Source organism: Phoxinus phoxinus (assembly GCF_949152265.1).
Source record: "Phoxinus phoxinus genome assembly, chromosome: 13".
NCBI classification, from domain to species: domain Eukaryota; kingdom Metazoa; phylum Chordata; class Actinopteri; order Cypriniformes; family Leuciscidae; genus Phoxinus; species Phoxinus phoxinus.
Window position 1 is genome coordinate 9,587,523 of NC_136888.1, and position 288,358 is coordinate 9,875,880.

The following is a 288,358-nucleotide window of genomic DNA, read 5'->3' on the forward strand; positions in this document are numbered from 1 at the left end:
TGACACACACCATAATATAATAACATTGCAGTAGCCTATACTATTCCATTCCATCTATTATATTCTGTAATCACAAATGCTATTCTTTTCTCACATATGATGTGAAATATTCAAGTATTTTAAATGTCTTTGTTATTATAGCTCTAGTTAAGACTATATGAAGTCAAAATATTGCCTCTTCTGTTCCGCTCGCACAGTTCGGTGTTGTATTCTATGAGAGATTCTCCAGATCGTGATGTTTGCCGTAGTCTATCGATGTGCAAGTTTGAATGGCGTCATAAATCGCGTCTAACCGATCTGGTGTATGGCGCTCCAAATGTTCCATTCGCCGACGTATGAGGTGTGATTTGTGCATTTACTTTGCAAACTAAGCAATCACCGTGTCGAACGTCGCCGTACCTTGACGTGACCAATGACGCGTGATATCGTGCGTTAGAGTTTTGCTGCATCTAATGGGGAAAATGCGTCCAAACTAAATCTTACTGAAAGCTTGTTTTTGGAGATATCAACCTCAAATTTGGAACTTATTTAGTTTTATGGTTTTGATTTTCAGTTTTTTTTTTACTTCAACATATTTCATAAAACAGATTTATATACAATATTAATAATTGTCATAAACTTAAACCTATATAGCTTTTTTTTATTTCACTTGCCAATCGTCTTCTTTAAAATAAGACCAAAATTAAGTCTCCACTCCCATGCTTCAAATTTTTTGAGTGTCTGCACATGGACATTTATTATAATGTTACAATTATAATTATTATAATATTATAATAACAATTTATTATATATTATATATATATATATATATATACAGTACACACACATACATATAAGGGGTCCATAGTGAACAAAAATGTCCATGTGCAGACACTCAAAAAATTTGAAGCATGGGAGTGGAGACTTAATTTTGGTCTTATTTTAAAGAAGACGATTATATATATATGTGTGTGTGTGTGTGTGTGTGTGTGTGTGTGTGTGTGTGTGTGTGTGTGTGTGTGTGTGTGTGTGTGTGTGTGTGTGTGTGTGTGTGTGTGTGTGTGTGTGTGTGTGTGTGTGTGTGTGTGTGTGTGTGTGTGTGTGTGTGTGTGTGTGTGTGTGCAATTTAGGATGGGTAATTAGTTTGCTTCTGTTCATCTTAACTCAGAACTTCAAAATGAAGTTTTGTTGTTTCAGATTTCGTGAAACTCAACTTGTATATTTGGCCTTATACCTAAAGCATAATTGCACTGATTACTGGCAACATTGTCCATTTGTATTGTATCAATTCTACAGCAAACCAGAAATTATAAAATAATAAAACAATTAGACAAAGTGGATAACATGTTATAATCTTACAGTGGATACAAATTATCAATACTTTTCACACAATTCAAAGAATAAATATCTGAATTTATGATTTATAAAAATGTCTTTAACCTCTATTTTTAAGACTGCCCCTCCCCGACACCCGTGGGACACTTGCCATTCTACATTATAACATGACTATAACACGCGCTTTTACTCTTTCCGTACATTTTTGGGTTTTAGAGGTTTAATTGAAAGCAAATATTAACATTACTGCCCTAACTATTAGGATATCTACTTCATAAATATTTGGAATATTATGGAAACATAAGGTTCTGGGGCCTCATTTATAAAACTGTGCGTAGGATCCTTACTAAAAGTGTACGTGCGCCCAAAAGCCAAAAATGGCGTGCGCAAAAAAATATTCAGACTTATAAAACCGTGCGTACGCCAGAACCTGCGCAGAATTCACTTTATAAATCCCAGTCTGAGGAAGATTGTGTGCACATGTGTCTCCTCCCCGAAATAGCCATATATGGAGCTTACAACGCCTAGTTTTACTATGCATATCCTCATTTGCATATCATTTGCATATGATTATTCATCCACGTGATAACATGTTTAACGGTACAAGACATTAGGAAATACGGATGTGCCGTCACATTACATTAATAAAAATAATTTAGTAGCCTATCCTTGCCTTGTTTTTGAATAAATAAATCAAATAGTGTAAAATACATTTCAGAGAAAGTTTTTCTCAATCTTTTCCACTGACCAAATAGTATTTTTAATTGATTTATATTTTTTATGGAAACAGATAGACCTTGTTGTGCATTAAATTTGCACAATCTTCTATTATCATGATAAGCAATAATCTCTGAGGTTAAAACATTAAAACACAGCATGCCAAAGGAAAAGTGTTCAAAAGCATTGCATCCACAACAAATATTTATAGGCTATTTATTGAATATATATATTTTTTTAAACTTTTCAGTAAATGTCATGTAGTTTAAGTGTTTAACTTAAGAATGGCATATTTAATCTAAATGTTTATATCAGAAATAAAACATAGTTTAATCATTGTTTTATGTAGCCTATTTATGATTAGGACTCATAATGAAGATTTACGGTTTTACTTCATCTGCCGTTCTGCGTCAGTTTCACTAAACGGCCCAACGCGCTCGCTGGCGCGGACATTTAAGGTGTGGATATTTGCTTCAAGTGATAGGCTTGGTGAGTAAAATTATATTTGTATTATCTTTCTGTATATGTATAATTTTATTTCGATTTTCGGTCTAAAAGTGACCAAAAAGACATTTAACTCCAGCTCACCATCGGTGTCGCCAAACTGCTCCATCTCCAAAACGTTCGTACGCATGGGTCAGAGTTTGCGTGCAGGTGCGCACATTTTCCCGTCAAGTTTGTTTTTATAAATCACAACTTATGCGTCGGAAGTGGCGTACGCCTCTTTCTGGGCCTGTTTTGTGCGTACGCAACGGTTATAAATGAGGCCCCAGGCGTTTGTGAACACTTTGGCTTGCCATATGTGAACACTTTGGCTTGCCATACGTATACACGTTAGTTCACCTCTCAGTTTGCTTAGCGATCGCTAAAAAGTGCACAAATCACACCTCATATGGTTAGGAAATAAATGACACAAAGCGAGCGCCATACTGGTGAGGGTGTTTTTACTGCATTCATCCCGGTGCAGGTTCGTGCGTCATGCGGCTGTAGAAGGTGAATGAGTGACTGCTGAGAATCAATCAGTAACTGGCCACCTGTGGGTCATGTGCCCGCGCTGCAGCGCAGATTTATTGGTATTCTTAAAGCGTCGAGCGAGCGCATAAAGTGAGGAAGGCGAACGCGAGCTTTGTGATGGACGCCATGCGCGCTTACGCGTTACATTAGACGCGCAGCGAACATGTAACTGGTGGCGAGGCTGACGATTCTCGAGTTTTGTTGTAAACATAAAAAAGTGTGATTTCATTAGCTCTTAAATCACTGAAAATAATCGCAAAAGGACGCGTCTTTCTCGCTCTTTCTCCAGCTGATGCGGATTCGGATGGCAACAGATTGAGGTGTTGGACATCACTGCGTGAATGCTAAAGAAGAGAGAAGATTCTGCTGGTTTATTAGATTGTTTATCATCGTCACAGTGTAGCAAAGAAAATGCGTTGTTGATAATCATGTGATGATTGGAGGGATGCTAACTTCAGGTTACTTTTCCTTGGAAATTGGCGTCACTCATCTGGAATAACTCTTGAGGAAGATATGATTCACCTATTCACTTTTATGAGCCTTGTTCTATCTCTGTTTGGATGCCACATCTGCTTTGCAGGGGCGAGTAAGTAAACTTATGTTCCTTCTGTCGAATAAATGTCCTACAGACTGATAATAAAGATCAAATGCAACGTGCATCTATACTTGTGCGCTCATGTGTTGATCATCACGAATACAGTCTATAAGCATTCTGTGTTATATAATCCTTTTAGTGTTTTTAATACAAGCCTTCCCCGAGCCAGCAGAGGAAGACATTAAGGAAATTGTCTTTTACTCTGTTAGTCGTTGTCTTTGATTTGATTTAATGGGCCAATAGTGCTGAGAGAATGACCGGTGCTAGAGCATGTCAATTCGTGGCATTTAAGTGCCTGTGCGATATGGCATGTTTTTAAGGGAAATAGCGTTCTTTATTCTGCTTTGTTGTATTAAAGATGATTTGATCCATCTATTATTTTTGTTTCTTAATAGATTACAGTCACTGAAGATCTCATTTTGCACACCCTTCGATATGCACTAAAAGTCTTTTAAAGTGCTTGCCATCCATGTACTGCCAACCCTTACATCAAAGTTCACAGTTAATTGAAAGACTGACAGCTCTCTCAATGCACTTATTCTTAATTAGACAATCTTACAAGAAAGCGCTTTCTAAGCTGATTTATGTTCATGAAGCATTGACCTTGGCACATTACAATTCGCTTCATTTCTCTTTTCTTGGCAAAAACAAGATAAAAGGATGAGTGCGGATACTGACGCAATGCTTGCTCTCTTGCTGAGCTCTGTGACTGTGATTGATCCTAAAACACTGGCTGAATTGGCCAGGGCTGCAGTCTGGTCTTATTGGGGACAAAATTATTTAGTAAAGCTAAATTATTTAGCTTTGAAATGGAAACATATGCGTTTAGTGTACTGCTGATATAGTAGGTCTCTATTATAACATTTTGAGCTGTACCGTACACTAAAGGTTAATGCTTTTTCTATTTATTTCTGGTGTATATTTGCACTTATGATCAATATGCACTTTGTGCACTTTATTTTACAGTGTTTTTGTTACACGTTACATGCCATTTCTATACAGTTTGCATAATTACATGCAACCAACCCTAAACCAAATGTGCTAACCCTATTGTAAGTACATCATGTAGCCTAGTAAATGAATATTACTCAGTACTTAAATTTATAATTACACTGAAGCAAGGACAACTTAAAATAAAGTGAAAACTGCACTTTATTAGTCATTTCAAAACTGATGTGCATATTCACACACACAGAAATAAATGAATTTGTGTTAAACTTTCTGTTGATTATGCACATTTTTATGAGCCTTCTTTTTTGCTCCAGGATGTAATATTAGCAATATAGCCTGTTTTATGCATAAGGTCATCTCAGTAATTGAATTGTTCTAACTTCTACCTCTTGAAGTAATATATGCCAATATATGCATGAGCTCTGGTTCGAAAGCATACTTAAGAAAATAAAGATGTCAGTGCCTTTGGATGTGCATCTGGACGTACAGTATTAGAGCTTATGGTTCACAGGGATACAGGTTCAAGTCTGACCTGGGTCATATCCCATATATAGTAGCTTTTTTTAATTTCATATACAGTATAAGAAATAATTGGATATCGACAAAATGCCAAATGTTAAAAATGTATGTAATATACATGTTTGCAAATTATAGACCAAACAAGTCTTGCTCTGCAACCCATTTCCTGTCAGTTTTTAATCTTTTGTGCATCATAATGTTCTTTTTCTATGTTCTATACACCTATAAAATAAATGTGCAAGAGTTATTTCTACCTTATCTGACCATTGAAACATTACTTTTTAGAAACATGGTTTTTTTTTAATAGTGCATATAAAGCAGATTTACATCATGCTTATAGTGCTTACGTCATGCTTATAGTGTTTATAATGTTTTAAAGTCACTATACTGAACACATTCAGCAACAAAAAAATATTAAAAGTGTCACAATGCATTAGTCTTTATTATTTGGATCTTTATTTTAAGAATATGTTGTTGGGTGTGACACAACCTACTGCATGTCCTTTTTCAGGCAAACACATTTTTCTCCTTGACACACGAAGTCAGAGATTTGGCAAAGCACTGTGGATTGGAAGTAATTTTGACCAACTGAGTCACGCTTATCCCATTAAAGAGAAGAATTAAAATTAGAATTAATTTGCATAATATCCATCAGAGTGAATCAGCTGAATACAGAAGTGTTGCATATTTATGAACTGCATTATTGTAGTTGTTCATTGAGCCGGTGTCAAGTTGGTCCTTGGATGTCTCGGGGAAGCAGAGACGGGATGAATCTATAAATACTACAAAGCGTCTCAAAATCCCTCACAAGCATCATCCATTTACAACAGTAACATGTTAAATATAATGTTTTTAAATATGACTTTCATGGAGTGCATCAGATGGTTGTGCTAAGAAATTATTCATGCTGGTGATTTGTGTTTCACAGACCGCCCTGCCGCTCCTGTCAATGTCTCTGTTACACACCTGCGGGCAGATTCGGCCACCGTGTCCTGGAATATTCTGGACGGAGAGACCGTAATTGGCTTTGCCATCTCACAGCAGGTCAAACAAAGTTATTACAATGAGATTCAGCCCTACGGGCCTTTATTACAACCAAGGGAGTCTGACATTTAATATCTGCAATAAATATGCCCTCTAATGCATCTTTAAATGTGTGTATGTGCGTGTGTTTTAGCGTCAGGATGGGTTGATGCAGCGTTTCATTCGTGAGGTGAACACGACCAGTCATGCTTGTATACTGTGGGATCTGGATGAAGACATAGACTATATTATCCAGGTCCAATCCGTCGGACTCTATGGAGAGAGTCTGGCCAGCAAAAAGATTCACTTCAGGACGCTTAAAAAGTCTGAACATTTTCAATCCACCATGATGGATCAAGGTAAACATGTCTGTTAGATCAGCATTAATACAATGCCATTCATTTTATAAAGCACATTTCATTTTTTTTTTGTGAAAGACGCTATTGAGTGACTCAACCAGCACATGTTTCAATTTTACAAATAATACACAAACATGAAAGTTTGAAGTAGAAAGATTGAAAATCTATTTTCTTGTATAGCTTAATCCAATAAGCTTTGTTTTATGTACATCTTTGAAAAATATTGTTTGACGGTGCATTAGCAGCTCAAAGCTCATAGACATACAAAGTTCTGTCATGAAGCTCTAGTTGAACTCAAGTCATTCTCTATAGGGCACAGCTGATTGGTTCCTGCTGTTTCAGTAGCCAATGAGCTTGCTGCTTCAGTATTTGTTGTAGCATTTGCTTCGAGCTTTCAGAAATCCTCCAGCTTCCCCAGCTCCACCTGTATAGATCTGCTATACGGCTAATTCATGTACGCTATATTGTACAAGAGCAGCATGTCTTACAACAGCAGTGTGTTGAGTGTGTATTGACAGTAGCAAGTCCCGTACATTAATCCTTTCTACTTAACATCTTATCATCTACTTAGTCATCTTATCCATTATTATGGCGAACACTCCTAGAGTTGCCATGACTGAAATTAACTAAAAGCCACAAAACTGTCTAATTTCTTGAGTTTGATAATAAATAACATCACCATTAATTCTGACATGATCTCTTTCATCCTCTAACATGTGTTGTTGTCTTGTTTTCCTGATCAGATGACCCTGCGGTTGAGGGTTTAGACATTTCCAGGCACCTTCAGACTGGAGAGATACTGATCATAATGACTGTACTACTAATGTGGGCAGGTAAAGGACATTGTCTTGGATTTACATAATCATTATAAACAAGTAACAAAAAAAATATTCTGGTTGCAATTATATTCGTGATATTGTTTACCAAAGGAAATAATTTGACTTGTCCCCCATTTAACCATGTAAAGCCGGATTTGATACATCAGGCTTTTATGGCTCACATAGTATGATATACAAGAATATGGAGCTCATTTCAATATTATTCAGAGGCTCAAACTGAGCAAAAATATGCAATTTAGTGCAGTTGCTGATATTTATATGACCAAAAAGTGAAATATTAAGTTGAAAGATGAAATTCTGATAGCTTGTAATGTAAATCAACGAGACCTTTATATACATATATAAATATACAAAAAATATATATAAATGCATATAAATATCAGTTGTCACTTTATATCTCTCAATAATATGTCTTTGTAACATGATATTTAAATGCTTAGTTTATAATCAAAGTAGTATTTTTTTATTCCACAAATAACTGTTCCTCAAATGCTGGATTCATCACATTTGATACTCACATTTTAAGATAATTTTTCTAAAAAATGATGTATGGCTAATCAAGTAATCAAGTGTGTTCGGTCCTGTAAGTGTTCAAGTTGAAATAACACTTACAATATAAATGTTTTTCTTATGTTTACTTTATAAAAATCAGCAAAGTTGTGATCATGCTTATAATTTCGAGGCCTTGGAGATTTTCATATCAAATATGAAACAATAGGCTTTACAGGGTAGTATCAAACCGGTAACAATATTTTAACTTTCTCTGTTCTGCATTTCAAACATTTTCCTAAGTATTGCTTTGTTGTTGTTTTTTTACAGTGACCTTAAGAAAACTTTTGTCCTTTCAAACTCAATTGTGATATCCAGATGGAAGATAGTGTTGTGTTTTAATGAAACGTATCAGATCTGCGTCCCCGTAATCAAACTGATCTCTGTCTTGCTGCAGCTGTGATTGTGCTCTTCTGTAAGCAGTATGATATCATCAAAGACAACGATTCCAACAACCACAGTAAAGAGAAAAGCAAGCCGCTGTCTGGCCAAAGTACCCCAGAGTACCATAACGGAGGCCTGCTGGGCAGCAAGGTGAGACCTTCACCACTGACCAACACTGTGGCTTTCACTGTGGTCAGTGTTGCCAGGGTCGCGGTTTTCACGCACAATCGGGTTATTTTCACGGGAAATGTACCGCGTACTTGTGTAATGTACCGCGGCCGCCAAATGTTTATCTGTAGGCAAAGACAATTATTTTATTGAAAGTGTGTTGATCCTTGGAATGAACACCTGGCAACCTAAAGACAGCGGAAAGAGCGAGTGATTTTATTAATCTTTGTTAATGTTAGTTAATAAAAATACAGCTGTTCATTGTTTGTTCATGTTAGTTCACAGTGCATTAACTAATGTTAACAAATACAACCTTTGATTTTAATAACGTATTAGTAAATGTTGAAATTAATATTAACTAAGATTAATAAATGCTGAAGAAGTATCGTTCATTCTTAGTTCATTTTAACTAGTGCACTTTATTGTAAAGTGTTACCACGTGTTTTAAGGCAAAGACTATCTTATAGACCTAGCATTTTAATCTGCTAAATGCGACTATTAGTCAAAAGGGAATAAATAAATTATGAACATCATGATTTTCTGTAAAGCTGCTTTGAGACGATGTGTATTGTGAAAAGAGCTATATAACTAGCCCAAATTGGACTTGAACTGACTTTTATGGATGGCTATGTCATTCATATTTATAGCTTGCATTTTAAACAATTTATCATGCCATGTGCTGAAAATTACAATCAAAGACAGAGTAAAAGAAGACTTAACAGTACCAAAGTTTATAAAAGGAAGTAACTGAAGAGGGATAAAATACAGATTAAATTATTAAATAAGCACATATATTTATGAACATGATTCAAACAAAATCAAAATGTTTATTAAGGACCTTTATGGGAATCCCGCAGTTGTCAACTGTGATTGGACGGCGGTAAATTGGGCTGGTTTGTCATTCCTTTTGGGCGGGGTTTGAGTCGGCTTTGGGCTGGAAATTTTTCTGGGACCTGGCAACCCTGACTGTTGTTTCCAATGGAATACTGCATTATCTACACCAGTCATTCGTGGGCGCGTGTACCCTAGGTGGGGTACGTGTGCAGGTTCCAGGGGGTACGCGATTTAGACTTTGCTTGGTTTGTTCTGCATTGGCGGGATAGGCATGATGCCAGGAACACCGTCAATCGCACCAACATCACCTCAGCCTGGCGCATTAGTCGCTGCAAATGTGTCCATTTACAACGTGATTTTGCAGCGTTGAGTATTGTAGCCAATTACTGGCATGTCTGTTGAAAGTAATGTCCAATCAGAGGTGTTTAAGTTAGTTGTGAGAATCCGCCCAATATTCCTCAAAACGCTGAATGAGTTTCTGTTTAGTGGCAGTTTAAGTTCTACATGCTGACAAACCTAACCCATTATAACAAACAAAGCGTAAATGCATTGTGAATTAGACATTTATTGTGCACTTTAGTTCGATTCTTTGAATAAAACGGGAGTTTTCGCACTTGTGCCAAAATCAGTTGCCAAAAAGGAGCGCTCGTTGTGTGTAATTCACTGGCAATTTAAGAACAGTTATTGTTTTTCATGAGACTTTGTGAGGCTACTTCACAAAACTTGTGAAGTTGTGAGGCTACTTCACAAACTTTTTGTACAAACAAAACTTTTTTAAACGTAGTGGTTTTATAATGTCTAAATATAAATGTAAAAGCAAAACGAGGGAAAAAACGGGGAATGGAAATAAGTTCTCTACTGGTTATAGTGGTTATTTCATGTCTTTTTTATTTTTTAATAAGTGTTTTCCATCAAATGTTGTATTTAAAATATTAAAATTTAAAATGTGTATTTTGTCCAGTCTTTTTTACCCACAACATTGATTTGTTGGTTTAGTGCCAATGAAGGGGGCCTTATTGATGGGGTTGTGGGGGTACTTAAAGTCCCCCTGTGGTGAAAACCGAGTTTTTAATGTTGCTTATATGTCTATGTGGTGTTTTTAATATGATTTAAGACAAGCCATGTGCAAATTCATAAGTCAACACCATTGCTGAGTATTTTCTCTTTAAAACTGCAGTGAACCAAAGACGGGTTTGAAATCGCTAGTGTTTCTGACGTCACAAACTACCTTGTAACCAATCACGTCAACGTGGCGGCTACATTAGCTACAACATTAGCTACACATTATTAGCTGTTTGATAATGTCAAGCATAAGGCTAATCATATTAAGAGTAATACCATTGTGCAGCGTTTACCTTAGTAAGTTGGCTGAACGGATCTCTGAGCTGGTGTGAGTGAGTGGAGGCGGGGCTAATTAACATATTCATTGATCCGTGGATAGTAAATAAAGCCCGGATGTATTTTTACAGGAAAAAAAACTTTAAAAATGTAATTTAGGTGGTCAACTATTCATTTTAAGGGATAAAAGTATTGAATACTGAGTAAACTATAAACTATACAGAGTTCTTCAGTCACTGTAATTTACAAATGATTGTTTAATTAGCTTGAATGTAAAGAGTTAGATCATGTTCTTTTATGCTTTGTATCCTAACCCTAACTGATGTTTAATGTATTTGTAAAAAAAAAATTAAGGAACACTTAATATTAATGTAGCTAATTAATGTCCAAGAAAGGATGGTTAAAATCACTTAATTAATAACATTTTCCGATTTTATGTGACCTAATCTAAAGTGAGAAAGTTATATTTACTCATAACCATTAACAGCTCCCTTTACTACTGGACTGAAATACTATACATCACTTATATGGTTAATACATTGTTAACAAAGCATGTAAAAAACAACTCTTTGCATATGAGCTAATTAAACAATATTCATCCTATCCATATATATTATAAACAAAGACTATAATTACCTATAAACTAATGGTTTGCAAATGCTTTGTAAGTACTTTATTACTGTATACCTATTATGAAGTGTTACAATTTTTTATGTATTCAGCAAATATTAATCAAATAAAATGATTTTGCATTTTTAAATTCAGTTTTATGTAAATACTGTATGTCTTAACTCTATGGTCTGATCAAGTCACGCAGAGATGTTAAAAATCACACCTGAAATTACTCTCGATTGACTCATCACATTGGAATGTACTGTAAGGTTAAATATAATATATCTATAATACAATTGTGATATTCATTCTTATTGTCCATAACATAAATATTTGATTCTCTCAAAACACACGGCTACTTTCCAAAGGACGTCAATGTAAACATGCTGTTACTGTCTGAATATCGCATGTTTCATTGTGGTATAAAATACTGTACACTGCATAAGTTGACGATGTCATACAGGTATTTCAAATGCAGAAAATTTGGTAACACTTTACAATAAGGTCCCAGTGGTTAACATTAGGTCATGGGCGTATAGCTTGACATCTGGGCTTTTGATTTGGTCATTCACCATATTAATCACATTGTAGCTTTTCAATAGTAAACCTACATATTCACACTCCGTGTAAGCTCGTATATATGCAATATTGAAGTTGTTTTAACCAGATGCATCGCACGCAGATTACTTGTAAGGGCTATGTAAATGTGTGTACTGTGTATATATATTATATATACCCTATATATTAGGGTGCCACTCAATGTAATGGATTTTTTTTTCATGTTAAAGGTCTCACCCTCTTATTTACTGGTAGCTCAATCAATGAGCTCAAATGTTGCATAGTAAATTTTATCGCAAAAAAAAGCCATTTTATTTTAATTTTGATCACTGCCATGACTTTCCAAATCCTAACAAGTCCACCTTTACAGCAGTTATCTTAGGGAAGCGGTTGCTGCCGCAACATCCACATCTGCAGACATTAATTACTGACATTTTGGTCACTATTTGACATAGTTTGTGTTCAACTGATTGTCTGAACTGTTGATTATTAACTGTAGTCTACTTTTTGAGGATTTTTGGGTAACACTTTACAATAAGGTTAATTTATTAAACATTAATGTATTAACTAACATGAACTATCAATGAGCAATACATTTGTTACAGTATTTATTAATCTTTGTTAATGTTAGTTAATAGAAATAAAGCTGTTCATTGTTTGTTCATGTTAGTTCACAGTGCATTAACTAATGTTAACAAGATTTTAATAAACTATTAGTAAATGTTGAAATTAACATTAACAAAGATGAATAAATGCTTTATAAGTGCAGTTCATTATTAGTTAATGTTAACTAATGTAGTTAACTAATGTTAACTAATGAACCGTATTGTAAAGTGTTACCGATTTTTGCAATATTCTGATTTGTGATGTCAAAATTAATGATAGTATTGGAAAATGTCACATATTGTAAAACTTTGTCCGCGTTGAGCTACCACCAGTAATAATCATTAGAATACATCCAAATTTTGTTCTTTTCACTTTTATCTTTTCACAGTACTAACACATTTGGGGGGTGAGAGGATGAAAAATAGAAGAAAAAAATTGAGTGGCACCCTAATATATATATATATATATATATATATATATATATATATCATTTTTATTTTTTATTAAGCGAATAAAGGAGTGAAAAATGACCCTCTGCCTTAAAACAGACATCTGTTTGCCTGTTACCTTCCCAAATGCAGATTCGGCACAGAATAACTGTTCATTTATCTGAAAAACAACCACTTGAAAAGACTTACATTAGGCTATATGCATATTTACTTTCAAGTTGAAAATATAATTTATTTGTAAAACTATATCGTAGTATCTTCCAGTCGCAACTCGCAAGCTACGCTCATGCTCATTAGGTATGCATCAACTAACCTTATCTATACAACTTTTTTACATGTATTAATGTTACAGCAGAAGTTATATACAAATACAAAAATGCATTCATTGTTAGTTCGTGTCAGCTCAGGTCAATTATTAATAATATTAACAGATACAACTTTTAATTTGAATAATGTATTAGTAAATGTTGAACTTAACTTTGACTAAAATTGTTAAAAGCTTTAGAAATATTTTAATTGTCAGCTAATGTAAACTTATTGTAAAGTGTTATGGAAAATTCACATGAATTCTGTAAAAATAGTAGTATTATTATACGTGCAGCTCAACCATAAAGATATTCAATCTTGCCTCAGTATTTTATTGATTAATTTTTTCTAATCTCTGACCATTTTTACTCTTTTGTAGTTCCAGAGGACATCATCCTCCCTCAGCATCATCAAGGTTTAACCAAGGCATCGTCAGCTCATCTTCTGATACTCAACTCGAGCATTAAAGGCAATATTAGTGTAAACCTCTCAGCTCCCTCAGCCAAATCGGGAATTGTAAGGTATACAGGTATTCAGTAGTATACTCCAATCAAGAATAATGTCCTGGACAATACCTCTTTACCTATAAACTATGATCACAGGAGGGGCTATTGGTGCTATGAATATGATTGTGGAGTTCAAACACTGGCAGCCAGATATACAGCGGTTTAGATGTGTGTATATGGATTGGTTGCGTGAATGTGTTTCGTTGAAAGAGGATGAACAATAATAATAAATGTGGCATTTCTTATGTAAATTATTACAATAAATTCATTGACAGTAACAAAAGTGGCCTTATATTATGCATTAATAATTTCTAACCAATGTGAACTGTATATCAATGGCTTGTTTTGTGCTTTAATGAAGTATTAGCACTGTGTTATTAAATGTAGAGTTGATTGTTCAACAGAGGGGTTTACCAGTTCACATGTGTTCATATGGTTTGGTGTGTGGCATTTCTATGACAAACTAGTAACGTTTCTATTAGTAGTAGAAGCCTATGTCTACCCTGATATTGTAATGTGTTAAAAGAAAAAAACTATTTTTTTTTCTTCTTTGTTCACTAAGTGAGAACTAAGTTTGATGAAGTTATATACAGTAAATTAGCTACACATCGCTGTAGTGTTGGGCAATAGATAAAGAATGTTGTTTAAATACTGTATTTCACTGCAGAGGTTAGAAGCCAAGTTTACTAATATTCTTATTCTCAATCCTACTTTCCAATAAATGGAAAATGGAAAAACCATGAGTTTTGACTGTTGGTTCTTACAGAGGCAGACATTTCATATTATATTAAATCATACATATATATATACAATTAGGGCTGTAAACGATTAATCGCATCCAAAATAAAAGTTTGTGTTTACATAATATGTGTGTGTATTGTGTATAATTATTTTGTATATAAATACACACACAGAGAAATATTTGCATTTATATACTGCATATGTATTAACGTCTTAAATATATACATGCATGTGTGTGTATTTATATATACAAAATAATTATACACAATACACACACATATATTATGTAAACAAACTTTTATTTTGGATGCAATTAATATATATATATATGCTGTATATAGACAGACAGACAGACAATAGATAGATAGATAGATAGATCTGCTGTAGATGCTGTACTCTGGTCTTCCAGTAGATGTCGCGCTTTCTCTGTCTCACACTGAACTCTTTCAATCACTTCCTGTGCTGCACATTCCCATCACAACACCAGCAGCAGCAATGAAACTTGCACACTTTCACTTCTTCAACTCATGGAGACAGTTCACAGGGATAAAAATCGACATGGACGAATAATTCCTCATGGAGAGACGTTGATGTTGCCGCTGCTGGCTGTCCAGTGGTTATACACACTGGACTTTTATTGTGTGTTCTCTTTTTGGGCTAGCTAGTTATGCTAGTTAGCCTTCGACTGATATCAGGACAAACACAAATTACATTCAAAATATCCTAATTTTTTCATCGATGTGGATTCAAATCAGGCTACAGACGTCAGCCTTGCGATGTGAGGGTCATATAATCGTAAATGACAGTGTTTCTACAGTCCTGTCTGTGTATTATGTATGTAGTTTAATTTTAGCTCACGCTAACATAAATAATAACAAGAGTTTCAGTTGTTTGGCTGTTTGAATATGATTTTTGGGGATACATATGATAAAAAGTGTTTAATTCGGGGTTTATGAGGGAATTGAGGAACTCTTTGTTCGGGGGAGGAAGAGAAAAATGAGGAAGAGGAAGGTGATGGTGATGAAGACCAGCTCAACAGGGAACTGCTGATTGTTAACAGACACATTAACAAAAATGCCCAGAAGAAAACAGTCCAACCCACAGCCTGTCAAATGTAAGTCTGGACTTATATCTCACTTGATTTCACCTCAATTTATTTTTTGTTATTTCTTGAAGATAATGCCTGATTTTCATTTATTTTACTGTTAAATTCAGTGTGAAATGAATGTGATTATTTCTGTTGATAATAATCAACAAGAGCATAGAAATGTGTGTGTGTGTGTGTGTGTGTGTGTGTGTGTGTGTGTGTGTGTGTGTGTGTATATGGACATTTATTTGAGACTATAACTATTCACATGGCCAACCATGACTAGTCTACAATAAATTGACTATTTGACTGTAACGTTAATGCTTTGTAATCTCGTAATGTAGTTTTCATTACATTATAGTTGTAATGTTCTAATATTGACAAACATTTAGACTTAATAATGTAATGTCAGATCAAAATGTGTTTATGAAACACCTTTGTTGTAGATATGTTTATATTGAGTCACATGTCCTTGGTTTCTATAGTTTTTTTTACTCTGCATTTTTTCCACTGTATTTTTGCTCTTGCTAATTTGCTTTTTAAGTACTTTCTATTGAAATAGCCTAAGTGTTCATTTTCATTTCTTTCAAACTGAATATACACAAGTTTAACCTTGAGCATGTCTTTCCTTTTGCTGTGTCCTTTAAGCTCTTTTTAGTTCCTCTCAAGCTTTCATATAAGGTTTAAATGAGATGCCTTGACTAAGTGAGCAGAATCTATTTCCAAATGCTCTTGTTTAATATTGATTTAACGTGTCTTTAAGAATCAGCCAAGCTCGGTTCTATCTCAGTGAAAACATATCGGCTTCCCCTTCTTCTGTCGTCATTCTTTCCTTACTCCGTTTCCTCTGGACAGACCCCCTGTTCCTGGTGCGGGACTCGGGCTTGACCCATCTCTGACCCGAATCCTTTGTTTATCTAGTGTCTCTTCACTGTTCCTTCCTCCTTTATTCATTTCTATCATATTTTTTCCTCTATCCAGAGCTCATGTAGCTGTAGTGTTGTTAACCATCAGTCTCGTCACTGTTCAAATCCCGTTAATAATGGTTAAATTAACGTTTTACACAATATTTACTCTGAAAATCCACTAAACCTTTTTAGGAACCAAATGTGTGCCATCCATTGACACGTTTGCTAATAGATTTAGTGGACTATGACACAGGAGTCATCCAAGTGGACATGGTTATTTTCCCAATACTGAGAATCTCAAAATGAATACTTTCTTTTTAGTTTCATGTTTAGGAGAGATGTGATTATCAGATTGATTCCAGCATAACGGTATAACGGTATGTTGTTGGCACAGGCTGTGATGTTGTACTGTTTTTTGTGTGTTTTTTTGCAGTTGGAGCTGAAGATGGTGCAGCGGTTGGCAATCAGGAAAACCTCGTCCTGGAGAGTGACTTCCTCCTCGGTCAGGAGCTGGGCTTTGGAGAAAATGACTACAGGATTGTGGGTTTTGAGAGGGACTCAGGTCAGTGACAAACATGAATTCAGCTTAAATTACGGTATTTTGCTGTACTATTCCATAGTTCAGTCAAGCATTTGCCAGATTAAAGGGTTAGTTCACCCAAACATTTAAATTGTCATCATTTACTCACCCTCAAGTTGTTCCAAACCTGAATGAATTTCTTTCTTCTGCTGAACATATTTTGAAGAATGGCGGACACCAACAGTTGATGGACCTGGTCTTTTAAAACACGGTCTTTTAAAGTGTCTTTTAAAACACACATTATTGTTATTTGTGAGTTACAAATATTCATATGATCACAGAAGTACTGGTATAAAAGTTTATAGTTCAGATAGAAAAACACTGAAGTCTACAATAGCGATCAAAATAGTGCAAATCAACTTTTGAAAGTAACTTGGCGCTTCAAATAACGATTACATATACTGCTGAAAACACGTATTTGTCATTGAATCACTTATTCAAGAGATTCGTTCAAAAATGCTGATTCATCTAGTAATGAAACAAGTGAAGAATTTAAGAGTCATTGAATCATTCTTTCTTAACGACGTTAAAAATAATGAATTCAGATTAATTTAACTTTTTAAATAGACTGCAGAAATTAATATTTTATCAGAACCTCTAGTAATTTACATGTTATTTTGTTTAGTTGTCTGTTCAGAATCGTGGGAGAATCGTGATCTGTATTTGAAACAAAACCAAAAAACAATTCTCGATGTATCCAGAATCGTGCAGCTCTACTTTACTGTAATTTTGTTATGAATAAACACCTCATAAAGTTAAAATGTAATTATTGCAGTTTATAGTTCATCTCAGGTCATCTATATTCTAGTGTTCTGTATTTTGCTATGCTATTCCATACTTTATTCATACTAAATTGTAAAAATGTTTTTATTATTAAATAATTCATATAATATTTACATTATATTTTGTGCTAATGTAATTAATTGATTTATCGCATCCAAAATAAAAGTTTGTGTTTACATAATATACGTGTGTACTGTGCATAATTATTATATATATATATAAATACATACATATGCAAGAAATATTTGCATACTGTATATTTATACATAATTTATATTATATATAAATATTTATATTTATTATATATAAATATAAATATTTTATATATAAATAAAAATATATATATATGCATGCGTGTGTATTTTTATATATATATATATATATATATATATATATATATACACACACACAAAATAATTGTACACAGTACACACACATATATTATGTAAACACAAACTTTTATTTATCTTTTAAAGCATGAAACCTTTGATATGTTTTGCCTCAACTTCCCATGGAAACGGTTAAAACAGAAAAGCACTGCATAACACAGCATCTTGTGATCTCCCGACAGACTCCGTCACTGCTGACATGGGAATGCCGGTGTACGGCTTCAGCGACGAGGACTGCTCCAGCTACAACCGTCTCGGCATCGAGAGCGACTTCGAGGACCCGCGAGACACGGAGAGCGAGCGGGAGGAGATGGGCCCCGGCGACGCCTCGTTCACACCGTACCTGTCCTGCAGGCAGTGCGGGCAGCTGCTCGCCGACCCCCTGAGCGGGACGCTGGACCTCGCCCTGCACTGCCTCCAGTGCGGAGCCGAGGGGGGAGACGCCGACCGCCAGGACAGGCCGTTAGAGGAGGCCCACCCGGGCCACAGCGCGCACCGAGTCAGATCCACGACCGACGACAGCGCCAGTAAGGCATACGCGTGCAAACTGTGCAGTTTCAGCTCGCGTTACTCTAATCACTTGAAGCGGCACATGAAAACGCACAACGGCGAGAAGCCGTACCAGTGCCAGCACTGCTCGTACGCCTCCGCCCAGCTGGTGAACCTGCAGAGACACGTGCGCACACACACGGGCGAGAAGCCGTACAAATGCGAGTTCTGCACGTTCGCGTGCAACTCTCTGGGCAACCTGAAGAGACACCAGCGCATGCACACGCAGGAGAAAGAGCTCAACTGCGGAGAGTGCGACTTCCGTGGGAACAACAGCCACTCTTTAAAGAAACACATGATGAGCCACAAGGAGGACACATCTACAGCCTTAACGGAAGGTATTTGTTTAATCCACTACCTTGTTTTGAATAGTCCTGCTGTTAATGTGAATGATTCGTCAGTGTTAGGGCTGCATGAATAATCGAAGTAAAACCGAAATTGTGATATTGCTTAGTGTGATTATCAAATCTGGCTTAGTACTTTTTTCTTTTCTTTTTTACTGTAAAATATAACAGTAGTGATTTCTTATTAGGTCATTCCGTGTCAGCTCAATTTTTTGATAATTTGTATTATTATTTTTGGTGAAAGAAATACATAAATGAAGATGAAAGCCAAAAGGGCGGTCAAAATAAAAAATTTCACCTGAGATTTGAAGCCAAATTACAGGGGAGTAAAAATTACTTTAAAAAGATGGCAGCATCATTATTTTCTTTTTATATGAAGGTTGGTAGGTCTATTAGTAAAATCTGTATACTTTAGCAATCGTTTTCGCATTATATGCCAATGGTGACAGTTCAAAAATGGGGAAAAGCACTTCTAAGGTTTAAATAAATCTTAATACCCCCGTCCTCTACAAAATAGTGGATACATTTAACATTTTGTCTTTCATTACTATTTAACCAAATTAAACATTTGAGTTGGTGAAGTTTCTGAAATTTGACATGGAATGACCCTATTTTGTTTTTATCCAGTCATTTTTATCTTTTTATTTTGTAATAATAATAATTATTATTATTATTTAATAGCCATATTGAAATATAATCACACAATTTTGTAAAAAAAATACTTAAATGCTAGATTTTAATTTGAAATATACAATAATAATAATGTTATATGTTTGATTTTAATATTATTATTAATATTATAGTAATATTTATTGATATTCAAGAGACTTGATTTGTGCTGCCCTATAAACAAGCACAGCAAACCTGGAGCTTTTTTTAAATCATCTTTTAAAATTACAATTTTAATTTTATCAGAAAATGTGCACTTACCCAAATTTGAGTCCCAGCTTTTGGTCCTTTCCTGATCCTGTTCCTCTCTCACTTCTACTGACCTTTCATAATACATTTATAAATGGCAAACATATAACAAAATACTAGTTATAATAATGTTAAATAAGGACAGATGTGAACAAGAAGCGTTAGCACTGGCATATGTGGAGATGAAACTCTCAGTCCCGGTTCAAAACCTACACAAAAGTGAGTGTTGGTGTTCTAGGAAGCAGAAGAGATCCCCCACAATCCACTGCAAACTCATGTTCACATCTGATTGAAACACACTTTTCCTGTCAATTCCTGATGGATAAAAAGTGCGACCCTTAATATCTTTTCTTGTTTCACTCACAAATGTGTCATATTATAGAAGTAAAATGGGTTATGAATGCCGTTTCTTGTTAACTTTAACTACTCATTTATTGTCCTTTATTTCATTATCAGCACTAAACAGGAATACAGATTCCTCTGCTAGTCTGACGGCTTTCGAGTGTTTCAAAGTGTACAAAGAAGCACCTATTCCCTTCAAAACTGCAGGTTTCTCGCTGGTGTGTTTCCACTTGCTTACGATACTTTGCACTTTGAGCGCTTCATGCTGCAAGAAAAAAAAAGAGGAAGTGGAGTGTGAAGTAAAGGGAAGTAGAAAGGGTTGGGTTCCTAAAACTGGGTTCACTCAAAAGAGGAAAATAGCCCTTCAGCTTTTTTGTTGTTTTTTGTTATCTTTCAGAGTCGGTGGTGTCTGACCTCACTCTGCACATCAGCAACGACTCCGACTTCCTCCAAAGCTACGACGCCCTACGAACGGACCGCCACCCCCCCGCCCTGCTGCACACCGAGAGTTTGGCCAAAGAGTCGGACCCTCTTCCCGAGCTGCTATTCCCCTTCACGTGTCGCGTGTGCGGCGCGGTGCTAGAGGACGAGGAGGGCGCGACGGCGCAAATCTGCAGCAAATGCACATTAGACATGTTGTCCAAAAGCTCGCCCGCCAGCCCGGAGAAAGACGACAAGCTGTACTCGTGCACGTCGTGCCCCTTCGTCACACAGTACCCCAACCATCTCGCCCGCCACATGAAGACTCACAGCGGCGAGAAGCCCTACAAGTGCCCGCAGTGCAGCTACGCGTCCGCCCACTTCGACAACCTCAAGCGGCACCACCGCGTGCACACGGGCGAGAAGCCGTACAAATGCCACGCGTGCGACTACGCCTGCGGGAACTTGGCCAATCTCAAGCGGCACGAGCGCATCCACTCGGGCGCCAAGCCGTTCCAGTGCAGCGTGTGCAGTTACAGCTGCAACCAGAGCATGAACCTGAAGCGCCACATGCTGCGGCACACCGGCGAGAAGCCCTTCAAATGCCAGGAGTGCGGCTACACCACAGGACACTGGGACAATTACAAACGCCACCAGAAGAAGCACGGCCACTCTGCCGAAGGGTGGCTCAAGATGCAGCTGCCGGAGAAAGAGGACGAGGACGAGGAAGGAGAAATGTAGCCGGATCTCTCTGTTGATGTCTAACTCCAGTTGCCTTATTTTTATCAGAGGAATCCGTGCGGGAACGCCACGTCGCGACACGGCCGGTTTGCTGTTTTTTTGTGTGTTTTTTTCACATGGAATTTGATTGTATTTTGTATATGGTCCAACTGTTTACAGCAGCTGATCACAGAATCACAGGTTTGTTATTTAAGACCGTCATCTCAAACTCAAAGGGAACGTTTATGCACCACGGAGAATTTCACAAAAACTACAAAAGAACACATAAGAAATCATATGTTTGTAACACTTTACAGTAAGGTCTCATTTGTTTACATTAGTTAACGCATTAGTTTACATGAACTAACAACGAACTATGTTTTTACCACCTTTGTTGATGTTAGTTAATGAAAATACAATTGTTCATGTTAGGTCACAGTGCATTAACTAATGTTAGCAGATACCACTTTTGATTGTATTATTAACATTACCTAAGATTAATAAATGCTGTATTGTTTTTAAGTATTGTAAGTATTGTTTAATTTGAGTTTATTAACTAGTGTTATTAACTAATGTTAAAAAATGAAACCTTATTGTAAAGTGTTATCCATATTTTGCATAAAGAAAATGAGGTCTGTTTCTTAGGACCATTAAGATTTTTTTGCATTTTTGAAATTATCTTTTAGACATTTTTCTTTTAAATTTTTTTTTATATATTTTTTTTTATGTATTGTTTTTTGTAGTTACTGTATTGCAGTAAAAAAAAACAAATTTAAAATAAATTGGCATACATTTAAGCGCAGCATAACGGAAGTCTTTTTCACATTACAGAAATGTGCAAAAAATGTGCAAAGTGCAAAAAAATAAATCCTAAAACCAAACATTTTCTTTCATGCAAAATATAACTTCTTAATTTTTCCTTTTGAATTTGGGATCAAATATATTCTTGATGCGTTTTGTGAGATTCTCTACAGAGCTCCTAAAGGGACATAATGGAAAAAATAAATAAGTTTTAAAAACGTATAATTTCAAATATTTTGCGTTGTCTTCCAAATGCTTTGCTTTCCCCCGAGAAACTTTGCTTTCGCCCTGCAAAATGTTTCCGTTCCCCCAAGAAAAGCAATGTTTCTCCAGAGAATGCAAACGTTTTTCAAGAGAAGGCAAACGCATTGGATTATAAATGTTCCTCCCGTCACCATGTCCCTTTAGGGGCACCATAGATTCACACCTCTGCTGTGTTGAATTGCTGAATGAAAGAACTGAGATAAAAGCAAGAGTCAGCAGCTGTAGTTGTTTCGCGAGGGATTCGATGACACTGAAGATGTCTGGCTGCTACTGTATGTTCACTTATGCACACTGACAGTGATGTTGCCTTGTCTTGAGGAGGTGCTGCACCTCCTTCCCTCATTTACTGTACATGCATTTCCTGGTGCCACTGCAAAATGCTGCACTGATCGGGGGTTTCATCCACCTCCAGCACACTCACCGTTTTTCCAGGGCATTAGAGGGACACGTATGAGTGAGTCTCACGAAAACCGTTCAGAAACGCTAGTGTCGCTTTGAACCCCGAAATCATAATCAAGGGAATGTTTTGCATGAAGAATACGAAGGTATTCTTTTTTTGCATTGTGACATTACTGTCCCCCCTCTACGATGTTCATTACTGTAATATTAAAGAAAGTATATAAATTGTACAGTTATTGTATATATTGTGGTAGTATATGTTCTATCCCTTTATTTTTATTACTGTATTACAGTGATTTTTTTTATTGCATTACAGAATAAATGATTAACTGTCTTGAAATTGTCACAATGCAAAAAAAAAGAAGGCATAATGATCCTAAAATAGGCCTCATTTTCTTTATGCATTTTGTGTGTGTGAGTGTGTGTTGAAAATGACTTGTTTTCATGAGATTCACAATTATGTGGGTGTGCGTTAGTGCGTCTTTTGTTTGACTTTAAAATATTTCCTCCAGTTTTATTTAGATTAAAGTGTGATGCCTACTGTGAGATTTTCTCTTCGGGAAAAGTAATCATGGAAACCTGTAAAGGTTTATTTTTTTTCACACATTTAGTGGGAAAGACCCTGTTTTGCTTTTTTCTTTTGGTTGTGCAAACCAGTTCAGGAGGAAGAAGGTGGGGACCGCACGTTAATCATCTCTTTATTGAAACACAGCGAACAAATCACATTCAAAACAAACATTTTGTACACAGTCAGTCACTTTGATGCATTAATATTAATCGGTCCTCCCTTTTGTCCAATGTTGCTCTGTTACAGAACTGGCACAGTCACTGAAATACACAGCAAGAGTTCAGTGCAATCAGGGAATTGGTGATATAGAAGCACAGCACTGAAACCAATGAAATTTGGTTTGCCATATGATTATTTATGTACTGTATTTGTGTGGGTTTCATTAGCTTTCTGATTTTTGTACACAAATTGTTGGTCTGAAGAACTGTCAAGTGGCCTTTGGTTTCATAATAAAGATGTTTATTACATTTTATTAAAATAGCGGAGTTAAGACATTTGTAACAACAAATGGAACAAACTTGGAGTTCCGAAGAATAAATATTTAGTACAACACTTAATTGCTGTGCACTAATTTGATTGGACAAGCAGAGTTCTCTGTATCACTCCACTTGTTTACACAGAATTTCAGTTTGTGATTCTGCTGCTTTTCTCAACAAGAATCGCTGGTCATATTATGCTAGATACTAGGGCTGGGTATTGACACACATTTCACGATTCGATTCTATATCGATTCACAAGCTTGTGATTCAATTCAATATCAGGTAGGCTACATGGAAAATATTCTAAACAGGAAACACCCGCTGGTATCTTACATTACTATGAAATTAAAGGTTAAAATTAACTAATTGCTATAGGCTATATAACTATATATTACTTTAAATTACACAAAATATTTTTTTTATACAAATATTGATACAACGTTTTAATCACAATTGAATTAAAACATTTAAATGGTGCCTGTCATAAATGGCAGATTTATTCAAACATCCATTAAATATTGACGAATGCAAAGAATATGCATGTAGTATGTAGTTTAACAAAATGCTCCTTTTCAAAATGCAACATTTTTCCAGCTGACTAAAAAGTTTGGGGTCATTTTATGGTTTTTTTTTTCTGGGGTAATAATTTTATTGATTATATGAGACAAGATAAAGATTTTGGTAAGTTATACTGTTTCTTTTATCATACCTGTGTTTAGTCATGTTTATTTCGTGCTGTAACTAGTAACGTTAGTAAAACGGATGAGACGAACAGTGTTAGTACACAAGCTAATACAACTAATACAGAGATTAATGGTCATTATAACGTAGTTCAAACAGCATTCATTATATGATTTTGTAGGATTTCTAAACAGGCGCAAAAGAGGGTGCCTATTAAATGTAATTGCATATGCTTGGGGTCCTAATTTCGAGGAGGTTTCGGCCATTGAATAGCGCCAAAAAAACGTAATTATTGTTTTCATAATACAATTGACTATTTGAAAGCTAAGACTTTGCTACATACCAAAAGTAACAAAGCTTATTGTGAATTCATCAACCAATTGTATAATTGTAACGTTACTGTGAGGGAAGTCACACGGGAAATAATGGGATTTTAGCTGAAGTTGTTTGCGGTTGGCATCTCTGCACTGATGATACTAAGTTGCTCTTTTGGTTCACATGGCCTTCAACTTGTGCTCTTGATCAAAACAATATGTCAAAAACACTTATAATCACTCAAAAATATGTACTGTTGACTAGTAGGCAGTCGGCCACCCATAGAGAACAGCTAACCAATAAACCCTCCTCTCTTCCCGTATCTGTAACAAATCATTCAATCCTAAAATTATACTTATTTATTTGGTCCAGAAATATCACATGTATTATTTCATTTTTATATTTGTAATGCATTTTTTTGGGGGGGGAGATATATATTTTTATTATTGTGTTATAATAATATATTGTATCTTTAATTTAATAATATAATTTAAGCACATTCTTCACATTCTTTAACTTAATATACAAAATAACTCACATTGGGAGATCTCCGACCTCTTGTGGGGTAAAAACAACAACATATTGCATGACTCTTACCACTAGATGGCCTTATTGCTCTATATGGAGCAAATGAACTGTTCCCCTGGGTTTAGTTTCTCCAGTATGCATTCAGGAACATATTTTAGACATCCTATTCTTGAAGAATATTACTTGAAAATGCTGATTTTAATTAAGAATACAAAAAATCTGTTACAGCTTCAAAAAATGCTGTCATAATTATAATAGACAAGACTTTTCCCCTCGACAATGGCAGCCACGCTACAAAAATTTTGTTCATTCATCAATTTAAAGGGCTACTTCACCGCTGGAAAGATGAATTTGTATTTAAAATGGGTTATTTATGTAGTAGAAATGTGAAATTATTTTTGAATTTGGAGCCTTAGACTGAGAAAAGCCAGAAAATTTATTTTTGGCTCATGTGGTTGAAAGACAACTCCCAGAATGCACTTGCTTCGCTGCCATACGAGGCCACTCTCAAGCCACGCCTACCGGTTACAGAGGCCAGTATCGAAAGAATTGATACAAATAGTTAGTAGTTGACTCGAAACTGAAAAGACGATGTTTTAGCGTGAGTCTCCGTGGCGAGTTAGTCCGCCCCAGCTCGAGTCTGCCCGGGCTCTTCCTCCTGACCGCCGGCCGGGCCTCGCTCCTCTGGTTCCTCCATCATCCGCAACTGTTCCTCGCTGTATTGTGGCTCGTACAGGTAGCCACGAGCATCGGGCGGTCCGGTCGTGATTTCGGGATCATCTGGGGTGTCCGGGATTCGGCTTTTGCTGTCGCCATTCATTATAATATGTTGACATTATTATTTGACACTGACACGTTACGTGCCAGCTTTGCAGGTCATGCATTCTGCTTCACACGGATCCCGACCGAGACGAAAGCACAGGAATTTTTGTAGCAATGCTAAAACGCACATCAACCGATCACTTGTTTAGCGTTCATGTAAACACTACATCCAGATTTACCAATTGGAATGAATTCAGTTAGATTGAAACAAAAGGTGTGCATGCAGACATAATGAATGGCGACTGTGGAGAGCGGGGGCCGAGTCCCGGACATTTTGGGCGGTCTCGAGATCACGGCCGGACTTGTCCGGGAAAAAGAGGACGTGTGGTCACCCCTACAACTCCGCTTTCTCCACAGAACAAGGACCTGTTAGCTTAGCTTGAAAAAAAAGATAGCTGACACTGTTTGTACATTCTGTGAGTGAGATCCCAGCCTCTATGGGCGGGTTGAAAACATGTGGAACAGCGCCTTCTACTGGCTGTAGTCTCTAGCCTCTGGCCAAAAAAATCCTCCGATCTGATCAAATCGATGCTTTGGATTTAAGAATCGATAACGGTTAATCAAAATTAGATTCAATTTAAATCAAGAAATCAATATTTTTATCCCAGCCCTATCAGATGCACAATTTTATTGTATTTTATTTTATTTCATTGCATTTTATTTTATTGTTATATTTTGAAACATAATTATTTCGTAACACTAACAGGGTTGAGTAGCAGTTTAACAGATTAAAGGCACGCTATGTAAGAAGAAAGTTTAAATCCAGAGAAATAAGCAGTTTTAACCAGGACACAGAGCGTGTCCGTGCGTCGCCTATCAATGACATCATGCCCGCGTTACCCTCGATTTTTGGTTTTATTTTGTAGAAACCATGAAGAAGCTTAAATATTATGTGTTTTATTAGACAGGTGAGCAACTGTTTGGATACATTCATTGACAGAAAACTAATCATTGTTATACAGCTCAACACAGTTAGTCTTTTTGTTTAAATCTCCTTTCTTGGCAAAAAATTACATAGTGTGCCTTTAACATAAAACTACAAGATGCCTATCAGATAGAGAGAATATAATGCTGACATAGGCCTATGCTCAAAGTTGTTTCCTTTACAACACAATGTAATAGGGTGGACATTTAAAAAATTTCAACAAAACATAAAGTGATAAAGTATTTTAAAACACTAGCATGTATTTTAAATAAATGTACGTTATTAATACAATATGGCAATGGCAACTAAAATTTATGAAACAAACACTGAAAGACTAGAAAAAGAATAAAGACAAATGCTAGCTTTTATTTTTATTTTTTATTCGAAATGTGCTCATCATATTACAAGACACTAGATGGAAAACACAGGACTGGCTTGAAAAAAGAAGTTACTGGATTTGTTAATGCATTTAGAAAATATATATAATAAAGAAACATTTAACTGAACTGAAAACCAGACCACTGCATATATTTTATCATTGGTATTAAAAATAATAATACACAACACTAGTGTTTTTGAGATATAGGTTAAAATGGCAGTAATGCAATGAGCACATATTTAAGATACTCTTCATGTTGGATGCAAATCCGCTTGTTTTTTGTTTTGTTGCTGTTGCTGGCTGAATTCACGGCGCAGTAGCTGGTTGAAAGGGACCAAACCTCTCTCAAACACCTGACTTGGTTCCGTTTTACCAGCAACTAAGACGTGTTTTCGAGGACGGACGAGTTTCCAGCTTAATACATCATCATATTTATAGAGGTGAGGAGGAGAAGCATCGAGTTCCTCAGTGTCATTCGCACATCAACATCTTACACAGGCAATTATCCAGTCATCTGTCTGATTAATCTCAGATCTAACTTTTTGCTTTGCAAGTAGGATCATGTCAGCAGAAGACGTCCATCCACGTCATGATCTTCCTCCTGCAGGACGATGACACGGAGAGTGCATGGATGAGCCGGTATGTCCTCATTCTGGGGTGTCAGGTCAGAATTAGCTCTTCTCCACCTGTCCAACAGCAGCTGTTCTGTCCCTCAGAGCCCTACAGTATTCATGTCATCATGGAGGAGCTCGGGAACATGTTCAACAATGGCCTGTGCTTGACTTTGACATAACCTTTATAAAGTCATTTGTAACCACATTTGTAAGGTTGTTAAGAAGATCCTAATTCATACTTTAAAACAGAAGATGTCAAACTTTCTAAACCAGGGGCACTTTCAAATAAAATGCTCAAAATTCTTGGAAAATCTTTATATCTACCATTAAAACATTTTACTAAAATATTTAGTTTTTGTTGCGCCGTTGTATTGCCCAACTGACATACATAGAATCAGCTAAATCAACCAAACAAATTAACTATCTTATATATATATATATATATATATGTAATTCTGCAATATGTCAATTATGATGGATGATAATGTTCCCTAAGCCATAAATGTAATATAATTCAGTAGTGTCATGTTGTCTTACAGTTTCAAGAAGATGTGTAGATGTTGATGATATTGTCTCTCTGAGGCCACACACTTCCTTACATTCCATAGATTGAATCCGTATATGGGGATATAAGGAAGTATGTCGTCTCAACGAGCAGCAGCCGGATCTGTTAAACACACAGTACATCACAACTTTGTTTGTACAACTCAGATAAAACAGTCCAATACTAATGCCAATATCTAAGGCATATGGCAAGTTGACACACAACATGGACTTTTTCTATAGACAAGACTTGATGAATCTAGGGAAAGTGTTAAATCACATTTTTTCCTTCACTGGCTCATTTTAAACATCCCTGCAGTGAAACAAATTAACATTTAAAAGTACAAATATTATATTGGATATTAGGTCATAAAAACGTAATGCTTGCTGTTAAAAATCATTTGGATTGATTTTAGATGGTGTTAAATGCTAACTTTAAGCTGTTTAAAAATAATTTTAGATGGAGTTCACCACAGGACATGTCAACTTTCCATAATGTCAAGCCATATCCCATTCTGGCCTGGCAACCATTTAGTGAATAACAGGCTATTGTCTAGAAAATTGCTTGCTGCTTTTGCATTGCCTTTATAAAAAGTAAAATGATTAAAAATTGCATTTTTGTTCTGAAATACCCTTGAGTAAACAAACAAAGCTGTAAAGAGAGACTCAGCCAAGATCTGCTTCTGCATCGAAAAGCCCTGCAGTCCGACAGCAATGACAGTTTCAGCACAAGTTTCCCACATTACTTGCCCGTCCCTTGGCGCCCAGTCCGTCAGACGGGACAAACACAGGTCCGGCGCTCTGTCCTCCTCTCTTCCGTGCGTATCCTCGTCCATCGCCATCTCCTGGATTGTGTCCAGACCTGGCTTGGCTTCCCGTCCTTTTCTATGGGTCGCCCTCCCCCTTGTTGGCGGCCTTCCACCTGTTGGTGTCTTTTAGAGGCCTGGGTCTCTCCTAGACCTCCTGTTCGCAGCCCTCAGCGCTCTGACAGGGCCAGCAGCCTGTGAAATCACACCTCTCAGCTGTTCACACTGCGCCCACAGCGAGAGCTGCCATTGAATGTCAATGGCTTCTTAAAAAAAAAGCATGGGGTGGGCAAAAAGACAACTGCCACCAGCTTTTATTGGGACAGCATGACAGAAAATGTTTTCTGGTGCACAGCTGACAAAGAAGTTCGTGTTTTTGGTGTGTGCAGAAATATGTCTCAGTGATGTTAATGTTAATAATCCATTTGGTCTCTCTGTAAACTTCTCAGAGCAAGGCTTCGGGACAGATTTTACAAGCTCATGTCATTTTTGTCTTTCATTTCAATAGTTTCTATATATATAGCCCAGAAGCTTGTTTCAGCCAGGGAATAAAAAAATAAAAGGTAATTGTGACTTTTTATCTCACAATTTTGGCATTTTCTTGCAATTGCAAGTTTATATCCCACAATTCTGAGAAAAAAAGTCTGAATTGTGAGACTGGACACAGCCTTTGAGGTGAGCAACTAAAGATATGAGTAGCATTTAATTCTGCTAATGTCTTTTCTTAATATCTTATGGATTGTAAGTTGTTTTATTATTTGTTTTCTCTGCTGAGCTTGACATAAGAACAGTGACCTGTAATCTTAGAGTAATCTTAGAATATTGATTGTGCATTAGCAGTTAGCCTACTTGTATTGGTCACACATCTCTGCATAATAAATTTTTTTCGGATTTTGGTTTAAACTAGTTTAGAGAACCAAATGTGCCATTTTAGCATCCAACTGTACAACAATACATTTCTCTTGTTCAGTGGAATTATGGTTAAGGTGTGTTAAGATCTAACAGTTCAATTTAATTACACACACACACACACACACACACACACACACACACACACACACACACACACACACACACACACACACACACACACACACACACACACACACACACGTTGTGTTTTCATGTTTTATGGGGACATTCCATATATATATAATGGTTTTTATACTGTACAAACTGTGTATTCTAACCCCTACCCCGAAATCTACCCGTAAATCTACCCATCACAGACAACGTTCTGCTTTTTTAGATTTAAAAACAAAGCTTTTTTCGATTTATAACCTGATTTTTAAGCTGTTTTCCACGGGGGACCAAAAAATGGATTTGGGATATTGCCATCTTTTGGGGATATTTTGTCCTCATAACATAGGGAATACCTGAACGCCCAAACCCCCCCCCCCCCCCCCCCCATATTAATATATTCAATTTATATCCTTATTTAATCGTATTGTACGATTCGTATCGTATATATATAATGTATAAAAATATATATGTTATTTTAAATTGTAATGTTTCACAATATTACTGTTTTTACTGTATTTTTAAATAAATGAATGCAGCCTTGGTGAGCAGAAGAGACTTATTTTAAAGATGTTTAAAAATATATATAATTTTCCAAAATATATATTATGTATCCTATCCTAATGCCGAATGAGATGAAATTCCTTGTAAGTCTAGAATAAGTATAAACTAATTTATTTAAATATATAGGCTATATACACACCCAGAAAAAGTGACGTATGTAAGACAGAAATACATTTCAGAAATTGTTAAAATGCAACAGATGTTAAATGACTGAAAGGTGGAAGATTGTTGCTGTGGATTGAAATGAAAAGAGTAACATATGACCGGTCAAACACTAATCCTAAATATGAACCGCTGCTACAGTCAGAGGGAAATGTTGTTCAGCTCGGATCTATCCTACAGTCTGATTGGCTGAATATTATCAACCAACAGGGACAGGGATATTGATCCAGGAACATCTCTTTCTTGACATTGAAACGCACTGACTACATTCATTATGCCTTTGCCTATTTTTGCTTGACTCTGGGATCACATGTAAGACTGCTGCTCCACGGACAGAAACAGGAGCTGCTGGGGAATGTGAACGTGGAAGCTCATAATGGCTAAGGTCAACACCTGTGGTCTAAAATCAGCTGGAGTGGAGAGAGATAGATAGATTTAGAGACCGAGAGCGGTTGAGCTGTAAGACTCCTATTGAAATTCAACTCTCAGTCTATTTCAGTGGCACACAGAAGCTGTAAATAGCCTTGGCTGCTTGTGTGCGTGCCTTCAGATCGCTATAGAAGCTCCATGACATGATCGTGTAAGCAGGTCCGCCCATCACTCTGTGTCAGTCAAAACCATTGATTATTCTTTATATCATTGAGTTATTGATTATTCTTTTGAAAAACCCAAGGTGTAGATTAGTTCAGCACTTTTTCAGTACATGTAGATGCGGGACACAGGTTAGCGGTCACAGTTTTACTCCAGCAAAAAAAAAAAAAAAAAAGAGACACAATAGATTCTTATTTTTAATAGGTGCAAACTTTCTTCACTAAAAAAACCTGAACATTTCCACAGTTCATTTGACACTATATATGTATAATGTATTGTGTTGAAGTTTATTAAAGTATTGGGGGGAAAAACTATAAAAGATTTGCAGCTAACTTTAAACTGTAAACAAAACAATCCATGTAAATACTATAATTAAAGGTAACAAAATTACCCAAAACATTTTGGCTAAATAATGTTGAAATTAATCTATTCAATCAATTATATACTGTGTGTGTGTGTGTGTGTGTGTGTGTGTGTGTGTGTGTGTGTGTGTGTGTGTGTGTGTGTGTGTGTGTGTGTGTATGTATGTGTACATACTGTATACACACACACACACACACAAGTCAAGTCACCTTTATTTATATAGCGCTTTTTACAATACAGATTGTATCAAAGCAGCTTCACAGTGATAACATGAAAATAATAATAATAAAAAATAATAAAAATTGGATCATCGCCCACCTTGAGGCAGATCTATGATATTGTTGAATATTAAATGTCCCCAATTAAGCAAGCCAGAAGGCAAGGCAACAGCGGCAAGGAACCAAAACTCCATCAGGGCAGAATGGAGAAAAAAACCTTGGGAGAACCCAGGCTCAGACACACACACACACAATCAAACCAAAATTTATTCAGACACCTTCAACATTTCTCACATTATCACAGTTTATTGGCTATAGTTTAGAAAATGGTAATACAATATGACAAGGACTCAGAGCTATCAAATCAGTTGATATTTCACTGGTTTTGGCCATTCTTCTGTTAGACTGTTTTACACATGAGTTAGGTTGAATATCTGTCAGCTGATAAATTTAAGTACAAATATAATACCAATTCAGGTCAACAACAAATTTTGTTTAGTCTGTGGTGTAAAACGGTTGCATTAGTAATTAAAGAAAAAACGCTTAAGTAGAACATGGTCAGATCAAAGTGTCTGAATAATTTTTGGTCACATATTTTGTAAAAATGTGGTCCACTGTATGAAGAATGTGTGGGTATAATATGTCAAAGTTTACTTTATTTTGCTATCCTCACTTACATAAATGAACTATAGTGTCCTGCACCCACTAGTAACAAATTATATATGGTGTTTGAATCATTTTTGGTCTCACTCACTCACTCACTCACTCATTTTTATGTTTGTATGTGCATACACAAATGTGTAAAATTATCCTAATTTAAGATAGCAATAAAGCACAACAATTTTATAGTTTTTCATTTTTTACACTGTTACGTACATCCATTTAGATGTTGCCCCTTTATTATTGTATTTTCTTTGTTGCATTATAAGTTATTCAACATTACATTGCTTGGAAAACCATTCCTACATCATAATGTTGAATGCCTTCTGTGCATGTAAGATTCGATTATAAAAATATCTCTGTGGAATTCATCAAGGCTTTTTATAGATAATTTCTTCAGAATGTTAGATCATGAACTACCAAAATACATGTCTACATCAGCCCTGACTGATTTAAATCCAACATGAAGTTTTGAGGGGGATCAGCTAATGGCTTCCTCACATGTTCATGCTGAATCATTAGCGTTTGAGCCATTAAAGTAAGAGGCCTGTGTTTGCCGGCCAGTTGCCGTTCCTGTGGTTGATACAGCTGTTCCATAAGGGCCACACGAGCAGACTCCTGAAAGACCTGCCATTGTGTACGTTTCTATCAGCGAGGTCAAAGGTACCGTAATCAACGGTTAAGAAACAGGTGGAGATTCTGACAGGAGATGGCAAATGCTGCTCTGGCCTCAGCGAGACCGTTTTATATGACAATGAAGACACAGATTCTTTGTTTGCAGGTTGCAGGGTTGTAGGATCAGCTGAATAATGATAGTGTCATTTTGAGTAAAGTTGGGTTAGATCTCCCTCAAAACAATAGAGCTTTTGATAATACTGTATATTGTACTGTATGTGAAATAAAATGATTTCATGGAATGTGACAGAGCCATTCTCAGCTCTTAAAGGGGCATTTTACCCATGAATGAGAATCTAATGATAACTACTAAATATCAAAAGTGAAACATCTGGACACATCACAATAATTCAGATTTGAGGGGAAAATGTGTCTCATTCACTAAGCATGCATACACACAAATGTGTGTGTGAAATGTTCATACGAACAATTTTAAGAACAAATCACAATATTTCCACCCACATTTTTTTATATAAAATGTATTCTCAATTTATGAAACCACACATACACAAAAAGCACTTGCATATCTAGAACTATAGTCTATAAGCAGTTAAAATTGTCCTGAACATAATCTGTGTTCAAGGAAGAAACTAAGTTATGCAGGTTTGTTGTGAGTAAATACATTTTTCTTTATTTGGTGAACTATCCCTTTAACATCAACACTGGAAACAAAAGTCAGCAGAAACACAACTGAAATCCAAATGTTCTGCTGTAACCCTAGTGATATTTACTCTGAGAGTTTGGACCTGTTGGATGAAAGCTGAGCAAATGTAAACGAGGACAGGACATGATGAGTGCTTTAATGACTTCATGCTCAAGTAAGTGCTGAAGACATCCAGATTACAAAAGGAAGTGACAGCTGTCAGGTGTGGAAAACCACTAGCCAACTCATAGTGACCAAATACATGTAAATGATCATTTCAACCATATAACTCATACTGTATCACATTTTGTATGCCAATTTCAATGTGATCAAAACTTTGTTCACAATCTAATACATTCCTTCTGTTGTCAGATTGATAGTTCATATATTTTGGCAAGTAAAAGGCCTTTTATAAGTTGGCTGAGAGAGCTCAATGCTCTGCAACTGAAGAAAATGCATGCAAATAGAAAAAAAAACACTAGCAAATTCAATTAATTTAAAATTGCGGTCCCAGCCAGGTTTGGGGTAGCCTGGTCCTACCAGACTCTCCTACATTTCATTTGTACATAGAGTCTGGCCACTCTCCATTGACAAGCATTAACTTCCTTGTAGGCGGCGGGTACTCTGTTGAAGTTTAAAACTATTGGATCTGCCCAGAGCCACTCCGGATCTTGTGAGTATTTGCAGTGTGTTTCTGTATTTGGTTGCCTTGTTGTGAGTATTTGGTTGCGTTGACTATTTGCAGTGCATTTTTTCTGTATTAAAAAAAAAAATTACATTACAACTTATCAGAATTTCAACTGACTTTTTTGTCATAAATATCAGCAACTGCACAAAATTTTATATTTTTGGTTTGAGTTTCTAAATAGAATTTAGTGGATACAATTGTAGACCTGCACAAGGCTGGGATGGGGTAAAGGACAATAGGCAAGCAGCTTGGTGAGAAGGCAACAACTGTTGGCGCAATTATTAGAAAATGGAAGAAGTTCAAGATGACGGTCAATCTCCCTCGGTCTGGGGCACCATGCAAGATCTCACCTCGTGGGGCATCAATGATCATGAGGAAGGTGAGGGATCAGCCCAGAACTACACGGCAGGACCTGGTCAATGACCTGAAGAGAGCAGGGACCACAGTCTCAAAGAAAACCATTAGTAACACACTACGCCGTCATGGATTCAAATCCTGCAGCGCACGTAAGGTCCCCCTGCTCAAGCCAGCGCATGTCCAGGCCCGTCTGAAGTTTGCCAATGACCATCTGGATGATCCAGAGGAGGAATGGGAGAAGGTCATGTGGTCTGATGAGACAAAAAATTAGCTTTTTTTTTTTTTGGTCTAAAATCACTCGCTGTGTTTGGAGGAAGAAGAAGGATGAGTACAACCCCAAGAACACCATCCCAACCATGAAGCATGGAGGTGGAAACATCTTTATTTGGGGATGCTTTTCTGCAAAGGGGACTGGACGACTGCACCGTATTGAGGGGAGGATGGACGGGGCCATGAATCGCAAGATCTTGGCCAACAACCTCCTTCCCTCAGTAAGAGCATTGAAGATGGGTCGTAGCTGGGTCTTCCAGCATGACAATGACCCGAAACACACAGCCAGGGCAACTAAGGAGTGGCTCCGTAAGAAGCATCTCAAGGTCCTGGAGTGGCCAGGCCAGCTTCCGGCCATGAACCCAATAGAAAATCTTTGGAGGGAGCTGAAAGTCCGTATTGGCCAGCGACATCCCCGAAACCTGAAGGATCTGGAGAAGGTCTGTATGGAGGGTGCAAACCTGGACAAGAACTACAGGGAACCTATGATCTCTGTAATGGCAAACAAAGGTTTCTCTACCAAATATTAAATTCTGCTTTTCTGATGTATCAAATACTTAAAATAAAATGCAAATGAATTACTTAAATATCATACAATGTGATTTTCTGTATTTTTGTTTTAGATTCAGTCACTCACAGAAGACCTATGATTAAAAAATGACAGACTTCTACATGCTTTGTAAGGGAGAAAACCTGCAAAATCTGCAGTGTATCAAATACTTGTTCTCCTCGCTGTATATTTTTGATTTACCAATTGCGTGGAGAAAAACCAGGGAATCCCTGCTCTAGACTAAACCTGCCAGTGAAATCCCAGCCGCTCCTCAGAGGCAGTTGAAGCAGCAGCTGGTGAATTTCCCTCATACTGCATTGTGGGGGCTGCACATGGGCCACACGGCAGGTGGCACTGACCAGAGAACTTCTCCTCCGGCAGAAATGTCACCTCTTTCCAAGGCCGGGATATTCAGCTGGGATATGATTAGGCCCTGTCTCTCATCCTTTAAGTTCCCGGGAGAATGAGAGGGAAAGGCATGTGCTTCTCGCACATTATCTGAATGGCAGGCGTGCCACGCGAGTCCTGCTGTCTGACCGCTGCTCCCTCCTGCAGTCATTCTTGACAATTGTGCACTCACTTGTTCAGGAAGCTTCATTCTTCAGGACCTTTGATTGTTTAGGGATTGGAGAGATAGGAACAATAATTAACATGATAATAAACTACAACACGGTTTGGTCTAAAGCTAAACTTTAGAAAGGTATCAATCCAACTGTAAATTACTCAGAATATTATTCCTTCTAATAATACTAATCTAAGTAAAATTAATATTGTGAAAGGTACTGAAATAATTGGACTGAACTACTACAACCATTATAAAGTGTATGAAGTGGTTAAAAAAAAAATATATATCAATGACTTTGAACATAAGAGAGTGTTCAACCGTGCCCTTTATAGAAATCAGTAAATAATATAAAACAATCGTCTGATATAAGATGTTTGTAGTCAATTAAATCTAAAATGAATCTGATATTATTTACGATATAACACCCTTTCAGAAAGCCTGATTGTTTCTCATCAGTTATTGTATTTAGATTTTCCTTTAGATTCCAACAAAGAATCAAGGTAATCTTGTCTTCTTTCCATATCAATCGAAGGCCAAAGAAGACCTTACAATCATAGACAGCTACGCAGAATCTCCTTTTGAAGTCCATCTTGTTCTTCATCAGATTCACTCCTTTCCGTGTGAGATCTCGAGGAAATTCTGGAAGCGAATCTTATTACAGGCCCTGGTTTCTTTCTTTTGCCGCTGTCTGCATTTGATCTTCCAACACGATGAGCAATGTCAACATTGTTCGCCACAAAGTTATGCTCTTCCTCGAGAACCACTGCAGATCTCCATCACCCGAGGCTTGGCATTATCCTCAAAACATTCGAAACACAGTGGCGATCCTGGTCATTTAATCTGTCCTCCAAATCAGACATCCGCTTAGGAATCTCTTTGTTTTTGTTTTTCAAATCTCTGTTCTCCTTCCGAATGTCGAATATTTCAGAAAACTTCACTTCCAGTGCTTCTTTCAACATTTTGATGCTGGTCGAATTTTCTTTTTCCATATATTTTATTTCCTGTGACTGTCTGATTTTTTGAATGATGCTTTGCTGTACCTGCACTCTAAAAAATGCTGGGTTGTTTCAACCCAATTTTGGGTAAAATATGGACAAACCCAGCCGTTGGGTTAAATTTTTTACATTACATTTTTAACCCAAAGTTTGGGTTTGTCCATATTTTACCCAAAATTGGGTTGAAACAACCCAGCATTTTTTAGAGTGTGACTTAACTTTAGGTCCTCCGTTATATCACTTTTTGCAAGCTTCTTCGACTGAGGTGCTTTGGATTTGAATGTTTTGGAATCAATTGCATTCACCTCCCTTTTTGTATTGACAAGTGTAGGAGTTGATGAGTGTTTTCTTCGTTTGATACCCAAGTTTCGGAGTTGTGCGTGCCATGGCATAATATAACATAACTTTAAATATGGCGGAGCTTGGGGAGAACGATTACTGCTGTGACTGATATTCTTTATTAGCTTTTCCCCCCAAAACAGCTACATCATCTTGTCATTGAAGTGCATATTTAACAAAAATAGCCTGTATTTGACAGAAATTCTAGAATTGTCAGCAAGCTGACTATCTAGAGTAGTGGATGTTTATATGAATGTCAATGAATGGGACGTTAAATATCATTTTGGCTTTAATACGATTTTCACAATGATTTCATGATTCTTGCTCTTTACCACAACAAAGCACTTGAATGCGACGAGCTACAACGACATAAGTGGGAAGTAGGGAATCTCTGATAGCATGTGAAGTAGGGAATAGCTGCATTCCAAGGCAGGAAGGCATCAAGGCACGTCCGAATCTAATTTAGCTTTACTTCCTGTCTCCTGAGATGCCTTCATCTAGTTGATTTTTGAAAGCAGCATAGACGTATCCTTCACTGCCTTTGCTATCCTACAATCCTGTGCTTTGCATTCTGTGTTGAGCAAAATAAAGATGCCGTCTCTGAAAGTTGTGGTTGGTGGTCAGTTTGTGTGAAATGTTCAATTCTGATATAGTTTCTAGCTAGAAATTACTAGTATAGTAAAATAAATATTTGCCTAGTTATTACCAAAGCTCATTAAACCGCTATGCTGCCCCATTGGTCGCTAGATTGTACATCAATTGCACCGCCATATTGGTCCGGGCAATATCAACCACTCTCAAAAGTGGCCTGAAGGAACAATCCCTGATTATTTTGAGGATTTACAAACCGTAGTACAATCCAAACCAGATCTCGGGGAATTACCTTTCACATGCAAGTCTGAACAGTTGTTTCTGGTTTTATTTGGTCATTATAACATTACGCTGACGCTAGTTAACCAGCCAAGTCAGACTATTAATAGCTAACGTTAGATAGCTATGAAAACTGAGACTTATAATAAATATAAAGTTTGCATGATGATCACCACATTAACACCATATAAACTGCATAACACACCTTAGCAACCACATTAATGTCCAAGCACGTTAATTTCAATAAGGTAGCCTAAATGTTGAGCTGAAAGGTGATTGATTGATGATTTCATGGTCACTTGTTACAGGTTTTGGTTTCTTTGATCATTTGAAAAGCTTTTAAGATAGAGATGGGCGTGATGCGTTTAGCAGCTTATTTACATTTTGCACTTTGCTTCAACTTGATGAGCAGATGTTTCCTGATAAAAAGAGAAGTTGGGCTTTAATTTAACTCTCCCTTGAGAATCTGTTGCGTCAGTTAACCTGAGATGTCTTTCGAAACTTATTGCCTCTGACAAATGCTAAAATAAATAAAAAATCATTCGAATTGCAATTTTATTATTATCTTTCCTTTCACTTAGTACTCTTTCAGACATTCAAAATCCATATACAAAGAATCACGTTCACAGATAATGAAGGCCTTTTTTTGGATGTCTTTTCATGAGGCACTGAAGAATAGTTCCTGGGTGTGTGTTTAAAGAGGAGAGCGTAACCTGCACATTGCTTGTTCTTGTAGGTCATAATCTGATAGGCTTCCCCCATAAATCTCCCCTTTGAGGTTTGTGATATCAGATGTGATTAATGCTTCGCTGCTCTTTAATGAAGGACTCGCTGTACGTCTCTAGTGTTTTCGACAGTAAAGGCATCGATAGCGCAGCGAACACCAATGGGACTGGTAAATATTATTTTTGTTCTGCACTCTTATAAAAAATTGTTCTATATAGAACCTTAAAAGGTTCTGTCAGACGTTATGTAGAACCTTTAGGGGTTCCTGTCATTTTATGGATTTAGTTTTTATGTAGTTAGATTTATGTCGTTTTAATTCATTTTTATGTTACACTCAAAATAATGCTGGGTTGTTTCAACCCAATTTTGGGTAAAATATGGACAAACCCAGCCGTTGGGTTACATTTTTTCATTACATTTTTAACCCAACATTTGGGTTTGTCCATATTTTACCCAAAATTGGGTTGAAACAACCCAGCATTTTTTAGAGTATGTATTTTAATTTTATGCAATTAATTAAATGTTATGAATTAAACAGCTTGTAAACATACTTTATCACTGGAAAATAAAATTTAAACCTGTAAACATGAAAGTATTAAGCAATCACTTAAGACATTTCTCTTTATGTAGAACCTTTCTGGCATTGAGTCAAGAACCATATGGTTCTGTAAGTTTAGTTATTTTCCATTTTTATTTGAAAGTGGTGGCACCTAAAACTAAACAAGGCAAATTTTTTATGGGTTTTGTCCGTTCATTTACACGACAACAGCATTTTGGGGGCCTGAAAATGCTAACTTTTGAAAACAATACTGTTATTGTCTCTCTGTAAACTACAAAAACACAAATTTGTAAAAATGGTGATGCCGTGCGCATGCTTATTACATGTTTAGTCTATAGGCGCATAGTTTTTCTTTACAAAGTTTACAAGGTTTGCTCTTGTTTTCTCTCCCCCCCCCCCCCCCCCACCTGTTCTCACTTTAGTCTCATTACTTTCTCTCTTCTAGCAGTGTGTACGTGAGTCATGCCTGTGTGATATGTAATCTACATGAACGTTTACCTTGTCTTGTCAAATCTAGAGGAGTTGTGCTCGTCTTGTGTGCTCTCTCTGCTCTGTCATCCTGCTGCTTGTGACCACTTACATGGACTGTGTTTCTGCCAGCTCTGCAGTCTATCCTCAAGACAGGAGTCTTCCTTTACTGAAGAGTATATCTACTTTGTGTTTGTTCCAGTTCTGTGTCTTTGCACTACAGACTGCCTGTGTTTATTCTTCATTAAAGACTATTACAAGAACTTGCCTTCGCACCTGATCCTCTGTTTCACCTGACAGTTAAATTTACAAAGTGTACAGAATATAGCGTTTTTGAGACGTTTTCACGGATCCGTGAAAAACTGTTTCATGTTTTTAGTACAACGTTGTCGTGTAAACGTACCTTCGTTGTCATAGTTTCTTATAGTCTTCACCTGTTCCCTGTTCTGTTGATTACCTTCCTCCTGCATTTAAGACAGTCTTCCTCAGTTCTAGGTCTTGTGTTGAAGTTACATTCTAGTGTGTATTTCTATCATGTTCCTGGTGTTTATTAAATGTTATTTCATCGTCTTTCTGCATCACGCATCTTCGTTTAGTCCATCACTACATCTAAACTGGGACAACAGATGCCCATTGAACCCTTTTCTTTTTAAGAGTGTGATGTGATCGTGCTTTTAAAGTGTAGTTTCATTATACAGTATCTTTCCTTTTTTCTTCTTCTTCTCAGCATAACTCTCGTCCGAAGCTTTACCCCGGAGATATCCTTGAGTTTCCCGGAAACAGTTACTTTTCTCATTTTGGAGTTTACTATGGTGAACGGGACGGAGTTCCTTACGTGGCCCATCTGACCATCAGAGGTGAGTGTGTGTGTGTGTGTGCGATCTGTCAGTGTGAAATCTGAAATCTCACAACTCATTCTCCCATCATCTCTCTTCAAGATTCAGACACCAAACTCCTCCTTTTCGGCCGAGCTATAAACGCCGCAGTAAAGCTTGACCCGCTTGATGTAGTCGGGAAGAGGTACAGGGTAAGAAACTACTTGGATGACAAGTATCCACCTCGAGATTTCTACACTATCATCAAGCCGGAGATCGACGACATCATGGCGAAACCCATCACCTTTGACATCCTGTTCAACAACAGTGAACATCAGGCCACAATGTTTCGAAACGGGATTAAAAAGTCAGAGCAGGTAAGACCCATATTTTCTCATTCTAAACATGATTATCATCTTTTTCATTGTAGAGTCGACTTATTGCATTTGTTCTGAAAAACAGCATTGGCAGTTGAGTAACATCTTTGAAAATTGTTTCCAGATTGAAAAAGTCTATTCCAAGATAGTTCCCACCTGGAAAGATATATTTGAGAAGAAAACGATTTAAGGGACTCGTGATGCATGAAGACAAGAGTTCAAGATCATACAAAAACATTCTTTCTTAAATAATTCTTAAATGAAACAAAATATTGGAACCTACTGATGTCGAATATGCAAAATTATTTGAAGTTGCATACAGTCTGAAAAAACAAATGGAAAAACCACAATACTCTTTATTGTATTGAATGTTTTGTTGTGTATTGAATCTTCTGGTTCAAGTCTTGCATGTCTCCACAAGGAGGCGCCAGACAGTAAAAGTGCACAAACATTTGTGTCTCATCTTGTAACTAGTATAGAAATTAAATGAAATGTCTGACCTTATGGATTTATACTATAAACGTGATGAATAATCTAAAGATTTTCATGTACAAAAGCCAACAAACATTTGTCTCATCTGTAACTAGTATAGAAATTAAATGTCTCTGACCTTATGGATTTATACTATAAACGCGATGAATAATCTAAATATTTTCATGTACAAAAGCCAACTAACATTTTGTACAACAAGAAAGTTATTAAAATGGCTTCCACGAAAACCGAGTCATTTCTGTTCATTTTTTCCCCCACTTTAGTTAAAGCTTTATTAATTTCATTTTATTAAAGCTTAATTTTATTATTATTATTATTATATAAAAATTAAAAAGATATAAAAAAATAAATATCTATATTGTAGACTTTAGAAATTTGACAACAAGCAGATAAACACCATCTGTCCAGCAGGGGGCGAATCATCACGTTGACTGATTTATGGATAGAATGCATGGAAACAACAATGACTGAAGAGCCTCTCGTTGCTTTATTTTTTTGGATGATCTCTGTTCACTGTGGCATGACGGAAAAGGATGCAGGTGTACAGTATGTGAGAGAGGGACAGTTCCCTAAACAGAGGGAGATAGAAAAAGGTCATAAGACTAACTATAATATCAACGTAGAGGGAAGCCTCCCACTCTTATGGGGCACTCGCTTATGTTACGCCATGTTGGATCCTTAAACATTGTTTTTAAGTAGCAGCCAACATGTTTTAAATCGGGTTTAACACTTAAAGGCAGGGTTTGTGATTTGTTCCAGAAACATTTTTTGTTATGCTGGTTTAAAGTCTCTTCACATCCTGATTGCAATCACTAAGTTAAGTGGTCTAAGTGTGTGTGTATGTGTATGTGAACGTTATTTATATATATTTAGGTTTTTTTTTAAATATTTTATTTCATTTGCCAAGCAAGGCAGCATTTCTCATTTTCATTTCATTTAACTTAAATAACTAATATATAAAAATGATTTTAAAAAAAAATGTGAAAAAGAATAAAACTTAGCAAACACTAAAATGATTTAGCAGACCAATCTTTCCTGTCCATCTCGTTTTTAACACTAGAACTACCGGAATTCTATAACTAGGCCTACTATAAGTAATTCTGACCGCTCATACATTATTTGCATATAATTTCAATAAGCTATATCAAATCTAAGAAAACAAATAATGAATCTGTAATTATAGGATGGGTAATAATAAACACCAGAACACTACATTTTAATTCTAATGTATGTGAAAATGTATTAGTTAATCGACAACCACAGAACAGCTTTTGTAATTACAGATACAAAGTCGAAATTGATCCATTTTCTATTATTTTCTTTGTAAAATTAAAACAAATGTATTCATCCTTGGATATTAGAATACAATAACTAACAAAAACATCGTCAATATGCATTTCAGTGCATAGGTAAAACCTTTATGGGCACATATGCAAAACGTATATGCCCCAAACTGGCCAAAACAGTCATTCTGACCGCCACGGGAAAATTATATGAAAATATAATAAACTGTGAGAAAATGAACTGATTTAGTAACCAATATTTGCATAGTTATCATAGTTACAAGGGTAAAATGACTGCCTTGGTAGTTGTAGTGTTAACTGCTTTTGCACAAAGTCATTGTAATGTACATGTTACTTTGGTGAGACTTACAAGGCACTTCAAAATCATTTGCATAATTAATTTTTCTGAATCTTATTGCCATTTAAGAAAGTCAATTAACTCAAACAGTCACAATGAGTTCGGTGTAGTTTAGCTGTCTTGTGTTGATACTCTATTAAAAAGTTGTAGCCTAAGCCTAATATCTAACTGGACTTTAATCACGAGTTATGCATTCAGATCAAAGGATACATAATTGTTTATGGAGTAAGCCAGTTTATAAGTACACAAATGACTTTGATAACGGTAGGGGTTTTGCATTACTCATGCTCACTGTTTTGACAGCTTCCTTTTGAAATATTATAGAACTTGTGTGAAAATCCTTTCCGGTTATTATATGAAAGTGAAATAAAAGCAAAGAATAAACAGTCGGCAAATACTCATCTGCTGTATGCGTCGGTTCTTTGAAAGGAATCCATCTGAGAATAGTAAGGCTGATCCGAGCAAAAGGAAATCACCGAACCGGAACCCCAGTTTCATCTGTTAAGGTTCTTCTCTATTGTTTGCGATATGAATGCTAGATTGAATCCCATAATTAATTCACTGAGTAGCATTAACACGTATAACAGCAGAGCTAGAGCTCAGAGATCTCTCACGGCACTGGGAATAATTACACCAGCACACGTAAAAGAAGAAAAGTATTATTACTGCTTTTTGGATGAATATAAATAGACACTTCTTCTAGCTCCTTTAAGCACAAATAATTAAAGATGATAAATCAGCTTTATACCCAATACCAAAAAGAAATGTAGACCGAGAATGCATTGAGTGTTTGAGGACTAATAGTGTGGTAATTTACACTGACACTTATTTCAGGAGAAATGATGAGCCAAGAGTGTATCGCACAAAAGGTATTCTCCAAGGGTACTTGGTAAACGTAAGGTTGAGTCACTGTAGTCACTTGGACTATTTTAACAATGTTTTTACTAACTTTTCTGGGCCGGCAGATATCAATTAGAAGCCTATGAAGGAGTGAGACCGCTCTCATATTTCATCAGAAATATCTTAATGTGTGTTCCGAAGATGATTGAAAGTCTTACGGGGTTAGACCAACATGAGGGTGAGTAATCCTAGGGTGAACTAACCCTTTAAACTGGACAAAGACTTTCTTCTAGATCTGCTGTACAGCCAAACCAGTCTTTGTTCCTGTTATCACTGTCAAGCTGCTTTAAAACAATCTGTATTGTAAAAACCTTTATATAGATAATGGTGACTTGAAACAATGTGTATTGTGCGCTATATAAAAAATAGATTTGACTTGACTATCTTGAGCATGCGGCTCATAGAAATCCTCTATTGCAGGGTTCCTCAAATCTTGCCCTGAAGAGCCACATCCCAGCAGTCGAGCTCCAACCCCGATCTTACACACCTGAGAAAGCTGATCAAGGTCTTCAGGATCAGGAAATCACAGGTAGAGTTTGACCAGGGGTTGAGCTGAACTCTGCGGGGCAGTGGATTTGCGTGCGCAACAGAAATGTGGATACCACTAATCTGCCTTTATTATGCAACATTTCTAATCAATTTGTGCAACTCACACTTGAAACAAACAGTTTCACCAATAAAGATGAATGGTTTTTGGAAACGTGTGGCCCCCAAATCTGCCGCTAACCTGCGATCTTCATGCATCATCCGTGGGATTGAGCATTTTGACGGGCTGAATCGTCCCTTGTGCACACTAAACCTTCGAGTATCAGAAGTTTCACTGATGGAGCGCCTGTCCGCTTGTGTCCTTCATCCGATGAGTATGGAGCGATACTGTCAAACAAACCGTCATTCTGAAAGTGTACGCTGTAACCGGTACAGCTCATTTCATGATACACACCGTTTCAAAGCAGCTTTACAAACAATCATGATGTTAATGTTTATAATATCTCCATGCATTAGCAGATACTAAGAGCTGGGCGATAATAGTTTTTATACCATGGTCTGGGTAAATACTCGATTCTGATTGGCTGCAGGGTGTCCATTAAAAAGTGATGTAGGACACCTAGTAAAAGAAGTTCTAAAAGCGTAAGATTTCGTAAAACTAATTAAAATATAAACTAATGTTTTAAAAATGTGTTATTTGGCAACATGGTATATAAGCGGGTTAATGCCCTTCGTTTACATTTTTGTGACAATATAAAGAAAACAAGCAGTTGAGAACTGCATAAGCTATAACATAAGTGCACTACATATTTAGTAGGCTTTCATTTTTATGGTTTTGTTTGGCAAAATGAATGCATCTGATATTTAACCTGCATATGAAATTAATATACTAAAAAAATACATTTACAGGTTTGGGAGATGCTTTTGTCCACAGCAACTTTCCCATGTGCAATTTCTGGGAATCAAACCCATGTCATTAGTATTTACATGTATGGTTCCACTAAATATTGACATGTATTTAAAACAAACACACTAATAGGCTACACAATATCTAGATGTGTTTAGTTTAGGGTTGAACTTTCAACAGTTAAAGGGTCAAAGTGCATGTTTTTTATTTATTTTTTTATAATGTTTAAGGCTATCTGAAAACTGAACAATACATTATAGGTTTGCATCCATGCTAATTAGGAATCATTTGTTTCTGGCCAGACCTTCAATCAAATATTCCATCATTACTGAAATTGCCTAAATCCAAAGCTGAATACGAATATGGTAAATAATTAAAGTGCATAATCATTAACAAGAAAGTGCAATTATCTATTACACAAGTGTACAAAAAGCAGAAACCTAACTTGAATCTTAGCAAACAGGAAGGATGTATAAACGCATTCTCTGTCCTCTGAGAGTTAGACATTGATATTCAGAACATAATTTAAGGCTATCCCGTTTGATAACAGCGACTCGCTTGTATCTGCAAAACACTGAATCCTTTGTGTGTGAAATGATTTCCTTTTTGAAATGAATCAGTCGCAGCTTTCCTCTCTACCCTCCATTATAAGGCAATCAGTCGGCTTCAACAAAGAGTGTAATCTCAGCTCCGCCTCAGGAAATGACCAGACTCGACCTAAGACGGGACGCTTTTACAGTTTAGGTTTGCTCATGTATTAAAGATGGAAATCAGACTATTATTGACTAAGAGTTAGTGCTCAACTGATATCTAAAATGCAGAAATGCTCACAAAGGCTGCATTTATTTGATAAAAAAAACAAACAATAATGTTACTACAATTTAAAATAACTTTTCTATTTTCATTTATTCCTGTGATGCAAAGCTGAGTTTCCAGCATCATTACTCCAGTCTTCAGTGTCACATGATCCTTCAGGAATCATTCTAATATGCAGATATGCTGCTCAAGATATTATCAAAACAGTTTTGATGCTTATTTTTGTGGAAACCATTATACGGTTGGTATGTATATATGGTTTCAGGATACTTTGAATAGAAAGTTGAAAAGAATAGCCTTTATTTGAAACGGATTCTTTTGTAACATTATAAATGTCTTTACTGTCACTTTTGATCGATTTAGTGCATCCTTGCTAAATAAACGTATTCATTTCTTTAAAAAAAAAAAAACACTGGCCCCATATCAATATATGGTACTGATAGCAGATAAGATGCACAGAAGTGTCTAGAGGTGCAGGTACTGTATGACGTCAGAACCCGGAAGTCGAATTCATCGCTGGTTCCTTCCGGATCTTCCCATGGGGGTTTTTGATTGAGTAAAATAAAGCCTGTGGTAAACATAACTTGATGAGACTGTGTGCTGCTGTGTAGAACAAAACGTCACTCACAACCTAAGCTTTCTTATCTGGTTCATAAGTAATAACATACATTTTCAAATATGAGCATAACTGCTTCAAAACGAGCTTTTTTCCTATGGGTGTGTGCAATTTGCGTTGTAGAACAAAACGTCAAAATATCGTCAAGTCATGTTTACCACAGGCTTTATTTTACACATAAATTGGAAAATCTCGTTGCTAATCAAAAAATGGCCAATTACAGTAATTGGCCTGGCCGATGTCAATCAGCAATATCAATATGTTTGTAGCAAACATTGATGATTTTTGTAGAAAGGAGTATTGATTCAGTTTTTTACAAAGCAAGGGATTATTTTATTAGTTTTCTTCAGCAAAGCTGTTAATAAGAACAATTCATAATCTTTTTTTTATTTTTATATTAGGTTAAAAAAAGGCAGTGGCTATTTACTCTGAGTTAAAGGTGGCAGATTACTGTTTGCACCAAATATAAACTTGTTTAGACTCAGGGACAGATGCTGTTCGTACTAAATGTATTATATTCGAACAAAAGATGAAATATATGGGTAGTATACACACAGACACTGCCTTAAGAAAATCTGCATTATTTCAGAATATTACAAAAGCCTTCATATGTAAAGCAGTCAGAGGACTACAGAAGTTCTCAACTGACAATGGACTGTTATTATGCAATCAGCAAGCCTGGACATTAGTTCACATTAGCCGAGCCGGTTCATTCACCCGCGCACAGTTAAATCAGGACGATCGTCTCATAACTTGGGATGAACGGGGATCGAGATTTTCTGGTGGGTTTCCTTCAGCCAGGAGATGAGGATTTTATTGAGCTCTGCGGGCCTGAAGAGAGAAAAGGGAAGAGATTGGACTAATCGGATCATGTGATAGAACCAGAAATGACTATGGCATTAAAATAATTAGTGATGCTTTCTATTACTATAGCTCATGCTAAGGGTTAGAGAATTAAACAAATCATTAATCCTGTAAAGCCTACTGTATCATTTTTGTTACGTACATTTCGAAGGCCTCTAAATGAACAACATGATACAAACTTTGATGAAAAACCTGTGCCATAGTGACAGATACTGCGCACACAAAATGTGAAATATATTCATACTCAGTCTGCTACATGCTTTCAATTACATTGTCTGCTTGATACTAGTTTATACTTTTTTTGTTGTTGAAAAAAATCCATCTTCAGCTCATGTCTTTTTGCTGTGAAATCTTTTTATTAATCTATCTAATCTATTTACTATTTTTATTAAGTAAACAGAATAATAACTTTTACATTGTAATATATTTCAAGGTGAACACTTACTGGACCGAAGCAACTTCGATTTACTAGACTATCCAAACATCATTATTTAGAAAAATCATGTTAAAATGTATCATGCATCAGGCTTTTGAGGACCGTTTATGTGTTCATAAAACTAAGCCCTTAAATATCATCTACATAAGACATATTATTAGGAGATATAGAGTGACAACTGATATTAATATGCATTTATGCAAGTAGTCTGTTATAAAGATCGCATTGATTTACATTACAAGCTATCAGAATTATATTCTTGTATAATATATTATATGAGCCATAAAAGCCTGATGTATCAAATATGATACTGAACAAATGTAAAGTTTTTTTTGTCTAAAGGTTCAATTAAATGTTGCTTTTTTTATGAGATCTTTAATAGTAAAAGATGGTAACCACAAACCAACTCCACAAGAGAAAAATCCCTCTGACCCGTGTGTGTAAGTTCAGAGACTCAAAAAATCTTCACTTATCAAGAGTGTTTGTCTTACGGGGTCACGGAGGCCACATCACATGTCCTGATTTGAAAATGAAGCTCACAGGTTCAGAACGTCAGTGTTCATCTGTTGATTGCTGAAGTTCAGTGGAGGGTGGAGAGGTGGACGGGTCAAGAGATATTAAAATAATTTACGGCTGCATGGGGTCGAGTTATCGAGCCCTCGGGTCATTGTGGAGAGGACGGCTGAATCGCGGTCTGCTCTGATAGTAGGACGGGTAATCAGATGCACATTAACAACCATGACAAGGACGTAACCATAATGTTTCTGAAGACACATCCACACAGCAAAAATGTTCTTTTCTGTCAAGTTTTTCCAGTCAAGTATAGAGATGATAGCCCAAGTGACTAAATTTGTTGTTGTGAAAAACAGAAGATACCAAAATGTGATAAATCTATCCGAGACAGCCCAGTTGAACTAAATAAAGCTTTAAAACGCAGTCACACCGTGACCTGGATGGAAAGAGCAGTTGGTGGTTCGGTTTTGACGCATCTGATAACTGTCCCAGGCATTTTTCACACTTCAAAAAGTGTGTAAACTACATTTCACTCTTCGACCAACACTGCGGCTTATTTTTAGTAAAACGGTTTCACAAAAAACGACTTGGTGGAAATGCATTGGAAACATAGCATTAAAATTAATCTACTGAAGCCCCTTATTATAAAAGCCTATAATATGCAACAATGTCTTTGTTGATCATGGGGTGGAATGTGACCTGGATGGGTTTGTGACAGATTATGTGAGATTCGTCCTGCATTATTAGATTGGACTTCTAGTGTTTTTGGATTTGTATCATGGTAAATGAGCAATGTTTTTCTCATATGGTTGTTTAACCTTGGGGTGAGCTGGATGTTTCTGTCAGTGTCACGTTACTGTTATTTATGTGATTGGTTGGTTGACCGAGGTGATGGTGTTGTACAATCACTAAACCTGGCCTGACCCTGTTCAATGATGGAAACCCTGTATATTATCTATTCTTCATTTAAAACCAAATGCCTACACCAGTTCAGATAGTAAATGCTGAATGATAAAGAGAGCTGGTCTCCCTTCATTTTACTCATCTTACATGCTGGAGTAACGCCAACAAAAGAAATGACAATGAAAATAATCTGTCTGTCAGGAAAATAATACTTATATAATGTTGAGGTGACATTCTGAACATGCTTTCATTCATGCCCGTTTTCATGACAATTACCTGGTACAAGGTGATTGATATAATCTCATTGAATCATGTGATCATATACAAGTATTTACTACTGACATGAGTGTAGCATTTGATCTGAGAGACTGATGGGGAGGATGAAGTTTCAGAAAACGCTAACCCACGTGAGCCAGCTGACCTAACCTGACATTGTATTAACCTTTTTTATTCTATCAATTATTACACGAGAGTGAACTAAAGTACTAAAGGTCAGACAGTCCGTCAATTATTTTGTTCTCTCCAATTTACTGGAAACCAAGTATTCCTGATTCCTTGCTGACATTTAAACAGCAGCACCCTGTCATTTTAGAGCCGTTCAGGCATGTAACTTGTTGCTATATGAGTGTTTGATTATGTTTAATGTCAATGTATCTGTAAAAAGTCATTCTTGTTATGCCGTACATTTTTATATCCCCATCACATTTAATACCTTTACATAGTCAATTTATAAAGATGCCAATCATAGTATTTTTCACAAGCAATCATACTGTAAGTGTGAATATTCAACAATTGCACTACTTTGAATTAAAGCGAGGCTACTTTTAAAATAAACTTTTTATTAAGATATTATTTTCCCGTGTTTTTTTTTTTTGTTTCTTCAAATAAAATGTTTAGAACAAAACATTCTAGGGAATGTTTGAACCGGCGATCAAGTTTTTCCCAGTGTTCTCAATGTCATTTTCCATCTTGTTAGTCTTTTGTAAAAAAAAAACTTTAACTAATAAACGGCAGTTACTCAAAAAAAAAAGTGAGGGTATTCGGGCACAAACATCAGTTTCCAGTGACCCTTACCTCTCCATCTGAGTCCAGTGTCCACACTCCTCAATGTGGCCTCTGGTGAGGTTGGGGACCTTCAGACAGAAGACATCCGGTTTACTGAATGACATCACACATGTACTCTCACTGCGTTTAGGCAAGTGTTGGAATTACCACAATTCACGTCTTTGTCTCGTAACTCTAAACTTGCCATAGACGCTAATAATTTGTGAGTCTGCGGACATGAACATCTCAGAGTAAAAATCTCCAAGTTGTGATTATGGTAATTCCGATAACATGTCAACGCAGAATTAACATGATAGAATAACTAAAGCTGTCTCACCAGGTTCTCCATGCCCTTGGCAAAGACTGGCAGAAGAACAGGGTCCTTTCCCGCGGTCACCATTAAAGCTGGCATCATGATCTGTGATGGCAGAAGCATTTGAAATGATGTCTTAAAGAACTGAATGAAAAACAATGCACCAATTTAATTAAAATAAATGTGCAATATGTGACCCTGGACCACAAAACCAGTCTTATGTGTCAATTTTATTAAATTGAGTTGTATACATCAATGGAAAGCTTATTTATTCAGCTTTCTGATGATGTATGGTTTGTTAGGATAGGACAATATTTGGCCGAGACACAACTATTTTTTTAAAAATCAGGAATTTGAGGGTGCAAAAAAATCAAAATATTGAGAAAATGGCCTTTAAAGTTGTCCATTTATGTTCATGATTGTGCTGCATCCACTCACAAAAATAAATGTTTTATGTATTTACGGTAGGAAATTTACAAAATATCTTCATGGAACATGATCTTTACTTAATATCCTAATTATAATTATTTTAGCATAAAATAAAAATCTATAATTTTGACCCATAGAGTGTTTTGTTGGCTATTGCCACAAATATAGCCGTGCGACTTATGACTGGTTTTGTGGTCCAGGGTCACAAATATTATGTTTTATGCATGAAGAAAATTAAGCCTATGCTCCATTTAGATTTTTTTTAATTATCTTATGTTGGGCTTAATTTTCTTTATGCAAAAATAACATTTTTTTTATTTTTTTTATTTTTGGGGGGTGGAATATGACCCAGATAAATCCTTTATCATTAGAATCACCTGGTATACGCTGAATATCACAATTCCATAAGAATTTTAAAAGGCATATCAAGTTTGATTTCATATGCAGCATGAAACAACTTTTAAAAATCAAAGAAAACAAATGAGGAAGAACCATTTAATTCCCCACTCATGCATTTATGAGTTAAAACACTTGAGCTCAAGTCATAGAGGGGCAGATGTTGGGGCAAAGGGAACCGACACCATCTGTTCCCCTCCGGCCTAGATGTGGTGTGTATTTGCAGGAATAAGTGGCACTGGGGTGTTTCTGACAGTGATGGTGTCAGAGATCTGGTTTGCTGGCAGAGAGCCGGAGCACGGCGAGGACACTTGCCTTGCCCCTCGGCCTGGAACTCATCCAACGCCAGTTCCTCTCCCCGTTACGGTACCAGTTCAGGGGACCCCTGGGACAAAACAAGACCATCAGTGACAACATGTCATCCACCAGGTGCATGAGCACGCATATATTAGATCGAAATAAAAATTCTGTCTTTCCAAACCCATATGATTTTACGGGGAACGAGTCCCAGTGAAATACTGCTGTACCTGCAGTAAAATATTCCTGAGATAAATCCTTGGTTGATGGTGGAGATTAAATTATACCGACCTGCTCATAATTTCACTGATATTTCAACTATCGTTTAACTTGTGCTTTCTTCTTGGTTCCAAAAATAAACAAAATAACTTTTTTTTTGTGGAAAATCTCATGAAATCTAAACATTTACACTTGCTGTACCACATTCAGAGATGCAAAAATCTACAGACAGACGATGGATGGATGGATGGATGGATCAGTGAGTTGTTGACTCAAGAACAGATGCAATCAGATCGGTCCAACTCATTAATGAATCGTTCAGTGCGATTTGTGAAACGATTTGACTGGTTAATTGAAGAGAATCAGCTCGTTCACGAATAGCAATATCCAATTGCCTTGAGCAACATCCTTTACTGGACCATTGATATCAATCATAACCTCTAACATTACAATAAGTGCCGCTTAAAATCTGATGGAAATGATAGTTTGGTAAGGGTTGTTCCAGGACTAACATGTCCTACTTTAGTAAATCATGTTCGCATAAGAACACGCACACAAATACCCATTATGGAGCCCATTTTCTCAGTGTACCTGAAGCCGGTCTTGGTGTACTGCTGAACGTAGTACTGGAGAGCAGCCTCGCTCAGAATAGCACTGCGGGGCGGATCATCCGACGACCCCACAAACAATCCTCCTGATAAACCAGGAAAACACAACGATAAGGACAGTGCATTCATGCAGGCTTCTGAGGCTCTGTGCACAAACCGTTTGAACCGTTCTCCTCGAGTGCGACTCGAATCAAACTCGCATTCATTTCTCAATACAAAAACATGAAACCAAATCCGAAGCCGACTGAATATCAGAAGCAATTTTAATTGCTGAAGCTAATGATGCTGCCAATCACTCTCCATTGTTCATCAACTAATACGAATTCCAAATGTTAGTCATAGTTTGATGTACTTTCTTACCTCTCTGGCAGACTCCAGCAGTGTTAAACTTGGGAAATGCATCCTGCGGATTATAAAAGAGAAGATATTGCAGGTGGTTGTCTTTCTTTCAACCAGTATAATGTTTATAATGTTTATGAAAAACATTTCCTACCCTTCCCTTTTTACCTAAAACCTACCCAGATGCTAATACACAAATTTGAACATGTGCACATTCAAGCATTTCATGAAACGGACTTACTGTAAACTGTTCGACTCACGTAGGGCCGTTACCGGAAGCTAGTGATTATAGTTCATAAACTTATTAATATGGATATTTTTCTTACAAGAACGCATCGCTTCACTTCAGAAGGCATTTATTTACAACCTGGAGCCATATGGATTACTTTTATGATGGATGGATGCGCTTTTTTTGGGCTTCAAAAAACAAGGTACACCATTTATTCCCATTATAAAGCTTTGAAGAGCCAGGGTATTTTTTAATAAAACTCCTATTGTGTTTGGCTGAAAGAAGAATTGTCATATACACCTAGGATGGCTTGAGAGGGTGAGAAAACGATGGGATAATTAAAATTTTTGGGTGAACTAACCCTTTAATAACTTACTTTTCGCACCATTAGTCGCGCGCACTCAAGCAAATCTGTGAAAACGCGAATCTGTGGTACGCACATGCATATTACGTGTTCAGTCTATAGGTATGCGCGTTTGAATATGTGCGCAGGCGTGTAGTCTTTCTTTACAAATTGACCACACCAACAAACAAAAAAAAGGTCACTTTTTACAATTTAGCATAAATAACATGGCTCTTTGTCGGATAAATGGCATTGATGCGTGTGAATACAATTATTGGCTTAGTGTCTCCGCTGACGTGCACCTCTCCTCCCCCGCGGTGATTTCCTCGTTTTATGGGCGAGACGTGCAGCAGAAGGGGATTGTGTCTAGAGATCCCCGTCTGCCCCGACACCACAGTCATTAAGATGTAGCGCCTGAGTGATGGCCGGCCGGCCGTTTGTGATTCATTAGTCCAGGATCAGAGTCCCGGATGAGAGCCCTTTATGTGGCCCTCATTAAGATGCTGGGTCATTCAGCACCAACCGCACGGCTCGGCTCTTTGATCCCCATCAGCACTGGCTTTTTGATGCCGGTGATAAACAATGTACATTTCTAACAGATAACCCTATCACTTTAGATCTCGTGCAGATTCCTGCTCATGCCTGTGTCAGATTACACGATTTTAGGCCGATTCGTTTGACGTAGGGTGTCGTGGGGATTCGTAAACGACAACGGGCGTCGGGACGCAAGATTCGATCGTTTCATCTCGTATAGTGTGTCATAGTGGGCAACAACCTACTTCTGCGATGCTTCACGACATCATGACAAAAAGACAAGCATGTTTGATTTTTTTTCTGGTTTTTCTGTGTACTGTATGTGTGCGAGTGAATGTGGTGTGTGTGTGTGTGTGTGTGTGTGTGTGTGTGTGTGTGTGTGTGTGTGTGTGAGAGAGTGAGTGCATGTGTACTGTATGTGTGCGAGTGAATGTGGTGTGTTTGTGTGTGTTTGTGTGTGTGTGTGTGTGTGTGTGTGTGTGTGTGTGAGAGAGTGAGTGCATGTGTACTGTTACTGTATGTGTGCGAGTGAATGTGGTGTGTGTGTGTGTGTGAGAGACGGCACGCGATGGCTGGTCGGAAAGCAACGTGTAGTCTGACATGTTTCTTGTCCACGACACGAAAAGATTTTAGGAGTCAAAATCACATAATCTGACACAGTGATCGTAACAGACAAAAAAATTGTGTACCGGCAATCTGAACCAGGCATCATTTGATAGTGCAACATTAATTATTATGGCTTTTTTTAACCTCTCATTAAGATACTGGCAAGATTATGATCTTGGAAATCTAGTTTTAACTTTATAAATACTCACAGGTAGAACATCATTTTTGAGCTAAGAACCCCCTTTAAAGGATAATTTCACACACACACACAAAAATTACTGGGACAATGCCACTATTAAGCTTATAGGAATATAGTGCATATACCAACACTTTTAAGGTGTTTTTTCCTGTTCGGAGTTTGACAGACATGATCACTATGAATAAACTGTCATTGTTTGGATACATGAAGGTTCTTTCTCCACTTTGTATCAACTTTAATGAAAAACATTGAATTAATGTTAAATGAAACTCTGAAACTTACAATCTCAGTACTTGCAAAGAACATCAGTTTGAAGGTTCGTTCAAGTTTTTTCTCCAATTCAGCCTCTGCAACACCCTGTACAAAAGATAAGAATATTTATATGCAGAAATACATATAAATTATATCATTTTCCAGTAATGTCCCATTAGTTAATGGACTACCTAACAATGAGCAATACATTTGTTAGAGTATTTAAAAAATATATATATTTTTAATGTTAGTTAATAAAAATACAACTTCATGAGAAATATAATATAAATATTATGTGTAATGTATATAAACATTTCTTCACATAATGAACAGCACATAATTCACTCACAGGCTTCTGAAAATATATCTGGTAATCAAAGATTGGGATGGCCTTGAGCTTCTCCATTGGATTTGTTTTTGGATCCACCGGAAAAAGGGGTGTGTTGAGAGACGCCACCGCCCTGCATGTCAAAAGTAAATGATTAGCATGGGAAGCAAAAGTGTGAATGTCAGTTCAATGTGCACAACAATATGATGACATATTCTTTAAGCATTTTGTTAATGATTCTCTGCTTGAAATGTAATACCTCACTCTCTCAGGATGATACTGAGCCAAGTTCCACACCAGAGAACCGCCCCAGTCGTGGCCCACCAGGGTGACCTGAGGGATGCCCTGCGGAGCAGAAACACTCAACTATAAACTGATCTGTGCAATAATGATCAAACTGGGTGAATTTCACAAGGAAATGTCCTGACAAATCTTATTTCAGTCCAAAATTAAAAGAAACTATGAAGTTATTAAAACAATTTTTTAGGACTATTAGGATGTTTTACATTGAAACATATTTATATGTACTTTCATGATTACTTTCAATTAAGCTCTTATTTTTTTGCTCTTATTATTTTCCCCTCCAAATTCAAATAGCTGGAGGCAAAATATTTAAACAAACAGACTAAATTGCTGAAGGTATAATACTTAAATAATATAATAAAATATACTTTTATAAAATAAAAATACTTTTTTTAGGAATATTAAGAAGTTGTATTGTGTGTTTTTATGATTATTATTATTTATTTATTTTCAATTAAGCTCTTATTTTTTATTGTTTTCCCTCCAAATTCAAATTGCTCAAGGCAAAATAAATAAAATGGCTGAAGGCAAAATACTTAAAATATTTAAATAAATAAACACACAAACAAAATTGCAGAAGGCAAAATTTCGAAAGAAAGATCGAAAGAAAGTAAGATAAAAAAGATCAAAAGAAAGTTCGAAAAAAGAATGTTCGAAAGAAAGAAAAAGATTATATAAAATTTTGTCTAAACCCAAGTCAAGACATCAAAACAGTCTTGAAGAAGCACTTCTGAAGGAAATTAATTAATCATTAATCATAACTAACATTTCTTCAACTAACATTCAACTTTTTATAAACATTTACGCTTTTCAGAAAACTAAATGTCCCCAACACAAAATGTGTCTGAATATGAGCCTGAATATAACAGAGGAAACATATACAGAATTGCATGCAGAAGCAGGGCTCCAGACTAACAGCTGAGAGCAGTGGCACAGGTGCCAGTAAGTTCCCTTTCGAAGGGAACTCGACAATACGTCATCGACGCTTTGGGGGAACGCCTCAGGCGTGACAGGTGTCTGAAATCACAATCAAATCACGGCAATCACATTGACCGGCGACAGCCCGTGAATCATTACGTGAATGATTAACGTGCGACCTGGAAGTATATAAGGGCGCCTTGCAAACATGACAAATCATCTTTTCGTCTTCAGGGACTGTTTTGTCTGTAACCGCTTTTGAAAATCAGGTATTTATGAAATGCACTGAGAAGGCTGAGTGTTTTCAACTGTGCTTTTTCTGTCTGGAGGAAGAGCGCGCACAGGCAGTTCTTGAGGGAACTGCCTGTACAATTGCGAGCGTTTTTCTTTGAGAACGCTCCGATCTCGTCTGACCCTCTCCTTGAGAGAAGAGGGCTCAGCATCTGGGTGTAAAAAAAAAAAAAAAAAGGGATCCCAGATGAAGCCCGCCGATCGCCTTGAGAGGGGTATAATCCTCTCAAGCGATGCGGCGGCTGACGAGATTAAGCAGTGAGTGCTTTTCCGGACAAACAGGAGATGGCTGATGAGGGTGGTGATAATCAATCTTCTCAGCCACCCTGCCCCGTGTATGCTGAACTGGTGGTTTTATGGTAACGTTGGGGGAAAATCGCTCACTATGAGAGCGTTTTTTCCTCAGTCATAAAACCACTAGCTCAGGTGAGCCTTTCATTTCTTCCCGATCTCATACTGAGATCGAGAGGACATGGAAGAACCCATACTCTGCCCGTGTCCACCGACATCAGCGGGCTAGTCTCACTGATGTTGAGGTGATAGGAGAGCATGGGTATGTGTCGATGCCGCCCATTGACGAGACGTTTGCAACTATCTCGTGTCTGGACAGGCGTCTACACTGAGAGCTCAAACCCTGCCAGTTGTATGGCAGAGCATACACGCCAGCGGGTCAGGCCGGTGCTACCCTGCACATCATGGTGGTGTTGCAGGTACACCAGGCCAATCTGCTGGGGGATCTCGTCCAGGGGGTGGGCACCCAGACAGACGGGAGGGCCTGGCCCATCATGGTCCGGGGACCTTAGACAGGGCCAGAGAGCCAGTGTCGCCTCTCGTGCGCCTCCTCCGTGGAGGAGTAGATCGCTGTAGAGGTGCAACTCCCGCAAGAAGAGGGATCTGAGGGAGGTGATCCAGCACGATTGCACACAGCATTGGCATGGATCACCTCCCCCTGAGGGCGTGATTATATCTTAGCCCTCTCCTCTCTTCCCCGACTCCCCAGACACTTTCTACATCAGGCCTGAGGCTGGGCTCATGGTTAGAACAATGTTCTGTTGGCCTGCCTCTGCTTGGTTAGGAGAGTGCCTCTTTCAGGCATGTATAGGTGGTAGACCCCATGTTCATAAAGAACTGTCTGGTAAGTCTTCACTTCGCACGCCGCAGGTGAGCTGAGTGGTCTTCTTTAAGAGTAATTTGTGTGCAACTAACACTAAAATTTATCTCTCTACAGACCTCGTTCCCTGTATAGAGCTATGGGGTCATGTAAGGTACATTTTTGGATTATTAGGGCCCTGAAGTCCCCCTTTAGGTGGCTAGAACGACTATCTTAGCCCTCGGGCTGTTAGCCACCTCAGGGTAGAGTAGTTGGTCTCCCTCCCATAGGATTTTCATCTTGGAGTATAGACTGACGCTAGTGCTTCAGATAGATCTTATGTCCGGTCCATGGGACCGTCTGACTTCCTTCCTGAGTACATCGCCCCCTTGAGCTCTGTTTGGGTTTTCAGTGGGCTGAGCGATTCTGCAGCCAGTTGTATGAAATAATAACTATTTTTCTAGTAAGGCTGTGGCTCCTCCGAGCCCTCAGGTAGATCTATGCTTGCAGGCTGGCCCTCACCAGGGCCGCCTCTGTAGCTGGCCTAGGCTGTGCCAGGGATAGTGGAGGCGCTCTGCTTAAGCATTTCTGCCTCTGAGCCTTCACTGTGTGAATATAGGTTCCTAGCATCCCTGTATGACAGCCTCCTCCAATGGGAGTCGTTAGGCCAAGGCCCGCCCCCTTCTCTGCATTCTGGGGCGACAAGTGTAATGCAGCGTGGTGCAGAGGCATGGTTTATAAAGATCCTGGGTTAGGCCTCAAATAGGCCTCCCCGGTACAATGTGTCTTTATTGAGCAGGGTTAGGCCGCCTTTCGCCTCACGAAGAGGCTGGGTCTGTCTGCCCGACCCTGCCGTGCAGAACTAGCATACGGATATGGGCTGCCAGTATAGGCTTTACTCACCTCGCTGAGCTACTGCTCAAGCGTCGGGTTGTAGGTGGTTGGCTCACAAACAAGCCCCACTCCCCTAGGTTGGGCACAGATACTTTTTCTGTCACCCCTAGAGCCACTGGCGGGCCCGCACCCTGGTAAACCTCAGGGTGAGGTGGAGAGTATTCCCCTGTGATACAGGGCAGGTCTGAGTCCTTCACTTTCAGTTCTGTATTATCCTACCTCGCACCACTATGGCTCGGGTTGAGCGGAAAGTTCTAGCCTTCACTTCTTTTTTGGTCGAAGTACGCTCCCCTGAAGCCAGAGCATTGCCATGAGCTGACGCCCATGCTTACAGATGGTAGGCCCCTGGCTCTGGGGCCTCCATTGAGGCAGAGTGGCGTATGTTGTACTCCCCTTGCTCAAAGGGTGCTAGCGCTTTTGCTGAGTACACTGCCATGGGCAATGTGATTAGGTACCAGAATGCTGTAGGCGCTGTGTAAACAGCTTATCTGCCAACGAAGGCTGCGCCATTAGGTAGTAGGCCTCAGCAGGCCTCCTGTATGGGCAGCCCCCAAGTGGGCGCTGTAGGCCAGCTCACTTCAAAAAAGTGTTGCTGGCCTTGGTGGTTCGGGCAGTTGACTCACTGATGGGTAGTAGGCCCTAAACAGGCCTCCTCGGAAGTGAGTCCCAACATTGTGGGACTTACTTGTTGGTGTGGTATGATTCCCAACAGTGTACCTTTGGAGCAGATTGACTTGCTGTCAGCTAGTAGGCCCAACCAGGCCTCCCTGATAGGCGAGTCCCCAGTGGGCTGGCCTTAGCAGGCCGCCTTCGAACCGTCACCCAGATTCAGGGCTCATAGCTACCAGTTGTTTAAGATTACTTTCAGGTAGTAGGCCTCCTCAGGCCTCCCTGAAGGTGAATTCCCACTTGCGGTGGCTATCAGGTAGTAGGCCTTACCAGGCCTCCCTGTAGGCAAGCCCAAAGGACAGGCAACTGGACAGCTAGCCTGACCTACTATCAGGTAGTAGGCCTCACCGGGCCTCCCTGAAGGCATGTTCTCACGTAATGTGATTATCAGGTGGTAGGCCGCTAACCGGGCCTCCCTGAATGTGAGCTCCCAAGTATTGTGGCTGTCAGGTAGTAGGCCTCACCAGGCCTCCCTGAAGGTAGTTCCCACATACTGTGGTTATCAGGTTACAGGCCTCACCAGGCCTTCCTGGTCATGAGCTCCCACATGCTGGGGTTATCAGGTAGTAGGCCTCACCAGGCCTCCCTGAAGGTGAGTTCCCTCATACTGTGGTTATCAGGTTACAGGCCTCACCAGGCCTTCCTGGTTATGAGTCTCCACATGTCAGGTTACGGGCCTCACTCGGCCTTCCTGAATGTGGGCTCCCACATATTGTGGTTATTAGGTTACAGGCCTCATCCGGCCTTCCTGGTTTTGAGCTCCCACACACTGTGGTCGCTAGGTTACAGGCCTCACCAGGCCTTCCTGGTCATGAGAGCTCCCACATACTGGGGTTATCAGGTGACAGGCCTCACCAGGCCTTCCTGGTTATGAGCTCCCACATACTGTGGTTATCAGGTTACAGGCCTCACCAGGCCTTCCTGGTTATGAGCTCCCACATACTGTGGTTATCAGGTTACAGGCCTCACTAGGCCTTCCTGGTCATGAGAGCTCCCACATACTGGAGTTATCAGGTTACAGGCCTCACCAGGCCTTCCTGGTTATGAGCTCCCACATACTGGGGTTATCAGGTTACAGGCCTCACCAGGCCTTCCTGGTTATGAGCTCCCACATACTGTGGTTATCAGGTTACAGGCCTCACCAGGCCTTCCTGGTTATGAGCTCCCACATACTGTGGTTATCAGGTAGTAGGCCTCCAGGCCTCCCTGTGAGTGGTTCCCCAACCATGCTGGGTTCTGGAAGCTAGTGGCCGCCTGCTATCAGTTCAGCTGGCCTTATTAGGCCGTTGCTAAAAGCGAGCTCGTGCCCTGGCTCAACTAAAGTGTTCATCCTCTGCTTCTGGTTCCCTCCGGGAACTTCTTACTCTGCCTACAGCCTGGTTCCTACCAGTCGGTCCATTGCTCCCCTCACTAAGGGTCTCTATGAGTGTTTGGACTCCTGAGTCTGGTCAGACGGTCGTAGGCCTCTCGTGAGGCCTCCCAGTTAGATCAGCCCCTAGGCCTTCACAGGCCTCCTCAGTGTTTCAAACACAAACACTGGGTAGATCCATGGATCGAGTAGAGAAACTCCCCTCTCTAGCAAGGGTTGTAAAGCACTATGCTGAGTCATACTCTCCGGGATATCCCGTCTCTGAGATCCGGGCTGAGGGTTCACTGCCAGCTTCGCAGTCCCTCGGGTTGGATGCCTTACCTAAGGCAAATGTCCAGAGGCTCTGTCTCCAGACAGACAGGAATTTGGCCAGACTGAAGTGTCCGACGTAGTGACACCAGGTCAGGCCGTCCTGGTGGCATTTCGGGTGGTATATTCCCCCGAATAGTGACTGGCTGGGGTTCCCTCGGGTTCCCTAGCCACATTCCCTAGAAGGGACCCCTTCTAAATTGAAGTTGTGGTCCTAGGCCTTTGAGCAGGCCCAGGTAGGCCTTCGGATTACATGTTTGGAGTTCCTCCTGTTAGGCTTATAGCTTGGGCTATGACCGTAGGGAATGCTGTCACTGACAGCCCAGTGTGACCTGAGGGTGAGTGGTTCTTGCATTTCATTTGAATTTGCTGGTTCTGACAGTTGTCACTGCCTCCTGGCATGCACTCCCCTCAGCATGGCGGAGTGGGTATTTCGTTCCCCAAAGCGTCGATGACGTATTGTCGAGTTCCCTTCGAAAGGGAACGTCTCAGGTTACAACTGTAACCTTTGTTCCCTGAGAACAGGGAACGAGACAATACGTCTCCCTGCCATGCCTCGGGGCCTGCCTACCAAACAGTCCCTTCAGACGAAGGATGATTTGTCATGTTTGCAAGGCGCCCTTATATACTTCCAGGTCGCACGTTAATCATTCACGTAATGATTCACGGGCTGTCGCCGGTCAATGTGATTGCCGTGATTTGATTGTGATTTCAGACACCTGTCACGCCTGAGGCGTTCCCCCAAAGCGTCGATGACGTATTGTCTCGTTCCCTGTTCTCAGGGAACAAAGGTTACAGTTGTAACCTGAGACGTTCTCCAGATGGTGGCACCAGCACCTGATCTGGTAGCGCTGGGGGGTGGGGGGATTAGGTCATTTAATCATAAAATGACTATTGCTTTGCATTAATATGTGCAGTAACTAATAATATTACATGTTTATTGTTTGCGCATTTGACAGTAAAACACTGAGTTGAGATATAGATCAAATTAAAATTTATTAACAACAGTAAAACAAAATGTTTTTTTATTTCTGCCACAATACCATGGTTACAGTTAGAGTTGCTACATTAAATCCATGGTGAATGTTGGTTATTTGTGGACGGAAAAGCCTTCTATTGTTTGTTCACGGCACAATGTTTCTCCTGGTTTCCATGTCAACTCCATGTTTATAACAGAGAATTCTGCGCTGAATTTCAAAGATCTCACTAGATCTTGCAGCGATAAACTGTCCACGCTGCGCAGCTCAAATGAGAAGCATGGTTTTGTTTCATATACAGTTTGATATTTTTCATATGCAACAGAATTGGCAGCTCTTATCAGTTGAGAAACGTGGTGGTGCGAACCAGTGCAAACAAAAAGGTTTTAAAAAAAGTTGGTCGCAATCTAGAGCCCTGTTAAGCATTTGCCCTCACAGGAATTACAATTATAGCCAAGTTACAGTTAGAAGGGGGCCTTCACATACAATCTAATGTACTTCTAGGTTTGTTCAATGCATTTAGTAATACAGTTCTTTCTGAATCATAAAGTTTCAAAAAGCTCTTCAAAATGCATTATGGTGCATGCACCGTGTACCGATGGCCAAGCACACTGGACAAGCAAACAATTTCAGCGGCTACGCGGAGGCATAATAGGGCAACTGTCCAGACAAAAATACTGCAATAATAATAAAAATAATGAGCAATCTAGCATGTAGCATGACTGTTTATGTTTACTGTTAGAGGTCATAAACCATAATATGTTTGTCCTTGGCTGCCAGCTCAAGACAAATGGGACCAAAGATACTGTGATGAATTTACTTCATGTGGCCAACAGGATCTTGACAGAGAACCGTGAGCACTTGACATAAAAAAATAAAAATAAAAAAATAAATAAAAAAAAACTCTCCTTTACCCTCCCTTGTTTTGGCTTATGCTACTCTGAGCAATTCCAGAACTTTGTATTTTGAGCACTTCTTGCGTTATTTTTGCTTCTTCACGATGACTCGCTTGTTGTAGTCCTCAGTTGTAAGTCGCTTTGGATAAAGGCGTCTGCTAAATGACTAAATGTAAATGTAAATGTAAATGTAACATGCTGAAAGAGTCATAGGACATTTATATAGTCTGGTCAAGTGAAAAAGACTGGCCACATTCAAAAGGAATATTTAAACTGCAGAGATATTTGATATTCCTTCAAATAATCCATAGCGAAACTTATGCATGCATTTCAGGACAAATTCACTGAACGGATGCACCACTTTTGCACGAAGTGTTTTTTTTTTTTTTTTTAGCACAAACACTTGCAAATCAGGTGCTATCTGCATCACAGCTTGCAAATCCACTGGCCTGTTCAACAGAGATTGTGAACCAACTCACAAATAAATAAAAAGTCAGTTAGACACCCCTAAACCCTTCAGTGTTATCTGAGCAGAAGCCGTTTTATACCATGATACGTGCTGAAAAACTGCTGTTGTTTTTTTTTGCAAGATTAAACATTTGCAAAACACACACCATTGCATTTGACAGTATATGATTACACTTGAGAATCCTTTTGCATGCTGAAAGTAGAGATCCTGGTAGAGCCTCGGCCATTTGTCTCTCTCAGTTCTGCTGCCACACATGGCTTTGTGATATTTTTAATAAAATTGGGCAATAATGTGCAACGCCATGTTAACACTTTAGCGCGCCGCTCACACATTCGCTCAAGCTGAAGTCAGCAAGAACACTGAACTTCGATTAAATGGATTGAAAAAGGGGAACTGCTCTGTGGGTTTGCTCTGCTCTGTTATTTGGTCTCTATTTTGAGAGGTGCAAAACAGCAGAGCTCAATGATCTGATAATGAGTCAGTTGGCGATGTCACTTCGCAAAGAAACATTAAACGCCTATAAACTGAACATGTAATGCGTATGCGCAGGACATCACCGTTTTCACAAAACAGTTGTTGTGTAAAATGGCCAAAAAAACGCACAAAAAGTTGTCCATTTTTAGTTTAAAACGGTATCTTGTAAATGGCCCCTAAAACTATCCGTGTTATCCGAGAAGCAGTTTTATAACACATGATGTGTGCTAAAAAAAACTTCAAGCTTTGTTAAGACACAACTCTCACATGTGGGTGGCAAGTATTCACTGAGTTACAGGTCATTTTCTGTCGCGTTTCAGAATGAACTTCACACTGAGAGAGACGGCAGAACGCGCATCTTGTTCATTTTCTTTATTTTACGAACATTTTGTTTTCATTATGAGTGTACACAAATAAAAGTAGACATTTAACAGTTTTGTATGATGTATAACACTTCGACAAAAATCGACAGAGTTATTTGAGTCTCTTTTGCACTGATCAGAAAAAAAGCGAGCTGGTCGCGCCGGCGCGTAAGATTAATCCGTTCACAAATCGTAGAAATGTGCGACCAACACGCACAACCCCATTATGTGCTGTCAATGTATGCTCTTTCAATTCTTTCTCAATTCAGACTGCAAACTCACAACTCAGTTAAAACATCATTTATTTTGCTGTGGCGCTGTAGATTCAGTAGCAGCACAGGAAACTGTATATGTTAGTACTTTATTCTGTCTGCTATTCAAAGGAATGCAGACATTCAGGAAAGTCTAACGTATAACGTAAACATATTCATATTAAGAACCGGTTCTCGAGACCCAACCTTTAAGTACATGTCTAATATATGACACAGCCCTGCATCAAAGGTTTTTCAATATTCTTTAATATAATAAATAGCCTTCCTCAATAATCCTGTGATTACCGGTATATGTATGTGTGAAAGCAATAACAGTACATACCATCTTATCCAAAAATGTCACCAGATCCTAAAAGGCCACAAGGGAGAGAAAAAATGATAAATTTCGTGAAACAGAACAGATTTAATCCATTTTTTAATGGGAAAGATTTGCTTACCAGCATGATCTGTTCTTGAGAGTACTCCTCAATGTCTGCACAGGCAGATGGGAATAAAACAGAGCTTATTCTATGAACTGTATCTTCTCATATGATAATAATAATAAACTAAGTTAATGTCAACTACAGTATATATACTATCAAAAGGATGACACTTCATAAAATGCTTAAATAATAAACTGTTTTAATGAAAAACACGCTTAATATTTTGGTTGCATTGTTATTTTATAAAAGCAATAAGGCCTTGAGATTTTGTTATGTTGAGCATGTTTAAAATACAGCACGGCTTCTCGTATCTTATCGTTCAAAACATGCACTCCACACACAATTCGAGTCAAACGTCAAACCCCATCACAGAAGTGACCCGACACACATGGTGAAGAGCGATGCTGCTCGTCTTCACTCTCAGTATGATGCCGCAGCGATCAAAAGGGAACAAGAATACTAGAACCCCTTAAGGCATTTTTTTCAGTTTCATGGAAATTCATGCTGCTTTTAAAGTGAAAGCATGACATTTGAGCAAGCAGCGCACGCCACACGCGTTTAAAACAAACTCTCGGCAGAAGTTTATAGATTCTCTTACTCGTGCATTGAGTATATATAAGATGCTTCACAGATCAATGACACTTTTAGGGTTTAATGCGATTGCAAACAAAGTCAAACCTGACCTGCAAACATTATTACATTTTTTTACCAAGAGTAACTTTCATTAATGACATAGCTGTAAAAAAAAGCAAGCAGTTCTCAAAGTGTAAAAATGTTCCAAGGTCAAAAAACATAACCTATTATAGTCGGAATTGTTTATTTACCATATCTTGAGCTTGATCACAGGATGCAATTAAAAAAAAAAAAACTGTAACACTTAACTTTAATGACTTCCTGGGAAAGACTACGGTATGCATTTGTAATGTACACTGAGCAAAAATAAAGTATCCAAGCTAAGTTTACGTACAAAAAAACAATCTGTGTACTGATTCTGTGGATTGCAATTAGTAATATTCATATTAATTAATTAATTTTTCATTTTTAACCCAGTGTTTAGCGATGTGCCATACTTTCTTTTTTAGTTTTGAAAGGGGATGAACACTGCCTCTGACAAGTGCAGTGTCTTTACTTCAAAGTTGTGAGGAAACGGAAGTAACGACAGATCTTTTCTTCTGAATGTGACATATATGCTAGAGTAACAGACAAAATATATGGGGGGGGGGGGGCATGGTTCTACATCAGCTGTTAACTGTTGCACTCAAAAGTGAATGCAGACGAGCGTGAGCTTGCAGGGGTGCTTTTTAAGCAAACTAAATGATTAGTGACGTCCTGCATACATCACCAGAGTGAATCGTTTTCACCGTATGGTCCAGGTACAGGCAAGAAAAATCAAAGCATGAGATACTCTCTATTAGAAGTATAACTGACCAGGTGGCGCAGTGGAGTCACCGTAACCCTTCATATCAAGAGCCAGAACCCTGAAACCAGCATCGGCCAAAGCCGGAATCTGATGAGAAACAATGGTAACACTTTTCAATAAGGTCCCATTAGTACATTATTACCCATTATTACAACTAAAATGAACTAATATTGAGAAATAGTAATAATGAGCACTAATGTGCCTAAACAAGAGATTTAGAATGGTTTAAAATAGTTTCATAACTGATGAACTTCACACACAGATATCAAAAATGTTCCTTACCTGATACCTCCAGGAAAACCAACTCTCAGGGAAGCCATGGCACAGGAGAACAGGTGGTCCGTCTCCCATGTCCACATAGTGGATCTTCACACCAGCCTGAAAAACAGAAGAACATCCTTTTCATGACCCTTTCTGTCAATAACACATGAACTTTGGCACGATTATGACAGAAATAAGCATTATAAATTACCTTAATATTCACATATCCATGAGAGACATTGTCGGGATTACAAAAGGGTGGCTGGGGGTCACCGGTGACCTGTTGAGCAGAACATCTCGCACATGTGTAGCATGTAGAGTGGTTATCGATAGCATCTTTTTTTTTAGGCACACAGATGACCCAAAAGCCTCCATACAGCAGATTGCTTTAAAACAACATGGTGGGAATTTACGTGGTTTAGGGTCTGAACTCCTCACCTCTATTCCTGTGAGCTTCTGGATTTCCTTAAGAGCCTCAGTGATGTCCTTGACTTGAACAGAAGTTATTCCCAAACCTTCAGCTGCCTTGACGCTTTCTTCATCCACATCCAGCCAGATTGCCTTAAACAAGTAAATTACAAGAACATTTGTTTACATCCTTAACTATCAGGCTTTGAATCTGCTGACAATTTTCAACTGCAGACCTTCTGAAATAATATATTGCACCTACTTCTTCAGGTTTAACAGCAAGTTTCTCAAGGGCATTGTTGAAGATGTCTGGCTCGGGGATTCTGACACCAGCATGGCAGGATCGCAAAACCAGGTCAAAGCGGCTTTCCAAAACGGAGAGAATCCTAGCGATGGCATCTCTCTGAGGGGTGTCGTCCACCCAGACATTGGCCAGGACGCCTGTAGCTATGCCTTAAAAGCAGAGGCGGACAAGAGTGAAGTATTTTTACTCTGATTAAGTATATTTTTCAAGCGTCTGTACTTTATCAGAGTGTTATTTTAACGTCAGTATGCTTTGGAATGTCGTGAAGTAAAAGTTTTCCAGAGAAAAACACTGATAAAGTACAGATACTTGTAAAACAAAAATTGAGTAACGTAAAAAATACTTCACTACTGTCCACCTCTGTTTAACAGTTCACCCAAAAATGAATCATTATTTGTTATTTCATTAATTATGAGTTTCTTTCTTCTGTTGAACACAAAAAAATATATGTAGAAGAATGCTGGTAACCAGAAAGTTGACGGTAGCCATTGACTTCTTTAGTATTTACTATGGAAGTCAATGGCTACCGTCAACTGTTTGATTACCAACATTATTTATAATATCTTCTTTAGTGTTCAACAGAAGAAAGAAACACATAAATGTTTGTAACAATATGACGGTAAGTGATGAGAGTTTTAATTTTTGGTTGAACTATCCCTTTAAGAGATAATTCAACAAACCCTCAGGAAAAAAAATGTAAAGAATTTAAAATCTCACTCACATCTCAAAGCAAAAGCAACATACCGTGGTGACGAAGAATGGCAGCAGCATCAAGAACTGGCTTGTTGAATTCTACCTGACAAATGACATTGAAAAGCTTCTGCGCTGAGAATTGGTCAGGCAAAGACAGACCCTGATCGGCCGCTATCTTCTGACAGTCAGCTTCAAACTCAGAAATCATCTGCAAGAGGTAAACAAAATCAATGACACATGAGCAAATATTTTTGTTCCAATAAAGCAGACTGGATACATGTTATATCATGCCAGACACAAATACATTTTCTGCTGTAGTAAAACATACTGAATTGCACACTGACTAAAATGATGAATCATACTTAATATGAATGAAAGAAAATGACCTGAGTTAGGGTTATTTTCCCTTTCTCTGAGCGAAACAAAGCATTCTCACTGCCAAGTTTTGCAATCACATTCTTTATGAAACCCCTAGAGACAGAAAAACATACTTTTAAAACCAGTTATTGTAATGGTTATATTGATAAAATATACTCTTAAATCAAAATGCTAAAAGATGTTAAAAACATATAAAAACGAAAAAAAGTGTTTTTTTTTAATATAGTTTAAATAAATAATAGTCACATACCTTGAAACGCCAGTGGTTTCCTCAAACTTCTGAAAAGTCTGGGCAAGATTAGGGGTAACAACACCACCCCACAAACTAAACAACACTGCCTTCTTCATTGGAAACTAGTTTTATTTCCTTTTATTCAAAACTAACAAGAGTCTGTGCAACAACAAAAAAGGAACACAGATAAGACAACATTATACAACTTGCTTCTGCCAGGACAAAAACACAGAATTTGCAGGACAAAGTTCATTGCTCACTGCTGCCATAGTAAAGATGGGTTCAGTAAAGTCCTTAATTTACCTGATATACCGCAGTTTCTGGGAGAGTTTCCAAACTCAGTAACGGTGACTGACAACTTCTACAACTACTGATGTGAGGATTGGCACTGCCGCGCCCGCATAAAGAGTCTGGGCATAAATAATACAGTGCTACTATGGCGGAGGCACAACTCATTGAATATTAATCACGTAACTTGACGTTCACCAAATACGCGTACCTGATTGGCTGAAAAGCAGAAGTTCGCAAGAGGCACGATGATCATCATTTGGCGAATCATTGATATTAATTAGATTAGGTCATGGAGGCTGCAGAAAGGTTATCATATCAAGCAACGTCAATAGGACCTATTTAACATTCATACGCTATGCCTTGACTAAAGTATTTAAAGTAGCCTATTTGATATAGTAGAAAGGGATCAAATCAAAATGTCAAAACAAAGTTGTAATCGCAAACTTTGTCAAATGTTTGTAATTACCGAATATTGTTTCATATTAAAATGGTTACACTTTATTTTAAGGTGTCAGTATTACAGTGTAATTATACATTTAAGTACATAGTGTAATAATGAACTATGGGGTAAGGGGTTGGTTATGCATTATTTATTAAGCTAGTAATAGGCATGTAACATGTATAACAATGACACTGTAAAATAAAGTGTTTTAAAATATATACGATAATTAATAGATTAAAATAACATGATAACAAGTAACAGTTTGCAATATCAAGAAGCAAAAAGGTTTGGTTAAACGGAAGCTGATCAGACGCTCTTCTCACGGGTTAGGTAAATATTTTTCGCGACATTGGCTAAACCTAAAACAAATTGTGTCAAGTTAATATTTACTTACTCACTGCATTATTTAATAGTGTAATGATTGAGGGCTTTGCACGTGCAGTTGTTTCCCCGTGTCCACCCCTCCCACTGGAGCCGCACAGCGTCATCATTGGCTCGCAGTCCGTCAGTGCGAGTCTGTGCACGAGCAAACACTGCGCGCTCATTCATCACATCCAGCATGACCAGTCACTAGCGGACTTCTGACTGTTGATATGGGGCAAAATCATTTCAAATTATTTTTGAAGAGTTTGTGGCTGCTCTTTCTTATTGTGGAACACGTTAAACCTGGTAAGTGCACTTATTTTTTTTACTGGAGCTAAAAATATCTAAAAATATGGAAATCGAGGCTAGTTCATCATGTGTAGCCTATGTATTTAAAATAATTTGTATTTGTATATGAAACACGTAGCCTACAATGTAATGCTATCAGAAAGTTTTAGATGAAGTATTGAGTGTTAGTGTATCTGAATTCACCAAATGCAACATGTTCCTGGATCAACATCTTTGTCATCAATCAACCAATCAGATTTGAGGGACAAGTTTACAGATTATGTGAAGTCTAGGCTTACAGTCATGGTTATGTGATTCTACATCAGTGTTATTTACCTGTCACTTCCCTCTGATTTTAGGGTCATTTGTTATGGATGGGGTTAGGACTAACGAACATGTCTTTGGCAATCTGTGGATGATGGGCTTGAAATGCATAATAACATTTAAACATGTTTTTTTTTTGTACAACAGTCAACATATAGGCTAGCATATTTTAAGACAAGACACCCTATGTGAATAGGGTAATAAAATGTTTTTTGTTTTTTTAAACACTAATAGATATCACCATACTTCCCCAGATGATTGATTACGCATTGCAAAAAAAAAAATGTATTATAAGTTTTCTGTAATGTTATGTTTAAATATGCAATTGAGGTGTTATCTAATTAAATATGCACTCATTTGCATACATTTCTAGAATAAAATCTGAACATTGGATGAAGTCAGTTGTTGTTGACATATCGACATATTAGAGTCAAAATACTGTCAACAGCCAGAAAAAAAATTACTATTTTGTTTAGGTATTAAATGTATAAAATCAGGCTAATTATGAACAAACCCCATATGTAAAAAACCTTCAGCCAATGAATAAAAACGAACATTTGGTGTCTAAAAGCTGCTGAAGTGGAGATTTCTGGCTTATTGCAGGAGAAATGTTTTTTATTTTTTTTTATTTTTTTGAGAAAACAGCCTTTAATGATATTGCAATTGAAATCTTCAGACGCAAATAGATAGAGTGCTCTAAAAGATACGCTTAAAAGTGTATTTTGGATGTTTTCTTTCAACCAGTCCAAAAAAAGAAGCAGCATAAAATCTCAAAATTTGACGGGTGCATGATTTATTTTTTTAGTTTTTTAGTTTCTCACCTTAATTCTGTCCATAGGGGGAAAAAAATTAACAAGCTAAAAATCTGTATATGCATATCCAGTGGGAATAGAAATTCGGAAATTATTATTATAATTTTTTTCAAATGAATGCAACAAAGAGGCGTTTTCAGATTATTGATATTATTTAGATTATATTCTCTCTTTTTTTTTTACCTTGTGGTATTTACCATTCAATACATGTGTGTTTGCATTGCATTGTTTCCTGTCCATGTGTGACTTCACTCTTCTTTCCATTTAGACTCTAATATGAAGTTTCCACCCTCTGTACTAAGAAAAAACACACACATCACAAATCACTGGCCGGCTGGATTAATTCGAGCTGACTGCAGTGATTAAGGAACAAACAGTAATTACAGCGAGGAGGCGGCTCTGCTCGGCCAGTCTTTTCTTTTACCCAGCCACAACTTCAGCCTATTCAGTGTTGCTCATCTCATCCTCCACAGAACCTTTCCAACACATTTATCAGACACTTTCTAATCTATTACAGAGCTGAATGAATCAGTTATCACTAATAAAATAAAGTGCATGATCAAGATCTTGAGGAATCTCTCTCTCTGTCTATGAATGTCTCTTGCAGCGCTATCAGATGGTTGGATCCATGCGCATGCAGAAGACAAACTCTTTAAGAAACTCTTCCTCGGTTACAATAAGTGGTCCAGACCTGTGCAGAACATCAGTGATGTTGTCATCGTCAAGTTTGGCCTCTCGATCGCCCAGCTTATTGATGTGGTAAGTTGATATTTTGCATGTTTTCTCTGCTTGAATCTTGTCTCGGTCGTGATGAGTGGCAAATTTAAAGCATCAATGCACGAAGACCATCTTACAAATGCAAGTCATTTTTGGCCATATTTACCGTTAACAAGAGCTTCACATATTCTGATGGAAATGTGCGGTTGCTAGGGACTCCAGGAATGGCTCGAGTCCCACTTTAATGGAAGTCTGTGGGATTTATCCATCTACCAGACCGAATTTTGATGCTAACTTCATCCTCTGATATTCTACAGGATGAGAAGAATCAAATGATGACGACAAACGTTTGGCTGAAACAGGTGACCGTCATAATCATAATTATAGTCTGTTATAGTCATAATTATGAGATAAAAAGTCATAAAATGAGATAAAATCGTAAATCGATAAGTCAAAATTATGAGATAAACTCTAAAAAATTCTGGGTTGTTTTAACCCAAATCTGGGTCAAATATGGACTAACCCAACAGTTGGGTTAACATTTTTAATAAAAAAAATTGTCCATATTTGACCCAAATTTGGGTTGAAACAACCCAGCATTTTTTAGAGTGATGATATACCAAGTCATAATTCTAAGATTAAATGTCATAATTATGAGATAAAATGTTCAAATTATGACATCCCGTCATATTATGAGATAAAAAGTTGAAATTATGATGTCATAATTATGATATAAAGTCAAAATTACAACATACAAAGTCGTAATTATAATATTAAATGTCATAATTATGATAAAACATCAAAATGATGATATCCCATCAAATTATGAGATAAAAAAGAATTATGAGATAAAAAGTTGAAATTATGACAAGTCATAATTGTGATATAAAGTCAAAATTACAACATATTAAATCGTAATTATAAGATTAAATGTCATAATTATGATAAAACATCCAAATGATAACATCCCATCATATTATGAGATAAAAAAAATAATTATGAGATAAAAAGTTGAAATTATGACAAGTCATAATTGTGATACAACGTCAAAATTACATACATACACGTCAAAATAAAAAATAATGAAAAAGTCGAAATTATGATATACTAAATCATTGTAATTTGTAAGATTAAATGTCATAACTATGATAAAAAGTCAAAATTTAATCAAGTAACTGATGAACAGGTGGTTATGTTAAATAACCATTTTTGAATTTTGAAGAATCGCATGCTAATAAGGCGGCATGTGACTTGACCTCACTTTGCAAAATCAACACATCAATAAATGCACTTTCTTTAAAATAATTTTAAATATAAAGTTGGACATATATAGTAATTATGGTAACTCTTTATAATAAGGTTTTACTTGTTAACATTAGTTAACTCTTAGCCTTTTTAGTAGCTCAAATGACCCTCCCTGTAACTCAAACAGTGAAGCACAGAAGTGCCAAGATCATGGGTTTGATTCCCAGGGAAAGCAACCACTGATAACATGCTTTGGATCCTGCAGGAATGGAACGATTATAAACTGCGCTGGAACCCCTCAGAGTTCGATAATGTGACGTCTATTAGAGTCCCGTCAGAGATGATTTGGGTCCCTGACATCGTCTTATACAATAAGTAAGTAATTATGTATATTTCTAAAAATTTTGTGACACACATGACATATGCAGGAAGATTAGTCGAGGTGGTCCTGGGTATTCGGACATTAAAGGTTACGGTTCAACTAACAGTGTCCTGTTAAAACTAGAAGAAAGAGGGTGGTCCATGTCTTAATGGCTCTATTAATATCTGTAGCCCTTAGATCCAGCGCTCTGGTGTTTCTGTAACGTTAATATGTGAAATTAAACAGACATGGCGTGAAATAAGATGTTAAGCACTGCTGTAGTTGATTAAAAAAAGGTGCATGTTTTAATCTCCTAATAAAATGTCAAATGACTATTGTCTATTTTTGGAAACACCAGGTCTGTTTTTATCTAGGAGGCAAATTTGATCTCGACAGACAGAAATTGAGGTGCTCTTGCATCATCAGGCCTGGAGCAAACGCTAAAAAAAATTGATGTAGATATTTGAAGTAATTATTGCAATTGTCATGGAACATCTTCCTAGAGGCATAAAGAAAGTTTCTACCCCAGATACATCAAAGACACTTCCTAATTCATCCATATTTTAAAGAAAGCACTTTTAAAAGGCTCATATCGTACTTTCTGTGGCTCATTTATAATGTTAACAGATATTTAAAGGGGTGGTTGATTATGATTTCACTTTTCTAACTTTAGTTAGTGTGTAATGTTGCTGTTTGAGCATAAATAACATCTGCAAAGTTACAACGCTCAAAGTTCAAAGAAATTGCTTTTTAAGGACTACAACAAACGGCTGGTAGGGACTACACGTCATTCCTCCCAGGCTAGTGACATCACCAACCCTAGAATTTACATAAACCGCCCCCTGAACAACATTTATAGCTAATCAATGACTAGAAGATAACTACTGTACACATAATACATTAATCAACTGACCATTTAGAAATGTCCTGTTGCTTCTACATGCCACTTCTTCTTGAGTCTCTCCATCATTGTCTGACTCTGGTTTGAATATAAAAGGCTAAAAGTTTTTTAAATTGTGCACAGTTAGTGCAAGCTGTTGTAGCTCCGCCCCCTGTGCCGGGAGCTGCACTCATTTGCATTTAAAGGAACAGACACAAAACGGTGTGTTTTTGATCACCCTCAAAAAGTGACAATTTTAACATGCTATATAAAAATATCTGTGGGGTATTTTGAGCTGAAACTTCACACACACACTCTGGGGACATCAGAGACTTATTTTATGAACTATTTTATAGACTTATCTTATAGAAAAGGGCATTACACCACCCCTTTAAGTTTTTATGGCCCTTTTAATCCAACATGCAATTTTCTTTCTTTCTTTCTTTCTTTCTTTCTTTCTTTCTTTCTTTCTTTCTTTCTTTCTTTCTTTCTTTCTTTCTTTCTTTCTTTCTTTTGCTGAGACTTAGATCGTTTCTTTTACTCGGCAATGATTAAATTGGTCAAAAGTGACAGCCAAGACACTAATAATGTTACAAAATATTTCTATTTAAAATAAATGCTGTTCTTTTGTACTTCTTATTCATCAAGGAATCCTGAAAAAATGAAACATAAGGTATACATTTTTACATTGAGTATCAAATCAGCACATTACCGGTAGATTGATTTCTGAAGGATCAAAGATGATGTAATGATGCGGAAAATTCTGCTTTGATCACAGGAAAAAACTACATTTTAAAATATAATCAAAAATAGAAAACGGTTATGTCACATTGAAATCATTTTTCACAATATTTCTGGTTTTACTGAATTTTTTATCAAATAAATGTCCGCCTTAGTGAAAAAAAAGTAAATAACACTTTACAAGTTAACATGAACTAAGAATGAACAATACATCTACAGCATTTAAATAATCTAATATTCATTTACAAATACATTATTAAAATCAAAGGTTGTATTTGTTAACATTAGTTAATGCACTGTGAACTAACATGAACAAACAATGAACTGTATTTTCATTAACTAACATGAACTAATATAGTAACAAATGTATTGCTCATGTTAGTTAACACATAACTAATGTTAACTAATGAACCCTATTGTAAAGTCCCCCAGCTCTTGAGCAGTAGTGTAAACTGGTGTGGTTTTGTGTACAGTGCGGATGGCGAGTTCGCAGTGACCCACATGACCAAAGCGCACCTGTTCCACACGGGAAGGGTGAGCTGGGTTCCTCCCGCCATCTACAAGAGCTCCTGCAGCATCGACGTCACCTTCTTCCCGTTCGACCAACAGAACTGCAAGATGAAGTTCGGCTCCTGGACCTACGACAAGGCCAAGATTGACCTGGAGCAGATCGAGAACACCGTGGACTTGAAGGACTACTGGGAGAGTGGCGAATGGGCAATCGTCAACGCCGTGGGAACCTACAACACCAAGAAATACGACTGTTGTCACGAGATCTACCCGGACATCACCTACTTCTTCATCATCCGCCGCCTGCCTCTCTTCTACACCATCAACCTCATCATCCCCTGCTTGCTGATTTCCTGTTTGACCGTGCTGGTGTTTTACCTGCCATCGGACTGTGGAGAAAAGATCACGTTGTGTATTTCCGTCCTCCTCTCCCTCACCGTTTTCCTATTGCTCATCACTGAAATCATTCCCTCGACGTCTCTGGTCATTCCTCTCATCGGAGAGTACCTGCTCTTCACCATGATATTTGTCACCCTCTCCATAGTCATCACCGTTTTTGTGCTCAATGTGCACCATCGATCGCCCAGCACCCATAAAATGCCCAGTTGGGTTCATTCGGTGTTCCTGGACCTCATTCCCCGCTGGCTCTTCATGAGACGCCCAGAACCCGAGCTGAAGCACCGCAGCAAAGCCAACCTCGGCACATCTAAAAGCTGGCTTCAGCAGGAGAGCGACGTGGACGGGCAGGACCGCCAGGACGTGGGGTTCGGGGTGGGGATGGGGATATCCACGTCCATCTCGTCCCCATCCGCCACGTCTCTGCTTCTGTCCGACTCGGAGCCTCTACTCCAGAAGTACGAGCTCCGGCAGTTAGGGCACGTGATGAACCTGTGCCAGCGTCCAGCGAAGCTCACGAACCTCGTGTCAGACCCCGGCCCCAGCTTCTCACCGTGTGTCCTGAAGGCCCTGGATGGGGTGCGCTACATCGCTGATCACCTGCACGCGGAGAATGAAGACTTTTCAGTGAGTCTTCAGTCATGCAGACTTGAGGGATTGTGGAAGCCCCTTTATGACACATAAGAAAAAATCAGACGCGCGTGAATCATAATAGAAAGTCGTAATTATAGATATAAAGTCTATTTATAAATGTATAGATAAAAAGCCATAAAATGAGATAAAATTGGAAATTGACATGACAAAGTTATGAGATAAAGTCGAGATTATGATGTACTAAGTCATACTTATAAGATGAAATGCCACAATTATGAGATAAAATGTCAAAATTATGACATCCTGTCATACTATGAGTCAGATAAAAGGTTGTAATTATGAGATAAAAAGTTGAAATTACAACATGCTAAATCATAATTCTAAAATGAAATGTCGTAATTATGATAAAACATCAAAATTATGACATCCCATCATATTATGAGATAAAAAAAAATCATAATTATGATATCAAAATTACAACATACTTAGCCATAATTATAATATAAAAGGTCATCAAATTAGATACAATTGGAAATTGAGATGTCAAAATTATGAGAAAGTCGAAATTATGATATACTAAATTATAATAATAATATTAATATTAAATGTCATAATTATGATAAAAAGTGAAAATTACAACATACTAATTCATGATTATAATTTAGTAAAAAAAAAGAGAAAATTGGAAATTGACATCAAAATGATGAGATAGTCGAAATTATGATATACTAAGTCATACTTATAAGATTAAATGTCATAATATGAGATAAAATGTCAAAATTATGACATACCGTCATATTATGAGATAAAAGGTTGTCATTATGAGATAAAAAGTTTAAATTATGATGCCATAATTATGATATAGTCAAAATTACGACATGCTAAATCCTAATTATAAGATTAAATGTCGTAATTATGATCAAACATCAAAATTATGACATCGCATCATATTATGAGATAAAAAAGTCATAATTATGATATCAAAATTACGGTACAACATACTAAGTCATAAGCATAATATAAAAAGTCATTAAATTAGATACAATTGGAAATTGAGATGTCTAAATTATGAGAAAGTCGAAATTATGATATACTAAATAATAATAATAAGATTGAATGTCATAATTATGTGAAAATTACAACATACTAATTCATGATTATAATTTAGTAAAAAAATTGGAAATTGACGTCAAAATTGAGTTAGTCGAAATTATGATATACTAAATCATAATAAGATAAAATGTTATAACTGTGATAAAATGTGAAAAGTACGACATAAGTCATAATATAGTCAAAATGAGAAAAGTTGATGGATACACCAAGTCAGCATTTTAAGATTAAATGTTATAATTAGGATAAAATGCCTCAAAAGTCATATGAGATAAAAAGTTGTTATTATGACTTAGTTTAAATTGATAAAATAGTTAAAATCATGGGATGTCATAATTATGACATCTTAAATATAATTTAGAGATAAAAATGTCACAATTATGACACAAAAAGTCATAATGAGATAAAAAGTAATAAATATGAGATCAAATGTCAAAATTATGATGTCCTAGGTTATATTATGAGATAAAAAGTTTAAATTATGACAGTGTCAAAATTACGACATCCAAAGTCATAATTATAAGACAAAAAAAGAGATTAGGTTTAAAATAAGAAACAAAGTCCGATATAAAGTTGCACTTATGAGAAATAAAGTAATAAAATAAAGAAAGAAAAAGTTGTAATAGTGAGATATAGTCTTGATTTATAGATATCGTTGCAGTTACTAGAGATAAAATTGCAGTTACGACAAAAATGTTGACAATAAAAGCAGTGCCCTCATAAAAACAAAAGTCCAAAGTGTAAACAGGCTGATTGAAAAAGAGCAAAGCCCTTAGTGTGAATATTGTTTCTCCAGCAGATAAACAGATGTGCCTCCACTGACCTCGTTACACTGTCCAGTCTTCCTGCTCTGAGCACTTTTGAACCGCACTGTGTTTGCTTTTTGACAGGTCAAGGAGGACTGGAAATACGTGGGAATGGTGATTGATCGCATCTTTCTGTGGATGTTCATCATCGTGTGCCTGCTGGGGACGGTCGGCCTCTTCTTACCTCCCTGGATATCAGGAATGATCTAAGAGCCGTGATACACACCAACATCAAGAGCTCGGACAAACACTTGAAGCCAAGGCCTTTTACAGGGACCATTAGAAAGATGGAAAACATTGTAATATATATAAAAGGTCGTTTTTTTCCTCTCTTCCTTTGATGTAAGATATCCGCCTGTTCAGGGAATATTTGAGGACACAATTCATTGTTACAATGCAGAAAACACTGAATGCCCTGACATTTAGCACTATCAAACTGCACCCGAGTCCTGCCGTTTCCATGCATAAAGAGCGGGGCCGTCACCGCCGCAATATGCAAAATTAACCTTTGGGAAAGAGGCAAACGCGTATGTGACCCTGATGGGTGGCAGTTCAATTCAGTTCACTCTTTACCCTTTATCCAACTGTTCAACGAATCGTAGATTGCATTTCGTGCCGCTTTCAACAGCAATTATCTCCAAGGTCAGAAGGCAACTATTTATTTAGAACTTTTTTTTTGAAGTCTTTGAAAACACAATGCTTTTGATATTGGGAAGGTCGTGTAATTACGCAAGACGGGTCTGTGGTCCATGCGGGTCAAATGGGACCTGGGAGGAAAAATGACATTTACTATTTGAAATTCTGCTCGTCCAACTGAACTAAAACACTATTTTGAAGTAACATGAAGAGCAATTGAAGCCAAACTAGGATCTGGCTTTATCTGCCGAAATCGAGAATGAATCGTGACATTAAAATGTCTCCGTTTGACTTCATAATTAATGTAAGTGAGACTATCTGCCAGTCATATCCCTTAATGGCTCTATTTTACAGTTGAGAAAAAAGTCCCTGACAGACTAATGATAAATGAGACGACATGAGCGCTGTCGCCCTCTGCTGATGATTGAGAACTCCCACTATCATGAAAACACAGAAATAAACAATTCAATTGAAATTATGATATACTAAATCATAATTAAAAGATGAAATGTCATACTTATGATAAAGTAAAAATTAAAAAACATACTAAGTCATGATTATAATAATTTCATAAAATGAGATATAAATGAACAATTCAATTGAAATAATTAAAAAGGTAATTTGATCAAGGGCAAAAACGTTAAACATTAAGGTAAAAGATTTATTACAATATTTAATTGATCCTATCTACATGAAACAAATTAAAAAGTGAACTTTCAATTATTTGAAATATATTACAAATTGGATTTTTAATTTAAGTCTGAATTTCTGGAGGCAATGAAAACTGTACTTTTGTGATTCTAAATCAGTTGTACTTTATAGAAATGCTAATTGTATTGATGTTTATTAAACATATGTGTAAAGTTTAGAGGATTAAATAAGTTAATGCTCTGAAATGACAAAACTGCAAAACGTCTGTATTTATTTCCTTCCCCAAACTCTGCAGATTACAATCGTACATTTGTGAAAATATATCTGAAAACATTCAACATGGAAAGCACTGCTTTCATTACCTTTCGAAAGCATAAATAAAGCGAGATGTGCCAGGTCATTTACAATGAAATTCATCCTCTAGCTTTCACATTGGATAAAACCCCCCGTTTGACATCCACTCAGGGATCAGGTCTAGGGTGTGGCGGATTTGGCTATATTGGCTCGTACTCTGGCCTGGTCCACAGCGTCCAGGAGGTTCTTGGAGTCCATGGCCAGCGTGTGAGCGGCCGTCAGCATCTGTTTCTTACACTCGTCCTTCAGAGACGTGACGGCGTTCTGCTGAGCCAGACGCATCTTACTTATCAGCTCGGCCAGATCTTTATTCAGCAGCTTCTGAGTTCCTTCAATCTGAGGAGCAGAGAGGAGCCAGAACAGTATTTTATACTGCATTTAAGTGCATTCTGGGTAAAACCATCTATGAGGTTTCGTTAAAAATAGCTCACTAACCCAGCTAACAAAACATTTTCAATGAACGTTTTGCTAATGTTCCCATTAAGTTGTAAAAACTTTATTTTCTGGATGTTCTCTGAAAGTTAAAAATGTAAAGTTAAAGGGATAGTTCACTTTGAAATTAATTTTTGATATGTTTTAGCTTACCTCAAGGGCATCCAAGATGTAGGTGTCTTTGTTTCCACAGTATTTTAAATTTTGATATTTTTAGGTCAAACCGTTGTTGTCTGACGGTCATATCATGCAGGTCTATGGGGTCCACCTCAAAGAGCATGCACAGAGAAGTCCAAATTAAACATGACTTAATGACTCGTAAATGTAAGTACACATTGATGGCCTAAGACACGAAACGAGCGGTTTGTGTGAGAAAACGAACAGTATTTATATCGTTTTTACCTCTTGTAACACAGCCACGTCCAAAGTGATCTGAGGGCGCGAGCGCATCCTGGTGTGTGACGTGTGCGCAGACTGGTGCATAGATGTATACACTAGATATCGCCTTGGCTACGGCAGTTCATTGGAACGAATGTCTTTAATGCGACATCTAGTGTATATATATCTATGCACCAGTCTGCGTACACGTCACACAGAAGGAAGCGCCCGCCCTCAGAGTATTTGGACGTGACTGTGTTACAAGAGGTAAAAACGACATAATACTGTTCGTTTTCTCACACAAACCGCTCGTTTCGTGTCTTAGGCCATCAATGTGTACTTACATTTACGAGTCATTAAATCATGTTTAATTTTGACTTCTCTGTGCATGCTCTTTGAGGTGGACCCCATAGACCTTCATGATATGACTGTCAGACAACAACGGTTTGACCCTAAAATATAAAAATTGAAAAAACTGTGGAAACAAAGACACCTACATCTTGGATGCCCTTGAGGTAAGCTAAAACATATCAAAAATTTATTTCAAAGTGAACTATCCCTTTAAAGGCGCTATACGTAGAATTCAGAAACCCTTGTTTTTAGCGACACCGGTGGCTGTTAAGTGAACTGCAGCCAGCAACTTCTTGCTCGTGCTCGCATTCATGCACACATAACATGTACAGAATGGCTCTTTATCTTGAACAGTGTATAAGCATTCATTTCATGTGTCATTGAACGAAAGAGAGGCTCTTGGGAGCAAGCGTAAACGGCAAAAACATCCCGAGTCCTTCACATAGAAATCAGTCTACAGGCTTTCATAGACGAGCTATAAAGTTGGGAAAGGTTTCGTTACAAGCTGTTCACACATTGGCAATAGAAAAAGAGATTAATACATGGAAATTCTTCCATACAGTACAACCCCTTTAATTTGATCATTTTGTAAAAAGTATAAGAACGTTACTATCTTCCGAAACAAAAATATTTCCGAAAAAACGTTCCATGAATGTATAAATACAAGTCAAAATTATGAGGTAAAGTCGAAATTATGATATACTAAGTCTTAATTATAAGATTAAATGTCATAATTATAAGATAAAATGTCAAAATTATGATATTCCGTCAGATTATGAGATAAAAAGTAATTATGATATAGAGGTGAAACTCGAAAAATTTTAATATCGTGCAAAAGTTAATTTATTTCAGTGATTCAACTTAAAAGGTGAAACTAATATATTATAGACTCATTACATGCAAAGTGAGATATTTTAAGCCTTTATTTGTTATAATTTTTATGATTATGGCTTATAGCTTATGAAACCCTTTTCACAATATTCTAATTTTGAATTTGGGGTTTTTATAAGCTGTAAGTCATAATCATCAAAATTATAACAAATAAAGGCTTGAAATATCGCACTTTGCATGTAATGAGTCTATAATAACATATACGTTTCACCTTTTAAGTTGAATTACTGAAATTAACTTTTGCACGATATTCTAATTTTTCGAGTTTCAGCTGAAGTCAAAATTACGGCATGCTAATTCCTAATTATAAGATTAAATGTCATAATTATGATATAAAGTCAAAATTATGAAATACTAAGTCATAATTATAAGATTAAATGTCATAATAATAAAATGATGACATCCCGTCATATTTTCAGATAAAAAGTTGTAATTATGAGAATAAAAATTGAAATGATGTTTTTGGGCTAACATTTTCAGAACAAAATAAAAAGACCAGATAACTTTTACCGAATGCTCTATTACCATTTCTGAAGGACTGTTCGCTTGTACTTGTACCAATCCAGAACGTTCTGAGAATGTTCTCTGTTAGCTGGGAAGTCACTATATTTTCTAAATCCTTTACCTCCGTTCTGATGGAGTCATGTAAAGACGGGAGGATGTCGTCCACACTGCGGATCAGACTGCGCAACGTCATTCCTACCGACTGCAAAATAAGACAATAATGACCTTGTCAAACAGAAACAGAAACACAACTCCAAACCTTAAGCATGAAGCATAAATGACCAGAAATAAGATATTCAAAGTTGACCTACCTTCACCACATTGACGTACTCTGAGGCTGGTAACGTGTTGACATCGTTCTTCAGCTGTACCACGACCTTCACCATCTCCATGACGTTATTGTAGACCATGTCATCTGTGCGATCCAGTTCTGCTGTGGGAGCCGGCTATGATGGTCAGAATCAATCGGTGTTAATATGTGTAGCAAAACATTGCAAATATTGTTTTTAATAAAGATTTTATCAGAAGAAATTGCATTGTGGTTTAAACCATGTCAGTGTTATTTGAGTTACTTTTAATTTTAATTTGAGTCATTTTGTGTTTTTGTTATTGTTATTAAATATTTCTATTTAGCTTTTATTTATATTAAGCCCTATTTGGACAGGACTAGTTTTCTAAATGACGTTTGAGATATTTTTATTATTATTGCGAATATTATTGATACTTGTTCATCATTGTGTCAGTGTTTTATTCACTGAATTTAGCTAGCTTATTTGCACGAAGAACAACAGTGACGAAGCGCGTTTGTCCGTTTAGGGCTACTGTAGAAGTTGGCTATTTCAATGTAAGGGGACCCGCGGTGTATGTAGATAGAAATGGCTCATTCTATGGTAATAAAAACATAAGTTCATTAAGTAAAGGTCTTTATACCCCACTGAAAACATAGTTATGTATATGATATTGCATTTCTGTCAACAGATCCTCCTAAATATTACACAATGCACCTTTAACTAATATTAACAAATACAACCTTTGATTTTAATAATGTATCAGTAAATGTTGAAATTAATATTAACTAAGATTAATAAATGCTGTAGAATTATAGTTCATTCTTAGTTCACGTTAACTAATGTTAACTTATTAACCTTATTGTAAAGTGTTACAATTTTATTATTTACTTTTTTCTGCGGATAACATCTACATTGAAACGAAATGAAAGCATGTGAAAGATTGGTGTGCAAACGGTAACTTGGGTAGGTAAAAAACACATGAGAAGCGTTAGTATAATACAGTATTGTTTATAAATATAGTTTATTTATGGTTTTAGTTTTTGTTCCTATATTAACCCTGATCTATGTATGTTTCACTTCTTTAAAAAAAAAGTCATCAGTCTCTCTATTTGATTTAGTCCTTACTCTCATTTGGTGGTGCTGACCAAAGCTCCTGCATAGCTCGGAGACAGAAGGTTTCATTTCAACTTCACCAAGGCTGAAGTCTAAAGATATGTGGTGAGGGAATCGTCCCTCATCCTCTTTCTACTGACCCATTATCAAGGTGAGCTCAAAAGGCCCAAAGCTCATCAGGTTTTAGTCACAGAGCTCCCAGTAAAACCCGTCGCTTTGATTGCTGCTATCTGCTCGTCTGCAAACTTCCAAAGGACGGCTGACACCTTTACTCAGCGGCTTCAAAAAGAGATCAGAAGTCTCTTCTGCCCTTCAACCCCGTCCCTAACCGCATTAAGACTGCAATTACCTGAGCGGACACCCGCGGGGGCTTCTCTGGGGGACCCTGGACATGATCTGAGAGCCAAACAGAAAAAAAAAAAAAAAGTGTGACAACATAGAAGAAGCTTTACTATGGATCCTATAAGTTATCATTAAGATTGTGACAGTATAAGTGTTGGTTACTGAAATATTACTTATTAAACTAATAGATCAGGAATATTTAGTCACGTCAAACCAGAGGTGCATCCAAAAACAGTGTTGTCAGTGTTAACTAAAACGAAAAACCATTCAAAATCTTAAAGTAATTTACAGGAGTGACAACTGCATTCTATATCTGAACTCACGCACGTACATTTTCAGGACTCACAAACGCATTCTCGGAAAAAGGTGCTGTGAATTCACCTGACTGTACAACAAGTTGTCTGTCGTATCATGCAGTGCGAGAGAGACGCTGTGCGCTGCACAAACGCATGTAACCGTGTGTTTTCATGGGTTTTCATGTGTGGTTTCAGTCTCCTGTCAGTTTTGTGCCATGCTCTTACCCACGATTCAAATGCTACACTCTCCACCCAAATACAAATGCTCCTGTCGTTTAAAAGTGCAGTAAGTGATTTCAGAGAAAAGCTGTTGAAAGCGGATCGGACCGAGCAGCACAACACACTTGTAGCCAATCAGCAGTAGGGGATGTCTCACTCATGATGGGGGAGGAGAGAGAGTGTGAGCCAATCAGCAGTAGGGGGCGTGTCACATGATGGGGGAGAGAGAGAGTGAGCAAGAGGGAGGATTTAAGAAAGACTGTAGAAAGAGAGATGGCTGCGAGACATTACAAAAGATGTCTGATAGAAGCGAAAAAGAGACAGATAAAGAGACATTCACTCTTGCATTGTGTGTTCGTGCATTTTGGAGGCGGAGCAATGAAGGGAGGGGCGTGTTTGTTTGTGTTGGTTTCAAATATCAGCAGTGTTTCTCAGAAATCGCTTACTGCACCTTTAACCCTCTCATCGCGTAGCGGTAAAAAATTACAGATTTTTTTTATTTCAATTAAATGAAGGCACTATATTTAAGTTGGAATAATGTTTTTTATTTAATATATTGTATTTTTAAGAGATTTTATGGTATTAAATTATATTTATGGAAAAGTTATAATCCATTTATTTCCTGTTAACTAATTTATGAGCATAGACCTGAAAAAGAAATTTCCAATCTAAACTTTTATAAATCTTTAATGCTTTGGAGCATAGACTTAAGCTTGATCTCTTTTTAAAGAAGACAGATTAGGTAGATAATTGCTAAAGTTTAAACAAGTTTAAAAAGTGACACTAAAAAAAGTTATAGAAGTTTAAGTATAATATTATGAAAAATGCACAAAAATACAAAAATATAAAATTGTATATATATATATATATATATATATATATATATATATATATATATATATATATATATATATATATACACACACACACACAATTCAAAAACTATTTTTGAGCAATTTTCATCATTTTCATTTCCATATTTCCAAAACAAGTTGAACTTTCAGTAATATTTTGTTTTGGCGCAGTACCAAATGTTTCCACTAGATCAGAACAATGCAAGTGTGACTATTTTTTTCAGAACCATTTAATCTTTTCGAATAATGTCCATGATGCAACTTAAATTTTGCTGTTCATCTCTATCATTTTACTTCAGAAGACTTGAAAACACAATAGCATACAATAGTGAAATAGTAATTGTGTGTTAAAATGAACTGACCTTGGCTTGTCTCGTTTTCTGACATCTAAAATAGAGAAGAATATGTAAGCAGTCTATAAGAGTAGAAGACAACGGTCATGTGATGAAGACAGTATAAAAGAGACTAATATATTACCACTTTTGCCTTTGTGTCATCATTGGCAGACGGATCCTGAAAGAGAAACGGAGAAACATGAAGATGACCCTAAAGTCAACATGAAATGCTGTTCAACCTGATTAACTTTCATGATGTACGCATTTCAAGAGAAACAAGACAAAATATAGCACAGAAATACATGCAGAAAGGAAACGTCAGCCAAAAAGGAAAGACGTTTCAGTTCAGCAAGTCGTTAGACTTTTATGAAAGATTAGAAATGCTAATATTGTTTTCTTTGGAATTTACATTTATGTATTTGGCAGACGCTTTTATCCAAAGCGACTTATGTGCATAATATCATGAACATCATGTAAACATGATCAATTTGAACAAGTTAACCTTCTTTAACAGTCTTTTTAAGCTTTGCTAAGCAAACATTTGAATTGTTTCATTGTCGATAAGAAGGTTTATACTGTAACTGAAAGACACTTCTTTCATTTCTGTTTTAATTAAACATGACAGTAGAGAAAGAACGTTTTGCTTAACGTTCACATGAAAAAGTTATTTCTGAAAGTTCTGTGAGCGTTCAACATTCTTGGTTATGCAAACGTTAAAGTCCTCCAATAATTTTATCCCTCAATAATTGTATCCCTTAAAACTCATCTTTGATCACCAAAATGACATATTTAAACGATTTAAATTATTTGATTTTCACCACAGGGGGGCGAAAACAGTCCATTTGATCATTCTGCAGATATGGGAATGTTACTTTTGAATGTTCTCTGAAACAAGTACGGTAGTAACATTAAAAAAGTGTTAGACAAATGTCCAACTAAAACGTTTTAGTTCATGAATGATGTTTTTATGCCGTTTTGAGAACAGTATTAAAGAACAGATGACTTTCTAATAACGTTACTGGAAGAACATTTGTTCATAACTTTGAGAGAACCTTGCCAGGACATTAGCCAAAGTTCTGAGAAGGTTCCCTGTTGGCTGGGACGGCTCTGACGAGAGACACTATTGATAACTTACCAGAAGCTTCTCTTCTTTCTCCAGCCACTTGTTGTCCTCCAGCATTTCCTGTTTCTGCCTCCTTAAAGTTTCCTGGACACGCTGCCTGTCCAGTTCCCACAGCCGCTGGGCGTCTTCTTTACTGCTGGGCTCAGGAAAACCACGATCCTTCACAAACACAAACACTCACTCAGTTTTGCAGCTTTTATTCCATGTCTGTCTGACTAAGTCCATCAATATGCTAATAGTACTTTTATAGATGTCTTTAAAATAAAAAGTACTTCTTGCACCAGTGCTGTTATCGTTGACTAAAAGAAAAAAAAAAATTTATACTAGAAATATTATTACATATATTTTTAATTATTAATATTAGTAAAAATGGTTTTCAGTAATTAAAATAAAGCTGAAATAAAATAATATCAATATGACATCAAAAATTGTCATATGACATTTATTGAGAAATCTGATGTACAAATTTATTGGTCGACTGGATGGTTCTCAGAATGGTATTATTAAGTTACTGGTAAATCCTAGTGAAAGTGTTGTGCGATACCAGTCACAGCTGTGGAAGCACTGGTATAACTGTCTTTTATAATTGGTAATTGTTTGGTTGTTGTTGTGTTGTTGTTGTTGTGTTTTTTTTGTGTGTTTTTTTTTGTTTGTTTTTTTGTTTTAATGGTTTTCTAATGGACCTTGAGTCTGTCAATAAAGTTGAACTGAACTGAACTGAAAAAAAGCTTGAAAACCTAAAAATCGGAAATTAGACTAAACTGAAATAAAATAAGTAAAAAAATGATTAAAAATGAAATAAATATAAATTCAACCTAAATTTAAAAATAGATAAAAATATAAAATACGAAAATAAAAAACTAGTAAAAATGACAAAAGCACATAAGAAAATGTATAAAACGAGAAAAAAATTCTAAATATCAATAAACACTATAAAGGTATATAAACAATTCTAAAATAGCACTCTCTTGGACTACACCAATTTTTGTCAAAAAGCATTCCTGTAGCTCAAACAGTTCATAGAACTAGCAACGCCAAAGTCAGGGAGTGCAAAAACTGATAGAAATATATATCTATATATATCTTAAATAGAATGTAATATGTGCCAAATACATAAATATAGATGCATGAAGTCCAATCAAATGCTGAATAGGAATGTCCCTCCCTCTGAGTGAGTAATAAATACAGAACCACCTGCTTCCGACAAGCATCAGCATGAAGCAAATCATAGTTCTTCTGCATCTTCTGTTGCGGTAACATTCATACATTATTTCCTCTCCCGACCATAAGTAGGTCGCAAAGGAAGTGGCTGAAATTGATTCATTGCGAAAGTCTATGGCACAAGCTGTCGTGGGTGTTTTTTTCAAGGCTGTGACATCAACTAAAGGCAGTTTGTTACTGTGCATACATGGGATGATTTTTTCCCCAGCTGAATTTCCTGTTTTAATAGGAAATACATCAACACAGGAAAGAAAAGCATAGCTTAGCATAGATCACTGAATCTGATTAGACCGTTAGCATCTCTCTCAAAAAAATGACCAAAGAGTTTCGATATTTTTCCTATTTAAAACTTGACCCTTCTGAAAGTTACATCGTGTACTAAGAGCGACAGAAAATGAAAATTTGCGATTTTCTAGGCCAATATGACTAGGAACTATACTCTCATTCCTGCGTAATAATCAAGGAACTGTGCTGCTGTACCATTGGTGCAGCAGGCGCAATGATTATATCATGGTACGGCAGCAGTTCCTTGATTATTACGCAGGAATGAGAGTATAGTTCGCAACTTTTCATTTTCTGTTGGTCTTAGTACACGATGTAACTACAGAAGAGTCAAGTTTTAAATAGGAAAAATATCGAAACTCTTTGGTCATTTTTTTGAGAGAGATGCTAACGGTCTAATCAGATTCAATGATCTATGCTAAGCTATGCTAAAAGTGCTACCGCCAGACCCGGAGATCGGCTGAATGGATTTGAAAACGGTAAAGCTCAACTGTTTAACTCCAGGGGAGTTGGAAAATGAGTCTATTTTCCAAAAAAAAGTGGAGTGTTCCTTTAAATCAAGAAACATTTACTTAGTAAGCAAAAATGACATGATTTTAAGGCTTGTTTTCTGTAAAAAATATATGAATATTAAATGAGTTTAAGCTTAAAGGGATACTCCACTTTTTTTGGAAATAGGCTCATTTTACAACTCCCCCAGAGTTAAACAGTTGAGTTTTACCGTTTTCGAATCCATTCAGCCGATCTCTGGGTCTGACGGTAGCACTTTTAGCAAAGCTTAGCATAGATCATTGAATCTGATGAGTCCAGTAGCATTTCTTTCAAAATGACCAACGAGTTTCAATATTTTTCCTATTTAAAACTTGACTCTTCCGTAGTTAAACCGTGTACTAAGATTGACGCAAAATGAAAAGTTGGGATTTTCCAAGCCTATATGGCTAGGAACTACTCTCATTCCGGCGTAAGAATCAAGGAACTGTGCGGCCGTACCATGGGTGCAGCAGCGTAATGATATGACGAAGCACTTGCCGTCAACAAACCAACGTGACAACCTGCTTGCACAGGGAGCGTGCCTTAGCATGGAGACATTTGTGAGAGGCGATATAGATGCCATTTACTTTGGTGCTGATCCCAAACCGTATTTATTTGGAAACCTAATTTGCCGCCTAAAAACTACAAAAACTTAGTCCCGGTCATGTTGGAAGTTACCGAGCTGGGGACTATTTTCAGGTGCTTCGTCATATCATTACGCTGCTGCACCCATGGTACGGCCGCACAGCTCCTTGATTCTTACGCCGGAATGAGAGAAGTTCCTAGTCATAGGCTTGGAAAATCGCAACTTTTCATTTTGCGTCAATCTTAGTACACGGTTTAACTACAGAGGAGTCAAGTTTTAAATAGGAAAAATATTGAAACTCGTTGGTCATTTTGAAAAAAATGCTACTGGACTCATCAGAATCAATGATCTATGCTAAGCTATGCTAAAAGTGGTACCGTCAGACCCGGAGTTCGGCTGAATGGATTGGAAAACGGTAAAACTCAACTGTTTAACTCTGGGGGAGTTGTAAAATGAGCCTATTTCCAAAAAAAGAGGAGTGTTCCTTTAAAAGAAGAAGAATTGTCTGCCAATGGGGTCAGAAAAATAAAATGTTATTTTAAAGCCAGCTAAAAGGGAACGTTCTCAGAACTTTCTGTATATATCTGGCAAGGTTCTCTCAAAGTTATGAACAAACATTATTCCAGTAATATTCATTTTTTAGAAAACAAGACGCAATTTCTGATGTTATTTTGCTTCTGAAGTAAATGTATCAAGATTTAAGAATGTTAGGATATTTGTACTGGAAAAAAATGATGTTTTGCAGTGAGATGATCTAGGACACACAGGAGCAGTGTGTTTGCAGTACTGAAGGCAGGTGGCGCTCTTACCCCCATACTGCCACGGCGAGGGGACAGCGGCAGGGTCAGCGTGAGCGCGAAACGCCAGTCAGGCGGGCTGGAGAGGACGGGCGAGCTAATGCGCAGAGACTCGGGCAGCTGCAAAGTTGGTCGCATGAGCAAGAACACACACACACACACACACACACACACACACAAGCAAAACTAAACCACACACTAAAACATATTCACACAATGACATGCATAACATGGCGGTTTCAAGCACAAATGCAGAAAAGCAGGCCAAAACCACACGTACTGGAAATGGTGTGACATGACCTAGATAGACGTGACCAACATAAAGCTGTTTATAGTTAGTCTACCTATTTTAAATGCATCACCCACAGAGTAAAACACAGGTCAGGAGTTTCTCTTTCATTGCTCAGGAGACAAAATGGATCTCTAAGTTATGTTTTGTTTCAGTATTAACATGGTCTCAGATGGTTCTCTCAAAATGTATTTGAAATATATACAAATAAAGCTATAAATTGTGGGACAATTTGATGAGAAAAGTTTGAGTTCATAGTGAGAATATGAGACTACGAGGAGATCTCTTCTGAAACACTGGAGGAGTCTTTTCTCTGGAGAAACGTGTGAGGAGCAAAAGTCTCTCCTTTTTATTTATTGCCGTCTATGAGAATGAAATGAGACCTATGGACCTGCATTTCAAACATTACAATGCAAATCTACTTATAACTACAAAGTTGTGTGCAGTTAAAGCAACTACAGACAGTATAGGAGGAAAAAATCACCTGCCAATGTAGTTGTGGATTGAGAGTGTTGAAACCAGATGGTTTTATTCTTGATGGCTTTTCATAAAACAAGAATGGAGATGAACAGAAAAATTATATGATATGCTAAATAGTATGTTAAATCCTACAAGAATAAGCGTATGAGAGAAATAGAGAGTGAAAAGACAGACACCTTCGGTGGAGCGTCATGAAACTGCTTTATGCTTATGGAGCGGGTTCTGGCTCTCAGCTCGTCCACCTCCATTTCCTTCTCCATTTTATGAACATCACTGTGGGAAGCCAACATAAAACACTTGATGATTTTTACTCCTATTATATATTATTATTAACATTTTTATTTGATCATTTTTAATACGCATTTATATATTTTTTACATTTTTTGTTTTATTTGTAATATATTTTTGTATTATTATTATTATATATTTGAATTTTTGTATATATTATTTTTCCGACCACTTATAGTCAGTATGATTTACATGTTTATTTAAAATTTTAATACAACTTTTAACATTAAAATTTTATAATGTTTAATATTTGTATATAATTTTAATAGATTTTATTATTACTTATATCGTTCACGTTTGTTCACGTTCATGTTGTTACAACATAGCACTGTTAGAATAAAAAAAGATTTTACTGGCCAACTGGCGATTGGCACGGTTTCATATACTCGGCAACGGCGAATTTTACTCGCATTTGGCGATTGGCGAGTGTTTAATTTTTGGGCCCTGGTTACCTCTGTTCTTTGATGAACATTAATGGCAGACAGCATTAGTGGCTGCTGTCACTTTGAGACCTGCCGCTGCTGCACATGACACGGATCTCACACGCACCTCATTTTCTCACAACTCTTTATGTTCATTTAAGACATTTTGAAAGAGAACTCGATTTTGGCAAGTCTGTGCACGCGATACTGGCACTCGTCTTTCTGTGCGTCGTGTATGTGTGTGTGTGTGTGTGTCAGGACATTCACAGACAGGGCGTTCTCTTTTGTCATGCCGGGCTTGAATGGTTTAAAAGCATTTGCATGAATAAGAGCGTGATCATATAATGTAACACTAGCCAAAGGATAACAGAAAAAACGGACGCTGCGTTAATTGCTATAATAATTTTACACAGTATATATACATTATTTTAGAATTTGTTTTATTTTATTAGTGCTTGCATTTCAATTTTATTCTTTTTATTATATATAAATATATACACACACCGGTATGCACTTTAAAAAAAAATCACATAAAATCAGTTTTATTTGGGTTAAAATTAGACCCGTTTTGAGCTCTGAAATGTGTACATTTGAATCCGTTAATAGGGGTGGGTATTGGCAAGGACTTCACGATACGATACGCATCACGATACATGGATCACGATACGATTTCATCACGATACATCACAATACGATAAATATTGCGATATTGCACACAGTTAACTAAAAATGTAAAACCAAAATAAAATACAAGTTACGGTGTGCCATCTGAGTAGTCTTACATCAGATCACATTGATAAATCAGCAGAATAATTGAGTCAAAACAATATAATACAAAATTTCCTTTCCAATTAATTTTTTAGCTGCCATAACAAAATAGACTTGAACTTTTAACAATGGACACATTAAAAACGTTTAAATAAAGTGCATTAGATATTTAAAACTAAATTAAAGTGTAGTGCACAGTTATGGTAAGTTAACTCACTGAGGTTATGTGGGGCTGAGCTTGAATAAAAAAATAAAAAATGGAAATAAAGTGCAGATACTCAGGTACTGTCCATGTATACAATGAAGTGAAATATGCAGCTTTCACTACCGAAATTGGCGCTCTATGGTGCCCGCCCACGGCCACACCCAGGACAGCAAGTTGAAGGAAACTAATGCCTGGTTCTATGGCGTTATTTTCCTGTCAAATGTCGAGAGCACATTATTGTAGCGCGAAAGTACATTAATATAATGCGCGAGCGCGAATCTCTCTGCTCGCGCACGAAATATGATGCGCGAGCGCGAATCTCTCTGCTCGCGCGCGGAATATAATGTACCGAGCGCGAATCCCGCGCGCGCGCTCTCAGATACACGCTGCTCTTGTAAGAATGATCTCTGGGCTCGCTCAGAGAATTTGCCTGCACTTAAAACCTGTTCAGTGCCATCGCCAATCTCTCCTCTTCGCTTAAAGTAAGCGTATGTGCTTAGACTGTGACCCGTGCGTTCGCGCATGCCTAAGTGTACTCTTCTCTTCCATTTCTTTCTCTTTGCTCTTGGCATAAACGCTGTCAAAACGGCAACAACCAATCATAAATAGGCTTCAACGGCTGACCAATGAAAACGCGACATCGTACATGGAATCTTATTGGTTGATATTGAACCGCACATGGAATAAGTTCAATCAAGACAAGCCGAGATGGATCCGCGGAATCGACGAGTTTTATTTGTTTTGATGTTAAATATGTCAAATGTATCTTAGAAATGTCTGGGAAGAGGGCGATTGGATTATTTTACATATAAATGAATGACCTAGACTGTCTATCTGCACAATATGTTTTGTAAAAATTGGTAGGCTACTCCAGACTCTAAAGTTATCTGAAAGGAAATGTTACAGGGCTGGATTTCCCGAAACCTTCTTTAAATTATACCTTAAACTAAAGCTATATCTAACGTTAATACGTGTTTCCCGAAACGTTCTTATTTAAGTATAACTTTATAACATTTTACTAACATTCGTTAGTAAGGTTGGTCTGGACCACTCTTAGCTATAGGATACCTTATCACTGTGATAGGCTATATATGAATATAATTCTGAAGCTGTAGGCTAACACACCCAGTGTTCAATTAGGATTATGGCAAAGAATAAATTATGCAAAGATTCACTGCTAAATTCAAATGTGCTTTTGCACTGAACCAGAGACAAAGGCGCTCAACTCTTGTCATATTTCATACACATATCTATTTTTTTCTATTCTACTAGTAGTAACTACGTGGTGGTGGGGTACTTACGTGTTACTTACATTCTTATATGTATATGTATAAATATATTCCTTTGTGTTCAACAGATCAAATAAATTCATACTGGTTTGAAACTACTTGAGTGGGAGCTAAATTATGACTTTAATAATTTTAATTTTGGGTTTAATTTTAATTTTTCCCTTTAAGCAACAATAAGGTATAGTTCGGGGAACACGTCTAGAAAAGGTATCTTCAAATACCTTTAGAGTCTTATCTTAGATTCCCCCCAAATATTTGTTCAGATTTGAATTTAGCAGTTGATCTCGCTACGTACTTAATGGTTAATAAATGGTGTGATTGCACGAGACAATGTGTTAATTATCAGACGTAAAATATTATTTTTGCCTTTTGGAATCGGCTTTCAAATCTATTTGGCTCAAAAATCTCACTTTCAATGGGCATGGCACCTGTAGTGTGAACAATGTGGTTGACAGTCTAGGTCATTTATATGTAAAATAATCCAATCGCCCTCTTCCCAGACATTTCTAAGATACATTTGACATATTTAACATCAAAACAAATAAAACTCGTCGATTTGGCGGATCCATCTCGGCTTGTCTTGATTGAACTTATTCCATGTGCGGTTCAATATCAACCAATAAGATTCCATGTACGATGTCGCGTTTTCATTGGTCAGCCGTTGAAGCCTATTTATGATTGGTTGTTGCCGTTTTGACAGCGTTTATGCCAAGAGCAAAGAGAAAGAAATGGAAGAGAAGAGTACACTTAGGCATGCGCGAACGCACGGGTCACAGTCTAAGCACATACGCTTACTTTAAGCGAAGAGGAGAGATTGGCGATGGCACTGAACAGGTTTTAAGTGCAGGCAAATTCTCTGAGCGAGCCCAGAGATCATTCTTACAAGAGCAGCGTGTATCAGAGCGCGCGCGCGGGATTCGCGCTCGGTACATTATATTCCGCGCGCGAGCAGAGAGATTCGCGCTCGCGCATCATATTTCGTGCGCGAGCAGAGAGATTCGCGCTCGCACATTATATTAATGTACTTTCGCGCTACAATAATGCGCTCTCGACATTTGACAGGAAAATAACGCCATATGGTTCAGATTACACGATTTTAGCCCGATTTTGGCACGATTCATTTGACGTATAGGGTGTCGTGGGGATTCGTAAACGACAATGGGCGTCGGGACGCAAGATTTGATCGTGTGTGTGCACTACTGAGTGAGCGTGCGTTTGTGTGTGTGAGTGAGCGCGAGAGAGTGCGTGTGTCAGTGAGTGAGTGAGCGAGAGAGTGTGTGTGCGCTACTGAGTGAGCGTGCGTTTGTGTGTGTGCGCGCGCTGTTTGTGTGAGTGAGTGAGCGAGCGTGAGAGAGAGTGAGCGTTGTTTGTGTGTGTATTATGTGTGCGAGTGAATGTGTGTGTGAGACGGCACGCGATGACTGGTCGGAAAGCAACGTGTAGTCTGACATGTTTCTTGTCCACGACAAGAACATAAAGCCGCCATACTGCGACATCTACAGGAACGGAGGTTGTAGTTCACCAGATCACACCCCGTTTAAAACGTGATTTAATTATTATTTTTTTTTTTTACATCGATTTTTTGAGCTGGAAATCGATGTTGTATATCATGAATATAAAAATCGCGATGTATTGCTGTATCGATTTTTTAGCACACCCCTATCCGTTAAGGGTTCAAACTGACAACCCTACAGGTCTTTGATGACTAGACGTGTTGTACCTCAGCTTGCACACTAGGTCAGTGAAGCTGGGACTTTTTTTTTTCTTTTTTTTCTTTGTTTTCTTTTTTTTACTATTTTAATATTTATTTATAATAATTTTAATATAATAATTTAATATAATATAATTTTTTCCATCAATGTCCACTTCCTGTAAGTGTTGGTCAGTTATTATTTTCATTAGGCGTTTGATGAGTATCAGTGTCGTACCTCAGTTTGCACACTAGCTCGGCGAAGCTGGGTCTCTCACGGGGGATGTAGGCCCAGCAGTGGGTCATGAGGGAGTAGAGGGTTGGCGGGCACCTCTCGGGTTTGGGTAGACGGACGCCCTGCTCCAGCTGGTTTATCACATCCTTGTTCTCCAGCCAGAAGAACGGCTGCTGGCCTCCACTCATGATCTCCCACATGCACACAGCTGAAAGGAGAAGCACAGGAAGCCGCCAAGAATAAGGAACTACAAGTGCGTCTTCTGAACGGCTTTAGATGTTCATTGCAAAACTTTGATTGTGAAAAGTTTGGTTCGTCACAAGAATCAGCATTAAATCAGCAAGAATAACAACAGGAAATAGGGATTTACACTATGACGATGGCTTGAAAAATCCTGATGATTACATTGATTTATTGCCTAATATGATCAAAACAGTGATTAAGCTTTGAAAAGTCTGCATTGCGCTTTGCAAACGTGACACAACACGTCGTGCTTACTTAAAACACATTCATCTCACTAACGCTACGTCACTAACCAAACATCCAGACATCACTGGCCGAGGTAAACCGTCTGAAGTTGATGGACTCTGGCGCCATCCATTTGATAGGTAATCGAGTCACGGAGGCTTCGGAGAGAGAACAAAGTGTCATTTGACAGCATTCGGCATAAGAAATGACAGTGAAATTAAACTGCTTATTTTAGTGAGTATTGGTGTGACATCTAGTCAGAGCTTGCCTTTGTAATACTCTTCCTCTTCTATATATCTGGACAAGCCAAAGTCTCCCAGCTTCACACAGTCTGGTTTGGCAACCAGCACGTTTCTCACAGCAATGTCTCTGATGGGAAAATAGTGAACTGAGTAACTTGATTATCTATGCACCACTAAAATAGGCATTGTACAACCACCGCATGCATGAGATACTATATGGATGATTTTTTAGCGGCAAATCATCAAATAAGAATGATTTATGAAGGATCATGTGATACTGAAGACTGTGTTCAACTGTATTAGAGTTTAATAAGATACATCAAAATAGTGATAGTAAAGGTTTTGTTTATGTAGTATGGTTTTGTATTTGTGAATGAACACTGTAACGCAAGAGAATTTTTCAGACTTTGACAATAAAGCTATCATCATTAGTAATGATACTGAAAATTCAGCTTTTAATCACAGGAACAAATTACATTTTAAAATATAGTCAAATAGAAAACTAATATTAAATTGTAATATTATTTGACAGTATTATGGTTTTTACTGTGTTTTTGATCAAATAAATGCAGCCTTGGTAAGTTGAAGAGAAATCTTTTAAAGAATTGGTTAAAAAAAAATCTAAAAGTAAATATCACCCATGAACAGTGTTTTAAAATATTATCTGTGCATTTAGAACATCTAAAATTTTAGCTACAAAATTGGCAAGACAAAGGTGTCAGCATCTTTATTCCAATTTAAAATGCTATTGTAAAATACTCATGACTCAATTCTTCTATAATCATGTACTGTACATCTATTATTGCACATTGTTAGATAACGAATACAACTTAGATATATGTGTGTAGCATGTCAAACAAACATGATTGTAAACAAAGACATACAGTTACAACTTCTGTTCTTCACAAAAGTGTTTAAAAAAATGATAACAACCAAGAGCAAATGCCCAATATGTCAAACTAACTAGGTAATAATTAATATTCACATTAAAGCATCATATATTCAAGCAAAGAGATGGGACACACAGGTCAGAAAGTGTATCGACGTACCTGTGTACCATGTTTACACCCTCTAGGTAAGCCAGGGCTTTACCGATCTGCACGCTGTACAGGATCAGGGTGATATTGGTTAGTTTCTGCTGGTTATCCGTCAGGTAATTTCCTAGCTGAAGTAATCACAGAAAAAACAGGATGATATTAAAGTCTGATTAACAATATTGCATAATGTACTGTTATGAGCAGTGCCAGACTTACCCTTTATTGTGACATTGGAGAAGAGTGATTGTTAACAGATATAACAGAAAGTACCTTTAGAAGTCAATATACTGGAAAACAATCATATTCCCTTAATGAGTCATTTTGTGTGATTTAACAATACTATTGTTGTCAGGGTTCTGTCACTTCAATCTGGTTTATTCTTGGTTTGGTGACACTCCTGTCGTCTTACATGAGGTTTCGAATTCATCCGCGTGACGCGTAGGGTTTAAGAAACGCTTTATGCCAAAAAGGTTCTATATAAGAAGAAATATCTAAAAAAAAATGCATAATACTTTCATGTTTAACGGGTTATTTCAAATTGTTCCAGTGATAAAGTATGTTTACCAGCGGCTTAATTCAAAGGGCCTTATCATACACCGGGCGCAATGCAGCGCAAGTGTTTTTTGCTAGTTTCAGCCTGACAGTTATCATTTACACGTCCTGCACCACGTTGTTTAAATGGAAAATGCATTTGCGGCCATGGGTGGCTGGTCTGAAAACGAGGTGTGTTCAGGCGCATTTGCCGCTTGCAAATTCCGCCATGTAAATAGCGAATCCGCCATGGCGTGAGCGCAACTGGCTTTTAAAGGGAACAGGAGATGAGACTCTGATTGGTTTATTGCACGTTACGGCCAAAACACACCCATTACTCATTAAGAGAATATGGACAACCCTTTTAGACCTTGCGCCGAGCGCTTTAGAACATGGGCTTAGATCGTTAAAATAGGGCCCAAAAACTTGAATTAAGATGACAAATTAAATAAAACTAAATAAATTTAAACTAAATCCATAAAATGGTCCTATAAAATATTATATATATATATATATATGAGGGGTCTGACAGAATGGTTTACATGTTCTATAGAGAACCTTCTTGTCTCATATTTAAATAAGTTTGCATTATTAATTCTGTTACTTTCATGTTTATTGCAGTGAAACTGAATAAAGGTGACTTGACTATTTTCCTGTAAAAGAACAAACTTTTGTCAAGCTTGAAATCAATGAAATCAATTAATCTCACCTCTCCAAACTGGTAAAGCTCCATGACAATCCACACCGGATCCTCTTCGATAACTCCTATGAGTCTCACAATGTGTGGATGGTCCAGTTTCTTCATGATCACTGCATGAAAACAATATTTTAAGAGTTTTATTATTCTATTCAGGCATCAATTTGATTCTATAAGCCCAATAAAGCCATGGATTACAGTGAGTTTAGAACCGCCAAGCAATAGTTCATCTGAAGCAGAATGGTTTCCAAGCAACACACAGACGCAGTGATACTGATGTAATGTGGTCACAGGTGTATGTTCGTAGAGTAATTTACACCAGGTTTAAATGCAGCTCAGCCAATCATATATTCAGGGACCGGAATTATCCGTTTTATGACAACTTACAAGCTTCACTCATGAACTTCTCCTTCACATCAGCTGTGCAGTCCTTGCATGTCTTTACAGCTACATTCACTCGCTCCCCTGTCTAAAAGAAGACACAAGATTTGTGAAGTTCCTGTCCAGAAAGCTGAACTTTAATAGGGTTCTAGCGATTTCTACTAAATCCTCGTGATCCGCTGTATATTTTTCGGCCGGTAGGTGTGTGACTGATGCACTAACCTTGCTTTTATAAATCCCATCATGAACCTCACCAAAGAAACCTTCACCCAGAATCCGACCGAGCACAACGTCGTTCCGTGAGAGGCTGAATTTACATGCTGGAATATAAGGGGATTGTTGTCAAATAAATAAATAATAATAAAAAAACAATTAATCAATCCTTTAAAATATATTTTTCTTCTTACATGCAACTGGTTTATCTTCTGGTATCTCTGAATAAATATCTGAACCTGTTGGGGAAAAAACATTTAATGAAACAAAAAAACTATTTATCTAACAATCTTTTATAAAATGCGGATATTAGCAGTCTATATATTTTGTTTCACATACTTTGACTTTCAGATCTTGTTTTCTCCATACTGCTTTGCAATAGAAAATTAGACAGGATCAATGAGACAGAATCAGAATTTAAATAAGAAATATCAAATATAAATAAGATAAATAAAAAGTTAGGTAAAATTATATATTATAATGTATATTTTATATGGACAGAATACAAAAAAGGTGACAAATAAAAATATATATACTGAACAAAATTATAAACGCAACACTTGTTTTTGCTCCCATTTTTCATGAGCAGAACTCAAAGATCGAAGACTTATTCTATGTACACAAAAGGCCTATTTCTCTCAAATATTGCTCACAAATCTGTCTAAATCTGCGTTAGTGAGCGCTTCTTCTTTGCCGATATAATCCATTCACCTCACAGGTGTGCCTTAGGCTGGCCACAATAAAAGGCCACTCTAAAACGTGCAGTTTTACTGTACGGGGGTCCCAAAAAAAAACTGGTATGACCACCATTTGCCTCACGCAGTGCAACACATCTCCTTCACATAGAGTTGATCAGGTTGTTTGTTGATTGTGGCCTGTGGATTGTTGGTCCACTCCTCTTTATCACACAGCACAACGCCACTGTCACAAATTTTGAGGGAGCGTGCAATTGGCATGCTGACTGCAGGAATGTCCACCAGAGCTGTTGCCCGTGAATTAAATGTTAATTTCTCTACCATAAGCCGTCTCCAAAGGCGTTTCAGAGAATTGGGCAGTATATCCAACAGGCCTCACAACGGCAGATCACGTGTAACCACACCAGCCCAGGACCTCCACATCCAGCATCTTCATCCTCCAAGATCCACCCGGACAGCTGCTGCAACAATCGGTTTGCATAACCAAAGAATTTCTGCACTAACTGTCAGAAACCGTCTCAGGGAAGCTCATCTGTATGCTCGCCGTCCACATCGGGTCTCCATGCTCGATGGGGCAAATGCTCACATTCGATGGCGCCTGGCTCTTTTGAGAGGTGTTCTCTTCACGGATGAATCCCGGTTTTCACTGTACAGGGCAGATGGCAGACACCGTGTATAGCGTCGTGTGGGTGAGCGGTTTGCTGATGTCAACGTTGTGGATCGCATTGCATGTTGCAAGGATCTGTAAACAATTCCTGGAAGCTGAAAACATCAACAGTTCTTGCATGGCCAGCACTCACCAGACATGTCACCCATTGAGCATGTTTGGGATGCTCTGGATCGGTGTATACGTCAGCGTGTTCCAGGTCCTGCCAATATCCAGCAACTTAGCACATCCATTGAAGAGGAGTGGACCAACAATCCACAGGCCACACTCAACAACCTGATCAACTCCATGCTAAGGAGATGTGTTGCACTATATATATATATATATATATATATATATATATATATATATATATATATATATATATATATAAATATATGAGGTGGATGGATTATCTCGGCAAAGGAGAAGTGCTCACTAACACAGATTTAGACAGATTTGTGAACAATATTTGAGAGAAATATGCCTTTTGTGTACATAGAAAAAGTCTTAGATCTTTGAGTTCAGCTCATAAAAAAAATGGAGGCAAAAACAAGTGTTGTGTTTATAATTATGTTCAGTGTGTATATATATATATATTCCCAAACTGCTTTGAAATAGAAGATTAGACAGGATCAATCAGACAGAATCAGCTATAAAACTATAAAATTAAATTATATAGGACAAAATACAGAAAAAGCCAAACATCACTGCTCACCTGCAGGGTAAAGGAGGTAGAGAGATTCGAGCCTCTCTGTCTGATAAACACAAACGGTAGTTTGTTATTCATATGGCGGCGAACACAGCGTACACTATGTGTTTTATACTAGCGATGGTAACGCACTGATGAGGCGAGTCAAAAACTGTTGAAGATAAGGAACTATTTCCATTGGTTTCATTAGTGGATACTAATTTAAGATATGATGATGTTGGTTTCATGCCCTGGTATAAAAATGAAAGAATAAGACATATGCACCTTTATTAGGCAGCACTATTAAAGTCGTCTCGTTTCCATGCTCCAAACGACAGTAGCCATCAATTAAATCCACCATGTTCTCTGCAATGGCCAGAGATGCTGTGCTGATGGACAAAGGCTGAAAAAGACAAAACAGAAAGGCAGAATCTTTTAATATGCATTATTTTAATCTTCATAAGAAAGTCAAGGAAGGTAAACAGATCAATCAAGCATTCATTTCAGCAAATATGTTCAGACACATTTAGATGCATTTACCTGTTTAGCTCCGTCTATAGATATATGTAGCAGTGTTTTTCCGTCCTCCTGAAGGGTGTATTTAATACTGCGAATTTGAGCAAATGTGGCTAAACTGACCGGCTAATGAGGACACAAAGAAAGCCATGTTAATATACATTTTAATTTTTACAAATATTGGGTATAGAAACGCAAATGAATCAAATTAGTTGGCTTAGCAAATAGATTTCCTTCAGTCATTTTCATGCCTAATTATGCCTGTTAAAATGTATTGTAAGAGCTACTGTTACTTTCACTGTTCATATTGTTGCTCTGTCATATTTTATCTTTAATTTAATAGCACAGTGAATATTTAGAGCTGCTCCAGCAGGGCTCAACTGGTCAAGAGCAGTGAGTGATGTGTCTATTGTTGTTAGATTAACATTGAGGACAAAGACAGCAGTAGGTTTATTAGGCTGCTGTCACTTTAAGAGCATGTATCCAACATACACACATACATATTTTCTTTTCAACGGTTCACTTAAGAAATAACCGACTACCGCATTTTGACAATTTTGTTTAAATTTGTCCGTTCAAGCTCAAGAAGACATGAAAGAGACTCTTTGGCCAGAGAACTTGATTCAATAGGCTATTTACTATTGAATAATAGTCTGATTATTAGTTAGACCCATAGTCTGATGGGCAGCTTTCTGGGCGCGCTTCGGATGTTTGCACACAGAAAACAAAATTATTAATAATTATTTAAAATTTGGAATTTAATTAAATAAATTTTTCTATTTACCTTTCCTTTTAGGACCTTCTACTTTTTACTTTGACCTTATTTAAGTTATTTTACCATCTTCCCTCTCTATATAGAATTACAGTAGTTCTAGCAACTGTTGTTTCCTAAATGAGTTATACCGGTTATTTATAACCCTTATTCCTGTTTCTTCTCTACCCCTCCTCACTCCTTAGTGCCAGGCCTAGTGCAAGAAGAACGGCTACCGATAAACACACTGTAGGCCCCCCATATAGAACTAGAAACACTTCCCATAGTTTGTATTTCTTTTTGACCTTGAGGTGTTTGGTGTGTCCCTGCTGGCTTAGCTAACATGCTACCCTAGGTTTACTACGTCTTACTGCAGCATCACCCAAAAGTGACACCTTCTTAGCCATATCTCCAAGCTAAAACGAAATAAGTAAAGCCCTTCTTTCTTCCTTTCACTTTCTGATTTTATCTTATTGTTTTATTTTAGTTTTACTTGTTACCCTCGCAGTGACAACCTGTGAGAAGTACCATCTGTATTTTGAGTAATAGTTTGACGACACGTAAAGCCTTTCTGGCTCTGGCTGTGGCACTATCAACAGCCGGACAGAGCAAGCACAGGACGAGTGCAGAACTGTCTCCATGGCAACACCCCAGGTACCAGCCAAGACACTGGGAGAAGCCATGGAAGACGGCACCCTCAACCTGAAAACACCACAGGATGACCAACCGCAGTCGACAACAAAATCCTCCCTCACATCCTTCACACAGTGACAATCGAAGGCTGCACAAGGACAGCCGGACAAGCCTGCCTCAAAAGTTACAGGAGCTGCTGGAACAAGCAAGATAGCTCCCTGAACAGGACTCACCAAAGGAGTACTGCGAAGGACAAGCTTCTGACTAGCTCACAACACAGCTCAAGCAAGCTCAAGTCAGCACCGCCACAAGAGCAGAGCGGCACTCCAACCATCAGACTTCTCGTGACTGAGAGGCTAAAAACCACCAGCACTAGGTCCGTCTAAAACCCTCTTCATGCTACACAGACCCCTAACCACTTCCTGCAACCACAAGCAAACACCTGCCCCAAAAGAACTGACTTCAGGATGACAGGTGACGAACTGTCAAGACACCTGAACTTGGCTACGGTCTACATCGCCCCCCGTGGAACGACCATCGCTCCAGGAGACACAAACCACCAGAGTCCACCACAGCCTTCCAGCTTTATATGTCGGAGGTGTGTCTGATCTTTCTGCACCTTTGACGTCGCTCGCTGTTGTCCATAGGAGGGACAACAGCGAACGAAAGGGGGGATTATGTAACGACTGAGACTAATCAGACAATTATTTGGGTTACACTTTCTTTATTGTGTCATTGTTACAGTGTAATTATACATTTAAGTACTGAGTAATATTAAGCAACTACATGTACTTACTATAGGGTTAGTTGCATGTAATTATGCATAATTTACTGTTATTACTATGGTAAGTAGTAAGTACATGTAACATATGTAACAAGGACACTGTAAAATAAAGTGTTACCATTATTTGTTATATTTAACAAATAATCTTTAAAACCCCTCACCAACCACAAAACAAGGTGTCTGTGACTTAAAAGAATGCAGATCTTCAAAGTCATTTGAATCAGGCCATAGGAAAGACCCATAGCCCTTAAAACAGACTTTCCTGCATTCATTTATAGACAAACTGATCTATAAATGAACATGCATCCTAGGACATTGTGTGTATGATTATTACTGTCTGGTATGGTGTCTCCTGTATTGTATTTTGTTCTATGCATGCTTCATGATATAATTTTTAAATAATGTACCGTATTCCTACTCAGTCGAATAATCACTCGAGACATGTACAACCATGCATCCCATTTCCCTATGTGGTCTCACATTCTTTTATAGTGATTTGCCTATGTATCAATCCTATAATGAATGTGTTATTATTATTCAAATAATTAAGATATATATATACTGTATATAATCCTGGGTATCTACGAATTTGTACGAAGATGACCTGCATGATCGTGTATATCATATGTTGATACCTTGTATTATTACAAGTATCTTTAATAGTTTCTTTACCAGCACCGAATCCAGTTACATATGCAAATGCCCTGTTAGAACACAAAGAGCTGTGACACTTTCCCTCCGAAAGCTTAAGTACGATTGGCTCCCTGACCCCTAGGAGGAGATGCCATTCTCATAGGTTAAAAGCCTCCACTCAAGTTTCCCCTCTTTCTTCCTGTTTCTGTTGGTTGCTGTGCGTGTGGGACAGGAAACCCTGTTCGACCACGAGGTCGTGGGCCGGCAGGCCCAACACGTCAAGCCATGTGCAACTTCCTCCACCATGATGGAGTCAAACTAACCATGCTCATCATATCTTCTTCATTCAATGCAGAATAAATCGATTGCAACTTCAACGCCATCGACTCACGAAACCATCAAATCAGGAACTTTACGAAACTGCTTCAACTGCAATGCAAGTATCGTACAATTAACTGACTAAACAAAGGTTTAGTAATAAGCTGTGAACCCTTCTATGAGGCTTTGAAAATAATACGCGGATGGTTCTTTTCATAGTTGAATTATTTTTCCCATAGGTTCATTCCCTGTTTCCGGTTTCATTCTGTCACTTATCATTTTATGAGTTGTGTTCGTGATTTAATAAAACTTGTGCACAATACATATTTGGTTCTGATTCTCTGCTTGCAGCAAAGTCAATTTAACGATTTCTGGTCTTGTTACACGCTCGAAGCGCTGTACATGCTAAGAAAGAATGATTTTTCTGTGGCCATGAAAAATACCCTTTTCTTAGAATTAATGAATAGTAAAAGGTGTTCTTTGGACGGACTGATTAATTGATTTTAATATTAATTTAGCCACATCAAGTTAATCTTGATGTAGCTAACAAGTTATGATTAATTATTAATATAAATAATATTTCCTCTTTGAGCTAATTTGTTACAAAAGTTGTTGTTTTTTCATTTAAGCTCAAGTTTAAGTGTGTTACTAAAATAACGCACTTAAACTGAAACAAACACTAATAAAAAATACAACAAAGTTTCTAAAACTTCAACTAAAATTACAATAAAAGGAAAAAAATGAAAAATAATTAAATATATTAATATTACTATAATAATATCTCATTGATACTAAAACGCATGATCAAAAACAGATAATAATAATATATAGACATCTTGAGGCTATTTTAGGGTACTCTATTTGACACCAATGATTATGAGGCAGCATTTTTTCCATTGTGGTCAATTGATAAATAGAAGTGGTTATTATCGCTTTGATGTGCGAGTGCAGCTTTTCCGAGTAAAGGCTGAGTGGTGGGATTAATGTGTTAGGGGATGTTTTTCTTACCACAGAGCTTTTGTCTGTGCGTTGCCGAATACCTTTGGGGCCGATGACCAGATCTACAGAGACGCTCCATCCTTGCTACAGAAGAATCAGACATTAGCAGCATTTACGGCATCACAATTACTGCTTGATCTACACTGGTTAATTAAAACATACTTGAATCATGGGTGCAAAAGATAACAAAATGTCAAAGCGACATGTTATCTATGTTACAGAAAGATAACACAAGCACATTTTTCAAGTAAAACATTTAGCAAAAGACGTTTATCATATTTAAAACGATAAACAATTTTTTGCTGAAAATAAAGTTAAAAGTATTAATCTGATTTCATAACCATTGCAAAAGTGACATTTTTGCAGCATGTAATTGCAAATAACATTTGCTTCGAGATTGTTATCTAATGCAATGATCTTCACACATTTCGGACTGAAACAACATGACATGAACTAGTTTTGGGTGGATGGATAAGTTCAGAGTAAATCTCACACAACAACCATTATTAACATGGAGGTACTTTAAAAAAAATAATAACTTACCACCAGCTCACAAGGAAAAACCTCTTCTTCAAAACTGGAAAAGACAGATAATGTCTCAAAGAACTTCATGATGCACTGCTCCTCCTTCAGCAACGCAAACTGCTGAAACGTTTGCTGGATCAGTTTTCTCAGGTGCTTCGGCTGTTTCCCACCAGACATATATGAACGACATTTTTGCATTATTAATCAAAAATCACAAACGCTGTTAGTGTGTTTTGAATCGCTTTGCTGCCTTATTCTCAAAGAGGTCAATAAAATGTTTTTACCTTCATATTGCTGATTAATTCTTGAGGGAAGAACAATTGCAGGCCGACGTCTTTCCTGACAGGAGCAGAAACGTCATCAATGCACTGTGCATATCCTTGTGTAAAAGTATCTTACAGCACAAGACAAACTACTTACTCCAGCAGTTCAAAGTTAGATTTTTTCTCCAGGCCGCTGGCATTCATGTCTTTATAAAACCTCCTGTTAGAATTGAAGAAAAATTGAAGGGATGTCATTCGAAAATGACTTTTCTGCAGCATTCTATGTTGTTTTTTATTATTACATTTTAGCTTTTATCCAAAAATATATACATTTCTATCAGTTCTTGCATTCCCTGTGATTCAAACCCATTGGCGTTGCTAACTGCTTGAGCTACAGGAATGCCTTGTTACCGTATATACCCGAATATAAGACAAGGTTTTTGTCCTAAAAATAGGCTGAAAAATGGGGGGGCTTATATTCGCGATATAGACAAAATCACGGGGGGAAAGGGAGAAAGAACAACGGAATTAATATGAAATAGTGACTGAAACGCGACCCATTGAAACGCGACCCAAAACCAGCTTTTCCTTCCAAGATGTTCATCTGCACAAAAATCCTGATAATCGAGCCGTTGTCTGATGAAATCAAATACACATAAGATAATATCTGTGTTGTGATTTCGGCTATACTTGCATGTAAAATTAGAGAAGCAACATAATATCTGTGTTTAACTGAATTAAAACGCTGCTCCTCTCAGCGAGACGCAGAGCGAGCGAGCGAGAGAGAGGAGCGAGAGAGAGGTGCGCGAGAGAGGTGCGCGCGAGACGCAGAGCGCACGAGAGAGAGAGAGAGAGAGAGAGAGAGAGAGAGAGAGAGGAGCGAGAGAGAGGTGTGCGAGAGAGGTGTGCGAGAGAGGTGCGCGCGAGACGCAGAGCGCGCGCGAGAGAGAGAGAGAGAGAAAGGTACGCGCGCGTGCTGGAAGAGAGATAATGAATTATCAGTGTAATTTTCAAATAAAATTATTTTCGATTGAAAACCAGATTTTTTTCCACAAAAATCTCTTTTTGTCCCAAAAAAGTCTGGAAAATGGGGGGTCGTCTTATATTCAGGTATATACGGTAATTGGTTTTAATTACCATAATTACCATCATTATAAAGCGGGTTAAGTTAATTCTGAAGTTATATTAATTATGGTATTTTCTTTACTTTTTTTCATGTGAAGTGCTTGGTACTTATTCTAAAGACGTTTAGTGTAAAGCACTTTAAGCTTTATACAAATAAAGCTTAGGATTATTTCTGATTATTATTCATTTTTTAGTTGATTCCTAGCAAGATTGTTTAAAGGCCCTTTCACAAGTTTTGATTTTGTTTTTGGGGTCATTGAGAATAGGTTGTCATGCTTGAATGTTAAAAAAAACGTTATTTTTCACATTTCACATTTTTGTTCAGGAGTGCGTTTCCGGTACGACGACGAAACTCGCTGCTCAACTACCATAGTACGATGCATCGATGAAGAAATCAATTTACTAGCGGTTTCCCGAAACCGTACTGTCACAAATTTGTCGTTCAACCACGTTGGTTAATGATGTCACGCAGGTGGTGGAGTGATAACTTATTTTAATGAATCCGTTTGAGATTAAATTAAAGGCAGGGTAGGTGATTTGTTCTAGAAACCTTTTTGTTATGCTGGTTGAAAGTCTTTTCACATCCTGATACTGATAGCAATCACTAAGTTAAGTGGTCTGAATATATAATCTGTGGATGGTGTAAAAATGTGGAAGGACCATAAAATGGTTGCCCAATACGATGTCCTTCCTGTATGTACAGAATTTTCATATCTTCCTGTATGTATATTTTGCAACTGCTCACGCAGACATCACATGTCATCAACGCGTTTCATGCTATGCAGACTTAGACAGACACATGTCAGTCACTGAACACGCAACCGAAACAGCAGCCACCTTTTAAGCCTGGAACACACCAAGCCGACGGTCGGCCGTCGGGCAGTTTTTGTGCGTCGGCCGACTAAGTTTTCAGGCGCAGAACGCGCATTCTAGCTGACAGTCGGCTGTAGTTCTCTCGGTGTGTTCAAGTGCAGCTTTTTCCCCCGACGCGAGGCGACAACACAGTCGGCTTTCATCAGCGCTAGTTCATCGGCGTCAGCTTGGTGTGTTCCAGGCTTTATAGTTCAAACTCAAGACTACAATGGAGGCGTTTCATGGAGTTCAGAAACAGTGTGCACTGATATAGAGAATAACTCCCTTTGGAGTGACTTTGTGCTTTGGAAATTTGCAGAGCATTACACGCTAAAGTTAAAAAAATATAAAAAAGCAGCTTGAAATAATGTTCAACTTACCTGATCTCCAGACAGCCCAACTGCAGTGCCATCCCATCACTAACTTTCCTAGCACAGTGCTGCATGTAGTCACTGCGAACCTGCGGAACAACATAAAACAAACACCTTTATACTATAGATGTGCAAACCGCCATCACGCAATCTGGCAGCACTTCAGTGCTGCATTAGACATACATAATGCTTCAGTGCAAATGGTGTGTTCTTTTAGGATATGGGGTGGTAATTTTGAAGAAACACTCCCCAAGTGACAGGTACTGACCTGCTGGTAGAAGTAGAGCATTGTGGTTTTGTCGTCTTTTAACTTCTCCAGGAAATCAGGAGGAATGTAACGGATCCTCAAATCATATCTGATCATGATAGAAGAACAAAAACAAAGTTAGTAATATATATATATATATATATATATATATATATATATATATATATATATGAATGTATGAAGAACTGATTTCCAGAACTTTAAGACTATACTGAGGGTTTAGCTCAAATATATGGATTACCATTGAAAAGCAAGTTGTTGTTGTTGAATAAATTAATATTTTTATTCAGCAAATGTGTTATTAAACTGACCAAAAAGTAACAGTAAAGACACTTAGAAATGTTAAAAAGGATTTCTATTTCAAATAAATGCTGTCGACAAAGAATCCTGAAAAAATTGCATCAAGGTTTCCACAAAAATATTAAGCAGCACTGTTTTAACATTGATAATAAGAAGAAATGTTTCTTGAGCATCAAAACAGCATATTAGAATGATTTCTGAAAGATCATGTGACACAGCTTTGCATCACAGAAATAAATGAAACATTAAAATCTATTCAAATAGAAAACAGTTATATTAAATTGTAATAATATTTCACAATAATACTCTTTTATTTTTTTATCAAATAAATGGAGCTTTTGAATGGTAGTGTATACAATGTTTACTGTACAGTATATTAAAATGGGCAAAACATCTAATAACTAAAAGTTAATGAAAATATATCTATTTATAATTATTTTGAAATTGAATATTAGAAAAAACACTAACACTTTATTGTAGGGTGAAGTAGTTACTACATGTACTTACTATAGTAATAATAGTAAATTATGCATAATTACATGTCACTAACCCTTAACGTAACTGTATAGTAAGCAAATGTAGTTAATTAATATTAATCAGTACTTATTTGAGTAAGTACAATGTAATTACCCTTATAATTACCCGTACTTTTTGCTGTATGGGACACACACACACACACACACACACACACACACCTCCACTCGGCCTCGACGTGCTGCTGTTCATATTTCAGCTCCACTTCTGCTACGGTGAGGTTCGGGTGCAGCCAGTGAACCTCGTCTGATTTGAGGTGTTTGAGCAACAGACCGTAGCATTCTAGGAACATGATGTTGGGACCAAGTCGTCCGCTGTCCAGGATGGACTTAATAATTCTCTGCAGAATAAAAATCATTCATTTTCATCATTCATATGATGAATCATCATTCATCATATAGCATTCATCATTAATGTGTAAAAATGCACGTTCATCTCCTCCTCACCCTGATATTCCAGGAACTTTCACATTTGACCAGTTTGAAGTTCTTGCCCAGGTTGGCGCTGTTGCTTATGAAGCACACTTTGAGGATTTTCACCACCCCCCTGGATCTACTCCCCGTCTCGGCGGACACATGCGGGTGACCGGGAGGAGGCGGTTTCCACGACAATGTACTGGTGTCACCCGACATCTCTACACAGGCTCAACTGACTATCGGCTCTGTGGAGAGAAATACTACATTTACATTTACACCTAGAAATATTCAAAAACGGGAATCTGAAAACAAAGAAAAGTTATTAAATCAAATTATTATTATTAATAATAACAATACTTCAATCCTACATAGAAAAGGCAATTTTGAAAATCGATAATTAATAATTATAATATGTAATACATTATTATTATTATTGTTAGAGTCAGCTGACAATTAAAAATTAGAGTTAAAGGGCACCTATTATGCCCCTTTTCACAAGATGTAAAATAAGTCTCTGATGTCCCCGAGTGTGTATGTGAAGTTTTAGCTCAAAACACCCCACAGATAATTTTAACAGCATGTTTTTTGGGGGCTGAGAAAAACACACCGTTTTAGAGTGTCTCCTTTAAAAGCTCATGAGATGCGGTTCCACGCACAGGGGGCGGAGCCTAACCAGCTCGCCTCAGAGCCAGGACAATCTCATCTCACAGAAAGATGATAATATCAAAACAGAAACTCACAGTAACGGTGTTTGAGTCGGACAATAATGCCCACAGAGCTAGAGAATATATGCTGAATAGAGAACAGGTATGATTATTTTAATTACGTTTATAACTTATGCCATCTGCTCCACTATTAATACAAGCCTGCTGTAGTAGACCCCGTCTGAATGATGACCAAAATATACTGATGAGTTCAATTAAGTTTATTGTACATCACACAAAAGATGAAGCGTTAGTTTTACTACAGAAAATCACTGTAAGAATAAACACAGTATAAGAAGTGGGCATTAAGTCTTATCCATAAACTCATATCCCTTTCATTATCATGGAACATAACGTTACACAGCGAAGTACACAAAACACTCGTTACAACGAACAGTAGCCTAAACAAATATATACACACCTTTTCAGTGGTTTATAAACTGGTAAACTGTATACCTGTAAAACGACTCAATGAGCTCGATCTGTCATAAAGTGCTCGCTCTCACTTTCATTTCTGCGAGATCAGTAACGTTAGTCCAGTCGCTCCGGAGACTGTAAGCTGGATCACGAGAGCAGTTGTACTGATCAATCCTCGAGAGTAAATGAAGACTGCTATGTTTATTCTAACATCTAAAAAACAAAACACCTCAATTGCTTTCGGAGACATTCTACAAACAATGGTGGACTGTGTCCAGCTCACTCAGGGCGGGTCTATGCTCAAACCCCAGTGTCAATCAACAGTCGTGGGCGGGGCTTGTGCAATTCTACGTCACATTGCATTGATTCTGAGAACAGCTCGTTCTGAGACAGTGCTTATGATTTATGGGGATTTAAAAAAAAAACACTGGTTGGATTTTTATCATTATAGGGTGGTTGTGTACACACACTGCCAACACACATTTATGTTCAAACACCATGTAAAAGTGAATTTTGCATAATAGGTGCCCTTTAAAGAATTATAGTTATTAGAATTACATAAATCGTAGAAGTATATGACAGTAAGCTCAATCATCTCAAAAACATCTTAAAATATATTTGACTTGGAACATTAACAAATAAAATATATAAAAGTAAAATTAATAAAAACTACAACAATAATAATATTGATCATAATAATACTTCAACCTAAACAACCCTAGGACCAGCTGTTTCGAAAATGGATGATAATAATAAAAATAATAATAATAATAGTTATATAAATAATAATAATAATTAAATAAATAATAATAATGTGGCATGAATTATTATTAGAGTCTGCTGAGCATTGAAATTATGAGGAAAAAAATTAATCTTAGAACTATCTGACTGTAAGCTTAACCGTCTTAAAAACAGCTTAAATGTAGTTTTATTTGAACCATCAAGTGTTTAGTGATCTATTCTAAACAATATTCTGTCACATTTCATACATACATCTCTTATTACAGACAAGAGTAGTAAAAGGATGTGATGTGCTTGACTAAACACATTATATTTCAACATGTTGAGACTAAAGCAACATTTCCTACCTGGACGTGGTCCATGTCTTTGACGTGTGAACGAGTTTACTCCTGTGTTACCATATGATGTCTGAGTCACAGGACAGACAACATGACAAGTTAAAATAATGACAAGATTATTTTACAAGCAGAAGCAACGGACACTTTCAGAATATCATAGAAAGAAAATAGGAAGTGAAATGTAGCGTGGTTACGCTTTGCTAAGAGTCTTCTACTAGAAGATGAGTGCCCATCCTGAAAAACACTACCTCTATTATAATTCTCTTAAACTCATCAAAATCATCTACCACAACTCTGGTTTCCTGTCATGTGGTATTGAGAGAAAAGTTACAGTATGCGTTTAGAAATTGCAAAGGTGTTAAACATTCACACAATTGCCTTTGTAAAGGAAATAAGTGCTTCACATGAAACCGAGGTACAGAGAGATGTAGGAAGTTTTAATTAACTGTCAAACTACTAAAACATTTAGTTTGAATCAAATGGCAAGATATTTTGACCATTGTTTAAGACATCAGCTGAATATTTGTGAATCATAATGACAACAACCATTCCACAACATCCATATACTGTAGATGCACTTCACCTGCTCAGATAGTGTCATATTTCTGACTCGGTGCTAAACACCGACATTAAAATAGAATCTCATTCTGAACATGGAAACATCAAAAGAAGTTTGTAACACATCAGTATCTATTGAACTTCCTTCTTAAATGTTACACTGTGACTTCAAGGTTTGAAACTGTCATAATCTCTCATTCAAATATCAAAATGAAAATGCGTATCAGACCTGAGAATGAGCTGAGGTTCAGTCCAGATTTCTCTCGCTCTCTATCTCTCGTCCGGTATTGTTTAATTCATATGAATCCAAACTAAGAGAGAGTGAGCTGAACTCCTGACGTGAGTGTTTTGGACACACCCCACGCGTGCCACTTACTTCCTCAAACTACACGCCAGTTCATCACACACACAGAGAGAGAGAGAGAGAGAAAGAGAATATAAACTGCATTAAAATCTCTATTTGTGAGGACTTCTCAGACATACTGTATGTTTATAATGTAGGTTTTCATACATACATAATGATATTTACAGTAACATCGACAGAAACATGCTGACATTATTAGGTACTAGTGCCGTGCCCGTGCAAAATCAGTTTTTGAGTGTGTTTTTAGTAATTGTTAGTTGTGAAAATTTTAGTGATATGTGAGGAAAACAATATAATAAACATTATGTTAATTTCCTCGATTTACATAGTTAATGCAGTTCTCACAAAATACATTGCTTAAAATTTTGCTATTTATAATAATAATAATAATTATTATTATTATTACTATGCTTCTGCTGAAAAAGGGAAATAATCATCATAATAACGTGGGATAAATTAGTATTATGCTTTTGATGAGAAAGGGAAATAAAATAAACCACAATAAAAAAATGATGTGGGTGTCAGCAACACTTCAACAACAGGATGTTTATTCACAAACGTTCAGGAATCAAGCGAAGTAAGCAGGTAAGTCTTATGAGAATAGAATGATCTTAGAACTTGGCTGAATGATAAACAGTTTTGTTTGTTGCAGGCACCCATGATTGTTATTCTGGGCCATAACTTTCCCAATCAAGGAGGTATTCTAGGTGGCCGCCCCGTCGTCAGGAGTCCAGGATGGTGTTGACCTCAGCATTCACTGGAGGAACGCTCTCAGCACCAGACCCTGGGGAAGAAGGGTCAAGAGGATTAGTGAAGGGCTTGAGGAGGGAAACGTGGAATGATGATGAGATGCGGTAATGAGGTGGAAGGTTCAAATGGTACTTTGCTGATCTGCCTCTGGACGGTGAATGGACCGATGTAGCGGGGACTCCGCTTGCGGCAGGGCAGTGATGACATATCTGATGAAGTGAATGGTGTTTCGGTGGAACTCGCATTTTTCAATCTTCAGGTAGAAGTGGTAGTCAAGGAGCTTCTGGAGGACCTGCGTCACGTGGTCACGATGTTCGGCCAGGTTCCAGGAGAAGATCAGATTGTAGATGTGGACGATACCGAAATGGTGGAGGAACTCCCGGAACACCTAGGTCATAAACCCTAGAAAATACGGAGGGTGAGTTGGACCGCCAATATTGCATGACGAGGTACTTGTAGTGACCTGATGGTGTTACAAAAATTTTCTTTCACTCGTCACCCTCTTAATTTAATGAAGATGCGAGCTCCACATAGATGCTCCAGGGCTGCTTGGACCAGAGGAAGAGGGTATCGGTATTTGTTGTAGTATTGATGGCGTGTGAGTTGAGAGTATGATAATCAATGCAGGGCCTCCAGCCTTTTTACCAACAAAGAAGAAACTTGAAGTGGCAGGAGAAGTTGATGGATGAACTCCTGCTTCAGAGCCTCCTCGATATATTCCTCCATTGCGTAGGTGGATATCGCACCTTGGCCATTGGACTGTGGCATCGATTTGCTGCCTGTGGCTACTAGAGTTCTCAACGGGCCTGAAAATTACAACCCGACCCGACCCGGCCCGTGGCTTTTAAAGCCCGGACCCGAACTAACCCGACACATCAACATGAATTATCTGCCCGAACCCGGCCCGCGGCCCGACGGCCGTGTATTTTTTTTTCTCATACACGTATTGACCAGCAGACGGGAATTCAAATCAACCTTTAATGTCCACGCCTTTTAACAATACAAACAACTGAAACAATAAACTTTAAATATATAAATAGGCTATATAAATATGCCTTAGTCTAAATAAAAATCTTCACACAATAATAAATAAAAAGAACTCAAACATGTTCCCAGCCAGTGGGCGGGCTGTACATAACCTGTAGAATTTCCATCAGAATCCAGCACCAGTCCAAACACTTTCCAGACCTCTGATTTCCCACTCCTGTAGTAGCGATGGTGAATTCACCTGCGGCAAGTTTACTTTTCACCAACTCCATCTTCTTCTCCCGGCTAAAGGAGACGCAGCGCGCACGCAGGCGTCAGGTCTGCCCGCACCCCTCTCCATGATGCACGCCACGTTACACGCACACGCAGCAGCCAGACTTCTTACGGTGAACAGCAGCGATGATTAATAAATGTGTTTTTTTTTTTTCACTGAGCGGAAAAGATTAAGCTCGAGGTCCGACCCGACCCGAGTCATTTGCTTATATTTTCGACCCGAACCCGGCCCGACCCCGCGGGTCCCGTCGGGTTTGTCGGGCCGACCCGACCCGTTGAGAACTCTAGGCTACATTACCCAAAGGTTAAGTCTACCCATTGTCCGTCCTGGAATAGAAGTCAATGGAGGATCCCGTTTTCTGGTATTTGTTAAGAATCAACAAAAAGCCTTTTCTGTTGCGGCTCCTGCACTTTGGAATGTGTTCCCATTATCTTTAAAATCCTCGTCAAGCATGGATATATTTAAAAAGGACTTATTTTATCAAGCTTTTGCCGTTTGATTAGGTCTGAGAACTGAGAGTGATTGGTTGTTTGATTTTCTTGGCGTTACGTTTTGATGTTATTTTATGTTTCCATGTATTTTAGAGTTATTTGCTACTTATGAACAGCACTTTGGTCCATTCTAATGGTTTTGAAAGTGCCTTATAAACTTAAAAAAAGTTGAGTTGATAGGTTCAGGTACCGGAGGGTTTACAGATGGTGAGGTGGATGGAGGATGCAGAGTGGGCTGATCGAGCGTGCAAGCAGTGAGGCGTTGGGAAAGCCGGATGGAGTGCTGAATGAAGTTTTCGATACCAAAGATGTCATTGTAGATTGCCATCTGCTGACGAATGGATGAATTGAGACCGTGAGGATAGGCAGTGATGGCGGCGTTCTCGTTCCAACCACTGGTGGCAGAGAGGGTACGAAACTGAAGGGTATAATCTGCCACGGTGTAACTCTCTTGACATGATCGATACAGCTGATCATGTACTGAGAGTGAACAGGACATTTGGCCGAAAACTTCTTTGAAATGGTTGATGAAAGTTGTTGTTAACAGGACCATTCAATTTCCAAATGAATTTTGCCCACTGTAACGCTCACCCGGACAATAGGAAGATTTTCGCTTGATCATTAGCGAAACATTGAGATTGCATCTCAAAGTAGAGTGAGCAATGTAACAGAAACCCGCTGCACTCTTCCGCCTCGCCTGAGAATGTCGCTGGTCGACTTGGCTCCAAGATATAGACTTAGCTCTTGCACCAGATCGGCAAATGGATCTGCTGTGGCATTGACATCGCTTGAATCTAATCCACGCTGCATATTGGTCTAGTCTTCTGTCAGCAACAGAAGAAGATAAAGCACGTAACTTCAACAACAGGATGCTTATTAACATAAACGTTCAGGAATCAGGCGAAGTAAACAGGTAAGTCTTATGAGCATAGAACGAACTCAAAACGTAGCTGAATGATAAACAGTCTTGTTTGTTACTGGTGCTGACTGGTGCAAGCGGGCTGATTGACGACTAAAGATGACTGGTGAAGGCTGAAGACAGATGACTGAAGAAGATCTCAGAGATGAGCATACTAGTGATGTTCGGTTCTTGAGCGTTCTTTTGTGCCGGTCCATAGGAAGTAACCGGTTGAGCCGGTTCATTAATCGAACTTTAGTTCCAGGTTGATGACGCAAGAAGCACAAGCCGAAGTAGCACGACTGACTCAAAAAGGCCCGAAGCCGGTTCAACCAACTGTCGAAGTTTGCAGAGGATTACCGAGGAGTCTGATGAGTGAGTTGGCAATGCTAAGCAAGCCTGTGGCACGCTTACTATGACTACTGTTATTAAATAACATTTCATTAAAACCTGCATAAACATTTGTTGAGAGATATAAACAAATGTTACAATAGTTTATTGTGCATTCAGATTATATTTTAAGTTAAACGATATCGGGGAGTTTAAAAGACTGGTTTATTCTTTCTATATACTTTAGACATGTAGAACATATCCACGTTTATGCACATCTGTAATGTGTGCTGTAGATGCGAAACCTTTAGGAATCTTATCCAAGATGTAGGCTACTCAATATTGGTCGGTCATATCCGACATAAGGGTTCTGCGGATGAAACTGTGACCACAAACACCATTAACTTAAGTGAATAATCAGCAATTTGGGTTCCACAAATAATGTCTTATTTGAATGATTCAATATGCATTGGCACAAATTACTTTATTAGAATTTTTCATTGATATAACATGGCACCGAGTTGTTAGAAAAGAAATACACAGTACCATCACTGCTTGAAGTAAGGAACCGATGAATCGTTTTTTGAACCAGTTTATTGAAACGAACTGTTCAAAAGAACCAGTTTGTGCAAATGAATGGGACTTTACATCAGTAGAGTATACACGGGTAAGGTGACTGCTTATAAAGGGGAGCTGTGATGAGTGGGATGCGCAGATGTGACGGATTAGACTGATTGTGAACGATTGGGGGGAGTGAAGAGATCTTGTGCTGAAGGTGTGTTCCAACTGTGTTACAGTGGGATGAACTATATTAATTCTCTCTTTCTCTGCAAAAGCATAATAATAATATTTTTTTAAACAAACAAAGACATACATTTAAAAACTCTTATGTTAAAGTTCGGTCTGTTTGCCATATTGTGTCATAGTGAAAGTGTGTTTAGAGGATGTTGAAGAGGAAGTGCGTTTTACACCAGAGGGCACTACTGATGTTCACTGCAGATCTGTCCACTGAATTACAGCTTTACATATGGTAGATTTACGATCTTGAAAACTGAACTTTTTGGAAACAAAAAAAAGTTCTTGGAGCTGATGGCAGTGTGCGTCATGTGATCCTAAATCCTTCGGCTGAAAGATGACAAATGAACACTATTCAGAGCTTCATCATGTGTCCTTTCACTTTCTAAGGTATGTGCTTTTTGTTTTTACAGGAGTGCTTGTAAAACTCAAACACTATATTTAATGGTGCTCAAAATGTAAGCAGATTATGACACTGAGTGAAAATATATTGATATAAATGTCCTTTCAGTTCATAAAAATATAATTTAACAACCTTAGCCAACCTTTCAGTTCATAAAAATATACTTTAACAACCTTAGCCAATCTTAACAACCATTCTGATACAAATAATCTATTGTTTCCTTTAGTTTACTATTACTTTATTTCCTACATTTAAACTTTTAATTTGCACTAAAATGCCTCAACTATTTCACTGCAGATGGAAATAGAAGGTTTCAGTTAACAGGTGCAACTTTATGATCAGATAAGATGATGATGAAAACCCCACTGCAGAGTCATTATTTCATTATTTCTTAAAGCTAAAGTCAGTTTTTTAAAATTAAATGGGGCCTATTTTCGTGAAATCTTGTGGAAAATGTTTAAAACGTTAGTTGCTGCGCGATAAATTCCTTTTAAAATAAAATATAATGAAAAACACAAGACAGAAAACACCCTAGAACTAATTACACTTATAGTAGCTAATTGTGATCTGATCAGTGACTATGTTTGCATGCACATCATTTGCTCATAACTGGGTTGATGCATTTACATGACGGATACATATGCATACGGTAGTATGACCTGATTCTTATTAATATCTGAAAATTCTCATGTACGCAAACACAGTCAGTGTCTGTTTAATTAACAGTGAAATCAATGTAACAACCTTTTTTATAACACAAAGGGCTCTCGTCCTTACATAACTAAGAGATTCCTATAACATACAACTAAAACGAACTTTTGCGATGAGGTGGGTGTATAATTACAGATTTTATAACCATATGCATTGTATATTGTTAGCTTACTGATTTGAGATGAAGATTAGTAAGATGGTGCTGCAAGTATTCGGTTCACTGGACATCAAGAGGCCTACAAGCAAGCATAAACATAAGGAAGATGTCAAATTCATAATTTGGATTTTAATTTTGAAAGCACACTCTCTCTTAATAAAATGAGACCATCAACTCATATCCAACCATTATTCACTATGAAACTGCTGATGTTAGCAAATCTCTGCCAGTACACATTCACCACAGGACACGTTCACAGAAACGCTGACCTTTCTCAATGTGTGAATGAAAAATTGTGGCTAAGCTGATACAAGAAAAATGCAACCATAATATACATTGGCAACATTTACATTTGATTGGATTGAAAGATGAACATTGTAGGATGCCATGTACAACAACACTGCCATTGTAGACTTTGATTCTGACAGTACAGATTCTAACATAGCTTTCTATGCACCATTTACCATCGGAAAGCCCTTTTTTTTTATCCTCCTCCATTTTACAGATGAAGCTATGAGACAAATAATAGCAGGTTGAGAAAATAGCTTGTGGTTATAACCCCGGAAGTCTCTGAGCTTAAAGAGAAAGATGACATTTCCTGAACTTCCTTGAACCCTCTCAGGCCTTTAGACATTTGCTGCAGCTATAAGAGGACACAAGCACAATTCCTTAGTCAGCAGTACGAACTGAACTTACTTCCCATTTTCAGAAGTGCTTTTGAGTTATCCAGGGGTGTTTTTTATGCGTTGTGCCGACCTCATCTATGTTTGTTATGATATGGTTTTGCATCTTATGGTATTCAGTGCCTCTTGATGGGTCATTTTAATGCACTAAAAAGTGCATTACGGACATAAAGAAAGGAGTTGAGGTAAGCATGATCACTTTTTTCACAGAAATACATGCAGCATGTGCATCTTCTAAAGATGCCCAAACTGCTCAAGACCATTTTAAATACAAATAACAAACTGAATTAAAAAAAAGTGGGTAGCACTATTTTACAGTGTCACTGTTACATACGTTACAAGCTGTTATAGTAATAACGGTAGCACTTTATTTTACAGTCCTGTTCCGACCGCATGTACATACTACGCATGTACGTACAATAACTGGGTTATAATTAGGTATTAACCCTTAACCTACCCCTAAACCTAACCCATGTAGTTACCTAATATAACCAGTACACATACTGAAAATTAAAGTGTAACAGTAATAACTATAAATTATGCATAATTACATGCAACTTACCCTAAACCAAACCCTACAGTAAGTACATTTAGTTACTTAATATTACTCTGTACTTAAACGTATAATTACAGTGTAACGGGGGCACATTAAAATAACGTGCAAGCAAAAAGTGTTTTATTTAAATTGTGACATTCTGTTTACAGTCAATGAATAGATCAGTAATACAGTCAGTGCATAATGTCTTAGTAATACTTGCATGAATTGACCTCAGCGTGGATCGGTGTTGCAACTTTGATTGCGTTAATACTGTTTGCACAGATATGGTTAAAAGAACTCAATGCAGTCTAACATAATATGTTGAGCCAAATATTTGAGTTGCAGTTCCTAAAAATGGTTGTAATTGAAAACACACGTACAGTGTTTTAATAGTCGACTGTACTGTAGTGAGCACTAGGTGAGGTGGGTTTACCTCAAGAATAGATAAAGTTTAGCTATATATAAATGAAACTTGAGATGTGACCGTTGAGAAGCAACTCAAGTTACTCGGTTAATGTTGAGATTAACAGTCATAAAAATCTATATTATTTTGTCATTTATTTTTTGCTTGTGGCGCACAAGAGTTGATGCGATTTTAACTTTATGCAAATACACAAAGTATTTAAATATGGTGTTCAATTCATAAGTAGCCTATTGAATTCAATAAATAATAATGCAGAAGATAAAACTGAAATGTGACCCATAATTTCATGCATAGAAACCTATAACAAACGTGAACTTTGAACTACAATAATAATTTAATTCTTAAAAACAATAGATTTAAAAAAAATCTACATGTATATTGAGAATTTATCATCTTCATGAATTCCAATATTCGACCCGAACAGTGTGATGGGTAAAAAAAAAAAAAAAGTAAAAGTTAAGAATAATTTTTACTAGGGCTGGGGGAATTAACGCGTTAATCTTTGCGATTAATTTGAGATGTTTAAATGCATTAAAAAAAATAACATTCTTTTTTTTTTTACGTAGTTTTAATGACTTCCTGTTGCTATTGTGAGTGTGCCAAACCAAGTCACCCTGTCATGATGGAAGGACAAGGATGGAGTTTTATGAGGAATGCTTGCATTTAAAAAGTTGCCTGATGGCGCATTTGACAAAACAAAAATACTGTGTACAATTAGCAAAGCTGAATTCAAATACCATAGAAGCTGGATGCACGGAATTTTCGGCCGACGAAAATTATCGGACGAAAATGGCAGGTTTCACGAGCGGGTATTTTCTGCTCCGTGTGTGCGCCGTGCTCTCCGTTCCGTGTGTGTGTGTGTGAGTGTGTAGTGGTGTAGTGCAGGGTATACGGTTAATAGGGAATCCCAACGCGACGCTTCACTTCAGTTAACGATCATACAGTGCGAGATAAGATGCAAGAAGCTAAAATAAACAGCTAAAGTTTTAAATGACCGACAGAAATAATCAGTTTGATCAAAGACAGTGGAAATTTTAAGCTCAATTTAACAACACTAACCCTAACCCTAACCCTATTATATTGCCATTATTATTGTATAAAAATATTTGTATAACGTTACCTTGAATGTGTTCGAATATTTCCCCATCAGCACTGGGACTTTTCAGTAGGCGCGTTTCCATTACAGATTTGCGCAAACCTTTTGCTATTTTTTTCTAAATATTGACACAAAACTATTGCGAAATGACGCCGTTTCCATTAACCGATGTTATGCGACTAAAACATAATTTTATCCCCTCGCGATAAGTCATTTAAAAAATCATGGCAACAGACGTTGGTAGGTTTATATATCACAGCCACCGCACAAGACATTATTATTATTAACGGAAGGAGACATAGGCGTGTTATCCAAGCATTAATGGCAAGGAAAGACCCTTATACTGTGAGCGGCAGATATGAGGTGTTTCTCACTCATTTCTGCTTCAAGCTCTTGATTGTGGCATTGCTTTGAGGTTTAGGATCCAGTATTCCTGTAATTATTTTGTCTTTTATGAATTTAATAAACATCTCTGTCTCGTATTCTGTCTGAACACACCGCGCCTTCTAAGTCAGGTGACTGTAAATGCGCAAAAACTGTTTCCATTGCAGTTTTGTGAAATATTATTTTTTTTGAATTGCCTGAAAAACCACCTCATGCGAGCGCAAAACTTTTTTGCGATAAATGGGAGTTTTTGCGAAATTGACATGTTTCCATTGAGCGTATTTTCAATTCACAATTTCAATTTGCGCAATTTGAACGGTAATGGAAACGCGGCTACTGTTTGTATCACTCCGCTTGCCTGTGTTTGCGCAACTTGAATTGTTAATCCAGAAGGTGGCGACAAGTGACTATCTTTATGAGTGAGTTGATTAAATTAACAGATTAGTCCAAAATCATTGATTCATTTAGGAAAGAAAAAGTAGCTGAAACTGATCTTTGATGCTCATACTAATTGCTCATATGCCTCTGGACACAGAAGGACTGCATTGCCGTTTGTTTGAAATGTAACGTCATCTATGCAAATTAATCCTTAAATCATTTCTTACTCAAGGCCATTCCCAGTTTGAATATGTGATTGTGTATTCTGCATTCCCATTTTGTAGAGTGGATCATTCATTGCGACATATAAACTGATTCTCATGTTTAAGAATCTGATCAAATACTTCAAGCTACTGCCCACCGGCATGCTTTTAAAGCTACTGTTGTCCATTTTTCTGGGCTTCAAAACACCATAAAATGCTCATGTCGAGATCAGGAAAATCAAAATTTTCTCGGGAAGGCATGCCCCCGAACCCCCCTAGCAATATCATTTATGGGACCTCAGTATTTATAAAACCCTGCTTATGGCCCTGATATGCAAGAATACTAGCAATTCTGTTATGTTCCATTCTATTATTTATATTCTATAGTCTTGCATATTCAATACTAATATGCAAGACTCTTACATGTCACTGTTTATAACACTGTTCATCCTTTGCTGGGACGCTTAAAAAAAATTTGGCGGCATAAATTAAGAGTATACCCACTTCTCCAGGCACCACTACATCACTGTGCTGGGCACCAATGGTAAATGACCTGCTCTGATCACATGCTCTGGTAATAAAAGCTTTTTAGGACTATACTTTAATTTGCTAATTAGTAAAAAAATATATATATAATAATAATTATCTATTAAATCGGAGTATGTTGCATAGAACTGAATGAAGAATAATATATTAATATATTGTTTAATATTATTTGAATATAGGGCTATTTTCTGTTCCTTTTTCTTCTGTGTTTAATTTAATTAGGTGATTCTACGTTTAAATATTGATGATTACAAGCTTGGGGGAAATGCGATTAATTGCAATTAATCACAGCAATTTGTGCAATTAATTAGTTAATTTTTTTAATCGATTCCTAGCCCAATTTTTTTTTCACATATTACACCAATTGTTGCAAGTACAACTATGTCTCAGTAAATGTGTGATGCACAACTACTGAATTTAAAAAAAAAACTGTTAATGTACACGGTCATGCAATTAAGCTGAACATGTTAAACCAAGAAAGAAAAAAATGGGGCTGACAGAAAAAAAAAAAAAAAAAAGCCTTCAATTGGTGCTAACTTAAAGACCGTTTCGTTTTTGTCTCGTTTAAAAAAATAAAATAAAAAAAATAGACGAGGGTTGAGATGATGTCGTGCCTCAGCAGTGTCTTTTTTCGAGAAAGTACAGATCTTTCTTTCTTTTGTTTGTCTGTACACACACATTGTCACTTTTAAATTTATTTCAAAAGGTCTAACAGTCGCCTTGTTCCACTCACTGGTCAGAGTCTGACGGCTTCACGCACTCAGAGAAAAGCGAAGATGGAAACTTTCGAAACCACAGTGCACACTTGAGCCTTTTGACACTCAGATGCGGTGTTAATCTGATTCAGAGAGTTGAACGAATGATCTGCTAGCACACTTTCTTTAAACAACTCAACACATGTTCTCTCTCAAACCACACATGGGTAAAAGTACATGCATTTGTTATTTGTTATTGCAGACATTGTTTTGTAAAAACAAACCTCAGATTAGTAATACTTTAGAGGTAGACATTTTATTGTTTGTACATTTTTAAGACCGTTTTGCCATGAGAGATTAAATTCACTGAATTTATGTGAAAATGAAATCGTACACAAAAAATATTTATTTTTTTAGGACAGCAGCATCTTTCAAAGAGCTCTTAGATACAGATCAAACTGTCGTCCTATATTCTGAGAAGACCATGTGACAGGAAGTGATAAGATGGTGTCTATACTTCATATTCTAGATGTAAGAGGAAGCCTCAGACTGAGTCATGGTGTGAATTTACTGTATCTGTTGTGGGTGGAAAAATAAGATATTATTAGTTTGCTAAAGACAGATTCCTGTCTATATGAAAAATTAAATTAATCTCAGACATGATCTAGACTTTGACAAGTGTTTGAAAAAATGTAATGGAAATAAACTGTGAACAACATATATTAAAGTCGACATGAAATTAAAATGTGGACTACAGAAAAGTCTCCTCTGCTCACCAAGACTGCATTTATATAAACAAGGCTACAAAAAAAAGGTTATATTGTGAAATATTATGACAATTTAAAATAACTTTTCTATTTGAACATATTTTATAATGTAATTTATGCCTGTGACAAAGATTAATTTTCAGCATCATTACTCCAGTCTTCAGTGTCACATGATCCTTCAGAAATCATTCTACCGGTAATATGCCGATTTGCTAAGAAACATTTATCACCAATGTTGAACACAGTTGTGCGGTGTCACATTTTTGTGGAAATCTTTTTCCCCTCTTTGATGAATAGAAAGTTTAAAAGAACATGATTTATTTGAAATAGAAATCTAGAAACATTATAAATGTGTCACTTTTGATCCAATTTAATGCATCCTTGCAGAATAATACATTCAAAAAATATATATGTATTACGAACCTAAAACATTTGAATGGTAGTGTGCATAAAACAGGTTCTGATCTTATTGTGCACAATTAACTGGTGCAGATCTTTCCGACAAGACAAAAATGTTTGTCTATGTAAACTTTCAGAAAAATATAAGATCTTGCTCTGTCTTGTTTTACAGGAAAACGCTATTTTCGAAACCCGCTGACGGAATAACCAATGATGGAAAAGTTTCATGGTGACTTTCAAACCTTCGAGTAATTACATCCCCCTCAAACCATTAGTTTAACAGTACAGAAGTGGCACTTTAATCTTTCTAAAGATGACAGAACACCTGTACGAGACGAATCAGTTCAACAACCACACCAACAGGACCTATTTGTTCCAGCACAGCCCAAGTGCGATGGGAGTAACACACTACGGTGTACCTAACGTAAGCTTAATCCAATCATCTCCAATGTCTCCGCTACTCAACCACGAGCAACTAACATCTCCTGGCACTCCAGCACATGAACTTTCTCCAATGCTTGACATGCCAAACAGTGCTGAGAACTGGGAATATAATCAGTTTGGAAGGTCGTCATGGGGATCTTCTCATGAAGAACTAGAAGAGACTAATCGAATCTACCCGTTTAACACCACGTCTCAGAACAACTCATCACTGACTTGCAAAGACAACGGCAGTGCTTCTCATCCTCAAAGGTTGGACTCATTCTCGCAGGCCTTCCCAACAAAAAATATTCACCCTCTCTTTGGTGATAGTAACAGAACAGATGAGAAGCACTCAGAAAACCAAATTTCAGGGGGTTTGCACTTACCTCAAAGTCTTCCAGAAGGATCGGACAGGCAATCCTTGGAGTCTCCAATTTTTAACACGATGGTCATCCAAGGGCAAACGCAAATGATATGTGAACAGTCCGGTTTCCATCTGTCAGAGAGCCAACATTCACTGCACGGCCTTTACCAAAACCACCAGCAGTTTCACTATGGATACCAGCAACACAAACAGAAAGTGAACAACATGGAGCAGGTAAACAGGAGTCTCCATAAGCCACAAAGCCCTTGGCATCATCAGCACGCTTATCAAAGCCACCCAATGTCATATCCAATGGCCTTGAATCAACAACAAAGAGGGATATTTGCACATAAAACTCACAATGACTCACTAGAGAGCCATGAACCTGCTCAATCACCAACCTACGGCCACCGTCAAGACTTTAAAGTCCCAGAGCAGCAGATCTTCCATTACCAGGAACAACAGCATCTTCGTTCACTTTCCCAACCTGGCAATCCTTACCTCACCCTTCAGTCCCAAGATCAGTCCATCCCTGCAAAGCAAAACAACATGTTTAGCGATCACTCCGCACCCAGCACACCTGTGTTTTCAAGCCCCAAAGAAGATCAATCTGGTTTCAACTTCCCTCAAAGAAGTGAAGATCTTTGCAGTCCTCTTTATCAGAGCAAGAGTTCAGGGGTCTGTAAAGCTCTTCCACAGGCGACTATGAGAGGAGATATTTTCCATCATCTCACTGCACATGCGCCTCAGTGGTCACAGGTACTGTATTTTTTTTCTTTTAATGCTTAATTAGAAACTCATTTTTATTTACGTTAAAGTTTTCTCAAAAATGTATTGCAGGCATCTTCACCAGATATTCAAGATGAGGCTATTTCACCTCATTTCAGGTTTGACTCTAACCTTAACCCTACTTATCAATTTAGTCAAGTCAAAAGTGCTTTTCACAATACCCATTGTTTCGAAGCAGCTTTACAAAAAATCATGTTATGTTATGTTTATCATATCTTAATATATCTTCATGCAGCATATTTGCATTTAGCAGATTAGAGCTGGACGATAATATAATTTACATTTTGTAATATTATAAACAATCAAGCAGTGAAGATTTGCTATAGAATAATATAGTACCGCATAACGTGAGTCCGGGTAAGGTTGGGGTAAAATAATTTATAACAATTTGGTGTAGTGACAAGCCTAATTATTATGTGGTGATGTTTATCACTGACACAGTTAAGTGATGCATATAAATTACAGGATTTTAAAAAAAAAATCTGATAATATCACCCACCCCAAAGCAGTTTAACATAGTAAAGCAGTCATGGCATAATACTTACACAATACATTGTACATAATATCTTTAACCGCTAAGTGTGCAAGCCAGAGGCAACGAAACTCACAGTAGTCAACATTTAAAGTGGATCAAAACCTTTCAAAGTTATACATGAATTTTGAACAATACCCGTTCTTGTCTTAGGGCAACTTTGATGAACTTTTTTGATCCACTTCAAATGTTGACTACTGTGTAATATAGTATGTGGATTTGGATTTCTGTAGAGCAGAACCTGGGTTGTCGAGAGAGGAGGGATCTCATACAAAGATGAGATGCACCGTATGTCAGAGGGAGTTCAAAAGTCTTCCGGCACTGAACGGCCACATGCGCTCACATGGAGGACTGCGGACACACCCCCCATCCCTCAAAATGGTACGAACCACACTCATTTTGATCATCTATGGGGTTGTTTGTGTAAAATAGTTTTGCATGAAATACTGATTTGCCCGATTGATTCAAGTTTCTTTATTTTAACAGAGAGACGGGCACATTCAACAGTCTACTGAGGTTGCTCAAACCAACCCCATCATTTTACCGGTGTCAGTACCTGTCAAGGATTACCAGACCTCAACCAAACTTATGCTTAACCTTCTGTGCCACCAGAAAGATGATCAAAGCGGTTTATTTAAGTGTGGCGCACAGTCACCCCTCGCGTCTGTACAAAACCATCCTTCCTGTGTGAGTTTCTGGCATTACAACAGTTATTTTTAGCCGCTGCTTAGAAAATTAAAAGCTTTAACATTGAGATCTTGAACATCACTTCAGCTTTCTGAGAATAAGACTGACGATGCTCAAAATTAGAAAAAACATGATTCATGCTTCAAATATATCGTTTCTCACAAATCTTCAAAAAACTTTATAAAAAAAAAAATCTAAATTTGAGTTTTGTAGCTGTTGGTCTGTTACAGTAGCTTCAAGGCTATCCATATTGAAGCTGACACATTTTTGACAATTAACTTTTATCAATATATGCATTTAAAATGTGCATTCTCTCAAAAATATTGATGACGCCTCTTGCATTTAGGGGCCTGTACAAATATGTGTCCATTTGAATATTCCCTAAAACAAAAATGTCCCTCTACCAAATGCCCTCTGCCACAGATTTGCAGTAGCATGGCTGTGATGTAAACTGAAGGCTATTTCAAGAAACATTTCACACAATGGCATATTCTAACTATTTGATGTTTTGGCAAATTGGAGGCTAAACTGTATAAATTTGTACAATCTCATTTGTTAATTCTTGAGTGATCTGCATACACCCCACTGACTTATGTTTAGGGGTGGACATTTATGTTTGTTTGTTTTTTTTTGATCATACAAATTTATACGAAATCACCAGCTTGTAAAATAGTTAAATTTTCTTGTGAGATTGGGTTGGCTATTTAAAGTCGGCATGAAACATTATGAAAATCTCTCCTTCTCATTGAGACATACAGTATTTTCGGGTTAAACCTCTCGGACAAAAAAAAAAAAATAGAAGGGCGGGACTTAATTTTGTCCGTTGGGAATTGATTGGATGGTTGAATCATTGTTTGCCATGATCTCATGTGAGTGACAGGTTCCATTTTGATTAAAGATCAAAGAAGGGCATATACTGTACATTTTAAAATAATAATGATAAATCATTTATTAATAAACACTACAATACTGCATACAAATAAATAAATGAATAAATTAAACTGCCCCTACATCCAATTCAACTTGGAATCACAGATTGTCTATTTTACTCAATCATATTATTTGTGATCTACACAAAAAAAAAAGTTATCTTCTAAACTTGACTGCAATGTACTCGAATAAATAATGTGGGACAAATGTAAACCAATCAAGTACTTGAAAATGATTTTTGAAAAAATTGAAAGTGTAGTTCCAATATGCTTTCCAATGAACAATGTTGTCAATTAGAATAATTACACATTACGTTGTGGGGAAGAGTAGAGCTTTTGCTTAGGCTGAAGACTGGTACATATATACCGTAATATGTTTTTACCGCTTTAGTTAAAGAGAAGACATTTAGCATGCTAATACTGTATGAGCTATTGTTTGCTAACAGTTCACTAGCTATATAGTATAATTCAGTTATATGACAAAAAATATATATCTATATTTGAATAAATTCAATCCTGTCATGAAACCATGTAAAATCACTTTAAAACTACTAAATTTGGTTTATTTAAAATTACTCAATGTTTTTTATAGCTTCAACATGAAGTTATGTAATCTCTGATTTCTCATTACGCATTCTAGATAAAGAGATCTGTCTCGGAGGAAGAATGTGCACCAAAGCAGGTAAAAAAGAGATACCGCCACTGTCTGGTCCCATTGATGATTCCCCCGCCCAGTGCCGGTCAGGAGTCCCGAGGCGCAGTGCTCTTCCGCAGCCAGCTGAGGACGGCGAGCAGCATGGGGGACGACGTGCCGTACACTCCTCCACCCATGCTCAGCCCCGTACGCCCGGGCTCGGGCCTCTTCAGTGCTGTCAGCGGACGAGGAAAGAGCAGTGGGGTCGAGTCTTCTGCAGACGGTAGTGAAGATATATATATCATTATAAGTTATATCTCTGGATTTTACAACAATAACAAAGATTAAAGTGTTATTTTTTACTGAATTCTGGCCTGTTCACACCAAGGACTATGACAAATAAAGCTATAATTCTAAAAATCATCTTAAAAATGTAAAAGTATAGCAGAGTCCACACCTAAACTAACAAAAATGGCATGATGTCTTTGGAATAATTTTCAGAACTATTATTTCCAGCTGATGAACGATAAAAACATTGACAACCAATCAGAATCGATCATGCTGTTGTTTTAGTTATCCTTGGTGTGAACGGGCCTTTATTTTAGCTGCATGGTGAATGCTTGTAACAGTAGCTGTATTTTCATCATTATAATATGCATTGTCCATCTTTATCAATAACTAACAGGTGTTAAGGAGGACTGTGGTGAGACTTCAAGAGAAAAAGCAATTAATGTAACTCCGTAAGTCGTTGTTTTTACGCAAAGATAATATGGGTGTAAATTCAATGCCACTAATGGCAACAAATGAAATGTTTTACTTGTGAAAAGCTGCTGCCATGATGCTTGGTGTTGTGGGTGTTTGCCAGGGTGTTGCTATACGATTGCTATGGTGTTGCTAGATAGTTTTTTTTTAACTAATACCCAGAGTTCATCCTCAAGTCAAGTATTCTGTTCTTTATGATATGGGCACACGGTGATGGAAAAGTATGAAATGAAAGAAAAAATTATATTTCAATGCTTTTGTGTTCACTCCCAAAAATTCTACCCAGGCACTTTGCATTTGCTCGCAAAAAAAAAAAAAAGAAGAGAACAAAAGGGTTTTTCACGCGAATGCAGAAGCACTGAAATAGTTTTCTCCTCCCATTACATATTTTATTCCATCAGGTCTGCCAGATAAAAAAAAAAAAAAAAAGCTTATTCACTTAGAAAAGTAATATCCCACCTCCTCAAGTTGCATGATATAAGGTATACCATAATAAGATAGAAAACAATAGACACTTCACCTTTAAGCTTAACAACGTGTAACTGCAAATTATTTTATGGTCAACTGCTTGCTTTACGCATTACATGTTAATAATATCAGATTAAAATAATTAGTAAATAAACAGTTCTTACATGTTCTCTACAGTCACATTAATGTTGGTAAAGAATTCCAAGCAAAGATCCCAAACATTAAGAGTGAACCCCTCACAGAGGAAGATACCCATAATGCTGTTCTTCTGTGGTTGCCCACCAAAGACCAGGATACCCCTGATAACCAGCAGAAAGGTAACTAAAAACACACATTTGTACAAAAAATTCACTTTGTGCTTAAAGAATGCAGCAACTACAGTGATTTTACAATGCAGAGCGGGCATTCGTGTGAACAATGCAAAGCAGAACATAAAATAAAAGTAATAAAGTTAACTAGGCTAACAATGTTACACAAAATAGAAACTATTAATACAATGTGCATGTAATTTTTATCCATTTCAAACGGTTCTTTTTTTTTGGTCACAGTTTCACACACAAAAAAAACGGTCCAAAAATATGACTACCATTGATTTCCCTCCCCTTTTTAGTGGAAAATCTTCTGAAAATGGCTTGCTCTAGTGTACTACCTGGTGGCGGAGCAAACACAGAATATGTACTTCACTGTCTTTTTGAGTGCAGAGGAGATATTATGGTAATTATATTTCTTATAATCGCTTCCTGGCACTAAAACTTGTCTATAAAAGCCTTAAAAAAGACTATTATGTTCCAGAACACCCTGGAAAAGCTTCTCCTGTCAGCGCTAAACACATCCAGCCTCAAAAAAGACTATCATTACGCAGGTGCGTGACGGTTCAAAAGATTTTGTACCCAAAAATAAAAAGAGACATTAATTTAGTCTTTTTACTGTGCTATCCCTCATATGCAAGAAATCCTTCCTGAGGAAGTATAATAAGATTATTAATAAAGTAAAGGGACTAAAATACTAAATGCATCACATTACAGTATTTCTTCCATTATCATCAACTAGGATCAGACAGATGGACACTTCAGGAGAAACGGCAGCTAAACAAAGCACTTTTAAATCATCGCAAAGACTTCTATCTCGTCCAGAAAATGGTAGTTGCAGTCATGCAATAAATAATAAACTTTTATTTTCTGTAAATACATTAGCATTCATTTGGTTTGGTGACTGTAAGAATGTTTTTTTTTATTTAGGTCAAGACAAAGTCAGTGTCTCAGTGTGTCGAGTACTATTACACATGGAAAAAACGTTTGCGTCTGGGTACAAGAATCAGTACAGCTCTGGCTACTCCTGTTCAACATCAGCGGGTGAGTTACAGCGCGGTTTACTAATACTCCTCTGGGGGGCAAAAGCAGTGACCTGAGATTCAGTGTTTAGACACTTAAGATGAACTAATCAAAGCGTCTGCACTTTTAAATTGTTTTCTATACGTTATCTTATTCAAAGACATTCAGACATTTTTAAGGGTGATTTAAGTGTATACATATGTAGTCAAATTATTACATTCATAGAGTGTTAAAAGACTCAAATGTGAAATGCTACTACCAGTCATTCGCTTACATCAAACTGATGGTTAATTTGATTTGAATGATCTATAGTAATAAATAGTTTTAATGCATAGCCTATATATCTCATTAGGGAGACTGGGCGATAAACACTGCACAACCGAACAAAGAGTCCAACAACAAAATATCAGAAAACTCCAGCACTGTGTTTGTCTGTGAAGTGTCAAACTCTGTGAGTATCTGTGTACATAATGAAACCTCTAGGTGCTTTCTCCACTTCCTGTCATTTACCTCACACCTTTCTCTAAAACTTGCTGTATTCTGCCTCTGCATTCTGTGACATCTCATACACTCACTCATCTATATGTCCTGTGTATTAATCCAAGTTTTGTTGTTGTGTAGCAATCACCTAGCAGCTAGGGGTAAATTTACATAAATTCCGTTGTTTAAATTAACGATCAAGTAATCAATTATTCAATAACCTTAACCTCTTAAATCCGAAGCAGGGGCACTACTAAGTTATCATGTTACTTAACCACTTGCTTATCTAGCACCAAATATGTGTCGTTTTAAAGCTTAGAAGCTTGGCTTTACAGTGAATATAGGGAATATGGCCATCACAAGTGCTTTTAAAGTCGACATGAAATCAAGATTGACCCCATTTACTTTGTTAGCGCATATTACTAGTCTTGTGGTGAACAATTAGTCCGTGCAAGTTAATACACAGAAAAAAATTGTTTGCCGTGGTAATCTTTAATCAAAATCTGAAAAGTTACTTCCGGTTTGGAATGGCGTTCCTTTTCTGATGAGATCAGTTTGACGGCTTGGGTTGAAAACGCTTAACCACTCCCCGCAAACCGTTAGTCCCAGAGATGGAGAGGAGGAGCGCTAAAGTAAAACCCTGCCCTCGGTTCAATATTCCAATTCACTTGGAAATACGTCACAACACTGGAGAAAAGTCGTTTGCACATGAAAATGTGATCTGTAGAATCATAGTAGCCTACATAACAGACTTGTGTCATTTGTCTTTAAAAAGGTCTCAACTAGCAGAATACAAGAAGCATGTTTGTAGAGACCAATTAGAGACCAAACTTTATTATAACTTATAAAAAGTATTTGTATGAAAAAGCGCCGTCGTTGCACCTGCAAACAGTATACACGAGCGCCACGATTTGGGTTTTATCTTCACGCAACATTAGTAACCCCAGTAGATAGCATATCTATTTAGAGCTGGTGGTGTCGAACGAGCCCATCATGATCATGACTCTGTGCAGCGCTCAAAATTAACTTTTTTACTTGGTAGCACGGTGCTCCTAACTTCAAAAAGTTAGGAGTCTAGGAGAAGGTTAAAAAATTTAAAAGCACCCACCAAAAAATAAGGACCCAGAGAGTATATTCAACGGGTGCCCATACTTTTTTGCTTGATGATCGACTTTTAAAATGATCAACACCATGAGATATACCAACTAAAAACAGTTTAATTTATAAAAATACACTACTTGTTAAAAATTGTTACTACTGCATGTAGGCTAATCTTGTAATTAAGGAGAAAAATAATAATAAATGCTCATTGTTGATATAAAATTTTAACACTAAACTCAAAATACCTCTACGGCACAACAGATTACAATAGCCAGGGCATTTTGCCTTATTCTGATGACTTTCACTGAATGGAATCAAGACAGTTTTGTATAATCCAGCCTCCAAATTGTCATTAGTCATGGTGGACCGGTGTTTTGATTTAATAATCTTAATTTGAGAAAAGGCTGATTCACATAAAATAAAAGGGAGGACGCCGCAACATGCAGATATGTTTTCGCTTCGGCGCCAAGAGCATTCTTCACTCCACAAGCCAAGAAATCATCTCTGTTCATCTCTGCAGGCCGATCTGCGCAGTGGTCTGCCAGTCGTGTCTCTCTCCCTGGGCGCTTCAACACTGCTATTTGAGTTTTATTCTTTCTAAAAGAGCCGCACGCGGCGCGTCTTTTTAAAGTCGGTTCACCCGTGTATTTCTGGGTGCGATACACAGATTAAGTCAGCTGATGGACACGGACGCTGTCTGATGTGTTTGGAAAAACGCGCAGACAGCATTCGTGGATGTGTCATGTTCTCATTGCGTAAACATGACCATCGCAATGTAACGATCGAGACTCAATGATCTCCTTGGAGAAAGAGTTCCCTCATCCACACCCCGATCTATTCTCTCCAAGAGAGGGGATACTTCGACTGGTGGCCAGGGTGATCAGAGGCTGCTGTTGTGGAACAAACCCAACGATTTATCCTCGGTCCACACACCCCTCTTCACATTGCAGATAGCTGACCAGTCCCAGCCAGAGGTCGCGGGCGGGCCCAGCATTTAATTCGGCGCCCCGGCAGATGAAACGACACACGTGTACACCGGTGGAGGGCTAGGGGAGAATCTCTTCTTCTAAAGAACTGACATTCCCATCTCTGAGCACACAGAGTTCTTGGACGACAGTGCGCGCCACCCTCGGGTCCCGCCACTCTCGCCCTCCTCTGTCGCCAGACCCCTGGCAGAGATGGTCCTTTCCTGGCCACCTCTGTCAGGACGCGGCTAATGACTGTGCCCCCACACAGGGCCGCTATGCCACCCATGTCCGGGCCCGTCATTCCACTTCGCTGCATCACTGAGAGGACGTCTGTGGTTCGCATGACCCCGCTGGCACAGTTCTTGGGAGCCTGGCTAGAGCATCCCAACCTGTCCCGCTGGGTCGCCCGAACAATCAGGCTCGGCTATGCGATTCAGTTCGCACGGTCTCCTCCCCGCTTCAGGGGAGTCCGCTTCACTATGGTCGGTGGCAATGGGCTCCTGGGACATATGGCATCCGCAGCAACGCCACTCGGATTGCTTCATATGAGACCGCTTCAGCTTTGGCTTAGCGATCGAGTGCCGAGGTGGGCATGGCAACACGGCACGCTACGAGTACCAGTTACTCCGACCGGCTGTCAGACCTGCACCAGTTATCCAAAAAGTCCTGTAGAAATCCTGGGTCTTCATTTCTATATTTACACCATGAGGCGAAAGGTGCCTGGTCGAGGGGGCTCTCGCTTCCGCATTAGTATCCAGCACGCTCGCGCTGACCTGCACTGACCAGACAGTTCCACAACTCTGGTCTGGTATGTTATATAGTGCCCTTCGCTTAAGATAACAGGTCCCTTCATAAAGGAATTGGCCATGGGGGAGCTGTCTCCGTTCTCCGTGGACCGTGCCACCTCTGTTAGACCACAAGTTAGACCACCAGTGCATGCTAGGGGAACACTTGAGCTGATAGTGCTTACCTGCTTATTGTGTTTGAGTGAGAGTGTGCATAAATTTTCAGGCCGGTGGGGGCTTACGGGGGCGCCTTCTCTGAGTCACGCATATGCCTCAACGTCAGCCACAAGTGATGCTGAAGGACCACCAGGCTGCTTCTTCATCGCCATGAGTGCAAAGTCAGTGGCCGTTTGCAGCTTCCTGGAAGCCTCCGGATCTGGACCCCTCTCGTCTAAGGCCTGCAGCATCTTCGCTTGGAAGACTTGCAGCACCGCCATAGTATGAATGGCAGATGCTGCCTGCCCAGTTGCAGCTCGGTCATCTCACTGCGTTGAGCCTCAAAACTCCTGACAATCACCCGAGTCAGAGGCCGCAGTGGACCTGACGCCATCGTCGTCATCCTCGCCTGCAGTGCCAAAAGAGATCAGGTTACACGCTTCACCAGAGGAGTGAAAGCTGGTCTCAGAATAGGACACAGGAGACCCCAGTCGATGCACACACTGAAGCTGCGCCGATGTGTGAACATCAGAGGGGCCTAATGCACGTGGCTGCCTCTGCCTCTCCTTCCGCTACGGCGAGGGGACAGCCAGCACACAGTTCAGAACTGTGGAAACTAGTGCATGAGTTGCTTTTTTTTTATGCCGTTATCCATTTTGCAACTTATTAATGTTGTTTTAATAAAACTTGTACTGTTGTTCTAAGGAAACATGGGTTGGAACAAGTAAACATTTGTTTCTGGGTAAACAATTAAAATTTTTCTCCCAGCAGACAAATGGAGAAACGTGGAACCAGAATAATCTCCGGCTGCTCTGTAGCTCTCCAGCCGAACACAGAGCGTCCACGGTGACCCAGTCTTTGGGTTCGGCTTCTGTGAGAAGTTCTCCCTCCAACAGCACCACCAGCGGAGATACTGATTCAGCCCTCGTCTTTCCCTGCAGTGAGTGTGGAAAGTGAGTCAAAAACAGAAACATCTTCATACAGTTATGAATCATAGTGGTTGCGGTCTGATTCATGATACATTTCTTTTCATAGGGTGTTTTTGAAGGTCAAAAGTCGAAATGCCCACATGAAGACACACCGGCAGCAGGAGGACACACAGACACAGTTGTGGCAGTTTCCCAGGGTTTCTGAGCCAGATCATGTGATTGTGACTCGTGGTTGCCACGTTACGCCACTAAAACAAGCCATAAGCCTTCATTCTTTACCATATAACAGAACCACAGAGGTTAAAACATCATTAAATGACATGCGCAGTGAGTCAGTGCAGGAAATAGATCACCCTCTGAAGACGCGTCCTGTCCATAGTCCACTGGACTATATTCCAAGTTAGTAGCTTAAGTTTAGCTAACTGTATAAGGACATTCTTTGTAGACTATAAAACAGACTACTTAATGTAAATGGTACAACTATATATGTATATTAAAACATATTTTTATGTAATATTGCCTTGCCTATTAAAACGAATAAGGCTATGGCATATCTTTGCTTTAATTTTGGTGTAAAAACTAATGAAATGCGCTATTTTTTATCTGCTTGTATTTTGTATCACTTTTTTTATTTGTAATTAACCACCAGTTGATTATTAAACACTCAAATTCACAACACATGGATGTGTTGTGCAATATTTGCATTGCATATTTTTCCAGTGTTAACTACAAGTTTAAGCTTGTTGATCGATGGGTGATTTTATCCAACTTCTCACCACTACTTTTTTTTTAAATAGTAGTTCCATATTTCAAGCAAAAATATTCAACATGGTTGTCATATGACCTCATGGCACCTTTTTAATATGCACAATACAAAAGCTGCATGTTGAATTACTAGGCCTATGCTATTCTGAACACAGACTTGTAATCTATGACAAACCATATGTAAAAACAAAAATACAAAAAAATGTGTAGCATATTAAAGATACTGTATGGCGTAACTGTATCTCCCGCATATACAATAATTGTGTTACTGCAGGCTGAAAATATGGGCATTTGATACAACAACACACACACTCTAGTTCAAGGGGTTTCCCCAGCAAGGAAAGTACTAAGGGGTCTGTGGAAATTACAAGATACATTTTTTTTTTTTCAATTACATATACAGTCGTGCTCAGAATTAATGGCACCCCTGGTAAATATGATCAAAACTGGCTGTAAAAAATAAATCTGCATCGTTTATCCTTTTGATCTTTCTTTCAAAAAAATTGCCAAAAAATCTAACCTTTCATTGAAGTAAAAGGGGGAAAGCCTGAAAGCCTGTTATATATATATATATATATATATATATATATATATATATATATATATTTAAAAAACACCCCTACATCCCCACATGTTGTTTTGGAGAGTTTCAAGAAAAATCCTCCTCGCTCAAATCTTATGGGCCGTGGTTTGATCTTCCATCAGGACAACGATCCAAAACAAACATCAAAATCAACACAAAAAGGTGTTACGGAGCACAAAATGAAGCTTCTGCCATGACCGTCCCAGTTCCCTGACCTGATGAGTGGGCTGAACTGAAGAGAAGAAATGCCGACATGGATCTGGGTATCTGAAGGATCTGGAGAGATTCTGTATGGAGGAATGGTCTCTGATGTCTGGTCAGGTGTTTTCCAAACTCATCAGGCGTTATAGGAGAAAACTCAGAGCTGTTATCTTGGCAAAAGGAGATTGTAAAAAGTATTTAATAAAAGGGTGCCAATAATTGTGGCCAACATGTTTTGGAGAAAAACATTTCTTTCATAATGTGATTTCCCCCCCACTTTCAATTATTTTATTTCAATGAAAGGTTAGATGAATGAAAGATCAAAAGGATAAACAATGCAGATTTATTTTTTTATAGCCAGTTTTGATCATATTTACCAGGGGCGCCATCATTTCTGAACACGACTCTATACACACATACACACACATCAATATTTGAAGTGGATTAAAAAAAGTTCATCAAAGTGGTCCTAAGACAAAGAACAGGTATTTTTCCAAATTCATGTATAACGTTGATGAAAGTTGAGATCCCCTCACTTTACTATATACGTTATCTTTTATAAATCTTTTCGATCTAAATTGTAGGCTATTTAAATAAAATAGACTAAAATAAGAAAATATGTAAATGAGCAAATTAAAAAAATATTCTAACCATACAGTGCTACAATGAGTTGGAAAAAAAATTAATAGAAACTAAATATGTTGTAATTAAAATGTAGACATTATATTTTATCACAAAATAAATTGGCCTTTTACAAAAGAAACCAAACAGATGCATTTAAAATAGGAGTTTAGGATGAGCGTCCTTTGTTTGAACAAAGGATTGATATTTTGTGGGTCCGTGGCAAAATTGAAAACTGCACAAAAACATTGTTCTTCTTTAACCGTTGATTCACCGGTCCTGCACAAAAACGTTGTTTGTCAGAAGTGGGATTCGAACCCACGCCTCCAGAGGAGACTGCGACCTGAACGCAGCGCCTTAGACCGCTCGGCCTAGTCAACACTTAGCACGAAGTGCCGTGACAAGTACGTTTGGTCTGAATAAATAGTTATACTGAATAAATAGTTTAACTGTCGAGATTTAGTTCTAATTAAATTACGTAATGAGTAGTAAATAATTAGCCAGCCCCCTTCTAAAGTATCAGCATAAGTCTTTTTTACGTGCCGTGGTCTGGAAATGTATTTACGCCTGAAAATGACGGTGGGAAACTATGGGATGAAATTAGTATCTAAATGATTAACTCATGCAAGCACAATTATCAATGAACTTGATACATGTTGCAAATATGTTTTATCCATGTCTTTCAACAAAAATTAAAAATTGAATGAATGTGTAACAATTTGTGCAAATGCAGACATTTTTGTGAATACAAATGTTTTCTTTTGTATTAGTGTATCATAATTTGTGCATGCAAAAAAGAAGATGTGCATGTGTGGATCAGATGACACGCATGCATTCATTGACGTCTTTTCTGAGTCGATCTCATTTGATTCATTTGGATTTTGAGACTTTCTTTTCGCTGTTTTTAAGCATTTCACAACACACACACAAACAACTACACATGAATAGGCCTGGTGCTAATAATTAATGTGTGCACAACTACCCTTCTATTTAACAAATTCACAAATGTGCGTTGCTACATTTAAACTAATACAATACAACTTGTGTGTGCAAAATCCAGAATCACAAGAATGTGCAGCATTTTGTACAAATAGAGACATAGTTGTTAATACAAAACCTCAATTTTGTATTAATGTAGGTCAGAATGTGTGCATGCAACAAGTATAATGTGCATTTGTGGATGAGGTGACACGCGTGCATTCATTGACTCGTTTCTGAGTCGATCCTGTTTGATTCATTTGGATTTTGAGACTTTCATTTCGCCGGTTTATGGAGCTAAAAGAGTCTCAATAAAGATAAATGCACACACTACATTCACATATGCACACACATGATTCATAAATACACACACAGGATACACAAATGCGCACAAAATTCACAAATGCACACACAAAATTTAAAAAGCACAGAAGATTCACAAATGCATACAAAATTCACAAATTCACACAAAATTCATAAATACACACACAATTCAGAAATGCAAACAAAATTTACAAATGCACTCAAGATTCAGAAATGCACAGGGCAAGATTCAGACGTGTATTTCTGATGCACACACAAATATATATGGATTTACAAACTGCTTGCGGTCTGTGAACTTCACTGCATTTCTTCACTTCACTACAAATGCCTTTTTTTAAACAGGGAATGATCAGCAACCAATCAGATATCTACCTTGGTTTAGCCAATCACAAGAACGTACCCCGCGTGGGGGATTGTTTACTCATAAGCCAATCACATGAATGCGTTCACACAGCGCGATATGCATGTGGCGCGGCGCGCGGGCGCGGTGGAGTTCTGTCTGTCAGTTGGTTGAGACCTCAACATGGCTTCTGGCAACGACAGGGGAGCGGTAAGTCGTTGCCAGAAGCCATGTTGAGGTCTCAACCCATAGATATTATATAGAGACTTAGAACTGGTGCGGACCAGGGGAATCCGACTCTTTAATTAAAACAAAGCATCGCGAAGGCCCGCGGCGGGGTGTTGACGCGATGTGATTTCTGCCCAGTGCTCTGAATGTCAAAGTGAAGAAATTCAATATATCTATATGATGTCTAGGCACGGTTGCCATGAACCGGGCCCGAGTACGATTGTCCCCCCTCCCCACTCCCCCTCTGGCCTGCACTCACATAGGGTTTCAGCATTCGTGCCGGAGCACGCTTATGTGACGTTAGGGCTGGGCGATATGGCCTAAAAAAAAAATCCCCGATTTTTTCATAAAAAATCCAATTTACGATTTAAATCGATTTTTTCCCCCCCCTATTTAAAATCAATCTGCAGATGACAAATAAATTGTCTAAAACAAGTTTTAGCTAGCCAAGATGGGAGGCCCTGCCTTTGTAAACAGTGAAAATGTAACATAATAACCTAACATAACATAAAATGGGTGTAAATGTAAAAAAAAAAAAAAAAAAAAAACTTGCATCAGTTGGCTAAACAGAATTTTAAGTTTAGTGACAACACAATGTTTACATGGTACACTGACTGTATGCTACTGTTTTTATTAGGCTACTGCTCACAATTTCAATTCTTGTGATTTGATTCTGATCTTGATTCAATATCGATTCCTTTGGATAAATATTAGGTAGGCCAACAGTAGATACGTTAATGTGTTGTTAATTTTTCTCTCCCAAAAAAAAAGGCACCTACTGTATACAGAGCGTCAGCTGGTATTATTATTAAAGGTTAAAATAACATCTCAATTTTATTTTAATGCGTTTTTTACAATGACAACGTTATAATATTTGAATGACATAGGTAAAAATATAATAAAAATGTAATATATTTATCATATTTAGCGAAATACTCCTCTCTACAGACAATTGTTTAAGTCCAAAAACGTGCTATGGTCATTAAGGGCTTTCCTGAGGTAAACGTTACCCGACTGTTCTCCAGCTGTTTATGGACCTCTGTCCGCGGTTGAAAAACACTTGATCTATCGATTTTATTACATTACATACTGTAGGCCTATCTTTCAAATTGCCTATTGATCATTCGTGTTTATTTATATTAACTAAGTTAGTAGCAACAGATGACCGGTTCACGTGCCGCTTGAACTGAGATCTGTCTGCGATCTTTCACGTCACATTTACAAGCACCAAAACGGTGTTTATTGTTTGAATTTTGTAATTAAATTGACAGAATCTGAGAGCTGAGAATTTGTTTTATATCAATAGTACCGTAAACCTTCTCTGTCGGTGTCACCGTCCTCTTTGCTTCGCGATTTTCTCTGCGTGAGAAAAAGGATGTGAGGCGTGAGAGCGAGTGGAAAGTGACAACTGCGTGAGTCTCACGGAGTCACGGTGAATGCGTGAGAGTTGGCAGCCCTGCGATTCAGTTAGTAAATGTTTTTGGCGGGTGTGCTTGTGCAGCCGCGGTCTTGTTCATTTGCCATGTTGGCACATTTGTGTAGCTCTATGGCAAACGCGCTGAGCGCGTTCGGAACTACGGAAGCCCAGAGGGGAGCGTCGGCGGATATTATAGAGAAAACCGATTTTCATTCAAACACATCGATGTACACTACACACTCGAGTTAATCGATAAAATCGATTTATCGCCCAGCCCTATGTGACGTCATTATGGTGCATAATGAAGAGAAGTGTCACACCATGAAATGTAAACAGAAAAAAACAGCAATGAATTCGGCAGTTTAGGATATCGCACAAGATTTTTCAACACAGAAAACATTTAATCACTGGAGTTTTTTTTTCTCGACACCATCGTATTAATTGATTTTGATTAATATGCGCGAGGGAGAGAGAGAGAGCAGACAGCGCTCGGTGAGTGCGCGCGCGCGGCCGGGGCGCTCTCTCTCTCTCCCTCTCTCTCGCTCTCTGCTATGCCCTGTCAAGCGCGCCCTGTTAAAACGTGACGTCCTGTTCCGTGCTCCAGCACGGTTAGCGCTCACAGTGGATGCGAACCGCGCACGAGTCCAACTGAACCGTGCTCTGGCCCACCTCTTCCAAGCGGGCCAGGGCCGGCTAATCGAGCCGCGCCCGGGCACGGTTCGGAGCACTCACACTAGTCAAACGAACCGCGCTTTGTTGGTCAAACGCACTCAGGCACGGTTCAAACTGGCTAGTGTGAGTACACCCATGTCTCAACCAACTGACAGACAGAACTCCACCGCGCCCGCGCCACATGCATATCGCGCTGTGTGAACGCATTCATGTGATTGGCTTATGAGTAAACAATCCCCCACGCGGGGTGCGTTCTTGTGATTGGCTAAACCAAGGGAGATATCTGATTGGTTGCTGATCATTCCCTGTTTAAAAAAAGGCATTTGTGTGTCGAGCCAAGTCAAGGGAGTCTCAAAAATCACACACAAATGCAGTGAAGTTCACAGACCGCAAGCAGTTTGTAAATCAATATATATTTGTGTGTGCATCAGAAATACACGTCTGAATCTTGCCCTGTGCATTTCTGAATCTTGAGTGCATTTGTAAATTTTGTTTGCATTTCTGAATTGTGTGTGTATTTATGAATTTTGTGTGAATTTGTGAATTTTGTATGCATTTGTGAATCTTCTGTGCTTTTTAAATTTTGTGTGCGCATTTGTGAATTTTGTGCGCATTTGTGTATCCTGTGTGTGTATTTATGAATCATGTGTGTGCATATGTGAATGTAGTGTGTGCATTTATCTTTATTGAGACTCTTTTAGCTCCATAAACCGGCGAAATGAAAGTCTCAAAATCCAAATGAATCAAATAGGATCGACTCAGAAACGAGTCAATGAATGCACGCGTGTCACCTCATCCACAAATGCACATTATACTTGTTGCATGCACACATTCTGACCTACATTAATACAAAATTGAGGTTTTGTATTAACAACTATGTCTCTATTTGTACAAAATGCTGCACATTCTTGTGATTCTGGATTTTGCACACACAAGTTGTATTGTATTAGTTTAAATGTAGCAACGCACATTTGTGAATTTGTTAAATAGAAGGGTAGTTGTGCACACATTAATTATTAGCACCAGGCCTATTCATGTGTAGTTGTTTGTGTGTGTGTTGTGAAATGCTTAAAAACAGCGAAAAGAAAGTCTCAAAATCCAAATGAATCAAATGAGATCGACTCAGAAAAGACGTCAATGAATGCATGCGTGTCATCTGATCCACACATGCACATCTTCTTTTTTGCATGCGCAAATTATGATACACTAATACAAAAGAAAACATTTGTATTCACAAAAATGTCTGCATTTGTACAAATTGTTACACATTCATTCGATTTTTAATTTTGCACACGCAAGTTGAAAGACATGGATAAAACATATTTGCAACATGTATCAAGTTCATTGATAATTGTGCTTGCATGAGTTAATCATTTAGATACTAATTTCATCCCATAGAAACTGGGGAATCGAATCCCACTTCATACAAACACTATGTTTTGTGGAGGTGAATAAATGTATGCATGCGAACAGTATTGCTTGGTTGTAGCCACGGAAGTATTTGTTACGTGATACGTGTTACTTCTCTCAGCGCTGGTCGAACTGGGCCAATCACAGTCGTTTATGATTATAGTAAAATGTACGTAAAATGTAATTTTACAGAGATTACCAAGTTGAATTTTTTGTTTATAAATCAACTACATGTAGTTGCGGTTATTATAGTTAAAGTGATTCATCTTTCATAAAAATAAATGTTTCCAGAAAGACAAAACACTTACTCCGACCTTAGGCTCTCTATGGTTCAATGGAGGATACGGCTTTGCGGCCCTTGAGCGCCCCCTGGAGGAAGAGCCTGCATGCCGCAGACTACAGTAACGTGTGCCACTAATGGTCGAACTCGACAGCTGTCGAGCAGGGTTCAGTTCCAGAGATACGACATTTTATTTGCTAAAATAACATATTGATCGATGCATTGGGATTTAGAGAACATAAGCAGTGTGTGATTATCAGGGTGTCCAGAAGGGAACCGTTTAGTGGACGGATATGGACCACGTCGAGTCAACACTGAACTATAACGTTAGACAACAAGGTACAGAGAAAATTAGCCTACTTCTGTTTGCAATCAAAATACTTGATTCATTTACCCTGCACCAAGAACGTGACATAATATATATGATATACAATGCAATATTTTTGTGGTTACATTATATAATATTATTTGAACTGTAAAATTGCATAAAAAATACAATAATATTCTGCATTATAAATTGCACATTATTTATTACATTATTATTAAACATTATTTAAAGGTAACGTTACACTATCTAGCGCAGAGGTGGGGAACGTCGGTCCTGGAGAGCCACTGTCCTGCACAGTTTAGCTGGTTCAGGTGTGTTTGATTAGGGTTGGAAGCTAAACTCTGCAGGACAGTGGCTCTCCAGGACCGACGTTCGCCACCCCTGACCTAAGTTAGCGGTTAAAAGAAAACTGCATTAATCTTGCAGATGCAGAAGAACATTGTTTTGATTGTGTTTCGGTTCTGCGTGGCTCAGCAGATGAATATGGTTCTTTCTCATAACTAAACATTCACTATTAGGCTATAGTATAATTAGTTTAGATGTAATGTTAGGAGGATCACAAGCAGACTGGCTGAAGATGTTAACGTACTCGCTATAACCATTAACTTTACACGGTAACGTTACTTCCTTGAAAATAAATTCCAGCACAGCTAACAATGGTGAAATTAAATTACCCTTCACAATAGATAATGTTTTACAATGAATTTGAGCTATTTATCTGTTTAACAAAATATCTTAACGTTACTCACCTGCTGAGTAAAAACGCCATCCCTGCGTCGCCGTTACAACATTTCAAATCTCCTCCAAATAACCGAGCCAATGTTGATTCTGGTTTTATTACTATCGCCGGTCTCTTTTTGTTCCTCTGTTCAGCGTTTTTCTAAAACGGGTGATTCCCCGGAGCTTCAAATCAACCTTTCTCGCTCGTTGTGACAATTAACCTGTAACTTACCACTCCCACTGTCCCACCCACACCGTCAAAGTAGCATGGCACCAGCACATACGCGTGCACCCAAAACAATTACCTGGCTTCCCAGCATGAGGCGGCAGATTCGTCAAATACAATTTTCCACGAATAAACGAAATGTTAGTATCATTAGTGGACTGGGTGGTTTCTCTGTTCTCATGTAGGCATATTTTACGCAGTTTGAGGGAGAGTTTTAGCTTTTCATCTCTCGCCTCGCAAGCCACGCCCACGTTATGTTTGTTTTAATGGAAACTGACTATGATGCTTTAAATAAATTTGAGCACTTTAAATGAAGATTTTTTTCTTTGTGTAGCTTATATCGCTAGTGTATAGGCAGTATTTTGGGCTATATTTAAATATATGAAAGCTATAAATGGATCATTTGCGTTTTGAGGTTATACAAAAATATTTGGTTTATAATTATCTTTAACATTTATGAAAATTGGATGAAAAAAAATAGGATACAGTATTTTCAGAACAATACTAGAGACTGTTTCATCATTCATATTGAATGCAAGGTCATTACACGGGAGCAAATGGAGAAAACTGCAAGTCTTTCACATTGTATTTAAGATAGCCTATGCATTTTATCCATCTAATCATCAACTCAATGACCTTTGACTTGCTAGTGTCATCCTTTACTTTCAGAGCTACAGGAACTATTTTTATTTTATTGACTATAATATTTTACAATTTATGCTATAGGCTACTATTTGCAATTTTATTCATAGTTATTATATTGCAACTATATTATACTCATTCTGTATTTTTGGTTGCTAAAGTAATAATAATATAGGTTAGTAATAATAATAATATGCTATAGAATTAAACTGCCACATTGTATATTGAACTATTACATCTGACCTTATATTACAAACATATTTCATAAATTTAAACCGGACTCAAGTTGTACTACAATTAAATGTTTTACCGCTGTAACAAACGTTTAAGGATTATCTTATAATTAGGGGTCCAAGCTGTGATGTTAATGTTGCCCACTAGATGGAGCCACAGAATACAGAATCTTTTAAAGTCGCCCTGTGGTGAAAATCAAGTTCTTAATGTTGTTTATTGTGGTGTTTTTAATATGCTTTAAGAAAAATCATGTGCAAATTCATAAGGCAACAACATTGCTGAGATTTTCTGGTGTTTCTGACGTCACAAACTACCTTGCAGGCGGGCAGGCTTTAGCATATCAACTGCATATCAATATTATCCTGATGTATTTTTCTGTTGATATGAAAAAACGGGTACATTTAGCAATATAACGGGTGAATTATGTACGTGATGTATATTATGATGAACTATAAGTTGTTCAAAGCCTTTGTAAGGATAAGGATTATTAAAAGGCAGCTGTCTGACTCTGAGATGGTGAACGGGAACTTTAGGTTATTACGTAACCCCGGTTCTCTGATAACATGAGTGAGGTATCTCACGATGGGAAACGCCTCTGGGCGTGAGATCCTGGAAGCACCAATCACACCACGTCTGTCAGTTGACAGACCAATCACAACAGTGATGCGGGAGTCCCCCCTCCCTAATATATACCATTGCAATGCCGGGTGGTCCCTACTTCATTCTCTGCATATCTCTTCTCCATGCACTGCATGGAGGGAAGTGTGGTGAGATACCTCACTCATGTTATCAGAGAACCGGGGTTACGTAAGTAACCTAAAGTTCTCTTTCAAACATTCGGGGATTATCTATATATTGTCTATATATTTTATGGGATATAGACAACTCCCGTATTGCAGATATGCTGTCTGAAGCAGGCATGTCAACCAACTCAGTGATGTATGTAAATAATAAACACACATGTTTATTTTTATTTTTTTTACACACTTAGGACAGAACGAGCTAGTGATGGCTCAGTGACATCCAGTCTATAAAATCGAACAAATGTGTGAGGCGAAGCACCAACTTGCTGCAGCACATGTGTCCTCAACTGACACGCCCTTAAACAGTGCTCATGAGGTAGCCAAACCTCTGGTAGAATGTGCCCTCAGCCCCTCCGGAGGACAGAGACCCATGCCATTATAACTTAAAGGACAAGTTCTGTATTTTACACTTAAAGCCCTGTTTACAGACCGTATCTGATGAAATAGAACGGTTAAGATTAAAATTTGGACACATGCTCCTGTCCCGAGAATTTTAGGTTTATTTAGCTTTTGTGGACCTATTTTGCCGAACGCGTCACACCCAGATTCTTCCGTTGAGAGCTTGAATAATAGACACCAGTTGGTGGCGATAATGCACCTTTGCCAATTGCAAGCAAACCGCTGGCATTTCATTGAATACACAGAAGAAGCAGAAGAAGAAGCGGCGGAGGAATATCGTACCTCACACAGCACATTCAATACAAGTCAATGGAGGTGGACAAACACTACGATAAAACCTGTTGGAAAGCATCTTTTTCAGCGATTTTTTTTGGGATCATATCAGTGAACACCCCTGACCACTCGGTGAGTTTCACGTCTTTGTAAACGAAAGTTTAATGTGTTTTAGGAAGGAATCTGCCAGTGCACATAGACAACCATTGTGGGGGTGGGGGGGGGGGAAAGCTAAATAAACCTAAAATTCTCGGGACAGGAGCATGTGTCCAAAGTTTAATCTTAACCGTTCTATTTCATCAGATACGATCTGTAAACAGGGCTTTAAGTGTAAAATACCGAACTTGTCCTTTAATATAATAGCTTCCACTACCCAGTGGGACAGGCGCTGACGCGAAATAGGTTTCCCTTTGTGAGAATCAGCCCATGAAACAAATAACTGATTACTCTTCCTTAGTGCTTTCGTTCTGTCCACATAGTGACGCAACGCCCGGACAGGGCACAAGCAATGAAGCCGCGCATCCTCTGACGAGGAAAAAGGCTGCGGATGGAAAGCCAGTTATTCCACTTGTTTACATGCGAGAGCTGACTCGCTAACTTTAGGCACAAACGCTGGATTCGTTTTGAGAGTTACTCTCGAGTAATCCAAAGTGAACTGCATACAGGAGTTATGAACCGATAGCGCGTGAAATTCACTAACCCGCTTTGCGGTCGAAAGAGCCAATAATAAAGCAGCCTTTAGCGAAAGGAGCTTTAATTCCACACTTTCTATAGGCTCAAAAGGGGGCGTAGATAGTGCGTTAAGGACCACAGACAGATCCCACGGCGGAATCAAAGGCTTTGAAACCCTGTTCAAACGCCGTGCACCTCTCATAAACCTGCATACAAGCGGTGTTGACCTATAGTGTTTCTGTCCGTACTCTCTTACCCTTCTTAAAGTTGGAAAGATCAGACTCAGTGGAGGAAATGCGTACAGTAGTGCGTTTGGCCACTGGTGTGCCAGAGCATCCACACCCATAGGCGCACCGTCTCTCGCCAGAGAAAAGGGGCGAAGAGATCTACGGGCTGGGTTTGGTGTCCCAACATCCATTTGCCTCCCCATCTCTTCCATAAGCTCCGCTTGAGAGAGGTGGCATTAAGAGCCTTTACTGCCAGTGCAGAAGAACCATAAATCTTCTGAAAAACCGAGGCTGTTAGGCGCTCAGTGTGTCCTGGCAGTGAAGCTGAAGCCGAGGAAAAGGCTGCCCTGCGGTCAGGGTGGAGATGATGTGCAACTGACAACTCAACCGGAGGGGAATTTGACATCCCTAACTCCTCCATGTTATCGACATCCAGCCTAGAAAATCCTTTTACAGGAACCCTGTGTGAAAAAGGCTTATCCCAGAAACGTTTCATCTCTGAAACGCACGCTGGAATGAGCTGTTTAGCTGATGGAGCACGTGGCGGCAGTCTCTTTCCGTCATAGAGATCTCTCTCCGTCTCCTGTGACTGCCATTCTATGGAGAGTTTTGCCGCCGCCCTCCGGCACATTTCCAGTAGGTCTAGCTCCGCCTGATCTGGGGAGGGTGAACCTTCGCATATCGCGCTGTCAGGCCGGGAGGGATTTGGCAGGAGGATCGCATCGTCGTCATCCTCCTCTCCGTCCTCCTCCAACAGACGAGTGATGGCCTCGTCGTCATCATCGTCCTCCTCTCTTACATCCGTAAAATATCCAAAGAGAGGAGGTAGTTGGGGGGGGGAGACTTCGCCCATAAATACGCCCCAGCTGCATGACGCAGGGGGCTGTTTATTCTCCTCCGTGGGTGGCGGAGAAAAGCAGGGATCTCCCTTGTTAGTGGCCGCGACCCGCACTCTTCTCTCTAGCACCCTTGACGGGAAGGGAGAACAGTGAGGACAGCACTCGGGGGTTCGCGAGGCCTGCTTGAGCGTGTCTCACCCGAAGGCATGCGATGCACAACGGATGAGGATCCCCGTGAAGTTTCTGCCTTTGGTCCGCAGCTTGCAGATCTAACGTTAGTCGTTGCCATATTAAATTATAGTTTTCCAAGCTCACACAATGTGCAACTCAGAAGGAGTATATAAGAGAATTTGCCATAACACGTTAATTCTCTTAGTATACCAGAATAATTTAAAATCACTGTTACAGTGAAAATCTAAAAAGACCCGCTAACAAAACAGCTGCGTTCGGTGACGTACCTTAACGGCTCGTCTCAGAACAGTTAAACAACTATCTTGAAGACAGGTCCTGCTAATAAAGCATAGCTTCCTATTTAATCTTCACGGGGAAGAGATCGAGAATGAAGTAGGGACCACCCGGCAGTGGTATATATTAGGGAGGGGGGACTCCCGCATCACTGTCGTGATTGGTCTGTCAACTGACAGACGTGGTGTGATTGGTGCTTCCAGGATCTCACGCCCAGAGGCGTTTCCCATAGTGAGATACCGAGTGAATGTTTGAAAGAGAACATGGTTTGTGTAACATTTGCAACACATCAAGCAAAAGGCTAATCTTAAAAACACCACACATAAATAACATTAAAAACTTTTTTCACCACAGGGAGACTTTAAAACTCAACTTTGATCAGCAAAATTACATATTTAAATGTTTTTTCCTGTGAAAAAAAAAATGTCTCCATACCTTAAAATACCTTGAATGCAACTCTACAACAATGCTTCATTTAATAGCGGTAAATAATTACCCCGCCTCCACTCACTCACACCAGCCCAGAGATCCAATCGGTTAACTTACTGTAGTAAACATGGCATAATAGCAAATGGAAATACTGGTTTAATTCAGCCATACATGTTTGAACCAGAAACTGATTCAGAAGAAGTGAAAGAGTGAATTATACAGGCTCGTATACAAGTCAATGTATCAGAATGGTAATGCATTAATGTTCTTTAAGACAAACCATCTGCAAATGTTTGAAATGTTTTTATTTTATTCATTTTTATTGCATGTTTCTGTCATTTTTATTTCTATTTAGTTTTTATTCATTTTTATTTGTTTTAGTTATTTTAGTACTTCGTTAAACTACACAAAAATGCGAAATCTTGCCTTTGCAAGCAGTTTCATGTTTTATTTCAGTTAACTGTATTTATTTTTATGGTTCTGGTTTTAGATTTAATCATAATAACTGGCCCAAACAGCACTCTAGCAGAAAGATGTGTAAATATGAGACAATCTTGCAGATATGCGACAGTGGGCCTTATTTAGTGCTAACTAATGTTTTAATTTACACTGTTGTCTCACACAACAGAGAAAACTATGGCTTCGGCACAACCTCCAAACTTCTCCTGGGTGGACCCTGGTAAGGTGGCAGGACTGGCAATGCCACGAATGACGGCCCACTATCAGTACCTGCTGGACAACGGCTTCAAGCACCTGGTGACCCTGTGCGAGCGCAAACCTCCTTACCACGACACCTGTCCAGACCTCACCCTTCATCACATCAGGATTCACGACTTCTGCGCCCCCACGTTTGATCAGATCAAAAGATTCTTGTCCATAGTGGAGGACGCCAATGCGAGAGTACAGGTAAAACAGTCTTCATGCACATCTGTGTTCTGCAAATATGTATAATTAAGCATCTCTGTGTTTGTCTACTGGACTTTGGCAGGCTGTTGCGGTGCACTGTTTGCATGGTTTTGGTCGGACGGGGACGATGCTCGCCTGCTACCTGGTGAAGAACAGGAAGATCAGTGGAATCGACGCCATTAATGAGATAAGAAGCATACGCCGAGGGTCTATTGAAACCCGAGAGCAGGAACAAATCGTGGTGCAGTTTCATCAACAAAATAAGGTGTAAAATAATCAAATGTTTATATTTTTGATGCAGATGCTTACGAATAATGTTATATAAAGCAATAAAGAATTATTTATTTCCAATGTATGTATTTATTTTTTGATGATCTTGACCTTATGGACAAGGCTGTACAGGTTGCTATCACTGAAAAACATGAAAAAGCAGTGCAACTGTATTAAAGTCACTAAAACATCCTGCTATTTCCACTATTAATACATTCCTATGGTATATTTATATGACAGTGCACTTTCACAGTTTCACAATAATATTTATATGAATGTGAAAAGCAGTGGTGAATTTAGATAAACTATGCCACCTTTTTAGGAACTGAAATGAAAAAGTGGCCTATCTTATACAATTTTAAAACTCGCATGCGGTTCAGGAGGATCTGGAAACAAATCATGAACTATTCAGCCTTGTTAGCTTTTTTAAAGGGCACCTATTATGGAATTTTGAAATTTACCTTTCATGTAGTGTGTAACATAGATCTAAGTGAACAAAAACATCCTGCAAAGTTTGAAATATGAAAGTGCACCGTATATAAAGTTATTGTCTTTCAAAAGTAAGAGTCGACTCAGAGTCATTTTTATGAATCGTTAGAAGACCGAAGCTTTTTCTCTGACTAGATGACGTCACCTTGTCAAGTTATTTGAATACGATACGCCCACTTATTGCGCTCCAAGGCCAGGGAAAATATCATGGCGACGAGACGCTGTGTTCTGAAGTGCGACTCAAAAGCAAACCTTTTTTCATCTGCCCAAGGAGGAGCATTTGAAGACTAAGTGGTTACAATTCATACAACTATACCACAGAAGTATAGTCCGAGCCTGTGCTTTACTCGCGCCATTTTCAAGACGATTGCTTTACCAACTTAAATGCAATCAAACTTGGATTCGCGAGCCGGCTGATATTGAAGGAAGGTTCAGTTCCAAGTGTATTTGCATCAGCTTCCTCCTCCGTATCACAACCTGTAAGTGTTATTAATAATTGTTGCTTTTATGTTTTATGTAGTATGCTTAATAATTATTTTGTTTGTTGTGTAAGCACCGTTTAGCTTCTAGGTCTTCAATGGCAATTGTATTGAGATATGTGAAGTGTTTGTCGTTGTTTTCGGAGTTGTCTTAAAGAATAGAGTAATACCTCGTAGTAACGTAACGTTTTTTTTTTTTTTGTAAAAACGTTTATGCATCGGGCTAACGCAAACAAAGACTGATTGTGCTTTTACAATATGAACTCTGGGCTATGCTCGCTAACATAACATTAAATTCTTTATCTTATTTTTAGTTTTTTACTACAAACTACAAAGCAGTGGACTATAATAATTATTATAACACAATTTAATTGATAAAAGCATCATTGTACTCCGTGTTAAACAATAAGTATTATCTATGTAAACACTGGTGGGTCATCTGACCAATCAACGCAGATTAGCGTCGCGCAGAGGAGGGGTTTGAAAAATGAGTCGTTGAACGATTCATTTGGGAGTCGGTGAGCAAATCAGGTAAAAATAAATGCATATTATACGACAACAAAAGTGTTTTTTGTCATTGCATGCATGTAAAACTGTTGTTGGGGACTCCCTAAACAACATTAGGAACATTTTAAATGTCATAATAGGTGCCCTTTAAGACACCAGATTGTCTAAATGATGGTAGCCTCCAGAAAAAAATGTATCTTAGTGGTTTGCCTTTTCATCAGGACACTTTACTTGAAGCGACCATTTCCAAAGAAAACAGCTGCTGACGCTCCTTAAAGCTCAGATTCTCTGGGGCTCGCTGTGTTTTGAAGCTTTTGTGATCCATTTCACTGTAACAGTATAAAAAAAACAGATTATTACATGTTTTTGTAAATAACCAATGTGTGAAACAAAAAGATGTCACAATGGCTATGTTAGAATAGACATTTTAAAATGATCATTATTCTTATTTAAATACATTTTTTGTGAGTTTTGTCCTACAGAATAAAAAATCAATACCATCATAATTAAAAACTCTGGGTAACAAGTAAACAATAAAACACAATGACAAACAACAGTTAATGATATAGTAAAGATAGAACTGAACTGGGATCTCAGAATCATTTTCATAAATGTCAGATTAAGACAATTATAAATTCATTACTGGGCTTGAATCCTTACTTGATTGTACATACAGTAGTTCACACATACAGTAAAATTCATGTTAAAATGTATCAAAAATTATCCATCAGGATTTTGAATAACTTTTATTTGTTCGTCTCTCAATCATCAGTGTATTGCACTGCATTATATGCTTTAAAACTACAGTTTTGATCATAAAACTAAGCATTTAAATATCATGTTACTAAGACATATTATTGGCAGATTTATAAAGTGACAACTGATATTTATATACATCAAGTATTATACCCTTATAAAGGTCTCACTAACAGAAAATCTTACTTTTTGACCATATAATATCATACCAAATTGCATATTTTTGCTCTGAATAAAATTGTTTTTTTCTTCCTCAAGTGTGAGTTCCATATTCTCACTATCAAACTATATGAGCCATAAAAGCCCGATGTATCAAATATGATACTCAACAAAAAACGGAAACTTTAAAATAAAATAAAACTAATTTCCTGCCAGCATTTTTGTTAGCCACCGCCAGTTTTTAAATGATTTTCACAAAACTTTTATCGCCCCCCAAATATTTTGTTCATTCATTCTCTTTTTTTTTTGAATCCATAATTGAATGTGGTTAAGTTTAATTTAAAAAAAGCAAAGACTTTTTTCAATGACTACAACGTGCATTAAGCAAAGCTTCTATGGCCCTGTACCAAATGGCACCTTAAACCCTCATTCACTATTCCCTCTGTTAGTCCACTAATACTGATGAGTTGAAGGATTAAATAAAGACGACTGAGCGAAATTGAACAACTTTTGAGCGTACATCGGTTGTCCTCTCGATAGTGCGGTGCGATGTGGGATTGAATGAGTGAACTCAATAATGTCCACCATGGTTTCAGACACCACTACAAATGGCTATCCCCTCAAATAGTACTCTATTTGAGGGTATAGGCCCTATAGGGGGTGATTTCGGATTCAGCCCTGGTTTCTGCTTCTTCTTCACTTGTGTTTTGATCCGGAGATTCTGTACTCTTTCAGTAGATGTGTAATAGCGCCCCCTACCGTATAACACTGAAAACATAGATTGCCGGAAAATTCCGTCAATGGCAGGAAAAGAGTTAATATTTTGTCTAAAAGGTACTATAAACTGTTCCACTTCGAACTAGTCAAAACATTTTAGACTATCATTTAATATTTCAGGCTTTACGGGGTTAAATTGAACTGAAAAGTCATTAAATTATGATTAAAATAAACACAATCTGAGAAATATTGACTAAAGTAAACAATGAAAATGACACTCTCCCCTATCTTGGAGAGTTAAAAAGCTGAATTGCAGTGAAGAATTATGAAGTTGAAGTTGAGACTTACCTAGAAGAGAACTTCATGTCATATCCCATAGATTCATGTTTGATTCCATCTGCAATTCCAGAAATCAATGTCAGACAAATGTATCAAGTCTAAACCAAGTAATCTAAACCTAGTAATCCGTGATTGTCAGTGAAATACTGTCCAATACCTTTCAAACTCTCCTCTTGAGAAAAGTGTCCTTCCTTCTGCTGGTCAGCCCCGCTTTCCTTCTTCTCACAGTTACTCTAGGATGACATTAATAACATGTGTTTTAGTGTTTAAGTGTCTCTCGGTATGTGGTGTGATGTTTTTAATACCTCTGTTTCATATGTGTTTTATTGCGGTTGCATTCAAAGAGAAAATCTCCCAAAAATTTAAATTAGCCCATGAATTACCCTGGCGGGTTAATAAAGGCCCTCTGAAGTGAAGCGTAAGCTCTGACGCCTTGCGCGGTTCAAACAAACAGGGCTGGGCAACCGAGTTCTCTGCGTAAATCATGAGCTAATTTTCATTTTTGGGTGAACTATCCCTTTAAGTAGTTTTGTTATTCTGATGTTTCATACACATACAGTAAGAAAACTCACCACTACATCACTTCCTGTCTGAAACCTGTTCCGTTCTGCCCCGGAATGACTCTCGTCATCCTCATCTTCATCCCCGTTGTGCTGGTACTCCTCTAGTCTCCTCTGGAACTGCAGCTCTAGAGAGAGTCTGCGCAGACGTTCACTCTCCTCCAGGGTGCGCCACACTTTAGCCTGCAGATGCTGCACTTCCTGTCCCAGCAGGTCTGTAGTAGCGAGTTTACTAGTCTTCTCGACCACTTCCTGCTCAAGATTAGCACTTAAACGTTCTGAGGCGGTGTTATTCTGGGATGTCTTCACAGATGAGTGGAAGACAACAGTTTTTTTCTTGAGGACCTGCTGTGGTCTTTGAGGTGGTGATGTATTGCACCGATGGTGTGCTGGAGACATCGTTTGGGTTTCCGCAGGCTGGCGGAAAGTGCTAAATGAAAGACTGTTGGCTTGTGGCGAGTAGGGGACGTCCATTCGTTTCGGCTGCGATAGAGGGACGGACTGGGTGGTTGTCGGGATCTTCCAGAGTCCATTTTTGTGTCCCAAGCTGGAATCCATTGGGCTTATGGTTGTAAAGCTGTTCCATTTGCTCAGTTCTTGCTGTTTCTTCAAGTATCTTGATCTGTCCACAAGAGGGCGTCCTTTTTCTGTACTCCAAAGATTGTCTTGAGAATGTGCCTGTTTCTGTGAGATTCAACAGTTATTCTTTGTGAATGTGGGCGCAATAGAATATTAATTTGTGTGTGTACACACACACACACACACTTATATATATAGAGAGAAATATAGTGAAATATTATGACAACTGACTAGTAAAGACATTTACACTTGTAAATCGGCCAAAACACGTTTTTATTTTTAAATCTAGTGTTTTGCACATGTTTCTGTGATGGGTGTGTTTAGGTTTAGAGGCAGGGGTTTGGGTTAGGCCAAATAAAATATAATTGACCCGATATAAAAAATCAATGGAAGTTAGGTCTATGCCATGTTCTCACTAATATAGTGTGTGTGTGTGTGTGTGTGTGTGTGTGTGTGTGTGTGTGTGTGTGTGTGTGTGTGTGTGTGTGTGTGTGTGTGTGTGTGTGTGTGTGTGTGTGTGTGTGTGTGTGTGTGTGTGTGTGTGTGTGTGTGTGTGTGTGTGTGTGTGTGTGTGTATCACAACTAGCCCCGGTCTCCTCTATCTGCACACAGTTATTTTGCTTCTGATGAAAAGATTATGGAAGCACAAATATCAAACATGGCAATAAAAGTGCAACACAAATACCATAATGTTGATCTTTTGCAGATCCCTGGAGAATGCAGAAATATGCTGAGGTTTTTCTGTGGTTCCGGGTACTTTATTGCTGTGCAGTTTGGATGCTGGCAGGGTCAGATATTCTCTGTGATAAGTTTCTGTGTTTAAAAGAGTGTTTCTGGGTTTCACCTGGGGTGAGATATAGAAATATATGAGATAACATAGTGAGGTCAAAAGAGCAAACACATGTATCCGTACTAGGGTTATTATTATTAACTAAAACTCACACCAATACCATAAAAATATTATTTGAAATAAAATAAACATATACATATACATACATACATGCATATATATTCAGTATATATATATATATATATATAAATAAATAAATAAACTATAATAGTATAGGCTATCAAATAATATATCAATGATACTCACAGAATCCATTAAATTGTCAGTGGATAAAGATAGCATTATCTTTTCATGGAGAACTGGATCAACAGGCGTATCTGACGGAAACAGAAATAGAGCTTAACAACCCAAAAACAAACAAAAAATGATGTGCAAATATAAACACTCACATGTCAGGTTGGGATTTGAACGATACTCCAGTTTCTTCTTGAGCAATTTCTGGTTTTGTTTTGTGTTTGCTCTGCTGACTGAGTGCTGGTTTCTAAAGGTTCCTGGTGGTCTTGATGGACCAGAATCTGATGGTTCGGCACGGTCACAGAGATCAGAGACACTGGACTTCTGCTTTGACTGTCCACCATTATCATGATCTAACAAACATGAAACAAACGCATGCAAATATTTAAAAACCATAGATTATATATTGGCTGTACAAACATTGCTCCCACAATGACTGATTTTTAATTTAAGTGTTTCAAAGGGTTAATGCATAATTATTGTAATTAAATGTGCATAATATTTACTACCTTTAGACGTTGTTTGTGGCGGCTGGGTAAATACTCCCTCAAACCCGTAATATACAGCTGCTGACTTGAGAGTTTCCAGTGTTACAACTGATCCAGTGTGCATCATTATCTCTGCAGCCCTGAAAATGATCATTATTAAATCAGTTTTCATTTCTAAATGTGCATCAGACCTTGTCATGCCTTGTCATACACAAATAAGAGTCTTAAATCATACTAAATAATTAAGTAATATTTCACCTTTCCTGTGACACTCCCATGAGACTTTTGCCATCCACACTCAGTAACTGATCTCCTGGATTCAGTCTGCCATCCTTCAACAAAACTCAATAGTAAATAATATGATGCAAATAGGATCATTTATGGCTCATGCTTTCGTTTTTTGCACAAAGATACTGACCACATTTGCTGCTCCTCCCTGGACAACAGATTTGATAAAAATGCCAAGCTTCTCCTGTCCAGCCCCCTGAATATATAAATGTTATATGGAACACAAATTAAGATATTTTGATGAAATCTGAGAGCTTTCTGTTCCTTCATAGACAGCTATGCAACTACTACGTTGACTCTTAACTGTCATAAAGAGATTGTAAAACGAATCCATATTATTAATTGAGCGGTTTAGTCCAATTCTGAAGAGACTTGATCCTTTTTTTTTTTTGATGAACAGATTGAATTTTAGGCTTTCATTCAGATATAAGCATTCATCAAACACATCAGTTGTGATAAATGGAAGCTCAAGCATGTTCGCTTGACGTGCGAGACTTCATTCTCGTGTTATGCAGCACGTTTGAGCTTCAGCAAGAACCAATGAGGTTCATTTTTGTGTTCATTGTTTTGTTAGTTGACAGTGCATTAACCAATGTTAACAGACACAACTGTTAACTAATGTAGTTAACTAATGTTAACTAATTAAACCTTATTGTAAATTGCTACAAAATGACTATTAATTGAATTTAGTCTTACCTTGGCAGCTACTATGCTCACTCCCATTCCTCCATGCAAAGGTTTCTTTAGAGTTATTTTCACTGGATCAGGTTTCTAATATTGATAACATAACATGTATAAAGATGTTTCGGAGTTAATGGAGAAAATCTTTAAGTAAGCTTAAACTGAATAACAGTTAATGCATCAACAGCTCCTCCATAGTACAGATGTACTTGATGTATAAGGACGAGGTTCATTACTACCTCAATTATTAGCAATTTTTAGGAATTGTTTACTTTAATTTATGTTTTATCTGTAAATAAGCAACATACCCAAGTTGAACACTCTGTGGAACAATCTGACAGGCCAAAGAAAATGGTCCAAGTCCCGACACAGATGGAATGAGAAACTAATTTGCAGAGACCTAGAAAATTCACAAGTTCATCAGTTTTTGATAACCATTAAAAAATAATGAATAGATGTATGTATTTTAAGCTAAGTCTATGTATTGACTTTTAACATGATAGTTCACCCAAAAATTTACTCACCCTCGTGTCGTTCCAAACCTGTAAGTCTTTCGTTAATCTTTGAAACACAAATTTAAAATATTTTTAATGAAACCTGAAATATTTTTGTCCCTCCATTAAAAGTCCAGGTAACCAAACCTTGATTGACACACACAGGGCACAACACGTAAGCTCAAACATGCAAACCAGATACTGTACGGTTTGTTCTAGCACGCACAAGTATTTAACATATTTGCCATACAGTATGTGATGGACTCTATGTATCTTTGTTTACATGTGAATTAAAGCCTAAATTAAATCTGTTCATCATATAAAGTGGTTGTGTCTCTTCACAAGACTTGGATTAAACTACTCGATTCATAAAATTAATTTTACGACATCTTTATGACCTTCCTAGTCTTCCTAGCCTTTTTGTACAGGTAACCAAAATTTAGAAGATCCGACTAAAGTCTTATGGGTTTGGAACGACACGAGTGTGAGTAAATGAAGTACATAACAATGTTTATCTTAATGATAAAGTAAAAGCTTTTCAATGCCATTATTATATGTTTTTCTGCACATATCAGTGTGGATATATCTTAAGACATCTTATTTCACAGATAAAATAAGTTCTGATATTATATTGCCATAAAATTATGGTAAAACTTTACAATAAGGTCTCATTTGTTAATGCAATAGCTAACATAAAGTAACAATGAACGAGTGATATTCTTGTGGCGTTTATTAACATTTGTTAACATTAGTTAAAAATACAAATGTTTTTTGTTTGTTTGGTAGTTGACAGTGCATTATTACCCAAATTAGCATACACAACGTTTGCATTTAAAAACAAATGTATTAGTAAATGTTGAAATTAACATTAACTAAGACTACTAAAACCTCTCGGGTTTACTTAAAAATATCTTAATTTGTGTTTCAAAGATTAACCAAAGTCTTATGGGTCTGGAACTACATGAATGTGAGTAAATGCTGACAAAAAAAAAAAAAAAAAAATATCCTTTAATGCTTTAGCAATATTATTGATTTGACTGCACCGACACCATTGGATGACACTGTTTTCTGCAGAGCTGCTTTGAATTGAAATTAACTGATTAATTGATTAACTTTACAAGTTGAACTGAACTGAATCAACATCGAACTGTCCTTAGCTGAATAATTACAGTATTGTCTTTTTAGAGCTGCTTTATAGCCCAATTGAACTCTGTTTGCATCATTAATCCTTATTTCCCTATTTATCGCTGTAAAGCTGCTTTGAAACTATCTGCATTGTAAGCGCTATATAAATAAAGGTACTTGTCTTGAATAGTACCTTTGTGACAGATGGGCTCTAAAAACTCCTGAAATCCCTTGGGAATGCCACGCATGGAATCACATGAATACCCGTCCTCGGGCAGCAGGAAAGGCAGGTGAAGCTCTAGTTCCTCTTCCAGTCGGATATCTCCTCCCTCTCTTCTCAGAACGTCTGTTGTGGTCTCCGCCAAGGCGGCTACGCGCTCTGTCAGTGCCTATGAATGACAAACTCTTCCAGTAGGACATCACAACAATTATGCATACCTGTTTTGATTTCCGTGTGAGTTATCATTTTCCATCACTTACGGGTGGAAAGTGGGGTTGATTTGGGGCGTAGTGATATTTGGTCATCAGTGCTCTTAGCTGTAGGGAGTTCAGCTTGTAACATGTGGACTGAATCATCAGAGCGTCGCGTGTAGAGTAAGAAGTCATGGTCAGGAGCATCGTCGCCTGAGGAGAAGCAGCATTTTTAAGGAAATAGCTATCCTAACCCGGATGGGTCAGATCTTTTGATGTTGATAAAGATCTAAATACATTTTTTTGGGGGGAAAAAACACTCTTAAAAATATAAAGTTCCAAAAAAGGGGGTTTCACAGCCATGCCATGAACCAATTTTAGTTCCCTTTTCAGCTAACTGTTTTTAATGGGATAGTTCACCCTAAAATTAACAGGTACAATGAAGAAGTCTTGTATTATCCCTTAATCACCAGAAAAACTTCCACAAAGACACGGTTCCTGTCTTACTCTGAATTGAACAACTATTTGTAACTACACCATGCACACTCTTATAAACAAAGGTTCTTGATTTGGCAGTGTTGGATCCATGAAGAACCTTTATCATCCATAGAACCTTTTCATTGAACAAAATCTTCCATATAGTGGAAAAATGGCCTTTAAAATATCAAAATGCTCTTCACACTAAGAAAAAATAATGGTTCTTTGAATAACAGTTTACTGAAAGTTTCTTAAGGGAACCAAAAATGGTTATTTGATGGCATCACTGGGGGAAAAAACATTGAAACCTTTATTTCTAAGACTGTATAAAGAATTTGGCAAAGGTCCCAAGGATGTTAAACGTTCTTCACACAACCATAGATGCCAATAAATAACCTTTATTTTTAAGAGTGTACATCATTTTGCGTCGTGTATTTCTCATCATCTTTTTTCAGATACGCTACCTGGATTATACGGCTGAGATGGCAGTCAACAGCCAGCTCCAGCCCTTGTCTTTCTGCCCAGGCCTCTATGTGTCTCAGACGCTGCTGCAGAGTTTTGCCCCAGTAGTTAGAGCACAGCTTTGACCCCGGTGCAGTGAACCGGTTCAAGATCCAGGCCCCCATGAAGTGGAAAAGTTGAGAAAAGAGCTGGATGCTCAGAGCAGGGTTGACCCGACACCTTCGGAGCAAACTCATGGTCTTTATGAGAATGTTCAAGACGCCTTCTAAAAAAACCCAATTCAGAACAGAACAAAATATTCATTTGCTATACCGTACACAACCATGTGCAATGTCACCATCTTTAATCCAGATGTTTTATCATCTGAAGCAACTTAAGGTTGTTTTTTGCTCAACTGCACAATGCTAAAAGTTCACTGAGCACCATTTGTGGGCTCTGGACTATGAATTATGGCTAACAGTATACAGACGAAGAACTAGCCTCACTCTTCAGTCAACAATATCTTTTCCCGGCTACAACGGGAGTTCCCACGGGACTTCAGCGCGAGACTACAGCTAGCCGTCTAAAACACTATTTAGGTGAATTTAAACAATGGCTAAGTTGCTAAACGCATCTTGTTGTCATGTAAGGACCCTGTTAATGTTGGACAGACATTTTAATTGCATTTTGTGTCTGTTAAGAGGCACAAAAACACTCTTTATGAATATTCCCCCATAACTGCCGTTTTAGCTGAGTGGGAGCTCTCGGCATTAGCGGTAGCAGCTCCGTGTTGCAAGCACCAATCCGGTTCGTTTTTTTTTTTTCTATAGACAGTACTCACAAAGGTATAACGATCAAGATTAACTTAAAAATTGCCCGGAGTTCTCCTTTAACTAACCACAATACTTTCTGATTGTAACATGCATTTTCTGTGAAGCTGCTTTTGAAACAATATGTATTGTGAAATGCGCTAGATATACTTGAATTAAACTGCATTTGAAAAAAGAGATAAATAAGAATGTGGGCTTACCCATTTCTGTTGCCTGAGCTGTTTCCTTTTTTACATCAGCAAAGAATGCAGGCAAGTGGTTTTCGAGATCAACCTGAAGCCAATGTGACAGGTACCTGAGGAAACATTAACGCTTCATTAAACGGTCAAAATACATCGCCCTTGCTGCAAACATCACAACAATGACGCTTGTATCATACCTGAAAGCCTGTTGCACAAGTTGAGCAAGAGTGTTTTGAGCCTGGAGTGTGATGGGACACAGATCTCTGTCCCGTCTGACAAAGTTCAGGAGCTCAGATGCGTTGGCCATCCAGAAGGCAAGAGCCACCGCGATGTTCCTCTGTTTCTAAACGGGAAACACAGACACAATTATCAGGGAATTTGATCTTGAAGTCATGGAGTAATAATAGATTTTTGAATCTACCTCAATGATGTCTTGAATCAAGCTCACAATCTTGTCAAATATAATGCAGAGTCTCTGTTCGGTCTGTTGTTGAGGTTTATTCCTCTGCCCGGGTTGGCTGGTTAAAAATCGCCCAACCAGATAAAACACATATGCAGGCGAGAGCTTAAAGTGAACCGTGGAGCTGTTGATGTCATTTATCACAGCGCGCACGAAAGAGTCCTCATCTGAAACAGAAATCAATGACGTAAAACACAAATGACCTGCAGTGCAGAGAATTGTGTATTTGTGCAGGCAGAGTTATTTTATTGTGCCAGGATAAACAAATGTACCTTTTTCCTTTAAAGAAATGCTGATTGGGAGATTCCATTTCACTTTCAAGTCTTGTGTTTTGCTGTAATGAAAAGGGAAAATTCTAAAATACTATATTTTTTGGGATAATGAATGTTGCTTTAACAGGGATATACTCTTAAAACAGAGTTTGGAAGGATTTACTGATTTCAGCAAATGGCAAACATTTAAAAAAAAAACACCAAACAGTTGATAGAATTTATAATTACTTATTATGATTTTATATCACCTTCCCTGTAAAAAAAATATTTTCATGATTTTTTTAATTACAACATTTTTTCTTTTGTAAAATCAACTTAATAATTCATGTGGTTCAGATAACACAATATTTTGAGTTTCTGGTGATTAAACCAATCTCCTTCATTGTATTAACTGACAAATTTAAGACAACCAGGTAACTCAATTTTTTATTTTTTTTTACAGTGTTGACCTTTTTAACGTATAAGCATCTAGGGTGACATTTTAATGATATTGTTATTGTATTATATTAAGTTTTATTATAGGCACAGAAACCTAAATATAGATTTTGACATAAGATATTTGCTAATAAGGGTTTTTGAGAATCTTTCGTTCACAAAGTGTTTTGTATATTTTTCTAATATACATTTTTTACTTTTCATTACATTCGCTAGCTTTTCAGGGTTCAACCAACTGATCACATTAAAGTAACATTAAAGTTGTGATATTTTCACTGGCGTCTACAAAACCTTTTATAATATGGATATTTGCACACACTCAATAAGATGCCTGTTTTTTTTATAGTTTAAACAGTTAAAGTAACAATAAACAAATTAGGTTTTTATATACTAAATCTTTATGATAAGTTTAATTTTTAGCACTCCACCTCAAACGGATCACAAATGCTTCTAGAACAAAAATCTTTTACGTTAAGATTGTCATGCTGTGGTCAACAACAAAAAGATTTCCTACCTGTTCGTTTTACTTTCAGAGACATCGTTCTTCGACATGTGACTGCGAGAAACTTCTTTTTTCGTCTCTTTCTTTTTACTCTTCTCTTTCCTTGATAATGTCCTTTTAAAATTCTCGATTACCCCAACTTTTTCCTTATTTTCCAGACAGCCATTCTTAAAAAAAGTGTTTAATTCACTCCAAAATCCTGATACAAAACTAATTGGTAACACTTACAATAAGGTCATATTAGTTGATACAGAACAAAAAAATAACATTTGTTAACATTATTTTTTAATGTCAGCTCAGGTAAAGTCAACAGATAGATTTTTTAAATAATATATTAGCAAATAATAAAATGATCTATGTTAATGTGTTTTAGAATAATAGTTAATTCATGTTGACTAACTAATGTTAACAAATGAAACCGTATTATAAAATGTTACCAAAATTTAACTTTTACTATATTTGATTTAGTAGAATGACAGTGAGTCAGCAAACCTGTGAAGATACAGAAGTGTCATTCCTCAAGACAAATCGGCCCTCTGTATCTTTACTCCAGTTGAGTTGAACCACCAAGGGCTTTTCTGAAAGGTCCAGTTGTCTATCCTCTAAAAACACAGAATATTAAGTGACTGGCAAGAAGATGCAATGTTTCAAAACAAGAGTAAAATTCCTGCTTTCACCTTGATTTTTTAAGACCTCAAATAATGAATATGGGAAAGGATTTAGTGTCTCATCACACTGAATCTTCTCCAGCAGGGTTTCAATGACCTCTTGTGTGGTAGTGGAGCTTGAGATACAAATGCATTTGGTGGCACAGTTCCCTGAAATATGGTCTTGGAGGTAGAAACGAACAACTCCGTGGAATACAGAGTCCTAAAGAATTAAAAAAGACGCACATCATTTCAATTGTGAACACAGAAACACTGTAATCAAACTAAATGAAATAATAAAAAATTAAAAACTCACAAAATTCGGTTTCTTTTATATCTAAATTATCATTGACAGCAATGATATTAAATGGAAACACGTGGAGAGTTTTGCTAACTCTACTTCTCAGATTTCTCTCCAAAGAAAAAGTCCCCAGCAATCTCACATCTAAACTCTTTCTCAAAATATAGATTTACCAAAAGTCAAAGATCGCAGTATGAATCAGCAAATTCTTCAAAGGCCAAATGATCTGATGCTATTCACATGCATTTTTTTTGCCTATTTTTCCTACTGAAATTTAGGGGGGGGGACTTAATAGGACTTAAAAAACCCAATAAATATTTCCACTCTGAATAGTTTGAAAGTGTAAAATTGTACAGTAGTTCTAACATTACAAAAAAAAAAAAGTGTTCACCTCATCAGGATCCGTGATCTCAAACAGGCTGAGTCGGTTTGAATTCCACTGTCGAATGTTCTCCTGAAGTCTCCTGCGCTCCTCTGGACCCCGTTCAGCGCCATGGTCCGAATCAAGAGCATTCCTTCGCTTTTGCTTCATAGCTTGACAAGCTTTGTTTATCACAAAGATATTTTTAATAGTTTATATTTTTCGCAGTCAAAGCTGCTGAGGTTCACTAACCTTAAAACTATTCTCACGTCAAATGCCTGGCACTGATTTTTTTCCCCAGCCGGTTTAACATTCAGACTGATGGTTGATTGTTCAGGGTTGTTTGTCCCATTAACACACAACAGTTGAAAGGCTAACCTCATTTCCCATCATGCCCTAATGTAATGGCTACAGCAACACTGACGTAGAAAACGGGGAGGGTCTTAATTTGGCCATTCAAGCTTAATTTAGAGAATAAAATGCTCTAGTTTGAGTGCCCATATGATTGTAAACTTATTTTTTTTGTCAAATACATTTAGTAAACTGAAATTCAGTGAAAGAAATGACACAATCTGCATAGCTCTTCTGAACTAGAAGAACTAGATTGGGTGTTGCTGAACGAGCCCCAAAAATGAATGCAATGAATTTATCCTTTTGTTCAGATTCATACACTAACGTATAACGTTATAATAGAGAATATATAGGTCACCACGTATTAATTAACATAATTGTGTGTCTCGCATCTCTTCATTAAAAGTGAGTTTCATGGATGACTGGATGTGAATTATCAGCATGAATATAAAACAGCTTAAAGAAACACTAACATACTTCATATGACTATATCACCCAGAACACTGAAATACATATAGACATTATGATGAGGATGAGGATACATGAGGATATACATAAGAAAGAGGGGGGGGGGGGGGGGGGGGGTAACAAGTAAGGCTGTTATTACTTTAACAAGCTAATCTGCTATCATACAAATTTGTTAACATATTAGTAATAGTATGTTATACAGAAGCACTTGCTGTATGAGCGCAATAAAATCAAGCTGCATGCACCACTTTTCACCATGATGATAACTAAAACCAACATTAAATTATTCTAAATTAGCATAACAAAACATTAATCACTACAAAATCTCCCAATTAACATTAATCTTGCGCAAAACCCCCCATTATATTACATTTAATTTTACCATTTACTCTCCCTTTCGAGTGCCATCGGCAAAGCATGCTGGAAAATAGACATCCCAGCCGTTTCAGTTAAACTTAAGTTTGTCTAAATTAAAATAAATAATTTCATAAAACTCAAAACAATGAAACAGTTCAGGTTACTTAAAATATATCAGTTCTGTGAACTTGAAAGGAAAAGAAAATACTCGTAAAAGTTAATTTGACTGAACTCGTTTAATTTAAGTTTGTCCTACTCAAACCAATTCATTATTTTGAGCGTTAGGGTTTACAGTGTAATTTTAGTTTGATTCGTTTTTTTAATTTAACTAAATTATGAATTAAACATCTGTAAACATAACATACACTCTTAAGAAAAATGGTTCTAAAGGGTTCTTCGGCTTGTAACAATAGCAAAATCGGTTTTTATAAGGTTTTTAAAGATTTATTATAAAAACGGTTTATTATTTTCCCAAAATGCAATAAATTCATGACATCTTTTTTTAGAGTGTACACTCAATACCTCCACAGTATATATTTCCCAGGAACTAGGACTGTTAACACACTTTCTCTGGTGAAGAAGGCACAGCAGCGGCTGTACTTTCTAAGGTCACTGAGGAAAATCCCAGCAGCTGCTTGTGTCCTTCTACCATTGCTCCGTCGAAAGCGTACTATATAGCCTGGCTCCGCCCTCCTATGTCCTTCCGCTCAATTTTCATTTTCCTTCAGAACTACGTCTGGGCTTGTGGTATATTCTTGGGTTTTCTCTGATCAATTTTTTACCGGTCTAATCAGCGAACAGAGGGAGTGGTTGAGAACGATGACGTTTGAGGTTGTGCTCTAGTTTGAGTTGACATACGTCACGAGACTCACGTTCAAACGTTAGCGATTGGTTGTGGGCAGATCCAATAGTTTTAAACTTCAACAGAGTACCTGCCTTCAAAGAAGTTAACGCTTGTCAATGGAGAGTGGCCAGACTCTCTGTACAAATGAAATGTTCGCGAGTCTGGTATATCAGGCTACGTACTTGGTGTGGTATGTTGGATGCACTGTGGCAGAGAGAAAAGCTCTGCAGAGAGTCATCAACTCAGCACAGAGAATCATCGGCTCACAGCTGCCTTCACTTGAGGACATTTACAGAACCAGATGCCTATGGGGTGCCAGAAATATAATAAAAGATTCCTCTCACCCTTGCACATCTCTTCACTCTACTGCCATCCGGGAAGGCGTTATCGGTCTTTTAGGACACGTACCTCCAGACTCCTAAACAGTTTTTACCCACGTGCCATCAAGGAACGGAATTAGCTAAAAATGGAAGGACTGTACGTTAAATCTAGGAGGTTGTGCAATAAAGTTTTATTTAATATATTTCTTATTGACTATATTTTATTATTTATACTGTTTTACTTTGTTTTTCTTTTCTATATTTGTCTGTATGCATGCTGATGTACCACTGTGGAGAGGCACATAATTTCGTTGCACAGTTGCAATGACAATAAAGTATTCTAATTCTAAAAAAAAGTGACTGTCATTAAATGGATTTAATCAAACATACAGTAAATTTGGAAGTCAAGTCACATTTATTTATATAGCGCTTTTTACAATACAGATTGTTTCAAAGCAGCTTCACAGAGATAACAGGAAAATAATGCAAACAAGTTTTTTTTCAGTAGAAAATAGCATCACAGTCCAGCTTAAGTTCGTTCAGTGAGGTTTCATTTGATTTAAAAATGTTGTTTATTTAGTTTATAGCCGCTCTGTAGTAAACCGTGATGTCATCGACCGTTGAAGAACAGGTTAAGTAAAAATACAATGAATATTCAATATAGTGCATATATTAAGCAAAATACTTCTCTCTGAGTTAAGTTTTCTAGCTGACTAATGAGTTTTTGGACACTGAATGACTTTTCTGAGGTAAATGTGATGTTATGTGACAATAAGCATGTTTACATGCACACCAATATGCTGATAACTCACAAAAATCTGCTTATTGAAATAACCTGTTGTCTTGGTTTACATGCAAACCAATAACACAACAACACAAGTAAGCCACGTTTACAAGACTTTTAAATTATTGCAAGACTTTAAATTTATTAATAAATCAGTTTATTTCCCAGTAGTTATTTCAAAACTTAATCATTCATGTATGTGACTCTGAGTTTTCCACTTGTTATGTTTATTGTGATGATATATGAAGCATTAAAAACCGAATAGTGTTCCAATATGTTAGCAGGAAACGTACAGACTCTTGAGGCGTCTCAGTTACTATTGTAACCTCTCTTCCCTGATGGAGGGAATGAGACGTGGTGTCGAAATGCTGACATAGGGGGTCACACTTGGGAGCACCAAACACCTCTGATACTTCAGAATAGGCCAATGAGAATTGGAAATTTGCATGCGCCACTCCCCCAGACATTCAGGTATAAAGGAGGCCGCACGCAACCACTCATTTAGGTTTGTGCTGAGGAGCCGAGAGTATATCCTGGCCACTTCAGCAGACAGTTCAGCGTTGTGGCAGGAGGGACACCATGTCTCGGGAGATTACAATAGTAACCGAGACATTCCCTATCTGTCAGTCAGTTCAACGTGGTGTCGAAATGCTGACACTTGTGGTCTCTATAGGAAAATGCCACAACTGCTGAACTGAGTTACGAGGTCCTGGCGATGCAGATGTTGGCAAACCACTGTATGCCGGGCAACCGGTACAATCGCGACAACATAACCTATCCAGCGCCCCACTTAAGCAGCGTAGTCCTTCGTACCACTCAGGGATCGAAAGGAGAGGGTCCTCTCGGGTCCTAAAATCTGTACCCGACCCGAATCAACCTGAATCCCTTCTTATCCGAATCCAACGTGTATAAATAATTTTTTTAAACAGAAAAACCTGATGAAGTTACACCCGAGTCCGACCCGACCCGACTGCAATTAATTTCAAACCCAACTGGACCCGAACGAAAACAGCATTGCACAGCTTGCATCCAATCAGAAAAAATCCCTGTGTTCTGCTGACTGGTTTAGCCGTTGCTCCATTACTTTAATTGATTTATTAATTTTTTGTTACTTTATATTATTGCCTGCCCGGTGGATACAAGTTATTTCTGAGTTTGACTTTCAATTGTGACCAGTAATAGGAAAAATAGACCTATAACTCGATAAAAATTAAATCGATAGCCTAATAATAAATCATGGATTCGCTAGTGTTGTCTGCAGAACTATTTACCTCATCTGTGGCGAAGGCTTCTGCAATCTGCACAGAAAAAGAAATGCCCTGCATGCACGCAGCGTAATGAAGTGAGTGGCTTTTACCTGCGTTTCTCAAAAATGCACTTGACATGAATGCGCAAGTACACACTGAAGTGCTGAAACGTCAATTACTTATCACTGTTACCTCATTACGTCCTATAACTTTTGGCGTGAGGTTATTTACCTGACCATAACATGATTAAAGTTTATTTTAATCCATGATGACAACTCTCGTTGAAACGGTAGGCAAAGAGAGTCCAACGCACGCAGAAGCGCAAATTCAGAGAGAACTTAGAAAAAGTGATGAAGACTATAACGCTGGCAGAGAATTGTTTTAAAAAATGTTAATAATAAAATGTGTTAAATGACCAATATGTTTCAAATGATTCGGGTCTTCTCAGGTCTATTCGGAAAAAGAACATTCTTTTTAAATTACCCGAAACCCGAGTTTTGGACCCTAACCCGTCGGATCTCGGGTTTTCGGATCCAAGTGGACCTGTGAAGACCTCTAATAGGTACCTTCAGCTCTATTTCCATTTGAAGGTTTGAAGGTTGAAGGTTAAAATACATCCAGGGTTCATTGTTCTAGGGAACTCACGTAGACAAAAAAGCGCATAACCTCAGGCAGGAGAAAGGCCGCATTTTTACATTTCCGTACCTGACAACACACGGGATGAAACTGACTCAACCCTGAGATTCTCAAATCTCGCAAAGGTATTAGGTATTGCTCTTCCCCTTCTGCTATCCCTCAAAACAGACAAAGAACTGTTCAGAGATCCTGAAGCTCTGCGTGCGGTCCAGATAAATGTGCAGGGCTTGTGCTGAACACAACAACAACAACAATAAGGCTAGGTCTGCCTCGTCTCGAGGCAGTGCTTGCAAGTTCACCACTTGGTCCATAAAATGACCAAACTCAAGGCACGTTTTGCTGACAGAGAACGCCTGCACGTCCCCAACCTCCTCAAAATAGAGGCGAGCATGGTCAAGAGCGTCGTTTTCAATGAGAGGGCATCCAACTCAACTGACTCTAGCAGCTCAAAGGCCAGCAAGACTAGAGATCCCATGAGGGAATAAGGCGTGGCCTAGCAGGATTCAACCTCCTGGCACCTCTCAGGAACCTGATGATCAGGTCGAGATTTCCTAACGATTTCCCACTCACTGCTTTATGATGTGCTGCTATGGCAGCTCAGGAAGGACAGCACTGACCTGACTGCTTCCCCTCGGGAAGCACACCAGTTAGCGAACAGACTCCACTTCAGGGCCTGCCTCATAGAGGGGGCTGTAGCCTGAGTGATATCACCGCTGGTAACCCACTTTCCCGTCCAGGGGCCAGACGAGGAGGTTCTAGAGGTTCACATACATTTTTTGCTGCTTTTCCCTAATGAATTTTAAGAGAAACAAAAGACTTAAAAAGCCCAATATATATTTCCATACGGAAAACAGTTTAAAAGTACAGTAGTAGTTTCAACATAGCAAAATCTATTTGAGGAATTGGGTGATATGATACCTCATCAGGATCAGTGATCTCAAACAGGCTGAGTCGGTTTGAATTCCACTGTCGAATGTTCTCCTGAAGTCTCCTGCGCTCCTCTGGACCCTGTTCAGTGCCATGACATTTGCATTTCCTTCATAGCTTGACAAGCTTAGATTGTTGTCATATAATGATTTTTTTTAACAGTTTATATTTTCAGCAGTCAAATCTGCTGAGGTTCACTAACCTTGACACTATTCTTACGTCAAATGCCTGGCACTGATTTTTTTTCCAGCCTGTTTAACATTCAGACTGATGGTTGATTGTTTAGGTTTGTTTGTCCATTAACACACAGCAGTTGAAAGGCTAACCTCAAATCCCATGATGCCCTAATGTAATGGCTACAGCAACACTGACGTACAAAACGTGGAGGGTTTTAATTTTTCCATTTAAGGTTAATTTAGGAAGAAATTTTTTTAGTGCCCTATTGATCGTAAACTACATTTTATTGTCCAATACACTTATGTAAACTGAAATTCAGCAAAAAAGATATTACAAAATCTGCATAGCTCTTCTGAACTAGAATGACTAGATTGGGTGTTGCTGAACGTGCCCCAAAAATGAATGCAATGAATTTACCTTTTGTTCAGACTCATACACTAACGTATACCATAATACAATAGAATTTAGATGTCATCACGTGTTAATTAGCATAAACTATTGTGTGTCTCTAAAAGCCTCTCTTCATTAAAATCAAGTTTTATGGATGGCTGGATGTGAATTTTGAGCATGAATATAAAACAGCTTAAAGAAACACAGAACACAGAAAATATATTAACACTTAGATACATTAGATATCAAATATGAGGAAATACATTTAAAGAACAAAATAAAAATAAACAACAAAAAAGCAAATAAAGGATTAAAAGTGTATGAATGGGTCATATTTAAAAATTGAAGGTCTAAAGGCATCTGAAGGCAACTATACATTCAGATTTTCTTTTGTATGCATATTATTAACCATTATTAACCATAGATCTTATGACTACATTTCTTGTTTACATTTATTGTCACTTCTCTCAATAGCTTTCATTGGAACAATGCTTAATTCAGGAAACTGATCACCATCTTTATCCTTGTGTTTGCGCCTGCTAAAGAAAATATAATATTATTAACAGTCTAAAGTAATAAATGGCCTATTATTAGTGAATTAAAAACAGAAAACTTGACCTACCTTCTCATATTTTCCACATCATCCACAGTTTCTGGGAGATCAACACCTTTCATTTCTGGTAAAAGCATCACCAGTCCACTGTACAGAACAGACATGGCACCTGTATGGTGACAGAGAGAAATGTGACAGCTGATAACAAACACAAAGGAATTATTTATATGGTTATTTCTGCAATTGAAAGACTTCTCACCATAGACAAACAGGGGAAGATCTTGCCAAATACTAGCTAATCTATACAGAATAAATGGAGCAACAACTGCCCCAATGTCACTGGCTGAAGAGCATACCGATACACCCAAGTTTCTGTAAAATAGGCAACAAAAATCTGTAAATTACTAACAAAACAGAAAACAAAACTGAATGTATATTTAAACAAATACCCAATCTATAAAAGCAATACTCATCAAGATAAGCTCTATATTTCAAAGCTTCATATAAAAGTTTCAAACAGTTTGATGGTCTGAAGGTTATTTAATTCTAATAAAGTTTGAATTTAAAGAGTGATTTAAAGTTTGAATGTTATAAAAGCATTTGATATTGTTTATGCATTGTGGTTTGTCGTTATGTTAAAAAATGGCTCTTCCAAGCTTTATAATGGCAGTGAAGCATACTTGGGCATTTTAAAGAGTGATTTAAAGTTTGAATGTTATAAAAGCATTTGATATCGTTTATGCATTGTGGTTTATCGTTTATGCTATGTGGTTGCTAATGTGCTGTCAGAGTAATGCTATTGCTATAGCTGTTCTGAGTGATCGTTATGATACTGATCATGGTGGGACTTTGGGGATATTTCATTGAAAAACCTTAAAGGAGTAGTTCACTTTAAAATGAAAATTAGCCCATGATTTATTCACCCTCAAGCCATCCTAGGTGTATATGACTTTCTTCTTTCAGACGAATACAATCAGAGTTATATAAAAAAAATGTCCTGGCTCTTCCAAGCTTTAGAATGGCAGTGAATGGCCATTTCTGTTTTGAAGTCCATAAAAGTGAATCTATCCATCATAAACGAACTCCACACGGCTCCGGGGGTTAATAACGGCCTTCTAAAGCGAAGAGGTGAGTTTGTGTAACGAGTTTGTGTAACTTCCGGCCAAACGAACATACATAGTCCACTTATGTATAAAGCGCAACTTATGCGAGTAATGCGACGTGCTGCTGATATTTACGCTACTTCTGACGTCATAAGTTGCGCTTTATATACAAGTAGACTGTGTTTGGCCGGAAGCTAGAATTTTGTTGAAAATTGTTTCTGTAATAAACACTGAACTGACTTCAGCTGAACAACAGCTGAAAAGCATTATTTTCCTGTTATTACTGTAAAGCTGCTGTGAAACAATCTGTATTATATAAAGCGCTATATAAATAAAGGTGACTTGACTTTATAAATAAAGGTGATTTCAGTTGATTCAGTATTTAATCCCCGAGTTCTTTTTGTTCAGTCTTGTTTATGTTCATTATTTGTGGTTGCTTTTCATGAGAGTTGTCTCCTGTGTTTTTGGTGAAGATTTGTAATTAAAGATTATTCTAGTGGGATTATATCGTTATATGCTTCACTGCAGCCACTCACCTGTGACGCATACATACAGTTTCCAAATAAAAACTTCATCAAATTTCACGTTTTCAGTATGGGTATGAGTAATTGACGTTGTAGAACAAAATGTCAAGGTATCGTCAACTTATGTTTACCACAGTTTCAAGAATAACAGTGTGCCAACCAACCATGATCTTGAGACAATACATAATACAAATATTTGGCTTTAATTAAACATTAGCAACAGCATTAACACACTTTCTGTTTCATATTCCTTGACTGATATAGACTGATAAACAATTCAAACCTGAGAGGTGTTGGATACAGTTCTGTGTTGGCAAAGTTCACAGTCTCATTCCCAATGGCAACAGCCAGTCTTCCTATTATCGCAATGGTTCTTTTGAGCCAGGAAACATCTTAAAAAATAGAATGATGAACACTGTGAACACCAGATTTAAAGTGAAGATAATTTCTGATCATTTAAGAATCATTTCTGGTGGTGTAGCTTACTTGGTGAAATAAATGGTACAGCCAAACAAGCGGCCCCTGCAATAAAATTGACTGAAGCCATGAGGTGACGTCTGCCAATTCGGTCAACTAAAAAATAAAATATAATTCCAGTTGGAAGCTCCACCACAGCTGAGATGAGGAAATCCAGGAAAACATTATCCCCTGTGATTCCTAACCGTAACACCAAACCCTGGAACACCACAGCACCAGTAAACCTTCAGGAAGATAATGCAACAAAAACCTTATCACTCTATCGTGATATTGGTCGAATGCAGGAATGGTTTGCTTGTTTTTACACTTTGATATTGTTAAATAACAGCATAAAAATGTGTATTCAATGACACATAAAGAAAGCTCACCATGCATATAACAAGATGAGGGTGTGCTTCCTCATTTTAGGAGTCCTAAATAAATCTTTATATGAAGGGTGTATTATTTCCTCTTGTTTTTCTATCAGAAGATCCATCTGAACAAATGAATACAAAATAGTTCCAGTTAAATACATAACAGCAGCATTTTCCAGACTACTGGAGACTCATGGTGGAGATGATCACTTATTTGAGACACATTGTTATTTATAAAGCGACAGTCTTGCAAATCAAAACTACATGTTGCATACTACGGCAGCATGAGAAGGATAACATGTATAAATGAACAACAATTACACACTTTATGCATAAACTTTGCTCTTAACAAGCCATAAAAAAAAAAAGCTTCTCGTCTTTGATATTGTCACATCATTTCATAATTATGAATTCCAAACTCATACCTGAGGAACTTCCCATGCAGGAGGATGTGAAGGCATTAAAAAAACACATTGGATATACTATGAGAGTGATAAATAGTCAGTGTCAAATTACCTCTTGAAAGTCTTCAGGAATCGATCTTTTATTGCACTTGGCAATGTTTTCAATAATATGTACAGCTTCTTTTGTCCTCCTTTGTGACAGTAACCATCTGGGAGACTCTGGAATAACCCTGTGACCACATCAATGTTTGCCATAGTAAATGATATGTAATGGAATACCAATAACTTATGTAGAATGACTGAAGAGAACCCTCATTTCAAATGTGATTCATTCATAAATATGTTATCATTCCATTGCAAGCAATTACCAGTAATAGACCAGCAAGATGAATGTTGGCAGAGTCATGGCCAGCTGTAGGTTTTTCCATGAAGGAATGTAATACGCAAGAGCAGGAAGGAGCACCAAACCCAACGAGTACAGCGTCCGGGACATAACGGAGACAAATTTCCTGTTGTTTGATCCAAAGAATTCGATAACTGTTTTGAAAAAAGAAAATATATCAAGAAAACAAGTCTGCAGTCTTCATGCTCGTGCAAGATGTCAACTAGAACCTCAAAACTGCCTTTTTGTAAACTTATCAGTAAAGTTACACACAAAGCACACTGTTGTTTCAGAAAAATTATTGCTTTTCAACTGTATCTTTTTAAATGACCATGTTGTTTTATTTAACTCCTGGCTAATAGAGTTCTCATCTGATGTTAATTCATGTTCTCAACAGTCACATGAAAAGGCATCTTATACTCACCTAACACATATGTGGCAGTCCATGCTCCTTTGGCGAAAAAACCTTGCAAAAATCGGAAGAACAGGAGCAGGGGGTAATAAGAAGAAAAAATTATACATATCCCAGAGACTCCAAGGCCAAATATAGATGCAAGAAAACATGGTTTTCTTCCAAACCTGTATATAAAAAAAAATGTTTTACCGCTTAACTACCTTTATTATTTTCAAGCTCAAATATGACAGTAAACACAATAAGATTTATTTGAAGAATACCACAAAACATAGGCTACTGATACATGAAAGATGGACATAAAGCATTTAAGCAAACCTGTCAGCTACGTATCCCGTCACTAGGGCACCTATAAAGAACCCTCCAGCTAAGGATACCTGATTTAGGTCTGCAAGCCATGAGTCTGCACAAACCAATGAAAACTACAGGATACATGAGGACAACGTTCAGATTAGGGTAAGTAACAAACACAACTACACATAAATAGATGCATCTAGATATAGTAAACGTTACTAAGGAGTTGTATTCACGTTTAAAATATTGATTAGTTACATTTTAAAGCATGCAAACCCGAAAACAAGCAGAGGCATGTTAATGATTTATTTCACTTCAGTTTTGAGTCAATTCTGGTAGCTGGTAGTTATTCTCACCTCTGTTACAATGGTGGTCCGGTTCTCATTAAAAGTCCACCCTTCATTACAGGAGGATAGAGGAGTGCTGTTGGTAAATATGGACCGGTCGACAGAGACATTACAGGTGAGCGCGCTCCCGTTCCAAAGCGCGTCAAACTTCACGCATTTACTAAACGCGCCGCGCGGGCCAGTGCGGGGAACTGTCAGATCCCGCACCTGCTCTTTTGAGAAATCGCATTTCTCCTGCAGGCCCGCAGTTTTACACCAGTGATCTGGCGTAAATCCTAAGAATACAACTCCAATAAGCACAAATGCGAGAGGTAAACTAGGCAAAGAACCTAAGAGAGAGATTCTCTTCTGATACAACCCGAAATCACCAGCATACTGCAGAAGTTCATCGAAATTAGACATCTTTACAAGGGTTGGTGGACGCGGTTTCTTTCCTATCCTTATTTTATCATATGAAGTTGAAGATGTTGTTGCCAAGTTTGGTGTGGTTAGCACAGATACTTCAGAGTGAGGCACGCATGCTTTTAAAGGGCTGAGAAGGAGGAGTTAAAAAACCTTAAGAACCTGATCAAAGTTCCTTCGCGTCATGTGAGGAAACAACATAGTCAGAAACTGAATGGAAGGTGCTGTAATGCATCAAATGTGCCTTTTACCTGACAGATATCACAGTTGTCACGAGAAATCAGCTGTCTCTGTTACAGCAGCCCGCATTTTTTTTTTTTTTTTTTTTTAGCCAATCGATCAAAAGAACGCTCGCTGCTGCCTGTCAGACACTTTGCGCGTTCGAGTTTACTGTTATCGGATTGGCTGTATGAAGGTAAATGAGTAGCAAAACTCGAGAGCACGTAGATGTGAATTTGAGAACCTACAATAAATATTTGTACTTGTATGCTCAAATTTACACACACAGCTCTGATGTGAAAACCTGTCACGGGGGTGTTTAAGGGAGCCGTTCTATTGGCTGGCGCCTAACCAATGAAATGGGTCTTCTATTGTACGTGATGATGTTACTAAACCCGCCTCCTCGTGGACTAATTGAAACGCTAACATGGCTTAAAGGGACACTAAGTATCTTTTTAGGTATTTTATTATCTAAAATCAATATTTTTATTCATAAATATGTCCTCAATGGTGTACAAATACCTCGGCCAATTATCTGACTTATCCTTATAAATGAAGAATTTATTATCTTTATATACATGGGACGGGTAGGTCCACGGAGGCTTCCATGTAGTTCCGCCATCTTGCAAAACTATAATAGCAGAGAGGGACAAAATCAAATGGACTAAGCCAACGCGTTTCCACAACGCGTTTTCGTTCAGAGCCAGCCGAAACCAGCAGAAACGCAGGTGCAGAGCAGCGAGAGGCGCTTGAAACTCCACCGGCAAGTTTAAAAGTCTGGATTGCATTGTTATTATGGACCAAACATATGCCAAGCCACAGGAGAAGAAAACATCGTCGCCAAAAAAGTCAAGAATAGAACGTAAAATGCGTGGGATTTCCCCCTTTCTGGTCAATATTTCCCTGCTCCCCTCAAAGTGATCATACTGCTAACAGACGGATCACAAAACTTATCACGGATCCGTGGTTTGATTAAAGTCAATTTTATTTTAAAATGATTACTCACTCACTCTTGAGCGTCTGGCGCGAGTGATTTCAATGTAAAGACGCGTTTATGCGCGTCTAGAGGGCGGCGCGGTAGACGCGAGCCTCATTCCACTCCAGTTTGCGCGAATGAGGCGAATTGCTATCACAGATAATGTCTTTTCTATCATTTCACTGTAGCTCAGCATCGTGATGTAAAGTTAACGTTATTGCATGATCACAGTTCATATGTGTGGGGAAAGATAAGCTATTAGAGTAAAAATATTGCGTTAGGTTACTTCAGTTAATAAGAAAAAAGATTTTACAATTCCTGCACATGCAGTGATGAAGTTCATGTTCTCATGATTTATTTTTATGAATAACAATGTTTCAAAACATCCCCCCTCGACAAAGTGCTATTAGAAGGCATCCTGTCAAAGCTTTTTGGTACATATCGCCTACCGTAGATGCAATGCGCATTTGAAAAAAAGCGAGGCGCTGGAGAGCAAAATTAGTTTGGATGCAAAATACGAATTCACCACTAGATGGGAGTAATTCCTACTTAGTGTCCCTTTAAAGCAGCATTAGGTAACTTTTCAACCTTAATAATATATTTCCAAGTCTCTTGTGATGGTACATCGACTTACCATAGGTTGAATAACATGCCTGCCATAGCCTGACGGGGTAACGTTTTTAATCGTACTTTTAAACTTCGGGTTTCGGGTAGTAACCGGCGAACAAAGAGAACTATAAAATTCGACTGCTTTACGGCATATACGTCACTTCCACCACCACCCCCACTTCCTTAAAATCGGACGTGCGAGCCAAACTAGCGTTTGTTTGCCAAATGTTATAGTCATGGCCGAAGCAGCACAGAAAAGCAAGAAAGCAAAGGTTTTGTCGGAGGAAAGCAAAAAGAGGAAACGAGAAATTGATCGCATTAAAGGCAGAACGAGGATCAACATTGGGCTAGCGTTTTCTCGCTGGCGTGAGCTGAAGGAGGAGGAGGGGTGCCCGATGCCACCCGTCCCGGTTCTCCAGGGATTGTTCTCTTTTTTTGAGCGACAGTCCCAGAAAATTCATATTCGTTTTTTTGTGAAAATGTACTTCTAAAGTAGAATTTCCTGGTTTCAAATTAAACCGTTTCCGTCTACTGTTACTGTGTTTTCTTCATAGTTGTGTACAGCATAGACATGTATAAAGGCTAGATGGCTCAAGGCGGAGTCAGCTGTGTCGTCAACTTGGCGGCCATCTTAGGTCAGGAGACTGCGCTGCTGCTTCCTGCTGCTGTGGACGGAAGGTGAGTGACAAATGCTCGTAACTTGCTGAATTCTTGACGGATTTACAAACGGTTTGGTTTATTACAAACCTTATTAACGTGGCTATGATTTGTGCTGATGCCGATGTTTAAATTGTAGCTTCACGTTTTGAGAAACGCTTAACATTGCAGCGTAGTTGTGTGTTTCATGGCATCCCTGACGTTTATGACACACCAAGCCGTTTGAAAATCGGTTGAAAATTGAGCAAAATATAGTTATTTCAGCACTACATGCACAATAGACTTTAATGTTATAACTGGACGAGCGGTGCTGTCCTAAGATGGCCGCCGTGTGACGTCGTCGGGTCCCATTGGCTCTCAGCGCCGGTAAGCCATCTAGCCTTTATACATGTCTATGGTGTACAGTACATCCAATCCTGTGTCCGTAAAAGGGTAAAAACGGGTAAAACAGTGGATTGGCCAATGCCATGCGTTTACTTTTATTTGATTGGAAGCTCAACTTATCGCCTAGCAACTGCCTGTGCTGTCGGTCGGTCGCGCGCGCGCATCAACACACATCCAAGATGATACAGTGTGAGTTTAGTTGCTAGCTAGCTTTTTAAAAACTGTCTATTTACATCTATTGTGTGAAATGGGGGGAGAGACGGACGAGGAGGATAACACAACAAAATCGGATGAGCCACCAGTGTCAAAGAAAATACTATTTACAACCTACAACTCAGACCCCAAAAAATAATAATAATCTGAGTGTCCTGGTTTTTCACAAATCTAAAGGGCGTGTACAAGTTTGGTAGGGGCTACATTCTTGCAAGTAAATATATAAGATGTACAAAATCATATTTTAGGATAGTCTACCTAACATGTCTGTGATATTTGTTTATTTGTCTTGCCTCAAGCTATAATGCAAATCGATTTGTAAAATTAGCAGATTCATCTATGGTAGCTTGATATTATAATATTGACGATATATGGCTATTATATCTACCACTCAAACATTGCATAGAGACAGAGCGTAACGCGTCATAATCTGAAGACCACGCCCACCGGGGGGGGGGGGGGACAATCCAACCGTCTCCATTGACTTAGCATTGCGAGAGGCTGCCTCCTTGTCATTTCTTGCTTCTAACTAAAGACAGAAAAATGCCTAAAAGCTGCTGTGTGACAAAGTGTACAGCAAACAAGCTAAGAAACACAGAAATACGTTTTTATAAGCTGTCGACCCCAAAAAACGAGTGTTTAAGGACTTAAAAGTGGATACAGGCTGGAACGAATGGTTAAATAGTGGGATCCTGACACTCAGTATGCACTAAAAATACAGTTACGTGTGCAGTAAGTTAAACATTTGGTCACTGGTGAGTCAAATATCCAAATGCCAGTTTTATATATTATATTTCTGTAAGATAAGCTATCCTGTGTTGCCGATTACGTTCTCCTCCAGCGGGCGTACGTTAGTTCTCAGAGTAATGAGACACATTACGCTCTGTCTCAACTGCCTGATCCACTTTTAAGTCCTTAAACACTCGTTTTTTGGGGTCGACAGCTTATATAAACGTATTTCTGTGTTTCTTAGCTTGTTTGCTGTACACTTTGTCACACAGCAGCTTTTAGGCATTTTTCTGTCTTTAGTTAGAAGCAAGAAATGACAAGGAGGCAGCCTCTCGCAATGCAAAGTCAATGGATACGGTTGGATTGTTTTCCCCCTGGGTGTGGGCGTGGCCTAAATACGCTCTGTCTCTATAGAGCATCACAGTCCCGCCCACAGCCGGTGCCGGAAGTAAAAATTCAATACAATTTCTCCATAGACATTTGGGGTATAAGCCATAAAAACGTAACCATACATGGTAGACTTAAAACCAGCAACGGCTGTACTAAGCGATTGTATATGCTCATATAAACGCCAAAAGTTCATGGGGCACTAACCTTGATTTGAGATAAATGCCTTTTATTCGCGATGTCTTGGATAAGTACTTCATTACCCACAATCCTAAACAATCCCACAATCCCACAGTGATGCATCTGATTGGTGGATGTCGTGTAAACCCCGCGAAGGTCCGGAGAGCGTTGCCATGGAAGCAGGATTCTAACAGTAGAGACTGAATGGACTGTTTTCTTTAGCGGAAGCCATATAAATAGTTTTTAAATCAATACATTCCTTTTTAAATTAATATTTTGTGTCAAATTATTTATTTATTTGGTAGGTAGCCATGTAATAAGCGGGATAATGTATAGCGAGTTGGTTGTTATAGCGTATACAACTCCCTTCAGGCTCCGCTTCGGGCTCATAATCAGCCTTTCGCGAGTTGTATTCGCTATAACAACCGCCTCGCTTTACATTATCGTTCACTTTAGATAGGCTACTGTAGCCTTCATATGGTATGAGTCATATCAAGCATTTTATGATGCCACTGTCAAAACAATATTAAGCCTAGGCGCATACCTCTTCATGCATTTACTGAACATTTGTGTAATAATTCATGGCAAGTTAATAAACTGAATATGACGGTCCAAGAGCAGACAATGCAGCGGTCCATGCATCAGACCGGTGGCGCTGTGCACTTTCTGGTTTGCTGACCATCACTTTTTAATTTTCACTTGTTGTGGATATTAAGAAAATACATTAAATGTTATTACAATTAAGGATGAACTATAACATCATGAAAATGAGCATGGACCTCAACCTGTCCTGTCAGCAGAGTGTCCTGTGTCATAAAGGGCTCTGAAATAAACACACAAACTAACGTTACACACTGACTGAACACACGTGTGTTGATGACTGAGCTGCACCATGTTGCTAACGTTATCGTTAACCGCTTTCACACACGCACACAATATATTATTATTTTTATTTACACGATTATTACTGAAAGAACTGCTATTAACTACACATTTACTATATAAAATTCACTCAAAAGGCTCTTTCGCGGTTGGCTTCAGTCGACTTCAGTGAGGCGCGGTGGGTTATGGGACGAGTAGTTCCTTCGCTCGGAAATGAAAATATGTACACAGTCTTGTACCTTTGCCTTTTTTTGGATTTTCTCTTCGTTTTTTCACTCGAAATGATATGTTGTATGCTTATGAGTTCAGCAATAGCTGGTTATCCTCAGACATGCTCTAAAACTCTTTAGATACGGATTTTTCCAAAAGTCAATGGGAGAAATGAATGGGAAATTTACTTCCGGCACCAGAGCTCTCTCGGGCTGTGGGCGGGACTGTGATGCTCTATTGAAGTATCATATAGATTCAGTAAAACGGTAACCAATAGACTAGGCTACTATAATGATGCTGGCTTGTAAACGTGAGCATCGCGATCATTTGTCGTTTGAAAAAAATAAAACCCATGAAATTATATTCATATGACATGCTGAAATATAGCTATGCCACTGTACCTGGGATGAAGACATTTCACACGCGACGCAAGCAGAACACCTGCATGTGAACTCCTCCTACAGTGTTCAGGGCTATCATGGTTGTCAACAAATGCACGTGCATGTAGGATGACAGAGTTTACGACAGTAGTAGAGGACAATACTGTTTCCCAACTCTAGGGGGACCCCGAGAGCAAAAGTTACCTGGTGTTACTTTAATCAATGCATTAGACTGATTTTAAATAAATGATATTATCAAACTCAGTAAACGCCAAAGTAATTAAGCATAGCCTACTATAAAGCAGACGAGCCCAGAATATGACATAAAAAAGCAAATTTGTGTTCAGTGCAAATAAACCTGCTGCCAGTATTATTAATAATAACGAATTGTGTGTTTTTTTTATTTTTACAAAGCATTTTTATACAGCCATTAAGCCTCATTAAGCGTTTTCTTGGTTTTCTCTGGGAGGGAAATGCGTAATGTACAATTAAACGCGTGTCGTTGATTATTAGTATGGTGTTTACTGAGTTTGATAAAATAATTTATTTATTTTAATATCAGTCTAAAGGCATTATTTATTTTTATTAATTTTTTGCTAAATGGGGGATATCTATCCACCTTATTTTTTATTTATATATTATTGCATTTTCAAAATTACCGAAATCAATATCAAGTTCTTGTCACATTTCTTTTCATTTTTTATACACATTTTCACATTTTGTATAACTTGAAACACAACAATAATTTAAATAAAAAGAAACAAACAAACATTTAAAAAATAATAATAATAAAGGGCATCACAAACATAGGCTATGTTAAATTCATTTAGCAGAGATACAGATCTCTGGGCTTTTTGATTTTTTAAAAACTTTACAGACTCAAACTACATTTTAAAGGCTGCTTTAAAATTAGCACAATTGGGTTTTTGAGTTACTCCATTTAGTTTGATGAATATAAAATTTTCATATAACAAAAACAAATCGATAACATATATTGTTCCCACTCAAATGAGGGAAACATAACCCAAACAAATTTAGATGGAGGAGAAGAAATATTAACAAAAAGAGATGTAATCGATTGGTTACTGCATTAATCATTAATTACATCAAGTTTATCTAAAAACAAATGTTTGGAGACTTTACTTCCTACTGCGTTACACCAAGAGCCCTGATTTCTGAGTAGAGATAAAATTTTGGCAGAAATAGAATTGATTACATTAAAATATTATTTAACAGAAATATGACAGTAATACCCCAAAACTCACAATCAGAATTCGACAACTGACCAACTAATAGTAGGCTATATCAGACTCAAACCAATGTTTAAAAAATAAAGCTTTTCTTTGGTGTGTAATATATTTATTATTCCAAATAAAAAACGAGTGAGGAGAGAAGTTATGTTTAATAGCCAACCCAGTAAACAATTACCGTCTTTCAACGTTGAAATATGGTTGAAAATATGTCGGTCCGCCTTGGACTGGTTTACGACGTGATTTCAACTAAGTAGTTTTGGCCGGACTGTTTGACTACGTGTTTTCAACTGATCATCTAAAATGTTTTCAACTGATAATCTAAGACAGCTAGGATAAGTCTGTTATACATGCTAAAACAACAGAGAAAACAAACTACCAAACCATGTTCATTATTATCTCAAATAAATTTAAAGAGTTTTACATATTCCGTCAAAGTTATAAAAAAAATTTAAACGTTGAAAAGTCGGACAAATTTGACGTCTTTTCAATTTTCATTTTCAACCTTCAGTGGACCGTAATTAGACCGTAAAAATTACGTCTATTCAACGTCTAATAGACGACTTTTTGCTGGCTGGGAAACACCAAAAATAATTGCTTGTGAAAATCAGCTTGCGTGTGAGTTAATAAGTTCACTAAAATAATTAGCTTTTGCCTTTTTAACAGTGACTTGATATGCGTTCAGATGTTGCAGAAATATGTCATAAGAGACCTGAAGCTTATCTTTTTTCCATTTTCCGTTCAGCCTGTCTACAGGCTTGACAGAAAACTTGTATGGAACTATCCACCCAAGGTGTTAAAGTGTTTGACTTTACTCGTTTTAATTTTACAGGGGCTATCTGATCCAATGTATTAGTACAAGACAAGTTAAAACTAGAGACAAGCTCATCAATATTAGTGCATGATGGCAAGTCAGCAGAGAGGGAGGGAGGGAGGGAGAGCAAACTTAAAAGAATTTGAGAAAAGTGAAGCTGTAGCTGAGTTAAATGAACGAGCTAAAACGTAAGAGGGGGGAGGGACAGAAGGAGGACTGTAGCTTGAAAATTCAATCAGAAAGTGATCGGAGATAGCAACATTAGTGATATCAAGTTTGTCGACTGATATCCCTGATGACAGAACAAGGTCCAATGTGTATCCCTTGATATGCAGAGCCACAAATTGATTGAGTGAGATTAAAAGAGTCGAGTAACGCTAAAAATTCATTCACCATCGGCTTAGCTGGGCAACAGACATGAATATTAAAATCACCAAGAATCAGCATCTTGTCAGACTGAATGGCCAAAGCAGACAGAAGGTCAGAAAAATCATGTATGAAGCAGCCAGTAGCTTTAGGTGATCTGTAGACCAGTGCACATCACAGCATAGGTCCTAGCACCTTACAGCCAGGAGCGTTTAGCTACAGAACTGAAACATACCCCATATTTTTCTGTCTGCTCTGATGCATCAAACTCGGGGAGCGCCAAACTATATCCATACACAATCCAATATTTCCATGAAGACGAGGGTGTTAAATATGAGCTATTGGAATTTTACGAAGACCCCCATGAAACCAGCAGAGCTATCTACAAACAAATTTTGGGTATCACTGAAACAAATGGCTTGTGTGCCAGCCAGATCAGTGCTGACAATGTATCTGTAAATTTTGGCAAGCATAATTCTGTTTATCAAAAACTGAAAGAAGTCAGTCCACACATCGTAAAGGGCAACTGCAAATGCCACTTGATCCACAACACCCTGAAAAACGCGAACAGAATTCTCAGCGCTGCAGGTTATGATGTTGAATCCATTGTACTAAAAATCTACAGTGAATTCTCATGCTCAGCCAAAAAAGTAGAATCTCTGAAAGAGTTTTGCATGTTTACTTCAGTACAGTACAAAGAGATACGGAGGCATGTTCCAACCCGTTGGTTATCTCTATTGCTTGCAATTCAGCGGATCCTGGAGTGTTGGCCTGCCCTCAAGTCTTATTTTTTGTCACTGGGAAAGAAGGATTGTCCTGACATTATCTGGAAGGTTGTATGCAGAAGTGGTGCTGATGCTGCCAACAGCTAAGATGAGGATGATGTGACAGTGTCTGGATGTTTCCTGTTGCTCATGCACAATGTAATGCAGGAATTTGACAGCGCAATTCGGAAGTTGGAAAATGAGAGTGCTACTGTACTGGATGTTCATGGAGTAATTAGCCGATTGCGCAGCCAACTAATCTCGCGTCCTGCAGACAGATTTTATGGCAGTAAAACAAAGCAAGTATTCCAAAAACGAAGTGCAAGAGACCAAACGGAGTTTGCAACACTGGTCGACAGCTTCTTTGAAAAGGCTGTTCAATACCTGGAGGCTAACTTTGATTTTGAAGATCCAGTTATGTCTAACGCTAGCTGTCTGCGACTGGGTGGTCCAATGGAATGGGATGCTGACGAGCGACTGGTCGACAAATTAGCTTTGAGCATTTGAGCATTTGATCAGTAGTACGAAGTTGCCGAGTGACTGTGTTGACAGTTATCCCTAACTCACAGATTGCAGTCTGTATTGAGTGTAGACCTCGAACTACTCCATAGGTTCACGGCTCGCGTCATTACGTAGCGATTGTCCTCCTTTCCGGTTCTGTGTGTTTATTAGGAAGGATGTAGAACTTCAATTCATAATTTGTTTGTTTATTGGCAGTTCAGAAAACGACACAGCAACTCTTCGGCATGATTGTCCCGTGTATTTCAATTAGCACCAAGGCAATATTTTCCCCCACAGGCTATATTCATCACGTGACGGGGCGTTCCCGGGGGGCGTTCCCAGACCAACCGTCTGTATGTATAGCAATCGAGCTCAGAAAGGCAGTGTTGAAGCTTTGAGGCCACAGTGACACCATGTGGTGTGGCCAAACAATACGCAATAGGTTTGTGGACATGACTTTACAGGTCACGAGGGAAATAAATGACTTAGAGATGGGCAATATGGCCAAAATCTTATATCACGGTTTATGTCCTTTAATATCACCCTAACTGTATGTAGCTATATAGGTTTACCATACATTATGCTTAAGGCCATTGCACACTGAGTCCGAAATTCGCATCCGAAATTTTCGCACGTTAAAAAATAAATACGACCTCACGTTATGTCAATCACGCTTGCATACTGTCTACGAAACTTTCGTCCGCCATAAAAAAATAGAAACGGGTTTGATTTTCTGCGTTTTTCTCATCCGTAACAAGCAGTTTGAATGGTGTTTGAATGGTGCTTTGACAATTCAGAGCCACCGAATCACGAATACGAAAAAACGCATACGAAAATTTCGGACTCAGTGTGCAATGGCCTTTACTCTTTATTCCGGACATGGCAGTAAAACATCAGCAGGTCGGGATTTCTAAAATGTCTGGGCACACATAAACATCCGCTGATAACAGACACTTCGACACGGAACAGCTCGTCAAATTATCCACTATTAACCACATTTTATGCCATACATCGTAGATCCGTACACAGAAGCTAACTGCATTTTTAATGTTTAAGAGAGAGAGAGAGAGAGAGAGAGAGAGAGAGAGAGAGAGAGAGAGAGAAATGCTATATCTAAGAAAATAAAGAGCCAATAATGATTTATGAAAATGTAATATTATCTGTATAAATACTTTCCAAAACTTTGCATCAAAGTTTCTCCAAATGAATGCACCATGTCACCGTTTCACAAGTTCAGGGTTGTTAGTCTAACTTCACTTCGCTTATGCTGTCTTGAAATACATAATACTGCAAGCATGTATGGTGTAATAGTTCAAACATCAAGTTACAAGCAGGATGCGCAAAGAATAAACTTTATTCGTGAATGTGTGAGAAATTGACATTTGGATTAGTCTGTCTAATCAACCGACTGCATGTCTTTGTCTCTGAGCTCTTGATGCTCTTCAGACAGCGTGTCAGTGAGGGGTTGCATCTCCTCTGTGAAGTTGAGCTCCTCTGCGACCTGTTGCTCTCCCTGAGCGTCGTCTAGACTCTCAGCACAGATGTCTGAGTCCTCGCAAGGCTCTGGCGTCATGTGGCGGCGAATGGTGAACGCTTCCGCGATCTCCTGTAGACGAGCTTTCTCTGCCTTCAGGTTGAAGAGCTCTTTGGTCAGCGGCGTTGCTTCTGCGGGAGACTTACAGATTGGATCAGTGGGGGTTTCTGGATCTTGACTGACCACTTCTGTTGAGACTGCCTCTTTCTCTTTAGTTTCTGCCTCTTTCTCTTTAGTTACTGCCTCTTTCTCTTTTACTGCAACTTCCTCTTTTACTGCAACTTCCTCGGTTGCTTCTGTAGCTTTCTCTGTAGTGACGGACGCAGTAGCTGCTGCATCGTCGGCTCCGGCCTGTTGGGATCCATTGAGCTTCTGAGACAGTGTTTTCCTCTCGTCTTGAAGCGCTCTACAGAGATTCTCAAGTTTCTGGGTCTTCAGGGTGAAGAGTTCAATCTCCTTCTCCTTCAGTACTTTCTGCATGAAACAATCGTGACAATATTGCTCCATATCTAGACTTTCAGCAATACTGAAAACACTGTCAAGATTCAGTCTCTTGATTCTTATTGTACAGCTTTGTTTAGTTGCAAACATTAAATATACAGAGAAGGTTCGCTGCAGTCTACAATATTGATTTATGATGTATGAACTGAGCAACTTACATCTCCAACCATATCAAGAAGAGCTTTATTGCAGCCATCAAAACGTGATTTCCAGCCAATCGCCTCCTTCTCCAACTTTTTCATCTTCTTTCCCATCTGTAATACAAATCAACATCTTAACTTAGTGTTATCATAGTATTGTTTATAGGACGTCGTGATTTTGCAGAGTAAAACGCATATTTTGTTGATCCTGGAACAACATTCCTGTCCGGAAATGTAATGCGAACCATACCATATACAACCCTTATCATAAGTTATCCCTAAAATCAGAGGGAAATGACACTTTATTTACAAATATTTTGAATTGGCATTCTTAACATTTTTAATGTTCATTTTAAATTTTGTTTAAACTTTAGTAATTTTGTCATGTGCAATTATTTTATTCCTTTTATATATATATATATATATATATATATATATATATATATATATATATATATATATATATATATATATATATATATATATATATATATTACTATTTAGGTTTAATACATTTTATTTCAGGTTTAAGTGCTGGTTTTAGTTCCATTTTGGATTTTATTAATTTGAAGTTTGTAAAGAAAAACTTTGTAAAGTTTAGTGTTTCGACTTTTCCTTAATGACATTTTCCTTTAATTTATTTAATCTAACAAAAAGTTTTGAATAGTTTTAGTTTTAATTAACAATAAAACATGAAACTGAAAGACCCCAAGCCCCTTTTAACAGATCAAAAACATACTTGATATTGATGCATTTTATGTAAAAAGACTGTAAAAAAAATATTTCTACAAATTTCAACAACGCATTCAAATTTAAATTATTTGATTATATGTACTGTATTATTTGATTTCTACAGTATTATTATTTTTACACATACAGAACATGAGGGTCATACAATGTTCTTCTTATATACGTTGAAGAATAATACAATAAAGTGACTAGAAATGTGTCAGGGATACACACCTTGTCCATGTCTTGTTTGAAGCCGGCATACACACCACTGCTCTTAGATACCGATCCTTGGAATTCATCAAACTTCTCAGAATATATAGCAAGCTAACCGGAAAACAAGTGAGTTATTTTGTGAACAAATATGATTAGAGAGAAAAAAACTAGAGATGTGTAATATTTGATGAAAATATACCTGGGCTTTCATATCAGTCTCTTGTACTTTCAGAAGTTTAACCTGTATTTTGGCCTCTGCAGTCTGCTTCAGTAACTGGAGAATACATAGATAGGAAGTAGCAAATAGTCCCAGAAAAGAGTTGAGTTCTTTGCTTAAAAGCACAATGGCAGTCATTTATGGTTTATATTTCTCTGGGTTCAAAATAGCAGCAAGATAAATTAGCGTTCTGTATGCAAGATCATTTATACAATACAAATTTACTATTTGCAGTTGAGGGCATTTTTTTCTTTAGATATTTAACTCACAAGCTCCTTCTCCAGTTTGTGTTTCTCCTCCGCCTCTTTGAGCATTAAGTTGGCCTTTGAGAGTTTTGTCTCCATTAATTTCTGATGCAGGTCTCGGTGCTTGAACACTTTTTCAAGATTCTGCATGAAGGCCAAAAACACGATTATACAATTACTCTTATATACTTTAATTCACATTCTACTTAAGGACTAGGTTTGTAACACTTTATTCAAATCAGGGTTATTTGAAAACACCCACCGAAAACAACAACAACAACATGCATTACTTCAAGTTCAAGTTTCAATTACTTGAAATAAAATATACCTGAATTGAAATAAAATCTAATAAAACTTATACTGTAATACAAACTAAATAGCAATATAAACGTGAATGAAAATGACAAAAACAACAAATTTACTAAATTGAAAACCCAATTTTGTCCCAATTTTCCTCATATATCCTTATATTCTTGTCTTATGTCCTTATATATATATACTATAATAGCATCTCAATGGTAGTAAATATCACTGACTGGAATGATATGATCTCAGGTCACACCAGAGTGACCTCCTGTCTGTTTTCCGTACCGCCTCTCGCTGGTCACATTTTGATATGATGTCCTTGAGTTTCTCAGCCAGCTCGCTGTTCTCCTGGCACAGTTTGTTGTTGCGGCTGCTGTGCTCCTCGATCTGGGCCTGGATGTCCGTCAGCGTGTTCTGGAAATGCGTGGTGATTTCCTTCCTCTTGAGATCATCTTCACGACACCGCTGTAGGGTTTCCTCCTGCACCAAAAGCGTCATCAGACAGAAGTGAGTTCTAGCACAAAAATCTGGGTTATAAGATCTTGAAATGTAAACCCTTTCACTGTGATTTTGTATAATGCTATTTCAGTGCAATTTATTAACACTGAATTGTTTACATTGTTTCAATTTATTTGGTTTATTTGATAACTTTCCCATTAGTCAGGTCCCATTACTTAACGTTTGTTAATAATAATAATAATTCATTTAATTTATATAGCGCTTTTTCTCGACACTCAAAGAGCTTTACATAGAAGGGGGGGAATCTCCTCAACCACCACCAATGTGCAGCATCACCTGGATGATGCGACGGCAGCCATATTGCGCCAGAACGCCCACCGCACACCAGCTTACTGGTGGAGAGGAGACAGTGATGAAGCCAATCAGTATATATATGAGGATGATTAGGAGGCCATGATGGACAGAGCCCACTGGGCAAATTTGGCCAGGATGCTGGGGTTACACCTCTACTCTTTCGAAAGACATCCTGGGATTTTTAGTGACCACAGGTTTAACGTCTCATCTGAAGGACGGCGCTCTTTGTCAGTATAGTGTCCACATCACTACACTGGGGCGTTAGGACCCGCACAGACCACAGGGTGAGCGCCCCCTGCTGGCCTCACTAACACCTCTTCCAGCAGCAACCTGGTTTTCCCAGGAGGTCTCCCATCCAAGTACTAACCAGGCTCAGCCCTGCTTAGCTTCAGTGGGCAACCTTGGGCTACTGGGTGATACAGCTGCTGATACTGTTTACTAACTAACAGCAACTAACAATGAGCAGCAATATATTTTCTACAGTATTTATTCATCTTTGTTAAAATATTTTAATCATGACAACTCTCAGAATGGTTTTAGCATGTTATTGATTATGACAATGTTAATGTATTTGGTCTTGGTGAACTCACTGTAAAAAGTGATCAGTCGACTTAAAATAAGTGAGGAAACCTGTTGCCATAAAACTATTAAGTAAATAAACGTCATGGGCAATTGAAAAGATTTCTGAGGTATGGACTTGCTACTGCTATAAAAAATGCTGGGTTGTTTCAACCTAATTTTGGGTCAAATATGGACAAACCCAGCCGTTGGGTTACATTTTTAAATTACATTTTTAATCCAACGTTTGGGTTTGTCCATATTTGACCCAAAATTGTGTTGAAACAACCCAGCATTTTTGTGTAATAGATACAAAGACACGTTGCTGTGAGCATGTATAAGAAGATATGCTGCTGCATAAATAGGCATACATAATCCCGTAGCAGATCTAGGCAAGTGGAGCTAGGGACGGTGGAGGGTTTCAGAGCTTACAGCAAACAATGAACCTGATGGTGAGCAAGCAATCTCATTGGCTACAAAATCGGCAGAAGCCAATCACCTTGTGTCATGTGATTGCTTGCAAATTGCATGTAAAGGACCACAGCCTGCGCCCTCTAGAGTTTCTTGACTGTACTAGATATTTAATACAAATGTTCATTCTTAGTTAATGTTAGCTTTAATTAACAGACACAACTTTTGATTTTAATAATGTATTGGTAAATGTTGAAATTAAAATGAACTGAGATTGATAAATGCTTTAGAAATATTTTCATATAACAAATATAGTTAACTGATGTTAAACCTTATTGTAAAGTGTTGCCATGACACACTTTTGTCTTTTTATTATTGGCGAGCAGGTTTTGATTTGTGCTCATTAGTAGATATCTGTGTTTAAAGCAAAATAAGACATTTTCACACAATCATATCCATGAGATGAGATGATATTGGCACCTTTAACGTCTTGTTGTGTCTTTGCAGCTCCCTGCAGAGGCTTTCTAGTTTACTGCGGGCCAGAACAGCTCGGCTGTGTTCACTCTGGAGCTGGTCCTTCTCCTTCAGCACCTGGAGAAGTTTCTTCTGCAGGACCTTCAGCTGTTTCTGGTCTGAACGGTGCTCTTCCAGCTGCAAGTTAGTTAACAGTGTTGTTACGATCTCTATTGTTTACAGAAATACAAAAACTGTATAGGCCTATATAGAAAACTATTTTAATATAACAAGCTAAAAATAAAAGAGATAATCTTAGAGAATTCATTCATTCATTTTAAGATGAACTATTGGAAGTGTACTATAAAAGACAGTCTAATATGGGACAACCGTCCCTAAATAAAAAATAAAATATATTATATACATTGAGGTAAAGCCTGTTTGTTTCTTAATATACTTAAAATGGTTTCACAAAGTCACAAAAATGTATTAAAAGGGGGCTGATTTTTCCAAATGCATGTGAAACTCAAAAAATTTGAATATCGTGCAAAAGGTAATATATTTTAGTAATTCAACTTAAAAGGTGTAACTAATATATTATATAGACTCATTACATGCAAAGTGTGATATTTTAAGCCTTTATTTGTTATAATTTTGATGATTATGGCTTACAGCTTATGAAAACCTTTTCACAATATTCTAATTTTGAATTTGGGGTTTTCATAAGCTGTAAGCCATAATCATCAAAATGATAACAAATAAAGGTTTGAAATATCGCACTTCACATGCAATGAGTCTATATATATAATATATAAGTTTTTGCACGATATAGCCTACACATTTTTCGAGTTTCACCATGTGGATATTTACGCTTGTAGTCTAAGAGCAGTACACCAGCATACAATGTTGAATACAGTGTTTTTATTAGAAATTTTGTTAAGTCTTTTTTAATGTTTCAAACGCAGAACATTGTTGATGATTTCACTCACCAGTTCTGCATGTTTTTTGATGAGAGCTTCTAGTTTCTGCTCAGGCGTTCCCAGTTTATTCAGGCTCTGCATGAGCAGCATGGCTTCCTTCCCTGTGATCATTGACACAATTTACTTTGGTCACACTGTTTGATTGAGCGAAGTGGGAAAATAAGCAGTTTGAAGAAGAAAAACTTGTTTTAATCTATCGTTAATCACATTGCCAAATGGAGTAACGTGTTAACTATCTTGCATGTGACTCACCGAGGCCTTTAAGCATCTTCTTCTCCATTTTCTGCTCTTTGGCCTTGCCTGGAACAGCCTCTTCCTCAACATCCTCAGGCTCACCTGGCTGTTCGCTCACCTGATAGGTGTTGATGATGTCCTCCAGCTGCTGACTCAGATCCTCAGTGAGGTCATTGGTCACATCAGCCTTGCTGTCTCCATTTGTAGGTTGTGAACAGCTCTCCATCCTGATGATATTCTACTATTGAGACAGGCAGAGTCAATGAAAGATGATGGGATGAATGTGTTGCTTTTATTGAGCAATGTAGCTGTTTACAAGGTTTTTATTCAGATTGCTGTTAGTAAGAATGATTCCTGGTTTAGGAACTACTAAATTATGCAAAATGAAACTTCTTCAAACTGTTTCATCTTGTGTTTTATTACAAGATTGGATATTATGGTAAAATTTTACAATAAGGCTTCATTTGTTAACATTAGTTAACTAGATTAGTTAATATGAACTAACAATGACCAACACTTCTACAGTGTTTATTTGTATTATTATGGGTTCAAGCACGTAGCTCTGAATAACTGTAAAAGGTGTTGGAAAATGGTGTTGTTAAAGAAGCATGGAAACTTTTATGCCATAGGTGGTACTTTAACTGTTATAAAGGTGAACAACGTTATATATTTCTTATGAAAAATTACATTTAAATGACTGAAAAATTGTCTGCTTTACATAGAACGTCACAAATTGGGTGTATGAGCCATATGATTCTTAAGAAACATACAAACTTTTACAGAGATCAGGCCATAAGTAGAGCAATAACTGTTAAAAAGCTTTAAAACTGCCTGTATTAGCTGCAAATGGTCTTTTCCTTCTATGATTTAAGTGGTTACATGCTTGATAAATAAAACATAATATCTTTTTACACATGTGTTTAAGGCTTTAAAACGATTGAACCCCGATAATTGCTGCTTGCAGCTATATTTATTATTATATTAATTATTATTTACAGCAACGTATCTTATGTTAATCTCACCATTTAATAATACGTTTTTTTAAAGATCAAATTATATTCTATCTGGTAATTAATGCACTGTGAACTAACATTAACAAAAGTTAATAAATGCTTTAAGAATATGCTATTGCTTCCTTTTAGTTCATGTTACAATTGAAACCTTATTGTAAAATGTCCCTGATTTTGTTTAATGTGATGATACTGATTTTTTTAACATAACTATTACAACTATAATATATAACTTTTTAATACTTTTTGGGGGGAAATATATTTGAATAATGTTTAAATGTTTGGCATGTTTGGCATGATGCTAATCGTCCCCTTGGAATTATAAGGTTCTATCTGCATTCTGACTGGTTTTGAGATATTGAGCTTTAAAGTTTTTGCATTCCATTCGACTGTGTAGAAAGAACCTTTTTATTTTCTAAATAAAAAGTTCCAAAATGTACACAACTTAAAAAACAACATCACATAATGTAAATAAGTTGCACAGAATAGGAATATGTGAATAACTCAATTTTGACAAAAATGTCAGATAGAACCTTATAATTCCAAGGGGACGTAATGAAATGAAACAGAAATGTTTTGTTATAAACACAAGGCTACACATACCAAGTGACTTTTTTTGGTTGAATTTCCCTGATTGTATCACTATTCAAAAATGATTTAAAACTAAACATACTGTATACTTTAAAGCTAAAGCTTTAAATAAAACATAATCAGAGGGGTCAGAAAAGTTCCCTTAAAACATCTCTTTTATATGTTTAAAAGTGGACACATTAGAGCTTGTGAGTGCTTTGAATTGATTTAATTCTTATTCTAAAGAGCTGTTTAGGGTTGTTTATCCCCTGAGATACAGAGCAACTGTTTATCTGGTTAAATTTAGCCGCTCAGTCCAGGCTGATAACTCCCCCTGATTTCACAAGCACCTGTTCATGGCCTGGTCTATTTCAAGAGACCCTTAATATGGTCAACTTGTCAACTTGTCTGCTTATTCTTCAGCATGTCAATGTTCAAAGTATATGTTGTGAAATTGCATTGCTCATTTAATTAATAAAAGCATACATTTAAAAAAAAAATCATATTCTACTATTTGTATGTTTGTTTTTTGCATCAGATGACCTACAATGAACCTTCATGCATTGCATATTTTCAAGGATTCAACAGACACACAAGACCGTAACTCAGAAATTCAGCCTAAAACACGCTGTGTTAAACTAAAACGTGCTTTTCGTACTGAATACATGTTGAAATATACCAACCCAGTATTGCAATCAAACATCCAGTCAAACCACTTCACATTAAAAAAACTATGATAACAGTGCATGAGACAATAAAGACGTGAGGAAACACTTACCAGCAGGAGCAGTGAGAGAGAGTAAGTGGAGCCGAGCCGAGCCGAGTCTCTGTCAGGACAAACACAGCAGCTGCGTGAGGCAGACAGACCTCAAAATAATCAGGAGGGATCGTGCTCACACACAACACACAACACACTGAACGCTGAATTCTGTGCGAGCCCATGCTGAGATTCCAATGTTCTGCAATGTATATGTCAAATTCAAATCATGGTCATCTACAGTATATGTAAAGAATATCTCTGTGACTTTTTGTCAAACATGGTTTGATGTGAAATCTGTAAACATGCAGGACGAAGCCAAAAATGTTTCAATACAAATCAGAGCATTTTAATAAATTATCATTTGAAATTGTGGAAATCTCAGGAAATTCCAGGTATATTTTAGGCCTATGGCTGCTTTTGTTGTTGCTTTTTTTCATTTTGAGGTTAAGTTGAATGAGAATTAAACTAACAGCGGATGCCGTTGAAGACCATAGGCTGGCATTATATAAATGTATTACATTATTACAGTAGGTTGGGTACAGGAAGTGAGAGTTTAATTGCTGACAAGTGACAACTCCTTTCAGCAGTTCTTTTAGGGAGCAATAACTTTATTTTTCATTCACTTTGATATTTTGCAGACCTTTTACATTCACAAACAGCTATTTTACACACTACATGAAAGGTAATATTCCAAAAAGCATAATAGGGGCACTTCAATAAGTTGACTTAACTTAAAAAAAGGAGGAAACCGATTGCCTTCAAATTTCCAAGTGAAGTAGTGTATTCATTTTTAGTTGGCACAGCTTAATAATATTTGTATAGAAAACTTGTTAATTAAGTATACTGTTGAATCAAAATCATTAGTTGTATTAACTTCTCATTAGAGTTCCCATTACTAGGAAAATATCAGGAAACCGATTGCCTTAAAAAAAAAGCAAGTAAAGTGAAATAGGAATAGTATGTGGTACTGACAAATGCTTAGTTAGTAGTTCACTAACACAGGAGTTAACTAAAAAATAACTGTAGAGAGTACTTGATTTAATTGCCATGGTTGTGTTTTGCATCCTGAATATTGAAGTCTGTGTGACTCACGTGACTCAGGCAAGATTGTCACAAATATAGAGTGATAATATAAACCCAATTAACGGTTTCACAAATTATAAAAGATCATTAATTGACATGACATATAGTTACCACACACACACACACACACACACACACACACACACACACACACCAAACAACTGATTTTTTGTTGCATCGCTGCATCAATTGGAAGAGAATTACAATAAATTAAATGTTCCAAGTGCCCAACCAAAGGGATCACTAATCGCCATAATAGTGACTAAAAATATTTTAAGACAATCAAAATCAATTTATGATGTCAACTTATGTTATGTTCTCTCAAATTTTTTCAGCTGTATTGACAATTCAACATTCAAGATGACTTTGGGAAATGAGTGAGTGCAAACAGAGAAAAATAACTGCAGAAGTGGAGGAAATGAGTGACAAGTCCATTAAGATTTTCCCTGTCCCAAAAAACAAACTCAAACCAATCAATTAATGTTAACTTGGGTTTTAAACAAAGCATATGTGAATAGTACAGATTACTAGATTTTTACAATTAAGTTAATACATTAAGTAAAGTTAACTAAAAAGTTTTAGTTAGAATCACTGTTGGATTTTACAGTGTTCACTCACAAAACAAGTTCTCCTGACTTCAATGTGGGGGGAAATATAATATTTAAATTGTATAAAATTGTATTTGTGCAGCATGCTTGTATTTGTAGTATGCCTTCAAAGTATGCTGATTTACATTTTTAAAAAGATTAGTAATGCTTATTTATGAAGAAAATAACATGTTAAAAAAGCATTTTAAAAACAATGTATGTTATGCATTTAAGATATTTTCCAAAAATAATTTGGAAAGTGTGCATCCATATCCAAACACCTTTAAAAGCTCTTCATTATTGAAACTGCTGCTTTACTCTGAGCAGCTCAGATATTCTGCCCAAGCCTCCATTCATCTCAGTGTGTGAAAAGAGTCCAAAGGCAGAGCCCGGCTCACAGAGTGCCATGTTTTCAGGATGGGATTGCCCAGATCGCCTATGGAAGCCAAATGGGTAAATGTTGAGAGCTGGTTTTGACAATCTTTTCATTAGTGACTTTGATATGTGATAGCGCTGGCAAAGACATTCAAGAGAAGTATTTCCCATGACTCTTGCTTTATGCCTGAATAAAGGAGGAGGACCAACTCTCCACTTGGGTTCAGGCTGGTAAGCTTATACAAAATATAATCAAATTCAGTTTATATTGTTTTGTTCGTTTTAGTGACAGTGTTTCCACTGATCTTGAAAATTCAAAAATGACTGTATATAGAACAACATCCAAAGTAGCATAAATGATATAATAAAAACATTTACATTGTCTAGAAAACATCAGTTGTTGCATTTGTTTAATTGCCATGTCTTGGTTTCTTTAATTTACTTTGTCTTACACTTTTTGTCAGCTGTTCCCCCATTATGCCTCAAAAGGCCTGTTTTTTTTTTTTTTTTTCTGCTGACGTAGTTGAATGGGGATTATGTGAGGAGCACATGCTCAGTTCTTTTGTTTTTGCCTTTCTGTTGTCTTTTTGTACCTCATGGGTAAATCGATGAAGGTAGAGCAGATGAAAGGGAGAATGCTTTGACTGGAGCTGCACAGGTCAACAGGAACAGCAGCGTTTGAGCTGGAGCTCAGCAGAAGGCAACAGGTCTGAAATGAGGGCAAAGCATTACAGAATATTTGAACTTAAAGAAAAAAGACGACATCATGTCCTTAAACTACATCAAGAACTTCTATGAGGGATGCGTAAGTAAGATCTAACTAATGTGTGCTGGTGATTTTTTATTTGCATTTTTCCTGAATATGTTTTATTTTTTGTTGCAAAATCAAGTTAAGTTCTCTGCATTGATTATATTCCGTTTTTATTTATTTTAATTCATTAGTGACAACCATGCCAATAGATTTTGTGTGTATTTGTGTGTGTGAATTTTGAGTAAACATTTGATTTCAGCCGTTTAAATTTTCGTACATATTTGTTTGAGGTCTTCTTTACTTTCAGTTACTTTGTCTTGTAATTCAGTACAGGCACGTGACGTTTATATGGACACTTGTTTGATGAATCCGAACATAGTATTTACCAGAACGCTAAATAAAGTGCGTTTATTTGTCACAAGCTTCAAAAGGGATAGTTCAACACACAATTGTGTGTTATAGCGAATGATATCACAAATGAAAGATATTTTTAATTAAATCTGAGAGATTTCTGTCCCTCCATTGATAGCTACGCAACTACCACTTTGAAAAAGTTCATAAAGAGATCGTAAAACTAATTGAGCAGTTTAGTCCAACATTTCTGTAAAGACTTGATCGCTTTATATGATGAACAGGTGGAATTTAGGCTTTTATTCATATATAAACATTGATCAGCAAACATAAACAATTCAACCGGACCTGCTTGACGCACAAGAAGGCTGGATCCGAAAACTCAGGCAGCTAGTCAGATGTTGCCTCACTGCCTTATGCAATGACTCTGCAGAAAGCATTTGTCCACAAAGCTAAGAAACAGTTTAATGAGCGAGCTTTGGTGAGAACTAAACAAATATTTAATTACTACAGAAGTAATTTCTTGAGAAATGACATCGGAAGTGGCCAAACGTGCGTTGGTCAAAAACGTGTATTTACACACAAACTGACCAACAACCGCAACTTTTAGATGCCATCTTTCTTTTTCTAGCGGAACTGTCTCTGAATGGAAAGCGCACATGATTGTGGGAAGTCAAAGAAAGTGAAGATCGCAGCTATGCTGCCTTCAAAATCCATCAGATGAAGGAGACAGGAAGTAAAGCTAACATTGGATTCCGACGTGCCTTGATGAAGTCCTACTGTACCATGGAATGCTTCCTCTGAAGGCAGCATTTTCACGTTTTCTGATGCACAAACATGCTGCGTAACACGAGAACAAACCTCATTGGTCCTTGCAGAACCTCAAACGTGCTGCGTAACACAAGAATGAACCTCATTGGTTGTTGTGGAAGCTCAAACGTGCTGCGTAACACAAGAATTAACCTCATTGGTTGTTTTGGAAGCTCACATGTGATACGTAACACGAGAATGAACCTCATTGGTTCTTGCAGAAGCTCAAACGTGCTGCGTAACACAAGAATGAACCTCATTGGTTCTCGCTGAAGCTCAAACGTGCTGCGTAACACAAGAATGAACCTCATTGGTTCTTGCAGAAGCTCAAACGTGCTGCGTAACACAAGAATGAACCTCATTGGTTGTTGTGGAAGCTCAAACGTGCTGCGTAACACAAGAATGAACCTCATTGGTTGTTGTGGAAGCTCAAACGTGCTGCGTAACACAAGAATGAACCTCATTGGTTGTTGTGGAAGCTCAAACGTGATACGTAACACAAGAATGAACCTCATTGGTTCTTGCTGAAACTCAAACGTGATGCGTAACACAAGAATGAACCTCATTTGTTCTTGCAGAAGCTCAAACGTGCTGCGTAACACAAGAATGAACCTCATTAGTTCTCGCTGAAGCTCAAACGTGCTGCGTAACACAAGAATGAACCTCATTGGTTCTTGCACAAGCTCAAACGTGCTGCGTAACACGAGAATGAATCTCATTGGTTCTTGCTGAAGCTCAAACGTGATGCGTAACACAAGAATGAACCTCATTGGTTCTTGCAGAAGCTCAAACAAGATGCGTAACAAGAATGAACCTCATTGGTTCTTGCAGAAGCTCAAACAAGATGCGTAACAAGAATGAACCTCATTGGTTGTTGTGGAAGCTCAAACGTGATGCGTAACAAGAATGAACCTCATTGGTTCTTGCAGAAGCTCAAACATGATGCGTGACAAGAATGAACCTCATTGGTTCTTGCAGAAGCTCAAACATGATGCGTAACACAAGAATGATCCTCATTGGTTCTTGCAGAAGCTCAAACATGATGCGTAACACAAGAATGAACCTCATTGGTTCTTGCAGAAGCTCAAACGTGATGCGTAACAAGAATGAACCCCATCGGTTCTTGCAGAAGCTCAAACGTGCTGCGTAACACAAGAATGATCCTCATTGGTTCTTGCAGAAGCTCAAACGTGATGCGTAACAAGAATGAACCCCATCGGTTCTTGCAGGAGCTCAAACGTGCTGCGTAACACAAGAATGAACCTCATTGGTTGTTGTGGAAGCTCAAACGTGATGCGTAACACAAGAATGAACCTCATTGGTTGTTGTGGAAGCTCAAACGTGATGTGTAACAAGAATGAACCTCATTGGTTCTTGCAAAAGCTCAAACATGATGCGTAACACAAGAATGAACCTCATTGGTTCTTGCTGAAGCTCAAACGTGATGCGTATCAAGAATGAACCCCATTGGTTGTTGTGGAAGGTCAAACGTTATGCGTAACAAGAATGAACCCCATCGGTTCTTGCAGGAGCTCAAACGTGCTGCGTAACACAAGAATGAACCTCATTGGTTGTTGTGGAAGCTCAAACGTGATGCGTAACACAAGAATGAACCTCATTGGTTCTTGCAGAAGGTCAAACATGATGCGTATCAAGAATGAACCCCATTGGTTCTCGCTGAAGCTCAAACGTGCTGCGTAACACAAGAATGAACCTCATTGGTTCTTGCTGAAGCTCAAACGTGATGCGTAACACAAGAATGAACCTCATTGGTTCTTGCAGAAGCTCAAACGTGCTGCGTAACACAAGAATGAATCTCATTGGTTCTTGCAGGAGCTCAAACGTGCTGCGTAACACAAGAATGAACCTCATTGGTTGTTGTGGAAGCTCAAACGTGCTGCGTAACACAAGAATGAACCTCATTGGTTGTTGTGGAAGCTCAAACGTGCTGCGTAACACAAGAATGAACCTCATTGGTTGTTGTGGAAGCTCAAACGTGCTGCGTAACAGAAGAATGAACCTCATTGGTTGTTGTGGAAGCTCAAACGTGCTGCGTAACACAAGAATGAACCGCATTGGTTCTTGAGGAAGCTTAAACATGTTGCGTAACACGAGAATGAACCTCATTGGTTCTTGCTGAAACTCAAACGTGATGCGTAACACAGGAATGAACCTCATTTGTTCTTGCAGAAGCTCAAACGTGCTGCGTAACACAAGAATGAACCTCATTAGTTCTCGCTGAAGCTCAAACGTGCTGCGTAACACAAGAATGAACCTCATTGGTTCTTGCACAAGCTCAAACGTGCTGCGTAACACGAGAATGAATCTCATTGGTTCTTGCTGAAGCTCAAACGTGATGCGTAACACAAGAATGAACCTCATTGGTTCTTGCAGAAGCTCAAACAAGATGCGTAACAAGAATGAACCTCATTGGTTCTTGCAGAAGCTCAAACAAGATGCGTAACAAGAATGAACCTCATTGGTTGTTGTGGAAGCTCAAACGTGATGCGTAACAAGAATGAACCTCATTGGTTCTTGCAGAAGCTCAAACATGATGCGTGACAAGAATGAACCTCATTGGTTCTTGCAGAAGCTCAAACATGATGCGTAACACAAGAATGATCCTCATTGGTTCTTGCAGAAGCTCAAACATGATGCGTAACACAAGAATGAACCTCATTGGTTCTTGCAGAAGCTCAAACGTGATGCGTAACAAGAATGAACCCCATCGGTTCTTGCAGAAGCTCAAACGTGCTGCGTAACACAAGAATGATCCTCATTGGTTCTTGCAGAAGCTCAAACGTGATGCGTAACAAGAATGAACCCCATCGGTTCTTGCAGGAGCTCAAACGTGCTGCGTAACACAAGAATGAACCTCATTGGTTGTTGTGGAAGCTCAAACGTGATGCGTAACACAAGAATGAACCTCATTGGTTGTTGTGGAAGCTCAAACGTGATGTGTAACAAGAATGAACCTCATTGGTTCTTGCAAAAGCTCAAACATGATGCGTAACACAAGAATGAACCTCATTGGTTCTTGCTGAAGCTCAAACGTGATGCGTATCAAGAATGAACCCCATTGGTTGTTGTGGAAGGTCAAACGTTATGCGTAACAAGAATGAACCCCATCGGTTCTTGCAGGAGCTCAAACGTGCTGCGTAACACAAGAATGAACCTCATTGGTTGTTGTGGAAGCTCAAACGTGATGCGTAACACAAGAATGAACCTCATTGGTTGTTGTGGAAGCTCAAACGTGATGTGTAACAAGAATGAACCTCATTGGTTCTTGCAGAAGCTCAAACAAGATGCGTAACACAAGAATGAACCTCATTGGTTCTTGCAGAAGCTCAAACATGATGCGTAACACAAGAATGAACCTCATTGGTTCTTGCAGAAGCTCAAACATGATGCGTAACACAAGAATGAACCTCATTGGTTGTTGTGGAAGCTCAAACGTGATGCGTAACACAAGAATGAACCTCATTGGTTGTTGTGGAAGCTCAAACGTGATGTGTAACAAGAATGAACCTCATTGGTTCTTGCAAAAGCTCAAACATGATGCGTAACAAGAATGAACCTCATTGGTTCTTGCAGAAGCTCAAACGTGCTGCGTAACTCAAGAATGATCCTCATTGGTTCTTGCAGAAGCACAAACATGATGCGTAACACAAGAATGAACCTCATTGGTTCTTGCAGAAGCTCAAACATGATGCGTAACACAAGAATGAACCTCATTGGTTCTTGCAGAAGCTCAAACATGATGCGTAGCACACGAATGAACCTCATTGGTTCTTGCAGAAGCTCAAACGTGATGCATAACAAGAATGAACCTCATTGGTTCTTGCAGAAGCTCAAACGTGCTGCGTAACACAAGAATGATCCTCATTGGTTCTTGCAGAAGCTCAAACGTGCTGCGTAACAAGAATGAACCCCATCGGTTCTTGCAGAAGCTCAAACGTGATGCGTAACACGAGAATGAACCTCATTGGTTCTTGCAGAAGCTCAAACGTGCTGCTTAGCACACGAATGAACCTCATTGGTTCTTGCAGAAGCTCAAACATGATGCGTAACAAGAATGAACCTCAATGGTTCTTGCAGAAGCTCAAACATGATGCGTAACACAAGAATGAACCTCATTGGTTCTTGCAGAAGCTCAAACGTGCTGCGTAACACAAGAATGATCCTCATTGGTTCTTGCAGAAGCTCAAACATGATGCGTAATACAAGAATGAACCTCATTGGTTCTTGCAGAAGCTCAAACATGATGCGTAACACAAGAATGAACCTCATTGGTTCTTGCTGAAGCTCAAACGTGATGCGTATCAAGAATGAACCCCATTGGTTCTTGCAGAAGCTCAAACGTGATGCGTAACACAAGAATGAACCTCATTGGTTCTTGCTGAAGCTCAAACGTGATGCGTAACACGAGAATGAACCTCATTGGTTCTTGCAGAAGCTCAAACGTGCTGCTTAGCACACAAATTAACCTCATTGGTTCTTGCAGAAGCTCAAACATGATGCGTAACACAAGAATGAACCTCATTGGTTCTTGCAGAAGCTCAAACGTGATGAGTAGCAAACAAATGAACCTCATTGGTTCTTGCAGAAGCTCAAACGTGCTGCGTAACACAAGAATGATCCTCATTGGTTCTTGCAGAAGCTCAAACGTGATGCGTAACAAGAATGAACCCCATCGGTTCTTGCAGGAGCTCAAACGTGCTGCGTAACACAAGAATGATCCTCATTGGTACTTGCAGAAGCTCAAACGTAATGCGTAACACGAGAATGAACCTCATTGGTTCTTGCAGAAGCTCAAACGTGCTGCGTAACACGAGAATGAATCTCATTGGTTCTTACAGGAGCTCAAACGTGCTGCGTAACACAAGAATGAACCTCATTGGTTGTTGTGGAAGCTCAAACGTGCTGCGTAACACAAGAATGAACCTCATTGGTTGTTGTGGAAGCTCAAACATGCTGCGTAACACAAGAATGAAACTCATTGGTTGTTGTGGAAGCTCAAACGTGATATGTAACACAAGAATGAACCTCATTGGTTCTTGAGGAAGCTCAAACATGTTGCGTAACACGAGAATGAACCTCATTGGTTCTTGCTGAAACTCAAACGTGATGCGTAACACAGGAATGAACCTCATTTGTTCTTGCAGAAGCTCAAACGTGCTGCGTAACACAAGAATGAACCTCATTGGTTCTTGCAGAAGCTCAAACGTGCTGCGTAACACGAGAATGAACCTCATTGGTTCTTGCTGAAACTCAAACGTGCAGCGTAACACACGAATGAACCTCATTAGTTCTCGCTGAAGCTCAAACGTGCTGCGTAACACAAGAATGAACCTCATTGGTTCTTGCAGAAGCTCAAACGTGCTGCGTAACACAAGAATGAATCTCATTGGTTCTTGCAGAAGCTCAAACAAGATGCGTAACAAGAATGAACCTCATTGGTTCTTGCAGTAGCTCAAACAAGATGCGTAACAAGAATGAACCTCATTGGTTCTTGCAGTAGCTCAAACGTGATGCGTAACAAGAATGAACCTCATTTGGTTCTCGCAGTAGCTCAAACGTGCTGCGTAACACAAGAATGATCCTCATTGGTTCTTGCAGAAGCTCAAACATGATGCGTAACACAAGAATGAACCTCATTGGTTCTTGCAGAAGCTCAAACTTGATGCGTAACAAGAATGAACCCCATCGGTTCTTGCAGAAGCTCAAACGTGCTGCGTAACACAAGAATGATCCTCATTGGTTCTTGCAGAAGCTCAAACATGATGCGTAACACAAGAATGATCCTCATTGGTTCTTGCAGAAGCTCAAACGTGATGCGTAACAAGAATGAACCCCATCGGTTCTTGCAGGAGCTCAAACGTGCTGCGTAACACAAGAATGATCCTCATTGGTTCTTGCAGAAGCTCAAACATGATGCGTAACACAAGAATGAACCTCATTGGTTCTTGCAGAAGCTCAAACATGATGCGTAACACAAGAAAGAACCTCATTGGTTCTTGCAGAAGCTCAAACATGATGCGTAACACAAGAATGAACCTCATTGGTTGTTGTGGAAGCTCAAACGTGATGCGTAACACGAGAATGAACCTCATTGGTTCTTGCAGAAGCTCAAACATGATGCGTAACACAAGAATGAACCTCATTGGTTCTTGCAGAAGCTCAAACATGATGCGTAGCACACGAATGAACCTCATTGGTTCTTGCAAAAGCTCAAACGTGCTGCGTAACACAAGATCGAACCTCATTGGTTCTTGCAGAAGCTCAAAAAATGATGCGTAACAAGAATGAACCTCATTGGTTCTAGCAAAAGCTCAAACGTGCTGCGTAACACAAGAATTATCCTCATTGGTTCTTGCAGAAGCTCAAACATGATGCGTAACACAAGAATGAACCTCATTTGTTCTTGCAGAAGCTCAAACAAGATGCGTAACACAAGAATGAACCTCATTGGTTCTTGCAGAAGCTCAAACATGATGCGTAGCACACGAATGAACCTCATTGGTTCTTGCAGAAGCTCAAACGTGCTGCGTAACACAAGAATGATCCTCATTGGTTCTTGCAGAAGCTCAAACGTGATGCATAACAAGAATGAACCTCATTGGTTCTTGCAGAAGCTCAAACGTGATGCGTAACAAGAATGAACCCCATCGGTTCTTGCAGAAGCTCAAACGTGATGCATAACACAAGAATGAACCTCATTGGTTCTTGCAGAAGCTCAAACGTGATGCGTAACACAAGAATGAACCTCATTGGTTTTTGCAGAAGCTCAAACGTGCTGCGTAACACAAGAATGAATCTCATTGGTTCTTGGAGAAGCTCAAACGTGATGCGTAACAAGAATGAACCCCATCGGTTCTTGCAGAAGCTCAAACGTGATGCGTAACACGAGAATGAACCTCATTGGTTCTTGCAGAAGCTCAAACGTGCTGCTTAGCACACGAATAAACCTCATTGGTTCTTGCAGAAGCTCAAACATGATGCGTAACAAGAATGAACCTCATTGGTTCTTGCAGAAGCTCAAACATGATGCGTAACACAAGAATGAACCTCATTGGTTCTTGCAGAAGCTCAAACGTGCTGCGTAACATAAGAATGATCCTCATTGGTTCTTGCAGAAGCTCAAACATGATGCGTAACACAAGAATGAACCTCATTGGTTCTTGCAGAAGCTCAAACATGATGCGTAACACAAGAATGAACCTCATTGGTTCTTGCTGAAGCTCAAACGTGATGCGTATCAATAATGAACCCCATTGGTTCTTGCAGAAGCTCAAACGTGATGCGTAACACAATAATGAACCTCATTGGTTCTTGATGAAGCTCAAACGTGATGCGTAACACGAGAATGAACCTCATTGGTCTTGCAGAAGCTCAAACGTGGTGCTTAGCACACAAATTAACCTCATTGGTTTTTGCAGAAGCTCAAACATGATGCGTAACAAGAATGAACCTCATTGGTTCTTGCAGAAGCTCAAATATGATGCGTAACACAAGAATGAACCTCATTGGTTCTTGCAGAAGCTCAAACGTGCTGCGTAACACAAGAATGATCCTCATTGGTTCTTGCAGAAGCTCAAACATGATGCGTAACACAAGCATGAACCTCATTGGTTCTTGCAGAAGCTCAAACATGACGAGTAGCAAACAAATGAACCTCATTGGTTCTTGCAGAAGCTCAAACTTGATGCGTAACAAGAATGAACCCCATCGGTTCTTGCAGAAGCTCAAACGTGCTGCGTAACACAAGAATGATCCTCATTGGTTCTTGCAGAAGCTCAAACATGATGCGTAACACAAGAATGATCCTCATTGGTTCTTGCAGAAGCTCAAACGTGATGCGTAACAAGAATGAACCCCATCGGTTCTTGCAGGAGCTCAAACGTGCTGCGTAACACAAGAATGATCCTCATTGGTTCTTGCAGAAGCTCAAACATGATGCGTAACACAAGAATGAACCTCATTGGTTCTTGCAGAAGCTCAAACATGATGCGTAACACAAGAAAGAACCTCATTGGTTCTTGCAGAAGCTCAAACATGATGCGTAACACAAGAATGAACCTCATTGGTTGTTGTGGAAGCTCAAACGTGATGCGTAACACGAGAATGAACCTCATTGGTTCTTGCAGAAGCTCAAACATGATGCGTAACACAAGAATGAACCTCATTGGTTCTTGCAGAAGCTCAAACATGATGCGTAGCACACGAATGAACCTCATTGGTTCTTGCAAAAGCTCAAACGTGCTGCGTAACACAAGATCGAACCTCATTGGTTCTTGCAGAAGCTCAAAAAATGATGCGTAACAAGAATGAACCTCATTGGTTCTAGCAAAAGCTCAAACGTGCTGCGTAACACAAGAATTATCCTCATTGGTTCTTGCAGAAGCTCAAACATGATGCGTAACACAAGAATGAACCTCATTTGTTCTTGCAGAAGCTCAAACAAGATGCGTAACACAAGAATGAACCTCATTGGTTCTTGCAGAAGCTCAAACATGATGCGTAGCACACGAATGAACCTCATTGGTTCTTGCAGAAGCTCAAACGTGCTGCGTAACACAAGAATGATCCTCATTGGTTCTTGCAGAAGCTCAAACGTGATGCATAACAAGAATGAACCTCATTGGTTCTTGCAGAAGCTCAAACGTGATGCGTAACAAGAATGAACCCCATCGGTTCTTGCAGAAGCTCAAACGTGATGCATAACACAAGAATGAACCTCATTGGTTCTTGCAGAAGCTCAAACGTGATGCGTAACACAAGAATGAACCTCATTGGTTTTTGCAGAAGCTCAAACGTGCTGCGTAACACAAGAATGAATCTCATTGGTTCTTGCAGAAGCTCAAACGTGATGCGTAACAAGAATGAACCCCATCGGTTCTTGCAGAAGCTCAAACGTGATGCGTAACACGAGAATGAACCTCATTGGTTCTTGCAGAAGCTCAAACGTGCTGCTTAGCACACGAATAAACCTCATTGGTTCTTGCAGAAGCTCAAACATGATGCGTAACAAGAATGAACCTCATTGGTTCTTGCAGAAGCTCAAACATGATGCGTAACACAAGAATGAACCTCATTGGTTCTTGCAGAAGCTCAAACGTGCTGCGTAACATAAGAATGATCCTCATTGGTTCTTGCAGAAGCTCAAACATGATGCGTAACACAAGAATGAACCTCATTGGTTCTTGCAGAAGCTCAAACATGATGCGTAACACAAGAATGAACCTCATTGGTTCTTGCTGAAGCTCAAACGTGATGCGTATCAATAATGAACCCCATTGGTTCTTGCAGAAGCTCAAACGTGATGCGTAACACAATAATGAACCTCATTGGTTCTTGATGAAGCTCAAACGTGATGCGTAACACGAGAATGAACCTCATTGGTCTTGCAGAAGCTCAAACGTGGTGCTTAGCACACAAATTAACCTCATTGGTTTTTGCAGAAGCTCAAACATGATGCGTAACAAGAATGAACCTCATTGGTTCTTGCAGAAGCTCAAATATGATGCGTAACACAAGAATGAACCTCATTGGTTCTTGCAGAAGCTCAAACGTGCTGCGTAACACAAGAATGATCCTCATTGGTTCTTGCAGAAGCTCAAACATGATGCGTAACACAAGCATGAACCTCATTGGTTCTTGCAGAAGCTCAAACATGACGAGTAGCAAACAAATGAACCTCATTGGTTCTTGCAGAAGCTCAAACTTGATGCGTAACAAGAATGAACCCCATCGGTTCTTGCAGAAGCTCAAACGTGCTGCGTAACACAAGAATGATCCTCATTGGTTCTTGCAGAAGCTCAAACATGATGCGTAACACAAGAATGATCCTCATTGGTTCTTGCAGAAGCTCAAACGTGATGCGTAACAAGAATGAACCCCATCGGTTCTTGCAGGAGCTCAAACGTGCTGCGTAACACAAGAATGATCCTCATTGGTTCTTGCAGAAGCTCAAACATGATGCGTAACACAAGAATGAACCTCATTGGTTCTTGCAGAAGCTCAAACATGATGCGTAACACAAGAAAGAACCTCATTGGTTCTTGCAGAAGCTCAAACATGATGCGTAACACAAGAATGAACCTCATTGGTTGTTGTGGAAGCTCAAACGTGATGCGTAACACGAGAATGAACCTCATTGGTTCTTGCAGAAGCTCAAACATGATGCGTAACACAAGAATGAACCTCATTGGTTCTTGCAGAAGCTCAAACATGATGCGTAGCACACGAATGAACCTCATTGGTTCTTGCAAAAGCTCAAACGTGCTGCGTAACACAAGAATGAACCTCATTGGTTCTTGCAGAAGCTCAAAAAATGATGCGTAACAAGAATGAACCTCATTGGTTCTAGCAAAAGCTCAAACGTGCTGCGTAACACAAGAATTATCCTCATTGGTTCTTGCAGAAGCTCAAACATGATGCGTAACACAAGAATGAACCTCATTTGTTCTTGCAGAAGCTCAAACAAGATGCGTAACACAAGAATGAACCTCATTGGTTCTTGCAGAAGCTCAAACATGATGCGTAGCACACGAATGAACCTCATTGGTTCTTGCAGAAGCTCAAACGTGCTGCGTAACACAAGAATGATCCTCATTGGTTCTTGCAGAAGCTCAAACGTGATGCATAACAAGAATAAACCTCATTGGTTCTTGCAGAAGCTCAAACGTGATGCGTAACAAGAATGAACCCCATCGGTTCTTGCAGAAGCTCAAACGTGATGCATAACACAAGAATGAACCTCATTGGTTCTTGCAGAAGCTCAAACGTGATGCGTAACACAAGAATGAACCTCATTGGTTTTTGCAGAAGCTCAAACGTGCTGCGTAACACAAGAATGAATCTCATTGGTTCTTGCAGAAGCTCAAACGTGATGCGTAACAAGAATGAACCCCATCGGTTCTTGCAGAAGCTCAAACGTGATGCGTAACACGAGAATGAACCTCATTGGTTCTTGCAGAAGCTCAAACGTGCTGCTTAGCACACGAATGAACCTCATTGGTTCTTGCAGAAGCTCAAACATGATGCGTAACAAGAATGAACCTCATTGGTTCTTGCAGAAGCTCAAACATGATGCGTAACACAAGAATGAACCTCATTGGTTCTTGCAGAAGCTCAAACGTGCTGCGTAACATAAGAATGATCCTCATTGGTTCTTGCAGAAGCTCAAACATGATGCGTAACACAAGAATGAACCTCATTGGTTCTTGCAGAAGCTCAAACATGATGCGTAACACAAGAATGAACCTCATTGGTTCTTGCTGAAGCTCAAACGTAATGCGTATCAATAATGAACCCCATTGGTTCTTGCAGAAGCTCAAACGTGATGCGTAACACAATAATGAACCTCATTGGTTCTTGATGAAGCTCAAACGTGATGCGTAACACGAGAATGAACCTCATTGGTCTTGCAGAAGCTCAAACGTGGTGCTTAGCACACAAATTAACCTCATTGGTTTTTGCAGAAGCTCAAACATGATGCGTAACAAGAATGAACCTCATTGGTTCTTGCAGAAGCTCAAACATGATGCGTAACACAAGAATGAACCTCATTGGTTCTTGCAGAAGCTCAAACGTGCTGCGTAACACAAGAATTATCCTCATTGGTTCTTGCAGAAGCTCAAACATGATGCGTAACACAAGCATGAACCTCATTGGTTCTTGCAGAAGCTCAAACATGACGAGTAGCAAACAAATGAACCTCATTGGTTCTTGCAGAAGCTCAAACGTGCTGCGTAACACAAGAATGATCTTCATTGGTTCTTGCAGAAGCTCAAACGTGATGCGTAACAAGAATGAACCCCATCGGTTCTTGCAGGAGCTCAAACGTGATGCGTAACAAGAATGAACCCCATCGGTTCTTGCAGAAGCTCAAACAAGATGCGTAACAAGAATGAACCTCATTGGTTGTTGTGGAAGCTCAAACGTGATGCGTAACAAGAATGAACCTCATTGGTTCTTGCAGAAGCTCAAACATGATGCGTAACAAGAATGAACCTCATTGGTTCTTGCAGAAGCTCAAACATGATGCGTAACACAAGAATGAACCTCATTGGTTCTTGCAGAAGCTCAAATGTGCTGCGTAACACAAGAATGATCCTCATTGGTTCTTGCAGAAGCTCAAACATGATGCGTAACACAAGAATGAACCTCATTGGTTCTTGCAGAAGCTCAAACGTGATGCGTAACAAGAATGAACCCCATCGGTTCTTGCAGAAGCTCAAACGTGCTGCGTAACACAAGAATGATCCTCATTGGTTCTTGCAGAAGCTCAAACATGATGCGTAACACAAAAATTATCCTCATTGGTTCTTGCAGAAGCTCAAACGTGATGCGTAACAAGAATGAACCCCATCGGTTCTTGCAGGAGCTCAAACGTGCTGCGTAACACAAGAATGATCCTCATTGGTTCTTGCAGAAGCTCAAACATGATGCGTAACACAAGTATGAACCTCATTGGTTCTTGCAGAAGCTCAAACATGATGCGTAACACAAGAATGAACCTCATTGGTTCTTGCAGAAGCTCAAACATGATGCGTAACACAAGAATGAACCTCATTGGTTCTTGCAGAAGGTCAAACATGATGCGTATCAAGAATGAACCCCATTGGTTCTTGCTGAATCTCAAACGTGATGCGTAACACAAGAATGAACCTCATTGGTTCTTGCAGAAGCTCAAACGTGCTGCGTAACACAATAATGAACCTCATTGGTTCTTGCAGAAGCTCAAACATGATGCGTAACACAAGAATGAACCTCATTGGTTCTTGCAGAAGCTCAAACATGATGCGTAGCACACGAATGAACCTCATTGGTTCTTGCAAAAGCTCAAACGTGCTGCGTAACACAAGAATGATCCTCATTGGTTCTTGCAGAAGCTCAAACGTGATGCTTAACAAGAATGAACCTCATTGGTTCTTGCAGAAGCTCAAACGCGATGCGTAACAAGAATGAACCCCATCGGTTCTTGCAGAAGCTCAAACATGATGCGTAACACAAGAATGAACCTCATTGGTTCTAGCAGAAGCTCAAACGTGATGCGTAACACAAGAATGAACCTCATTGGTTTTTGCAGAAGCTCAAACGTGCTGCGTAACACAAGAATGAACCTCATTGGTTCTTGCAGAAGCTCAAACGTGATGCGTAACAAGAATGAACCCCATCGGTTCTTGCAGAAGCTCAAACGTGATGCGTAACACGAGAATTAACCTCATTGGTTCTTGCAGAAGCTCAAACGTGCTGCTTAGCACACAAATGAACCTCATTGGTTCTTGCAGAAGCTCAAACATGATGCGTAACAAGAATGAACCTCATTGGTTCTTGCAGAATCTCAAACATGATGCGTAACACAAGAATGAACCTCATTGGTTCTTGCAGAAGCTCAAACGTGCTGCGTAACACAAGAATGATCCTCATTGGTTCTTGCAGAAGCTCAAACATGATGCGTAACACAAGAATGAACCTCATTAGTTCTTGCAGAAGCTCAAACATGATGCGTAACACAAGAAAGAACCTCATTGGTTCTTGCTGAAGCTCAAACGTGATGCGTATCAAAAATGAACCCCATTGGTTCTTGCAGAAGCTCAAACGTGATGCGTAACACAAGAATGAACCTCATTGGTTCTTGCTGAAGCTCAAACGTTATGCGTAACACGAGAATGAACCTCATTGGTTCTTGCAGAAGCTCAAACGTGCTGCTTAGCACACAAATTAACCTCATTGGTTCTTGCAGAAGCTCAAACATGATGTGTAACAAGAATGAACCTCATTGGTTCTTGCAGAAGCTCAAACATGATGCGTAACACAAGAATGAACCTCATTGGTTCTTGCAGAAGCTCAAACGTGCTGCGTAACACAAGAATGATCCTCATTGGTTCTTGCAGAAGCTCAAACATGATGCGTAACACAAGAATGAACCTCATTTGTTCTTGCAGAAGGTCAAACATGATGCGTATCAAGAATGAACCCCATTGGTTCTTGCTGAATCTCAAACGTGATGCGTAACAAGAATGAACCTCATTGGTTCTTGCAGAAGCTCAAACGTGCTGCGTAACACAAGAATGAACCTCATTGGTTCTTGCAGAAGCTCAAACATGATGCGTAACACAAGAATGAACCTCATTGGTTCTTGCAGAAGCTCAAACGTGCTGCGTAACACAAGAATGAACCTCATTGGTTCTTGCAGAAGCTCAAACGTGATGCGTAACAAGAATGAACCCCATCGGTTCTTGCAGAAGCTCAAACGTGATGCGTAACACGAGAATTAACCTCATTGGTTCTTGCAGAAGCTCAAACGTGCTGCTTAGCACACAAATGAACCTCATTGGTTCTTGCAGAAGCTCAAACATGATGCGTAACAAGAATGAACCTCATTGGTTCTTGCAGAAGCTCAAACATGATGCGTAACACAAGAATGAACCTCATTGGTTCTTGCAGAAGCTCAAACGTGCTGCGTAACAAAAGAATGATCCTCATTGGTTCTTGCAGAAGCTCAAACGTGATGCGTAACACAAGAATGAGCCTCATTAGTTCTTGCAGAAGCTCAAACGTGATGCGTATCAAAAATGAACCACATTGGTTCTTGCAGAAGCTCAAACGTAATGCGTAACACAAGAATGAACCTCATTGGTTCTTGCTGAAGCTCAAACGTTATGCGTAACACGAGAATGAACCTCATTGGTTCTTGCAGAAGCTCAAACGTGCTGCTTAGCACACGAATTAACTTCATTGGTTCTTGCAGAAGCTCAAACATGATGCGTAACAAGAATGAACCTCATTGGTTCTTGCAGAAGCTCAAAAATGATGCGTAACACAAGAATGAACCTCATTGGTTCTTGTAGAAGCTCAAACGTGCTGCGTAACACAAGAATGATCCTCATTGGTTCTTGCAGAAGCTCAAACATGATGCGTAACACAAGAATGAACCTCATTGGTTCTTGCAGAAGCTCAAACATGATGCGTAACACAAGGATGAACCTCATTGGTTCTTGCAGAAGCTCAAACGTGATGCGTAGCAAACGAATGAACCTCATTGGTTCTTGCAGAAGCTCAAACGTGCTGCGAAACACAAGAATGATCCTCATTGGTTCTTGCAGAAGCTCAAACGTGATGAGTAACACAAGAATGAACCTCATTGGTTCTTGCAGAAGCTCAAACGTGATGCGTAGCAAACGAATGAACCTCATTGGTTCTTGCAGAAGCTCAAACGTGCTGCGAAACACAAGAATGATCTTCATTGGTTCTTGCAGAAGCTCAAACGTGATGCGTAACAAGAATGAACCCCATCGGTTCTTGCATGAGCTCAAACGTGCTGCGTAACACAAGAATGATCCTCATTGGTTCTTGCAGAAGCTCAAACGTGATGCGTAACAAGAATGAACCCCATCGGTTCTTGCAGAAGCTCAAACGTGCTGCGTAACACAAGAATGATACTCATAGGTTCTTGCAGAAGCTCAAACGTGATGCGTAACAAGAATGAACCCCATCGGTTCTTGCAGAAGCTCAAACGTGCTGCGTAACACAAGAATGATCCTCATTGGTTCTTGCAGAAGCTCAAACATGATGCGTAACACAAGAATGAACCTCATTGGTTCTTGCAGAAGCTCAAACATGATGCGTAACACAAGAATGAACCTCATTGGTTCTTGCAGAAGCTCAAACGTGATGCGTAGCAAACAAATGAACCTCATTGGTTCTTGCAGAAGATCAAACGTGATGCGTAACACAAGAATGAACCTCATTTGTTGTTGTGGAAGCTCAAACGTGATGCGTAACACAAGAATGAACCTCATTGGTTGTTGTGGAAGCTCAAACGTGATGCGTAACAAGAATGAACCTCATTGGTTCTTGCAGAAGCTCAAACATGATGCGTTAATGAACCTCATTGGTTCTTGCAGAAGCTCAAATATGATGCGTAACACAAGAATGAACCTCATTGGTTCTTGCAGAAGCTCAAACGTGCTGCGTAACACAAGAATTATCCTCATTGGTTCTTGCAGAAACTCAAACATGATGCGTAACACAAGAATGAACCTCATTGGTTCTTGCAGAAGCTCAAACGTGATGTGTAGCAAACGAATGAACCTCATTGGTTCTTGCAGAAGCTCAAACGTGCTGTGTAACACAAGAATGATCCTCATTGGTTCTTGCAGAAGCTAAAACGTGATGCGTAACAAGAATGAACCCCATCGGTTCTTGCAGAAGCTCAAACGTGCTGCGTAACACGAGAATGATCCTCATTGGTTCTTGCAGAAGCTCAAACATGATGCGTAACACAAGAATGAACCTCATTGGTTCTTGCAGAAGCTCAAACATGATGCGTAACACAAGAATGAACTTCATTGGTTCTTGCAGAAGCTCAAACATGATGCGTAACACAAGAATGAACCTCATTGGTTCTTGCTGAAGCTCAAACGTGATGCGTATCAAAAATGAACCCCATTGGTTCTTGCAGAAGCTCAAACGTGCTGCGTAACACGAAAATGAACCTCATTGGTTCTTGCTGAAGCTCAAACGTGCTGCGTAACACGAGAATGAACCGCATTGGTTCTTGCTGAAGCTCAAACGTGCTGCGTAACACAAGAATGAACCTCATTGGTTCTTGCAGAAGCTCAAACGTGCTGCGTAGCACACGAATGAACTTCATTGGTTCTTGCTGAAGCTCAAACGTGCTACGTAACACGAGAATGAACCTCATTGGTTCTTGCTGAAGCTCAAACGTGCTGTGTAACACAAGAATGAACCTCATTGGTTCTTGCAGAAGCTCAAACGTGCTGCGTAGCACACGAATGAACCTAATTGGTTCTTGCAGAAGCTTAAACGTGCTGCGTAACAAGAGAATGAACCTCATTGGTTGTGGTTGAATCTCAAACGTGATGCGTAACACGAGAATTAAGGTCATTGGTTGTTGTTGAATCTCAAACGTGATGCGTAGCACACGAATGAACCTCATTGGTTCTTGCAGAAGCTCAAACGTGCTGCGTAACACGAGTGAACCTCATCGGTTCTTGCAGAAGCTCAAAAATGCTGCGTAACACAAGATTGAACCTCATTGGTTGTTGTTGAAGCTCAAATGTGCTGCGTATCACAAGAATGAACCTCATTGGTTCTTGAGGAAGCTCAAACGTGCTGCGTAACACGAGAATGAACCTCATTGGTTGTTGTTGAATCTCAAACGTGATGCGTAACAGGAGAATTAAGCTCATTGGTTGTTGTTGAATCTCAAACCTGATGCGTATCATGAGAATTAAACTCATTGGTTCTTGAGGAAGCTCAAACGTGCTACGTAACACGAGAATGAACCTCATTGGTTGTTGTTGAATCTCAAACTTGCTGCGTAACATAAGAATGAACCTCATTGGTTGTTGTTGAATCTCAAACGTGATGCGTAACACGAGAATAAGCTCATTGGTTGTTGTTGAATCTCAAACCTGGTGCGTAACATGAGAATGAACCTCATTGGTTCTTGAGGAAGCTCAAACGTGCTGCGTAACACAAGAATGAACCTCATTGGTTGTTGTTGAATCTCAAACGTGATGCTAACACGAGAATGAACCTCATTGGTTTTTGTTGAATCTCAAACGTGATGCGTAACATGAGAATGAACCTCGTTGGTTGTTGTTGAATCTCAAACGTGTTGCGTAACACAAGATTGAACCTCATTGGTTGTTACTGAAGCTCAAACGTGCTGCATAACACAAGAAAGAACCTCATTGGTTGTTGTTGAATCTCAAACGTGATGCGTAACACGAAAATGAACCTCATTGGTTGTTACTGAAGCTCAAACATGTTGCGTAACACGAGAATGAACCTCGTTGGTTGTTGTTGAATCTCAAACGTGATGCGTAACACGAAAATGAACCTCATTGGTTGTTACTGAAGCTCAAACGTGATGCGTAACACGAGAATGAACCTCGTTGGTTGTTGTTGAATCTCAAACGTGTTGCGTAACACAAGAATGAACCTCATTGGTTGTTACTGAAGCTCAAACGTGCTGCATAACACAAGAATGAACCTCATTGGTTGTTGTTGAATCTCAAACGTGATGCGTAACACGAAAATGAACCTCATTGGTTGTTACTGAAGCTCAAACGTGATGCGTAACACGAGAATGAACCTCGTTGGTTGTTTTTGAATCTCAAACGTGTTGCGTAACACAAGAATGAACCTCATTGGTTGTTACTGAAGCTCAAACGTGCTGCGTAACATGAAAATGAACCTCATTGGTTATTACTGAAGCTCAAACGTGCTGCGTAACACGAGAATGAACCTCATTGGTTGTTACTGTAGCTCAAATGTGTTGCGTAACACGAAAATGAACCTCATTGGTTGTTGTTGAATCTCAAACGTGTTGCTTAACACAAGAATGAACCTCATTGGTTGTTACTGAATCTCAAACATGTTGCGTAACACGAAAATGAACCTCATTGGTTGTTGTTGAATCTCAAACGTGTTGCGTAACACAAGAATGAACCTCATTGGTTGTTACTGAAGCTCAAACGTGCTGCGTAACACGAAAATGAACCTCATTGGTTATTACTGAAGCTCAAACGTGCTGCGTAACACGAGAATGAACCTCATTGGTTGTTGCTGAAGCTCAAACGTGCTGCGTAACACAAGAATGAACCTCATTGGTTGTTGTTGAATCTCAAACGTGATGCGTAACACGAGAATGAACCTCACTGGTTCTTGAGGAAGCTCAAACGTGATGCGTAACACGAGAATGAACCTCATTGGTTGTTGTTGAATCTCAAACGTGATGCGTAACACGAAAATTAACCTCATTGGTTGTTGTTGAATCTCAAGTGTGTTGCGTAACACAAGAATGAACCTCATTGGTTGTTACTAAAGTTCAAACGTGCTGCGTAACACGAGAATGAACCTCATTGGTTGTTGTTGAATCTCAAACGTGATGCGTAACACGAAAATGAACCTCATTGGTTGTTGTTGAATCTCAAATGTGCTGCGTAACACGAGAATGAACCTCATTGGTTGATGCTGAAGCTCAAACGTGCTGCGTAACACAAGAATGAACCTCTTTGGTTGTTGTTGAATCTCAAACGTGATGCGTAACACGAAAATGCACCTCATTGGTTGATGCTGAAGCTCAAACGTGCTGCGTAACACAAGAATGAACCTCATTGGTTCTTGAGGAAGCTCAAACGTGCTGCGTAACACAAGAATGAACCTCATGGGTTGTTGTTGAATCTCAAACGTGATGCGTAACACGAAAATGCACCTCATTGGTTGTTGTTGAATCTCAAACGTGTTGCGTAACACAAGAATGAACCTCATTGGTTGTTATTGAAGCTCAAACGTGCTGCGTAACACGAGAATGAACCTCATTGGTTATTACTGAAGCTCAAACGTGCTGCGTAACACGAGAATGAACCTCATTGGTTGTTGCTGAAGCTCAAACGTGATGCGTAACACGAGAATGAACCTCATTGGTTGTTGTTGAATCCCAAACGTGATGCGTAACACGAGAATAAGCTCATTGGTTGTTGTTGAATCTCAAACCTGAGGCGTAACACGAGAATGAACCTCATTGGTTGTTGCTGAAGCTCAAACGTGCTGCGTAACACAAGAATGAACCTCATTGGTTGTTGTTGAATCTCAAACTCGATGCGTAACACGACGAGAATGAACCTCATTGGTAGTTGAATCTCAAACGTGATGCGTAACACGACGAGAATGAACCTCATTGGTTGTTGAATCTCAAACGTGATGCGTAACACCAGAATGAACCTCATTGGTTGTTGAATCTGAAACGTGATGCGTACGACGAGAATGAACCTCATTGGTTGTTGAATCTCAAACGTGATGCGTAACACGACGAGAATGAACATCATTGGTTGTTGAATCTCAAACGTGATGCGTAACATGACGAGAATTAACCTCATTGGTTGGTGTTGAATCTCAAACGTGCTGCGTAACACGAAAATGAACCTCATTGGATATTACTGAAGCTCAAACTTGCTGCGTAACACGAGAATGAACCTCATTGGTTGTTGCTGAAGCTCAAACGTGCTGCGTAACACAAGAATGAACCTCATTGGTTGTTGTTGAATCTCAAACGTGATGCGTAACACGAGAATGAACCTCATTGGTTCTTGAGGAAGCTCAAGCGTGATGCGTAACACGAGAATGAACCTCATAGGTTGTTGTTGAATCTCAAACGTGATGCTTAACACGAAAATTAACCTCATTGGTTGTTGTTGAATCTCAAGTGTGTTGCGTAACACAAGAATGAACCTCATTGGTTTTTACTGAAGCTCAAACGTGATGCGTAACACGAGAATGAACCTCATTGGTTGTTGTTGAATCTCAAACGTGATGCGTAACACGAAAATGAACCTCATTGGTTGTTGTTGAATCTCAAATGTGCTGCGTAACACGAGAATGAACCTCATTGGTTGATGCTGAAGCTCAAATGTGCTGCGTAACACGAGAATGAACCTCATTGGTTATTGCTGAAGCTCAAACGTGCTGCGTAACACAAGAATGAACCTCATTGGTTCTTGCAGAAGCTCAAACGTACTGCGTAGCACACGAATGAACTTCATTGGTTCTTGCTGAAGCTCAAACGTGCTACGTAACACGAGAATGAACCTCATTGGTTCTTGCTGAAGCTCAAACGTGCTGCGTAACACAAGAATGAACCTAATTGGTTCTTGCAGAAGCTCAAACGTGCTGCGTAACAAGAGAATGAACCTCATTGGTTGTGGTTGAATCTCAAACGTGATGCGTAACACGAGAATGAAGGTCATTGGTTGTTGTTGAATCTCAAACGTGATGCGTAGCACACAAATGAACCTCATTGGTTCTTGCTGAAGCTCAAACGTGCTGCGTAACACAAGAATGAACCTCATTGGTTCTTGCAGAAGCTCAAACGTGCTGCGTAGCACACAAATGAACCTCATTGGTTCTTGCTGAAGCTCAAACGTGCTGCGCAACACAAGATTGAACCTCATTGGTTGTTGTTAAAGCTCAAACGTGCTGCGTATCACAAGAATGAACCTCATTGGTTCTTGAGGAAGCTCAAACGTGCTGCGTAACACGAGAATGAACCTCATTGGTTGTTGTTGAATCTCAAACGTGATGCGTAACAGGAGAATTAAGCTCATTGGTTGTCGTTGAATCTCAAACCTGATGCGTATCACGAGAATTAAACTCATTGGTTCTTGAGGAAGCTCAAACGTGCTACGTAACACGAGAATGAACCTCATTGGTTCTTGAGGAAGCTCAAACTTGCTGCGTAACATAAGAATGAACCTCATTGGTTGTTGTTGAATCTCAAACGTGATGCGTAACACGAGAATAAGCTCATTGGTTGTTGTTGAATCTCAAACCTGATGCGTAACATGAGAATGAACCTCATTGGTTCTTGAGGAAGCTCAAACGTGCTGGGTAACACAAGAATGAACCTCATTGGTTGTTGTTGAATCTCAAACGTGATGCTAACACGAGAATGAACCTCATTGGTTGTTGTTGAATATCAAACGTTATGCGTAACATTAGAATGAACCTCGTTGGTTGTTGTTGAATCTCAAACGTGTTGCGTAACACAAGAATGAACCTCATTGGTTGTAACTGAAGCTCAAACGTGCTGCATAACACAAGAATGAACCTCATTGGTTGTTGTTGAATCTCAAACGTGATGCGTAGCATGAAAATGAACCTCATTGGTTGTTACTGAAGCTCAAACGTGTTGCGTAACACGAGAATGAACCTCGTTGGTTGTTGTTGAATCTCAAACGTGATGCGTAACACGAGAATGAACCTCGTTGGTTGTTGTTGAATCTCAAACGTGTTGCGTAACACAAGAATGAACCTCATTGGTTGTTACTGAAGCTCAAACGTGTTGCGTAACACAAGAATGAACCTCATTGGTTATTACTGAAGCTCAAACGTCCTGCGTAACTCGAGAATGAACCTCATTGGTTGTTACTGAAGCTCAAATGTGTTGCGTAACACGAAAATGAACCTCATTGGTTGTTGTTGAATCTCAAACGTGTTGCTTAACACAAGAATGAACCTCATTGGTTGTTACTGAATCTCAAACATGTTGCGTAACACGAAAATGAACCTCATTGGTTGTTGTTGAATCTCAAACGTGATGCGTAACACGAGAATAACCTCATTGGTTGTTGTTGAATCTCAAACCTGATGCGTAACATGAGAATGAACCTCATTGGTTCTTGAGGAAGCTCAAACGTGCTGCGTAACACAAGAATGAACCTCATTGGTTGTTGTTGAATCTCAAACGTGATGCTAACACGAGAATGAACCTCATTGGTTGTTGTTGAATCTCAAACGTGATGCGTAACATTAGAATGAACCTCGTTGGTTGTTGTTGAATCTCAAACGTGTTGCGTAACACAAGAATGAACCTCATTGGTTGTAACTGAAGCTCAAACGTGCTGCATAACACACGAAATGAACCTCATTGGTTGTTGTTGAATCTCAAACGTGATGCGTAACACGAAAATGAACCTCATTGGTTGTTACTGAAGCTCAAACGTGTTGCGTAACACGAGAATGAACCTCGTTGGTTGTTGTTGAATCTCAAACGTGATGCGTAACACGAGAATGAACCTCGTTGGTTGTTGTCGAATCTCAAACGTGTTGCGTAACACAAGAATGAACCTCATTGGTTGTTACTGAAGCTCAAACGTGCTGCGTAACATGAAAATGAACCTCATTGGTTATTACTGAAGCTCAAACGTGCTGCGTAACTCGAGAATGAACCTCATTGGTTGTTACTGAAGCTCAAATGTGTTGCGTAACACGAAAATGAACCTCATTGGTTGTTGTTGAATTTTCAAACGTGTTGCTTAACACAAGAATGAACCTCATTGGTTGTTACTGAATCTCAAACATGTTGCGTAACACGAAAATGAACCTCATTGGTTGTTGTTGAATCTCAAACGTGTTGCGTAACACAAGAATGAACCTCATTGGTTGCTACTGAAGCTCAAACGTGCTGCGTAACACGAAAATGAACCTCATTGGTTATTACTGAAGCTCAAACGTGATGCGTAAAACGAGAATGAACCTCATTGGTTGTTGTTGAATCACAAACGTGATGCGTAACACGAAAATGAACCTCATTGGTTGTTGTTGAATCTCAAATGTGCTGCGTAACACGAGAATGAACCTCATTGGTTGATGCTGAAGCTCAAACGTGCTGCGTAACAGAAGAATGAACCTCATTGGTTGTTGTTGAATCTCAAACGTGATGCGTAAAACGAAAATGCACCTCATTGGTTGTTGTTGAATCTCAAACGTGTTGCGTAACACAAGAATGAACCTCATTGGTTGTTATTGAAGCTCAAACGTGCTGCGTTACACGAAAATGAACCTCATTGGTTATTACTGAAGCTCAAACGTGCTGCGTAACACGAGAATGAATCTCATTGGTTGTTGCTGAAGCTCAAAAGTGATGCGTAACACGAGAATGAACCTCATTGGTTGTTGAGGAAGCTCAAACGTGATGCGTAACACGAAAATGAACCTCATTGGTTGTTTAATTTCAAACATGATGCGTAACATGAGAATGAACCTCATTGGTTCTTGAGGAATCTCAAACGTGATGCGTAACACGAGAATGAACCTCATTGGTTCTTGAGGAAGCTCAAACGTGTTGCGTAACACGAGAATGAACCTCATTGGTTCTTGTTGAATCTCAAACGTGATGCGTAACACGAAAATGAACCTCATTGGTTGTTGAATTTCAAACATGATGCGTGACATGAGAATGAACCTCATTGGTTATTGCTGAAGCTCAAACGTGCTGCGTAACACAAGAATGAACCTCATTGGTTGTTGCTGAAGCTCAAACGTGCTGCGTAACACGAGAATGAACCTCATTGGTTATTGCTGAAGCTCAAACGTGCTGCGTAACACAAGAATGAACCTCATTGGTTGTTGTTGAATCTCAAACGTGATGCGTAACACGACGAGAATGAACCTCATTGGTAGTTGAATCTCAAACGTGATGCGTAACACGACGAGAATGAACCTCATTGGTTGTTGAATCTCAAACGTGATGCGTAACACCAGAATGAACCTCATTGGTTGTTGAATCTCAAACGTGATGCGTATCACGACGAGAATGAACCTCATTGGTTGTTGAATCTGAAACGTGATGCGTACGACGAGAATGAACCTCATTGGTTGTTGAATCTCAAACGTGATGCGTAACACGACGAGAATGAACCTCATTGGTTGTTGAATCTGAAACGTGATGCGTAACATGACGAGAATGAACATCATTGGTTGTTGAATCTCAAACGTGATGCGTAACACAAGAATGAACCTTATTGGTTGTTACTGAAGCTCAAACGTGCTGCGTAACACGAAAATGAACATCATTGGTTGTTACTGAATCTCAAACGTGATGCGTAACACGAAAATGAACCTCATTGGTTATTACTGAAGCTCAAACGTGATGCGTAACACGAGAATGAACCTCATTGGTTGATGCTGAAGCTCAAACATGCTGCGTAACACAAGAATAAACCTCATTGGTTGTTGTTGAATCTCAAACGTGATGCGTAACACGAGAATGAACCTCATTGGTTGTTGTTGAATCTCAAACGTGATGCGTAACATGAAAATTAACCTCATTGGTTGTTGTTGAATCTCAAATTTGTTGCGTAACACAAGAATGAACCTCATTGGTTGTTACTGAAGCTCAAACGTGCTGCGTAACACGAAAATGAACCTCATTGGTTATTACTGAAGCTCAAACGTGATGCGTAACACGAGAATGAACCTCATTGGTTGATGCTGAAGCTCAAACGTGCTGCGTAACACAAGAATGAACCTCATGGGTTGTTGTTGAATCTCAAACGTGTTGCGTAACACAAGAATGAACCTCATTGGTTGTTATTGAAGCTGAAACGTGCTGCGTAACACGAAAATGAACCTCATTGGTTGTTGCTGAAGCTCAAGCGTGCTGCGTAACACGAGAATGAACCTCATTGGTTATTGCTGAAGCTCAAACGTGCTGCGTAACACAAGAATGAATCTCATTGGTTGTTGCTGAAGCTCAAGCGTGCTGCGTAACACGAGAATGAACCTCATTGGTTGTTGAGGAAGCTCAAACGTGATGCGTAACACGAGAATGAACCTCATTGGTTGTTGTTGAATCTCAAACGTGATGCGTAACATGAGAATGAACCTCATTGGTTATTGCTGAAGCTCAAACGTGCTGCGTAACACAAGAATGAACCTCATTGGTTGTTGCTGAAGCTCAAGCGTGCTGCGTAACACGAGAATGAACCTCATTGGTTATTGCTGAAGCTCAAACGTGCTGCGTAACACAAGAATGAATCTCATTGGTTGTTGCTGAAGCTCAAGCGTGCTGCGTAACACGAGAATGAACCTCATTGGTTGTTGCTGAAGCTCAAACGTGCTGCGTAACACAAGAATGAACCTCATTGGTTGTTGTTGAATCTCAAACGTGATGCGTAACACGACGAGAATGAACCTCATTGGTAGTTGAATCTCAAACGTGATGCGTAACACGACGAGAATGAACCTCATTGGTTGTTGAATCTCAAACGTGATGCGTAACACCAGAATGAACCTCATTGGTTGTTGAATCTCAAACGTGATGTGTAACACGAGAATGAACCTCATTGGTTGTTGCTGAAGCTCAAACATGCTGCGTAACACAAGAATGAACCTCATTGGTTGTTGTTGAATCTCAAACGTGATGCGTAACACGACGAGAATGAACCTCATTGGTTGTTGAATCTCAAACGTGATGCGTAACACGACGAGAATGAACCTCATTGGTTGTTGAATCTGAAACGTGATGCGTAACATGACGAGAATGAACATCATTGGTTGTTGAATCTCAAACGTGATGCGTAACACAAGAATGAACCTTATTGGTTGTTACTGAAGCTCAAACGTGCTGCGTAACACGAAAATGAACATCATTGGTTGTTACTGAATCTCAAACGTGATGCGTAACACGGAAATGAACCTCATTGGTTATTACTGAAGCTCAAACGTGATGCGTAACACGAGAATGAACCTCATTGGTTGATGCTGAAGCTCAAACATGCTGCGTAACACAAGAATAAACCTCATTGGTTGTTGTTGAATCTCAAACGTGATGCGTAACACGAGAATGAACCTCATTGGTTGTTGTTGAATCTCAAACGTGATGCGTAACACGAAAATTAACCTCATTGGTTGTTGTTGAATCTCAAATTTGTTGCGTAACACAAGAATGAACCTCATTGGTTGTTACTGAAGCTCAAACGTGCTGCGTAACACGAAAATGAACCTCATTGGTTATTACTGAAGCTCAAACGTGATGCGTAACACGAGAATGAACCTCATTGGTTGATGCTGAAGCTCAAACGTGCTGCGTAACACAAGAATGAACCTCATTGGTTGTTATTGAAGCTGAAACGTGCTGCGTAACACGAAAATGAACCTCATTGGTTCTTGAGGAAGCTCAAACGTGATGCGTAACACGAGAATGAACCTCATTGGTTGTTGTTGAATCTCAAACGTGATGCGTAACATGAGAATGAACCTCATTGGTTATTGCTGAAGCTCAAACGTGCTGCGTAACACAAGAATGAACCTCATTGGTTGTTGCTGAAGCTCAAGCGTGCTGCGTAACACGAGAATGAACCTCATTGGTTATTGCTGAAGCTCAAACGTGCTGCGTAACACAAGAATGAATCTCATTGGTTGTTGCTGAAGCTCAAGCGTGCTGCGTAACACGAGAATGAACCTCATTGGTTGTTGCTGAAGCTCAAACGTGCTGCGTAACACAAGAATGAACCTCATTGGTTGTTGTTGAATCTCAAACGTGATGCGTAACACGACGAGAATGAACCTCATTGGTAGTTGAATCTCAAACGTGATGCGTAACACGACGAGAATGAACCTCATTGGTTGTTGAATCTCAAACGTGATGCGTAACACCAGAATGAACCTCATTGGTTGTTGAATCTCAAACGTGATGCGTAACACGAGAATGAACCTCATTGGTTGTTGCTGAAGCTCAAACATGCTGCGTAACACAAGAATGAACCTCATTGGTTGTTGTTGAATCTCAAACGTGATGCGTAACACGACGAGAATGAACCTCATTGGTTGTTGAATCTCAAACGTGATGCGTAACACCAGAATGAACCTCATTGGTTGTTGAATCTCAAACGTGATGCGTAACACCAGAATGAACCTCATTGGTTGTTGAATCTCAAACGTGATGCGTAACACCAGAATGAACCTCATTGGTTGTTGAATCTCAAACGTGATGCGTAACACCAGAATGAACCTCATTGGTTGTTGAATCTCAAACGTGATGCGTAACACCAGAATGAACCTCATTGGTTGTTGAATCTCAAACGTGATGCGTAACACCAGAATGAACCTCATTGGTTGTTGAATCTCAAACGTGATGCGTAACACCAGAATGAACCTCATTGGTTGTTGAATGTGAAACGTGATGCGTACGACGAGAATTAACCTCATTGGTTGTTGAATCTCAAACGTGATGCGTAACACGACGAGAATGAACATCATTGGTTGTTACTGAAGCTCAAACGTGCTGCGTCAACAACAGCATCAGGTCGTTCTGTGTGTCATTGCGCCATTTCTACGTCATAGCACATTTTCCATTAAACCGAATGTGATCAGAATACACTGCTCCATGTAAACGCACTGTTTTTGTTTTGTAGCTGCGGCCTCCAACTGTGATTGGTCAATTCCACACCCTGTTTTTTGGCTCTGTCCGCATGTTCTTCCTGGGTGTTCTGGGATTTGCTGTTTATGGGAATGAGGCCCTTCACTTCAGCTGTGACCCCGAAAGAAGGGAGCTCAACCTCTTCTGTTACAATCAGTTCAGACCCGTAACACCCCAGGTAAAGTTTAAAGGTAAACATTAAAAAAAGAACATTGAATGTATCTCAATTTTTATTTCTCACAAGAACTGTATTTCAATTTTGAGTCAAAAGTCCAGTTATAAAAAGGGTGAACAGTGTTCTCAGGACAACAGTATTTTACATAAATTTCAGGTGCAGTTTAACTATTGTAATTTTATTATTCATACTCTCTGTTGGCCCAAACTATTTTACCTTATCCATTTTTGTTTTTCATTACTTTTGTTCTGCATAATGATTTTCATTGTTTTATTTGATTTTAAGCGAAATGCTAAAAAGCCATTGAGACTGTGACCGTTATTGGGGCATTTTATTTATTTATTCTGTACACTTCAGGTCAAAAGTCTGTAATAATTAGTTCCTGTGATGACAAAGGTGAATTAATTGTGAAACCAGTTGTGCTTGATTAATATTTTAGTGTAAATGTGATACACTACTATTTAAATGTTTGGGCTACGTAAAATTACAAATAAAAGAAAAGAAACAAAGAAAGAAATTAATAATTTTATTTTGCAAGGACGCATTACATCAATGAAAAGTGATAGTGAATACATTTACAATTTTACAAAAATATATATATTTCAAATAAATTCTGTTCTTTTGATTTTTCTATTTATCAAAAGATCCTAAAAAAGGAATGCATCATCAATGTAATTTTAACTGTAAAATATTGTAAAAACTCCATGAAAAAAAAAACTATTAATAACAGTACGTTACTGTAAAATGCCCAGGTTGTTTGGTAAATATGTTTACATTTTTACTGTATGTTTTACAGAATTATTCTGACAACCACAGCTGCCAGGATTTTTTTGTAAAAACAATGGGATTTTTTTTTACATTGCATTTAAGTTATACTTATTTTTTTGCAGGTGTTTTGGGCCCTGCAGCTAGTGACGGTTCTTGTTCCAGGGGCCGTGTTTCATCTGTATGCCGCATATAAAAACATAGATCAAGAGGATATTCTGAAACGACCAACATACACAGTGTTCTACATCATTTCTGTACTGTTACGAATCGTCCTGGAGATGGCAGCATTCTGGCTCCAGAGTCGTCTCTTTGGATTCCTGGTTCATTCGCTGTACTTCTGTGACGCCAGTTCACTGGAGAAGACATTAACCTTCACCAAGTGTATGGTACCAGAGCACTTTGAAAAGACCATCTTCCTCAGCGCAATGTACATTTTCACCATTATCACCCTGATTCTGTGTATGGCTGAGATTTTTGAAATCCTCTGCAGAAGGTTGGGCTATTTAACAAATCAATGACACTCGTAAAAAAAAGAAAGAAAAAAAAAGAATGCAAATGTAAAAGATAATTTGCACATCATCAATTTGCATGGCATCCATCCAGGTGTTCACATTATTCTCTACCTCACTGTGAATAAAACACTGTGAGACACAAAAATAAGTGTTTGTAAATATTTTGCAAGTAATAATCTCATTTTACGTATTCTCTAACATAATCACTGCGTAATGCTGACTGTTATTTATTTTAATACATTTGTCATTAAACTTCATTGTGTTATGTATTATTGTAGATGTATGTTTCATTGCAAACATTAAATCTCATTAATCTCTCATGACCACATATGGAGTCTTAAATTCATTAAAAAATTCCCAATAATTTTTTTTACTGAAATTTATATATAATTTGTAATGAAATTTTTTTTTTGTTAACATTAGTTATCATTAGTTAACATAAGCTAATAATGAACAATATACTTGTACAGCATTTATTATTCTTAGTTATAATTGATTTAAACATTTACTAATTTGTTAAAACCAAAAGTTGTATTTGCACAAAGGGGAATTAATGTATTGCTCATTGTTCATGTTGGTGAATGTTAACAAATGAGACCTTATTGTAAAGTGTTAACAAACAAAATAATGCAAAAAGAAGCATTTGGTAATGTGCTAAAGTACTTTATATGGTAAAGAAGCAAAAAACTTATCCTGAAACTTAAATTAGAGATGAAATTACATTTCCTTATTCATCTGATTTGTTTATTATAATTTATACGAATGTTGCATTTTGAGGTAAGAAAATCGTCAACCATTTTTTTATGGTAGAACTTTAATTTTCGTTTTTCTTTTCTAAAGGACATCTTGTAATCAGAGTAAAACAAAAACAAACATTTAAATAAGAAGAAATCAGCTGCCTTTATGGGCAAAACAAAAGAAACATTCATAAACTTCTATAAACGATGACCATGTACCAGTTCAAAGATAAATAACAGTTGTAACTTCCTAAAATGCCATAAACTGAAACTAGATACCTCAAAATCTTTAATATGTAATACTGTAAACATGACATGAAAGTTCGTCCATTATAAACTCAGTTTAAATTTACCATCTCAGCATTTTTAAATACTCAAGACTATTAATATAAATACCATAAACTGACTGCTACTTCATATGATATCAATATGTTTAATATGAGATAGCACTTATACCTTCTTTAAAGACATTTAAAATGACTTAGGTTAAAAATTCATACATTCAAACAGTCAGACAAGTTCACCAGACAAACCCATTCATCTGATGACAAGGAAAACCTGAAAAAAGCAACTATCCCTTCAAATATGCCATTTCATTTTTGTTTACTTCTACACAAGACACTCTTCAAAAGTAATTACAGTACATGATAGTGATTATGTGTGTGTGTTTGTGTTTGTAAATATGTATTTGTGTGTATAAACATGTAAATATGTGTGCATGTACTGTATGTGCACATATAATTGACTTAACAGTGACTGGAATGTTGTGTCAAGATTAATTCAATGAAAAAAAAAATCTAAAATTCAAAAGAGCTCCAATATTGATGACACGGCATTCAGTCTATCAGCTAAAGTGCTTCAAATAGTCATCTTAATGCACAATACTTACCACTTTTTATATAATAATATGCAGATCTATATTAAAAATGCCTTGTAATGACATTTCTTTGCTTAAGTGCAGAAAAATCTAAAGTTGAAAGGAAACGAGGTATGGTACATTTAGAAAAATACTATACGGTGGAGAAGGTTTAAACAAAAGGGCTTTTTAAAGAATTTAGGTTCATAATCTTGAACGTACATAATGCAGTTAAGTTATAAAGGTGCCAGCAAAAATATACAACAGCATACAAGGCAATGTCATAGCACAGCTTAATGCAAAATGCAAACTGTAACATACTGTACGTAATAAGTGCAATCTCAAAAAGCAACCACAATAGCTCATATTAGTTAACCTTAATGACCACCACTATTGTTAAGTGCATAAATAGGGTACATCGAATGACTTTCTCTCTTTGAGGGATATCCAAACATCTTCTTAAAAGGCACAAGCAGAAGTCAATGAAGACGAAGTCAGTTAGAATTGCGAGCAGTGCTTTGTATTATACTTGGGACTTGATGCACTTCCTGTAGGAATTGTTTAAATTGTCCTGTGAGATGCAGATTTGCAATTTAAATATTTTTCATGAAATACTGATCTAATATTTCTTTTTTGCACGTATTGTTGTAAATTCAAAGCTTATACACATTTATAGTTAAAATTGGTATGGCAGGTATAGAGAATATGGCATGTGCATTGAAATGAATGAAAATGCGAGATGTTGTGCATATTATTTGTTTCTGCCCACGTTACCAAAAACTCCACATAATCTTGGTCAGACTCCAAGGCCAAAAACACACTCTACACAAGTTTGATTTTTGTGCATTTTTACCTTCTGAAATGTGTCAGACTGCAATGTAAAATGCTGCAAGGTGGCGCTCTGAGTCATTGTTCTCTCTCAGGTCAACTATTGAGAATTTAAAACTTGGCTTGTTTACAGCAGCTACCTGAATAATAACACATCCAGTTTAATGGCACAGACACTTAAAGGTAACTCTATCGCCCCTTGAGTACAGAAGAACCGCCAGTGCAACACAAGAACGCACGTAAGGTATGTTCAACACAACCATTCACTATGTTTGAATACTTGCATAAAGTATGTTTCTGGTCTGAGCTTGGATTTAGTTTTACTTTTGAATGGGATTATACAATGCTTACAAAGTCAGCTTTTAGGTGGTTTATCGGCGGCATCTTCAGATGTGATTCTGAGGGATGCAATAGCTTTTGCACAGATGTAGACGCTCTCCTCCTTTTTATCATCTTTGCTATGAAGGCCAGTGGAAGAGGTTGCTACTTCTCCACTGTAGGCCACTCCAGGATCTAGGACAGGGGCTGAGGTCCGGCCAGAACTAGCCATTTCTAATATTTTCCCCTGTGGAATTGACGGGAGCGTATTTCTCTCCCCAGCAGCACCAGATATTGACGTGGAGGGCATTCTTATCCCACCAATAGGGATCATCGGAACAGGTGTTGGCACCTGTCCTTGAGAGTGCAAAGGCAAATGGCTGAAGATGTCTGGCAGCAGGGTTGTGGACAGATCCCTACTGCTGCATAGGCCAACAGGAACATACAGATTCTGAGGAGTATCCCCTTGATCCTGAAAAAGAAGAGAACGTTGTTCATGGTGCAGGGCAGGGTTTCCCAAAAGCATCGTATTTGTGGTAACAATTGCCACCAATGGTCTCTACGATCAACTTAGGCTTACGATGCTTTTGGGAAACGCAGCCCTGACCAGTTCATTCAGGTCTGTAAGCTGTTTTCAGAAAATCTGAAATTTTGGTATGAAAATGTGTTTTAAAGTATTTCATACTGTTATGTAATTTAGTCGCACTGCACCTGGCCTTATAACAATATATTTCACCCAAAAACTCTGCCATTATTTTGAAGGATCTCCATGCATCTTTCAATCTACACAAAGACAGCTCATAGGTTACAATGGCTGTCAAAAAGGACCATAAAATGTTATTGGTTTTCCCACATATGTTTCAGAGAAAAACATAACTGCATAAGAGTTAGGATCGACATGGGGGTCAGTAAACAATGACTGAATTAAATTTAAAATGTTTTGGGTGAACATTTTTTTAGCCTTTAAGGCTGAAAACTGTAGAAATCCTACATTGCAAAAACAGTTAAGAGGTGTACTCAATGGTTTTTAGACCTCACCAATATTTCTGATACAAATAAAAAATATTAGTTAAGTTATACAAATTATAAGGTACATTTTATTATTTTACAAATTACAAGGTACACTTTCCATCAGTAGAGCATGGCATTAGCAATGCCAAGATCATGGATTCAATTCCCAGGGAAAGCAAGAACTGTTAAAAATGTGTACCTTGAATGCAATACAAGTCACTTTGGATAAAAGTGTCTGCCAAATGCGTAAATATAAAAGCATAGCCTACCATTCCCACGTCTGAGTGCATTCCGATGATTGGTCTAAGGGGAGAAGCTTGAAATCTCACACTCCTTCCCGGATCCATGAGGGTCCTATGCTGATAAGACCCTCTCCGTGGAGACACAGCCCTGAGCACCCCTTTATGTCGACCCAGCGGAGACTGTGCTCGCTGCCCCAATGGGTCTGAACCTGTAGGTCTTACAGGTGACAGTTGCCGGATGGGTGAAAAGTCCCCTCTGATGCTCAGATCTCTCCTTGGAGAAATGGCCCTTAAAGGAGACGAATCACGGCATGACAACAGGTGACGTTGTGGCGAGAGATCTCCTCTTGGGGATATGTACCTCTGGCGAGGTGAATCCCAACAAGGCGACAGCAGCTGAGGTGGGCAAGACTCAAAGGAGCTGCTTGACTGCTCAAAGGTCAGATCATCCTCAATACTCTGAGAGGAAACTTCAAGCTGTTCCTTCAGTAGATTGCAGCTTGGGTCAAAATGTTTAGGGACACAACTGGACAGACATGGCTTGTTGACTGCATAGGACTGAGGACTTGTGCTTCTGGACAGCGTTTTTGGTGTAGAATCACCATCACATTCATCATCTTCATCATCGTCTGGTTCATCGTCATCGACACCATCAGAGTCTTCCACATCTGAGAACTGATGTTTAATGGTCGTTTCCAATGGCATTATACCAGAGGACTTCTGGGTGTCATCTACACAAGCAGCAAGAGCAACAACAAAAAATTAGCAAATTGTTCAGTATCACAATTAGTATCATGTTAGAATTAAGGCCCTTTTAAGAAAACAGATTTGGAGATTTGCTACTGAAAGCTAGCAACTATTCTACATCAAAAATAACTAAAGTAGGCTGTAAGCTATTCTTTACAAATGCATGAAAAATTAGTTTTCTACACTGAAGCTAAAGTATTGTCAACGAGAATCAACAACTTATATAAAAAAAAATTACGTAAATGTTCGACATTTAACACCTTGCTACTAACAAATGCAGCTAAACTAAAAGCTTCACTATTAGTGATACTACTGCCCAACATTACTTAAGTAAAGTTCCTACCAGCATCCTCTGTATTGTCCATGGCTGTGGGTGAAACTCCTAGTTCAAGGCATTTTTTCATGTGAGCTTTTGACTTCATATGCTTGGTGAGATTCCCTGAAAAAAAGACAGGGTTATTTTTCTATCCCAAACTTTTGCAGCTATCCTTGAATAAGAACATGGTAAAACCAACCTTTAGTTTTAAAAGCAAAGTTGCAGCATTTGCACATATATGGTCTCACATCCGTGTGCGTTCGAATGTGTTTCTTGAGCATGCTTGGCTTCTTACAACGAATGCCACACTCTTCACATATATACTTTCCACGACCACGACCCCTCACATACACATATTCCTCATTGGACTTGTACCTGATAAACAACCAAAAAAAGAGAACACTTTCATTAGGGGGCATTTCTACAGTCACGCATCAACACTAGCATTATCAAAGTACATATCCTTACCCTCCTTCAAAAATCTTCACACGGACTGGTTCTATTTGCCGTATGGTAGATGCAACATCCTCTCGTAAAGATTTGCACCTCTGGCTTATGTCTCTTATCCTCACTTCCTGTTTTGTATCTTCCTCTCTGTAGTCCGGAGTTACCTGCAATACCACAGAAAAATATTTGGTTCCTTTGGAACAGATGGCTAAACAAATATCAGAACATCGTAAAGGTAAATATAGCATAGTAGCAAGTGGCAAATCAGCAAAAACCAACAACAGGCAACATACTTGTTCTTGCTTCGGTCTCCAGGGGGTGGAGGTCACAAGTACTCCAGGCTGATGCATGGTAGCGATTGAATAAATAGTATTCTGCCTCCCCTGTTTGGATCGGAGAAGAGCAAGAACCATCCCAGTGCTAAGATCTGGTGGGTTAGGGTTATGGCATCTCACAAACCATGAGGCATACTCAGAGAAATGTGCCACTGTTTGGGTGCTATTTGGCTTAGTGGAGTTGAGATAGCACCAGCTCACACAAGTAGTAGTGTGAAGACCTGGAAACTTGGAGAACAGTAAAGCACCAGTGATTGCAGAGGGCATTGCACCTATTCCAGAACGATAACTAGCCATCATGTGTTCAGGTGTTGGTTTACGCTCAATCATAGCAGTGTCTTGAGGAATTATGGCAGAAGACTGTAACTTTGGATTGCTGTAAAAGTCTTGGCTGGCCTCATCCATATCTACTACCTCAGTGGGCTCACACAGCTCTGGGGTGCTTCCTGATTTGAAACCATTCTTGGAACTTTCTCTTTCACCTTCAAGATTTCCTAACTCAACAGCACTAAGCTCTTCAACAATCTGGCCATAAATGTTCTCATCTTTGACTCGTTTTTGCTGTTTCGCTTCAATAAAAAGTTCAATGCTACTTGCAGGTGAGAGCATGCGCTTGTTTGCTCCACCACTGGGGGCCTCTGTAGTAGAGATGGTTTTGGAGGTTAATGATAGAGGTATGCCTGTATTAAGCTTTGCTGGTGATGCCTGTGAGCTTTGCAGTAGTCGCCTTGGGTGCACTGACACTGGAGATAGATCACAACCTAGGATATTTTGTGGCAGGACAATGGCAAGACTTTGACAGGAGGAAGTTTTGTGTTCTATGCACGATAGAGGATTGTTTGTTTGAGAATCCAGAATATGAGATATGCTAGTGTACGTTATGTTTCCGTAAGATGGTACTTGCATCTGAATTCTGACAGGAACTAACAAGCTGGATGTGCTTTGACTTGCTAATGCTTGGTGAGCATGTGAAAGCACTGCTATCGTTGACAAAACATTCCCTAAACTCTGAGAACAATCTTCCTGGGGTTTTCTTAAGTTAATATAAGATTCAGATGCATTGGATTCTTCAGGTTCTTTCTTAATTAGAAGCATTATGCTATCCATGTCTTGAACATTGCAAACATTTGGTTTAGCATATTGAGATGATGCTTGCACTGGGCTATATTGTTTGGGTTGTGGAAATGGACTACTGGAAATCAAAGAGTACCTAATTTTCTCAATGGATTCCTCAGGTGTAAATGGTTTGCTTGGTGAGGTTGTTCTCTTGCTCATTTCATCTGAGACTGTACCACCTTGCATCTCGGGTTCACCACTTAATGATGCCTGCCTAACCAAGAAGGCCCTTCTACGCTCTTTAACCTCCTCCTGCCTAGATGTAGATGAAGGAGAAAGACTGCCATAATCAAAAGACTTACTTCGAAATTCTGGAACCTCTGAGGGTAATTTATAGGGTGCCTGCTCTGAAGCAGAACGTCTCATCTCTCTGTGATGACTTTGTGAACTACCTGGCACAGATAAGAACTCCAAAGGCTTATTAAACTCATCTGGGTTGGCTTGGGACACAAGGTTAAGGGTCTCCTCTCTGTCAAGGGACTGGGAAAAACTTGAGCTGTGAGATAAATTGCTATCTTGACTCGGGCTTCTGGAGAGACTTGTGCAAGCAGATTCAAAACTAGATTCTCCAGAAGAACATTCCAACTCTGCTAATCTCAAGCGTTTCTTTTTGGGTGGTAGTTTTTCCATTGGAAACTGTGACAGGGTTTCACTCCTCTGTGGCCACTGGAACTCTTCAGTGTGTTTTTCCTTCTGCTTGACCCCTACATCCTGAACTTTTTCTGGTCTGTCAGGCTCCACAGTTACTCTAATCTCGGGAACTTGGATACTGGGCTGCGATGGTGGCTGTTTAGGCATGTGGAGTTTCTGGTGTAGAAAACCGCTGCTTGCCCATTGCCAGTCTACCCCTTCTGTTCTGTGACCCTCCATGCTATGCTCCTTTTCCATGAATTTGTAAGTGCCAATTTTGTCTAAGGGGTGTGATCTAGCATCACTTGACTTTTCTGACGAGTTTAGTCTGTTTAATGAATTTGTGTGCTGAATGACAGATATAACATTACTGCCAGCCCTTCTATCAGTGTCAGAAAAGGCAGTGTCTAAAGTAGTTTGCTTAGTTTCAGGTTCCTCTGAGTGTCCAGAAGGCTTGACTTGGTTATGAAAGTCTTCTTCCTCCATGACATTTTTGTCTTTTCTTCGTTTCCTTGTAGAATTTTCAGATAAATAGCTTGGAGACATGGAACACAGATCAGATTCTTGACAGTTTTCTGCACCCATTTTGGAATCATCTATGCTGTGAATTTTCAAGTCTGATTTTAGGCTACAAGCCAGATGAGCGTAGCAGTCTGATTCTGCATGTCCTTCGTTAGCAGAGTGCTCAAACGCAGCTTGCCGCATTAGTCTTCTCATACCCATTGCACCCCTGTAGGTGACATCAGCACCTGTCAATCTTTCATCAAAGGAATTACTGCTTCTTAGCCCTTCTGGTGCATTTAGATTTGAATTAGATGATGTTGGAAGAGAATTACTGCGCAAGAATACACTACTCTCTGATGCCGTTTCCAGAAAGTCAGAGCTAGGGTTTTGACATTCTTGGTAATCTTCCTCTTGGAAGGACTCTGAATCAATTTTTATTGATCGAACTAGGTCTTTTTTGCTTCTGTGAATAGAGGAGTCTGTGTCACCAGGGATCATGCCTTTGTTCAATGTAATCATGAAGCTAGATGTGGCTTCATTTATGTCTGTCATGCAAGTTTGTACAGTGATTGATTGCTTTGGCCTGGTCGTTGGTCTATAACATTTCCCAAACATAATTTCTTGATACGATTTGGCATTCGCGCTCGACTGGTTGATCTGTTGCTCTGCACTCTCAGAACGTGAGAAGTATCCTGAATCAGTGCTGCCTTTACTGTATGAACTGGGCAGGGAAAGAGACTGATCAGAGTCTTGACTTTTCTTCTCCGAAAGCCGAAGTGCCAGTCTTTGCTTGATGGAGGAGAATTCAATAATTTGGTCCACCTGAGCAATAGCCGCAGGTGCCGACATTTCCCGGAACTGCCATAAAGATACTTTTCCTGATGACCCTGTTTCCTTTTTGACTGAAGTCTGAGCAGAGAACATGGTTTCCCCTTTTGCCTGTTTCCCTCCTTTTTCTTGCACAAAACCCTCTGTGTCTTTGATATGGCTTGTTGTATCCAAGGACAAGTCCTCCACAACTTCTTCATCGGTGTCACTGCTCTGCTCATCATCAAAACGCATCTCGCCCTCTGCCACAGTCAACTCCTCATCCATATGCTTGCTGTCTTGTTCTGAAAATGAAACCAATCCTGCTTTCACTGCATGGGTGTGAGATTTTCTGTGTTTGTAGAGATTGCTCTTAGTTTTAAATGAGAAACCGCAAGGAATGCACGGATACGGTCGTTCGCCAGTATGAGAACGGATGTGTTTCTTTAGTACGCTGGGTTTGGCACATGCTCTCCCACAATACTGGCATACATACTTCCCAGTCTTAATAGACTTCTGCTCCTTTTTGTGAAGGCCCTCTGACAGCAGCTCATATTCCGACTGAAGATATCGTTTGTTTGGGAGAGGAACGTTCTTCCTCCTGAGCTGGATGTGACACTGTTCTCTAGATTTTGATGTAAGACTATTTTCTGAAGCAAGGACCTGCGACTCCATACCAGGAGATGGACTTACAGCTGGGGTCCTGGGTTGCTCCACAAGTCTTATTTTGTCCTCTGAGCCAGAGGATTGGCCTCTTTGGGTCATCTCGGATGGCAAGTGTTTTTCGTCATCTTTGAAACTGATAATCTGTTTGGAACGTTCCGCTTCACCTGAGGTTTTAGTTGCCTCCATTATAAGGATTTGCTAACTACAGTTGCTACATTGCCCTTGGTTCTATGACAACGAACATCTTCTTGCTTCGATTAAAGTTCTCACTTAACTTGGAAGTTTAATCCTTCAGTGCTTTAAACAGCTCCCTATGATTGTGCAGCAGTCAGTCCACCAGCATAATTTTCAAAAATGATGAAATAATCCTTTCAACATGTTCAAGAGCATAGTTCAGTCAAGTTGTTTAAAAATGGTCTCCATCTCTATATACATTTAGGCCTGGGCACCACATCCAAATGGTCTGCAAACAGTAAAAAAAACATGTTATCAGCAAACAAGTGAAAAACATTTCAATTACTGTATGGTGAAGTATAACTTGAGTAGTATAATGAAATGTTACTTCTTCAAGCCCATCTTGGCCCATAAACTCACCATGCCCTGAGTAGAGTGTTTCTGAAGGCAGTGTGCCAGCACCATCTCTGTGTCTTTCTGAGGTTTGTGATTGATGCGAAGGTCGTCTCAAACTGTAAGGTCAAGAATTCCTCAATTAGAAAATTGACCAAAACTACAAGTACAACAAGTACACGCCTGTGCAAGGATAATAAGGAGGTATAATCTCTATTTGGAATGTTGTTGTTGCTATTCAAAGAAATCTAAAAAGAAATCTGGCTAATCCTGAAATATGAATGAATATAAATAACTCAATTATATACATTACCGTTAAAAAGTTTGGGGTCAGTAAAAGGTTTTGAAATAAATTAATACTTTTATTAAGCAAAAATGCACTATATTGACCCTTCACAGTAAAATACATTTACAAAAGATTTCTATTTTCTATTACACATAAAAGCTTTTGCAAATTTTTGATGTAAGGATGTATCCAAATGCTCATGATTCAAGGGAACAAATGTAAAAGATCTACCATTGAAAACCCCCAATTGATGCACTGTTCTGAATATTAGGAAGAATGTGTCTACCTCAGTATACAGTGTCTGGTGGTTTACGTCAAATACCCTGTAGAATGTCAAGAGAGTCTAAAGACTAGTGAATGTATCTACAAATGTCTGACCAAATTCCATTATATTAATATTAAAATGTTACTGCTCAATTAAGTCAACAGGTACAATATGAACAGGATATAAAACAATAATATTGCAAATTATACAACCTCTGCCTACACAATTTGAGAAGACGTGCAAATATAATTACCATCTGCATACATCAGAGTGTGTATAATGAGGTTACATAAGGTTATCTGGTTCAAACCTCTTAATTAGGACATTCAAACTCTAAAGCCATTAGAGAAGAAATATCAAGCTCTGCCAGGCTATAAAACCTAAAACCGAACTTTGACATGGTCTACAATGAAGTCAAATGTTTCCCACGGGTCGAGTATCTAAACAGCCTGTCTGTCTGATGATAGCAAACAGAGAAGAGAGAGGGTGTAGGAATGGTAAAATACAGCGATCAGATGTGCTTTTTTCAAGGTCAATCTTAATCCTGCATTGTCCTCAACACATTGAAAAAGAATATGGTGGATAAACCTGTCAGAGGCTAAATGCACCTTTAAAAACTGGGCTGACAAGTGTCAATGGTGCCACAGAATTCAGTACGAAGACATGGGGCAATGATCGATGTGAATTTATCCTTTAAGAAAAACATCGAAACTCATCTGTAATAGTGAACATAATACTAGAAGTAGCTAAGTTTGACCTTCGATCATCCTTTAGATGATCACACATGCATCTGCATTAATGCATCCACACTACAACAACAACAACCAGAGGAACATATCAAAGCCAGAGGCGGGAAAATATAACCAGACTCCAGAGAATGCCATTACGTCATATCAGCCCCCCCATGGCATCACTACCCAGCGGAATGCCTGGCATCTCATGAAATACAGCTGTGTTGCATCTTAAAACTATAGCAGGCACATAGAAGAGCTTATCTTACTTCAAAAAAGCAGAGCAGTCGAGGACCGACTTTGACGAGTCACCTGCTTTTGAGTCCCAGTAAGACATATAACACACTGATTGCCATCAACCTACAAACCTGGAGTCCAAATTCAGCCTTGTCCAATGTCTCCAGTCAAATGCAGATGTTCTCATAATTCCTGCTTCCCGTATTGCTGTACATCACCTTCAAAAAAAGACAAATGTGCCAGGAATAAGTCTCAACAGTCATCCATGTCTTGCTCAATAAGAGTACATTAGAAGACCTACAGATGTAAGCGAGTCACCACAGAAAATACCTCACTGAGACGCGTATCCAGGAACAAAAATAGAAAAGGGACCCTGTGAAGGGTTATGCAACGGCCCACATCTGAGCCACTTTTGCATCAGCGCAAAGGAGAAGTGAATGGCCATGCTGCTGTCTCACTGCTTGTGAAAAGGGACTGAATGCAGAAAGGTTTTGAATAAAACTAAACCTAAATTGCACTGAAATAAAAGATTCAAGCTGTGTGTGTAGAATTGCTCGTCCTATTTCTGCAATATGCAGTAACTATGGCAGATTCTAATAGTATGATACGCTATTCTGAACACATGTACAACTGGAACTGAAAGTCCTGATAGTTGCAAAGCCAGCTGTCATTAGCCATGTAGCTCCTGATGAGTGTGATAAATGATCAGCAGCACCGTCTTAAAGTCAAAACGAAATCCTAACTGCCATTTGCTCTTTTAATATACAGTATGCTCTTGGTTTTATTTTACTGTATTTATTGATGCACATTATTTAAAAACCACATTTGCATTCATAATGTTTCATCAAAATGTGATAGTACAACAGTGTCCATCCCCTTTTTCAGCTGCCTTGGTTCTTATTACTATATACACATACATAAGTATTTTCAGAGCGCAGACCATAAATCAACAACCTCTTAACTCACGGTAGCTCTGTCTTTAAATGTGTAATTGTATATTTATGTACTTGGCAGAAGCTTTTTTCCAAAGCGACTTAAATTGCATTTCAAGGTAAACGTTTACATTCTTATCAGTTCCTGCTTTCCCTGGGAATCAAACCCATGACCTTGGCATCGCAAGCACCAACGCTCTACTGTTTGAGCTATATTATTGTATATAATATATATACATTATGTATATATACATAATACATATTATAATAATTATTAATTTAAATGTATATTATAATATGTTCCCTAGTGAAAAACCTAGCAAAATGTATTTAAAATACAATTATTCCATACTAAGTACAAATCCATTAACATATTTACTGACATATCGCTTGAGACTTACTGATATAAATATTATAAACTTTATTTGGAGTACATCTTTATTGCACAATGCACATTTCTTAATATTAAGTTTTAATCAATGTGTTTTAATATCACTATTAGTAAGGATAGTATGATCTCTGTATAATATTAGTCTTTAAATGCAAAATATTTAAAGTGCACCTAAAGTATACTTGCAATAGTTCCATTTTACCACAATCAAATATACTTATATATTTACTTTAGTTGGACTTCGGCACTATTTCTGGATAACTAAAGTGAAATAAGTACAAAATTAGTTGAGCCAGTTTAGCAAATTTTAAGTGTACTAATTTTGTATACCAAAAGTACAATTGCAGGATATTTTTATTAAATAAATATGTAAATTAATTTGTAGTATGCTTAGCATAAAATAAACGGATTTCAAATACATTTTAGTATATTTATTTTTCACTTTAGGGTTATCATTAAAAATCAATGCCATGGAGAAAATGAATGGGACTTTTACTTTCGGAACCCAACTCTGTTACACTCTAAATCGCTCCGGCTCTGAAACAACATTCCTTTTATGCTGACATCATGAATTCCTCTCAGTCACCATGACATCATGAATTTTTTCATGATGGACGCTTTTTATCCAAAGAGTCTTTACAAAAGAAATCAATTTGTGGAAGCAAATGGGAGTTTTAATACAATTTTAAGTAAACAACTGAAGGTAAGCCCTTGTTCAGGGTAGTAAATCCTCACTACGTCTCAATTGGCGTTTAACCTTGACCTTTCAACACAATACAATTTACACAGCTAAAAATACTTGACCTGCCATGACCATCATCTTAAGTTACAACGGGGGAAGACAACTGCACTGCATTAGAGGAGCGGAGGGGGTCAGGACAACATGATACGCTACAGATACCGTCAGTGAGTTGTAGTCTTAGTCTATTAAGTAACATTGTAGCCCGCCATGTATTACAAAAACAAGCAAGCATCACTATTACTATTGCTTTTAATCAGAGCTACAGTAGTGATTTGATCAAACTCTTAGTATTGCATTTTGGCAAGCGACTCATTTTCACTCATGCGTTCTCCGGGCATGAATGACTTACACTGAAAAATGTTACCCATTTTGTTACTTGGGGTGAGTTTACACGACAACAATGTACTAAAAACAGAAAAGTTGTCTCATAAAGATGACAACATTGTCAAAATGATCCCTGTTCACACGGATCCGCGAAAACGACTAAAAATGCTGTATTATTAATGCCAGGTCAGTTGTTGGCGATGTCACTTTGTAAAGACAACTACACGCCTATAGACTGAACACGTAATATCCATGAACATGACGTCACCGGTTTCACAAATTCACCTTTTTAGTGAAGATGATAACGGTATCGGTTTCAAAAACATGACAAGATATTAAGGCTTGTTTACTTTTTTTTTTTTTAAAGATCAAAATTGAGCCTATCTTTTGTAAGATTTGTCTGACCCCACTGGTAGATTTTTCCTTGTTTTAAACTAAAACTCACCTAAATTTGATATGTTTATTTAGAAATCGTATGTTATTTTGCTTCTTAATATCTTGAAATAAGAATGTTTAGATATTTGTACTGGAAAACAAGACAAAATACTGAGTGAGAAAATCAGATATTGCAGTGTATAATTGTCATTTGTGAACAAAACAACAACAACAACAACAACAACAAAACAGTGGCAAACATATCTCATAGACTTGCATTGAAGAAGAGAACCAAGCTAAAGATTTGTGCAAGCAAGCAACCACCCACAATATACCTTAGCACACTATCAAAAAAAACTTACTCAAAGCACTTTAGTAACAGCATAACAACACCCGAGCAATAGTGCAACAAGTTTTGAATGGGCAACTACCACTCTATTCTTGAATAATGCTTTTTTTGCTGAGTCAGGAAAGCTGTGTTTACGTCCAGTTTATGTGAAGCATTAATAGTACAGAAGCAGACCTGAACAACAGTTTATTTATTTTCACAGAATGCAGTAATTCATCATTGTGACACGACCAGCCATTGGAGGAGGAACGTTTGCACACTATCAAATCACATGCAAATGTGCAGATTTCCGCTGGTCAGCAGACTCGTGTGGAAAAGCCGAGCAGGAGGACCCGCTGGGACAGACCATCATATTTATAGAGAGACGAGAGACTTGACCTTCAATGCTTGTGGAGGATCAGCCATTTCAGGGCAGTTCCACAGTATCCTTAATGCAGAAAGCTGCAGTGCCACTCTCTCTCTCTGCATATATATATATATCATCTGTGATGCTAAGTTACATTTTCATCATTATAACTCATACTATTATTATATGATTTGCTGCTCAAGAAAAATTTCTTATCAATGTTGAAAAGAGTTGTTATTTTGTCACAATAAAAGTCACTTTTCATCAATGTAATACAACCTTGCTGAATGAAAGTATTTATTTTGTTAAAGAAAAATCTTACTGACCTCAAACTTTTGAACAAAAGCGTACATATACAAACAAATATAAATAGCATATAACAAGCTTTGCAATGCCTTCTCCCTGAAACATACATGTACAGTACATTTATTAAAATGTCTTACTCTGCATGCCATGTTTACATATTTAAATATATAATATTTTAATATTAATCGTTAACTGATTAATCATAATTTTCATCAAGTATGTGCAGATTCCTGTCAGCCCCACAAAGGTTTGATAATTGCACTAAAAGTGTGCCATATGCAAATGGCCTTGATCTGGAAATTATACTGTAAATGTCACTCACCACGCATGTGTTGTGCAGAAAAGAGGAATGTTCCCATGGCAACAAAAACGGCTATTTCTGCTGCACTTCACGTTCTTTGTCTCACATAAGTGGATATTCAATAGGCTAACAGGCATCCTCAAGTAACCCTCGTGCACCTGTGACATCACATGCTTACCAACCCCCCTTACAGAACAGATGAGAATCTGTAGAATGCATACATCGTTCACCAGGTAACCTAAAATGTGCTTGATATAAAGCATTTTTTGAATGGTTTTAATCCAGTAACTGTACACTGCGGTACTCTAGAAATAGATCTTTAAAGGAATTGTTTAACCAAAAATTAAAATTTTATCCTTATTTATTTCCATTTTGTTCCAAACCTGTACTCTGCTATATTTTCTATGGAACACAAAAAGTTTTCTATGGTTTCAGTCCAATGATGATGAAGAGGATAAACACTTCTTGTTTTTATTTAAATAAAGTCAGCTCAGGTAATCCACAGATGCGAGACAGCATTCAAGCACAAATACATAAACAATAATACAGGACAATAAATGGGACTAAAGAACTAAAGAGGAACATAAATACACAGAAATAATAAACTGAATACAGACAGGTGTGCTCGTTACATGAATGCCCATGACAACTGATTAGTGGCGGGAAACTACAACAAAGGAAACATGTAACTGAAAAGAAACAAGCCAAAAGTCCATGAAAATGAAACTAAAGCTAAACAGAACATAATGGTGACAGAACTCTAGACCCTCCAGAAAGGTACGGCCTCGCACTGTAACATATCGACTGAGGGGTAGGAAGGGTGGGGGTGCTGAAGGCAGAAAAAAAACAGACTAGGCAGGAGGGACGGGGGCGGAGCAGATGGTGGGACGACCCCTGAAGGAGCTGACGGTGGACACAGGACTGATGGTGGAAGAAACCATGGAGAAGGCAATGGCAGGATGATGCAGGTGGAAGCCCAGAGCACAGTTGGTACACAGGCCCACGGTGGAATCGATGGTGGTAGGGGCCAGTGTGGAATTAGTGGCCCGACCGCCAGCGATGGAGCCGAGAAATCTGGAGACCCGGGTGAAGCTGAGGCAATGCCAGGACCGGAAGACACTGTAGGATCCTGAGCCGCAGCTACGTGCCAAGGAATTGAAGCCAGGGTGCCAGTGGATTGAGGCGACTCTGGTGCGAGCGAGGACCAAGGCAGATCCGCAGGGAAGGCGGAGCCTGACGGAGCCGAAGCGGTGGAGGGACGAAGCACAGCGAGAGGCCTGGAAGTCCGCGCCACAGACAGAGCGACATCTGACCAAGGAGGGATGAGGGAGCCCGGTGGAGCAGTGAGGACGATGATCCCAGGTGGAGCCTAGGGGCCGAGGAGCCACGCTGGAGCCGACTGGTCGAAGGGCCGAGGTGGAGTTACGGGAATGGCGGTCTGAAGCGAAGCCATGGGATCCAAACGCAGAGCTGGTGCCCAGCTTATATGAGGCGGAGCCAACTTACAGTCTAGTTCCAACAGTGGAGACGAGTGACTGAAGGGCGCGGTGAAGGCAGGGCAGAAGGAGCGACTGATATGGGCAGAGGAGGTGGGAGAGAGAGGCAGGCTGGGTGTATTATCCCCAACAATGAAGTCTTTGAGCTGAACAGGACCAGTGGCGATCAAGGCATTTAACTGGGTAGGACCAGCAGCGATGAAGGCTTTGGGCTTGGCAGAATCAATGGAGGAAGGCTGTCATCAAGTGGGCAGAGTACAAGTCCAAGACAGAGAGATTAGTGATGAGTCGATTAAGTCGATGAGTTTTGCTGCAAAATCCTTTTTGTGTATTTCTTTTTTTTATAAATCAATGTATAATCACTCACCCATACTAACCCACATGACAATTTCCACAACATCTTAGCAATAACACATACACAAATATAAGTAATAATAACAAACAAAAACTTCTCTTCAAGAACTTTTTCAACATAAATGGTAAAAAAAATGTGTGTGTGGCGTGCATATTTCAAATTCAAAAAGAAATAATTTTACATTGCAGATTAATTTTTTTTGAACATCATTCACTTTCACTCGTTGGTATTTGAGATCAAACAATACAGGACGTGTAATATAAACGCTGTTTGTCTGATAAAAAGTTTAAATAGATGAATAATAAATGAATAATAATAAAAGGAAATGGGGGGAGGGGCTTTAAACTAATAGATACTTCAAGCATTCATTTATTCCTCTTCTTTAACTTAATTGTTTACTTGTATTAAGAGATTTAACTATCACCAGAATAATAATTAATGTCATTAAAGTAATCTATGAAAGGTTGCTTTCTTTTTCAAGGAGAATCTGGTTTTCTCTAGCTCAAAAGGCTTCATTACATCCCTCATTTCATGTACATGTGTAGGGGCAGCTTTCTATTTCCAGTTTAATCAAATTAATCCTCACACTAGTAGACTGCAAAATCCATTTTCTGTTCTGGTCTGGTATTTCTGGTATTCTGTCACGTTTCAGTACAATGATGACGAAGAAGATTTAGAAGTGTTTTTATTTAAACAAAGTCAGCCCAGATAATCCACAGATGTGAGACAGCGTGCAAACACAAACACATGAACAATACAGGACAATGAATGTGAACTAAAGAGGAACTTAAAAGATAATAAACTGAATACAGACAGGTGTGCTCGTTAAATGAATGTCCAAAGGAAACTGGTAACTGAAGAGAAACAAAGTTAAAGTCAGTGAAAAGGAAACTGAATCTAAACATAATGTTGACAATTTAATTTGTAACAGTATTTTTTCTTCTTTATTAGCATAAAAGCAGGAGCGTCGACAGTGAAGGACGAAAGAGGACCAGGCCTGGATTTTACGTTGTGTTTATGTGTGTGCTTTACTTTCGTTTTGTGTTTATTTATTTATTGAATAAAGTGTTGAATGTTCCCCAGTTCCTGCCTCCTTCCCTTATCAACTAACCTTGTTACAAGAACAAAATGAATGACTAAACTAAAAATTATTTAAATTTCAGCCTATTTCCCACACAATAAAGACGCATCTCTTTAGCCAAGCATTCACATAATGCATCTCATACCTTTTATACTACAGTTAAATCAGATCAAATGCATTCATATTATGAACAGCAGCTACGCTAATTATTTCCCATCTGCCTTCTTTTGTTGTTATCTCGGGACGCCTGTCCCGAGATAACTCAAATAGAGTTCGTCAGCTCCAGTTATGTATCCAGCCCCTCATGGAGACTTCAGATGCCCCAAAGAGACGACTCGACGCCTGTGACGAGACGACCCAACGCCGGCGATATGTTATGCCCTAAATGTATGATTAACTAACTGTATTTTTGTATGTACATTTCTGAAATGCATTTTCTGTAAAGCTGCTTTGAAACAATATGTATTGTGAAAAGCGCTATACAAATAAATTTGAATTGAATTGAATTGAACAATGCATTTGATCAATGCAAGTCTATAGTGCACAATAGACTACTGTTATAATTATTTAATGGCATTTTTTGTTTGTTTGTTTGTTTGTTTGTTTGTTGTAGAGGTATGGAGAAAATTTCAGGATTTTCATTTTTGGGTGATTTATTTCTGTAATGCCACAACTGTATGTCTTCAGTCCTCACAGTGCATCTTCCCAGTATTTCTCAGACTAGAGAAGGTCACAAGCTTTAGACTGAAATAAATGCCTTGAGTTGCTCAGTGTTATTCTGATGAACAGTGTTCTCTGATCACCATGGCAACACATGCTAAGTGCTATTTCACAGTGAATGAAGAGGCAATGAATAGGCTTCCATTGAAGTGTGCAGGACTCGAATCATGACTCATGATCAAAACCATTTTAACATGTCTAGATGAAATGAATGCATGTCCAAACATGCCCATACAAGCTCTGCTGACCAATACCATCTCGGATTACCAAAACTTTGCCAATATTTACTGTATTTAACAGTTGTTTTACACATTAATCGCTCAAAGAATATTTATAAACACACAACATCTCTCTTACTGGATCTCCAGAGCATCAACAGCAGCCAAAAGTCCAATACGTCCTGCATCCCAACCATGAGCCAGGATAAAAAGCCTTCACATTATCATGTTCAGATCATATCTAACTCTCTCACCTGGCCAGATCTCCTCATTCAAACCCATTCAGCTCCCTCAGGTTAGGTTCCCATCCTCAGTGTATGACTGCCAAGAGTCCTATTTTACACTGACTTCTTTCTGTTAGACACTGCTACAATCCTCTTACTCACATGAGCAGTGGGAAGTAAGTGGAAAATGATCATGTTTCTTGGCATTAACACGTGTGTGATGATTGGCTGAGGGCTGATGTCCATCACCGTGACAACACGCTCCTGGCAATGGCAGCAGCCGGAGAGGAATATACACAGGGACAGAAATAGATTTCTGCTCACTCCGGAGCACCACAATCCCAGCACAGAGGAAGGGAGGGAATCTGAGACGGAAGATGAATGCAGACATAAGAAAGCAAGGACATTAGCTTAGAGTATCACACCTGCGGCGTGCCACTGCTCAATGCTCACTGTGTGTCCACTGCAGAGACGTACTGTTTTGGGGAACAGTAGTGTGGACTTCTTTGCACAACTTACTCCCGGTTTCACAGACTAGGCTTAACTAATCGCAGACTAAAATGCATGTTTGAGCTGAAAGCAACTTGCAGTGACATATCTTAAAATACGTCATTGTTTTGTCTCAAGATGCACACCAGTAATGTTTTTTTTCTAAGGCTAATTTATAAAAGCTTCTTCAAGCAGGGCTATGCAGTTTCGTGAATTTCTTCGCTGTATTCTCGCTTTTTGCTCGCAGGTTTCTCTATAGAGCTCCCCCTACAGCTTCGGAATAGATATTTGACAACAATGTTGAAAAACTCGTTGGCGACTCTCAGATACCAGAGGCTAGTAGATCAACGACATCAAAGCAGACGGGACCTTCTTTACAACGTCTTCTTCATTCGGGTTTGAACAGCGTGAGGGAGCGCAATAATGACGGAATTTTAGCAGATTTTTTTGCCGTAAAGCAATCCGTTACATCGCGAGACCTAATATCATGTGATACTTCCTGACTTCCCGCCGGCCCAAAGTTACAAGGGTGTTTTTTTCTGCTCACAGGCATTAGGGAAGTGCGAGATGCCCACCATTCAACCCGAAAAAAGTAATATAACGATTCCAATGACTGCGAAGCTGTTCAGTTAAGGTAAAAAAACCTGCATAGTTCACCTTTAAATGCCCTAATTTAACTAAGACGTAATCATGGCTTAGTCTAAACTCTGTCTGTGAAACTGGGGCTTAAAGGGATAGTTCACCGAAAAATAAAAATGTTGTCATAATTTACTCCCCCTCATGTTGTTCCAAACCTTTATGAGCGTCTTTCTTCTGCTGAACACAAAGTAAGATATTATAAATATTGTTGGTAATCAAACAGTTGACGGAATCAAATGACTTTCATAGTATTTTTTTCCTACTGGAAATCAATGGCTACCGTCAACTCGCCCACGATCACAAACCAGTCTGATCGATAACCAGAGGTTATGGCTAAAGCAGTTTATCAATGCCACCCATGTTTGCTATTGTTAAAAAGTAACCATGTAGCCCCATACAGTCGCCTATATAACAACTTAGTTAAAGCCCAAACAATAACCAGAAGTTATGGCTTGTAAATTAAGATAAGCCTACTCCAATGCTTCCTATTACCTCAATAGTATTTTTATCTAGCCCCCTATAGTAATGCGACTGCATAACATAAAGTCAAGCAGTCAGGAATCTAGAATCTCCCCAGATGTGCCCCATGCTCCATAACCTGAGATCTAGTATGTACTTAACCCTGGACGCAGCTTTGCGGTAACAATGGATGCAACGTAATCTACTAAAGTTAATCATTTCAGAGTAAGTCCGAATAAATCCAAATGTAACAATTTATGTCAGGTAAATGTATCATGCCAATCAGTTCAAAGACATATAATACAATAACATCAAATGCTCAGAGATAAAGAGTAAAATATGTACTGACTCAGGAAATACATATGCTGAGTGTCTGAAAGACACTAAGCATTACGGGCCGATCTCATTACAAATCGCATTGAGCCTCGAGACAAGACCAGGGCATAAACTTCTTTCAACTGGAAACGTGCTAACAACGGGAATTTGCATTCAGAGTTTACACCTTTTGAGAGCAGGATTCCATTTGCCTGGAAGACACACCCTCCTCTGTAAGCAAGATATCTCTAAACTCGTAAAATCTTATTACCTTTTGGTTTACTTCTGTGGGGATGAGACCTCTGTACCAGTTGCACATTTTAAATTCTACCAAACATGTACAATTAAATCAACACTTTAGACTTTCTAGAAGGTCAAAAACACTGTAAATAAAATCATGTTATGGTGTTAAGATATTGCATTCTGTTAATTAAAAGATTATGGAAAGAAACGTTTAAAAAAAACACAAGAACATTCACATTTAAATTTTGTGTTGACTTTAGAATGTTTTTAGATGAATGTTTTAGAATGTTTTGTTTCAATTTTAGAACAGTTTACTTTTCAAATGGAATTGAACTATTAAAGAAATAATGAGGGTTAGTAACTAAAAACTATTTAGCCAAACTATTTATTTAAAAAAATAATGCATAATAAATCCCCTATTGGTAACCAACCAGAATGACTTCCCCGTAAGTCTAATAATGTCATTGCTTCTATGTCATATCACATGTGGTGCACAAATAGGAAGCAGGACGAAATCCCCTCGCAGACCCCCTCATTCTGTCGTACTACACGTAATGGAAGATTGGCTCTGGAACCCCAAAGGTCCTTCCTACTTTACCTCCCAGTGGCAGGCTTTACCCGCTCAGACCAGACACCAGCACAAACACCATCCGGACACCTGCCAAAACAGAGACAGTTGCATGTGGAAACCATGAGGAAATACGGAAAACAGACCAAAAAGGGAATTTCACATACATGAGGAACATTCTGTTGCTAATTCTGAATTTCCCCCCTGCCGAGTGAGATGTTCATAAACAGTGCAGGACTATTCTTGGCACAGCTGCCCTGAATAACTCCGATAGGGAGTTTCTGATATGGGAGCAGTGGCCACGTGTGTCTGAATGCAGCATGTGATGCTCTCCGATTCCCAAAGACGGCCATAAGCAGAGCATTATGGGTAGCTTAGGCTGCCACACACTCTAATACATGTCTCCAAATTCAAAAGACAGAACGCATTTCATATCCTTTACACACAAAACTTTTAAGATAAATGTCACTTCACTAAGGGAGTTAAAGAGTTAGTTCACCCACAAATGAAAATTCTCTGTCAACATTTAAGTCGTCAAGTCAGCTTAATTTATATAGCGCTTTTAACAATATAGATCGTTTCAAAGCAGCTTTACAGTGATAATAGAAAATTAAAGTAACAGCGATTGTTTGGGCTTTACAGCAGCTCTAGAATAAAATTATTGTCCAGCTAAAGTTAGTTTTTGATTGATTCACTTCCATCACAACGATCATTAGTTATTAACTTAGGGGGCGCTAAAACGACACCGTTCTAACAGAAAACCTTTAATGCGATCTGGCAGCTAATTTGCACAAAACAGTGCCTGGTGTCTTGAGAACGCAAACCATGAAATAGTTTCCAAGGTACAAGCCTTGAAACATTTATAATACAGAATTATTTATCGCTTTCGCATAGCCACGTGAACCGGACTTATCCCGAAAATGTTTTATCTGTACAGAGGTAAAGGGAAGGGAGAGAGACTAGTTTACACTTCAGGACTGCGTTGTCGTCGTGTCCAGGCGCTGGTCCTTCATCAGATCCGGATACGGCCTGGATCCGGCGGACTGCGGTGAACCTCGGGATAAACAGAGAGACTAATATTAGCGTAGACGCCATCCTTCTTATGATGTAACAAGTACATCAGGATTTATGGGAAGTGTTCCCGGTTCCGGCTGACATAAAACTATGCAGCCTAACATTGAATTATAGAAGTCTATAATGTGTTATGTGTATGCTAGGCCAAAGAGATGTTTTTAGTCTAGATTTAAACTGACAGAGAGTGCCTGCTTCCCGGACAATGTTAAACATTTACTCACCTTCATGTCATTCCAAACCCGTAAGACTTTCGTTCATCTTCAGAACACAAATGAAGATCTTCTTGATGAAATCTGAGAGCTTTCTGTCCCTTCATTGACAGCTATGCAACTACCACTTTGACGCTTCAAAAAGTTCATAAAGAGATCGTAAAACTAATCCATATGAATTGAGCAGTTTAGTCCTAATTTTCTGAAGAGACTCGATCACTTTAAATGATAAACAGATTTAATTTAGGCTTTTATAAAGTTTTAAATATTTATATTTTTCTTATAAAATTGCATTGTTTCGCTTGAGAAGGCCATTATTAACACCATGGAGTCGTATGGATTACTTTTATAATGGATGGATACACTATTTTGGTCTTCAATATATAAGTTACTATTCACTGCCATTATAAAGATTGGAAGAGCCTTTTTTTATATATATAACTCAGATTGTGTTCGGCTGGAAGAAGAAAGTCATATTATACACCTAGGATGGCTTGAGGGAGAGTAAATTATGGGATAATTTCATGTTTGGGTGAACTATGCCTTCAAGTATCGGGGCATTAATAAGACCAAGTGTTGTTATTGCTAACTAAAACTATTTAAATTCTTGTATATGTTGAAGTTGAGATCAATTATAAATAATACATGAAAAACCTAACTTAAAAACTTCAATGAAAATTAAAAATGTTTTCTTGGCATCTAACTGAAATAAAATAAAGATTAAATAGTATAAAATATATTAAAGATAAATAAAACTATTGACGGAAAAAAAAACCCCGACAGAACCACATAACCAAAATGACTAAAAGTAAAATGTTTAGATCACCTGTTTGTGTGGATGTTCAGAAATATTTAAAAATTAATTTATAAACAGACACAGTGATGCTAATCAAACAATTCATTTGTCAGTTTATTCATTTTTATAAAGATAAGTGCACAAACAAAACACCAATAATTTATCTCATGTGGTTATCAAAAGAAATCTGGCTTCACATTAAGACCTTTTCAGTTTGTTTTATTTAGATATAGATGCATTTTCTTAAGAAATGATTGTAAATCAAATTTTAATAACATGAATAAATGATAAGATGAAAAAAAATCAATTAATAACTACAAAAACGACTCATAATGAATAAAAAAAACTAAGAAAATAAAACACAACACAGGTATATGGGAGCTCTCTTGAAGTAACACACACAGGTAATTAAAAATTCTTAGATACTTCACTATGTGGTTGCTAAGGTGTTTAGAGAAATAAGTGTGTTGCTATGCGGTTGCTAGGATGTTCTGTCAGGTGGTTGTTTACTGGCCCAATAGAGTCCACCATCACATCGCCAGGATCTTCTGCTTTCTAGGCTCAGGGTTTTTTTCACTCGTCTTCCATGAAAAAATGTCTGATCACTTAGCAAAGCAACAGCACCACACAACTTTGAATCCCTACTAGGATACACTAGTATGCAACAATTAAAAAAATATTTAAAAAAACTCATAAAGATAATTTTTTGTATGATTTATATTTAAATGTAAAAGTTGGGGGAAAACATAGTGCCTTCAATCTTTGGCTTCATTAGTCCTAAAAGCAGCAACTAACAGTGCCGCTATCCTCAGGCTACATGGCACCTGTCAGTCGCAGTGTCCAAGCCCAGGAGCAGGGCATCTGACTGGGGGCCAGCTGGGGCAGATGAACCTTCAGACCTGTGGGATTCATGGACTGCCATGAGACGGACTTATAGCCAAGCAGCACCACCTGATTTGGAAAAGGTTTGGAACAAGATTAAGAACAGTTTTGCTTCAGATGTGAATGCTCTGAAACTTCTGCAAACAGTTCTAAATAATTAAACGAGCCTTCACTAAGCTAGTAAGCCATTTCTGAGAAACTCTGTTGAAAGCAGATCGGACCGAGCAGCACGACACACTTGTAGCCAATCAGCAGCAGGGGGCGTGTCACACATGATGGGGGAGGAGAGAGAGTGAGCCAATCAGCAGCAGGGGGCGTGTCACTCATGATCGGGGAGGAGAGAGAGCCAATCAGCAGTAGGGGGCGTGTCACTCATGATCGGGGAGGAGAGAGAGCCAATCAGCAGTAGGGGGCGTGTCACACATGATGGGGGAGGAGAGAGAGTGAGCAAGAGGGAGGTATGAAGAAACACTGTAGAAAGATAGATGGCTGAGAGACATTACAAAAGAGAAAAGGTCAGAGGAATATCACTGGAAAAAGAAGGGTTATGATCAGGCAAGAGGTTTATGACCTGCGTTAATATTAGAAAAGCTTTCCAGCGCTGGAGAGACCTAAGCAGGAATGCCAGAAAACGGATGCAGAGGTTCTGTTGTTTCTGCTGATGTAAGTAACATTGGTTTTGCTGTTTTACAGAACCAATATATATTGTTGTAGTAATGTTCGTTTTATTAAAGGTGCTCTAAGTGATGTCAGGCCAAAATATTTTTTGTCACATACAGCAAACATCTCCTCACTATCCGCTAGCTGCCTGTCCCCTGAACACACTGTAAAAAAACGCGGTCTCTGTAGACACCACAGGCTCCACAAACGGCAACAAAAACAAACTGGGCTAACCCGTACCACGAAACATAACAAACAGTGTTCCAGCCAATCACTGGCAAGAAGTATTTGAGGGTGGGTCTTGGGGGATGGTGCGCATGCACATGAAGGGGGTGTGTGAGTGAAGGAGAGAAGCATCAAGAGGGAAGTTTGAATAATGGCCGACACACGACCAAAGAGACGACGTTCCGTTGATCAACTTACAAAGAAGAGGGAAAAGGATAAAGAACGCGCATAGTACCGAATTTACATCGGTCAAGCATTCAAAAGATGGCGAGAACTCCGCCGGCAGAAGGGCTTCAAGTCCAACGTTCAGGTTGCTCTGTTTTTGCTTGACAGGTGGGTAACGTTAATTTTTTTTTCTTTTTTTTTCTAAATTGACGCTTATGTTCGCCAAACCCACACAAGGATATAATTAGCTAGAACTATGCAGTCAGCGTTAACTTGAATACAACATATGTTTGTAGCAGCTAGCGATCAATCTGTATTGTAAATGATCAATAAAATTAATAGTATGGCGACAATTTATGTGAATGGTTGTTTTCATCCACTGTTTGTTATGAATTTGAATGTTCATTTATGGAGTATTGACGAGATGCGGAGGAGGGAGGGTCTAGCTAGCCTCCGTTTTGTTTGACAATAGTTAGAACGTCAACAAGAAGTGACGTCACCCAGGATCGCTTAGAGCACCTTTAACAGGACAGTTTTGAGTGTCGCCAGCAGCACAGCAGCTCCAGACAAACAAACAACTCTTGCTTGTATTTATTTGTGTATTGTATGTTTTTTTTTGTTCTTCCTTGTTGTTCAATCGTCATCTTCGCTTTATTTTTCGTTCACTCTTCCAATGAAGGGAGGGGGCGTGTTTGTTTGGGTTGATTTCAAATATTAACAGTGTTTCTCAGAAATCGCTTAATGCACCTTTAAGGCAGATGTCACTTGCTCAGACATTCCCATAGGAATGAAACGCAGATTTGTGAACAGCAGTTGAATGTGCTCAAACAGGATATTTGCATGAAAATGTAACATTGCAAAGCATTTTGTATACATAGTAATTTGATAATAACTGCCAAACTGAATAAGAATTAGGACAGACACTACCATTCAAAAGTTTGGGATCAGTAATATTTTTTATGTTTTTAAAAGAAGTCTCTTATGCTCACCAAGGATTCATTCATTTGATCAAAAATAAAGTAAAAACAGTACATTTTTGAAAATATTAACATTTAAAATAAATATATTTTTATTTTATTTTTTATTTTAAATGTAATGTATTCCAGTGATCCAAAGCTGAATTTTCAGCATCATTACTTCAGGCTTCAGTGTCACATGATCCATCAGAAATCATTCTTATATGCTGATTTGCTGCTAAAGAAACATTTCTGGTTATTATCAAACAGTGCTGCTTCATATTTTTGTGGATTTTTTTTTTTAAAGAATTCTTTGATGAAGAGAAAGTTTATATTTTAAATAAAACCTTTTATAACATTATAAATGTCTTTACTGTCACTTTTGATCAATTTAATGCACCCTTGTTGAGTAAAATTATTAATTTATAAAAAATAAAATAAAAACTTTTGAACATGAAAAAAAAGAAGATCATTTGATGAGATGGACACAGCTGCTAGTGACTCTGGACCACATGGGTAAAATTAAAACCACGGTTTATACATAATCTAAAAGCTGAATAAATAAGCTTTCCATTGATGTATGGTTTGTTAGGATATGACTATATTTGGCTGAGATAACTATATGAATATCTGGAATTTGAGGGTGCAAAAAACAAATCTAAACATTGAGAAAGTCGCATTCAAAGTTGTCCATCTATCGCGATTGTGCTGCATTCACTAAAATAAATGTTTTATATATTTACAGTAGAAAATTTACAAAATATCTTCATGGAACATGATCCAAATGATTTTTGGCATAAAAGAAAAATCAATAATTTTGACCCATTCAATGCATTGTTGGCTATTGCCACAAATATACCAGTGCTACTTGTGACTGGTTTTGTGATCCAGGGTCCTTTTAAAGCCGGGCTTTACAAACAATCAATTATTCAATAAGAATTTTTTTATATATATATAATTTCTACAATATACAGTACATTACCTGAGTCTTGGACGCTGACACAATGGGGTCGTTCAGAACAATGTACCCATCAGTGGGCCATGAAAGAAAAATAGCATAGATCGCGTTCTGCTTCGGATTCGATGTGTACCTGTTAGGACAAAACCAAATTATACTTTGATTTAAAAGTAAATAAAGGTGAAAGAGATTAAACGGAAGAAGAGAGAAACAGAGGCAAAGAAACAAACAGACTTTAGTGTAGCACGTTACTGTACATGAGAGAGAATTCATAATGTAACTGACCAAACTCCAGGAGTGGCCGTGTCGTTCTGAACTCTCCACGCGCTGCTGTTGTAAATGGCTTCTCCGTTCACATTAAGCCACTGACCAATCTGACGCAGACGCTCCTCGAATATGGGGATGATGCGGCCGTCATGTGTGGGGCCAACGTTCAACAGCATATTCCCCCCACAGGACACGGTCTCCACGAGACTCTGTAAGACAAACAGAGGACTTATAAATGCTCACTTCATATATATATATAGTACCGTTCAAAAGTTTGAGGCCAGTAAGATTTCCTTTTAAGAAGAGGGGATGCATTATTAATTGATAAAAAGAGACAGTAAATGCATTTAACATAATGTTACAAAAATGTTTCTATTTCAAATAAATGCTGTTCTTTCTAACTTTATATTAATTAAAATATTCACCCCGACATTAGAGGGATAGTTCACCCAAAAATGAAAATTAGCCCATGATTTACTCATCCTAGGCTCCACGAACCAAGTCATCCTAGGCTCCACACGGCTCTGGGGGGTTAATAAAGGCCTTCTGAAGTGAAGCGATGCGTTTGTGTAAGAAAAATATTCATATTTAACAAAGTAAAATTTTAGCTTCCGGCCAAACAGCCATACGCAGTCTACTTATGCCTAATGCGCAACTTACGCAACTTGTGACGCCAGAAATATCAGCAGCACTTCGCATTACACGCATAGTTGTGGTTTACACTTAAGTGAAATCTGTATGTTCTTTTATGATGGATAGATGCACTTTTATGATGGATAGATGCACTTCTATGATGGATAGATGTACTTTTATAATGGATAGATGCACTTTTATGATGGATAGATGCACTTTTATAATGGATAGATGTACTTTTATGATGGATAGATGTACTTTTATAATGGATAGATGTACTTTTATGATGGATAGATGTACTTTTATGATGGATAGATGCACTTTTATGATGGATAGATGCACTTTTATGATGGATAGATGCACTTCAGGATGAAATCAGGGTGAGTGAATCATGGGCTAATTTGAATTTTTAGGTGAGCTATCCCTTTAAGCAGTGTAGGCACTCAATAGGCGTGGTTTTGTGTTTTTTGCAAAGTGAGGGACATACTCGATAATGTCAGATCGCACCTAGCAACATATCAGTAATTACGATATGATCGTAGACGATATAAATCGTACACCCCTGGTCAAGTGCACACAAGTGTCCGAGTGAATGAATGTGAATGTAAAACTCACTCCTATCAGCTGTTCAGTGGTGAGGAAATCACTGAGTTTGGCCTCTCTCCTGTAGCCCCATGACCTCTGGTCAATGGTCATGCAGTTCTCCCACTTGTGCTTCAGCAGGTGTCCTGGGTTGTACCGATCTGAGCAGGTGTAATATCCGCCATGTTTACATATGCTGCCATATCCCCAGCGGTCATTGGTCACAACAGTGTCACGCACAGGGCTGAAAACAAACATTCGCCATCAGTTAAGCTACAGTACATGACTTTACATAGACAGTTCTAGTATGCAACTGGTTTGGTTCTCTACAATGTTATTTTGAAATAACTTTAGTCTATGTCTGATAGCTTTGAGTTCATCTAGATACTACTCCAAAACATTGACTAAATAAGCATTTAGGAGAAAAATGCTATTGCAATGGGGCAAGGTTTAGCTAGTTAAAATAGTCAAGCGAGCCCCTTCTGGTAGATGCAGCAATTACTACTACTTTTTCGCCATTGACGGCCATTCAAAAGTCGCCGTGTATTCTAACAAAATTAAAAAGAATAGCAAAGAGTATATGTTTTATCTGTGATTGATTTTACAGAGGGATCTCAACTCTATCTATCTCAAACTGGTGGTCTTTGGTCATTTTATTTTTTACTTCATTCGAATGATACGAAACTTGGTGACTTTTGTGCCACTTGCTAAATTCTGGACATGTTTAGATAAGGCTGAATGGTCTTGAATAAAAACTGTCAAACTTGTGATCTTTGTGGATGAAAATGAAATAGAATGAACAGGAAATATGAAAAAATATGCAAATTCAGAGCAATGTGTGAGGTACAATCTACAGCCACAAAGTAGCCAATGTGTCCATGTCTAAATACAAATGCAAAACCTAACCTGTGCGTATAACACGCACGCACGCACACACACACACACACACACATTAGAGGTGTAAAGGGGCGTAGTAATTATATTTAAATAATAGTAATTAAATATGAAATATTTTTTTCTAATATTTTTTTTTATTTTAATGTGTATAAATTAGATGTGAATATTGTCTCATACAATAAAATATCAAAATACAAAATATAAAAAATTTATATTATTGAAAATAATTCAACCAATTTTTACCAATATTGAAATACAGTACATTCATTTCATTTAAAAATTAATGTTGACTGTTGAGGATCAAAAGTGTGACCCTTAAGGGAGAAAAAGGGTTATTTTTTCCTTTCTGCTGCCGTTGGTTTCTTGGTTTGTAATAACGACACTCATGTTCAGGTGTCCTTACCTCTCGTTATAGAGCCAGGCGAGGAACCCGGTGCTGTTCCAGTAGGTGTCGGGCGCATCTCCGTCCCCATCAGACCACAGTACATCAGGTTTGAACTTGTTGACTATCTCGTACAGCTCGGGCAGGGTCTTGGTAGTAGGGAACACATTGGTTTTGTAGAAGTTGTTAGCATCGGCTCTGTACAGAGGGTTAAACCACTCAAACAAGGAGTGGTAAAGTCCCAGACGCAAATCACTGTGTTTCCGCAAAGCAGTGGCGATCTCATCCACCAGATCCCGCTTCGGCCCGACCGCCATGGCGTTCCAGTTCCACGAGTACTTTGAATCCCACATCGTAAAGCCTGAGGAATTGAAACACATGAATGAATAACACTTTATAATAAGGTTCATTTGTGTATTATTAACTAACTATGAGCAATCCATTTGTTACTGTATTAACGTTAGTTAATAAAAATAATACAGCTGTTCATTGTTAGTTTATGTTAGCTCACAGTGCATTAACTAATGTTAACAAGATTGTAATAAAGTATTATTAAATGTAAAATTAAACATTAACAAAGATTAATAGATGCTGTTACGTGCCGTTCATTATTAGTATGTTAACTAATGTTAACTAACTAACCTTATTGTAAAGTGTTACATATTAATCTTAGTTATTATCTCAACATTTATAAATACATTATTCAAATCAAAAGTTGTATTTGTGAATGCACTGTGAATGACATAAATGTCTCTAGAAATTATATAAAAAGTGAAAAAACGTTGGTAACAGAGAATGTAACAAAAAACACCCTAATGTACAGTACAGTACATCACTGATAACCAAAAATAAAAAGAAGAAACAAAACTATTTAATGAAAATATGTGACCCTGTACCACAAAACCAGTCACATGGGTCAATTTTTCAAAATTTTGATTATTACATCACATTAAAGCTGAATAAATAAGCTTTCCACTGGTTTGTTAGGATAGGACAATATTTGGCCGAGGCACAATTATTTGAACATCTGGAATCTGAGGGTGCAAAAAATCGAAACCTGAGAAAATCGCATTTAAAGTTGTCCATTTATGTTCGCGATTGTGCTGCATTCACTCACAAAAATAAATGTTTTATATATTTACAGTAGAAAATTTACAAAATATCTTCATGGAACATGATATTTACTTAATATCCTAATGGTTTTTGGCATAAAAGAAAAATCGACAATTTTGACCCATACAATGTATTGTTGGCTATTGCCACAAATATACCCAAGCAACTTATGACTGGTTTTATGATCCAGGGTCACATATTATCATTCTGTATATGGTGTGTCATATAGGGGCTTCTGGAAATGGCCTTTTACTGTCTTTCACTGTAAGCTATATGGTAAACCATACTTTAAGTTATGGAAAATACTTAGAGTTGACAGATATGCAAAAAATTAAATGCATTGCAGTCAGTGCAGTCATTCCTCACAAACCTTCATGGTGTTTGGTTGTGAGCACAATATATTTGGCTCCAGACGAGGCAAATATGTCAACCCACTCTACAGGATCGAAGAGTTCAGCGTGGAACTGAGATGCAAAGTCTGCATAGGTGAAGCCAGGTGGGTAATTCTGCTCCATAAAGTTAACATAAGATGGGTATTTCTGGCCCTGCCAGTACCACCTGTTGGAAAACAAAACTATTAAGCACAATTAACCTCAAATATATAAATTCAAAAACACTGTCATAAAGTGATCAAGGCCATTAAACTTCTTGATTAAAGAAAATAAAGCTTACTTTTTAGAACGATTTGGATTATTTGCATTAAAGATATATTGTCTTAATTGAGAATATGCACATTGTAATGTACTGTATAAAAAAATATAAATCGTATTACTGTAATGAGAATTTCTTTTTAAATTACAGTATTTTTGTTGCTATATAACTCAACAAAGGAGGGAAAATGTGTTCACATCATGCAATATTTTCATGGAATTACATTCATGGGTATTTCAACAGTAACATGTTGTTGTACAGCATATGTGTAAAACATCACAATATTGGTAGTGCCATGATACTTTCTGGTAAGTGTCATTCACACTGTATTTGTGCTGATGCTGTTTTGCACTGTGGTAAAGTTGGTTTAAAATTGGATATTAGTTGTCATTCTCTGACCAGATTAAGGGACTGTCATAAAAGTGCATGACAATCAAAGATTACGAAATATGGATAGCATTATTAATAGAATGTAATAGTCTGAATTAAGTGGAGAAGTATGAAAAAAATCACTAGGGGTTGTTAACTAGATACAGCAACACAATTATTGCATTGTTTTTATTATTTTCTATTAAGGTGTTTTAGCAATGCATTCACATATCCATGCCATATATTTGACACATATTGGATTTGTAAAAATATAATTTTATGTTTTTTTAAATAAATAAAATATTCGCATAACTTCACGAATATTCACGCAACTTGATCATACAAAATTAGTCAATTACAGGCCGATCTCTAATCTGCCTTTTCTGTCAAAGATATTAGAAAAAGCAGTATCCTCAAAACTGTGTTCCTTTCTTGAAAGAAATGATTTCCAGTCCGGATTTAGACCGTACCATAGTACCGAGACAGCTCTCGTTAGAGTCACAAATTATTTGCTCTTATCATCCGGTCGTGGTTGTATCTCTCTTTTAGTGTTATTCGATCTTAGTGCTGCATTTGACACCATTGACCACAACATCCTTTTAAATAGACTAGAAAACTATGTTGCATTAGTGGAATTGCACTAGCATGGTTTAAATCATACTTATCTGACCGTTATCAGTTTGTAGCAGTAAATGAAGAGATGTCTTATCAATCAAAATTTCAGTATGGCGTACCACAAGGCTCAGTACTAGGACCGCTGCTGTTCACTCTGTACATGCTACCATTAGGAGATATCATTAGGAAACATGGAATTAGCTTTCACTGTTATGCCGACGATACTCAGCTGTATATTTCTTCAAAATCTAACAATTCACAAAATTAACGGAATGCATAGCTGATATAAAAAATTGGATGACTTGTAATTTCCTACTACTAAACAGAAAAAACAGAGATTCTAATTATTGGACAAAAAACTTCCACACGTAATAACCTAGAGTACTGTCTAACACTTGATGGCTGCTCTGTTAAGTCTTCGTCGTCAGTTAGGAACCTGGGTGTGCTCTTTGATACCAATCTTTCATTTGAAAGTCATGTGTCTAGTATCTGTAAAACCCCGTTTTTCCATCTTAAAAATATATCTAAATTACATCATATGCTCTCATTGACAAATGCGGAAGAATTAGTTAATGCGTTCATGACCTCAAGGCTAGATTATTGTAATGCTCTACTGGGTGGTTGCCCTGCACGCTTAACAAACAAACTACAGCTAGTTCAAAACGCAGCAGCTCGAGTTCTTACTAGAACCAGGAAGTATGACCATATTAGCCCCGTTCTGTCAACACTGCATTGGCTGCCTATTAAACATCGTATACATTTTAAAATATTGCTGATTACTTACAAAGCACTAAATGGTTTAGCTCCGCAGTACTTGAGCGAGCTCTTAACGCATTATAGTCCTTCACGTCTATTGCGATCTCAAAATTCCGGCCAGTTAATAATACCTAGAATATCAAAATCGACTGCGATCCTTTTCCTATTTAGCACCAAAACTTTGGAACAGTCTTCCTACCATTGTCCGGGAAGCAGACACACTCTGTCAGTTCAAATCTAGACTAAAGATCTCTTTGAATGTACATATATTTGAAATGTACATTCACATAATACATTATAGACTTCTATAACTCAATGTTAGGCTGCATAGATTAGGTCAGCCGGAACTGGGAACACTTCCCTTAAATCCTGATGTACTCGTTACATCATAAGAAGAATGGCATCTATGCTAATTTTAGTGTCTTTGTTTATCCCAAGGTTTTCCCGCAGCCTGCCGGATCCAGGCCGTATCCAGATCTGACGAAGGACCTTCGCCTGGACCCGATGACAACGCAGTGCTGAAGTGTCAACTAGCACTCTCCCTATGGAGGATCCCTTTACCACTCTACAGATAAAGTGTTGTGGGAAAATTCAGTTCGCGTATCTACCCCGAAGTGATAAAATAAAATAAAATTCTGTCTCAAAATGAATAGACAAGACAAGTATTTTGTTTAGGCTTGGTTTGTAGGGAATTACAAACCTGCACACATATATTCAAACGCACATAACTATAGAATTAATTCTTGAGGCGCACGTGAGCGCCATCAGCGTTTATAACAGGTTCGCGTTTAAAGTCTGTTTAGAGAAAAACGGTGTCGTCTTAGCGCCCCCTAATTTAATAATAAATGATCATTTCGACGGAAGTGAATCAATTGAAACTAACTTTAGCCGGAAAATAACATTATTCAAGAACCGCTATAAAGCCAAAACAATCTCTGTTACCTTAAATTATAAGTTTATCTCTGTAAAGCTGCTTTGAAACAAAGCATTGTTTCTACATTGTTAAAAGCGCTATATATATGAAGATGACTTGACTTGACATGTATATAACTTGCCGGTCATGGTGACCTGATGATATCACATCAGTTGTAATATCTTCACATTTCACATACATCTAACATGACTTGGATTTAGGAAATATCATGTTGTGTATTTTTAATGATTTTCTTAAATATTAAAATCTATTTAACTTCCTGGTCATGTGACCTGATGTTGGCACCTCCACTGTATTATATTAACAAACACCTGTCACACATCTTACATGCACCTGTTTTTGGGAACATGTCTGTTGATTTTATATAATTTTTTTTGAATGATTTAAATCCATATAACTTCCTTGTCATGTGACCTGATGTTGGCACACCCACTGTATTATATTAACAAACATCTTACATGCAGTTACATTCATGTGGAAACATGTCTTTGGTGATTTTATAATTTTATTTAAATTTAACGATATCATATCACCTAACTTCTGCAAACATAACCTATTATTATTTTATTTATAATTTTGTGTGTTAATCCCAGTTCTTGAAATAATCAAATCAATTACATATTTTAATGCTTACAGTATGTAATCTGTCACATTGCATCCAATATAACCTATATGCCAAACTGCCCCAACCAACTTGGATATGATTTCAAATGATCAAAAATAGATTACACATCCATGGATCCGTAGGGGAAATTTCACTTCACTGAAAGTTAGGGCTGTAAACGATTAATCGCGATTAATCAAATCCAAAATAAAAGTTTGTGTTTACATAATATAAATGTGTGTATTGTGTATAATTATTTTGTATATATAAATACACAGACATGCATGTATATATTTAAGAAAATGTGTTATTTATATATATAAAATAGTTCTATTTATATATAATATAAATCATATAAAAATATATTTGCAGTATATAAATGCAAATATTTCTCAAACATATACACATGCATGTGTACACACACATACATTATGTAAACACAAACTTTTATTTTGGATTCGATTAATCGTTTACAGCCCAACTGAAAGTAGTCCATGGCTTTTAAGTACTGCAAAAACTCATGACATTTGTGCATGAACATGAGTAAAGTTGCACCTGATGTTGGGTCTTTAAACTTGTTTTCTGCATACAAACAAAAATATGACAGAAGCAAACATTCTAAGTTCCTTTGTGAATTAAAGGTGCATTAAGTGATATCTGAGAAACGCTGTCGAGAGCGGATGGGACTCTCAGAGAGAGTGAGCCAATCAGCAGTAGGGGGCGTGTCACTCGTGATGGGGGAGGAGAGAGAGAGTGAGCGATTCAGCAGAAGGGGGCGTGCACTCGTGATGGGGAAGAGAGAGTGAGCCAATCAGCAGTAGGGGGCGTGTCACTCGTGATGGGGGAGGAGAGAGAGAGTGAGCGAATCAGAAGCAGGGGGCATGTCACTCGTGATGGGGGAGAGAGTGAGCCAATCAGCAGAAGGGGGCGTGCACTCGTGATGGGGAAGAGAGAGTGAGCCAATCAGCAGCAAGGGGTGTGTCACTCTTGATGGGGGAGATAGAGAGAGTGCGCCAATCAGAAGCATGGGACGTGTCACTCATGATGGGGGAGAGAGTGAGCCAATCAGCAGCAGGGGGCGTGTCACTCTTGATGGGGGAGATAGAGAGAGTGCGCCAATCAGAAGCAGGGGGCGTGTCACTCGTGATGGGGGAGAGAGTGAGCCAATCAGCAGCAGGGGGCGTGTCACTCTTGATGGGGGAGATAGAGAGAGTGCGCCAATCAGAAGCAGGGGGCGTGTCACTCGTGATGGGGGAGAGAGTGAGCCAATCAGCAGCAGGGGGCGTGTCACTCTTGATGGGGGAGATAGAGAGAGTGCGCCAATCAGAAGCAGGGGGCGTGTCACTCGTGATGGGGGAGAGAGTGAGCCAATCAGCAGCAGGGGGCGTGTCACTCTTGATGGGGGAGATAGAGAGAGTGCGCCAATCAGAAGCAGGGGGCGTGTCACTCGTGATGGGGGAGAGAGTGAGCAAGAAGGAGGTTTGAAGAAAGACTGTATGAAGAGAGATGGCTGAGAGACATTATCCAAAAATTAACTATCCCTCAAGCAATCATAGGTGAATTTACTTCTTTCAGTCAAACACAATCTGAGTCAAAAATATCCTGGCTCTTCCAAGCTTTATAATGAGAACAAATAGTACCTTCGATTTTGAAGCCAAAAAAAATCCATCCATCATAAAAGTAATCCATACGACTCCAGGGGATCCATATTTATAACTTATAACAATATTAACTAATCACTGGCTTACGGAGTGAGTCAGAAAGAGTGACCTCTGACGCGACTTCCATGGGGTCCATCAACTGTCTGGTTACTGACATTCTTCAAAATATCTTCCTTTGTGTTCAGAAGAAGAGAGAAACTCATACAGGTTTGGAAAAACATGAGGGTGAGTAAATTTTTAATTTTTAAGTGAACTATCCCTTTAAAGTTTTGGAGGCAGAACAATGGAGGGAAGGGTGTGTTTGTTTGGGTTGATTTCAAATATCAACTGTTTTTTTTTTTCTTCAGAAATCGGTTACTGCACCTTTAACATTCCTTATCTAACCGGCTTTTTTAATGAATGCATGGCGCAAAGCATGGTGCACAGGGTTCAAGACTGACCAGATTCATGTACTGATCTGATTCTCCCTCTATCGTCGCTGTGTACACTCCACTATTTTTCAACATAATATTCTTATTTTATGCATTTCTCAGAAAAAAAGCCAACAAGGCCTGGACCCACTTAATTCTTCAAACTCAAAGTACCATGTTAATAGTACAATTGGCCATAGTACTACTAATACAAATACTTGATGAGCATTTACTTAACATAGTTATGAAATTACTTTTATGTGAGAAACCAAACATCTGACAATATAAATAGGCCTTGTACCAACAAACCAATAAACCAACCTTGTACCTTGTATAACAACAGGTCACATGACAGGGAAGTTAAATAGTTTGAATTAAAAAAAAAAACATTAAAAAAACATCTTCAGAATCTTCTTCATTTTCAGAATGAGGAAGCTGTATGTTATTGTATGTTGCAGGTACAGCATGTGACCGATCAGGTGAGTTCATGTAGCATCTAACCCACATGTGATTTGAAACAAAAACTAAGTAGCCATATAATTTATGTATAATTTATAAATGTGTTATAACTGTTTAAATTGTTTGCTTAAATTAAATAACTAGTACTAAGTATTTTGACAAACTGAGGAAGCTTCCTCATTCAAAAAAAATAATAATCACCCAAAACACACAAAATTATAACTAATGTGACATCATCAGGTCACATGACCGAAGCTATTTAAATACTGTAGCTGCCAAAGACACTGTCTCTAAGGGGCTGTTTACACGACACAGTTTTCAACTAAAGCCGTTAAACTTTTTAGCAAGTTTTTGAAAACTCTGTGTACTGTAAACAGTAAAAACGTGAATCTGTGAAAACGATGACGCCATGCAATTGATTTCAGTCTATAGTGTTTCATCACCATCTAATGGCCTGGCAGCAGAATACAGCGTTTTTACTCGTTTTCGCGGATCAGTGTGAATGGGGATTGTTTTGTACCCTTATTCACGACGATCAAATGAGAGTTGTTTAAAAATCACATGATGTAGTGTGGTTGTCTACAAAAACTCACATGATCCGTCACATATCTGCCAACTGCAAAACAAAACATTAAAACACCGCAACTGAGTAAGCTTCCTCATTCTGAAAAATAAAATCATCAAAAACATGCAAAATGATAATACAAAACAGGTGTGATATGATCAGGTCACATGACCTATAGCAATTTAAATAGATTTCAATAATAATAAAAAAAAATCAACAAAGACATTTTCCCAAAAACAAATACATGAAAGATGTGTGAGTGATATTTGTTCATATAATACAATGTGTGTGGCAGCATCAGGTCACATGACCAGGAAGTTAAATAGATTTTGCTATTTTCTTTTTGATTCAAAAAAATTATCTAAAATCAACAAAAACATATATATTTTTTAAATCACACGGTGTAAGATGTGTGGCAAGAGCTAGTGATTGAATTACATGTGGTTTGACATCTATAGGTCAAAACACTAAGAAGTTAAGTAGACTTATTTAGCCAATTTAAGCATAGCCTAATACTTGCATTAAAAAGTTATTACACAAATCACACTTAAATTATATAGCTACTTAGTTTTTAACTAAATTAAGTTGAATCGTTACATGGCATTGGCATAATTCATGTATTCACAGAAAAAATGGCATATATAATCATGCACTGTTGAACGTTTTGCACTTTTGCGACACTCCCCAACTCTGATCTCCGCGCCGAATGTCAAACTAATGTCCAGTATCAAACCGGACGCAGACTTACCAGAACCATTCACTGCCATAGCTGGGAACTGAAAACACTCCCCAGTGAATGAAAATGCCGAATTTGGCTTGATCGAACCATTCCGGTAGGGGTCTTGAATCAATTGATTCCCACGTAGGCTTGTATTGACAAAGACAGCTGCCAATAAAGAGTAAATAAAGGGACAAAACACCCCAGTGATGCATTGTGCTGCCGCTGTCTCTTATTAACAGCGATCAAATGAGAGTTGTTTCAGATCACATGATGTGCTGTGGTTGTCTGCCATAAACCCACGTGATATACCTGCCAACTGCAAAACAAAACGTTTATAAAATACAGCAACTGGACAGAAGCTTCCTCATTCAGAAACCTGGAAACTAGCGCCACCAGTGCGAAGGCTCGATTTATGAATATTAACTAGGTAACACGACGGTCGCCGATGATTGGCTAAAGCAACGATGGAGGACCTAATTAATATTCATGACATAAACCTTCGCGGTAGTGGGATTCGTCACATCCTGTTCTCTACTAGTTTACATAAAGTGATCCGTGTGGACTGTGGTTTCCAACGGTCTGAAAATATACATCTATGCAAGGATATATTGACTGTCACTGTCATATTTCTGCCGAGGATTTTGACAGTGTAAGAAAGAAAAATAGTTGCAATGTTCATAATACTATGGAACTATCTGAGAAGTTCCTTAATGAGTGTGTGTGTTGTTGTGTTTATTTAGGACATTGATGATGTCATTGGAGAGTCTAAAAAGGTACCTCTTTTGATCTATATTCTCTGTCAAATCTGATATCCATATTAAGAGTGCAGTAATGTTTGTTTTATTTATTTATTAGGCTGGGCTTGTTGCCCTTCTTGCTGTAGCAGAGCATGCTGGTGAATTTGAGAAAATTATACAGCTCTCACAAAGGTAAGTTATATCTTACATATTATCTTGTGTTTTATTTTCAGCAAACTCAATATTAAATGGCTTTAATTTCCTATAGGTTCCCTGGATTCATTATGCCATGTCTTGGAGTTCATCCTGTCCAAGATCCAGCACAACCCAGAGGAGCCGTACCGGAGGTCTGAAACATATGCATATAAAGATACATTGATTTTATTTACTGTCTTACAGCTGACACTCTTTCTGCCCCACAGGATTTAGATGCTGCATTACCGCTGATTGACAAATACAAAGAGCAGATTGTGGCTATTGGTGAGGTTAGACATATACTGAATTTCTAACTAGTTGTTATAAGTAGAGAATAGAGTCCTGTAAGATTTTAATCCCTTAAATGTAGGGTAGGCAATTTCGGAGAGGCTAGCATTAGCAAGATAGCTCTGAAAGCATGAGATCCCACCCACCCTTCACAGTGCTCTTTAAAGCCATGCCTCCTTCAAAACACATGAACTTGTACAGCCAGAGCAAACAAAAACATCACGAGAGACGGCGTTCCAGGTCGCACTCAGTCACCATATGTTTGGTCTAAAAAACGCAACTGCTCTCATGTTTTGCCGCAGGACAGCAAATAGGAGTACATTTTCTAACATATTTTAGCAACTGTGTGAAAGTGAATAGCACCTGGCACAATACCGGTATAAACAAAAATATATATGTGTTCAAAATGCATCACATGACTAAATTTACGTCATCGTTTTTAAATGCCTCCGTTTTGACAGTCAACACTACAACTAGAAAACGGCATTTTCAAATCAACTTTGGAGAGTGTTTTCAAAAAGCTTTGTTTTCATTAATAAAAACGGTGTCTCCGTGTGGACGGATGGCCAAAAGGAGAGGAAAGATGCGTTTTCAAACAAAACGTGTGGACAAGGCCTAACTCTGCATAACCTTACGAAACACGATGATGACGTGTGATGTCTGCGCGGAGGTATGGAAATACATATGTTGACAGACAGGTGGGACATCCTATCATTGCATTCGGACTGAATGCAATGATTGGACGAACATTTATTTATTTTTTGTCCTGAGTCTTCCACAAAAGATGTGTACATGTTTTAATATTTAACCACTTCTAGTATTGATTGCTATCAGGATGAGAAGAGAGTTTAAACCAGTGTAACAAAAACTGTTAAAAAAAAATCACCTACTTTTAATTGTTAAAAATTGTTTCACTACTGCATAATGCAATGAGCAGTCCAACATTGTTGGTCAAACTTTTGTTAATGCAGGCAAAAAACAAAGTCTTCCTCTTCCATCAGTACCTAAATGAACTATTCAGTGTTCTGATGTTTTTATAAATGTTTAAATATGTATCATATAGGTCGGCCTGGATTTCTCACCACGTGTAGTCAGCAGTGACGCTGGGAAAGACGGACAGAGACAGGTTCTCATTCGACAGGCTGAAATCGCGAAACGGTTAAATCTGCCTCTGTAAGTGTCATGCTTCTGGCTTTGTATATTTGTGCACATAAAAAACGACATTATGATCTTTCATATAGCAGTGAGTTTTGTCTGTTAGGAATGTACACTCAAGATCTGCTGGAAGACCAACCATCCATCTTTTGAAGGAGCTGGGTATGCATACACACAATGCTTGCTTATTCATAAATCTGTTGCTTTTCATGATTTCAATCTTGTCTGTTTTCAATAAGGTGTAGAAAATGCACTTCTTCATGCATTTGACGGAAAGCCTTCAGTTGCAATGGAGGGTGTGAAAGCTGGTTATTTTTTCTCGATACCTCCATCCATTGTAAGGAGTGATCAGGTAAATATAACTACTGTAAAAAAAAAAAGGTTTTGACTCCTCATGCCAGTATTTGCAAGCTCTCTTTACATATGTGCTCTGCTAATAGACATGCACTCCAAATCAAAAGCTTGAACAATGAAGTATAATTGAACAGAAAAAAATTAACAGAAATGTGAATATGAGAATTATGTAGTGACTGAAATGTCAAACAAATAAAGCCTCTTTTTTATATATATATTTAAATATTTGGGCTTCCTTATTCTCAATCAAATTTGATTAATTTATTTTTTAAAGATACAAAAAAAAAATGTGTGATATTTGTCTTCAAAATAATTTCAAGCAATAAAGAGAAAGTCTTTATATGAAAATGTTCTTAATATCTTGTCCAAATGTTTAACTTGTAGTGTATATCTGTTTGTATAATTTACAATAACACCTCAGTGCATTTATTAGTCACACATCACATGATATCCACCTTTGATAAGAAGCAGAAGCTGGTGAAGCAGGTTCCCCTGGAGAGCATGTGTTTAGAGACGGACGCTCCTGCGCTGGGACCTGAGAAGCAGGTACGGCAGCTTCTAGTTTTTTCTGGCATAAACATGATTTGACGTTTATTTACATATGTGTTTTTACTCTAGGTGAGGAATGTACCAAGGAACATCAGCATTAGTGCCGAATATATCGCCAAAATCAAAGGAATTCCCTTGGAGAAGGTCATAGAGGTCACTACCCAGAATGCCCTGCACCTTTTCCCCAAATTAAAAACATTTATCAAAGCTTGACATTAATACTGCACCTCGGGAAAGCTGCTTAAAGCTGTCCTTTAAACAAACAAATGTGTATTGTTGTGTGGAAATTAAGATCAAGAAAAAAATATGTATTTTTAAAATATGACATGAAAAGTGTAAAGAAGTGTAAATACACTGAAAAGTGTAAAGATTATTGGGCTGATTAATCATTTGGGTTTTTTGATTCAAGATGTAGCCTATTCCGATTCCGGGGAATGACTGCAAATGACAGTTTTTTTGTTGTTGTTGTTGTGATGTCCAAAAAATACTGAATCATTGCTTAAAAGCTGTATTAAAAACAAATACCATATGTACAGTGGGTCTCAAACCTGTTTAAGAAGTCATTGAGCAACAAGTTTACTTCAAGTTAGTTAATGAAAACATGTGAAGATTTTTGCAGCATGTTTATACGAGAGTCAAAGACACCATTGTTCATTAGGGTAAATAGAAAGAAATGGAAGGCCACACACAAAAAAGTTAGATTAATGAAAAATAAAAACACATAACTTGCTTTTACCAGTAGATGGCAGAAAATACAATAAGATTTGCGTCTCTAATCTAAAAACTGGGGGTCTGTTGGTTGCCAAGTCCGAGGTTTTCCTGCGTTATTGGGCTACTTTTAAACTTGCCGCGGATTGATCCCCCACCCCGAACAAAATTGTGCCTTAGTTCAATTAGGGAATTTAAGTAGTTTTTATAAACATGCCTGAGAGAAAGAAAACAAAAGACTTATGTGCATCTTGAGCTAAAGTCTATGATCTTGACATTCTTGAGACATAATAGCACTGACATATTTTAAGATATGTCTGGCTGCCAGGTGCTTTCAGTTCAACGTGTATTTTAGTCTGGAACTATGTTTAAGCCTTGTCTTGTGAAACCGGATATTTTGATATGATATGGGTAATGGTCTTCTTTTGGCCTATTTTTGATTGGCCTCTGGGCTAGTTTTGTAACGCAGACTTGGCAACCCTATCCGTAGCGCCTCCTGGAGGATGCTTGTAACGTAACATTTGCTGCTTTCTCAAGATCCTCAGAGTCAGATCACCGTTTCAACACTTTCATTGCATGTCATCGTATGTTTGTACAGCTCACGGAAACTTAATGGAGTCTGATGTAGTTGGAGACTTCAGTGAATGTCACCAAGGATTAAAGCAAGTAAGTTAGTTTTATTGCTTTAAAAACAGCGATCTTGTAAGCGACCAGAAAGCTTAGTTTCGTCTGTTCACTTCACTCAGGAGGTTGAATCTCTGAAGAACTGAACAGGGTTAATTCTGAATCCAATGGAGAATGCATTTTAAATTTCTGAATTTAATCTGAACTGCTGAAAAAAATTAAGAGACCACTGCAAAATTATCAGTTTCTCTGGTTTTACGATTTATAGTATGTGTTTGGGTAAAATTAACATTTTTGTTTTATTCTATAAACTACTGACAACATTCCAAAAAAAATATTGTCATTTAGAGCATTTATTTGCAGAAAATGACAACTGGTCAAAATAACAAAAAAAAAGATGCAGTGTTGTCAGACCTCGAATAATGGTAAGAAAATAAGTTCATATTTATTTTTAAACAACACAATACTGTAAGAAATTATAGTCTGCCCCGATCCAACTTCCACTCCAATATATACATTTATATCAAAATGTTCCTTCACTTAAAAGAGCTTAATTATCATATAGAGACAATTACATCCAATCTCAGTAATATGTAAATAAATAGTATCACAGAGGGCAACCAACCACCATTTTGATTACAGGGACTTCAAATAACTAACTTGTCACCTTAAGCATTTGACCGTTCTAACAGAAGATCAAAGATGTGATCACTTCAGATTGTATCACCTAAACCTTTTGCTGTTCTGATTTCATTTACATTAAGAGTTGACCATTTGGGTTGATCATATCCTGAACAAATGGTATTGTAGAATGGGAATGGGTGTGGGACACAGGGAATCTTCTCAGACAAGGGGGTGTCTCAACTTCATTAACATACAGACCACAGCTGTCACGATAAGAGCAACTTAATTTACATTAAGAGTTGTGAACTGTATTAGGATAAAAGGTTTGAGATTTGGATGTTCTGGGTTCATTTTGACGCCGGTGAACCCAAGGTGCTTTTGTGTACCTTGCCACTACTTTGCTGTAATAAACTTCATTTTTGAGATCTTCGACGTCCACATCATTTTTTCTTACAATACTAATGTTTAACTTAGGAAGGGTTCAGAAATCAATATTTGGTGGAATAACCCTGATTTTCAATCACAGCTTTCATGTCTTGGCATGCTCCCCACCAGTCTTTCACATTGATGTTGGGTGACATTATGCCACTCCTGGTGCAAAAATTCAAGCAGCTCTGCTTTTTTTTGATGGCTTGTTGTGACCATCGATCTTCCTCTTGATCAAATTCCAGAGGTTTTTAATGCGGTTCAGGTCTGGAGATTGGGCTGGCCATGACAGGGTCTTGATCAGCTGGTCCTCCATCCACACCTTGATTGGCCTGGCTGTGTGGCATTGAGCATTGTCCTGCTGGAAAAAAAAACAATCCTCAGAGTTGGGGAACATTGTCAGATCAGAAGGAAGCAAGTTTTCTTCCAGGACAACCTTGTATGTGGCTTGATTCATGCGTCCTTCACAAAGACAAATCTGCCCGATTCCAGCCTTGCTGAAGAACCCCCAGATCATCTGTCGCGATCCTCCACCAAATTTCACAGTGGGTGCGAGGCTTGTAGGCCTCTCCAGGTCTCCTTGTAACCATTAGACGACCAGGTGTTGGACAAAGCTGATAACTGGGGGTGCAGCAAGGTTGGAATCGGGCAAATTTGCCTTCTGATCTGACAATGTTCCCCAACTCTCAGTTAGTGCTTCAATATAAATTAAACGGATTTTTAACGGAAGCTCTTTTGTGGTTTAAGTAAAGTTCAAGTATATATATAACCAAAAGCAATAGTCTGACAGTTCTTCTGCTTTTACAGCTGTGAAAGGTAACAGTGGCAGCTGAAATGTTATTGATGAGGGGAATCAACATGTTCAGAAAAGTTACACTCGGAGGTCATCTGAAAGGACAGGTAAGATTGACAATCTGCTGTCTGCGAGTGAAGTTTATTTATCTGCCATGATTTGAAGTCAACATTTCCAAAGCTTCATCTATTCATCCCAGATTTTTACCTTGTTTGTCCTGCATGCTTGGTTTCAGGAGTATGGCAGCCACCGAAATGCCTCCAGGTTTAGTGGCGTTGTTGAATGTGCCAGGGGTCGTCGTGACAGGTATTTGGGGAGATCTGGACACAGGCTATTTGGAGAGATTCGTCCAGCTCAACAGCACGTCCATGGACCGATCTGTTTATTCCATCAAGATCACAGATATTTCAGTGGACTGAAAAGAGAAGGTGTCGACACAACCAAAGATGCCAAAACACCTGATTCCAGAAAACATAAGCAAATGGTACAGCACACTAAACCGTAAATGCTTGTTGGTTACACAGCCCCGATTGAAAGTGTTGAAGTTTAAATGTTTTGGTCCAATTTACTTTGAATACTTTAACATCTATGCAGCATTACAATTTAAAGCAGTAACTATAAAAACACCTTCTCCGATTATATTTTTTACTGTTGTTTTCTCAGTTAAGTGAGAGCTCCAGAGAGAGAAAAGTGCCAGTCACGAGACTGGGGAGGCTGGTGAACTTTGGAGGTGAGATAACACCTATTATAGTGTGATTGCTTGTTTAATTAGCTCAAAAAAGGCTTTGGGAATCAAGCAAATGCTAAATATTTCATTATTCCCATAGGTTTAGCCGTTGGACTGGGCATTGGAGCCATTGCTGAAGTGGCAAAGAAGAGTCTTGCATCTGGAGGGGCATCAGGTGGGAAAATGTGATTGGACATTATGGTTCAATAATTGATTGGCTGTGATTTACAAGTCGGGTTATTTTATTCCTCTCTCCTCTTTGGCAGGACAGAAAAAAGCAATTCTGGACTCAAACCCGTTCATATCAGAAGCCAATGCTGAAAGGATTGTTCGGACTCTCTGCAAAGTGAGAGGAGCCGCACTTAAACTAGGACAGATGCTCAGCATTCAGGGTGAGAGGTTCCTCCAAACACATCTGTCTGTAGAGATAATGAACATTATTACAAATATTTTAAATTCAGTGAAAGCTAAATTATTTACTTGAAGTACCCCAGATAAGGGATGTTTCCTCTGAGGAGGCGAGGGTGGCAGTGTCTCCTCAAAGAAATTGGATGAGAAAACAATCAATCTTTCAAAAATAAAACAGCGTTACTATAACAAAATATGACATTTAAAAGTGTATGAATCACTTGTTTTTCTAAAGTAATACGGTCCCACAGCGACACCAGCGGGTAAAGTTACAGCAGGAGTCCTGAGCCCATTGACTTTTAACAGACCCCCTAAAGCGTGCGCTGGGTTAGATGGGGGGTAATTGAGAATGAATGGGGGGGAAGTCACGTGAGAGGAGGCAATGCCTATATCGCACTATGATTGGATATGAACATTAATGATTGGATATGATTGGTTGATGCGATTAGTCCCGCTTCTTTTTTACGTGCGAGTTCCCAAATCAGTCAGAATGAACTCAATTATGGCGTTAATGGGAAGACTAATTAAAACACCTGAACACATGATGACTATTTTTTGCAATTAGAATGCTATAAAAAAAAAAAAAAACATTACTGTCTTTAGTTATTTTAGAATAAATGTAAAACTGCGTAAAAACACTAACTTGATTAATTTATGCTTGGTTTTAATATATTGAACATTAATTACATAGTGTCAAAATAGATTAATTAATTGATATTTGATATACAATTTTTTTGTTAAATAGCTAGAACTTTGCCTCATTTTAAAACACCACTGCACGCGGCTGAGATATATATATATATATATATTATACACGTTTTTTGTATAGTTTTTATTTATTTATTTATTTTATGAATAAATTCTATAAATTCAACAATCTGTTTAGCATCATAACGGCACCATTAATTTAAATTTAATTTGCCATTACTAATTTATCACAATTATTTAAAAATAGGATGGAATATGTGTTGTCACATGCTTGTTTTTACCACTTCTTTTCCTCTCTGATCCAGTCACTACCATTGCCATTGACCAGTTTGGTGCCATACTGCCACACACAGCAGGGGTTATTTATTCCTGCTGAGAATTTGACACAAATGTCATTCTGAAATATCATTACACCCCTTCCCCTCGACACAGTGTTGGGCTGTCTATGTTGCCGACTGCATTCTGTATCTTTCCACTTGTTAAAAGAAAAGTAGATCCAGACAAATAGCTGATAAGGTCACATTAAGTCTCTTTTAATCTGTTGTTGTCTTTTAAAAGGGCAATAAAGTATTCTGTGCGATGTCATTGAGGTGCATTGTGTGCCATGTCATTGAGGTGAAGGACGCAGCTAGCTGGAATATGTCACGACCCAAAATAAGAAAACCAGCTGGCCACAATAACCATGCAAAGCTTTTTTTAGTGCTTCATGCCATTCATGCTGTAAAAGATCTGCTACACATTGATCTTTGGTTCTGCTCATCTTTTCTTGTCCATAGACGATGCCTTCATCAACCCTCAGCTTGCAAAGATCTTTGACCGTGTTCGACAGAGCGCCGACTTCATGCCCACCAAGCAAATGATGGTATAGCCTCAAATGTGAGAGTTGAAAACATAAACAGCTTTTACATCTTAAAGTCAGTGTTGGGGGTAATGCATTACAAGTAGGGTGACCAGATGTCCCGAAAAATTCGGGACAGTCCCGAAATCTGAGCTGTTGTCCCGAATCCCGAATCCGGCCCTAATTGTCCCAAAAATTATACTTATACAAAATCTTGAATAGAACTTGTATGATAAAACATTAAAAACTGTCCGTGGAGGTTGAGTTTCTTTTTATCTTAGAAAAAAAGAAACAAAAACAGATGCCGCAGCCAAAAGCAGCCAGTGTATTATGATATATGAGCCAGCCCCCGCCGGCCGGCGGCTCATCGGCTGCGGGCTGCGGCTGCGGCATCTTTTTTTGTTATCTTTTATTTCTAAGATACCGAAGGCGCGAATTTAGATATGCATAATGCATCACTTCAATCTTTAGATGCTAATAAAACAATTTCAACTCAAATTAATGTTTCATTATGTTTAATTTATTTGACAAGTAATTTTATATCGTTTGACCAGCAGGCGTCACCAGCGCGCGGTGTTTACAATTTTTTTTTGAACACTACACCCCCACCCCCATGTTTAAACATGATGGTTATTGTAGTTCTAGAATAAATGTAAGCATGCATTTACTCAACTCACTTGCACAAAAATATCCACTATTCATCAAAATGGATAATATACTTTATGCATTTAATCTCACTTTATTAACCCATGTATTTATTACCTTGATGATCCAATTCAACCATTACAATAAGCAAAAGTGACTTCAGATAAACATCACATTTGTGTTTAATTTTTTGTTTTTATTGCTAAAGTTAGAGTATTGAACTTTCTTTTCCTGCGTCATTTCACTTGTGAAATTTTTATTATTATTTTACTTATTTCACTTTAGTGTGAAAGGGCCCAAAAAGTAAGTAATACTATAATATATATATAATACTATAAAATCTAATATTATTATTATTATGAATGTAACGCATTACTTCCCGTAAGAAGTAACTAAGTAATGCAATTAGCTATCATTTAGGGACTAACACAATATTGTAATGCATTACTTTTAAAAATAACTTTCCCCAACACTGCTTAAAGTCGACATTAAAAAACGTTTGCAAGTTATTTGTAATTTGAGCTGTTGAGCTGAAATTAGAAATATATTAAAGAGAGTTGAAATGAAATTCTGTCATCATTTACTCACCCTGTAGTTATTTCAAACCTGTATGAGTTTCTTTCTTCTGTTGAACACAAAAGAAGATATTTTGAAGAATGTCAGTAACTAAACAGTTGATGGATCCCATTGACTTCCATAATATATATATATTTTTAAATACTATGGAAGTCAATGGCTACCGCCAACTGTTTGGTTTACCGACATTCTTTTAAATATCTTCTTTTGTGTTCAACAGAAGAAAGAAATTCATACAGGTTTGAAACAACTTGAGGGTGAGTAAGTAATGATAAAAAGTAATGATTTTTGGGTGAACTATCCCTTTCAGAAAAAACAAAACAATTAATGACTTTTTAAGGCTACGTCTACATTAATCCAGATACATTTAAAAATGGCATCCACACTATTAAATTATTAAATTTCTGTACCTAAAAACTTCTGTCAGACCTCCCTTGAAAAGCACTGTTTATTTTATTTGTATCTTTGTTATATTGTATTTATTTGTGCCTTTTGCTTGTAATTTTATTATTTGTTCTTATTTTATTACTGACTGTTCATTGTCTTTAATACTGTTTTAAATGTATATTAGGCTAGTAGTTTTAGCTCACTCTATAACACAATTACCTTTATGTTTTACAGCAGGACAGCAATTTTGAGTAAATGTCATCATAAAATATGCATCACATGATCATCATTTTTCAAAGATGCATCATCTCAGTTTTAACAGTCCACACTAAACATGAAAATTACCAAATTATTCCATTTTTAAAAAAGCTCAGTTTTTGCACACACACACAAAAAAGCCAAAACAGAGAAATCTGGATTGGTGTAGACATTTCCTGAGATAACAAGTACAGCTTATAAGTTTAAAAACAAAATGTGGTTTTGTTTTATGGTGTGTTTATCGTTCGGACAGAAAACGGTGGTCAGTGATCTGGGTCCAAACTGGCAGGATAAACTAGAGTACTTTGAGGAGCGTCCGTTCGCAGCGGCATCCATCGGTCAGGTTCACCTGGCCAGAATGAAGGACGGCAGAGAAGTGGCCATGAAAATCCAGGTTCGAGAGCTGCTTTTGTTTTGTGGTGTTTCACATGCATGTGCTTTGTGCTGCTAGATCTATGCGTTAATTAATTGAACATTATTATGTGCTGTCAGTATCCAGGAGTGGCCAAAAGTATAAACAGCGACGTGAACAACCTAATGACACTCCTCAGTATCAGCAATGCTTTACCTGAAGGTATGAATCACGTTGTGTCACAATGCTTTTGATTTCAGTTCTACTGTAACCGCGTCTGTCGTTCTGTTCGCGTGAAGGTTTGTTTCCTGAGCATCTCATAGAGGTCATGAGCAGGGAATTGGCTTTGGAGTGTGATTATGTACGGGAAGCCAAATGTGCCAAGAAATTCCAGTGAGTATTTGAATTACTAGATCCAAAAGTGTGGACCATGTCTCAGCATTTAAATGAGACTCAAATGAGATTTTAAGGCTGTTATTTTAGAATTATTTGTAGGCTATTTAATACTTTTTCATATTTTTTATTAGCTTTTATTTGAATATTTTCAGTTTTTATTGTCAATTTGGTTATGTTTGCGCTTTTCTTTTTTTATTTAGCTTTAATTTTTATTATAGTTTTAAAAAAATGTAGTATTTCAACTTGAACTTATTTTATTTCAGTTTTTTTTAAACATTTCTAATATTCTTTTTCTTATTCTTTTTCAATGAACAAAAACTGTTTTAAATATTTTTTTAGTTTTAGTCATTTATAGAAACAATATATTGGAATTATGAACTGCATTTCATTATAGAGCTAGATATCACAAATTAAATTGACTTCATGATTGCACCTTTTAGAATATAAATAATAGCAATGTGTAAAATCAGTGTAAAAATATGCAAATGCGTCATGTTAGATTTAGTGTCTCTGGAACATTTTGTAATATATTGTGTATGTACAGTACAATATTTCGTCTGTGGCACAGGTGTAATATTCTGTGTGTGTGTGTGTGTGTGTTAATATCATTACAGGGAGTTACTGAAGGGCCATCCTTATTTCGACGTGCCAAATGTTGTGGATGAACTGAGCAGCCAGCACGTCCTCACCACGGAGCTGGTGTCCGGTTTCCCTTTGGATAAAGCCGATGACCTGCCACAGGAACTCAAGAACGAGGTGACGACGGCCACACACGCTTCCAGACTTATGTCTTTAAAAAGGTATTTTTGTAGTCCTGAACATTCAAAATGTTCATATCTGCTCTTTGACAGATCTGTGAGCAGATTCTGACTCTGTGTTTGCGTGAACTCTTTGAGTTTCGATACATGCAGACGGATCCCAACTGGTCCAATTTCTTCTTTGACCCACAAACACACAAGGTATTTCTCTGTTTTCATTGTATATCTGGAAACGTTTAATCTGAATTATTTTGATTGCAATAAATATTGTCTGGGATTTATATTCAGGTTGCTCTGATAGACTTTGGAGCCACTAGAGGTTTTGATACGAGCTTCACTGATGTCTATATTGAGGTACCACTGTAAACTTTACATTCTGCATTTTATTTGATTTTTTATTGTTTCATATTTAAATTTGTGACAATTCTTGAATTATTTCTTGATCAGATTATCAAGGCTGCTGCGGACAGGAACAGAGAGGGAGTTTTAAGACGGTCGATTGATATGAACTTTCTGACCGGATACGAGTCAAAGGTACAGTAATTCAGTCCAAAGAGCCCACAGACCTAAAAATACCATGTTTCACCTGCCCAAAAACTCTATGATGGTTTTGGATGCATCATATCCTGCTAGGGCATTGCCACAAACATTTTGTAGATCCTGTTTGAGAGGATCTGTCTGCATAGTAAACACTGAACATTCATAAGTGAAAATTTTCAAGAAACTGCTTAAAGGAACCGTATGTAAGAAATGTATTTCAATTAATCATAAAATGGCCCTGATATGTCAGTAGACATTAAGAAATCATGTTCATTTCAAATAATTATATCACTGACAACAGTAGTCCGGCCAGGATATTGTCATTTAAAAGTGAAGTTGCAGCCCGCAACTGATGTTGATGTTGTGTTTTGGGCTGATGCGCCACCCTCCACCATCTACCAATCACGAAGTCAGTAGTGTTTCGGCATCCGGGTTGCCAGCTCTGGTCTAGTCTTGCCATTGGAAGCTCCTTGTAGCAGCCTACGTTCCTGCTGGATCCTGCAGCCTATCTGGCAACCTCGAGTCAGGGGGGAGGGGATTTGAACCGCTCTACAGTAATTTGAAAGTGATTGCAGTACCAGTTTTGGCCACAATCTTATATACTGTTCCTTTAAGATGCATCTTTTTCGGCAACACTTGATCCACTTATACTAACACTTTCTTTTCTCTTCTACTTTATATCTAGTTTAAAAAAATATATATATATATATAATATACTGCATTAGACCAAACTGGGTCAAAGCACTTGCATATTGTTGTCCTATTGTTAGTTTAACTGCTTCTATTGCTCTCTTCATTTGTAAGTCGCATTGGATAAAAGCGTCTGCTAAATGATTAAATAATATGATAAATGTAAAGTGGGAATGCAAGTGACCCCATATTTACCCGAATTATAATTCACAGGAACTTTACATAATTACTCAACAAAAGTAGTAAAATATTGTATTAATTAAAATAAATTGTTATTATTAAAGGAATACTTCAGCATTTAGCATTAAGCTTTGTATCAGTAGAAAACCTGTAGTATTTTCGAATTACCGTGCTTCCCTCCCTCATATCCTCCTGAGACAAGAGAGATTTATGTATTTTTTGTCTGGAAAAAATCCTCTGATGACGCAAAATGAAAATTTTTGGAGGATTTCCTGGCCAGAGGCTAAAAACTACAGCCAGTAGAAGGCGCTGTTCCACATGTTTTCAACCCGCCCATAGAGGGTGGGATCTCACTCACAGAATGTACAAATAGTGTCAGCCATCTTTTTTTTTTAAGCTAAGCTAACAGGCTCTTGCTCTGTGGAGAAAGCGGAGTCGTAGGGGTGACCATACGTCCTCTTTTTCCTGGACATTGGGGATTCCCAATGATTGCCTTCTTCCTCCTCCCGACCGCCAAGCAGGTCTTGCTCCTCCGCTGCAGCAGCTGCTCCGGCCGCCTCCCGTTCCCCTACCATCCGCGCATCGGACCCGCGCACCAGACATCGAGATCGCCCAAAATGTCTGGGACTCGGTTCCTGCTTTCCAGAGGTGCCATTCACTACGCCTACATTATTACAATTTTTTGACACTGACACGTACGTGCCAGCTTTGCAGGTCATGCATTCTGCTTCACATGGAGACGAAAACACAGGAATTTTCTTAGCAATGCTAAAACGGACATCAACCGATCACTTGTTTGGCGTTCATGTACACACTACATTCAGATTCACCAATCGGAATGAATTCAGTCCGATTGAAACAAAAGGTGTGCATGTAAACATAATGGGTCTCATTCATGAAACATTTGTAAATATACGAGTAAATATGTGAGTGATTTGCGCGTAAAGAGACCTTCCCGAAAACTCTTCTCCTGATTCACAAATACTTCTTAAACGTCAGGGGCCGTATTCACAAAGCATTTTATCTTACCACTAGGAGTACTCCTAAATCGCACTAAAAGATTTTAGCTAGGAGTGTTCTCTTAAAAGTTATTCACAACGCCTTTCAGACCTAGCCTACTCTTAGTAAGGAAAAATTACAACTCCTAAACTAAGAGTGAGTCTTCGTTGCTATGGATGACGTCAATTATCATGCACGAGCTTCCTCGCAATGATCACGGTGATTGGTTGTTAGATGACAGGGCCATCATGCGAACCATAACACAGACGCACCAAATCATGGAATTACGACATCTAAATATGTCTGTGTCCTACACAAAATAATAATAATAATGTAATCGAAATGCATATATAATGACATGTTTGTGCAGGCCCCAGTGAAGTGTAATTCTAAAAAGGCAGAGAGAGAGAGAGAAGTTGTGAATTAAATTAAATTAAATCTAGGTAGCCTAATACCCTAATGAAAACCGCCACTTGCCTAATAATGAAAAACGACACTTGCATTAACACTTGCTTGGTTAATTGACATCCTATTAGCCTAAATAGACTACTTAAAGCAAGGAAATATTGCTCCTATTTAAGTAATGTAATAGTTGAATGACGGCGGATTATGAACTCGCCAAAACGGATAAGAAAGCCCAACTGGACGCAGGATCAGTTACTGCTGCTGGCCCAGTTGGTGCTGAAAAAAATAAAAATAAAATAAAAGGGAAATTCGGCACTGGGATACAACATCGAGAATTGTGAAGTTTGCATCGAACACAATCTGGGTATTGATGGAGTGGGTTTTCTTTCTATTCACAAACACGTCCTCATCCTGACGTGGTGCAAT

The 288,358-nt window shown here is 38.2% G+C and overlaps 16 protein-coding genes across 38 annotated transcripts in view; 9 read left to right on the forward strand and 7 right to left on the reverse strand.

Annotated features, from left to right (window-relative positions):
* The first annotated feature begins 2,948 nt into the window (after positions 1–2,948).
* On the forward strand, positions 2,949–14,379 carry fndc4b (fibronectin type III domain containing 4b). The gene is made up of 6 exons (XM_079633266.1): positions 2,949–3,631; positions 6,039–6,154; positions 6,288–6,492; positions 7,236–7,325; positions 8,278–8,414; positions 13,515–14,379. Exons 1-6 carry the CDS (start codon positions 3,559–3,561, stop codon positions 13,554–13,556), a joined length of 663 nt encoding a protein of 220 aa, XP_079489392.1. The 5' UTR covers positions 2,949–3,558; the 3' UTR covers positions 13,557–14,379.
* A 355-nt stretch (positions 14,380–14,734) lies between these two features.
* On the forward strand, positions 14,735–24,006 carry znf513b (zinc finger protein 513b). Its single transcript, XM_079633894.1, has 4 exons — positions 14,735–15,496; positions 16,811–16,939; positions 18,312–19,016; positions 20,680–24,006. The coding sequence occupies exons 1-4, from the start codon at positions 15,457–15,459 to the stop codon at positions 21,441–21,443; spliced, it is 1,638 nt and encodes a 545-aa protein (XP_079490020.1). The 5' UTR covers positions 14,735–15,456; the 3' UTR covers positions 21,444–24,006.
* plaat1l (phospholipase A and acyltransferase 1-like) lies at positions 23,988–42,737 on the forward strand. 5 transcript variants are annotated; one of them, XM_079633897.1, is made up of 6 exons: positions 23,988–24,215; positions 27,901–28,023; positions 28,141–28,222; positions 41,557–41,686; positions 41,768–42,021; positions 42,146–42,736. In XM_079633897.1, exons 3-6 carry the CDS (start codon positions 28,211–28,213, stop codon positions 42,209–42,211), a joined length of 462 nt encoding a protein of 153 aa, XP_079490023.1. In that variant the 5' UTR covers positions 23,988–24,215; positions 27,901–28,023; positions 28,141–28,210; the 3' UTR covers positions 42,212–42,736. The 5 variants fall into 5 exon arrangements, with proteins under 5 accessions (XP_079490023.1, XP_079490024.1, XP_079490021.1 ...); XM_079633898.1 differs by lacking the exon at positions 23,988–24,215 and adding an exon at positions 24,574–24,899 and having other exon boundaries at positions 27,960–28,023; positions 42,146–42,737; XM_079633895.1 differs by lacking the exon at positions 23,988–24,215 and adding an exon at positions 24,574–24,899.
* Positions 42,738–47,335: 4,598 nt separating this feature from the next.
* ephx2 (epoxide hydrolase 2, cytoplasmic) lies at positions 47,336–70,626 on the reverse strand. The gene is made up of 20 exons (XM_079633884.1): positions 70,446–70,626; positions 70,161–70,301; positions 69,919–70,003; positions 69,584–69,740; positions 68,798–68,988; positions 68,566–68,688; positions 68,339–68,407; positions 68,149–68,244; positions 67,875–67,953; positions 66,462–66,496; positions 66,347–66,373; positions 56,991–57,076; positions 56,753–56,864; positions 56,434–56,508; positions 54,262–54,304; positions 53,885–53,987; positions 53,093–53,162; positions 51,977–52,057; positions 51,670–51,728; positions 47,336–48,710 (listed from the first exon to the last, which is right to left on the reverse strand). The coding sequence occupies exons 2-20, from the start codon at positions 70,256–70,258 to the stop codon at positions 48,626–48,628; spliced, it is 1,674 nt and encodes a 557-aa protein (XP_079490010.1). The 5' UTR covers positions 70,259–70,301; positions 70,446–70,626; the 3' UTR covers positions 47,336–48,625.
* A 759-nt stretch (positions 70,627–71,385) lies between these two features.
* Positions 71,386–81,605, forward strand: chrna2a (cholinergic receptor, nicotinic, alpha 2a (neuronal)). Its single transcript, XM_079633541.1, has 6 exons — positions 71,386–71,544; positions 73,270–73,421; positions 73,697–73,741; positions 74,890–74,999; positions 77,080–78,139; positions 80,107–81,605. Exons 1-6 carry the CDS (start codon positions 71,469–71,471, stop codon positions 80,230–80,232), a joined length of 1,569 nt encoding a protein of 522 aa, XP_079489667.1. The 5' UTR covers positions 71,386–71,468; the 3' UTR covers positions 80,233–81,605.
* Positions 79,839–129,062, reverse strand: ptk2ba (protein tyrosine kinase 2 beta, a). Of its 5 annotated transcripts, XM_079633537.1 has the most exons (33): positions 128,952–129,062; positions 128,604–128,713; positions 114,973–115,033; positions 112,794–113,008; positions 112,509–112,687; positions 111,514–111,601; positions 111,255–111,334; positions 109,055–109,117; positions 108,919–108,973; positions 108,653–108,793; positions 108,119–108,193; positions 104,016–104,117; positions 103,761–103,878; positions 103,503–103,542; positions 101,783–101,814; positions 101,638–101,682; positions 101,453–101,550; positions 101,237–101,318; positions 100,862–100,962; positions 99,634–99,749; positions 98,611–98,711; positions 98,411–98,500; positions 97,878–98,082; positions 93,154–93,250; positions 92,982–93,038; positions 92,221–92,328; positions 88,804–88,950; positions 87,811–87,846; positions 87,696–87,720; positions 85,972–86,018; positions 84,531–84,665; positions 84,341–84,421; positions 81,301–81,999 (listed from the first exon to the last, which is right to left on the reverse strand). In XM_079633537.1, the coding sequence occupies exons 4-33, from the start codon at positions 112,977–112,979 to the stop codon at positions 81,784–81,786; spliced, it is 2,946 nt and encodes a 981-aa protein (XP_079489663.1). In that variant the 5' UTR covers positions 112,980–113,008; positions 114,973–115,033; positions 128,604–128,713; positions 128,952–129,062; the 3' UTR covers positions 81,301–81,783. The 5 variants fall into 5 exon arrangements, with proteins under 5 accessions (XP_079489666.1, XP_079489665.1, XP_079489663.1 ...); XM_079633538.1 differs by lacking the exons at positions 128,604–128,713; positions 128,952–129,062 and adding an exon at positions 115,751–115,891 and having other exon boundaries at positions 101,783–101,811; XM_079633536.1 differs by lacking the exons at positions 128,604–128,713; positions 128,952–129,062 and adding an exon at positions 115,751–115,884.
* LOC307009647 (transcriptional-regulating factor 1) lies at positions 120,573–140,136 on the forward strand. Of its 6 annotated transcripts, none has more exons than XM_079633530.1 (15): positions 120,573–120,800; positions 127,967–129,340; positions 129,422–129,468; positions 130,136–130,283; positions 130,389–130,589; positions 132,159–132,435; positions 132,838–132,892; positions 133,560–133,699; positions 133,993–134,096; positions 134,175–134,244; positions 134,433–134,521; positions 134,621–134,734; positions 135,066–135,164; positions 138,972–139,156; positions 139,239–140,136. In XM_079633530.1, exons 2-15 carry the CDS (start codon positions 128,108–128,110, stop codon positions 139,534–139,536), a joined length of 3,060 nt encoding a protein of 1,019 aa, XP_079489656.1. In that variant the 5' UTR covers positions 120,573–120,800; positions 127,967–128,107; the 3' UTR covers positions 139,537–140,136. The 6 variants fall into 6 exon arrangements, with proteins under 6 accessions (XP_079489656.1, XP_079489658.1, XP_079489659.1 ...); XM_079633532.1 differs by having other exon boundaries at positions 138,975–139,156; XM_079633531.1 differs by lacking the exon at positions 120,573–120,800 and adding an exon at positions 122,303–122,549.
* A 6,863-nt stretch (positions 140,137–146,999) lies between these two features.
* On the forward strand, positions 147,000–156,942 carry dusp23b (dual specificity phosphatase 23b). The gene is made up of 3 exons (XM_079633542.1): positions 147,000–147,290; positions 153,837–154,114; positions 154,197–156,942. The coding sequence occupies exons 1-3, from the start codon at positions 147,245–147,247 to the stop codon at positions 154,383–154,385; spliced, it is 513 nt and encodes a 170-aa protein (XP_079489668.1). The 5' UTR covers positions 147,000–147,244; the 3' UTR covers positions 154,386–156,942.
* Positions 154,435–168,854, reverse strand: afdnb (afadin, adherens junction formation factor b). 4 transcript variants are annotated; one of them, XM_079633528.1, is made up of 25 exons: positions 168,701–168,822; positions 168,479–168,630; positions 167,817–168,009; positions 167,632–167,741; positions 167,152–167,306; positions 166,203–166,264; positions 165,892–166,097; positions 165,668–165,813; positions 165,489–165,583; positions 164,482–164,744; positions 163,610–163,753; positions 163,323–163,518; positions 161,819–161,910; positions 161,526–161,600; positions 160,960–161,025; positions 160,800–160,873; positions 160,563–160,681; positions 160,209–160,406; positions 160,066–160,136; positions 159,655–159,813; positions 158,403–159,074; positions 157,988–158,063; positions 157,840–157,888; positions 156,070–156,188; positions 154,462–154,526 (listed from the first exon to the last, which is right to left on the reverse strand). In XM_079633528.1, the coding sequence occupies exons 2-24, from the start codon at positions 168,617–168,619 to the stop codon at positions 156,077–156,079; spliced, it is 3,474 nt and encodes a 1,157-aa protein (XP_079489654.1). In that variant the 5' UTR covers positions 168,620–168,630; positions 168,701–168,822; the 3' UTR covers positions 154,462–154,526; positions 156,070–156,076. The 4 variants fall into 4 exon arrangements, with proteins under 4 accessions (XP_079489652.1, XP_079489654.1, XP_079489653.1 ...); XM_079633526.1 differs by having other exon boundaries at positions 154,435–154,526; positions 168,479–168,854; XM_079633527.1 differs by lacking the exon at positions 154,462–154,526 and having other exon boundaries at positions 156,052–156,188.
* A 5,961-nt stretch (positions 168,855–174,815) lies between these two features.
* On the reverse strand, positions 174,816–180,516 carry slc22a3 (solute carrier family 22 member 3). 2 transcript variants are annotated; one of them, XM_079633309.1, is made up of 11 exons: positions 179,808–180,516; positions 179,476–179,579; positions 179,170–179,324; positions 178,732–178,900; positions 178,476–178,593; positions 177,975–178,081; positions 177,616–177,830; positions 177,413–177,521; positions 175,762–175,874; positions 175,572–175,671; positions 174,816–175,488 (listed from the first exon to the last, which is right to left on the reverse strand). In XM_079633309.1, the coding sequence occupies exons 1-11, from the start codon at positions 180,198–180,200 to the stop codon at positions 175,383–175,385; spliced, it is 1,689 nt and encodes a 562-aa protein (XP_079489435.1). In that variant the 5' UTR covers positions 180,201–180,516; the 3' UTR covers positions 174,816–175,382. The 2 variants fall into 2 exon arrangements, with proteins under 2 accessions (XP_079489435.1, XP_079489436.1); XM_079633310.1 differs by having other exon boundaries at positions 175,150–175,485; positions 179,808–180,308.
* Positions 180,517–191,057: 10,541 nt separating this feature from the next.
* Positions 191,058–199,702, reverse strand: txlnbb (taxilin beta b). Of its 2 annotated transcripts, none has more exons than XM_079632672.1 (10): positions 199,417–199,702; positions 197,077–197,296; positions 196,834–196,925; positions 195,872–196,042; positions 193,895–194,089; positions 193,328–193,447; positions 193,041–193,115; positions 192,860–192,952; positions 191,915–192,010; positions 191,058–191,729 (listed from the first exon to the last, which is right to left on the reverse strand). In XM_079632672.1, exons 2-10 carry the CDS (start codon positions 197,282–197,284, stop codon positions 191,118–191,120), a joined length of 1,662 nt encoding a protein of 553 aa, XP_079488798.1. In that variant the 5' UTR covers positions 197,285–197,296; positions 199,417–199,702; the 3' UTR covers positions 191,058–191,117. The 2 variants fall into 2 exon arrangements, with proteins under 2 accessions (XP_079488798.1, XP_079488797.1); XM_079632671.1 differs by having other exon boundaries at positions 197,077–197,299; positions 199,417–199,569.
* A 2,384-nt stretch (positions 199,703–202,086) lies between these two features.
* LOC307009486 (gap junction epsilon-1 protein) lies at positions 202,087–232,555 on the forward strand (the record flags this gene model as incomplete). Its single annotated transcript, XM_079633278.1, has 3 exons — positions 202,087–202,248; positions 231,090–231,272; positions 232,160–232,555. Exons 1-3 carry the CDS (start codon positions 202,210–202,212, stop codon positions 232,553–232,555), a joined length of 618 nt encoding a protein of 205 aa, XP_079489404.1. The 5' UTR covers positions 202,087–202,209.
* A 797-nt stretch (positions 232,556–233,352) lies between these two features.
* Positions 233,353–252,526, reverse strand: hivep2b (HIVEP zinc finger 2b). 2 transcript variants are annotated; one of them, XM_079634108.1, is made up of 9 exons: positions 252,386–252,526; positions 244,327–244,413; positions 242,704–242,795; positions 238,345–242,572; positions 238,073–238,215; positions 237,804–237,979; positions 237,632–237,727; positions 236,569–237,272; positions 233,353–235,760 (listed from the first exon to the last, which is right to left on the reverse strand). In XM_079634108.1, the coding sequence occupies exons 4-9, from the start codon at positions 242,293–242,295 to the stop codon at positions 235,326–235,328; spliced, it is 5,505 nt and encodes a 1,834-aa protein (XP_079490234.1). In that variant the 5' UTR covers positions 242,296–242,572; positions 242,704–242,795; positions 244,327–244,413; positions 252,386–252,526; the 3' UTR covers positions 233,353–235,325. The 2 variants fall into 2 exon arrangements, with proteins under 2 accessions (XP_079490234.1, XP_079490233.1); XM_079634107.1 differs by lacking the exon at positions 252,386–252,526 and having other exon boundaries at positions 244,327–244,531.
* Positions 252,527–257,243: 4,717 nt separating this feature from the next.
* Positions 257,244–273,041, reverse strand: fuca2 (alpha-L-fucosidase 2). The gene is made up of 7 exons (XM_079631922.1): positions 272,640–273,041; positions 265,238–265,425; positions 263,776–264,115; positions 262,509–262,719; positions 261,279–261,469; positions 261,018–261,126; positions 257,244–258,098 (listed from the first exon to the last, which is right to left on the reverse strand). The coding sequence occupies exons 1-7, from the start codon at positions 272,822–272,824 to the stop codon at positions 257,961–257,963; spliced, it is 1,362 nt and encodes a 453-aa protein (XP_079488048.1). The 5' UTR covers positions 272,825–273,041; the 3' UTR covers positions 257,244–257,960.
* Positions 273,042–273,120: 79 nt separating this feature from the next.
* LOC307008776 (putative deoxyribonuclease TATDN3) lies at positions 273,121–276,425 on the forward strand. 3 transcript variants are annotated; one of them, XM_079631923.1, is made up of 10 exons: positions 273,121–273,261; positions 273,353–273,385; positions 273,468–273,541; positions 273,618–273,696; positions 273,772–273,834; positions 274,896–275,005; positions 275,094–275,149; positions 275,227–275,339; positions 275,807–275,887; positions 275,960–276,425. In XM_079631923.1, the coding sequence occupies exons 1-10, from the start codon at positions 273,208–273,210 to the stop codon at positions 276,101–276,103; spliced, it is 807 nt and encodes a 268-aa protein (XP_079488049.1). In that variant the 5' UTR covers positions 273,121–273,207; the 3' UTR covers positions 276,104–276,425. The 3 variants fall into 3 exon arrangements, with proteins under 3 accessions (XP_079488049.1, XP_079488050.1, XP_079488051.1); XM_079631924.1 differs by having other exon boundaries at positions 275,810–275,887; XM_079631925.1 differs by having other exon boundaries at positions 275,813–275,887.
* A 509-nt stretch (positions 276,426–276,934) lies between these two features.
* coq8ab (coenzyme Q8A-b) overlaps positions 276,935–288,358 on the forward strand; it is a 14,677-nt gene continuing 3,253 nt past the window's right edge. Inside the window, exons 1-14 of one of the 2 annotated variants that reach the window (XM_079631921.1) lie at positions 276,935–277,264; positions 279,080–279,172; positions 279,301–279,549; positions 279,729–279,795; positions 279,893–279,967; positions 280,059–280,184; positions 281,685–281,770; positions 283,866–284,006; positions 284,105–284,186; positions 284,264–284,357; positions 284,975–285,116; positions 285,212–285,319; positions 285,407–285,472; positions 285,566–285,652. In XM_079631921.1, coding sequence (XP_079488047.1) covers positions 279,107–279,172; positions 279,301–279,549; positions 279,729–279,795; positions 279,893–279,967; positions 280,059–280,184; positions 281,685–281,770; positions 283,866–284,006; positions 284,105–284,186; positions 284,264–284,357; positions 284,975–285,116; positions 285,212–285,319; positions 285,407–285,472; positions 285,566–285,652 — 1,389 coding nt within the window. In that variant the 5' untranslated portion in view covers positions 276,935–277,264; positions 279,080–279,106. Of the gene's footprint in view, positions 277,265–279,065; positions 279,173–279,300; positions 279,550–279,728; positions 279,796–279,892; positions 279,968–280,058; positions 280,185–281,684; positions 281,771–283,865; positions 284,007–284,104; positions 284,187–284,263; positions 284,358–284,974; positions 285,117–285,211; positions 285,320–285,406; positions 285,473–285,565; positions 285,653–288,358 lie in introns of those variants that run through there. The other variant, XM_079631920.1, reaches the window with a different exon arrangement.

Excerpts from the sequence above, each read along its gene's own strand:
- fuca2 (XM_079631922.1), bottom strand. The coding sequence starts at position 272,824 with ATGCATCACTGGGGTGTTTTGTCCCTTTATTTACTCTTTATTGGCAGC. Across the intron at positions 264,116-265,237 it reads CACAACCAAACACCATGAAG|GCTTTACGATGTGGGATTCA; the intron begins GTTTGTGAGGAA and ends TCAATTCCTCAG. Across the intron at positions 261,127-261,278 it reads ACGGCCACTCCTGGAGTTTG|GTACACATCGAATCCGAAGC; the intron begins GTCAGTTACATT and ends TTGTCCTAACAG.
- slc22a3 (XM_079633309.1), bottom strand. The coding sequence starts at position 180,200 with ATGTCTAATTTCGATGAACTTCTGCAGTATGCTGGTGATTTCGGGTTG. Across the intron at positions 179,580-179,807 it reads GGACCACCATTGTAACAGAG|TTTTCATTGGTTTGTGCAGA; the intron begins GTGAGAATAACT and ends TGTATCCTGTAG. Across the intron at positions 179,325-179,475 it reads ACGGGATACGTAGCTGACAG|GTTTGGAAGAAAACCATGTT; the intron begins GTTTGCTTAAAT and ends TTTTATATACAG.
- dusp23b (XM_079633542.1), top strand. The coding sequence starts at position 147,245 with ATGGACCACGTCGAGTCAACACTGAACTATAACGTTAGACAACAAG. Across the intron at positions 147,291-153,836 it reads CTATAACGTTAGACAACAAG|AGAAAACTATGGCTTCGGCA; the intron begins GTACAGAGAAAA and ends CTCACACAACAG. Across the intron at positions 154,115-154,196 it reads ACGCCAATGCGAGAGTACAG|GCTGTTGCGGTGCACTGTTT; the intron begins GTAAAACAGTCT and ends GGACTTTGGCAG.
- ptk2ba (XM_079633537.1), bottom strand. The coding sequence starts at position 112,979 with ATGTCGGGTGACACCAGTACATTGTCGTGGAAACCGCCTCCTCCCGGT. Across the intron at positions 98,712-99,633 it reads GGTGTAAACATGGTACACAG|AGACATTGCTGTGAGAAACG; the intron begins GTACGTCGATAC and ends TTTTCCCATCAG. Across the intron at positions 84,666-85,971 it reads CCCCGCGGGTGTCCGCTCAG|CCGGCTCCCACAGCAGAACT; the intron begins GTAATTGCAGTC and ends TGACCATCATAG.
- txlnbb (XM_079632672.1), bottom strand. The coding sequence starts at position 197,284 with ATGGAGAGCTGTTCACAACCTACAAATGGAGACAGCAAGGCTGATGTG. Across the intron at positions 196,926-197,076 it reads GAAGATGCTTAAAGGCCTCG|GGAAGGAAGCCATGCTGCTC; the intron begins GTGAGTCACATG and ends CAATGATCACAG. Across the intron at positions 191,730-191,914 it reads TTCTTGATATGGTTGGAGAT|AAAGTACTGAAGGAGAAGGA; the intron begins GTAAGTTGCTCA and ends TGTTTCATGCAG.
- LOC307008776 (XM_079631923.1), top strand. The coding sequence starts at position 273,208 with ATGCAAGGATATATTGACTGTCACTGTCATATTTCTGCCGAGGATTTT. Across the intron at positions 273,262-273,352 it reads CTGCCGAGGATTTTGACAGT|GACATTGATGATGTCATTGG; the intron begins GTAAGAAAGAAA and ends GTGTTTATTTAG. Across the intron at positions 273,697-273,771 it reads CCAGAGGAGCCGTACCGGAG|GATTTAGATGCTGCATTACC; the intron begins GTCTGAAACATA and ends TCTGCCCCACAG.
- ephx2 (XM_079633884.1), bottom strand. The coding sequence starts at position 70,258 with ATGAAGAAGGCAGTGTTGTTTAGTTTGTGGGGTGGTGTTGTTACCCCT. Across the intron at positions 67,954-68,148 it reads GGTTTTCCTGGAGGTATCAG|ATTCCGGCTTTGGCCGATGC; the intron begins GTAAGGAACATT and ends GTTTCTCATCAG. Across the intron at positions 54,305-56,433 it reads TCTTTGCAAGTACTGAGATT|GATGCATTTCCCAAGTTTAA; the intron begins GTAAGTTTCAGA and ends TATAATCCGCAG.
- plaat1l (XM_079633897.1), top strand. Across the intron at positions 41,687-41,767 it reads GGCCCATCTGACCATCAGAG|ATTCAGACACCAAACTCCTC; the intron begins GTGAGTGTGTGT and ends TCTCTCTTCAAG. Across the intron at positions 42,022-42,145 it reads GGATTAAAAAGTCAGAGCAG|ATTGAAAAAGTCTATTCCAA; the intron begins GTAAGACCCATA and ends AATTGTTTCCAG.
- hivep2b (XM_079634108.1), bottom strand. The coding sequence starts at position 242,295 with ATGGAGGCAACTAAAACCTCAGGTGAAGCGGAACGTTCCAAACAGATT. Across the intron at positions 237,980-238,072 it reads GTGAAGATTTTTGAAGGAGG|GTACAAGTCCAATGAGGAAT; the intron begins GTAAGGATATGT and ends GTTGTTTATCAG. Across the intron at positions 237,728-237,803 it reads CTTTGCTTTTAAAACTAAAG|GGAATCTCACCAAGCATATG; the intron begins GTTGGTTTTACC and ends TCTTTTTTTCAG.
- chrna2a (XM_079633541.1), top strand. The coding sequence starts at position 71,469 with ATGGGGCAAAATCATTTCAAATTATTTTTGAAGAGTTTGTGGCTGCTC. Across the intron at positions 73,422-73,696 it reads TCGCCCAGCTTATTGATGTG|GATGAGAAGAATCAAATGAT; the intron begins GTAAGTTGATAT and ends GATATTCTACAG. Across the intron at positions 75,000-77,079 it reads GACATCGTCTTATACAATAA|TGCGGATGGCGAGTTCGCAG; the intron begins GTAAGTAATTAT and ends TTTTGTGTACAG.
- znf513b (XM_079633894.1), top strand. The coding sequence starts at position 15,457 with ATGCCCAGAAGAAAACAGTCCAACCCACAGCCTGTCAAAT. Across the intron at positions 15,497-16,810 it reads CAACCCACAGCCTGTCAAAT|TTGGAGCTGAAGATGGTGCA; the intron begins GTAAGTCTGGAC and ends GTTTTTTTGCAG. Across the intron at positions 19,017-20,679 it reads ATCTACAGCCTTAACGGAAG|AGTCGGTGGTGTCTGACCTC; the intron begins GTATTTGTTTAA and ends GTTATCTTTCAG.
- afdnb (XM_079633526.1), bottom strand. The coding sequence starts at position 168,619 with ATGAAGCAAAAGCGAAGGAATGCTCTTGATTCGGACCATGGCGCTGAA. Across the intron at positions 163,754-164,481 it reads ATCTCAGCCGTATAATCCAG|GCGACGATGCTCCTGACCAT; the intron begins GTAGCGTATCTG and ends GCTTCTCCTCAG. Across the intron at positions 156,189-157,839 it reads GACATGAAGTTCTCTTCTAG|TGAAATGGATCACAAAAGCT; the intron begins GTAAGTCTCAAC and ends ATACTGTTACAG.
- LOC307009647 (XM_079633530.1), top strand. The coding sequence starts at position 128,108 with ATGACAGAACACCTGTACGAGACGAATCAGTTCAACAACCACACCAAC. Across the intron at positions 132,893-133,559 it reads AAAGCAATTAATGTAACTCC|TCACATTAATGTTGGTAAAG; the intron begins GTAAGTCGTTGT and ends TGTTCTCTACAG. Across the intron at positions 134,735-135,065 it reads CTCCTGTTCAACATCAGCGG|GGAGACTGGGCGATAAACAC; the intron begins GTGAGTTACAGC and ends ATATCTCATTAG.
- fndc4b (XM_079633266.1), top strand. The coding sequence starts at position 3,559 with ATGATTCACCTATTCACTTTTATGAGCCTTGTTCTATCTCTGTTTGGA. Across the intron at positions 3,632-6,038 it reads CATCTGCTTTGCAGGGGCGA|ACCGCCCTGCCGCTCCTGTC; the intron begins GTAAGTAAACTT and ends TGTGTTTCACAG. Across the intron at positions 6,493-7,235 it reads ATCCACCATGATGGATCAAG|ATGACCCTGCGGTTGAGGGT; the intron begins GTAAACATGTCT and ends TTTCCTGATCAG.